Genomic DNA, 259,955 nt, shown 5'->3' on the forward strand with positions numbered 1-259,955 from the left:
GTCCCTGATGCCAAGAGACTTTAAAAGAAAACTTAACAAGTGGTCGTCATTGCTCATATCATATGTGTGATTTATTTGAGGCTTGCAATGATGTGGCAGAATTTGCAGTAATGTGTTATTCTAACACCAGATGAGTGATACTTGGCAGGACCGCCACTGTATTCATATAATACTGCTTCTATGAAACATCATCAGCAAAAAGAGTCAAGACTTTAGTTAATGTATTTATTTCACTTCATTTTAGCACAATATTTCACACTTAGTGTAATTCACCATGGGATTTATCAGTGGCAAACTAGGGACCAGATGTCGGGCAGGTTGCAAACTCTCGATTTACAATTGCCAACCACCGTTTTTGACCTGCCTCTTAATATATATGGCCATAACATTATTTGGCTACAACAAGAAACAGAACAAATGACACAAGTTCAACAAGAGAGAGAAACTGGGCGACCAAAACTGAGACTCATAGAGAATCCAATGCAGTACTTAAATCATCCTCCATCTTCATGTGGAACAGATGTACTTCCGGAGTCAGGAACTTCCGGGGAGCTGTGGCTTATCAGCTTCTCTTCTGTTAGGCTTTTACTGCAAGTAATCGTTGGAAAACACAAATAAATTGTTGAAGTGTAACTTGTTCATTGACTGAAAACCAGGATTCACACAGGCTTTCATGATACTTAATGAGTATCTACAATGCAAATTTACTGCGATGATTATTTGCATATTATTTGATCATTCTAAAGATCAATGAATTTTCCTATTTTCGTGAATAATTGAGCTGTCCCATCATAGAGTTGGTCAGCAGCACTTTTGGGGTCAATCGGACCCCCGCAGTCTGTGCATAGAGGCTGCAGAGATACCTTCTCCACCTATTTCATGGCAGACAGTTGTAGCAGGATAATTTTTTTCTCCTCACAAACTAGCCCCCAAAGCAGAGATTTATATCCAATAAAAAATAAACAAAACCAATGTCCCTGACGTGCAGGGTGTTATCCCGCAGCCAAGGAGACCACTGTTGTCTTTCCCTGCCCAGTTTTGCAATGTTCCCCATGGTAGACACAGGTGGGGCAGATCTGCTTCGAGAGGCCGACCCTAAATAGAGTGAAGCAGATTTATAAGCCACTTGCGCCAGGGTTTCAGGAGTTGATGCTTGTTATGAACTGTTTTGTTGTAACTGATTTAAACATCCGTTCATGACTCTTTGCATTTGACTGATTCTCTGTCGTTATATCCCCATGAATCTGTGTTAATATATGAAATTTTGAAATACATCTCTTTGAATATAAATAGGATTCTCGGTGTGCTTCTTGATTTTTCTTGTTTATAACATTGGTTGTTGTTGTCCTGCTGGACACATTTGAGTTTGATCCTATGACTTACTCTTTGATTTGATTAACACAATTCAGTTTAGTTACATTCTGAAGTCAATCCCTTGTAGATTCCCCTACACTATACTTTACACTGCCCATACCGACAAGGGTTTACTGAGTGTCCCATTTTCTTGAGTGCGCTAGTGCATGGCAGCCTATTGTGCGCCAGTGTAGTGGAAAGCACAGGGATGCAACATATTATTGTAAATATGATGCACCCCTGTGCTTTGAAAGTGACTCAGTGCGGCGCAGCCAAATTGCTTGCGGTGCCATGCTGAGTCACTTTCCTGTAGATGAGGCCCAGTGGGTTAGTTGATGCATCAAAGGCAGAGACCAGTAATAGATGGCTTACAGTCAGTGGAGGCTGCACCAGCAGTCAATCAGCAGTTGTTCACCTCCATTAAGAGGGGGTACTAAGAGTTCCCAAGGGCAGTAACCCACTAATTTACAACATGACTCCCCCTCTGTAAAATGCAGGTCCCCTTTGTACTCCATACTACAATAGTGGGATGAGTCTATTTATTAATTGGCACTTGTGTCCTTCGACACATGTCACTACTACTAAATTAGACTATGGGAGATGAGACTATTAACTGGCACTAGTGCGCGTAAAACATGTCACGACTAACCAGGGTTAGATGTGGGAGATGAGGCTATTTATTAACTGGCACTAGTGCACTTCCACACATGTCACTACCACTCAAGTTAGATGGTGGGAGAAGAGGCTACTGATTAATTGTCACTATTGCCCTTGACATATGTCACTACTACCAGGGTTAGATGGTGGGATATGAGGCTATTTATTAATTGGCACTAGAGAGCTTTGTTATGGGCATCACCTGGAGATGTGAAAGGGTCCAACAGTGGCCACAGCTGTGTTTGAAAGTGTATATAAACCCCACACACTGACTTCGGGAGTATGTAGAAAATATTTCAGAGCTCTCAGGAATTCAAGAAGGTTGTTTATGTAAAGTAAACGTGTACATGTTTGTTAATCCTTATCTGCTGCTACCAAACCAATCTCATTCACTTACCGAGTGGTGGTCATTGGTCAGACTTGGGCAATCCTCTACCTAATGACCTTGAATGCTGAATATTTAACGTCAATTTACACTTGCATATTATATCCCTGATCTAAATTGCACAATCCTGCACTAATTGACATATCATGCGATAGTCTAGGAGGACTTATGCAATGTAAGGTATCAGGTGTTAGAACTTAGTTTGAGTATTGGTGGACATGTGAGTGGTTCTGCCTTTCAATGCACGAGGGTCACACACTTACATCCATTCCATGCACAGTTTGTATAAATATCTTCCATTGATCCCTGTGGGTAACTGGTGGGCTACAGGGCCAATTAGTGGTCTTTGTATATGTTTTATACTGTTTTTTTTAGAAAAAGATTTTTTAGAAAAAACTTTTCAACAATTTACCGAACTATATTCTGGCAGTCAAAACCACAATTTCCAATATACTATTCGTTTTTGTGGTGAGACAAGTGATTATTTATTGAAGCGATCGTGCATGAGGTGATGGGTTTTTATTATTTCAGTCACTAGAATCAAGATTAGAACTTGGATCATTCCACGGTGAGTTTACACTCCAGTGATTGTTTATCACTGTGTCACCAATGGTGGTGATACATTTGATCTATTGTGGTACAATTGTGTAAGTTTCACTCTACTAACATTATTAGGACCCTTTAATGATGTATTGCCTTTTGAAACATCAGACTGAATAAGTCATGAATTTTATGTGATCATGTTATTTTGTAAAAATCAGAGGTTGCTTATAATTATTTGTTGGCTTATTACACACAGGATGCAGTTGTTATAACTGAAAATGTTTGTATATACTTGAGAGATTGATAAGGGGGACAATATCGTCTAAAAGTTCTGTATATATGTTTTCGGCAGCCTTGAAAAAGCCGTGTGGGCGAAGCGCGAGTCGGCTGGTGCTGTGTCAACATACATTTTATTTGAAATAAAGCACCCAAGATCTGATTGAAAAGTGTGATTGAAGTACTTCTTTGAAGCTGAATTTCGGGAAATTGGACCAAAGACTTCTTTGGGATTTGTACTATGTTATGAAAATACTTTTTCTGCCATATTTCATCCAGTGATACATGCCAAAACTGGATTATAGAAATAATGATTGGGTGTGCTCGGGTGTAGTGTATACAATTCTTGACAGAAAACTTAGTATCTCTAAGCAGGCCCAGCATCCAAAGGGTACAGGCTAACTCCAAGCACAGTATACTAGAGCAAATGCCTTGGTGCAACACAGGCCTTCTGACACTTCTTCGCAGATAAGACCAAACAACTCCTTGCAGAACCTTAGTGATGAAGAGCCAGTGGATAACTTTACCGTAGATAAACTTACCAAAGGTGTAGGTGAACTGGAATCCCGTCATATTCACTAACTCATCACTGCGGAACTGGAGCAGAAGGAAGCGCCCGGTGGAGGTCACTGGTGGGACTAGCCTGGATCCGCAGTATTTACCAATAAGCATGGAGGTGGTCTTGGCACCATCGAAAATAGACAAGGAGTCATAGGCGCATTGTGGATGAGATTCAACAGCAAAATATGTGAATGTCAATGAAACCTGCAGGGTGTAAAAGAAGTATGTGTTAGTCCTTAAATGATACCTCAGTCATGCCAGCAGGAGACAGTGTACCATGAGGAAGAAAACTATGTGACAGTTGTTACTGACCACCTCTATCATGCCAGTAGGGGCAGTGTGAGACAAGGAAGATGTATGCACTGGTTCCTCTTTACTATTACTGTCCTGCCACCAGGAGGCAGGTGACATAAGGAAGCAGAAGTATGTGTTGGCCCCTATTTGCCACTACTGCCCACCCAGTAGGGCTCAGTGTGACATGAGGAGAAGTATGTGTTTGGCCCTATTTGCCATTACTGCCCTCCCAGTAGGGCTCAGTGTGACATAAGAAGTATGCGTTGGCCCTTATTTACCATCACTGTTCTGCCAGCAGGAGGCAGTGTAACATAAGGAAGCAAAAGTATGTTCTGGCCCTTATTTAGCATCACTGTCCCATCAGCAGGGGGTATATGAGCTCTTATATATACACAGTTCAGTGCCCAGACACCTTCATCACCCAGAAGTGACATATGATCATCTGAGTGGAATGGCAAGCTAGGTACATTTTTTAAACATGGCTTTGCTTCCCTGTTGTGGAAAATCATGATGCCATACCGCCCTCTAAGGCAGAAACCTAAGAAGAACTTCATAATTCCAGGGCCTATCTTGCGTGTTTTCTTATTGCGTTCTTATTGTCAGTACATTGGGTAGCTGTGGCACTTACCTTGTATCCAGCTGGAGCCACGAGGTAGAAACCACAGTTCATCTTGGGATGGTAAACCTTGGGGAAGTAGGGAGATGAGACGGTGCCAGCAGAGCTGGTGAACGTGCCGCCACAATTTCCTGTCAAACAAAAGAAACAAACATCTTAAGTACTCTGCAGCATAGATTTCTGGACACAAGTTTACAATGTCCTCACGCACAAACCAAAGAACAGCTCAGCTTCAGCCCTTCAACAACAACTGTGTGCCAAATTGGAACCAAGAGTAAGGTGCTGCCTGGGGTCCTCTGCACGCTGTTTGTTCCTCAGCTCACGTGTCCCCAAAATAGTGGTCCTTGGCAAGTAATTGAAGATATTAGTGCACATCTGGGCACTAGCTGCAAAATATCATGGGGTCCCAGTCAGAAAGTAAACATTTTCTGTCAGGATAGGGAATAATAGAGCTCATGTCAAGGGAGCTGTTCTTCAACCAGGTGACCCCTACTATCAGAGACCCTTGTTGGTATTCTCCCATGTCACTTACTGTTTGCGTGCCCATATATTTTGTACACAGTGTGAGCTTTGCCAACCCCCGATCATCAGTGGGCAAGATTCCACAGGCCAAGAGATCAGAAACAAAGCACCACTAATCCTTGTACCACTATACCCCCTTACCCAGACTCAAGGGGACTATGTCAGTGTACTGGGACCACAACATCTCCTTGTATTCCGTGGTTAGACCTCTATTGATTCTGAGAGACAAGCACTTTCTGCAGTAAACCTTATGCCAACATGCCTTGAGATGATCCTTGGGGCACAGCTCACTGGGTCCCAACAAGAGGCCTTTGCGTACTCTATCTCCCTTCTGAGAGTGTCCTGACAGCAAGGACTGTAACATTGATGGAGGAGGTCTTTGCGATCTCCCTCTCCTGACCAAGAGTGCCCCAACACCAAGGACCATCCCATTGCCATAGGATGCCTTTGCGACCTCCCTCCCCAACTGACAGCGACCAACACTGAGGACTGTACCATTGCTGAAGGAGCCGTAGCCCTCCCACCTCCTCTGCCTGAGTGCACCCGACACCAAGGGCCATACCATTGTTGTAGGAGGCCTTTACAACCCACTCCCTTTCTGAGAGCGCGCTGACAGGAAGCACCGTACTGTTGCTGTAGATGGACTTCGCGACCTCCCTCCCCTGACTCATAGAGCCCCATCACCAAGGACCATACCATTGCTGTAGGAGCACTTTGCGATCTCCTTCCCTCCTGTTTCTCAGAACACCGCGACACCAAGGACAATGCCATTCCTGTAGGAAGCCTTTACAAACCACTCTCTCAACTGAGAGCAGCCTGACACCAAGGACTGTACCATTGCAGTAGGAAGCCTTGACGTCCCACCTCCTATGTCTGAGAGAACCCAACACCAAGGGCCATACCATTGCTGGTATGGGAGAACACCTTAAAATTAACTCACTTGACTGAGAGTGGCCTGACACCAAAAGCTGCACCATAGCTGTAGGAGACCTTGCCATCCCACCTCCTCTGTCTGAGAGAACCCAACACCAAGGCCATACCATTGCTGGTATGGGAGAAGGCCTTAAAATTCACTCCCTTGACTGAGAGTGGTCTGACACAAAGGACCTTCATATTGCTGTAAACTCATTGCTTCCTCCCTCTCATTACAGAGTCCGCCCCACCATCAAGGACTGTACCATTGCTGTAGGAGGCCTTTGAGACCTCCCTCCACTGACTGAGAGCATCTCGACAACAAGGACCATAAAATTGCCATAGGAGGCCTTGTCGACCTCCCTCCCTTTACTGAAAGGACCTGACACCAATGACCATACCATTGCTATAAGAGGCCTTTGCGACTACCCTCCACTGAAGCAGAGTGCCCCAACACTAAGGACCATACCATTGCTGTAAGAGACCTCTACATTCCTCCTCCCTGTATGAGACCAGCCTGACACCAAGGACCGTACCACTGCTGTAGAAGGCCTTGAACCCATTGGCCGTGATGGAGCTGTCCATCACAAACTCCAGCAACATCTCAGTTCCGGAAGAGGTGAATGGCTGGAGCTGTCTGGTCCCACATGCTTTGCTTAGTAAGACTGGGGCTGTCTTATTGTTGCCATCATAAATTGTGAGATAGTTAGAGATGCAGTTTGGAGATGATTGGAGATCGAAGGCATCAAACAGCAGAATAATCTGAGAAGAAAGACCAGTAAATTAGACACAGGTGACCTTCGGAGTGTCTAGAACATTTCTTTTAAAAATACCTTATTTTCAGTGTTTTAAAGTTATCTGCAGATTAGACTCAGTCGGTGATTTTGCATTCACTCTTGCACAACACCTGTACTACTTCACCTCGACTCTTAAATTCAGTGAATGCTTCTGTTTACAGCCTTCCTTCCCTCCACTTCAATTGTGTGTTCAAAGAGATATGACACCCTTATATTATCCCTGCACCTCCTGACTTCTCTCATGGTGACTTTGCTTGTAACAAAACCTCTGCTGAAGCTCAGATATGTATTGTGAAGAATTTACAACCTAGTGGGCATGCTTATTAAAATTGTGGCACTGGGCAGCGCAACAAGTCATGTTGCTGCACTGCCCTGGATCACAGGGGGAGGGCAGCAATGCACAGTATTTATCCAATATGGTGCATTCCTGTCCTCTTACCCTGTGATGGCACCATTTTGGAAGCCTAGTGACAACACAGGCAGGGGTACCTTCCTGCACAAAAACAATCCTGAGAGGCGTTTTCCTCTTTTAATGTGCGCTATGGAATACAGCCGACATAGAATGAGGAGAAACCGAGAAGGAATAAAGATATTTCTCCTCGTTATGCCTTCCCTGGGAAGGTGTTCAATTTTGGAGCATTCTCAGGTTTAAAAGTCCTTGTAAATCTGGGAATGCGTCAACATCAATGGGAGTTGCATGGGAACACCCACTGCAAGGTCCATGAAATGTCTACTCAGGGAAGAGTGAGGCATCACAGCGATTTGCGCTGCACTGTGTTACTCCAGATTCATGAAGACATGCAGAGCCACACAAAGCGGCTGAGTGTGGCATCATAAATCTGTCATAGAGGATTGCGTTGTGCATGTGCCATGTTGCGTGGTGCGAGCATGGTGCAAACCTCTCATAAATATGGATTCTTGATTGCCTATGCTAAGCTGCGGTTTTCCGCCAAGACCACGTACTTAACCCCTTCCATGCTCATGACGGCTGAGCTCGTCATGTAACGCGGCTTTTCGCAAAAAGCCGCACAGCGCTAAAATAGCGGCCGCACGCATGCGGTTAAAGGAGTTACCGGGAAGTTAAGCTTGTGTAAGCTTCGAGACACTTGGTAAAGTTGGCTCCTCATTAGTGTAGGCCCTAGACCTCTCATGCACTGCCTCTGGATTATCAATAACCTGTGTCCTACCTTTGAATGAGTGATGCCCAACAGCAGGCTAATGAAAAGAAGAAGGCTGCCGCCCTTCAGAGTAAATCTCACAAAGGAGTCTCACACAGGAAACGGAAGCTTATGATTTGTGCAAGAGTTGTATGTTAGAATATCGAGCAGAGAAATATCACGTACAAAAACATTGTAGTCAGAATATTAACTATTGCAACATCCAGGGAATGTATAGCTAAGTATAGATTTACTACACTCTGCATCACCTTACCATAAAGCCATATATCTATATCTTATCAAGATAAATGTGAAATTAAGCATAGTAAGTCTATACTTACCTATTCATATATTGACCATAACCATATTATGGTAGCTGCTATATTGGCTATGATTTGTTTAGAAGCACTATATTTAAAACTCGATATTCTTGTCCCATACACTCGGGGGATAATACCTGTCGCTGTGCACCCCAGTATTCTTTCCTGCTACACTGTTCAATAATAGATTAACCCTTACCAATCAATCAATCAATCAATCAATCAAAAAGACTTTATTTCGATCTCTGAGGATCATAGAAGTACACCATAAAACAAGACAATTACAAACACACAATACAAATAAGATATTTCATTATAAACAAACGGTCGCATCCTGAGTGTAAAAATTACATCATTATTTACAATTACGAACTACATTACGATGTACCTAGATAAAAAACGGTTAGACATTTTCTAAACTACATTATTTTAAGAGAAAAATAGGCCAAAACATTATAAATACACATTCACAGCCTAATTACAATCACAGCAATATAAGTCGAACAACATACATCCTAATTAATACTAAAAAACCTTGGCTTGATAGATATATATATATTTTTAAAGGAATTAAGAAATAGTAAAAATCCGGGTGCTAAAAAAATAGGACACCACCCGCTATAAAAAAACTCTAAACAACTTTAAGGGGCCTCATAATATAGTGCGTCATAAGAGCTACACCCTAAGGACTTTCAGAAGAGTACTTAGAGCGCCTGATCCATACAGCCATTAGGAACTTTGCTATAAAGAATACAATCATACGCGTTGTATGTGTCTTCATTATTCCATATGCCTTCTTGTTTCTCCTTACTTCCAGATTTCTACAAAGGGGGCAATCCATTTAAGTCGGGATCGGGAATATAGGGGGCAAAAGAATAGAACATGTTCAGGTGTCTCAGTGATCCCTTGGCAGCAGGAGCAACATTCTTCAGCGCTCTCACCTGCTATACACCAGTTTCTTCTGAAGTGATATAGGGGTAGGCACCCATACCTAAACTGTAGGTACAGTTTCCTTGCTAGTCGGGGTTCGATTTCATCCAGTGTGGGCTCAAATAGCACATTCTGTTAAAAAATCATAAAATCGGGCGAAAGTGATCCCTTACAATTCATTATCAGGTCAGTTTATATGAAGCCCCAATACACAGCTTTGAAACTAGATTTGTTTGTCTGGCTAAGGGTTTCCAGGTCTCTCCATTAGGCAACCAGCCCTAACTTAACTAACACATTCTTGACTGTGAGCATCCAGGGGATCTTGTCCACATAAGTTACTGCCATTAGCTCATGGAGACCCGCCCTATAAAAGGCGAGAGCTCCAGTGGTCCACAACTGGTGCCAGAACATGAGTATCCGAAGGCCAATTTTATGTGAGACCCTCTCCTGGCCAAGATCTAAATAAAGAGGACTCATTGGAGTAGATACCAGAAGGATCACTAGAGATCTAAAACATTTCTGCTCAATGATTAGGAAATTATTACAGTTAGAATGACCCCAGGGATTTAGTGTTGTAGATTTATAATGGTTGGGCCAGCTTTCTAGATGTGGTTCTCTTATGCATTTTCACAATGCTTGCCGTTTGATATGTCTGGGTTAACTGAGCTTTGCCCAATTGTGGGACCCAACTCATGTTCTGGGTGAGTTTAATAACCAGATAATCAAACTCTGTCACTAATTCTAGCAATTCACCGCCCACATACAGATGTTTCTTACATTTGGTCTTCAAGTTAGATGAAAAAAGCATGCATTTTCTTTTGGAGCTGTTTAGCTCCAGCCCCCGTCCCGAAGAGAATTCCTGAAAATCATCCTGCAGCTGCTGAAGCCCATGCGGTGTCTTCGATTTGAGCAGAGTATCATCCGCAAATAGGAGAGCAGTGGCCCATTGTCCTCCTATTTTTGGAGCATCACAACCATCCCTGCTAAAAAGTCCAATGAGGTCCGTAATGAACAGGGTGGGTGCTAATACATACCCCTGCCTAACTCCTTTATCAATGTGGATCACTTCTGTTAGGGCCCCACTTTCACCCCACCTCACCTGTGCCTGAGTGTTAGCGTGAAGTCTTATTAGAATGTTAAGAAGAGGGGCTGGCACTCCCATGTTTTCTAGGACTTCCCATAGTTTTGCTCTTGGTACCATATCAAAAGCGGCAAGAATCCACAAAGGCGGAGGAGGAGCTTCGCGCGCACCCAAGATGGTCGCGTGAGCACAGGGCTCCCGGACCCTCGCCACCTCCATCGACTATCCTGTACTTTATCCTGGTTCAGACGACGGGTGTTTATTGGCACGGTTCTACTGCTCATTTATTTGTTTCAGCGAACTTTTTTGGACTTCGGGGTCCAGAGCTACAGACTGTCGCAGTTTTCTGGCCTGCTCCATGGTGACGCCCCGCTCTATCTTGTCTCGCTTGCCGTCCAGTAAGTGAACAACAACGGACTGCCAGACTTGCGTGGGCTGGCGACCGGTTTCGGTTTCGATTCCTGTCCGGAGCTCAACCTGACTTTGTCGGCTCAGTGGACGGCCGGACGCTCCTACACCCTTGGTCTCTCCGATCTGTAGCGGCTTCCAGGTCTGAGACTGGCACCACCTTTGCCCTTTTGGTCCTACATTTGCCACCGCAGTCACCATTTTTACCCGTCAACAGGCGACCCGTACGGGTCCAGGATCCAAGATGGCCACCAAGCCTGAGGGTGGGAAGCGCGGGCCTAAACCGGGCGTTCGAGGGAGTGCCCTGCAAACGAACATCATGGACCGGTACACTCTAGCTAAGGGATCGCCGGGAGCAGCAGCTAAACCCTCGACGCCAATGCCGGAGGACTCATCGATTGAGGACGAGCCCTCGCTGCGAGATCTCATGGGCGCCATCACCGGTATGAAGGCCTCATTGGGGCAACAATATGAGGCCTTGACTCTCAAGCTGGACACGGTGTCGATTGATGTCAATTTGATCAGGGCGGACTTGGCGAAGACGAATGAAAAGGTCAAATCCCTGGATCTTAAGACCTCTAGCCTGGTCACCGACGTCTCTGACTTCCAAGCTGAAGTCGGGAATCTGTGGAAAGGCCAATGATTATTACTCTGGGCGCCTAGAGGACTATGAAAGTCGTGCCAGGCGCAATAACATCCGCCTGATTGGGGTCCCGGAATCATCGACTGCTGCCTCGACGGACCTATTGGTGGAAGACCTGGTGCTGAATCACCTGGCGCCCAAGGGTCTCAGCAAGTTTTTCGCTGTCGAACGAGCACATAGGATCCCCGGCGGCACACCTAAATCGGGTGCTAACCCTCGACCCATCATTGCGAGGATCTTTCATTTCCAGGACAGAGACGCTATCCTGCAGGCCTCGCGGCAGTCTGGTCCCATTGCCTTTGAGAACTCTACTGTCAGCTTCTATCCGGACTTTACACAACAGGTCCAGAAACAGAGGCTGGGGTTTCAAGGGGTCAAGAAGAGACTCCGGGAAAGGTCTATGAAGTATGCCATGCTCTTTCCGGCCCGTTTGCGAGTGGTACATAGAGATCGTACTTTTTTCTTCGACCATCCTGGGGTTGTGAGTGACTGGCTCGACACGCTGCCTACGGATCTTGAACCTTTTGAGGACTCTGGCAGGTCGGATCGGGCGGAGGGTGGCCCGACGGAGCAAGAGTAACTGTTGACTTTGACCCCGTTCCCTTCCCGTTGGCTTTGAACTGTGCTAAGCTGTGTTCTTAATGTTTGCAAGTAACAGTCTTTTTGGGGGTGGGTGGGGGGTGAACGGGTCCTTTCTCCTCCTGGGTTTCTTTTCGTAGATTAGTTGGGTGGTTGGGCGACAGGCACACTGCGAGTTTATGGGGCTCTTTGGTCTTCAGCAGGGGTGCGGGGTGGGGGGTATCGTTGTTTTGACTTTGTTGGGGGAACTGGGTTGTTTGTTTGAATTTTATTGTTACTTGCAAGGCGAAGGAAAGGCGCACTCCTGTTTTTTGCAGTTGCTCTGGGTGTGGGGCGGGGGAGGGGCTGAACATGGGGATGGGGGGTAGGGGTCTTCGGCTATTGTGTTGGAACGTGAACGGGTTGGGGGATGGGATTAAGAGGAGGGTGGTGTTGCAATTGCTGAAACGTTTGACTCCAGATGTTGTTTTACTGCAGGAGACTCATTTGCTCGGCAACAAGTGCCACGCTTTGAATAGGCGGGGTTATCGCCTTGTGGCGCACTCGGGTTTCACCTCGGGTTCTAGGGGGGCGGGCATTCTGGTTCGGACCTCCCTCCCCTTGGCCATTGATGATGTCATATTGGATGATAAGGGACGATACGCCGTCATTGTGGGGCGCTCCAGGCCACCACATTTGCTGATCTGAGTGGACTTATCCTGGGTCTCCCCGAGGGTCTGCTTTTGGTTGGGGGTGACTTTAATGCGGTGGTCTCGGGGATGCATGATCGTCACCCTCCCAGGGAACTGCCGAAGGCCCAGACTTGGTTGAGTGACTTCCTGGAGATGCTGGGGCTCACTGATTGCTGGCGGTTGCTTCACCCGGGACAGTTGCAATATACCTATCATTCTGGTGCTCATGGTAGTCTCTCGAGGTTAGATCACGTATTACTGCCCTCGGCCCATGCATCCCTCATACGGGAAGTTAAACATCTGGCACGGGGTATCTCGGACCATTCTCCGCTTTGGCTGGTGGTTGATGCACGGCAGAGTTCGGCGGGCCGAGTGGCTCCGATCAACCCCTGGTATTTGAAGGACCCCAGGGTCAGGGATGAGCTGGTTAAAGCACACGATTGTTACTTTGAGGAAAATGTGGGCTCTGTGTCCTCCCCTAGTTTACTTTGGGAAGCTTACAAGACGGTCATTCGTGGCCAGGCCCTCTCATTGATTGGTAGCGTGAAGTTGGCCAGCCGTGCTGAGATGGTTCGACTTGAGGGGGAGGTCACGGCCCTGGAGGAGAGCTTGGAATCTGGGGTTACCGCTGAGGGGTTACATCTACTAGAGTTGAAACAACATGAATACAGAGCTCTGGTCACTGAAGCTGCCAAGGAAATGGGGAGGGAACAGCAGGGACGCCTGTATGATGTGGGTGATAAGGCTGGGAAACTGCTTGCTTGGTTGGACAGGAGGGAGAATGCAAGTCGTGTCGTCCCTGTGATTGTTGCGGAGAATGGTGAGTGTTGTACAGACCCTGTTGATATTGTTGCATGCTTTGCCGATTATTTCCGCGAGGTTTACACCCAGCTGTCTGATCGATCGGAGCAGGACTCCCGCCTGTTATTGCGTGATATTGCACTTCCCCGATTGTCTGACATTGATAGAGATGCTCTGGATGCTCCGCCTACTGTGGACGAGATTGCCGCTGCTGTCCGTTCGGTCCGATCCGGCAAGGCCTCGGGCCCTAATGGGCTCCCCATTGAGTTATACAAACTGCGCCCGGATTCGCTAGCTCCTCATCTGCGCTCTATGTTTCTTGAGTCTTTGGAGGTGGGGTCTCTCCCGCCTGACCAGAGACTGGCCACTATTGTTGTCATCCACAAGGATGGTAAGCCTCGGGATCGCTGCGCCTCTTTTAGACCCATTTCATTGATTAATGCGGAACCTAAAATCTTGGTCAAGCTGCTGGCGACACGTTTGGCGACCGTTATTGGGGACCTGGTTCACCCTGATCAATCCGGCTTTATTCCGCATCGTAATACGGCGCTTAACCTCCGACGGTTGCATGGCGTCCTGGCACGGGCCGAGACGCTGCGTGAGCCCGCCGTCTTGGCGTCCTTAGACGCTACGATGGCGTTTGATACGATAGAATGGCCGTATTTGTGGGCGGTTCTTGCTAAGTTTGGTTTCGGTTCGGAATTCGTTCGGTGGGTCAAATTGCTTTACGCCGGTCCCATGGCTCAGGTGGTGGTCAATGGTCGGGTCTCTGCGCCCTTTGCACTGGGCAGAGGGACGCGACAGGGCTGTCCCCTGTCCCCCTTGTTGTTTGCTCTTGCCTTGGAACCGCTGGCGGCCTGGTTGCGGTGGGAACCGTCCCTGAAGGGCATTAGATGGAATTCGGAGTTTGAGGACCGTGTATCTCTCTACGCTGACGATATTCTGCTTTATCTTACATCACCCCGTAAATCCCTCATTGTGTTGTTTGATGTCTTAACATCCTTCCGCAAAAACTCGGGTCTTGTCATCAACTGGTCGAAGTCCTGTGTATACGTCCTGTCGGGTGCCGCCCCCCTTCTGCCCAGTGGTTGTCCTATCGCGATTGTGGAAGACGGATTTAAATATCTAGGCATCTTTATCACGCTGAGCCCTGCACTCCGGTTCGACCGTAATTTACTGCCCCCTCTTCAGCGTCTTCGGGCAGATGTGGTCGCCTGGGAGAAACTTCCTCTTTCTCCCCTGGGTAGAGCGGCATTGTTTAAGATGATGTCACTGCCCCGCTTCCTCTACGCATTGCAAAACACACTTGACGTTGTCCCGGCTACATATCTCCGTGAGGTTGAGAGTTTACAGAGACGACTGGTGTGGGGGGGGTAGGCCCCGGATCGCCATTGCTAAATTGTCGCTCCCGTGGTACGACGGTGGAATTGGTTTGCCTGATATCCGTCGCTATTATTGGGCGTCTCAACTGGGGGCAATAAATCATTGCATGTATGGCCCTTTGCCAAATCCGGCCTTTGAGATGGACAAGTGGTTGTTACCGGGGGGCGACTACAATAGAGTCCTCTACTCGAAACTCACCCCTCGCAACGTAACGGGCCCCACCAGGGCGGCCGTCCAGGTGTGGCGACATGCTTCCATGGCGCTTGGGTGGACTAATAAATTGACTCGCGCCACCCCCCTGTACGCGTCTGATAGACTTGGCTCACTTTGGCAGTCCCGGGGGTTTGATAGGTGGGACTTGATTGGTATCAGCAGGATTGATGATGTTTGGACCAAGGGGAGAATGAAGACGTTTGAGGAATTGAAAACCGAGTACGCTTTGGACGATCGCGAATTTTTTCATTATGCACAGGTCCGACACACGGTGCTCTCGGTCTTCCCTTCGGGTGAGGAGATTCCGGAGTCGTCCCCGCTTGAGGACAGGGTACTGGACGGACATGTTCCTGACAGTACGATTTCGCTTATCTATAAAAAATTAATCAACTCCAGGTCTGATCTCCTGTTTCGCCTTAGAGAGGCCTGGACTGGTGATGGGCTGGAGTTGGACGATGAGGACTGGCAGGCGGCGATCTCTTCCCCTAAAGAGGTAGCCATCCAGGCGCGCCTTAGATTTGTGCAACTTAAAATCCTGCATAGAGTGTATGTAACTGGTCCCCGTTTGGTACACATGGGCTTTTCTGTGGATGGTTTGTGTCGGCGTGGCTGCGGTCTTCTGGGCACCTTTTTACATATCATCTGGGAGTGCCCTGAGATAGTGCGATTCTGGACCCGTGTGCATGAGGTGATGAGTGAGGTTACCGGGGTGCAATCGATGCCGGAAGCAAGGAGATGCCTGCTGAACGTATGGGAACCGAATGATTACTCCGTGTCGCAGCTTCGGTGGGTGACCTTGGGCAACATGATTGCCAAGAGAGACATTGCGCAATTGTGGGGCGCTCAGGGCCCGCCCGGAATTCGGAAATGGAAACAAAACATGGACTGGTGCATGTTTAGAGAAAAAACTGTATATGTTTCTCGAGGTAACCCCCGAAAATGGGGGAAGATATGGACTCAGTGGAACACTTACCGTGGCGATATATGTGCCCCTCCTCTTCCTGACCCAGATGTTGCACCTACGTCCCCGTAACCCGAGGGTTCCTCCACATACTATTGTAAATTGTTTGCAATTTGTTTCTCCTGGCCCCCCCCCCCTGTGAGACTCTTTCTCGATAGAACAAACGCTCATTGGATTGTCCTTCCCGCTCCAACACCATGTACTGCAATGTTGTGTATACTGATGTCTCTTTTTCTTCACTCCTTGCAAGTTGTTTGTGTTTGTGTTATAAAATCAATAAAAAGTTTTCAAAAAAAAAAAAAAAGAATCCACAAAGGCAATGTATAATTTGCCCTTGCGAATTGTGACTTCCCTCTAGAAAAATTAACCCTTACACGTCTATGTACTTTGTGGAACTCCTCTGGGATTACTGTTTCCATGTGACATTTCTTTGAAGCCCAATTTGAACTTGATTAAAGTCTCATTTAGTTGCCCCTTGTAGACCCACTCTTTAAACTTAATTCCATCTACTCTGCAGTGGCAGCACTACTGTAGGTTTCAAGAATGTCTTCTGATTGGTTCGTCTCTGAAACCTTTGGGTTATAGTACTAACATCATTGGAAAGAACATTTCAAAGACAGATTCTTCTTCTCCCAGCTGATGGACCACTGTAACCATAGTGACCTGCCTCAGCAGCTGCCTCTGTCACCTGTTAATCATGCAGGTACTGACCCAGTGAACTACTCTAAGCCACACCCCTGGACAGCTAGGTCTCTTGCAGGAAGAAAGCGCTTCTGACTTCATACCTTATCACAATCAGAAGGCACTTGGATCAGGTAGACACAGTTGACGTGGTTAGGGTACGAGGAAGGGTTATTGGGTGACATCAGCGTGCCGGATGGGTCAGTGAAAAGAGTGCTGCACAAATCTGAAACCAAATATGAAAATTAAATGTCTTGAAACTGCACATTGACCCTGACACGTAGAACTTCAACCACTCCTACCCAGAATTTCTCAGTTATATCCACTAGTATTTAAGCAAGCATCTTATATCTCCACTAAGAAGAAGCCCCTTGATCTAAACAATGATCTCAGTGGCTGTTGCATGTCTTTGCAATGATATGAAAGCATGCAAAAGAATATAAATAGGTACCAAAAACTACCCCGGGCACGAGATTCAACAAAAACTGCCCTGGTGCAGATAAAACAGCAGTAGGGGGAGGATAAGGTTTCAGAAACATAGATAAAAAAGAAACTCTGCAAAAACAAATTATTTTGCAACACGAACAAAAACTTTTTAACACTCCACTTTCTCTGTGCTGGTCTGTAGTGAGTTATGCATTCAGATCAAAGGTACATACATGGTGTATAAGGCTAAAAATCCAATTAAACCCTAATTTGAACTCCATAAAGCGAACAAAAGGGCATAGCAGAACTCTAACATTAAAACTATCTGATACACCAACATAAGAGGAACATTTTCCCATAAATAAGGACATAGTGCTCAGATCTCATCAGGTTAAGAATGAGGAGGTTTAGTCAGAGAATAAATGATGGCATTTTATTAGAAACAAAAAAATGCGATCCCACAAGTGGATAGATGGTAGGATCCCATCAGTGAATTGATGCTTGGATCACTGCAAGAGATGAATTCCAGGATTTCATGAAAGGAAAAAGAATGTTGACTTTCCAACAAGGGTATGAATGCCGGGATAAAATCAGTAGATGAATGCCCGTATTCAAAAATGTTCAATGATGTGGTCTAATGGGTGAATGTATCCAGGATGCTATGAGTATATGAATGCTAGGATTCCATTGTATGTCAGTTCAATCAAACTAAGGCACCAGTACTGAGGTCCAATTACAAAATATGTCTTAGTATCTTATCAGGAGATTAGTAAGGTCAGTAGACCAAAGCTGACATTGTAGCCAGAAATAAATATTTGGATCCTGTTTACATTTGAATGCTCTGATCATGGAAACAGGATGCACAGAATCTATGCTGGTAGTGGAATACTGGGATCCATAAGTACATTTACGCTGGGATACCATCATGGATTGAATGCTCGCATTGCACCAGGTATGAATGCTAGGATCCAATCAGAAAATAGGTGCTGGAATCCAATCAGGGGAATAAAGCTCAGATCCAATCAGAGAATAAATGCTGGCATCCAATCAGGGGTTAAATGTTGCGATCTTATCAGGGGCTAACCAATGGGATCCCTTCAGGAAATACATGCTGGCATCAAGTCATGTGATAAATGCTGGGGTCCAATCTTGGAATACATTCTGGAATCCCATTGGGAAACAGAGCAACAATACAGTTATAGTTACCTGCCTTAGGTGAAGATGGTGCTTATACTGTTAGATTTATCAGCCACATTCCACAGATTGGACTATCACCTACTGCATGACCAGCTCAGAAGGGCACTGTGTTGGATGCAGTGCTAGAATGGTTCTGGTAATTTCCTGACAGGACAGACACAAAGTGTCAGGTCAGGACCTTCAAGCCATCAGGAAGGAAAGCTGAATGTGGAGACCCAAAGGTCCACACTTTCTCCCCCTCTCTTGTTTTTCAAGATGGTATTTTCTATCATTAGGGCCAGAGACCTGAAATATTGTTTATTTGCTGATAACATGTAGATCTATCTGCACAGTCTGGGGCATGAAGGAAGGGTACTTTGCCCTTAAAAAAAGGCCTAAATAATGTGGCCATGTGGATGAATAAAAGTGGGCCCACGTTGAGTAGAGCAAAACCTGAGAAGCTCGGCATAGGCTCATGCCACAGACTCCTGCAAAACCTCACTTAGCCCCCTGACCTTATTTGAGATCCCATGCACCTTCACTAAGACATCTAAAAGGTTAGAGGTCATGTGGTAAACAGAACTGAACTTTAAGGCTCACATCAGCTCTGTACTTCTTTGGTTTATTCAGCATAAGACAACTACAACAGGCATTGCCCTACCTACAAAACAAATATCACAAAATCATATGTTGTCCACTGACTAATTCAATCCTGGATTAAACCAATTCCTTTATGAGTGGGCTTCCAAAAATCAAATTGCTAAGATGCAACATGTACAAGACATGGTGACATGACTTGTTTTAAAACTAGGGATATATTGTCATATATCAGCAGACATATTCATTGGCACCCATCCAAAAGCTATCCAGAAGGTCATCATCTTATCAGCAGGCTAGACTTCATTGATAGCTATCCAAAAGCAATATAAAAAAGGTCAATATCGTCAATACAGCATTCCTGATTTTTAAGTACATCAAGAAAGAGCACCCGACTGTGGGGTAAAAACACTGGACTGCACCTCAGGATCATGTGGCTTATATCTTCTTCACATTGCAAGTACTGATATTCAGTGGAAGGGAGACTGCAGATTCTTGCTAGTTGGCCCAAAGAATTTGGATGTAGAGCCACTGGATACTAAGAATAGACATACTTTAATTACCTTTAGGAAAGCCTTAAAACATTTATGTGTGTTCTTTTTTGCAGCTCTTACATGCATATAGTATTTAATAAGCCTGGGCAAAGCACTACGCTATGCTCGCGTAGTTTGCGAAGTTTGGGCTACTTCGCACTACGCGAATTGCACGTAGCACAGTGCAAACACGCGTAGCGTAGTGCAGCGATCATGTTTTGCTTGCTCACGGTCCTCAACGTCAAGTTGGCGACCGCGAGCAAGCAAAATGACATCCCGACGAGACTGTTACCTCGTCCGCGATCAGCAACATCAAGTTGCCGATCGTGAGCGTGAAAAATAAACCTCCCGGCGAGCTTCTCAACGCGTGGAGGTCAGGTTTCTCATTGCGAGTGGTCGCATATGCCTGCGACCACTTGCGATGAGAAACTACCAGTCCGCGTTGAGAAAGCTGCAGCTCGAGTAAAAATGTACTCGAGTGGCAGTAAAAGACAGCTCGCACTGTGCGAGATGCCGTTTTCAATGATTGCACAGTGCGGACAAGCATCCGGTACTGTGCAATCATGGTGAACAGCACACTATGCAGTTCGCGTAGCGCTACGCGTAGCTCGCGTAGTGCAAAGTGCACTTCGCGTAGCTATGCGTAGTGCTACTTCGCAAACTACTCCCAGGGTTAGTATTTATTGCTATTTATTTATAGAGCCTGGAGCCTAAACTCATTAACTTATTTCATAGTGTGTGCTCTACAAATAATGTCCCATGCAGGATCATTTTAGTAGAAATTGAACTGAAATTATTAAAAACATAATATAATCAGCTAGAAGAAGGGCAAGAATGCAAGGACTGAGGGGCATATCAACAACAGCCGGCGATAATTATCGCTAAGCGCGCTTAGCATGAGGATAATTATTGCCGGCTAACGCTGGATTTTATCGCTGAGATAGCGCGCTATCAGCGACGTATATCTCCAAAGTGATAAAAATCCAAGCAATAGCTGCTAAATGTGCGATTATCGCTGGAAATCCAGCGATAATCGCACAGCCATACGCGATAGATTGATGATGGAGCAGGGCAGACTTAGTCATAATATCCACCTTCCATTGGACATAATGGCTAAGTCAGATTGAAAGCAGGCCTAAGGAAAGTAGCGATAAGCGCGGTAATCGTTACTTTTCTTATCACTGTGCAGGTTAGCCTGCAGATTGATAATAGGAGAAATGTCGCGTAGCAACATTTTCCTGGTCATTTCTGTATGTTACGCCTACTTTGCATCTCATTAGCAATCCAAAGCTGGGCATTGAGGAAACAGGCGAGGAAGCCTAAAAACACGCGTTAGCGTGTCTTTGCAGATAGGGCAATAAAATTATCGCTGCTTTTCACCCGAAAACGGACGTTAAAGTGGAGATAATTTTATCACGGGCCTTGTTGATATGCCCCTTAATCAGTAGATGAATCTCATCAGTGGATGTAGCCAGGATGCTATGAGTATATGAATGCTTGGATTCCATTGTGTGTCAGCCAGACTAAGGTATCAGTAATAGGATCCTATTAGGAAATATGTCCTGGTATCTTATCAGAAGATCAGCAAGGATCCTGTCAGTAGACTAATACTGAAACCATAGTCAGAAATAAATAGTAGGATCCTATTTATTTATATACAAAGGCTGAAATCCAATTATTAGCAAATGCCAGGATCGACTGAATCTACGCCGGGAGATGAGTGCTAGAATCTCATAAGGGAATAAATGTTGGGATACTCGCATGAACTGAATATTGACAACGCACCAAGGATAGATGCTGGATTCAGTCAGGTGATAAATGCTGGAACCCAATCAGGGGATAAATGCAGTAAGAGGTCATTATCTTATCAGCAACCTAGACTTCCTTGGTAGCTATCCAAAAGCCCTATCCAAAAGGTCGTTATCTTCAACAAAGCATTCCTTATTTTTAAGTGCATCAAGGAAACAGAATCAGTCTGTCTGACATGCAGGGAAAGGGAAAATGAAAATTCTCGCTAATGGGCCCAAAGATTTTTAATGTACTGCCACTTTATATTTACAATAGACATACTCTGCTTACCTTTAAGAAAGCCTTGCAATATTTTACTTGTATTCTTTTTTGCAGCACTTACTTGCATATGATATTTTATATCATTTAACAACCCTAGCAACTAAACACAATAATTAATTTTATAGGATGTGCTCTACAAATAAACCAACAAAACAAATGTCCCATGATTGATTATATTGTTGGAAATTGATCTGGAATCATTAAAAAAGAAAATAGTATTGCCTAGGAGGAAAGGATATTGTGACTGCAATGAAAGTTCAGAACCTATCTGCATGCATCTATCATGCACTCCTTACTGCACTGGTACAGGGTGTTGATTTTGGAAACATCCAGTTTGCTCAGCCCAATCCTCTGTCCGATGGGTACGTAAGGATCTGGCTTGGGGACCATGCTTGGCTTTCCAGGTTTGTTACTGAAAGTATACCTGTGGAAACAAAAACATCACAGGTAAAGGCCACCATGTATGTGCCATTACAATTCATTATTCATCCCAAAAACTATATAGCGAGTCCAGGTTCGACTACAGCGGGAGCAGGTGAGGGTAAAATATTTGGTGTTTGCTTAAAGCATTGCATGTCTAATGCTTTTACTAAACTAGACCCCGTGGATCCTGCCTAGCTCAGTCTAAAACTTCACAGTTCTCCCTTTCATGAGCCTCTAAGCCATTGGTGGCAGTACACGCTAACCTTAGCGCCCTCACTCACACTCAGCATCTCAGATCCTTAAAAGCACTGATTTAAAAATGTCCTCTTGTTGAGTCGCACAACATTTCTGCTTATGACCGAGATGTCAGCAATGAGGTATCATTATCATGCGATTCATCAACAATGGCACTTCTACTCTAAACTGAGTATGTTACCCACTCAGACAGCATGTACCTGCTTTCTGCACCCATGGACTTTCCACTCTATGGTAACATGTTCACATACAGAGCATCAATCCTAACCATTCATGTTCACCAACACAGCCATCATTCCGTATCCCGATTCACTTACAGAGCGTTGGTCCTAACCAATCATGTTCACCAACTCAGCCATCATTTAATACCCCCGCTTCACATACAGAACGTCAGTCTTGACAAATCGTGGTCACCAACAAAGCCCTCATTCCGTACCCCTTTTCACATACAGAGCGTCAATCCTGACCAATCATTTTCACCGACACAACCATGATGGCACCACTCTTCCTCATCCATGGACCTTCCACTTTGTGGGAACATGTTCATTAACACAGCCATGAGTCTACAGGCCATTCTCACATTTATTACCAATGGCCCTTCCAAATTCTTGAATTAATTTCTCTTCCCCTAACAAACACAGCCACCAATCTGGTGCTTTTCTTCACATGTAGAGATTCCAATATATACCAAGCTCTGATCCCTGTATCCAATCCACCACCAAAGGTGAAATAAAAATCACCCTCTACTTCCCATTTCCAGCAATCTTATTGCTGAATAAAGAGATCACATCAGAATGTGATCAGAGTCACTAGGTGTGATTTAGGGTATGATGGACAAAGGATTAAGGGGTGGAGGAGGACATTAGCAATGCCATCCCGACGGTACTCCTTCCGCCAAATTTAGAAATTACCTTATCTCAGCAGTCATCTCTACACAATTAAAGGAACCATCATCACTGCACTTCCTTTCAATTACTAGAGGTTTTCACCCAGGTTGTGGTAATCGTTATTATTTTCTTCCAGTCGCACACTTCTAGGTTTTTCCTGCTGGTGATGGACAGGAAAAAACTTAAGGTATTACCCCATTCCCCCTAAATAGGGCTGGAATTGTAATGTCATTCCTCAGATGGCCGCTCCTCCGTACACTATCAGAGGAAGTATCCCATCAGTAGAGCCAACAGGGGCTAAGTTGACAAAACACTTCGGGTCCACCCATCTCAAAATGAAGCGGGTCATCCTAGGGTTTGGTGAACACAGTAGTCTGTCATGTTTGCAACAGAGTACTGTCTGACAAAATCTAAATTAGGGTCACTGTCTATATATTAAAGCCTTAAATGAGAGTTTTAAACAGAAAATCTCTTCTTAGCTGAGCGTCAGAGACTTACCTCCCATAGTGCATCACCGAGGCGTAGTCGTATGGCAGGCCAAGGTTGTTGGTGTTCTCTTGGTAAAAGTTGAGGAGGTCTTCTGTTAAGACGAACAGACGGTAAAGATGAGTTAGTGACGACTACGCCTGATGGGGAACAATCCAAAAAAAGAGAAGATCACAGTTCACTAGGGGACAAGTCTGCTTCTGCCATATCTGGGGTTAAAAATAGTCTACTGGCTAGGCTGTCAAATTTGGAACAGAATTTCAAATCTCCATTTTGGCACAAGATCGAAAAGCATGTGATTTGAGGTAAATCACTTAATCGCACCAGCATGTGAAATTTAATTGTATAATTCTAAATTTAAATCCTATCTGATGAAGAGCCCCATCTTGCTCCCTAGCGAGTTTCACACTAAATAAACACCAGTACCTACATACATCTGGGAGGGATGCACTGGAGTTTTGGCCAATTTTAAATATAACTCACTGTTGAAGGGAAAATCATCATGTGTTTTCCTTATGAAAACTTTTTTGCCTCATAAAGTGATCAAACCCCCTTGATGATCTATCTTCAGGGTGAGTCCTTCATCCATCAGTTCATATTGCATTTATAGGTATAACGTGCTAACTACCTCTGACAAGGCACTGATGCCGGAGAGCACACTGCTCCGGACACTTAAGGTTTAAGATTAGTCTTGTGCTCTCAATATAACCCCCCCATGCACTTACTCCAGTTTCTTTGAGGAAGAGTACATTATTAGGAGTTAGTGGTGATTATTTGGTAAGTGGATCAAGTATTTGGGTTCTAGTAGATGATTTGTGGGATTAATACGTGAGCGGAGATTAGGTATTAGTATGCAGGATTGACGTTTGTAGCAGAGATGATTTATTTGATAATTTGGAATAAAATTAGGACATTAGCAGTAATATAATAATAAAGATTAAGGCAAACATGCCTGTGACTAAAAAATAGGCTGTGCTCAGAGAGAGGAGACATGCAGAGTATGAAAAGGCATTTAAATGAAAGGAGTGGGGAGTTTTTCATGCAGAGGATTGGGGATAATGAGGAGGTTTTTTGAGATGCGTGCAATCAGAGGATAAAAAAACAGTTGAAAGAAACACCATTATTTCTATGCGAGATAGTAGAGTGAGAGAGAGTGATGCTCAAGGTCCTATACATCTCATCAGTGCCCAGATGAAAAACAAATGCTTTGTGTCAGGTTTATGTTGCTTTTCTAATGCAAGTTATATGCAAAGTATTCAGGTGGGATTTATAATCTAGCGCAATTGGCTTGTAAATAAAAGTTGCTTAAAGTAATGCACAGTTGCTCTATGCGCTGCCTTGCTTTACTTTGTTACAGCGGACCCCACCGAACTCAAGAATTACCGTCCCATCTCGCTCCTCCCGTTCCCGGCCAAAGTCATCGAAAAGACCGTCAACAAACAGCTTCCTCGAGACGAATGGATCCCTCGACCCCTCACAGTCTGGCTTCCGAGCCAACCACAGCACCGAGACCGCCCTCATCGCTGCCACCGATGACATCCGAACCCTGATGGACAACGGAGAAACAGCGGCCCTTATCCTCCTGGACCTCTCCGCGGCATTCAACACTGTCTGCCACCGCACCCTAGTGCAGCGCCTCGGCAACATCGGAATCCAGGAGAAGGCACTGGAATGGATCACCTCCTTCCTCGACGGAAGAACACAGAGAGTCCGCCTACCACCGTACAAGTCAGAGGCCACCGAAGTCATCTGCGGCGTCCCTCAAGGATCCTCGCTGAGCCCCACCCTCTTCAACGTCTACATGAGCCCCCTCGCGGCCATCGCACGCCAACACAACCTCAACATAATCTCCTACGCCAACGACACCCAGCTGATCCTCTCCCTGACCAACGACCCCGCCGCCGCCAGAGCCAACCTGCACAAAGGGATGAGAGATGTAGCCGAGTGGATGACGACCAGCCGCCTGAAACTGAACTCAGACAAGACGGAGGTCCTCATCCTGGGCTCCTCGCCCTCCGCCTGGGACGACTCCTGGTGGCCCCCCGCCCTGGGCACCGCACCCAAACCGACGGACCACGCACGCAACCTGGGCTTCATCCTGGACTCCTCCCTCTCCATGACCAGACAAGTCAACGCCGTCTCCTCGTCATGCTTCAACATCCTGCGCATGCTACGGAAGATCTTCTGGTGGATCCCCACCGAGACCAGGAAGACTGTCACCCAGGCCCTCGTCACCAGCCGACTGGACTACGGCAACGCCCTCTACGCCGGAACAACCGCCAAGATCCAGAAGAGACTCCAGCGGATCCAGAACGCCTCAGCCAGACTCATCCTCGACATCCCACGAAACAGCCACATCTCCGGACATCTGAGAGACCTGCACTGGCTCCCCGTCAACAAAAGGATCACCTTCCGTCTCCTCACCCACGCACACAAAGCCCTACACGACCAAGGCCCGAGCTACCTCAACAACCGATTCAACTTCTACGCTCCCAAGCGCCACCTCAGATCAACCAACCACGCCCTTGCCGCCGACCCGCGCATCCGAAGAGCGACAACAGGAGGAAGGTCCTTCTCCTACTTGGCCGCCAAGACCTGGAACTCCCTCCCGACCGACCTGCGCATGACCCAAGACCACCTCTCCTTCAGGAAGAAGCTCAAGACCTGGCTGTTCGAGCAGTAACGGCACCCCCCCCCCCCTCCTAGCGCCTTGAGACCCTACGGGTGAGTAGTGCGCTATATAAATGTCTTGATTGATTGATTGATTGAGTGGTGGCTCCTCCTTTAAGGCGGAGGAGCGTCGCCCCACTACTCCGCAGTAGGAAACGTGAAATGATAACTCACGTTATATATCTTTCCTTCTGCTGCCGCAGCTTTCTGTGTGGGTTAGGTCTGCTCCGAGGACAGAGGAGCAGGGGAGGAGTGGTTTGCCCACTTCTAAATGTGCAATGACTGTTTGGTCCGCCCTCTCAGGCCACCCAAAACGGCATTGCACTTTTCTCACATTCTCCATGTAGGCTGCATTACACCCTGCATGGGGAACATGCCCCTCCTCCAGCCCCTGGCTGAGCGCCGAAACACTGCACTCAGACCAAACACAATGCTGCATTGTACTGTTGTGAATGGCTACCGGGAGCCTGCTGGACTTCACAGGCAGTCGTTTAAAAAAAAAAAAAAAAAAAGGTTTTTTCGTGCCCTCACCCCCCTGCCCTTGCCTGCGCCCTACCACCCAAGTTTAATAGCACCAAATACTGCTTAGTATCAAGGGGGAATTTGATGGGTTGTGCATGGGCATTCCTATGTAGCCACCCACAGTTTTAGATATAACTCCCCATCTACAAAAAAATTGTACACAGGAAATTTTCCATTTCTCCTTGTTTTTCCCACTTTTTATCTGTGCTGCAATGTATAGCACAAAAGCAAAGTGAGAAAAGTCTCAAAACGTATATTTTGTACTTAAAGGAACCGTTTTCAGCACAAATAGTAGGCTTCAGACAACGCAGACACTCTAGCCCTACAGTGAAGGGACTCTGTATTGGTGCATGTCTGCCTAAAGTCTGCCACCAGCACTGGGGGAGAGCAGAACAGCACCACAACTTAGAATTGCAGTCCTGTAATGCAGCACAGCAAATGAACTTGCTGCACTACATTGTGTGACGTCTGTATACATCTGGGACCCGTCACTCTGAGCAGGGCACTGTGGTTGGCAGTCACTGATCCTCAATATCAACATCAGGACATGGGTATTTTTAATACGGGTCACAATGTATCCTGTGCTAGGAGTTTTTATGTAGGCAGACAACAAATGGTTTAATTCCTCCAATTAATGCCCTCAGAGTTGGTAGTTTTTGTGAAAAGGACACTAGTCTGTGACAGTAACAATATTGCTGTAACCAAGGGTCAGATTGGTAGGAAGGGTGTCTTGGTAGGTATCTGTGATAAGCTGAACAAATCCGGGATCCAAATTATTGACAGGTGAGCCTATCAGGAATCTGAGCAGTACTCAGTTTTTTCTCCTAGTGGTAAGTGGAGCCCAAGGGGTGTCACTGACCAGGCGCGATGTTCTCTGTCATGATGGTCAAATATTTGTCGCGGTCGCTGCGGGTATGCTCGTGGTAAAAGCCCAGGGCATGGTTCAGCTCATGCTGGATGACTCCTTTCTGCAAACATTCCCCGGAGAGAGATACCTGCTGGCCTCCCCCTGTCTTCCCGGTGTACGACCAGCACCTAGGGGAGAAGATGGACCACACAGACCCATAAATCACTGCAATAGCACCTTCAGAGAAAGAATATTACAATCTTACCCCATACAAGGCATCAAACTGTGCGTCTCCTCCCTGACTGTTGATATACGCAAGAGAAGAGGGTTTCTAGGATAGTGACAATGTGCAGTCTAAGTTGTGATAAAAGGCCTTCCATGCAAAGGAAAGCTGTCTCATCCTGAACCAGTTTGATTAATTTCTGGCCTTTCCTGTCACAGTATTTGTCCCAGTGGACTCCATATGTGGGACTATTTTCTTACTGGGAGGGCGTATCTAGCAGGTGCTGATGGGTAAATCTGTTCAATCTCTCATAAATAGGATCCCTACTACAACTCAGTCTGTGTTCCAGATGTGTGTGGCATGTTACATGTGTGTTGTGCAGCTTAGAAAGCAAAACACATTGTGAGTGGTGTCCTAAAATGATGGGTCCCTTCAGGATTTCTTTATCCTTTGTAGACTTATTTCTGCCTCTGGAATCTTGGCATGGAGACCTCATGTATCTATAGGTGGTTAGACTCAACATTCCTGTCCAGCAAAAGGACCCAAGATCCTCTCCTGCCCTGTGTTGTGATGGGCATCGCCTAGAGAGACCTGTCCATTCAAACACCAGGCATATCACAGCCATGCTCATATGCTGTAGCACTTTGCTCCAATGAACCGGAGAATTATAGACACCACCATAATACAACAGTTCCTGGCTGGAGCAGAGAACAGCATAACATCCCATGAAGGAGAACACAATGCATGGGCTACAACAACGGTACTGATGTACTAGAAGCATGCTTGGATATTGTTGGAGGTTGTACTTTGGCCATCTCTATGTTTTAGGTGTCTCACAATACAATTCACAATGCACAATCAAAATTAACAAATAGCCTTTACTGGACTTTTAGTTGATCATGTGCAATAACTTATCGTATTGGGATATTCAAACCGTCAACAACCTCCTGGGGCAAGCTTCAGCTACTCACCCTTGCTGCTCTTAAGCAGTCACAAGTACAACAGGAGTAACTTAGTATTAAACACTGTTTGCCTTCCAACCTCCTGTTTTTGCTGCTCAAAGCATTCTGCGCTCTTTATCACTGCTGACCAGTGCTAACGTGTTTGTGGTCTTTACCTAAGTTGTGGTAACATTGGCCTAGCGACCGTTGGCATATTTAATTTACTTATAAATCTTCAGAAATGTGCACTAAATGTGCTCATGGCCTGTAAATGGAATTCTTCTAGTGGGCCTGCAGGAATGATTGCGCCACCCACTTAAGTAACCCTATAAAAATGTCTGAAACCTGCCATTGCAGAGCCTGTGCGTGCAGGTATAAAATACCAAGTCGATCTGGCAAGTTAAACATCTTTTTTTAATACCTATAAGTTACCACTAGGATAGGCCCTGGACAGCCCAGAGGGTATGGTGTAATTTATTTTAAAGCAGGACATGTGCTTTTAGGTTTTATATGTCCTGCTAGTGAAAAATTCTTACATTTGTTTTTCACTACTGCAAGGTCTATATCTCCCATAGGATAACATTGGGATTACTTTATTCCATTGTGTAAACATAATTTCCAAATGGGAAGATATGACTGGTTAAAGTTTGTTATCTCTGGAATCCTAATTTAAAATGCAAATTTATGGTGAAGTCGGATTTCACAATCCTGAAAATGACACTTTTAGGAAGAGGGCATATTCTCGCCTTAGCCATTTGGGGCCTATAGCCTGTCTCTGATCACATGTTTGGGGTGGGCGACAGCCGGGCTTTGTATATTCCACCCAGGCTGGAACACACAATGGGAGTTTAGGAGTGACCTGATGGGCCATCCTGACAAGCTGGAATGGAGGAGCTGGGCACAGCTTCACTTACACTAGAATAGGCTGTGTCTTGTTCGCACACTAAGGGCTGCATATGCCCCCTGTTGTGAGTCTGGAGCCAGGGCAGGAAGGAAGGGCATCTGTACACCTCAAAGGCATCTCTTTGAAGTCTCCAAGAGTGGGGGAATCATATCGCCCGACGCCCGAGCCATGTTGATGTTTATGATGGGCAAGAAGATTTAATGTCTAGTTTGTCCGAGGGACAAGTAGACATTAAATTGCGTAAATAATAAATATCGGAGCTTTGGGCACTCTGGGGCGCACAGAAACTCAGAAAACTTTTCGAGGCCTCTGATTGTCATCAGCATCGGATCGCGCTCCCCTCCCCTGCGTCGGAATCATGTTACAAGGCACAGGAACAATCTGTGCCCCTGCCTCTTTTAAACATGAATTGAGCACTGTCAGCATTTTAGCACGTGAGCTAACCCCAGAGGGTCCTGAGGTTCCAGCTGCTGCAATGGGGTGTCTTCCTGCCGTCACTTCTAATAATCTGTGCTTTGACGAGAGCACCAAGACGCAGCCCTGCAAGAGACTTGACAGTGAGTATCAGATACCGGTGGGGAGGCCCGGGATTGTAACAGTGTTAATTGTGAGACTGCATGGTACCGAGGCAGGCGGATGTCTACTGCGAACCTTCATGAGTGTGTTGCATAGGTCTGTTCTGCCAGAGGTGTATGCGCGCCACCTGTCAGTGTGGGAGACTTTGTATGTCACTTCTTTGTTTGTGAACGTGACTCATTTGGCTTGTTTTTCAGGAAACACTGGCAGGTCAACTCGGAGGTCAACTCGTTTCGTCAGGATCACAAATCGTCTGAAGAGATAATAAGGATTCGACTTTTTTTTCGAATGCAGTTAACAATTTTGACACTGGACTACATACCTTGCCAGTGAAACTGAAGTCTGTATCAATAGGAAGTTTGTGATCTTTATAGTTGTGTGGGCGACTGTGCAAGTATTTTGGGATAGTTTAAGATGAGTGGGTCTGTGTATGAGGAATTGGTGATGTCTAAAGTGTATTTTTATTATTAGACGGGGTCCTGAGTGATATTGAATTAAGACTATTGGTTATCTCAGTCTGGGGGTGGGTTTAGGGGCACTCTGCAGAAGAAAACATAGAATGTCTGTGCATTTCCGAAGGTCATGAAATGCAGGGCATCTCAATGCCTCAGAAAAGCTGCACATGAAGGAGCAGGAAAACCTCGCTTCAATGCAACACACTTTCAGCATTCACTAGTAAGAGGCTTGGGAGAGGGTGAGGGAGGAGAGGGGTTTTCATTCTTGTAATTTCGGCCTCTGCCCTTGGTAATTTGCTCCGGTGCCGTCCTCATTCTAATTTTCGGATGTATGTTCCTGTATTTTTTTTCTTGTCCCCTTAACTCTGTGTGGCCCAGTGCTCCGGGATCTGGCCCTCTCAGCACCCTCTACATTGCTAAATGGGTATAGAGGATATAGGACAAGCTCCATGTTGCGCTCAAACACGAAAGTCAGTTTTCACAGGGCCTACACTTCCCAGCCATCTCTGACTTGGTCACTAAAGCAATACAAAAAGGGATGATGGACGGAGCATTTGAAAAAATCAAAACACTCACCCCCAGTCAACTGATCTGGGTTTAATCCATCACCATTCTTTAGTTCACTCAGCCACCCCAGTTCAGACATGGCTATATGCAAATCAGTCTGACCCTGTGCCTTATGGGAACAGTCCAGCCCGAACTGCCAAGCCATGTCTTCCCTGGACCGGAAACAAGAATCCTGGGACCAGTTTCGGATTCATAATCCTCATCAGCCAGGCTATCTTGAATCCAGTGGCCAAGTGAACAAGGGACTCACGTCTGAGCATACCCTGCCACACTTAGGGCAAACAAAGCGATACAAAAGGGGATGATGGACGGAGCATTTGAACAAATCAAACACTCACCCCCAGTCAACTGATCTGGGTTTAATCCATCACCATTCTTTAGTTCACTCAGCCACCCCAGTTCAGACATGGCTATATGCAAATCAGTCTGACCCTGTGCCTTATGGGAACAGTCCAGCCCGAACTGCCAAGCCATGTCTTCCATGGACCGGAAACAAGCATCCTGGGACCAGTTTCGGATTCATAATCCTCATCAGCCAGGCTATCTTGAATCCAGTGGCCAAGTGAACAAGGGAATCACGTCTGAGCATACCCTGCAACACTTAGGGCAAACAAAGCGATACAAAAGGGGATGATGGACGGAGCATTTGAACAAATCAAACACTCACCCCCAGTCAACTGATCTGGGTTTAATCCATCACCATTCTTTAGTTCACTCAGCCACCCCAGTTCAGACATGGCTATATGCAAATCAGTCTGACCCTGTGCCTTATGGGAACAGTCCAGCCCGAACTGCCAAGCCATGTCTTCCCTGGACCGGAAACAAGCATCTTGGGACCGGTTTCGGATTCATAATCCTCATCAGCCAGGCTATCTTGAATCCAGTGGCCAAGTGAACAAGGGATTCACGTCTGAGCATACCCTGCCACACTTAGGGCAAACAAAGCGATACAAAAGGGGATGATGGACGGAGCATTTGAACAAATCAAACACTCACCCCCAGTCAACTGATCTGGGTTTAATCCATCACCATTCTTTAGTTCACTCAGCCACCCCAGTTCAGACATGGCTATATGCAAATCAGTCTGACCCTGTGCCTTATGGGAACAGTCCAGCCCGAACTGCCAAGCCATGTCTTTCCTGGAACGGAAACAAGCATCCTGGGACCGGTTTCGGATTCATAATCCTCATCAGCCAGGCTATCTTGAATCCAGTGGCCAAGTGAACAAGGGTTTCACGTCTGAGCATACCCTGCCACACTTAGGGCAAACAAAGCGATACAAAAGGGGATGATGGACCGAGCATTTGAACAAATCAAACACTCACCCCCAGTCAACTGATCTGGGTTTAATCCATCACCATTCTTTAGTTCACTCAGCCACCCCAGTTCAGACATGGCTATATGCAAATCAGTCTGACCCTGTGCCTTCTGGGAACAGTCCAGCCCGAACTGCCAAGCCATGTCTTCCCTGGACAGGAAACAAGCATCCTGGGACCGGTTTCGGATTCATAATCCTCATCAGCCAGGCTATCTTGAATCCAGTGGCCAAGTGAACAAGGGACTCACGTCTGAGCATACCCTGCCACACTTAGGGCAAACAATGCGATACAAAAGGGGATGATGGACGGAGCATTTGAACAAATCAAACACTCACCCCCAGTCAACTGATCTGGGTTTAATCCATCACCATTCTTTAGTTCACTCAGCCACCCCAGTTCAGACATGGCTATATGCAAATCAGTCTGACCCTGTGCCTTATGGGAACAGTCCAGCCCGAACTGCCAAGCCATGTCTTCCCTGGACCGGAAACAAGCATCCTGGGACCGGTTTCGGATTCATAATCCTCATCAGCCAGGCTATCTTGAATCCAGTGGCCAAGTGAACAAGGGACTCACGTCTGAGCATACCCTGCCACACTTAGGGCAAACAAAGCGATACAAAAGGGGATGATGGACGGAGCATTTGAACAAATCAAACACTCGCCCCCAGTCAACTGATCTGGGTTTAATCCATCACCATTCTTTAGTTCACTCAGCCACCCCAGTTCAGACATGGCTATATGCAAATCAGTCTGACCCTGTGCCTTATGGGAACAGTCCAGCCCGAACTGCTAAGCCATGTCTTCCCTGGACCGGAAACAAGCATCCTGGGACCGGTTTCGGATTCATAATCCTCATCAGCCAGGCTATCTTGAATCCAGTGGCCAAGTGAACAAGGGACTCACGTCTGAGCATACCCTGCCACACTTAGGGCAAACAAAGCGATACAAAAGGGGATGATGGACGGAGCATTTGAACAAATCAAACACTCACCCCCAGTCAACTGATCTGGGTTTAATCCATCACCATTCTTTAGTTCACTCGGCCACCCCAGTTCAGACATGGCTATATGCAAATCAGTCTGACACTGTGCCTTATGGGAACAGTCCAGCCCGAACTGCCAAGTCATGTCTTCCCTGGACCGGAAGGAGTAGTTTCTGTCCTGTAACTACAGTTCTGTAGTAGGGGTATCTCTGTTATAGTCATAATCTAGTGAATAGTCCCGCCCATGTGCGTGGACCCCGGAGCAATCAAAAATAATCTCTTACAGTGTCAAAAAATGCAGAAATGCATAGACACTTAAGAGAGAATTTAAAGACAGATAATGCAGCCAAAAAGGCTACACTGTCCAGTACTTCAACTAGAAATTCCACCATAAAATCCACAAAACAGCAAAAGCCTGTACAGATTTCCATTGCTTTAACAGCAAACTCCCTCAGGAATGATAGAGAGAAGAACCTGGACAGACAAGCCCCATAGGCTGCCATTATGTGGCTTAAATCGGATACTGTGCCTTTAAGGAACCTTCCAGAACCTTCTCCCAGTATCCCAGAATGCATAGCAGGTCCAACTTAGTTATAGTTCTTTTTGAAGGCGTAAAAACGCCAGACCTGTAGCATTATGTATCTGAACAAATCTCCACCGGGGAGGAGGGCGGGCGCTTATGACTATAACAGAGATACCCCTACTACAGAACTGGAGTTACAGGACAGAAACTACTCCTTCTGTAGTAGGGGATCTCTGTGTATAGTCATAATCTAGTGAATAGAATGGCAAGCCCATCCCCACATCAAGCGGCGGTGGAGAACATGAAAATTACGCCACTATTGTGCGAACAAATTCCGCAGCGAAGCCTGCCCAACCTGAGCGTCTGCCCTGGCATCAGTGTCCAGGCAGTAATGCTTAGCAAAGGTATGGACTGACTTCCAAGTGGCCGCCTTGCAGATCTCTGCAAAGGGAACATTGCGAAGCATAGCTGTCGTGGCAGCTTTGCCTCTGGTGGAATGAGCCTTAGGTTTACCCCCTAAGGTCTTATTAGCTTTGCAGTAACACAATTGTATACAGGACACAATCCACCTAGAAATGGACTGTTTAGAGGTAGCAAGACCTGTCCTGACTGAGCCATAATTAATGAACAATTGGTCAGACCTACGAATATCTTTAGTCTTATCAAGATAAAACTTTAGCACCCTCCTCACATCCAGGGAATGTAAAGACCTTTCCGCTGGAGATGACGGATTCTGAAAGAACGTAGGCAAAGTGATAGTCTGATTGATATGAAAATCAGAAACAACCTTGGGAAGAAATTTAGGGTGAGTACGCATAACAACCTTAGCAGCATGAAACACAGTATAAGGTTCTTGGCAACACAACGCCTGAATCTCACTCACCCTGCGGGCCGATGTAATGGCCACGAGGAACGCCGCCTTCCAGGACAGGTGCTGCAACGAAGCCTTATGAATGGGTTCAAAAGGCTCCTTCATCAATCTGGACAGCACCACATTCAAGTCCCACGAAGGCGAAGGAAGCCTGACAGGAGGGAACACTTTCTTCAAGCCTTCCAAAAAATCTTTGATCACAGGGATCTGGAAGAAGGAAGTCTGTGAAGGGCCTTTCCTGTAGGCAGTCAAAGCAGCCAGATGAACCTTAATGGAATGGACATTAAGGCCCGACTGCGCCAGATGTAGTAGATATGGAAGGATGACATCTTCCTTGCATGTCGTAGGGTCATAGTTCTTAGACTTGCAGCAGATGCAAAACCTCTTCCACTTGTAAGCATAAGAAGTCCTAGTGGAAGGTCGCTTAGCCTCCTTCAGTATGTCCATACAATCCTCTGGGAGACTCAGATGGCCATATTGCACTATTTCAGGAGCCATGCCGCCAAACTCAAAGACGAGAGGTTGGGGTGAACCATCCGCCCCCCGAACTTCGTGAGAAGGTCCGGCCTGCACGGCAGCTTCATGTGAGGAAGGAGAGAGCGGTGAAGCAGGTCCGTGAACCACCACTGTCTGGGCCATTCCGGGGCAATCAGGATCATCTGCGCCCTGGACTGGGACAGCTTGATGAGAACCGCCGGAATCAGGGGAATTGGTGGAAAAGCGTACAGAAAGCTGTTCGACCAGTTGATCCATAACGCGTTCCCCAGCGTCCCCGGCTGGTAGTACCTGGAGGCGAAGCCTCGGCATTTGCTGTTTTCGGCGGTGGCGAACAGATCCACGTCTGGAGTTCCCCACCTTGCGAAGACTTCTCCTAGTACTTCGTCGTTTATGACCCATTCGTGGTTTTCCTGAATGAGTCTGCTCAGTTCGTCTGCCTGAACATTCTGCACACCTGGCAGATGGGTGGCTGTTATCGACAGTCCTCGAGCCAGAAGCCAGTGCCAGATCGCCTGCGACAGAGTGCGCGATCTCGAGCCCCCCTGCTTGTTGAGGTAATACATCGTTGTCGTGTTGTCTGTCTGAACAAGCAGAGAGTTGGTCTGAAAGGACGGGTGAAAAGCCTTCAGTGCCAATTGCACAGCCCTGAGTTCCAGGAAATTGATGTGGTACGTGGACTCCATCTGGGACCACGTCCCTTGAATTTGTAGGTCTCCGGAGTGCGCTCCCCAGCCCTGGAGAGAAGCATCCGTCACGATAGTCTGTGTGGGAATGTCCTTGTGGAAGGGAACCCCTCTGAGGAGATTCTCCTTCGAGCACCACCACTTCAGAGACTGAAGAGCATGCAGAGACAGTCGTATCTTGTCGTCCCAAGATCCTCTCCTCTGGTCCCATTGATCCTCCAAGCACTCCTGCAGCGGTCTCATGTGCAGCCGCGCATGTGGCGTCAGGAAGATACACGAGGCCATCGATCCCAGCAGAGAAGACACCGTCCTCACTTTCGTGGATGGAGTAGACATGAGAGCCTGAGCCTTCCGAAGGAGTGATAAACGTCGCTCTTCCGAAGGAGACACGCTTGCTGACAGCGTATTGATGGAGGCTCCCAAGTACTGGATGCGCTGGACCGGAATCGGGACCGACTTGGACATGTTGATGTGCAACCCCAGCTTGTTCAAGAGAACGCACGTCTTCTGGAAGTGTGCTTGAGCTTCCGAGAAGGGGGAGGCCTTGATCAACCAATCGTCCAGGTACGGGTAGACAAACACCTTGTTCTTCCGCAGGTGTGCTGCTACCACTGCCATACATTTCGAGAATGTCCTGGGTGCAGACTTCAGCCCGAAGGGCAGCACCGTGTACTGATAGTGATTGGTGCCGACTTGAAAGCGCAGAAACTTCCTGTGTTTGCATGCAATGGGCACGTGGAAGTATGCGTCCTGTAGATCTATGGCACACATCCAATCTCCTCGTTGCAGCTTAGGGTAGATCTGATGCAACGACAGCATGCAAAACTTTTCTCTGCGAATCCACTTGTTTGCCTGTCGCAAATCCAGAATGGGCCTGAACTCGTTTTTGTCCTTCTTGCGGACAAGAAAGAACCGAGAGTAAAGACCTCTTCCTCTTTGAGACAGAGGTACGTCTTCTATCGCCCTTTTCCTTAGCAGAATGTCTGCCTCCGCCTGAAGCTCGCGCAGTTGATACTGCGAGCTGATGGGAGGAATCGATGGAGGAGGGCTGGTGAAACGCAGACTGTATCCATTGCAAACAATATTCAGCACCCACTTGTCCTGAGTAATTTTTCTCCACTCTGCCAGAAAAAATTGAACGCTTCCCCCCACCGGAGCGGGTAACGGACGAGGGGGAAGTAACTGCTCAGGGTCGAGACCCGGCCGGGCCCTTGGAAGCGGTAGAGGACTGCTGTCTACCTCTACCCCCCTGGCGTTTCTGGAAGGGCCTTCTGTACTGCTGCGGCTGCTGTTGCTGCTGCTGATGTTGTCCGGCAGACTGCCCCCTTCCACGACCCTGCGACCCGAACCGCCGTTGGAACTGGCGGTAGGGTTTCTTCTCCTTGGGCTTCTCCAAGCCCACCGCCGTCAGGGTCTCCGCCTCGGCCTTCATCCTGGCCATCTCGTCATCCGCGTGTTTTCCGAAGAGGGTATCTCCGGAAAACGGGAGATTCGCCACACGTTGTTGTGCTTCCGGTTTAAGCGACGTCAACCTGAGCCAAGCATGGCGTCTCTGGTTAATCCCGTGGCAGTATCCGTGCGCAGACAGCAAGGAGATATCCGCCGCGGCGCTGATGGCCTGGTTAGAGACCAGCATCCCCTCCTGGACGATCCCCATGAAGTCCTCTTTGCGGTCTCGAGGAACGAGGTCTGCAAACTGCTCCATTGAGTCCCACAGTGCACGGTCGTAACGTCCCAACAACGCCGAGTCACTGGCAGCTTTCATCGAAGAGGAGGACGTACCACACGCCTTCCGACCAGCAGAGTCGATCCAGCGGCTCTCCTTGTCTGGAGGCACCGTGGATGCTAGGGAGGTGGCATGAAGCTTCCGGGTCGCCGTCACAATTACCGAATCCGGCACCGGGTCCTTTCTCAAGAAGGCTGGGTCCGAGTCCGGAGCTCTGTACTTTTTGAGGAGCCTGGAAGGCGCAGACTTCACCACTGCCGGTGTCAGGAAGAGCTGTTCAGCCGGCTCGAGGAGCCCCGGCACCAGAGGCAGCAGGGGGCGAGACATGTGTTTTTTATGTAATGTCTCAAAGATCACCGAAGTCGAAGGTGTAGGCGCTTCAACCTTGATCCCCAACTTCGCCGCTCCACGCAGGAGAACCTCCTGGAATGTGCCTATATCGTCTATCGGGGACACTCTAGTCTCCGGCGAATCAGACAGTTTGGGAGAGTAAGAACGGGTCCCAGATGCAGAACGTGACCTGGACCTACGCCTCCTATGGCGATGCCTGGATCTCGATGAAGAACCACGTCCACTCCTAGATCTGTCCCTTCTCCCCGAGCGAGACCTCGATCTCTTGGGTCTCGGACGGTCCGTTGGCCTCCCTGGTTCAGAAGCCTTAGGCTTCCTAGGAGTCTTCTTCGGTGGCGTCGGAAACTTGGGCATCGACACCGCCCTCGGCGGAACCGGGGGCGGGGGAGTAACCGGACGCGGGGCCTGCGGAGCCGGCAGAGGAGGCACTGGCGGAGGGGTCGGAGCCTTCGGTGGCGGACCCTTCGGTAAAGGAGGCAGCGAAGGAGGTGCAGAAGGCTTCTTCGGGGTATAAACCTCGGAATACGCCGTTCCCGGCGAGCCATCATCCTATTCGGACCGTGGGGAGCCCCCCACAGTCCTAGGCCTGTCCTTACGGCCTCCAGACGCTGAAGATTGGTGCCCAGACGACGACCGTGGATCCTTAGACGTCGAGCGGCCCTTCGGCGTCGACCGTTTCTCACTCTTCGACGTCGACCGGTGTCCACGTCTCGACGTCGACCCCGACCAGATGGACGAACCACGAAACCTCGACGACGAGCGATGGTGCCTCGACGGCGACCTCGACCTCTTCGTACGTCTCAACCTCGACCTCTTGGATCGCCTCGACGTCGATCTCTTTGAACGTCTCGACGTCGATCCCTTTGAATGTTTCGACGTCGACGTCTTCGGCGCCGGAGACTTCTCCCGTCTCGACGGCGGTCTCGACGACGAGGATCCCCTCGACGACGATGTCCTTGACGGCGAACGGCGGTGTCGCCTCGACGGCGAGCGCCGACGCCGGGTCCTCCGATGTCGACCACTCGACGGCGACGACGACGAGGAGATCGACACCGGCTTCGACGGCGGCCGGAACACGTCCCTCGACGTCGACGGGCGACGTTTTCTCAACCCAGAGCCCTGGGGAGACCGGGAACTGGCCGTGGACCTCCCTCTCGACGTCGTGGTCATCGCAACTGACCCAGACGGAGATCTTGGGCGCGGGCTGGACTTCCTGCCCCTGGGGAGCCCCCCAGAGGCCTCAGCATGGGCAGAAGGAGCCCCTCCTGACCCACCTCGTGCCTTCAATCTTCTTTCTTCAAGTCCCTGAAGTCTGACTTTTCTCCTGTCCTTCAGGGTCCTTCCAGAGAAGCCTCTACAGATCACACAGTCCTCAGGGATGTGGGAAGAGGGAAGGCAGAGGATACAGACCTCATGGGGGTCTGACTTGGCCTTCTTCCTGGAGCACTCCGGGCATTTGTCAAATAATGCTGGCATTATGGACAATAAAAGAGTGCAGGAACCCAAGAAGAAAGTCACTAAAGTACTTTAAAAGCACCAACAAAACCCTTGAAAAGGGAGAGCTCAATGCTCCAGGGTCCTGCTTGCAGGAGCCGGAAAAAAGAACTGAAACCAAGTTGGACCTGCTATGCATTCTGGGATACTGGGAGAAGGTTCTGGAAGGTTCCTTAAAGGCACAGTATCCGATTTAAGCCACATAATGGCAGCCTATGGGGCTTGTCTGTCCAGGTTCTTCGCTCTATCATTCCTGAGGGAGTTTGCTGTTAAAGCAATGGAAATCTGTACAGGCTTTTGCTGTTTTGTGGATTTTATGGTGGAATTTCTAGTTGAAGTACTGGACAGTGTAGCCTTTTTGGCTGCATTATCGGTCTTTAAATTCTCTCTTAAGTGTCTATGCATTTCTGCATTTTTTGACAGTGTAAGAGATTATTTTTGATTGATCCGGGGTCCACGCACATGGGCGGGACTATTCACTAGATTATGACTATACACAGAGATCCCCTACTACAGAAACAAGCATCCTGGGACCGGTTTCGGATTCATAATCCTCATCAGCCAGGCTATCTTGAATCCAGTGGCCAAGTGAACAAGGGACTCACGTCTTAGCATACCCTGCCACACTTAGGGCAAACAAAGCGATACAAAAGGGGATGATGGACGGAGCATTTGAACAAATCAAACACTCACCCCCAGTCAACTGATCTGGGTTTAATCCATCACCATTCTTTAGTTCACTCAGCCACCCCAGTTCAGACATGGCTATATGCAAATCAGTCTGACCCTGTGCCTTATGGGAACAGTCCAGCCCGAACTGCCAAGCCATGTCTGCCTTGGACCGGAAACAAGCATCCTGGGACCGGTTTCGGATTCATAATCCTCATCAGCCAGGCTATCTTGAATCCAGTGGCCAAGTGAACAAGGGACTCACGTCTGAGCATACCCTGCCACACTTAGGGCAAACAAAGCGATACAAAAGGGGATGATGGACGGAGCATTTGAACAAATCAAACACTCACCCCCAGTCAATTCTGCATCATTCAGAAACTCTGTCCATCACCACCCCCTTTTTCCAAAATCGGTTTTATCCACACTATGTGTGGGAGGGTATACTCAGACATGAGTCCCTTGCTCATTGCACCATCAGGATTCAAGCAAGCTGGGCCGAAGAAGGCTGTGATGCCAGAAACCGGTCCCCGGAAGCTTGTCTCCTTCCCAGTATAAGAATTGGCTTGGTAGTTTGGTTTGCCCTGTTCCCATCATGCACTGGGACAGGAACAGACTAATTTGCATATAGCCAGGTTCTGAGCTGGGATGGTGCAGTGAGCTAAAAAACGGTGATGGATTAAAACCATGATCTATTGACTTGGTAAGAGTATTCTGCATCATTCAGAAACTCTGTCCATCACCACCCCCTTTTTCCAAAATTGGTCACTAAAGCAGCCAGGGTATGCATTGTGATTACACTTAAACTGCCTGTCCCTGATAACCTTGTGCATCAGACACTCGCGGTATCTGAAATGCAAGTGCAGATGCACGGCCACTCTATTTATCTAGTGCTGCAGCAGAGTACTTGCCCGTCAACCCTATTGCTTCTGCACCAATTAAAACAAATATGCAGTTGATGCGTACATGTGCAAGGATTTTTCTGCCAGTTCCTAATGACTTTGTCTTCCTCTCAACTGAAAAGAAATGCTGTGCTCTCAACCTGGGCCCTTTCGACTTTAGAATGTAGTAGCTGATTAAGAGGTGGGCTAGTGGTGGCATGGTAGGATCAATTCTATGACGTGTGCGAGAAGAACACGCCAGTAGGAGAGCACAGCCTATGAGTGCACCTGCTGCATAATTCTTGTGCTATGCACTCTTAAGTGCAGGTCAAAGAACCTGTACACCCCATCACTTATCCTTCACAGTGCAGAATAGAGCACCTGCAGGAATGGGAATACAGGGTGCAGGAGCAAGAAAAATAGCTCAGTGAGTTCACCCACCTGTTGCCACCATAATTGTAATTCACCCGCACTCTAGCATGGTGCTCCAACATTTCTAATGTCTTCTTCCTCTGCCTTTGTCAGGAAATATGGGATGTGATCTGGTTGCAGTTGCACTCCAGCTAAAGGCTCACTCACAAAGTGTGTTTGTCAGTTATTAAGACATAACTGGTTCCTAGATTACTATGGATTTATATTTTAGCAATCTATCCCCAAACCGTTTCTGGCTAAAGATGTATCCTGTGTGAAAAAAAACAGTAGCACATGTGTGTGTTATTGTATTTGTTTATTATCTGTAATAAAGGGTGGGGCAATTACTGAAAGGTCTTCTGCCTGCAACCATTAGCAGTAGCTGCTGTATACAAAACATTATGTTCCAGTTATTAATTAGGGGTGTTTACTTTATTTGCTGTCAGTGCAAGGTGTGCGTTTCCATTTTGTCTGAAGTGGTGGGTAGGTTCAGGTTGAGAGGAGCTGTAGATTTTCCTTAATTGCTAAATAATCAAATGCACTATACATGATGGGTCGTGTGTATTTGAAGACCTTTACACCTCTTATGGCTAGGGCTAGGAAGCAGGGAGAGATGGGCTTTGCCATGTTGGCATTTGTGCAGTGTGTTGGTCCGTGCCCTAAGTATGGTTGTGGTGTACCCCCTGCTCCCTTCCTCCTACAACCTTTTTTGGTCCTTCAGGGAAATACGAGATGCGAGTCAGTCTGCAGAAGGGGTTAGATGATGGTCAGAGACCACAATAACAGAGAAAATAAAAACAGAGAGTGGCACTTTTTGAATGTTTGTCAGCTGAACAGTTAATATTGGAATTAGACATCCTGGTAGTTGAAGCATAAATAATCTTAATTCGTCAAATTTGCCTTGACTATCCATCAGGCCAGGAAAGGGTTTCCAACTCTACTGTGATTGAGCCCAGGTGACCTTGCTTGCTAGGTGTGACATGGAATGCTGAGTCTGTCCAGTGACTCATTACCCCTCCATCACAATGATCCTTAGCCCTCCACTTCTAGATAGACTGTTTATTTGACTTAGCTGTCCTTCCCTTTGCTGTGAGAAGGGAATGAAGTTGTATTTGCTGCTACGTAAGTTTGTGTGTGTGTGTGTCATATGTTCTACATAACTTTTATTCTGAGTTAGACAAACTTGCACATCCACTGAAGAGTTGCCTCTCCATATCAGTGAAGCCTCCGCTGCCGCTTCCGCCATTACTACACCAGTACTGTGCAAGAGAACCTCGCACTGATACTGCCAGTTTTGTATATGATACTTGTGTGGGAGAAGAATGTGCAGATGTTGCCTTGCATACACCATAATATAACCACCTTACACCTGCCCAGGAGTGTAAAAGGAGAAATTGATTTAACTTCCCCATTAAAAGTATAGAAACTCTGACAAGAATCGTGGATACGGTCTAAGTGAACCACAGTACCTCTGCTACGTGATTTTGCTGCTCCATGAAGAGTTGATAAGCTTGGCCAAGAAGTGCAGTTATTCCCATCCACACATGTTTATCAGAACATCTTTTGCGTGTTTTTGAAGCAGGAGAGCTATGAGTTGGCCATACGAAGGAGAAACCCTTTCTGTCCTACAGGTTCATATTCCGACACCGTCATCCCCAAAGATAGCAATAAATGTAGTCAATTACCAGTCTGCCTTTAGATATCATTTCTTTACATATGAAATTCTGTCACAGACAAACCTGTTGATACGTGGTGCAGTGCACAATGACATCTTCACACATGCTGTACAACTAGCCAGTTCAACATTTGCATATAAGTGTGTATCACCATTCACTGCATATTTGAACTGGCATTTGAAATATGTATTGCACATATGTTGCACTGATTGCAGTGCAGGCTCTCTCTGTGCAGACCTAGCTTAGTGATTTATACAGTAGGTAGGGCAAGCAGATATGTACAGAGGGCAAGTAGATTTCTGTAACATTTTGTCCCTTGGCCAAGTAGATTTTTTTTTAAATTCCACACCTGAGTCTCCCTTCTTCACAGGCACTACTGTGTATAAGAACTGGACCTCAGACATCACGACCTCAGTGCACTTCTGGACCTGTGGATACTCTTCCAGGAAGCAGACTGCTGTGCTGCTGAAAGAACAGCCACTTTCCTCGACTGCTTCTCTGCTGGACTCCTGCTTTTATGTGCTGCCTCCTGCATTCTTGCTTGGGTGAGAAGGACTGTACCTGCTTCTATGAACTTAGAGTGACTCCAAGCCCTAGTTGCCTGGCCTCCTGATCAGTATTCACAGACTTCCAATAATTCTGCCTCTACACCTGGACTCTGCCATTTGTGAGTCTACCGTGCCAAGTGGACTCTTGGAGGTGCTGCCACTCCAGTCCTCGACCCTTAAGACATTGGCCTAATATGCTTACCAGCAGAACAAATGCATCTTCTCGGCTGAGTGGCATATCCTCCGACGAACCAACTCATCTCCTCGAGCATAACCAAAGCATCGCTGCTGTTGCATGGATAGGGCCCGACGCAGAAGGTCGGCAGTGCCCTTTGCATTTTCGGAACCGATGCATCACTGATGGCGCAATGTATCTCCTCCCAGGTCGTAACATTATTCATCGACAGCAGCTCGATGACGACAACACCCTCTGCATTGCAACGCTGGAACTCATCAGAACTGACACATTGCCACAGCTGAACACCACATCCTCAACGCCAAGACTATGCATTGCAAACCCCTGTCAATGGGACCCTTGACAACGATGCAAATGAACTTGCACAGCATCTTGGAGTTGACACATCGCTTCTACTGTGCAGCACTTCTCGTCACTGATCCATTTAAAGCTCTGCAACCAGGATTTAAGGTACTTTAATCAGCGGATCTGGCTTGCTGCCTGTAGCAGGCCCGCGCTTCATCACGGTTGGCCTGAACTTGTGAACTTGTCTTGGTTAAGCATGAAAAGATATCTCTTGCTGGATTTGGTAGTTTTTGGGGCTATTTTCCCTAAATCTTTGAAATTCAAAATTCTCTATTGTAGACCTTGTGTGGGATATTTTGTGTTGTCTTTTCACAGTTTTTACTGTTTGATGTGTTGTACAAATACTTTACACATCACCTTCAAGTTAAGCCTGACTGCTCTGTGCCAAGCTACCAGAAGGTGAACACAGGGTAATTTGGGGATTGCTGGTACCTTACCCTGCTTAGGATTGTGGTTACTGCTTGACCAGGACACACACCCTAGTCAACCAGAAACCCAATTTCTAACACTGAGTTATTCATTTGTGGTGCAATATATCCAGGGGTACATGACAGTACACACCATTGATGTGGCACAGTAAGTACTGACTGCCCCATAAACCTTATAATAATGTTAACAGTTTATTGAAAAAACTGCATGAAAAGTATCACATCCAGACCTCAGTGGCCACGCACAGAACATTGAAGTATTACGTCTTACTGCTAGAGAATTACAGTTTCAGTGAGTGAACTCATCTGGTGTTGATTACAGTTGAGTGTCACATGGTTCACTAACAAATACACCTCATGCTGAAACAATGAGAGGATCACATAGACAGACACATGGAGATTTCAGTGGTGGGAACCCAACACAACACTAGGGAATGAATAAAATATTCAGGATCCAGCCATCAGAACCTATAGGAAATTAACAAAGCATGCAGAATCCAGATATCAGCACCTCTAAGCTATTTTTATTCCAGTGGAGGCTCAGCATTGAGAGCTTTAAATGGAAAGTAGAAATGCATGGGACCATGGGTCTAACACACAGAGTCCTCAGACCCTTACGGTGCACTTTTGCTGATAAGTCAAAACCATTTGGTATTATTTCTCACAGAGAGGTGCAGCCCACGGAAGGTCCATCACTGAGTCCACAACACTTGGAAAGCCTTTCACTGAATGTCCACTGCCCATGAAAAGTATTTTACTTAAATTCTACTACCCATTGAGGGGCATCTTCTACTGAGACTTTCCAGAAATTGAGGGTCATATCTCAGTAGTGGATCAATAACTAAGACTCCACAGAGCATGGACTGCCCTTTGATGATTGTTCGCACCCCATGCAGAACCATCTCCCACTGAGAATCCACAGCCCATTTAAGGTCTATCAATTTAAATCCACAACCTATGTAGTGCCTTTAACTGTGACTCCACAACCTAAAGAGGGTCATCACGGACGTCCTGAACCCACAGAGGGTCATTCACATTGAGAACACAACCCATAGGGATAGCTCAGGGAGTACGCATAGAACATGGATGGTTATTCACTGAGGCATCAAAAACCATGCACGGTCTCTAATTGATTGTTCGCAGCCTACGGGAGATCTTTAACTGAGAGTTATCAGACTAAGATAGGTCATTGCTCATTTAGGGTGTTGTATCATGTCATCAAGTTTTTAATATTGACCTAGAACGATATAGAGTATAGATCATTCTACAAATCAGGCTTAACAAAGTGCGGCTAATCATCCAGTAGGGTAATCAGGCATTTGCAGGTTCCAGAGGCTTATTCGAACAGCCAGGTCTTGAGGGCCAGTTAGAATTTCGGACATGAGGTGATGGTCCAGAGGTACGTGGGGAGGCTGTGCCAGGTATTTGCTGCAATGTGGGAGAAAGAGCATCCTCTACTTCTGCTTTATTAGGTGCGGGAGCATGTGCAAGTGAAAAGGAGGTGGAGGGTAGTTTTCTTGACGGTTGGTGGACGTTCAGGCATTGGTTAATGTAAGTGGGAGCTTGATTGTGTAGAACCATGTATGAGTAGGTCAGCAGCCTGAGTTGGCAACTCTTCTGTGTGAGAAGCTAGTGGAGTTACCTGAGGTGGGGAGTGATGTGGGTTCGTCTGGGAAGGCGGGCGATGAGTTAGGCAGTGATTTCTACTTAGAGGGCATTGCTGTAGTCCAGTGGGCTGGTGATGAGGGATTGTGAAGTGGTGCGTCTTGCGTGTAGGCCTAGCCACTTGAACATCTTATGTAGCATGCGCAGCGGGAGGAAGCAGGCGGAGGAGACAGCGTTGATCTGTAATTTCATGATGAGCTTTTTGTCAATGATGATTTCAAGGATTCTGGCCTGGTTGGAGGGCGTGTCTGGCCAAAAGGAGTCCTTCCATGTGTTGCTGCTGTTGCCAAAGATCAGTACTTCTGTCTTGTCTGGATTCAGCTGCAGGCAGTTGTTCTCCATCCAGTCAGTGACGTTTTTTACGCATCAGTGGAAGTTGGTTCTGGTGGTGGAAGGGTGAGCAGATGAGTTTTGCGTCATCTGCACAGGAAATTATGTTGAGACCGTTGAATGTGACGATGTTGGCCAGAGGGGTCATATAGACGTTGAATAGTATGTTGCCGAGGTATGAGCCTGAGGGTACACTGCAGGTGATCTCCTTGGGTTCACTGGGGGGTGGATCCTCTGGGTTCTTCCAGTGAAGAAGGAGTTTATCCATCTGAGTGTGTCCATTTGGATGTGGTAGAGCCTTTCGATCAGCATGTGGATGGCTACAGTATCAACGGCTGCCGAGAGGATGAGGAGGATCAAAGCTGCTGTTTCTCCTTGGTTGAGGAGGGTTCAGATGTCGTCGGTGGCTATGATCAGTGGCCTTTCAGTGCGGACGTTGCTGCAGAACCGAGATTGGGAGGTGTTGAGTAGCTGGTTCTGCTGCAGGTGTCTCATGAGTTTATTCTTGATGTTCTTTTCCAATAACTTCGCTGGGAATGGGAGCAGGCAGATAGGCCAGTAGTTTTTGAGTTAGCCTTTTTGAGCAGTGGTCTGACTTCAGCATGTTTTCATGCATTGGGAAATGTTGCAATGGTGATAGAGGTGTTGAGCAGAGTGGTGAGTTCCAGCCGAATCCTTTGGTTTCCGAGGTTGAAGATGTGGGACAGGCATGGGTCTGTGCGAGCTCCAGAGTAGATGGATTTAATCGTAGAGGTGGTGTCCAGGATGGAGAGGATTTTCCAGGTGGTCAGTGCGTCGTTCGTGTCGGTTACAGTGGTGGCATATCTATCAAGGAAGTTCGTAGGTGGGGTTTCAGAGTTTCTGTAGATGGCTGTGATCTTCTCATGGAAGAAGTGGGCGAGGTTGTCGCACAGCTCCTGTGAGGGTGTGGTGATTGTTGAGTTTTAGAATAAGCACATACATAAAAAGAAAATAAAACAGATCACATTTTTAGGTGTCACATGTGTTTGCTTACATAGGAGGGCGGAAATGCACAGTTTAACGAGGATTGGGATGGCCTGCTACAATAAAACAACATACTAGACAACATTGGACATGTATGACCACGAAACCAGACTACACAGACTGGGAGTCAGAACAACATTTTACAGTGCTAGGACATCATAGTCATAATCAACGAGATAAGTAGTGCTCTCATTAGGTCCATACACACACCCCTCTTCCTGGTCTACCCATCTCTTGACTCAAACAGTCAGTTGTTACTCTTGATTTACATCGCTATCACGTTGCATTGCTTGATATTGTACAAACACACCCCAAAAACTTTGTGGCCGACTGCAGGGGGGGGCATCAGTTCATTATAGACCTCCGATTGAGTATTACAATACAACATATCTTTTTCCCATTCTGCAATTGTAGCGACGGAGCCCCGCATTCAGCGCATCGCCAGCCTACATTTCACCAAAAGCAGACCCATAGTAACGAATTTATGAACACTCTTTCGTAGAGGCTTTGTGTAACCCAATAGCACCATCAGGGGGTCAGGTGAAAGAGACAGCCCCTCTATATCCATACACTGCCAAGCAAGGTGAAAAATACCAGCTCCCAGCAGATCACATCTCTCACAGCAATCAGTGTCCTGCAATCCATACCTGTCCAGTCATTGCATTGTGTAATGTACCCTGTGTAAGAATTTAAAATGGGCCAACTGATGTCGGCCATTTAGGAGAAATTTTGCGAGTGGACTCACATCAGTAGTACTAGATGGCATCTGTGATTGGGACCCCAAGATCGGACTGCCATGTATGAAGTAGTCTTTGTAAGTTGTGCCGAAGCATACAGGCGAGAGACAAACTTCACTGGTGATGTGGAGCACAGTAGAGCGACAGGGCTGGGATCTCTAATGGTTCCAAGAGCTGGTCACCCAGAACCGCGCGCTGTGCATGCTGAGCTCTAAGAAAATTAAATTGCTTCAATTTCGAGGGCCCTGTAACTCCAGTGACCACTCCCCCCACGAGCGCACCTCCCCAACTGCAAACAGGTCACCCATCCTATGGACATTAAGATTGTTCAGCGATCGAATAGCACCCTTCTCGGAGCTTAGAGTAAACCACTGACACCACTCCACCCTTAGATGCGGCAAGAATAGCTGAGCTCCATCATGCATACGAAACAGTACGTGCCAGGCATGGACTAAGGAGTTGACCGAATCTAGGACACTTCCGGGGCAAGGGGCCGCCACCTTTTCAATCTGGAGGAGTGGCAGATCCATTGGCCATGTACCCAGCAATATGCAGACGCGGCTTGCGTCGCCCTATAATAGAGTTCCAAATCCGGGGGTTCAGGCCCCCGCCAGCGTAGTAAGTAAGTAAGTATGTCAAACGCTATGTGCTGAGACTTGCCCGCCCAAGCCAGCTTATACATCAGTATAAGCAGCTCTCTGAACAAATGTCGAGGCACACTCATGGGTATATTGGTGAAGAGGAAGAGAGAGTGGGGGAGCACCACCATCTTCATCAGAGACCCTCACCACCAGGGAAAACGGTAGTCTAATCTAATCCATCTGTCTATGTCATCGCCTAACCTGGCAATGGCTCTGCCATAGTTTGCCTCAATGACTTGATCCGCATCTGTGTGAACTAGAATACCCAAATAACGGACCGGTACAGATGTCCACTGCAGAGGGAAGTCGAGAGGAATCGGCGCAGTGAATGGAGTCAGCAGCACAACTATGGATTCGTCCCAATTAATCAGAAGGGCCGAAAGTCTCCAAAAGCGCAACACCTCACGTATTATTGGGGCAAGGTGAACACCTGGGTAGCGGATATACAAAAGCATATCATCTGCGTAGGCTGAGACAAATAAATGATAATTGGGGAATCAGAGGCCTTTGTGTCCGTGACATTCCTGCAGTGCCCTCAGAAGGGGTTCAGCAGCCACTGCATACAACAAGAGGGACAAGGCACAACCTTGTTGAGTGCCCTGCGATATATGAACTGGGGAGGAGACTGTGTCTCCTGTGCGGATGCGCGCCAATGGCGAGTTATATAGCACCATTACTAGTTGTAAATATACCTCTCCCACTCCCTTGTGGTGCAACACGGCAAGCATAAACTTCCATTTAATGGAATCGAAGGCCTTTTCTGCGTCTAAAAAGACTGCGCCGCCATCACCTCCAGCCGGACATGTTGAAGGGCACCAAACACTATTTTGATCGTACTCCCCGAAAGGAACCTGGCCTGCTCCGGGCCGATCAAAGAGGGCAAGAGTGGAGAGAGACGGTTAGGCAATATTTTTGCAAATAATTTTGTATCCACATATAGCAACACTAGGCATAATAAGAGGAGCATTTCTGGGGATCTTTATCGGATTTCAACAACATAATAATTAAAGCCTCACGCATAGAGAGCGGCATAACCCCAGTAGTACCCATTTCCTGAAAACAAGGAGCACAGGTGTGGAACCAATATATCACTAAAAGTTTTATAAAAGGTTACTGGCAGTCCATCCATCCCAGGAGCACTACCCTCCCGCATAGTACTCAGTGCCAATCGTATCTCCCGGGCCTCGAGGGGGCACATCAGAAATTCCCAGTGCCAGTTTGTCAACCACGGGAGCTTGATATATTCAAGATAATTCAGAGTATCATCATCGCTAGGATCAACTTTGGAGCTATATAGCTCTTGATAGTGTCTATGGAACCAATCATTGATTTCCGCCTGCTCCGTCAGGAGAGTACCCTCCTCATCCGTCAATTCTGCGATAACACCAGACTTCGTTCTGCAACTGGCCAATGCCAACAGCACAGAACCCAGTCTGTCCGCCTCCCCATATATTCTAGCCATGGCGTATTTACCCATATATTTGACCTCGCTATTGGCCTCCTTATAATACTCGCCAAGGTTGGACTTAAACAATTCTCAAGACTGCGGTTTATCATTAGCTGCCACCTCCGTCTCTGAGTGAGCTATTCGGGATTCCAACAAAGCCAGCCTATCTCTGATGGAACGTACTACTCCAGCGTGTTTACTAATAGCCACCCCTCTTATAAAAACCTTAAATGTCTCCCAGACCATGGCGTAGGAATCCACAGAGCGCATTTTGTGGGTGAAAAATACTGTGATTGCATCCATGAGATCAGACTTAAATACTGCATCTAGCAAAGAATATGGGGGAAAACGCCACAGGAAAGGGGGAGGACCCCGCGAGGCAACAGTGAGCACTAGTAATACGGGCGAGTAGTCCGAAAAGCTGCGAGCCAAGCTAGCACACAGCAATGTCTGTGTGATGAGCCAGTAATCAATGCGAGTGTGAATATCAGGAGGTGTCGAGTAATGTGTGAACCCACCCCTGCTGCCAGATCTAGCTCTCCAAACATCCACCATGTGTAATTGCAAGGCTATATCCAAAATGACCCTGGCAAAAGCAGATGGAGGCCTAGGAGGGCCCTTTGAGCGGTCCAGATCTGGATCCAAGACACAATTAAAGTTACCACCCCTAAAACATCAGTAGTGTTGCACGGTCTTTTAGGATTGCAAATATGGACTTATAAAATTGTGGGTCGTCATAATTCGGGGCCATGAGTTGATAATGAGAAAATTCTGTCCTTTACCATAACATTGGGATATGACATATCTACCAGCCTGGTCGGCCACGCAGCGCTTAAGGTGGAGGCCTGATTTAGGGTTGACCCATGTTAGTATGCCCCTAGAGTGTGAGGTAAATCCCGCAGCATGTGAAACACCCCCTGACCCAGTACCAGGGAGCAGCATGCTACCAGGGAGCAGGTGTGTTTCCTGGAGAAACGCTATGTCTTCCTCCCTACGCCTCAAGAACGCCAGGATCTTACACACCTTTCGGTGATCATTGAGGCCCCTGACATTCCATGCATGAGGCTCAACTTCTTAATAGTACCTTGTCTCGTGTCATGCTGTGACATGTATAGAAGTCGTGCAATCGGTGTAGCCACCCTGTGAAGGCCCGTGTAAGGCCCCCCACATCATAATAACAAGCAAGCATGTGATCATCAAAAATATAAAACAACAAACAAAAACCTAGTCCCACCCTTCACCTACACCTCGCCATCCCCAATACAGCTAAGGCGACCAGTATCCCATCCTGTCATCAATGAAACAAAAGTGGATTTAGCAAAACTACCCACACAAACACACCAATAAACACCCAGAAGCGCTATGAAAAACAGCGTGCAAAGCACTGTGGCGGATGTTAACCAGCAGTACTACAGTGTACCACCACTCCACCAAACTGCCTCGTAACAATAGTACCACTTCAACAACAGAAGTGGAGCAGCTAGTAGCAACATAAACAGTTCCGGAATTAAAAAGCAATTCCCCACCAGAGTGCCAAGTACCCCACCATAGTCCAGACAGCCCGTCCAGCATAAAGAGTACCCTCCTTGACTAGCACATGTGGAGGCCAAATCACTAATAGAACAGCCCGGTGCAACAGCAATCCCCCCAACAAATATATCACAATATCAATATTGCACAAGCTCAAGCAAAGATAACTAAACAGGAGGAACTCAGCTAGGAGCAACCTCTCCACCCGCCCATCAATCAGTGTCATCCAGACTGCCAGTAGCACAATCAGCGGAAGAACTGTCCTGCTGGCCCTTCCCACCTCTGTCAGCTTTTTGCCAGCTTTTAAGTGCAGTCTGAAGAGATTTCGGGTCGGGGAAAATCTTGGCTTTCCCATCCAGCATTATTCAAACACGCGCCGGGTAAAGCATAGCATATTCCCAGAGTTTACCTTTCCGGAGTGTGAATTGCCTTCTTGCCTCCTGAAACCTCATGGTAAAGTCTGAGAATAAGGAAATCGTCGACCCCTCATACTGCAAGTGTCCTTGCTCTCTCGCCCTCTGCAGCGCAGCATCCCTGTCGCAGTAGTTCAAGAGTTTGGCAATTATAGGCCGCGGGGGAGCGCCGAGGACCCAATGAGCAGTGCACCCTCTCCACGACAAACATAGGGGAGAAAATGTTAGCACCCAGCAATGTCGTGAGGAGCTTTTCGACAAAAGTCTACATGTTGCCTGTCGCAGTAGACTACGCCAGGCCCGTGAATCTCAGGTTACTGCTCCGCGACCTCGCCTCCAAGTCCTCGGCCTTGTCCTGCAAGGCCACTAGGGCTTTCTCCAAACGTTTCCTGGCACAGCAGGAGTCAGCCTGGGCCTCCTCAGTCTACGTGATGTGCTGCTCAGCCATATCCAAGCGCTCTTGATTGTTTGTCAACCCGTTCAGACATTCTATCCATTCTAGAGGCTAACGTGCAATTTTAGCATCTATCGCCATCAGGCCCTGTTGCATAGACGCTATTATCTGCTTATTGTCACCAATAGGATTTTCCGGGGGATTTTCAGACTCTGACATCGTGGATGCCGCTGTGTCCTCACACTATCTGGATTGTCATTGTTCGAAATTGAGCTTGGGTTGCGATTGGACTGGCTTGCCCATCTCTGCACACACCACCCTCCAGCAGTGGGTCGAGCTAGCGTAGAATACAGGCCACAATCCTGCCCAGCCCGTGAGCACGACACTCAGGACATCCTAAAGCAGGTCTGGATCACGCTAAGCAGAGTACCCGTAGCCACCAATACCGTCACTGGTCCACCAGCAGTATCCAGCGCAAAGCGCGTAGGGCCCACCACCCCTCAGAACCAATCAGGAGGGGTCACCACTTCAAATATGAAAGGACTGAGCAGGCCACAGAAGAGGGCCCATGCCGAGGTGGCAGTAAGACAACTGCCTAATTAAAAGACAGAGCGGGTGAGCCCAGGACTTGCAGGAACAGAGCACTCTGGGGTATGGCTCATCAGGGCTGAGCGTCAGCGCGCCAGGATGACTGGCAACCCCTCACTTCTCAGTCGCAAAGTGTGTCCCCAGCTGCCCAGGCAGCCCTCGTTGCCCAGGCACAAGGGGGGGTTGCCGGTCCCCCCACTGGCAGCAGCCCAGGCACGCTTCCCTGCCGCAGGCCTCAGGGTGTTCAAAAGCCGGTAGCCCCGTTCTCGGCAGCCGACGCTCGTCTTCAATGCAGAGGCCAGACCGCTGGAGACGCCAACCACGAAGTCCACATCACCAGGCCACACTCAGGCCAGACCAAGGGCAGCACTAGCGGCGCACTGCAGTCTGGATGCTCGATCAATACAGCTGCTAATTATGCCCGATTGTAACACCGGTCAGCGGATCACTATCACGGAGCGACCATCTTTAAGGCCTGGCAAGCTCCGCCCCCGTGTGGTGTTGTTTTTTCAGGCAGTTGGGTTAGAGAATTCTTTAACAAGGTTGAAGACCTCCTTAGTGTTGTTGGGGCTCGTTTTGATACGTGCAACCAATGGCTGTCTCAGAGACCAGCAGGCCTTTTTGCAAGATTTTCTCTGCATGTTGCTCTTGATGGGGATGATTCTGTCTGAGCAATTGGTGATCTAGGCGTTGATGCTTTTTACTTCCTGTTTGGGTTTGGTAGCAGTAGCAGGGTTGGAGGTGTTGAGGGCATTCACCCAGCTGGTCTCTGATATTTGTTCCACCTCCGGTGGGAGGCATTGGTCGTCTTGGGGTGTCGGTGTCAGCGCTGGAGATGCTGAAGGAGACAATGGAGTATTGAGTTCAAGTGGGTTATGTAACAGGACTGTATTTGACACAGTTGCTGGAGGTGAAAATTGGATCCTACTTGTGTCCTGCATTGTGTGTAAGGTTGTGGATGATCTGGGTCTATCCAAGGCTGCAGGCACAGAGGGGCGCACTGCGGCCTGCATCAAATAAATCCTGGGGTTAGTGGGGTGTCTGTTAGCAGGAAGAATGGTGAGTGAGAAAACCCGTCAAGAAAGCACCAGTGGGAAAACCTGGGCAGCTGCTGTATCACTGGATCAGTCTGGAACAAGCAGAAACTATAGGCTACAGGCAAGTGACAAGCTAGGTGTTCAGGTGCTTACTATAGAAATATTATTCTAAAATAAACATCTATATAACTTGAAGATATACATATAAATATATAGTCCCATGTGGATGCACTGTGAAACTATTTTTTGTGCTGGGTTTTGTACACGTTATAATTTGTGGAACAGGAGTGCGCAAAGTCCTGTTTAGACCCAGTTACAAACATGCAATCTACTTAATGCCAAGGACTTGACCAAGATTTTCTGGGAGTCAAAAGGTAGACCGAAGAAAAATTTCTGGCATCCTTATAACATAAAATACCAGGTGTACATGAATGTTGAAATTTGAAAACTAAAAGAATTTGAAACTGAAAATTACTCTCAGATTGTGAACTGATTCTGATGGATTTGATGGGGTATCAAAGGAGCTACCACACCAGTGAGGGCCACTTATCTAAAAATCTCAGTTGTATTAGTATCGCTCCTTCAGAAACAGCAACCCTAAGTAACTGAGGAAGAAAGGGATTCCCTGAAGCTACCTGTCCCACTGGAAATTTAGCTATAGTGAAAACATGATGCGCTGGGAAGTTGAACAACAATCGCCTTTTATCTCTAAAGCAGACTTTTTTCCAATGCTGCTAAACTACAGTGGTGAATGCAAATATTTTCACATCACTAACTTTTACCCTATGCTAAGCATCATAACTGCGCTGTCCAGAGATAAAGGGGCATACTCATGAGAGCCATAAATCAGGTTTGCTGCTGCAAAGTAGTGCATGCGTGACACAAGCCTCTAAGTTAGATTTCGGTAGCCACGCAAAGCCACATTGGGTGGCATTGAATGGCTTCATGAATCTGAAGGAAGGTAACGAAGCGCAAATTGCTGTGTTGCCAACTCAGCACAAGGAAGGTGTTCCATGGGTGTTGTGGTGGGTGTTCCCACGCAAATTCCATGGTTGTTGACACAGTCCCAAATTTAACAACCTTGGTAAAACTAATAATGGACCAGAAAGATACGTTTCCCCAGGTGAGGCATAACAAGAGAAAAATCTTTATTTCTCCTTGTCTTTGACTCTTTGTATCTGTGCTTTATTCTGCAGTACACATAGAAAGAGGAACACATTTCTATGGATTGTTTTTGTGTAGGAAGGTCCCCCTTCCTGCACAAAAACAATCCTCCTTACAACACTGGCACCCTTGTACCATGGTGCATGGGTGCCTGCATTGGTGCCAGGCTGCTGCAACTGCACCAGTGCAGGGGGAAAGGACAGGAGTGCGCCGTATTGCTTAAATACGGCACATTTTTGCCTTTTCCCAGTGATGCAGGTCAGTGCAGCCAAAGTGAATTGCTGTGTTGGACTGCATTACTATCTTCATACATATGCCCAAAGCGTTTTACCTTGTGTCCAATGTGAACTAGATATTATGCATGTTAATTTGCCTTGTCCTGTTACAATCAGGGAAGCTTACACAAATTCCATGTGATTGACTCCTGTTTGGTGTGATGCTGACTGTAGCATCAATCCTCAGGGGGCCTATTGCTCTTACCCATCCACAAGGTAGATCTGGAGGTAATGAGTCTATCTGATGGAGCCATATCTGGCGTGATACTGAATGTATGATCAGTCGTGTGGGTGCCTTGTGCTCCTAACCATCCACAGGAAGTGTCTGGAGGTAATAATCCTATCTGATGGAGTGGTATTTGTTGTTATGCTGAATGTAGGATCATCCCTTAGGGTGTCTTGTGCTCTTACCCATCTGCAGGCAGGGTCAGGAGGTAATTAGTCTATGTGATAGAGTAGTATCATATGTGGTCCTGAATGTAGAGTCAGTCCTTAGGGTGCCCTTTGCTCATACCCATCCACAGGCAGAATGTTAAGGTAATGAGTCTATCTGATGGAGCTGTACCTAGTGTGATGCTGCATGTAGGATCAGTCCGTAGTGTGTCCAGTGCTCTTATCCATTCACATGCAGGATCTGGAGGCAAAGACTTTATGTGATGGATCTGGTGTGAGGATGAATGTAGGATCAGTTCTTAGGGAGTCCTGTGCTCTTACCCATCAACAGGCAAGGTCTAGAGGCAATGGGTTTATCTGATGGAGCCCTATCTGATGTGATGCTGAATGTAGGATTTGTCCTAAGGGCCTTCTGTGCTCTTACTCATCCGCTGGCAGGGTCCGGAGGTAATGAGTCTCTGTTATGGATCTGGTGTGAGAATGAATGGAGGATCAGTTCCTAGGGTGCCTTGTGCTCTTACACATCTACAGGCAGGGTCTGGAGATAATACGTGTATTTGATGGAGCATTATCTGGTGTGATGCTGAATGTGGGGTCAGTCCTTTGAGTGCCCTTTACTCATACCCATCCAAATGCAGTGTCTGGAGGTAATGAGCCTATCTGATGGAGCTCTACCTGATGTGATTTGATTTGATTTGGTATTTTTAAAGCGCAGAATAGCCCTGGGGCGTCTTGGTGCTGAATTTAGGATCAGTCCTTTGGGTGTCCTTTGCTCCTAGCCATTCAGACTCAGGATCTGGCGGTAATGAGTCTCTCTGATGGAGCCCTATCTGATGTGATGCTTAATCTGGGATCAGTTCTCAGAGCGTCCTGTGCTCTTACCCATCCACAGGCAGGGTCTGGAGGTAATGAGTCTTTCTGATGGAGCCATATCTAGTGTAACACTGAATCTAGGATCGGTCCTTAGGGTATCCTGTGCACTTACCCATCCACAGGAAGGGTCTGGAGGTAATGAGTCTACGCGATGGAACCCTACCTGGTGTGATGCTGAATGAAGGAACTGTCCTTAGCGTGTCCTTTGTTCTTAACCATTCACAGACATGGTCTGGAAGTAATGAGTCTATCTGATGGAGCCATATCTGGAGTGACACTGAATGTAGGATCAGTCCTTAGGGCACTCTGTGCTCTAACGCATCCACAGGCAGGATCTAGAAGTAATGAGTCTATCTGATGGAATCGTATCTGGTGAGATGCTGAATGTAGAATCAGTCCTTAGGGCACTCTTTGCTCTTACGCATCCACAGGCAGGCTCTGGACGTAATGAGACTATCCGATGCAGCCCAATCTGGTGTGACGCTGAATGCAGGATCAGTCCTCAGGGTGCCCTCTGCTCTTAGTATCCACAGGCAAGATCTGAAGGTAGTGAGTCTATCTGATGGCTCTCTAACTGGTGTGATGCTAAATGTAGAATCAGCTCTCACCCTTCCACAGGCAGGATCTGGAGGTAATGAGTCTATCTGATGAGGCCTTCTCTGGTGTATTGCTAAATGTAGGATCAGTCCTTATAGTACCCTATAATGAGTCTATCTGTTGAAGCCGCGTCTGGCGAGATGCTGAATGTCAGATCTGTCCTTAGTGTGCCCTGCGCTTTTATCCATCCACAGACAGGATCTTGAGGTAATGAGAATATCTGGGAAAGCCGTACCTGGTGTGATGCTGAATGTAGGGTCAGTCCTCATGGCCCCTCGTGCTCCTACGCATCCAAGGAGGTGAATTGGTATATCAGGTTACAGAACCTTTATTAAGCAAGTTACTGTAACCAAGTGGTGTAGAGCAAGCTGGTATCCAAGGCATCACCTCTTGGGATTAGATTTTTGGTGAGAGGCTAAGGAAGCGCTTGGATGCTGACAACAGCCCTGTTTGTGGATGGGGTCTCTGTACAACTAGATACTTCATTACGGAACTTAAATAAAATCTGGCATGGCGGTTCTTACATCTCAACATTTGGTGACAAGTGATCCACGTGCTGTTGGATCAAGTGCCTTAATTAATCGGTGGAGAAGACCAACTCATGTTGATTCATTAGGAAAGAGGGTTCATCCTTTGGATCTACAGAGACCTCAACACAAAGCAGTTGCAGCGTGCTTACTTTGGTTTTGGATTGGCACAGGACCGTATTTGAAGGTATGTTGGATGGAGTTTCCTTCTTGATGTAAGTTTGCAGCAGGTGCAGGCCTGCGGCTGTTGAAGGCTCGACACCCATGTGGACCGGCATTTACTGGAGGGGGTGCATGCTTTCCTGGCACGTGTTAGTTGAGCACAATAATCGAATGCTGCTCACGCAGGATCTCGCTTCACTATAGGAATAGGAGGAGAGCATCAAGTGTAACGGTATATGTTGCAGCGTACAGAGGTGTGGTGGGCATATTGGTTTGTGCCTGACAAGCACAAAACGTAAGTGCTGCTCACGTTAGATCTTGCTTTGCTGTGGGAAAAGAATCAGACCATAGAGCGTCATGGCATCCGGGCAAGCTTTGGCCATATTGGTTTAAGCTATCAGTTGTGAAGCAGTGGTGAGAGGAGCAGATTCTGTCATCTTTGCGAATGACAGACTTACCTCACTAGAAGCACAACGCTGATACATACACCTTGGCCACACCTCACCACACACATACACCTTGGCGGTAACTCCACTGTATGTATCACAGTAAGTGCGCACCGCCCCTACCCGCATCCCTGAATCTGGTTTGACAGGAGGTACACATGTATGCTTCGATGAAACGCACTCTGTTTTTACTGTCTCTAAAGTGGGTCTTCCAATTAAGTTTGTTGACCAGTTTTATATACAGTTTTCGTGTTATTCTTTTCCACTCCATTGTGACTTTGTGAACAAATTGTTTGGAGAGAAAAGGGAAGGTCTTGAATTGTAAATACTTTTCACCACGCAGAATGTAACTGGACCACCATTTTTTCTCTCCTCTCCTGGTGATTCACCCATTTAATAGATCAAATGACAGAAGTTCTTTGAACATTATGCTAGAGTATGTCGCGCTTCTCTAAGTGCTGAAAGAAGTACCTTTTTAGTATTACACTGCCTAAGGTCTGAAGTGCAGAAAGTGTTTGAACATCTGCCTGAACTACGGGGGATACGTTTTCTGATTTAAATGAGTATGAGATTTCCATGAAGAAGCTTGTCCTCAATTACTTTCCTAAATTGAGTACCTTGCTTGAACGCTATCATTTTGGGAAAAGGATGCAGCGTCAAAGCGAGAGCGCAGAGCAGTACATAACAGAGTTACGCGGGTTAGCTTTAACTTGCGGTGTTGGGAGTTCCATTGAGGAACAATTAAGGGATCAGTTTAAGCTGTGTTGCTCTTTGGAAAAGTCTATGGAGGCAATGTGGCAGAAAAACAATCCTTCTGTAGTAGGGGATATCTGTGTATAGTCATATTCTAGAGAATAGTCCCGCCCATGTGCGTGGACCCCGGAGCAATCAAAAATAATCTCTTAAGCTGTCTTCATTGCAGTCCACCACTTCATCTAAACAGTGAAAAGGATAGCACACCATGTCCGGTTTAACACTATTTTACCAAGTTTTCCTCAAAGGGAACACTCCCCTTCACCAAAATCCTTGAAATGATAGAGAGCAAGGGTTGGACAGACAAGCCCCCATAGGCTGCCATTATGTGTCTTGAAAAGGGATACCGTGCCTTTAAGGAACTCTCCAGAGACCCTCGGTATCCCAGGATGCACAGCTAAAGTCCTTTTACTTTCAGTTCTTTTTTCCGGCTCCTGCTAGCAGGACCCTGGAGCATTGAGCTCTCCCTTTTTGGGTGTTTTTTTCAATTCTATGTCAGGAAGCGGAGGCGAGGATTTTGCTAGTCCTTTCTTCATTTTATTAGACAGCAAGTTAGAAGATAAAAGAAAAATATATATAAACCATGAACTACCCAAACCAACATGGCAGCGGTAGTCATGGTGATATATCAACCAATAAGAGTCAATAACACCGGCATAAAGGAATCCCACGTCGATAGTCCTTCCTCTTTCTTCATTGCTGCCGCGTCAAGTTAAGTCACTGTTTTACTTCTCCTCAACTTAATCTTGTGGCGTGGCAGTGTTATTAGCCTTGTTGACAGCTTTTATTGCCTTTGTTTATTTACGATCTTGTTCCGCTTTACAAGCTGAGCGTTCTTGTTATTGACGCGGTAGGCATTTGGCCCGAGCGTCTCTGTGTGGCGCGTGCGCGGTCTGTAGCGTCGCCTCAGACGCTGACCGGCTTTTTTCCTCAGCGCTTGCCGGCGCTTGTGGAAATCACGCGCTGAGGCAAAGCGCTTCGTTTTTATGTATATTTGCCTCGTTCCCCACACTGACGCTACTTATTGTGGCAGGGATATCGAAGGACTGACTGTTTAATATTTATTAAAATTCGGTAATTTTCAGGTAAGTCAATTTATTGGCAATTAATTCTCGCCATTCTCTTCTGGTGTTCTCAGTGGGTACTTGTGTGGGGAACAACCCCTTTTATATAGATTGGGGTGTATTTCATTGTATGGGTACCCAGTCATCTGCGCAAATGCAGACTCGTCCAGATCAAGATGGTATGCCTGTAGATGCTGAGCAACCTCATCAACCCCTCTTGCGCCCTCCTGTAGAGGTGGACAGACTCTTGTCTTCGGCTATCGCCCAGGCTCTGGCACCTCTACAGGATAGTGTCAATAAACTGTCTGCTCACGTTTTTAAAACTGGCTCAGGTGTTTTTGGCGACAGTGGGGCTGGGCCCAGTGGAGTGCTTTCTGTACCTTCACGCACGGCCAGGAAGCGTGACGCGGGGCACCTGGAAGGCTTCAGTAGACTTGCTGAGGCCTTTCATAAGAGTGCGCGCACGCTAAGAAGCGCACCCTTCCAGGGGGACGACTCACCCGGGAATATTGGTGGTACTTCCACCCAAGACCTTGACCCGGAAGAAGGGTTTCCCCAAGAGGGAGTAGAGGACGAGGAGGAATATAATGATGAAGATGACGATGCTTCTTCTGAGGATATGTCTGACATTAGTAGGTCTTGGCGCCCTAAATCTAATGTCTCTGAGTGTGATGAAGGTGACCCTATTGCTCCGGATATGTTTGACCCTAACTCTATTTATAGACCCCGCTCCTCAGAGTGGGTCCCTGAAAAATCTACGGCTGATTATGTGGCCGCTAAACTTAGACAACCCCTGTCACAAGATGGCAGGCTACGTTTACGCTCTGAGTGTCCTCGCCCTTCCCTTCCCAATAGGGTGGCAGCCACTCCGGAAATTGATCCAAAGTTGTGTACTTTTTTTGCTAAGTATGTTAAGGACCCTAAGAAAGGAATTGACAGGTCCTGGAAGGCCTGTCAAGACAAACTGTTAGATGTTGTCGGTCCTCTGACTAAAATCATTGAGCTAGCTCAACGCTCAAAAGAATCGGGTATGCCTCTACCAGTCGACGACGTGGCAGGTTGGGCACAGAGGGCTGTTTGCCTCTTGGGCAATGCCAACTGTGCCCTCTCTGCGGAGCGCCGCAGGTCTCTTTTGCTAAAAATAGACCCTAAACTGGGTGAATTATCCTCCTCGGAAGCAGGTTCAGTAGCGCAGGGTACCTTGTTTGGCGATCCTTTCGTAAAGGAACTTGGCAAATTTGTGGCTACTTTTTCGGCCTTAGACAGAGCCCAAGCTTCAATGAAGAAAATGTTTCCAAAGAAGGTTTTTGGCGGGGCCGGCAGAGGCAGGGGTCGCTCTTCCGGCCGCCACGTTCCAGCAAGGCCCCAATAGAGGTCAGTTCAAAAGGAACAACGGTTGGAATGACGGACGTCAAGGTTCCTTTTATCCTTCCCGTGGAGGCAGAGGCCAGGGCAGAGGACGTGGTGGCAACCAGTTCAACGCCAAAGGATTCAACGGTGAGTTTTTCCATAATTTCTCCAGTACGTCTGGGGGGAAGGATTGCTCTGTTTCTTCAGGCCTGGTTACATCTCACGTCAGACCCTTGGATTCTGGAAACGGTCCAAGGTTTTCACATAGAGTTTTACGGCTCCCCCGTTCAACTTTCACGTCCTCGACCTTTGGTTTTTTCTCTTGCAGACCAGGAACTGATAGACGTAGAAGTTCGTGCTATGCTGCAAAAAGGCGCTATCTCTCTTTCTTCTCTTCATCCAAACGGTTTTCTCAGCAACATCTTTCTGGTCGAGAAAAAAGACAAAGGGTTCAGGCCAGTCATCAATCTTCGTTCGTTCAACGAATGGCTGATCTACAGGCACTTCAAGATGGAGGGCATCCATCTTTTGAGGGATCTCCTTCTACAGAACGATTGGTTGGTACGTTTGGATCTGAAGGATGCTTATCTTTCAGTACCGATTTACCCTCCTCATCGGCGCCTCCTACAGTTCCTTTGGAGAGATCAGATATACGAGTTTCTTACTCTCCCCTTTGGTCTTTCCTCAGCACCTCTGTGCTTTACCAAACTCCTACGTCCCGTGCTGGAACATCTTCGTACCTTGGGGTTTCGTCTGATAATTTACTTGGACGACATTCTTTTGATGAATCAATCCAAGGATCTTCTCCTCCGTCATCTTCAAGTGACCATAACTACTCTTCAATCTCTGGGGTTCATTATCAATGCCCAGAAATCGGAGTTAATTCCTCAACAGGAAATGACTTTTCTGGGTTTTCTGATAAGGACTACGGATGCGACTTTACATCTCCCTTCTCAAAAGATCTCCAAGATCAAGAAGGAGATTCATAAGGTCCTCCGCCAGGACAGGATTTCTCTCCGTCTCCTAGCCAGGATAGTAGGATTACTGTCCTCGTCGATCCAGGCCATTTTTCCAGGCCCGCTTCACTACAGAGCTCTCCAAAGACTCAAAGCGTTTCATCTCCGCAAGGGCCTCACTTACTCGGAGCTCATTTCTTTGTCCACGGAGGCCAGATCAGAGCTCCTTTGGTGGTTGGATCACATGGATGCGTGGAACGGGAAGGCGATCTTCGGATCCCGCCCGGATCTTGTGATCGAGTTGGATGCCAGCCGCCAGGGATGGGGAGCACGGTGCGGCTCCCTTTCGGTGGGAGGCAGATGGATGGAAGAGGAACTTCATCTCCACATCAATTGCTTGGAGCTTCCTGCGGGTTCGTTCGCCATTCGCTCGTTCACAACGAACAAAGTCTCTTGTTGTGTCCTCCTTGGGATGGACAACACGACGGCGGTCAGGTATATCAATCGCCTGGGCGGCACCCACTCCAAAGTTCTAGCGGACCTAGCGAAGGACTTCTGGAACTATTGTCTTCTTCGCCAGATTTCGGTCATAGCAGAGTATCTTCCCGGCGAAATGAACTCTGTGGCGGATTGGCAATCCAGAAATTTTCGGGATGCGAGCGATTGGAAGCTGGATCCTGCTGTCTTTCAGATGATCTCAGAGTTTTGGGGCCTTCCTCAAGTGGACTTGTTTGCGTCCAGGTGGAACGCCCAACTTCCCCGGTTCTACAGCTGGAAACCGGATCCGGGTGCGGAAGCAGTAGATGCCTTCCTACAAGACTGGGCTCGGTTTCCAGCTTACGCTTTTCCCCCGTTCCTTTTCATTCAAAGGGTGGGAGCTCCGGTCCGCAGACAACAGGCCTCTCTAATTCTGATCACTCCTATATGGAAAGCTCAATGCTGGTTCCCATCTCTTCTGGAATTGTCTTGGGACAAACCTATTCGGCTCCCCTTATCCGAACTCATTCTGACGGATCCATTGGGTCTTCCACACCCTCTGGTTCTCTAAGGCCATCTACGTCTCATGGCCTGGAGGATTTCAGGAGACGTTGGTCTAATGACTCACTTTCGAAAGACGCTGAGCTTCTCATTCAGCGAGCCTGGGCCCCTGGTACCACCAAACGATACCGATCTGCCTGGAACAGATGGGTTCGTTGGTGTGTGGCAAAACACTTGGATCCCGTGGGCTCCCCTGTAACAGAAGTAATTAACTTCCTTACTACGCTTTTTCAGGACAAACTGGCTTATTGTACCATCAATTCTTTCAGGTCAGCAATTTCTGCGGGTCATGCCCTTGTGGATGGTTCTCCTGTGGGAGAGCACCCTTGGGTTTGCAAACTCCTCAAGGGTATTTGCCTGTCGCGTCCCCCTGAGCCGCGTTATTCTGGTCTTTGGGATGTAAATGTGGTTTTACGTTTCTTACTTTCCTGGCAAGATAACGAATATCTTTCACGCAAGGAGCTTTCGGCTAAATTGGCTATTCTCCTCTGTCTCATCTCTTGTTCGCGCTCTTGAATTTTCTGCCAGAGTTTTTACCCCTGAAGGTGTTACTTTTACTGTCTCTGGACGTACCAAGTGTAATACCAGGTCAGTATCTTATCCAGCCTTTCCAGATTCACCTAAGCTTTGTGTTGTTCGTTGCCTCAAAACTTATGAGGATATAACTTTGGAATTCCGACCCCCGGGCGAAAGACAATTACTGATTGCAATTAAGAAGCCTTTCAAAGCGGTTTCTTCTCCCACCATTGCCAGATGGGTCCGGTGGATTATGTCTGAGGCAGGTATTAATGTTTCAAACTTTGGCGCTCACTCCACCAGAGGCGCTATGGCTTCCAAGGCTGTCCAGGTGGGGGCAGATTGGAAGATATTATGAATGCAGCGGATTGGTCTTCAGATTCAACTTTTAAAAAGTTTTATTTTAAGCCAATCCATGAGGCGACATCTTTGGTGGTGAGTAAGCTTTAAACAAGCAAAATCCTCGCCTCCGCTTCCTGACATAGAATGAGAAATTTCCTAGTTCACACAAAGGAAAGTTTCAATTCTATTAAGGACGCGGAGGCGAGGATTTTCCCACCCTGGCTTATCCGGCCTTCCCTCCCAAACCTATGCATTACAAGCTTTTGTTCTTCATTCAAGGGAGGTATATCTTCTTTTTTCATATATGTTGATGTGTATATTTGAATGATATGTTTCACTGCATTTTTCCTACTTTTATTGCATTTATCTGCTCTTGTCCATTTAAATGTTTTATATGCTTCAGCATTGTTCTGGACGAGATATTACTATTTCTATCGTCCCTAGGATCCGATCAGAAAACAGACTAAAGGGTAGAGGACTTCTTTCTGCCGGCAGCAACGAAAGAGGAAGGACTATCGACGTGGGATTCCTTTATGCCGGTGTTATGGACTCTTATTGGTTGATATATCACCATGACTACCGCTGCCATGTTGGTTTGGGTAGTTCATGGTTTATATATTTTTCTTTTATCTTCTAACTTGCTGTCTAATAAAACGAAGAAAGGACTAGCAAAATCCTCGCCTCCGCGTCCTTAATAGAATTGAAACTTTCCTTTGTGTGAACTAGGAAATTTCTCATTTTTTGACACTTTAAGTGATTTGAGTGTTTCACTCGACGTCTGACTGCTTCTTCTTCCTTTTGCTGGGGTTTTTGGCCCGTTTTGGCCATTCTCCTGTCGAATATGCCTGCCTTGTTCGACAAGTGCCCTGAGTTTTCCAGGAAGAAGGCTAAATCGGACGCTGACAGAGTGTGTATCCTCTGTCTACCATCCTCTCATGTTCCTGAAGACTGTGAGATTTGCAGATCCTTCTCCAAGAGGACCCCGAGGGACAGAGAGAAAATCCGTCTCCAATGCCTGGGGGTAAGGAGACATCAGGACCATGGTGGGTCTGGGCATGGAGGGACTTCGTCCTCTGCCCGTGCTTCGGCCTCTGGGGGGCTCCTCAGTCAAGATAAGGCCAGGAAAAGGCACATATCTCCATCGACGTCGATAGCCTCGACGTCGGCGTCGAGAGGGATGACCACCATCTGTTCCCCGTCGTCCCAGGGCTCTGGGGCGAAACGGTGTCGCCGTTCGACGTCGAGGGGACTGACGTCGAGGCCTCGAGAGAGGCCCGAGAGGCATCGACGCTCGCCGTCGAGGCGACACCGCCGTTCGACGTCGAGAAGACGAGAGTCGACGTCGAGGAGAAGAGAGTTGACGTCGAGGAGACGTAAGTCGACGTCGAGGGATAGATTGACGTCGAGACGGTCGACGTCGAAGAAGAGGTCGTCGTCACAGAGGAAAAGAACGACGTCTAGGGGGCGGTCGAGAGCCAGGACTGTGTCCTCTGCCTCAGTGGTCAGCCTGTCCTCTGCATCCGCGAGACCACGGTCGTGGCTGCGCCGGCGCTTGGGTGCAAAGAGGTCAGCTTCAAGGACTTCATCGTCGAGGCCTGCGCTGAAGAAAAAGAGGAGAGTGGTTAGGTCTCCGTACTCTGCATATTCGCAGACCTACTCGCCTTCTAGGCCCAGGACGCGACACCTCCTCCATTGCCTGAGACTCCTCCTCCTCCTCCTCCTCCTCCTCCTACTCCTTCTCCTACTCCTTCTCCTCCTCCTCCTCCTACTCCTCCAGTTCCCCCTCATCAACCTCCTCCTCCTCCACCGCGGCCTGCTCCGCGGTCTGTATCTCTGCCGCGCGTCCCGTCACCACCCATGAGGCCTCCACAACCTATGGTTCTGGTTCTGCCTCCGCAGCTTCCGCCTCCTGTACGGCCAGTGGAACGCCCGAGGCCCAGGAGATCGAGGTCACGGTCCAGACAGAGACACCGGTCAAGGAGTGACCATCGGTCTTCGTCACCATCACCGGAGGAACAGGTCAAGGTCCCGGTATACGGATTCCTCCAGTGCCAGGGAATTCTCGGCCACCCTATCGGATTCCCCCCGTTCGAGGGTGTCACCCGTCGATGACATCGTGTCTTTTCAAGAGGTGTTATTGAGAGGGGCAGCGAAGCTGGAGGTTGCGGTATCGGTTCCCACACCTTCGACATCTGTAATTTTCGAGACCCTACACAAGCAGTTGTCTCGACCCTTATTGCCCTTGGTGCCAGGGCTGGAGGAACCGGCGATGGAGCTCTTCTTGACTCCAGCGTCAACGAAATCCGCACCTTCCCGGCTGCAGAAGAAGTACAGGGACCCAGACTCCGATCCGAAGTTCCTTCGATTCAGAACCAGTGCCGGATTCGGTGATCGTCACTGCGGCCGGGAAGCAGCACGCTTCTGCCCCGTCCTCTACGGTGCCTCCGGATAAGGAGAGCTGTCAGATGGACTCAGCGGGACGAAGAGTCTGCGGTACGGCTGCTACGTCCTTGAAAGCCGCTAGTGCCACGTCTCTTTTGGGTCGGTATGACCGGTCTTTGTGGGAATCCCTGCTGCTGTTTCTGGAGCACCTTCCTAGGGACAAGAGGGAAGACTTCCAGGAAATCATCAATGAGGGCATGATGGTATCCAATCAGGTTATCAGCTCGGCTGCAGATTCCTCTCTCTTGGCGGCTCATGGTTTCTGCCATGGGATTAATCTGAGACGCCATGCCTGGTTGCGCCTGACATCGCTGAAACCAGAGGCGCAGAAGAGTCGCCAACTTGCCGTTCTATGGGTTGACGCTCTTTGGTAAACATGCGGATGAGGAGATGGCCCGTATGAAGGCGGAGGCAGAAACCCTGACGGCTGTCGGGTTAGAGAAGCCGAAAGAGCAGAAGAAGACCTTCCGTCCCTTCCAGAGACGTTTTGGTGCACAGGGAAGAGGGCAAGGTCGTCAAGCTGGCCAGCAGCACCAACAGCAGCAGCAGTACCAGCGGCGGCCTTTATAGAAGCGGCAGAGGGGCAGAGGCGGCCAACAGTCCTCCTCGACGCCTAAAGGGCCGCCTGGGTCTAGGCCCTGAGGTGCTACTGCCCCCTCGTCCGTTACCCACTCCGGTGGGGGAAGCATACAACATTACTGGGCAGAGTGGAGAAAAATAACTCAGGGCAAGTGGGTGCTGAATATTGTTTGCAATGGATACAGTCTTCGTTTCGTCAGTTCGCCTTCAGCGATTCCACCGGTTTGCTCACAGTTCCAACTGCGCGAGCTCCAAGTGGAGGCTGATACCCTGTTAAGGAAAAGGGCGATAGAAGACGTCCCCCTGCCTCAAAGGGGAAAGTGTCTTTACTCAAGGTTCTTTCTGGTACGCAAGAAGGACAAGAACGAGTTCAGGCCCATTCTGGATTTGCGAAAAGCAAACAAATGGATTTGCAGGGAGAAGTTTTGCATGCTGTCTTTGCACCAGATTTATCCTCAGCTGCAAAGGGGAGACTGGCTTTGTGCAATAGATCTGCACGATGCGTACTTCCATGTACCCATTGCACGGAAACACCGGAAGTTCCTGCGCTTTCTAGTCGGCACCAATCACTATCAGTACACCGTACTACCGTTTGGACTGAAGTCTGCACCCAGGACGTTTTCAAAATGCATGGCAGTGGTGGCAGCGCACCGGAGAAAGAACAAGGTGTTGGTCTACCCGTACCTGGACGACTGGTTGATCAAAGCCTCCACCTTCCAGGAAGCGCAACTGCACTTCAACAGGACGGCCGCTCTGTTGAACCAGCTGGGGTTGCACATAAAAATGTCCAAGTCTGTTCCGACGCCTGTCCAGTGCCTACAGTTCTTGGGAGCCTCCATCGATACACTTTCAGCAAGCATGTCTCCTTCGGAGGAGAGACGCTTATCGATCCTTCGGAAGGCTCAGGCTCTCATAGCTGTTCCATCTACGACAGTGAGGACAGTGTCTTCTCTACTGGGGTCAATGGCCTCTTGCATCTTCCTCACGCCACACGCACGCCCACACTTGAGGCCGTTGCAGGAATGTCTGGAGGATCAGTGGGACCAGAAGCGGCGGAGCTGGGACGACAGGATCAAGCTGTCCCTCCATGCTCAACAGTGTCTGAGATGGTGGTGCTCCGCAGAGAATCTCCTCAAGGGGGTTCCATTCCACAAGGACATTCCCATTCAGACTGTCGTCACGGATGCTTCTCTCCACGGCTGGGGAGCGCATTCAGACCATCTACAGATTCAGGAAACGTGGTCCCCGGCGGAATCCACGTATCACATCAATTTCCTGGAACTCAGAGCTGTTCACTTGGCACTGAAGGCCTTTCATGCGTCTTTCCAGACCAACTCCTTGCTTGTGCAGACGGACAATACGACCACAATGTATTACCTCAACAAGCAGGGGGCCTTGAGATCGCGCACACTGTTACAGGAAGCGCAGGCGATCTGGCACTGGCTAGTAGCCAGAGGACGGGCGAAAACGGCACCCATCTGCCAGGTGTGCAGAATGCGCAGGTGGACGCACTCAGCAGACTGGTGCAAGAAAACCACGAGTGGGTTCCAAATGACGAAGTGCTAGGAGACATCTTCGACAGGTGGGGCACTCCGGACGTAGATCCTTTTGCCACCGCCGAAAACAGCAAATGCGGAGACTTCGCCTCCAGGTCTTATCAACCGGGGACCGTGGGGAATGCGCTATGGATCAGCTGGTCGAACAGCTTTCTGTACGCTTTTCCACCCATTCCCCTGATTCCGGCGGTGCTCATCAAGCTGTCTCAATCCAGAGCACGGATGATCCTCATTGCTTCGGAGTGGCCCAGAACAGTGCTGGTTCACGGACCTGCTTCACCGGTCTCTCCTACCCCACATACGGCTGCCGTGTCGGCCAGACCTTCTCACAAAGTTCGTGGGGCACATGGTGCACCCTAACATCTCATCGTTGAGTTTGGCGACATGGCTCCTGAGATAATGCAATATAGACACTTGAATCTCCCTGAAGATTGCATGACTATACTTAAGGAAGCTAAGAGACCCTCCACTAGGACTTCCTATGCCTACAAGTGGAAGAGGTTCTGCATCTGGTGCACTTCCAAGCATTATGATCCGCTACCTGCAAGGAAGATGTCATCCTTCCATACCTTTTGCATTTGGCTCAGTCTGGCCTTAATTTTCAGTCTATTAAGGTTCACCTTGCAGCATTGACTGCGTATAGGAAATGCCCTTCACAGACATCCTTCTTTCAGATCCCTGTGATTAAAGATTTTTTGGAAGGATTGAAGAAAGTGTTTCCTCCTGTCCGGCGTCCTTCGCCGTCATGGGAGCTGAATGTGGTGTTGTACAGGTTGATGAAGGAGTCTTTTGAACCCATCCATATGGGCTTCTCTGCAGCACTGGAAGGCGGCCTTCCTTGTCACCATTAGATCGGCCCACAGGGCCGATGTAATGGTGACAATGGTGAAATTCAGGCTTTGTGTTGCCAAGAACCTTATACTGTATGTCATGCTGCTAAGGTTGTGATGCGTACTCACCCTAAGTTCCTTCCTAAGGTGATTTCTGATTTCCATGTCAATCAGACCATAACTTTACCTACGTTTTTCCAGAATCCTTCTACTCCAGCGGAAAGGTCTCTCCATTCCCTGGATGCCAGAAGGGTGTTGAAGTTCTACTTGGATGGGACCAAGGACATTCGTAGGTCAGATCAATTGTTTGTCAATTATGGGTCGATCAGGACTGGTCTTGCCTCCTCAAAACAGTCCATCTCTAGTTGGATTGTGTCCTGTATCCAGCTATGTTACCAGAAGGCTAACAAGACCTTAGGGGGTAAGCCTAAGGCTCATTCTACCAGAGGAACGTAATGTTCCCATTGCCGAGATCTGCAGGGCTGCCACTTGGAAGTCGTCCATACCTTTGCTAAGCATTACTGTCTGGACTCTGATGCCAGAGCAGATGCTCAGGTTGGGCAGGCTTCATTGAGAAATTTGTTTGCACAATAGAGGTGTTGTTTATTTCCACCGACGGGTTAGTTGTTTTGGAGGGGCTTACCATTCTATTCACTAGATTATAACTATACACAGAGATCCCCTACTACAGAAGGAGTAGTTTCTTACCTGTAACTCCAGTTCTGTAGCAGGGGTATCTCTGTTATAGTCATAAGCGCCCGCCCTCCTCCCCGGTGGAGAAAATGGTACTGTACTGTATGCTACAGGCCTTGCTTTATACACCTTCAAAAAGAACTGAAAGTAAAAGGACTATAGCTGTGCATCCTGGGATACCGAGGGTCTCTGGAGAGTTCCTTAAAGGCACGGTATCCCTTTTCAAGACACATAATGGCAGCCTATGGGGGCTTGTCTGTCCAACCCTTCCTCTCTATCATTTCAAGGATTTTGGTGAAGGGGAGTTTTCCCTGTGAGGAAAACTTGGTAAAATAGTGTTAAACCGGTCATGGTGGGCTATCCTTTTCACTGTTTAGATGAAGGGGTGGCCTTTGTAGCCTTGTATATGTTAGGCTGCATTATTTGTCTTAATTCTCTCAAGTGTCTATGCAGGACTGCAATGAAGACAGCTTAAGAGATTATTTTTGATTGCTCCGGGGTCCACGCACATGGCGGGACTATTCTCTAGATTATGACTATAACAGAGATACCCCTAATACAGAACTGGAGGTAAGAAACTACTCCTTCTTTGTATGAGATTCTGACTATAGCCAAAATACAAGAACATTTAAAGGCATGGGTTGAAGTTATTTGTAAGGATGTAGTGAATGCAAGAATGAAGCAGCTTCAGTTAAGGTGGTGGCAGAGAAAGACAATGAAAATAAATCTGTTCAAGTTAAAAGTGACATAGGAGGCAAAACAGGTCACACATTTTTAGGCAACTGCTATTGGTATGGTGAGATAAGCCACATGGCTAAAAGTAAGATGTGCCCAGGATGGAAGACTACTTGTGTGAATTGCGGAAGGAAAGGTCATGTGACTAAATGTAAATCCACTATCAGAAAAGTGAGGTATGTGAATTGTGAAGCTGAATTTGTAGAAGAAGTGGTTGTGTCGCAAAACAAGGTTGACGGTTTGGAAGGGCCTTTTGAAGTGGTACAAGTCAATGTTGTTTGACTCAAGAGCCAAAATCACGTTGATGCCACTCACGTTTAATGAAAATAGGCTGAAAAACAGAATGAAGCTCTCAAAGCCAGACATTAAACCCGTGGGTATGCTGGGGAACCAATAAAGGTAGCTGGGTATTTTTGGGGGTCTATAGAATTCAAAGATCATATACTACCAGGGAAGATATATGTTTCTGTGAAAGGTGACTCCTAAATAAGTTGGATTAATAAATGTGATATCTGTGTGTATATGGACCCTAATGCAAATACTTCTGTTTGTGTAAAAGACATTCCAGTAGTTGGCAGTGTTTTTGGATGGATGTGATTACCTGCTGAATGAGTTTTCTAATGTTTTCAGAGAAGAGCTGGGGTGTCTGAAGAGCTATGTATATAAAATTAAGCTTTGATCCAATTTACTTCCAAAAGTGGCTAAAGTTAGGAGTATGCGTTTGGCAGTCAAGGATAGAATGAAAGAGGAGTTTGACAGATTGATTGCGGACGGGATAAATAAGGAATTAGAAGCTTCTGAATGGCTTGAACCTGTGGTTATAGCATGCAAGACCAATAGTGATGTTAGGGTATATGTTAATTTGAGCTAACTTAACAAGGCTGAGATTGTTGACCACTTTCCCCTCCCCAGCATCAGTAAAACTCTGTTTGTTGAATGGGGCTAAAGAGTTTTCTTTTTCAGACCTTTTTTCGGCATATCATCAAATTATGCTGACTGACCCTTCACAAGATTTTACCTCATTTGCCACTCCCTATGGTACTTTTACGTTTTTGCATTTGACCTGTGGACTCATCAGCGGCTTCGGTCTTTCGAGGGCAAGGTAAGGTATTGAGGGGTGTGGCAGGGATGAAGGTTTATCAAGATGATATTTTCTTATTACGATCAAACATAGTGGAGCACAGTGGAAGGTTGTGTGAGGTGCTTAGAAGATTATAGTAGGCATGGATGACATTAAAATGGAAAACGTGTAAGTTTAATGTACCTGAGATAGAGTATTTGGGGCATCTAATCATTGGATCAGGGACTCGGCCAAAGAAAGGATTGGTGGACACAATTAAATATTTGTCCTTGCCTAAGTGCAAGGAAAAACTTGTGAAGTTCTTGGTTATGGCAGAATTCTATAACAAGATTGTGCCAAAATTTGCTGAAAGAACGGTTCTTCTCAGGTCTCTGTAAAGAAGGGCAAAGAACATATGTTTGAAGTGATGATTGCGAGAGGGAGTATAAGAACATGACATCTGGTTTAGAGAAGGCCTCAGAATTAGGACGTTTTGATACCAGGTATGACATCATCACAATGACGTATGCCAGCTCCAAGAAGTTGGGAACTATTTTGATGCAGAAGTTGGAGGGTGTGTTTAGAAATGCAGGTAAGACTGGTGATAACAAAATCTGGAAACTTAATAGGGTTGCCAAATACAGCTCTGTTCAAGGAAGAGAAGTAGTTTTTTCAAGCAAGGAGTTGTCTGAGGAGCTCAAGAGTGGACCCCCAACAAGTAAGGAAGAGACCAGCTCGGTTATGTGACTGTGTTTAATTGTACTTGGTTATGTGACTATGTTTAATTTTGTTCTAGTTATGAATTTATATCCTTATTAGTGCTTTTTACTTTGATTTTTTTCTTTGGTTTAGTTTGGAGGGGGTGAATTGTAATTATTTTCTTTTTTCTTTTGGGTAAAAGAGGGAGGTGATGTGGTATCTCAGGGTACAGAAACTTTAGTATGCAGGGTTCTGTAACAAAATGATGAAACGCAAACTGGTGTCCAAGGCATCACCGCTCGAGATGGAGCCCTGTCTGGTGGGATGTTTAATGTAGGATCAGTCCTCACGGTGCCCCTTGTTCCTACCCATCCACAGGTAGGATCTGGAGGTAATGAGTCTATCTGATGAAGTTGTGTCTGGTGTAATGTTAAATGTAGGATCAGTCCTTGGGGTGCCATGTGCTCTTATCCATCCACAGGCAGGGTCAGCAGGTAATGAATCTGTCTGATGGAGCTCTATCTGATGGGATACTGAAAGTAGGATCAGTCCTTATTGTGCACGTTGCTCTTACCCATCATGACAAATGCAAAAACAACTGTTGATGGACAGAATGCAGAACAATGTGATCTGGGCCTAAATCCATTGTTTTTTTGCTCACCATGCCATTCAAGTTTGAACCCAGCTATATGCAAATCAGTCTTGACCCTGTGCCTCATGGGCACAGTCCAGCCTGAACTGCCAAGCCAGGTCCTTCCTGGACTGGAAACAAGCATCCTAGGACCGGTTTCGGAGTTTCAACCCTCTTCAGCCAGATAGCTTGATTCCAGTGGCATGGAGAGCACAGTACTCACGTCTGAGCATACCCGTCCCACTCAGGGTGACAAATGCAAAAATAACTGTTGATCGACAGAATGCAGAACAATGTCATACATGTTTGTTTTGCTGCTTACCCATCCTGAGGCAGGATTTGGAGTCTCTCTGATGGAGCCGTACCTGGTGTGATGTTGAATGTAGGATCAATCTTAAGGGTGTCTTTTGCTATTACCCATCCACTGGGAGGGTCTAGAGGTAATGAGTTTATCTGATGGAGCTGTACATGGTGTGATGATGAATCTGGGGTCAGTCTGTAGGGTGTCCTATGCTCTTACCCATTCTCAGGCACGATCTTGAGGTAATCTGATTCCACTGTGCGCGTCACAAAGCGGATGCAGGTAACTTTTGCAAACTCACTCATTGCATTTTTGATGTCATCCACATCTCTGGCACCTGACGGAAAGAAGAGGAAAGGGGCAGTATGAGATAAGGTGAATCAACATGGAAAGGTATCTATGAAAGACAATCTTGAGCGCTGGTGTCAACATGAACTCACTGTAAGTGGGACTAAGGGTGTAAGGCACAGGGACGGTCCCATCACTGGATTTAGGCCAGAAGCAGCTGTTACGGCATATCCTGGCACTGCGGCCTGGTTGGACGGCAATGTCTCCCTCGTAGACCAGCTGTGAGCTGCCTACAATAGTGAAAGAGAGTGATAGTAGTCAGTGTCTGTCATTACACTAGAAGGAACAAGAGCACACAGAAGAGAAGGAAGCTGATTTTAGGCCTAAAGTGTGATTTCAAGAAACACACAATAAAATGCTAGAATCACTTGTGGATGAGGAACATTTCAGGTAAATCATCAACCTATGACATAAGCACCTAACAAATAAATGATCCCAGAGACTAAAAAGGCTTGAGCACACATGCATCCTTAAAACCCTCAGGGGGGATTTGCTGCTCTCTATAAATCCTTGATTGATCAACAGTGAGTGATTGCAGCTTTTCATGTTTTCTGGGAATGGTTTCCTGTGTCTTACATTCCTATAGTGTTACCATCATGTCATATCAAGAGTTAATTATGGCACTACAAAAAGCATTTTACTACAAAAACATGGAGCATAATAAGTTAGAACATATTAAGACAAAAAAATCTGGTTAACTAATGCAATGGCGAAAAGCCTTCTAAGTGCCTTAAGTCGTCTTTGAGGAAAACACCAGCAGTGACATCATACGTGTTGTCAGAGGCAGCCATTCCACACTGTCACCACCCTAGATTTTGTGTAATTCTTCGTCCACACATTTGTATTAAGTCTTTAAATTTAAAATAGGATTTTACATGCCATTATCTGTCTTACATACAAGTATGAACTACTGTATAGAATTCTTTGAATGTTTACTTAGGGAACCAGATCAACGAGCAGGATCGATTGACACACTTTGTAGCACAAAATGGTTAGTTTGATTTTCATTGATATGATTGTATTACCACAATCCTTCAAAATATATACTAGTGTGGGCCAATCATAAGCTTGATTAGTAATAGTAGTCCTGTGGAGATGACATGATACAGATCTGTATGTGTAACCAGATGTTTCTATTCTATGAATATGAAATGTGTTTGGGGAGGACTTTATGTCCCGGAATGCATTTCTTTTTAAGTGTGTTACTGTATTCCCAGATATACCACATTTGTAAAATATGAGCCTATGATTATGTAATGAGACCAGGTGTAAATGGCTGCTTCAATCTACACTACAGGCTGCAGTGGCAGGCCTGAGACATGTTTAAAGGGTACTTTAGTGGGTACCATGAGGAGTGCTGCTTCCCTGTTGCGGGATATAAGAACTCACTGGGACTCTATGTGCAGGTAAGGCTGGTTTTATTGGTTTCAATAACCGCCGCCGGCGGGTCACACTACGATAGCAGGGTAAAGGTGGTTCAGAGTCTCTTTTTGTTGGAGATGTCCTCTCCTTCCAATACTCCGGCCCGGCTCTTCTCCTTTCCCGGGTGTCTCTGGGTGATGTAGTCTCCCTTGACTCCGTCCTTACCGCCGGTGTCAACCAAAATAAAAGGAAAAGGTAGACTTGCTTCAGTCAGGTGCTCTCTTTATACAGTGGGCCGGGGGAAAGGAGTGAGGTTCCACACACGAGCACTGTGTCTTAACTCAAACAGTGGTGAGAAACGTTGTGCCGATGGTGTGGGAAATAGGGAAGTGCAGGGAATTGTCGAGTGAGATTCAGGGTGGTTTAAAACCCTTTTTACCCACCCAGCCTACGAAACGGGAACGTACCTGGGTGAACCACGCTTCCCTTGAAGCGTGGCTGTGCGATGCGCCTTGTCGGTGGCCTCCTGGCTCCTCAGGTTGTTGACTCGCCTCCGCTTTCGGGTCTCCACCTCTCGACTCTCTCCTAACGCCGTCCTCTCCTCCTCCGCCTCCAGTCGGTTCTTCGAATCCTCCGTCTCCACTCCTCACGCCTTCACTTCCTCCTCCGGGTGATGAACACACTTGCGTAAGGTCGATCCCCGTATTTACTTCCGTGGCTGCATCATAGCTGGGGGAGTGTCGCGGCTCAAACTCCGCCCAATTAACGAAACAGTGTTCCTCGTCGCTTCCCAGTTCGGGTAAAGGGATGTTGGACGTTTTTCTCCAGTTCTCCGCCTGCTGCATGAATAAAGGAGACAAGTTGCCATGTCATGGGGATGCACCGGGATATAAGGGCTCGTCCTGCATCACTCTGTCACATTCCCCATAGTAGATTTTAATGTACACGCCCTGGGTACACGGAGCACCAGATACCAGGGACTTACAAGTAAATTGAATGTGACAATTAGCTGTAAGCCAAAGTTACCATGTTTTACGGAGAAAGCAGAAGCACTTTACCACTGGTCAGAAGGGAAAAAGTGCACAGAGTCCTAAAAGCCAACAAAGAGTTCAGAAAAGGATGGTAGAGAAAGGCAAAAATCTGGAGTGACCCTACAGAAAGGGCCACGTCCAGGACCTTGGTTGTCTTTGGTGATGATTGTGAAGACACCTTGGCTCAGGATCACTGTTGACTATTTTGTAATAGAGTGTAGCGCCAAGAAGCCTGAAGTTTTCTCTTACTTTGGTTCTGTTTGGTGATGATCTCGAAGACGTCTGGGACAGGGTCACAGCTGACTTTTATTTAACAGAGTCTATTGCCCAGACACCCTCAGGTTTGCTCTTTTCTTGGTTCTATCTTGATCTCAAAGGCGCTTGGGATCAATGTCACAGCTGACTGTCTTGTAACAAAGTCTAGAGCCCAGGAGCCTAAGGTTTTCTCTTACCTTTGTTCTCTTTGGAGATGATCTCGAAGATGCCTGGTGGCTCCTCTGAATCCCAGGTATCTGAAAGAGAAGGCACATTTCCAGCTTCACATCAGCTGCTCGTACACAGGAATAGGTGGATTGAGAAATCAATTACAAAAGATGAAGTATTCACTGGCACCAAATGTGCATCTGAGTCTTCTTTATACAAACTGTGTATTTCTGCCAACTCTCAAATATGTTGATAGATATTGTGTGGGAGGGGGTGAAATGCGCACAGCCTTGTACGTGCTAGGATATATGTGTCAAACAAGGAAAAATTTGCAGGCTCATCTGTCTTATGTCTTATGGAAGCTCTTAACAACTTCACGGTGGGCGTATGCGTCAGACAGCCGGGGGTTATCCCATTTGCGCACGAGTGGAAGTTGCACGCAAGGCGGGGGAATTCCAGCCGCGCCCAAAGGTTAATACCTGACTTTCTAAATCCGTTGCCAAATGCCGGTTGTAAATACACAATGGAGAGGTTCGATCAATAATCCGCTCCATTTCTGTCACCCAGCCAATGGCGCTTGGGGTTTTGCTTCTCTATGGACGTTTCTCTCATTCTCACTTTCCTTTCTTGGCGACTTCTATTTGCTTATGGAGTCAGTGGTGTAAATGCTCCCCCTTTTAGCTTCACACCTTGTGACTCATAGCAGCATTATATTCATGCACTAGACACAAAGGCACATCATACTCTCTATCCCTTTATAAATCCACAAAAAGCTAATTAAACGGATTTAGTAGATAGTACATGTTGCAGCTGCCAACCATGCCTGGAATATAGCGCTTTGTTACGTACAGGAGCAATGCTCAAGTTGAAACATATCCCGACCGTAAATATACTTACAGTTTTTCTCCAGTCCAAAGACATTCTGCAAAAGAGAAAAGTTGCAATTTAATCACCTAATATAAGTATGAGGATTTTAGAACTTTAGCTAACCCTAAAGCCATGTTTTAAAAGATGACCTAAAATATAAGTTGTGCTTTGTCATAATATCAAAACAACACATCTCGATCTGCAACGGTGTGGGCTGCAGGACATCCCCTTGCACAGTATCATCAAGGTAAGAGTATTTACGGTTCTGATGTCCCCTTGTTGACTGTTCTTGTTGATACTGTGCAGCTGATATCTTGCTGTCAATATTGCTGTGGATCAATATTTAAGCACCCATACTGTGGTAACACACCGTGGCTCCTGGCATGGTGTGGCCCCTTGTTTCACACACTCAGGTTTGCACAGATCATGTGAGAGGAGTTGGCCTAACGGCTAGGGCGCTCGACCTCGGACCTGGGGATCTGGGTTCGAGTCTCGGTAACTGCGCCCAAAACAACCTCCTGTGATTCTGGGCAAATCACTTAATCTCCCCGTGCCTAAAATGAAAGTAACTGGAAACGTAAAATGTAACGCAACTGGAAAAATATGTAAAGCGCTCCGATACCTGGTTCGGTTCGGGTCTAGTTCGCGCTATATAAAACTCTGCAACAAAAAAAAAAAAAAATGTCACGGGTGAAGTCTGTGGTTCATGCACCTATTTGGAATCTGACAACTGCTGAAGGAACGTTTTGGAAAAAGTGTCACAAGCACAAATGGCCTTCAGCAGCACAGAGGGCTCCGAAGATGTACAAAGTTCTCTATAATGTAACAGAAGACTCTATGGATTGGTCCTGGAGGTACCGCAACTAGAACCACACTAATCCTGATGTGGGTGCAAACTCCTTGTTGTGCCTAAATAATAATTCCAACTCGCGTGCTTATCCCATCCCGCAGGATTTTTGGAAAGGTAGTTTTATTGACAGTAAAAAGTGGCAGAAATCATGCAGGCATACTCCACAAAATCTATTTGAAAGTCCAAACATATTTACACCTTCTGACACATGATTTAGGCATCTCCCACAATCTGAGATCTCTACCTACGAGAAGATCATAAAAAACTGAAAGATAGATTCAGAAACTCTGAATCCACCTAAGTTATTCAAAGATCCACAGTCTTAGATACCAACAAACACTTCCAAGCATTAAAAGACTAAGGGAAATTCCTGCGAGCTTGGGTCGATGACCAAGAAGGGAGATCGCGATGAAATTATGTTCGCATAGTGGGCTTGCCAGAGAAATCAGAGGGTGAAAGCATGGAACTTTACTTGGAAGAATGGTTTGTTCACACCCAAACAATCCACCTTCTTCTTTGTGGAAAGAGCTCACAGGGTACACGGGGGCCCTCCTCGTCCAGGCACTTTACCCTGCCCGGTGGTACCCCGCCTATTTAACTACTGTGACAGTGACCACATACTCCAAGCTACAAGGGCTTGAGGTCCGTGGCTAGTAAACAGCACACCAGTACACATTTATCCGGACTATTCATTAGAAGGTGCAGTGTCATAGGTCCTCCTTCCTGGAAATAAAGAAAACCTTACAAGAGCACCACATGAAGTATGCCACACTCCATTTATAATATGAGGGCACCACTACTTTCTGCATGACACCAGAGGAGGAGGCATGAAACTGGCACGACCAAAAAGGATTTTCTGTCTCGCATAGATCAACAAAAGGATTCAATTCTCTATGGCAACAACAGAAACGCCTCAGAACTCGCAACAAGCATGGACCACAAGGCCTCTCAAAGGAACAAGCATCTAAAGAGCAGGCAAAAGCAGTGAAAGACAGAGAGACATGCTAGAACTCACTCTCCCTCGGAAGCAGAGAGCCGACCAGATGGAGTATCGCCATTGACAGAATCACAATTGGCTGAGATACTAGAAGGATGCCACAGACATCTGAAGAACTGATGTAATGAACGAACACCAGCAGGTTTGGAAGGGGGCAACCACACAGTGCACATGAACCACAAGAGGTGAGCAGGTAATGCTGTAATAACATTTAAAATAGATAGCTGGGGATATGATCCACACAGGCCACAAATGACTCTGAACATTACCCGGGGACCTCCCCAACAATACCTTAACTCACTGATAAATACGTTGTTCTGGTTTTTTATTTGGGTTTTCCTTATCACAGCATATAAGTGCAAATGGACGGTCCTCCACTGATGTACTGGCTTGGGAATGGGAGTTGGATATTGTTACTAATGATTATTTATAGTGTGTGTAAAAGAAGACAATTTGTAATCTACAATGTATGGGGTTTCTTCAATGGCATCCTAATGTGTGGGTTTGACGGGTGGGTGGAAATTGCGGGTGCAATATACACTGGGACGAATCTGTATTTGCCAATATGACCTTAATGAATCAGACACAAACCTCCAAATTAATACTGTTGACTTGAAATAGCCGAGGTTTAGCAGGCTACACTAAAAGTTATTGAGTCCATCAATATCTGTGGAGGCAAAAAATGACTATAGCATTGCTACAAGAAACATGCCTCACATCCCAGACACTAGAATCCACAACTAAACGCTGGAGAGGAACTCTAATAGAAACTACTTACTCTGGCTATGCAATGAGCATTGATATGGATAGCAACTGGCACACTGCTTGAAATTTCACACACTTGCGTTGGCCCAGACGGCCGATATGCTGCACTGGAGGGGTGACTCTATGGGCTCCTGTTAGTGATTTCACTATATGCAGCTAACTCGGGCCAATCGACCTAACTACAATCTCTGGCATCAGCATTACTACACAATACATTAGCCCTGACATATTGGGAGATTTTAAATGTGCTCCTGACTTGTCAAACAATGGCTCATCTCCTCCACTGTAGGGCGCCCACTCGATTAAACTCGCCCATCATCTACGGGCATGGGCAGATAACCTTATTGTACAAGAATCATGGCAAAGCCTTCATCCTACCCTCTGGGAATTTCATACTGCTCTGGACTGCATGACTGCCACAGCAGAATAGATCTCATATAAGGCACGCAGGAAGCTATTGCCAAGGTATCCCAAGCAGAATACCTTGGCCGCACTCTATCAGACCACAGCCCCCTACAACTACAACTGACATGGGGAAGAAGGAACCCTTGTATGCCTACATGGCACATGGCACTGTGGCGCTTCAAGACACCCCACTTTGCTCTTTCCTGTAAGAACACTTTAAACTAATTTTCACAACAACAAAGACCCTGCATCTGGGGCCAAAATAGAATGAGATACATCTATTAAGTATTACGAGTACATATGATAAATGCAGTTTTTGGCACCTGAAAGACCCTCCATAAAGAATTAACTACCTTGGAACTGGAGGTTCGAGAATGCAAGCGAGCATTGCCTGGTGACTAAGCTGTGACCACCTTAGCACAGACTAGATTGAAATACACAACAACACTACAACAACTAGATGCTCTCGACTACAGAGAATACCAAGCTCAGAAGCATATGGAGGGGGATAAAGCAGGCCGCCTATTGGCATGACTTCTCAAAACCGAATCACCTTGGACTCCAATCACAGCCATACATAATAAGGAGGAAAATTTAGTCAACACTCAAGATGTCATTATGCCTTGCTATACAAAGCCCCCCTGCGAACGACCCAAAAGAAACACAGTTATTCTTAGAGAACCGAAATTGTAGATGCCATCCGGCAGATGGCGAGCATCAAGACTACAGGAGCAGATGGTTTTCCAATAGAGTTCTACATAGCCTTCCACACACAATTACCTCCCCGATTGTTCCAAATATATACTGACTCCTATAAGACGGGCGTACTGCCCTCCTCAACCGTGAAGCCATTCTGGTGGTGCTACCTAAACCAGGTAGAGACCCACCGTTGCTTAGCTCCTACCGCCCACTGTGCCTTTTGTATTCTGATTACAAGATATAGGCAAAATTCCGGCCAATCGTCTAATAGCAGTAACCCAATTGCTGGGATATGGTTACCAGAATGGTTTCATTCCTTGCAGAAATACTTTTCTCGACCTACGCAGACTTTTCTTTCTCCTTAACTCAGCGGGCACTGCAGATGTCCCATCCTGGATAGCCTCACTAGATATTCAGAAGGCTCACCTGACACAGTTCTTAGTAACCCTGAGCGTAGTTCGCGTAGTGGCGCTACGCTTAGCTACGTGAAGTGCAATTTGCACTACGCGAGCTACACGAACTGCGTAGTGCACTGTGCAAAATGCTGTTCGCACTGATTACACAGGGCTGGTTGCTTGTCCGCACAGTGCAAACCGCATCTTGCATAGTGCAAGCGCTCGTTTTCTGCCGCTCAAGTAGTTTTCTACTCGAGTGGCAGCTTTCTCAACGCGGACTGGTAGTTTCTCATCACGAGCAGTCGTGAGCATATGCGACCACTCGCAATGAGAAACCTGACTTCCCTGACTTCTCGCCAGGAGGTTTATTTTCCATGCCTGCGATTGGCAACTTGATGTTGCTGATTGCGAACGAGGAAAAAGTCTCACCGGGATGTCATTTTGCTCGCTCGCGGTTGCTTACTTGACCTTAAGGACATCGAGCAAGTAAAAAAATCACCACTATGCTACGCGTGTTTGCAATGTGCTACGCGCAATTTGCGTAGTGCGAAGTAGCGCAAACTTCGCAGACTACGCGAGCGTAGCGTAGTACTTTGCCCGGGGTTAGTTCTTAGTACGTTTGCGGAACTGGTGGATGATTATTGGGGACCTTCTGGTTCCTTTCTCTTTCTATATTAAGCATCCCTCACATGACAACTACATAAGACCTGGACGGAAAACATGAGGAACCAGAGACATCTAAATTGCTCTAAACGTAACTCACCCATGGCCCTGGTTGCCGGTCCAGCACAATGTTATACATATTTATAATACAAGGCACTGCAATCCCGTTAACCTCGCTCCATATCTACTGGGACACAACACTTTCAATACCATTGACAGACAAACAATGGGAACAATGCATGGCAGTGCCTAAAATAATCTCAACAGATGCAAGACTAAAGTACACCCAATTTAATTACCTACATCACATGTATCTCACCCCTCACAGACTAGTACGGATGTACGTGACATCCACAGATCTGTGTCCTAGTTGTTCCAGTGAAGGAGCCACCTTCATGCACTTAGTATGGGTCTGTCCAGAATTCGTAGGATACTGGAAGTTGATAGCAGATACACTCACAGAGGCAGTGGGTAAAGTGATAGCTTTAGATGCCAGACATTTTCTCCTGGGTATCACTAAATGATCATCCAAACGTCAAACCTTAAACAAATTTCTGGACCTCTCCTTAGGATTAGCCAAAAGTAGACCAGTTATGTCCATGACCCCATCCATTCGAGTGTGGCCACGCAAAGCCCTGGTTTCTAAGCACGAGATATCACGTGACAATATACCAGGTCACACATTATTACCTGACCCTCCTAACCAGCAAACAGTAGTTGAAGCAAAATTGTTGAGGGAACCCGCAGGAGTATGCAACACTTCAGAACCAAACAATAGATAAAGAATCGTATGATATGATGAAGACCAAACTCCACATCTCATAGACGTACTATAATTCATGCACTGGTCCCTGCAACTGGAAACCCAACTCACCCACTGCTAAAGACGAAACACAGTACGCACACAAGACACAGTAACCTGACTAAACAGGCAAAAACAAAACAAAGGCAAACATTTATGATACAAATTGTGCCTCTAGTTCTTCTTCTTTTTATTTGTTAGACAACCAAAATATTTCTAAAAATGTATTGTAACACTTGAAAAGTTGAATCTCTCTCTGTAAAGATGTGGAGTGCAATGCATTCCCCAACCTAGGATTAGTTACTATATATATAACCCCTATCTTTTGCTTCATGAAACCATTGTATTGTGAATACTCAAAGTGTAAATGTATAATTTCCCCTGATCTGCGAGACTGGCTTTATCATTTAGTAAATAAATAAAAAAGATTCAAAAACAAAAACAAACACTGTTACATCAGCACTTACACAGACCCATATACAACACTGTCACTGTGGCTCTCGCCTGCACAGGTATACTTACAATGATGCACACCTGAGAGTCTACACAGACACAGAACCACATATAACAGTTACTGCAGCTCTCATCATCACAGGTGTACTTAAAGTGATGCACACCTGAGAGTCTACACCTACACAGAACCATATCTAACACTGATAATATGGCTCTCATCTACACAGGTGTATACACCTGAGAATCCACACCTAAACAGAAGCATATATTTTATCCAATTACATGTGACAGTTTACACCTGCACAGAAAAATATACAACACTGTTACTGCGGTTCTCTCCTGATCCTGCACTCAGCTGTATATACGGTTGTATAACGTTACAACGCATTCCGTTGCAAAGTATGCCTTTACCACTCATGCGTTACAACACGAATGCCATCAACATGCTTATCCTTTACCAGGAAAATGCCTTTAACACGCATACTTTTACAACGATTTTCATTGTTAAACTATGCATGTTAATGGCATTTTCATGTTAAACGATATCACCGATTCCTACAAATGAACCCTAAAAATGTACCCTTAAAATTTTCCCCGGTGCAACACCACCCCCTATTCACCCTTACCTCTCCACTCCAAGCACTTCTGATTTGCGTTTTACGTCGTTAAGAGGAAGCAGAGGTGTCTTTCCGTTTCCTTTAACGACGCCAATTGCCTCCACATATGTTTTCTTCTTTAACTGAAAACGACGGAAACAGGTACGTTTTTTTTCTTTGGGGGGGGGGATGGGGAGGGAAGACCCCTCCCCCACACCCTCTCTTTTAAACCCACAATTTTTTAACCTTTATCACACATGCCTTTACTACGTATCTTGTAGTAAAGTTATGCATGGTAAAGGCTATTCATGGTAACTGTTGTAATGCATGCGTGGTTATGGTTATGTGTGTAAACGGCTGCGTTGTAGTGGCTGTTTCCCCTACATACACCATTGTTAAAGAGGGTCTCACCTGTACAGGTAAGCTCCAGCAGGTGCTCAGCAGACATGTGATCAAAGCCCATCCTCTGCTCTCCATCCTTGGCGTCTGGAGCAGTGCTCAGGTCATGAGAGGAAAATGTTTCTTCTTTCTGGAAGATGTTTTGTTGACCAAATACAAATAAGAGTCTGCAAATCCTCCAATAAATGTTCAGTCCCAAGGATGACACCTCTTTCTTCACAGGTCACAGGGTGGTTCTGTCCTGGAGAGGATGCCCTGGGATCGCCTCCTAGGTGCCAGATCCTGCACCGTGATATATTCTTGTTTGAAAAACTTTCACTCTGTTTTCTTTCTTGTTGGAGGGTGAATTTGTGATTGGACACAGACGCACCTCCCAGGTTTGGCTCCTCAAACAACAACAAAAGTCCTCGAGGCACCGAAAGACCCGGATTGTAGAAAATCACTGGAGACACAAAAAGTGCATCTGATGAGCTGGACTTGCGTCCGAAGAGTAGATTTATTTTTTCAAGCAAAGTTAAGTAGCTTTGTACATGGATCAGAAGTAGACTGTTGTAAGTTGAAGGCAAGGAAGGAGGATGAAAGGAAGAGTGTAGGAACGAAAGGCAGAGTTGACTCCTGCACTGACAAGGCTGAATTTTAGGATGACGGCTGAGTAGGAGGATGAAAGAAAGAGTGAGAGGATGAGAGGAAGACTGAGGGATACGAAAAGCAGAGTAGTGGAATGAAATGCAGGCTGGGAGGATAAAAGGCAGAGTGGGAGGATGAAACGAAGGGTGAAAGGATGAAAGGCAGAGAGGGAGGATGAAAGGCAGAGTGAGAGGATAAAACGAAGGGTGGACGGATGAAAGGCAGAGTGGGAGGATGAAAGTCAGAGTGAGAGGATGAAACGAAGGGTGGAAGGATGAAAGGCAGAGTGGGAGGATGAAACGAAGGGTTGGAGGATTAAACGAAGGGTGGAAGGGTCGCTGAAAAACATAGGAGGAGGCTGAACGAAAGGGAGGAGTGAGGAAAAGAAGGGTGGAAGGCTATATGGACATAAAAAAGATGCAAGGCTGTGGACAGACGGAAGGAAGGGTAGAAGAAAGAGTGAAATGATGGAAGGAAGAGTGTAAGGATGGTTTCACCAGGGACATAGAACCTTCCACCCTCACAAAGGGAATACGGTGCCCCCTTCCTGAATTACATACCTCAATCTCAGCTCAACCTCTCCCTAATAAAGACATTCCCACTCAGTGCACGAGAGCCCGCCCACTGCCTGCCAGCTTTCCACCAATAAGCCCCTTCTTTAACCTCCAGTAATTTGTTTTCCTTCATAGAGCATGCTGTCTTTTGTTTTTTTACGGGTATGTGTAACGGGTGTCATTATAACTAGCGTAATTACTAGTAATCACTGCAATATTACTGGGAATTATGAAGGAAGAGCTTAAAGCAGCATTTACCGCTATCAATCAATCAATCAAAGCATTTATAAAGTGCGCTACTCACCTGTGAGGGTCTCTAGGCGCTAGGGCGTGGGGGGGCGCTGCTACTGCTCGAATTGCCAGGTCTTGAGGTGCTTCCTGAAGCCGAGATGGTCCTGGGTCAGTCGTAGGTGAGTGGGGAGGGAGTTCCAGGTCTTTGCTGCCAGGTAGGAGAATGATCTTCCTCCGGAGGTGGTTCTGCGAATTCGTGGGACGATGGCGAGGGCGAGGCTGGTGGAGCGAAGCTGGCGGGTGGGGGTGTAGAACGAGAGTCGGCTGTTGAGATAGTCGGGGCCCAAGTTGTGGAGCGCTTTGTGTGCGTGGGTGAGCAGTCTGAACGTCATCCTTTTGTTGACGGGGAGCCAGTGGAGGTTTCTTAGGTGGGTGGATATGTGGCTGTGACGAGGGATGTTGAGGGTGAGACATGCGGAGGCGTTTTGTATGCGTTGGAGTAGAGTCTGAAGTTTGGCGGTGGTTCCTGCGTACAGGGCGTTCCCGTAGTCCAGTCGGCTGGTGACGAGGGCCTGCGTGACAGTCTTTCTGGTTTCGGTGGGGATCCATCGGAAGATCTTTCGGAGCATTCGCAGGGTGTTGAAGCATGAGGATGAGACGGCGTTTACTTGTTTGGTCATCAAGAGGGAGGAGTCCAGGATGAAACCCAGGTTGCGTGCGTGGTCCGTGGGTGTTGGTACGGTTCCCAGCGCCGAGGGCCACAATGAGTCGTCCCAGGCAGATGGGGATTGTCCGAGGATGAGGACCTCTGTCTTGTCTGAGTTTAGCTTGAGACGGCTGCGCTTCATCCAGTCTGCTACCTCTTTCATTCCTTCCTGGAAGTTGGTTTTGACGGTGGCTGGATCCTTGGTGAGGGAGAGTATTAGCTGGGTGTCATCGGCATAGGAGATGATGTTGATGTTGTGTTTTCGTGCGATGGTGGCGAGGGGGCTCATGTAGATATTGAAGAGTGTTGGACTGAGTGAAGATCCTTGAGGTACGCCACAGATGATCTCAGTGGGCGCGAACCAGGAGGGAGGCGGACTCTTTGGGTTCTGTCGGAGAGGTACGAGGTGATCCATTCCAGGGCCTTTCCTTGGATTCCAGTGTTGCTGAGGCGGTGTATTAGGGTGCGGTGGCATACGGTGTCAAATGCTACTGAGAGGTCCCGTCTGTTTCTCCGTTGTCTATCAGGGTTCTGATGTCGTCGGTGGCTGCGATGAGGGCGATCTCGGTGCTGTGGTTGGCTCGGAATCCGTACTGGGAGGGGTCGAGCGAGTTGTTGTCCTAGAGGAAAGCAGTCAGATGTTTGTTGACAGTCTTCTCGATGACTTTGGCCGGGAAGGGGAGAAGAGAGAAGGGAGATGGGACGGAAGTTCTTGAGGTCCTTTGGGTCTGCTGTGGGTTCCTTCAGGAGGGCGTTGATCTCTGCGTGCTTCCAGCTCTCAGGGAAGGTTGCTGACGTGAAGGAGCTGTTTATGACGTTCCGCAGGTGGGGTGCGATGGTGGTGCCGGCTTTCTTGAAGATGTGATGGGGGCATGGGTCGGTGGGGGAGCCGGAGTGGATGGTGCTCATGACGTGGATAGTGTCTTCACTGCTGATGGGGGTCCAGGAGTTGATGTGGGGGTCGCTGGTTTGGTGTCCGGAAGTGGAGTTTGGGGTCCGAAGCTGTCGTGTAGGTCTGTGATTTTTCGATGGAAGAACGTGGCGAGGGAGTCGCAGAGGTCTTGTGAAGGGGTGATGTCGTTGTTGCTGGCATTGGGGTTGGAGAGCTCTTTTACGATGCAGAAGAGTTCCTTGCTGTTATGGGTGTTGTTGTCCAGTCGCTCTTTAAACGATGTCCTCTTGGTGATTCGGATCTGCTATTGGTATTCGCAGGTAGCGGCTTTGAGGGTTGTCAGGTTTTCAGTCGTCCGTTCTTGGCGCCAGGTCTTCTCGCGTGTTCGGCAAGATCCCTTTGTGGCTTTAAGGGCGTCTGTGAACCAAGAGGGTCTTCTGGTGGTGGTCTTGCCGTGGGGGGTTTTCAATGGAGCGAGGTTATCAGCGCAGTTGGTGATCCACTGTGCGAGGTTGAGAGCTGCGTTGTTGGTGTCTGGTATATTAGTGTCGGCAGGTGGGTTCTGGCTCAGTGACGTGGTGAGCTGGTCAGCGGTGGTTTTGCTCCAGCATCTGCGGGGGATCCGATGCGTGTTGTGGTGAGATGTAGTCTTCTTGAAAGTGAAGTGTATGCAGCTGTGGTCGGTCCAGTGTAGTCCTGTGGAGCGGTTGAAGGCGACGTGGTTACTGGCAGAGAAGATGGCGTCGAGGGTGTGGCCAGCGAGGTGTGTGGGGGTGTCCACCAGTTGCTTGAGTCCGAGGTTGGCGAGCAGGGTGGTGGTAGCGTTGTCGTTGCTGTTCTCTAGGTGGAAAGTTCAGGTCTCCTAGGAGGATGTATACTGGTGAGGCTAGCGATGGTTTCACTGAATTCTGTGCGTGGGCTCGGGGGTCTGTAGATGAGTGTTCCTCAGAGGGTGGTCTGGGGGTCGATGTGGATGTGGAAGTGTAGGTGCTCGGCAGAGGAGATGGGGTCTTCGGCGTTGGTCGGGATGCTGATGGTGTTTCTGTAGATGATGGCGATCCCTCCTCCTGTTTTGTTGATGCGTTCCTTCCGGGTGATTTTGTAGCCGTCCGGGATGGCTATGGCGATGTCGGGGGCTGAGGAGGCGTTCATCCAGGTTTCTGTGAGGAAGGCGACGTCAGGTGTTGTGTCGAGGAGGTCCAGAGTTCGATGGCGTGCTTGTGAACGGAGCGGGTGTTGAGGAGGATGCACTTGAGGTGGTTGTTGTTGCTGATTGCTTTGGCAGGCAGGGTACGGGGTCTGAGGCAGGTGAATTTGCAGGCTTGACAGGTGAATGGTCCGTAGGTGCGTCTAGGGGTGGCTTGGTAGCAGGCAGGCGGTCGTTCGGTGTTGAGTGCGTTGAGGGCGGCGCTGTCGTATGTCAGTCGGTTGGTCTAGGTCTGGCGGGGTGCAGGGGTTCTGGCACTGGGCGCAGTCCAGGTGCGGACGGGCTTGCCTTTGGCGTGCCTTCGGTGCGCCATCGGCGCAACCGCTGCGCACGTCCGCTGCTCTTCCGCGCGGTCTCCTCCATATATGGCTAAGTAGGAAGGAGGAGCAGCTGGGAGGCGGGAGCGGGGCGGCGAATGGGCGTAGGGGAAGCGAGTACAGAAGGAAAAAGGGGCGGGCCCGCAGGGGAGCAGCGGAGGGGAGTGGGGGGGTACAAAGCGGGAAAAATACAATCACGGGCAGAGCGAAATGAAAATAAGAAACAGGCAGAGCAACAGTGGGCACAAACAGATGCAGGGGCACAGAACAGCAAACACAAAATACTTATGGTGCAGGGGCAGCGTCAAACTAGCGGAAGCAGCTGTGAAGTCCTAGGAACACACGGGGAGCCGTGCGGTGGTGGAGCGGCCGGCCCTGCGAGCTATTATCTTAATGCAAAATGTACCCTTGTGTCCAAAATGACAATAGCACTACATGCTCCAGGACACACCCAGCCAGCACTTTTGCCCAGAATTATTCTTATTCAATCTGGAGAAAATGCATAGTTTCAGAAATTTTGCATCACAAGAGAGATGTGTAATTGTTGAAATTCTTCCAATTACGCTAGGGTAATTACATTTTGGCCCAGGCTTGTTCATTCATGGTTTATGATGTGTTTTCTTTTCTTTTCATAGATAATTGCGTCTTCTGTTTTCTGTTTTCTTCTGTTCTACTATGTTTTCTCCCAAAGTGTATAATAATATCTTCTGTTTTCTTTCGTAGTGCATGATGTTGTCCTAAATGGTCCATAGAGTCTTTTTGCTTCGGTTTGCAGGTTCTTTGACTACTGGCCTTTCTCTGTTTCCTTACAAGCATCGTGTGCTAGTTTATGCCTATTTTATTCCCCAATCTTTTGCTGCATATGGAGTTATACAGGCCTCTGCCAGTGCACCACCCCACTGACATACACACCCTCCAGCTGTTCCAGTACTGGACACACACACACAGTACTGCCACTGCACCTCACCACTGACATACACAACCTCCAGCTGTTCCAGTACTGGACAGACACATAGCTCTGCCAATGCACCTCAACACTGACATTCACAACCTCCAGCTGTTCCAGTACTGAACATACACAAAGCTATGCCAATGCACATCAACACTGACATACACAACCTCCAGCTGTTCCAGTACTGAACATACACATACCTCTGCCAATGCACCTCAACACTGACATATACAATCTCCAGCTGTTCCAGTACTGAACATACAGAAAGCTCTGCGAATGCACCGCAACACTGACATACACAAACTCCAGCTGTTCCAGTGCTTGACATACACATAGCTATGCCTATTCACCTCAACACTGACCCGCACAACCTCCAGCTGTTCCAGTACTGAACATACACAAAGCTCTGCGAATGCACCGCAACACTGACCTACACAAACTCCAGCTGTTCCAGTGCTTGACATACACATAGCTATGCCTATTCACCTCAACACTGACCCGCACAACCTCCAGCTGTTCCAGTACTGAACATACACAAAGCTCTCCCAATGCACCTCAACATTGACATACACAACCTCCAGCTGTTCCAGTACTGAACATACACATACCTCTGCGAATGCACCGCAACACTGACCTACACAAACTCCAGCTGTTCCAGTGCTTGACATACACATAGCTATGCCTATTCACCTAAACACTGACCCGCACAACCTCCAGCTGTTCCAGTACTGAACATACACAAAGCTCTGCGAATGCACCGCAACACTGACCTACACAAACTCCAGCTGTTCCAGTGCTTGACATACACACAGCTATGCCTATTCACCTCAACACTGACCCACACAACCTCCAGCTGTTCCAGTACTGAACATACACAAAGCTCTCCCAATGCACCTCAACATTGACCTACACAACCGCCAGCTGCTCCAGTACTGAACATACACAAAGCTCTGCCAATGCCCCTCAACACTGACATGCAAAAGCTCCAGCTGTTCCAGTACTAGACATACACATAGCTCTTCAAGTGCACTCCAGCACTAACATGCAAAACATGCACCCATGTCGGAGGATGAGGCATGGGAGGTCCTGGTACAGAACAACTGGTGGGCATAGACGTCATATTGGCCAAACTTAGGCTTTTGTGCTATTGATCATAGATTTGCTGCCCTAGCCAGATGACTGGATACCATGGGCGGATGATTCGACCGCCAAGAGAAAAGACTGGATGCCGCGGAGGGGCAGGTGTTGGTTCTGGAGGACGGGTCTGGGCAGACCCCAAATCGCTTGGAGAGAATGGAAAAACTGCTGAAATCCGTGGCCATTAAAAACAAAGACTTCGAGGCACAAGTTAGGCACAATAACCTACACATCATAGGTATTGCAGAATCCACTAACACGGTACACTTAGATCAGTTTGTTGAGAGACGTTTGTGATGGGGTGGGCACACCGCTCATTAGGCCCTGCCCCAATCGTGAATGCCCCCTGAGGCAGACTATTACAAGACTGCTTAACTAAACTGGTCCATTACAATGGCAGGGCTCCACAATTTCCCTCTTCTCTGACTTCATCATAGTGGTGCAAGAAGTACATAAAACATTTGCAGATGTCAAGTCAATACTGCGAAATGCTGGGGTAGTGTTATGGAATGATATACCCTGCATGTCTCAGGGTTGATGTGGATAGTAAAGCCACTTCTTCAATACCCCGACTGCATAACAACCCTCTGGAGACATTGCGACCATCACGGTGTTCTACCCCTGATTGATCTCCTCTGGACTTACATACAAGCGCTAGTGGGGATCTCTTCATACAGGCTGATGCTTGCAAGCTATTACCTACCTATGTCTTGTGGCACATGGCGTCATCACGTTTATGCTCCTTTGAATAAGCCGGGCAGGACCGCTTAAACTCTCGATCTCATGCCTTCCATTTCTATCAGAACTCATACCAAGACATTTCCAGAGGGAATAGATTGCGCCTGGGCATCTGTTGTGGCGTTTCCCACCCCCAGTGGTATACACACCTATGATAACAGTTTTCTTTCTATGTCTTATTGAGATTTGTTGTTTTGGGATTCGCCGGGCCCATGAATACCTGGTGTGGGTACAATGGTGGGGGTTAATTCAATTGTTGGCTTTCATATTCAGTTTTCCTTGAAATCCCAATGCTACCACAAGTCATATGCTTTGAACACTTCAACTGACTTACAGGTATTTATACATGACTTGCACACGCCCCCTTGAGCCAGGGTCGATAAAAAGTCCAGTATGTCTTGGAACATCAGAAGCCTCAATAATAAACATAAAGGCAGACAAGTCCAGCAGGTCCTGGCAAGTCATGGTGAACTGATTTTCTTTCTGCAAGAAAGGTAGCTCCCGTCTGGGGCTCACAACACTATTTTTCCTGTTACAGCATTTATTCCAGAGATTTGCATCCTAATTTATAAAAACGTTGTATTCCACCACACACAATCCATCATGGAAGAACAGGGCAGATATGCTTTGGTCACTGGTACGCCAGTAGATGACACTGGCTAATATATGTGCCCTGTTACAAGGATTTTACTAAAAATCAGAACTATGCCGGGGATCTCAGGACATCAGCATGGAGGTACACAGTCACCTTACCACATCAGTACCTACGGCCCCACATCCAGACTAACTCTTAGTGCTCTACCTCCTCTCCTAACCTTCCAGAGAGAGTGGTTACCTAGCACCCCGAACACAAACAGGCTGAACTACCTCAAAAGTCGCAGTAACAAGTCCTCACTTTTTTTTCTCACTTACAAATGTACACAATAAAGGGAAAGAGACATGTGGAAAGATTACAATATTTATTGAAACTAGCATGCTCTATCATGCAAAAACCGTGCTGTAATTTGGAGACCTTCTGAAAGTCAATAATTTGTGATTAGCACAACTAATAAACTGCACACAATAAAAGCCCTTTCATAGTGAATGACAAATCAGCTGAAGCCTGCACTTGCTATGGAAAAAATATATTACACTAAAGATCTCTTGGATTAGTACCGGACCCCATTCCCTAGAGTCATAATCAGTTGGTCTACATATCAGGCTCGTAGCTTGTTCATCTCAAGACTTCTTCTCTGCAAGCGTCGTTGGGCTCTGTTTTTAGAAATGCAAGTGTTGACTTATATGATAAGACTTGTTCTGTTAAAAAAACAGCAGATGGATTTATCTATGGTGTCAAGGTGTTAGTGTCTGACCCCAGAAAAATACACAGCAGAATGTCGTTTGGCCTTACACGATGTACAGAGTAAACCCCAGCAGAAGAACAGAATAATAATACATGTGCATCTTATTTTAAAAATTACAACGTGGCGCAAAAACAGGTTTTTTACTGCGTAACATGTGCAAAGCATAGCAGCCTTTTATGAATGTGCTTGGGCTAACATAAAGGAAAACTACAGTGGACCTTATAGGGGACTCACAACTGGTGTTAGAGTTTAAGTCCAACATCTTCCCTACTGATACACTGACTAGAGCTGGAATAGTAATTTATACTATTCCAAAGTTCAGCGCACCCTAAGGCAAGGCGTTGTAACGAGAAGCATGGTAAAGAAACTAGTAGTGACGTCACAGTCAGGGTACTGACTGCAGTGTAAAGGCATGCGTGGTAAATGCATGCAGGGTTCCATCATACAACCGGCCCAATACCAATGATTGCAAGGAAAATCATCCTTTAGTGTATTAGGTGGGAAATGGGGCACACAGGCTAACATAGGGGTTAGACTGATCAAAACAGAGCTATTGTAAGTAATGTGTAACCAACCTTTTAGCGGATATAGTGGATAGTGGCTGACAATGGCCACTTCCAAGACTCTGACGCAAACAGACAGGTTTGCTTTTGGTGCTCCAGCAGCACACCCACTGCACGGGTCCACTCTGCATCCCCCAACACCTCCGCTTAAATAAATGTGGCCAAGAAAAAGACTAGTGTTACAGCAAACAATTGTTGGACAGCATGCTGACAATGCAAACATTCTCCCCCAGTCAAAAGATCTGGGTTAAATCCATCGTTTTTTTTGCCCACTACGCCACCCCAGTTTGGACCCAGCCATATGCAAATCAAGGTATGTCACCCTTCTTCAGCCAGGCTAGCTCGAATCCAGTGGCGCAGTGAGCAAGGAAAAGGATTAGAGCATGCACAGCCCAAAATAGCACCTCTAGATGTCTCAAATAGGGAAAAAAGGCTAAGAAACGAACAAAGTGCCAACAGTCTTTATTAGCTGTTCTCAACTCCCTTTTAAGCCCCGCAAAGTTTTCAAATTCCCCTCGAGTTCCTTTTCAATGTGCAAGTTAGCAAAATGGGCTAAGAAATTAAAAACACCTAAGACGATCAGCAGGTAAACATGAAAATGTACAGGTGCAGTCCAGCCCTAATTGCCAAACCAGGCCCTCTCTTAACCCCTTCGCTCGTCATGAGGTACGCCTCTCGTACGCTCATGACGAGCTGAGCTCGTCATGACCCGCGGGTTTTTAAAAACTTCAGAGCACAGCGGGAAAATGCGCCGCATGCATGGAGTTCACTGGAACACAAGCTGAACACAACAGTTCGGGTTGGACTGTTTCCATGAGGAAGAGGGTCAAGACTGATTTGCATATGGTTGGGTCCAAACTGAGGTGGCTTGGTGAGTAAAGAACGATGGGTTGAAGTGCTACCCCGAGCTATTGCCAGTGGTTAGACCTATAGCAAGCAGCCTCCCATCACCTTTTTTGTGTTTCATCCTTTTTCACAAAACCTCAGGTTCTGGAGCCAGGCTGAGTTGACCAGCGGATGTTTTTTTCTATGATCTGTATATGCTTGGCCCCAACAAATATCTCCCTCCATAACCTAGAGAGTTTGAACACCGAAGTGTAAATCTTTAGAAGCCCTCCCACCTGACACATGAGCTTAACCAAATATACGACTACTGAAAACTGGTCAGATTTATCAATCTCTCACACAACGCAGCAAGACAACTTGATGTGCTGTGTTGCGGTGTGTGAAGGAGAGAGCATGGGAGTGTGCCAGATTTACCAATATATGGTGCATTCCTGCTCTTTGCTTGTCCTGGAGCACAATCTCCTGCATAGCGCCAATGCAGGCAACTTTGTGCCATGTATCAAGGGGCCTGCATTGTAAGCAGGGTTGTTTTTGTGTAGGATGGAACACATTCCTGCACAAAAACAATCCTGTGAGGCTGGTTGCCTCTTTTAAAGTATTATGCAAAATGTATCACACTTATAAAGAGGAAACAACGAAGACAAATAAAGATATTCCTCCCATTGCGCCTACCACTTGTAGGCGTTGCATGTTAAAACATTCAGAGATGTACTAGCCTTGGTAAATTTGGGAATGCAGCAAAATCAATAGGTCGATGCATGGGAACACCCATGCTCTACCCGTGGAATGCCGCCACAGGCCAGGTAAATGCAAGTCAGTGCTATGCACTGCTTTGCGTTACTGCAGTTTAAGCAAGTAACTCAGGGCCAGGTAAGGTGTCTTTGCGTTTCTTGGTAAATCTAACCTTAGTATTGCATTGCCCTTAAAGGTAATTGGTCATAATATCGAAATTGCAATATCGACTGACAGTAATATCGATTTTTTTTAACTATAATACCACTGTATTGATGTATTTTATATCGATGAGAAAAATATCGGTTTTTTTTGTTAAATGTCGAAGTATGAAATATCAAGTCAAAAATATCGTTTTTAGTGTAAAAAATATTTTAAAAAACAAAATAGAAAGTACAAAATATTGTTTTTTGAAAATGTTGAAATAGTATTTTTTTATATTAAAATATTGTTCGTCTTTTTGTATGGATAGTTGTAGTAAAATATATTAAAATAATTAATTGTAATCTAAATTTTAGGAGCAGGATGTGGGATGTTGGATTATTAGGGGATAAGGGTGGGAAGTGTTTTAGCGAGAGGTAGTGGCGTGCCGACAAGCTCAATCACCAGTAGTTTTTGCTAATTGTGCTAATTTGCACAGACCTGAATTGTTCATTTTTAAATCGCTTTTAGGATTGTGTTAAATTTTAACGTGCCTAGAATTATTATGTGTCCGTTTTGCTCACTGACATTTAAAATAATTTTTTGATGCGTGAGTAGATTGTGGTGTATCCACCCCCTGATTACCGTCACGGATCTCTGGTCCATCACTGCTAGAAAGTGCCGATTGCACGGAGGGTTGTGACTCCGCCCTTGATCCTCCACACTTCCGGGGCCCGCAATTTTATTTAATGTGCTTGTGTGCCCCGACGTGCAGCGAGAGGTAGTGGTGTGCCGACAGGCTCTGTGACCAGTCGTTTTTGATAATTTTTCTAATTTGTACAGACCTAGATTGTTCATTTTTAAATGGCTTTTAGGATTGCTCAATTTTACCTGGCCTCCTTGAGCACAGAGGCCCCTATCAAAACGGTCTGGTCAGACCATTGATTAATCCCATTTTGTTTTAGATTCAGTAGACATAGTCAGAGCAAGGGTAACCAAGCCTATATTAAACAAAGCTGGAAAAACCTAACAGCGGCGGTGTTGGACCCTATTTTACATGCCAGCCAACCAGCACTTTCTTCCGAGCCTAACATTGATTCCAGAGCTTTAAATCTGTGGATTGCAACAGCTGTCGAGGCTGCAGCTCCTGCCAAAAGCTGCCATACAATCAAGGCTCTACCCATCTGCCCCGTGGTTCACGGAGGCACTTAGGTCAGCCAAGAGCAGCTGTAACTGACTGGAACGGCAGTGGAGGTCAGGCTACAGTGAGCCTGCCAAGAACATCTATCGAATTGCTCTGAAAGAACTCCACAGCATGATTAGGGTAGCCAGAAGACAGTACTTGGCTGATTGCATTTATAAGGCTGACACCTCAACCAAGGAGGTATTCAAAGTTGTCAATTCCTTTCTTAAACCCAGGGCTGTGGAGTCCACTGTGCAACCTTCTGTTTCCTTGTGTGAAAGTATCTACGTCTTCTTCGACAATAAAATCCAGGAAGCTCATAAATCTTTTTTAGGTTCGGCGGTGATGGAGAAATGTCACAGGAAGGTAGCTAGAGTTAGAGAGCCGTCCTTTATGGCATTTTCCTGTATCTCCCAACAAGACCCTCAGGCAGAAATTGCGAGGTGCAAGTAGGGGGCACCGGATGATCCTTGTCGACCCAAACTCTGGCATGTGGTGGCTCATTCCCTTTCGTACACTCTGACACACATCTGGAACTCCTCCATGACGACTGGCACTTTTCCAGATACCTGGAAACTTGCTACTCTCTTCCCAGTAAGGAAAAATTCCTGGGGATCTGACCAATTATAGGCCCATCTCTTTGCTACTTTCACCAGCAAAGATGCTGTAAAAAGCACTGGTGCAGAGGCAACTGTCCAGATTTATTGAGAGGGAGGGCATCATGCATGACACCCAATCGGCTTTTAGGTCGGGTTTTAGTACGGAGACAGTCCTCCAGGAGGTGGGGGAGCAAGTTAGAGAGGCAGCAGATTCAGGGGCGTCCGCGATGTTGGTGCTCCTGGATCTGTCAGCTGCTTTTGATACAGTTGACCACATCTTGCTAGCTGAGAGACTGCAGGAGATTGGCATTGGAGGCACGACTTTGGCGTGGTTGAAATCCTACCTGGCTTAGTACACACATAAGGTTGCGCTCCAGCCATTTCTATCTAAGCCAAAACAGCTCTGGTGTGGAGTCCCTCAGATGTCAGCACTACGCCCTCTCCTGTTTAATCTTTATCTGGCTCCTCTGTTCACCTTGATAGCCAACTGGGGGATACAAGCTATCTCCTATGCGGATGATACACAGTTGGTTTTCACTTTAAAGAGCAGGCCGAGGACGCCTTTGAAAACGTCAAGGGGTGCCTGAAATATATTGCTTTGTGGATGAACAACAACCAGCTCAAGCTCAACGCAGGAAATAAAGAGGTGCTGTTCTTCGGAAAAGGCCACCTCCAGCCCCGACCTCTGGTGGCCTATTGAAATGGGCCCCTCACCTTTACCGGCTGATTGTATAAAAAATGTGAGTGTGAAGTGGGAGACTGACTTTTTTTTGCAGCTCAGATACATCAGGTGACCATGACCTGCTTCTTTCAACTGAGAAATTTGAAGACATTTCTACATCTTCTGCCAGAGGAGTGCCAGAAAAGCATAGTACATGCCTTAGTGACATACAGGCTGTACTATGCAAATGGCCTCTACCTGGGTCACCCTGATTACTTGATTAAGCGCCTGCAGACGTTGCAAAATGCGGCTGCGAGACTAACCGTGAGCATGTCTCTCTTCATCTAAAAGTGCTTCATTGTCTTCCAGTTTCAAAAAGAAATAAATTTAAGGCCTTGACGTTGGCATACCGTGCCTTTCATGGCAACTGCCGTAGATACTTAAAAAACAGATTACGTAGTTATCCACAGTCCAGACCCTTGAGGTCCAATTTGCAAAATTTACTGTGCATCCTCCATTTCAAAAAGGTGCGAATGAGGGGCAGATCTTTTAAGCTCAGCGCAGCAAAACTGTGGAACTCTCTGCCGAGTAATTTCCGAACCATAGGAACAGAGTCCTTCAGCAAAATGATAAAAACCAGACTGAGGGCCCGTGGGCCTGACCTGAATTGTCTAACGCTGGACTACCGTTCGCTCAGCGACGGGACACCTCTGTTTGAGGTAGCTGTTGCACTTTATAAGTGTCAGTATTATTATTATTATTATTTTAAAATATTAGTTTAACAAAATGTACAATTGAAATGTGAAATGTCATTTTAGGAGCAAAATGTTGGGTTATTAGGGGATAAGTGTTTTAAAAATATTAGTTGAAAATTAAAATCGGAAATTTGAAATGTTGTTTTAGGTGCGGGATGTTTTTTTTAGGGGATAAGGGTTGGAATTGTTTTAAAAATAATTAGTCTAAAATTTACATTTAAATTGTTGTTTTAGGAGCGGGATGTTGGGTTGTTAGGAGATACAGGTGGGAGCGTTTTAAAAATATTAGTTTAAAATTTAAAAAGAAATTTACATTTGAAATGTTGTTTTAGGAGTGGGATGTTGTGTTAGTAGGGGATAAGGTTGGGGAGTGTTTTAAAAACAATTGTAAATTTGAAATATTTTTTTTATTTAGAACTGAAATTATAGATTTTGTTTTGGGATTTAAATGTTGAGTTATTACGGGATAAGTGTGGGGAGTATTTTTAAAATAGAAAGAAATTTTCTAAAAATTTGGAAATTCAAATTTAAATTTTTAAATGTAGTAGGTGTGGATTGTTTTATTACGGGATAAGGATGTGGTACTAGTTTTTTACATTTTATCAAAATATATAGATCTATATTTAAAAATTGTTTTTTGGAGTTGGATGTAGTGTTTTGGGATGATGTGGATGGGGTGTTTAAAAAAATATAAAAATAAATATAGAAATTCAAAAGAAAAAATGATGTACATTTTAATTTGTAAAATAAAAAATGTGTATTTTTTGTTAGTATTTCTACATTTAATTTTTAAAAACATTTAATTAAATTACATTTTTTGAAATTTTTATTAAAAAATGTATTAATATATATTTAATTATATTTATATTAAATTTAGGAGTCTTTCTAAAAATGTTATACCTATTTATTAAAACATGTATAAAGTACTGTAGGAATACTTTATATTTAGTTTATTGTTGAAATTTTAATATTATCTAAAAGTATTAATTTTAAAATAATTTACATAATATAAAGTTTAAAGTTAAACATGTTCCTTGAATTATTAATAATTGTAGTGAGAATATTGAATTTAATATCTTTGGTGTTCTTTGCCTTCCCTCATGTAATAGAAAGTACAGTGTGAATAGTTAATTATATCGGTTTATTGGCCATGACCTTCCCTGATTTAATAATAACAGGAGTAGGAATACTCAATTACATATCTTTAGTGTCCAGCAACTTCTCTGACTTAATACTGACTGGAGTGGGAATAGTAAATTATATATCTTTAGGGTCCAGCACCTTCCCTGACTTAATACTGACTGAAGTGGGAATAGTAAATTATATATCTTTAGTGTCCAGCACCTTCCCTGACTTTATACTGACTAGAGTTGGAATAGTAAATTATTATTATTTTTTTATTTTAGTGATTTTATATACATACAGCAAAACAATTGTTATGTGGGTTTTCAGGCCCTTGAGGATACAGTGCTGTTTATAGGTTAATGGTAGGATTAAGGATAGAGGAGTGGAGGAAAAGAAAAGTAGGAATAAGTGTAGGAGAAGGCTAGGACAGGCGTAAATTAAACAATACCGTTTGGACTGTCTGTGGCAAGTTCTGTCTCACCAACCGGTCTGTTTGACTTACTTCCAGTTACATTGTGGAGTTCATTATGGTGGTTCATACGGGATCAAGTGTTTGTCCAGGGTTTCCCACAGGCCCCTATATCTTTAGTGTCCAGCACCTTCACTGACTTAATACTGACTGGAGTGGGAATAGTAAATTATATATTTTTGGTGTCCAGCACCTTCCATGACTTACTGGCTGGAGTGGGAATAGTAAATTATATATCTTTAGTGTCCAGCACCTTCCCTGACTTAATACTGACTGGAGTGGGAATAGTAAATAATATATCTTTAGTGTCCATCACCTTCCCTGACTTAATACGGACTGGAGTGGGAATAGTAATTTATATATATATATATATATATATATATATATATATATATATATATATATATATATATATATATATATATATATATATATATATATATATATATATATATATATATATATATATATATATATATATATATATATATATATATATATATATATATATATATATATATATATATATATATATATTTTTTTTTTATATATATTTCGAAAAAACTTTTCGTTTGATGCTTTGATAAAGGAAACAAAATGGACTCCACTTAAATATGTGCTTCAGTTATTTTTATTTGGTGCTAGTTGCCGCCACGACGAGTTTCGGGCTACATGGAGCCCTTGATCACATAACGTGCTCAACATTTTTTCTGTTTTTAAAGTGACACCGTTCAAAGTGAGTAATAAAGTTCAGAAACAGACTTACATGTAGTTTTTGGAATTCCACATTTCAATTATCATGGTGTTTTAGTACATATTTATAGATGTTCCATTGCTATAGCTTATGCAATATTATTATTCATAAATATGCATAAAATTCCATTTTAATAAACATAATAAAAACAGATATTAAAAAAGAATACAGATCTTGGCACCGTAATTTGATCGAAATACTTCATTTGCTAACTGCTTAAATGCACCTTTTACCATATAATTGTCAATACTTGTGAATCTTTATATGATATTCAAATAACTCAAACAATACCTGTATAAATACATATTGTTAAAAACACACCAGATAAGAATTTCATCATATCGAAATGTTCTTGTTTTTTATAGTTCTTACTCAAAATTCGATCTGAAAATAAAGTATGTTTGCCTATGTGTTCCCTTTATTTGCCCATTCTGAACTATTTTAGGGTCCAAACTATGTTTCCTGTATTGGGGTCCCAAGGTACAGTACATGATATGTGCAAAATGAGCTTATAAAAAGTGCATAAAGTGCAAATCAGTAAATAAATTTCATTTATGAATTAACCATAAAGTGTCACGTGCTTAGTGCAATATTTATTTTAACATACCATGAGCCTATGGAACTACTGCTAAAAACAGATTTATTTACAGGGGGTAAAAGAGACAGACCAAAAATTATTTCATGTATTTACAAATTTCTATTTTTCATAATTAAAATGTTATTACAGCCATGTATATAGATCCTCAGTTGTTTTTAAGCCATGTGGACTCTTGGGGGTCCATTAGGATGACGGGCGGCGGGGATTGGGACCGCCCACCATAAGGGCGGGGGTCCCGTGGGGGGCATTAGGATGTGCCTGCCACATTGGCAGGCACATCCTGCATTTCTAGCATTGTGGCGGGCGGTGCTTTCAGCCCCGCCCGCCACAATGATAGAAATGCATTTCAGCATTTGCATAAACAAAGCAGCCCCCACCCCTCCTTCACTCTGGGGGCCCGCAGGGAGAGTGAAGACCGCATGCCTTTCCGTGGCGGCATTGCCGCCACGGAAAGGCATGACTGACAGCCCATACTAATATGGCTGGCGGTGTCTATGAGACACCGCCACCATATTAAACATTCTCCGCAGCGGACGGTCTTTCCGTCCGCCGCGGTCCCCGCCGCCATACTAATATGGCGGGGGAAATTCGGGAATGGATGTCGGGCGGATTGCCTCCGCCAGGCCGGCGGTGGCTACCGCCAGCCTGGCGGGAGGCAATCCGCCCGACATCGTAAAGGGCCCCTTGCTGTCTAGCTCCAAGATATATTTTGTCTCCAGTCTCCCGAGTACTGCGTCTCCATTTCCTCCTCATCTCAACGGAGGAACATTATCAATTACGAAAATACTTAAACTGATTCAAATTTTTATTGTGTATTTCGTTGAAGTGTTGGGATTCTGGATAGGAGCTATCATTGTTGGTAAATGTTGCAGGACCCTCTTATGAACTTGGAGACGGGTGCTACCAACATATCTTAGTCCGCACGTACATTTCGAGTACATAAACTGCGAATTCAGATTTGCAAGTTAGCAGTTTGTTGATATTCCAGGGCTTGTCATTAAACGGTGTATGGAATGAGGTCTTATTTTCTCCATATTTACATGCTTTGCAGGTTGTACACAGCACAAAGCCTTTACGTTTTGTAAGCCAGTTGGTGTTAACAGAAACTTCAGGGCTACTACTAACTAAATAATAATAATAATAATAATAATAATAATAATACCTTTTATATAGCGCCTGGTTACACTAGGAACAGTGTGTCCCCGCGCTTCCTAGTCACTAGTACTGCATGCTTTTCGGTAAGTGATGACAGGAGAAGCTGGCATTTTGTCCCCTATTGTTGGGTCACTCCTTACCAAGTGCCAGTTCTTTTTGATTATTTTCACTAAGCTATTCCTTTGTTTGTTGTATGTCAGGATAAGCCTAGGACTAATAAGCAAGTTATCTTTTTTTGCAGACTGTTTTATTTTACTACGTGAAGGTTTAAATAGTAAATCCCTTCTAGACATGGTGCGTGCAATGGCTTGATCTATGATCTTATGCCCATAGCCTCTTGCAACAAATTTCAATTTACATTCCTGTTGCACGATTTCTAAATCTTTATCCTTACTATACAACCTACGAATGCGCAACATTTCAAAATACGGTATACTTTGTATTGTATGTTGTGGATGGAAGCTACTTGAATGTAAGATTGTGTTCCCTGCCGTATGTTTACGGTGTATTCGTGTATGCAACCTCTTCTCATGCACATATACTTCTACATCAAGAAAACATATACGTTTTGCCCTTATGTCAAATGTGAGTTGCAAACTCAAATCATTATTGTTGAGTTCACAGATAAAATTCTCAGCATTTGTGTCTCCCAGCCATATTAAAACAGGTCATCAATAAAACGAACCCACATAATCACATTTTCTGTCCAATATTTACTTTGTTGTATTTTAACAACCTTCTCCTCCCACCACCCCATATGGAAGCAGGCGTAGCTGGGCGAAAAACTCGCGCCCATCGCTACGCCTCTCTCCTGGTGGTATATCTGCTGTTCAAACATGTAGAAGTTGTTATTTAGACAGAAGTTTATAAGATCAATCAATAACTTATTATGTGTGTGAAATTCAATGGGCCTTATGCCCAAGAAATAATCAATTGCTTTGAGCCCATCCCTATGATGAATTGAGGTGTATAAGTTAGACACATCCATTGTTATCAAGACATAGTCATCTTCCCATTGGAAGTCATGCAACGGACTTAAAAAGTCTGTGGTGTCCTGTACATATGACGGTAAAGGCTTCACGTGTTCTTGTAAAAACGAGTCTATATATATTGATACATTTTCCAATAAACTTTCCTGGCAGAAATTATTGGTCTGCCCGGAGGTTTTGTGATTTGTCCTTAAGAATTTTTGGGATCAAAATATTACTGGCATTCGGGGGTATTCACTTTTTAAGAAATTTAAATTCTTCCTGATTAATTAATCCTTTATTTTTCCATGCCAGTAATTTACCAAATAATTAATCTTTTTGCGCATTCATAACAAATTTGGAGCTCAATCTATAGCAATTGCGGTCCCCCAGTTGCTTTAGGGCCTCCTCCATATATTGCTGCCTGGGCCAAATTACTTAATTTCCCCCCTTATTGGAGTTACGAATGATGATAGTCATTTTCCTTTAGTTTTTTCATTAGTTGATGATATTTCTGCAGTTGAGCATTGTATTTCTTATTTTGTTTTTGAATGCAACTTCCGAACTTCAGTTGTGATTATTTCATTAAAAGTATCAATAGAGTCCCTTGTCATTACAGGCACAAATTTCGATTTTGGTTTAAAATTCGTGATTGGTGCAGTGTTAATGTTAATCTCCATATTGTCCATCATTTTCTGAGTAGTTTCTTCACCAGTTAAAATCTCCCTTTCCATCATATCTAAGTCACATTAGATTGACATCCGCAGCAATCAACTCTGCATTGCTTCTATTTGATATCTCCATTGGGGTTGCTCTTGTTGTTTTATCCTTGCTCAGTTGATGACATTTCTGAAGGTTTATTATTCGGATAAACTGATATATATCCACCTGTGTTTGTGGGTATTTAAAATTACTTTCCATACAATATGATAACCCCATTTTAGAAGCTGTTCCTCTGCTTGATCCAAATCTATGTTAGCCAAGTTAATGATGGTATTTTCATTTGAACTGGTGGTGTTTATTTTTGGCGCCATCCTCTTGTTCGCTTTTTTGTTGTTTTGCGCACTTACTCCTTCGTTTCTTCTTTGCCTGCGCCTTGCATTTCTCCTCTGTTTGGAAAGTTGTTTGGTTTCCTCGGGCGAAGTGTTTGGCGTCTTTGATCTCGTAAAAAATGTAATTCTTCTGCTAGTGTATGACCCATTTTGTTGCTCCTTGTTTGTCTTGATGTACTAGGGTGTATTTCTGTTTCCGATTTCGTATCTACGGCGGAGCTGATGTCTGATATTGACGACATTGATTGCATTCCACTCACGGATCCCCCTGATGGCCTTCTCTCTTTTTGGTAAGTTGTATTAATTTTCGCTGCTTTTACCGCATCATATTTGCGCGAAAACATGAAGATCTGGCCCTGTTCATAATCTATTTTATCGCGCTGGAATTTGAAGGTTTTCCTTTTCTTGATTACCTCTTCCTCCTTCCTCAGCCGCGATACCATTTCCTCTCTCCTTTTGTGTTGTACAATCCCGTTTTCAAGTGTATTTATTTGTAAATTAATGTCACCAATCTGAGTCTGCATATTTTATAAGGATCTCCATTAGTTTTTTTGACGAGTCTAAGTTGCATTCTCCCCATTCCTTTAGCATGTTGGGGTTGGGAGTGTCATAGCTGGGGGCCAGCATGATTCGTAGCCCCCTAGGGACTCTGCCCATTTGGACAATGATTGATGTTCACACCATTTTACTTGGTCTGAATTTGACAGTTTTTCTAGTTTTCTATACAGTTCTTTGAGGCTGGTATCATTTGTTTCGTCGCTTTCTCTGTTTGCTTGTCTCACAACGAGGACACTAGTAGCTTCAGCGCACATTTCCTCCGCTGCCTTCTCCCGCCCTCGGAGCAGGTCGGCGGCCATTATAATGCACTGTATTTCGGCGTGCGGTCACTACTATTCTCCGCAGTTTCTCCGCACTTGCACACCTCCCACCAGGCTCTTATGGGTGTATCTTACCTCCTCGGCGTACGTTGCGATTTCTACGTCCTCCGACACTGATCCCGCTGCTTCGACCGCACTCGGTAAGTGACCTCCCGCTGCCTGGGGGCTTACGGCGTTCTCGTTGCAGAGACTTCCTTTCCTTTCCGGTTATCACCAGATCTGGCTTTTTGCCGTGTTGCCCAAGTTAGGAGGGGGTCCGTTTCCCCAAGAAAGCCGTCCTGGATAATGTTTCAAAAAAACTTTTCCTTTGAGGCTTCGATAAAGAAAACAGAACGGGCTCCACTTAAATATGTGCTTCAGTTCTTTTTTATTTGGTGCTAGTTGCCGCCACAACGCGTTTCGGGCTACATTCAGCCCTTGATCACATGATGTGCTCAACATTTTTTCTGTTTTTAAAGTGACACCGTGCAAAGTGAGTAATAAAGTTCGGAAACAGACTTACATGTAGTTTTCGGAATTCCACATTGCAATTATGATGGTGTTTTAGTACATATTTATAGATGTTCCATTGCAATATGTTATGCAATATTAATATTCATAAAATTCCATTTTTATAAACATAATAAAAACAGAATACACATTTTTGCACTGTAATTTGAATGAAATACTTCATTTGCTAATTGTTTAAATGCACCTTTGACCATATAATTGTCAATACTTGTGAATCTTTATATGATATTCAAAGATATATATATATTTATATGATATTTTAGTTACAATATATATTTTAGGAACATATATAATGACAATATTTTAATAGAGAAAGAAAGAATAATACTTTTTAATGGTAAAAATAATTTTATTATTTATTAATAACATGTTTAGGTTAAAAGAAAACTTTTTATTAAGACAATATAATACAAGTGGTGAAACAGAAACAAAATACATATTTTTAATAGATGAAAGTGAAATATTTTGCATATATCTGTTTATTCTAAGATAATACTTTATTCATACAGGCCTTTACCTTTTTTCATTTTAAAACATAGGTATATAATTTTTGTTGCATGAAACATTTTTAAACATTTTTGTAACAAACAATTTTACAATATGTTTTTACAGTTTTGATTTTGCATTTATAACATTTACAAAATATTTATCAATGTTTTTGTATGTATAATATATCATATTGTACATATTTCCACGTGAAAAAAACGTAGAAACTTGTTCTTTTTTTAACTTATATATTTTTATAATTAAAATGATGAATTTTTGGGATACATTTATAATATTATTTAGTACATTCTAGCATTTTAAACAAATGCTTTTCAAAAGGTTACATTTTTCGTTAACATTTTTAGGCATTTTTGGATATGTATTGCAAATGATACAAATTAATAAGTAATTATAAATAATTATTTTAAAAATTATTATTATAATTTTACAATATAAAAAGCCAGGGCGCATGCGCTGCTCTGGGGTTGTTCTGGGGTTGTGGAGTATGGGAGAGAAGCCACGCCGACTCCTCGTCCATATTTTTCATTGGCTTGTGTCTTTGTCCTTTCTAAATGCTGGCTTCCGATTGGTTTATATGCTTGATAGTCCCTCCTTATGATGGCCATGTTGTCATTTGTATCCTTCCATGGCTACTGGCCCATTTACTTTGAGTGTTTCATGGTATGTGTTATTTAGATTGTGAGCACTATTTTCTCCCGTTGTTCAGGCCTTCTCGCCCCTCCCCATCACTCCAGTTGTTCGTGCCTTCTGGCCCCCGGCACTCGTTTGCAATATGTCTCGCGTAAATACGACTCCTATTGCATTGCAAATGCTTGTTTTTCATCCAGCTGTGTCATGCATGTCGGGATGTGTACATGTGGGTTACATTAAAAAACTATGCATGTTTAAATCTTTAATTAAGCTAAAACGCCCTAAATCTCAATGTGGGGTTAATTTTCCCGATTTTCAGCTTTACCAATGCCTTCCTTCTTAAGCAACTCTCTACGTCATTATAGGATTCTACTCCTAATCCCTCTCCTTTCTGGAAGGACTTAAACATTCCTTTCTATCCCCTTTTTCCCTTGATGAATCCCTCACTTTTACTCATAAATCTCATATTCTATCTTCACTTATACATTTGGAGGGTCATACCCTGGATAGCATATTCACCAATCATCTCTATGTGGCTATTGATTGCATCCATCCCCTTAGTTGGGCGGATCACTGGGCGATCATATTTAAAGTCCTACTCTTGTGACCCTTATAGGGTGCGGGTCCTGCGGCCTCCAAATACATAACATCCATCAGACACCTGAGCAGGATTACTTTAGGAGGTCTTGAAGAGGCGCACAACTCCTCTACAGCCAGATCTGACTTGTGTTTCTCATACAGCAGAAGGCTTTCAAGACGAATGAATGCAACTCTTGATATTGTGGCTCCCTATAAAGTTGAAATCTTACCTAGATGCACACACACAGTGCCCTGGTTCTTAAAAGAACTCGAGGGCTTAAGACAGGATTGCCACAGGCAAGAGTGGCAATGGCAGGCTAACTGAGGCCCTGTAGAAATGAGAAGCACAAGCCCCAATCATTGTCGCTACATCCCGGCCATCATGTTGGCTAAAACATCTTCCTTTACTGAGAAAATTAGGTTTTGCTAACAATTCATCTAAGCAACTCTTTAAAGTAGTGAGGGAACTTTCTAACCCTCCTATTCAGTGCTATTTTAACTCATCTCAAGAGGTCTGTGATACAGCAGCACACTATTTTCAGGACGAGGTTCTCAATATTCACTCCGATTTTAACACGCATTTGGCAATTCACCCCCTTTCCCGAAAACCCTGTTACTTGTCCTCATTCTAAACAGCTTTCTAAATATCTGCATTTCCCACTGACCCCTGCTCACCAAAAACGTTACAACTTATCTTGGACCTTATTGACGATTTTTTCGGAATGTGTTTTATCTTGTGCCTCAAAGGGCTGTGCCGATGCTTCAGACCGAATCCTGGATCGGCTGACCCGGAACTGCAGTATTGCACACAGTAGGTGGGCGGGCCTCGCCAGAGGAATCTCTGGGGCAGTCTCTCACCACTGCAGATTAGATGCTGTATGGCTGTACGGAACCTACATTATGGCCCCTGAAGCTGCCAAATTTACAAAGGAGAAGAGAGACTCACTATCCATCACAGAGAAGCCTGCTGCACAGGCAATGAGGACAAAATAGAAGTCTCCACGGGATCATACAGGTACTGCTGCAGGTAAGTGGTTAGACTCTAGCTGTGTTAAAAATCAGCCTGAAAGTTTGGGAATAAGGGGAAAGGGGGAAATTGCCTGTTCATTCATTAATTACAGCCAAAAAACCTGGGGCACTGTCGATTCCTGAGGCAGGGGTTCGGTTCCCTGCTCCAGTAAAGTAAACCAACATCCCCCACAGTCAGCAATTACTGAGTTTTTCGCAATAAAAAACACAGCGATGGGCACAGCCGTCCAACAGGAGATTTCTAATGGGCTTGATATTGGTGAGCAGGTACGTGTGCCTACAAGGGATTTAGTTTAAAAGCGATTTTATTTAGAGATAATGCATTAAGGTAAGCTGTATGTGAGTAAGTTACTATAAGCTTCTTCAAACAACGATTTGATCAAAATATCAATAAATTATCCTTCAAAGAAAAAATATTTGTTTCAAGAGACGAAAATTAAATAGAACACAAGTGTATATTTTCAAAAGAATTGCTTATATATTGATTCAAAATAGTTACATTTTGTAGGGTACATTTTAAACAAACAACAATGTAGCTGGAAGCCAAAATTAACATATGATCAGGTGTTCTTCTCATTTACAATTGTGAACACCTTTATAAACTGAGTTTTTTAAAGCAAGTCGAAGAATTTATATAAAACAAAATATTGCCTATAGCACATTCAACTGACGAAAAGGTGTTATAGTCGAGGTTTCGGTCTATTTTTGTTACTTTTCACAAGTCCATTTTACGGACGTTGAGAGTATTGTTAAAAAAGAACCCTTATCTCTACCTGAAAAAGCGAAAACCAGCAATTATTACTTAGCAGTAATATAAAGGTCCTCCCCACATACAGGTCCTCCCCACATACAGGTCATTTTTGTGTTACTGCGTCCCGATTATAAAATGCAAGAATGTCCATCGGAAGACAGTCTGTGAATAAATAACCATTATAATAAATAATATCTTTGATACAATAACAACAAGGCTGTGACCAGTCACAGTTATGCCTGAGTCTGAAACACATTTCTCTCAATCAAAAGTGAATGTTGACAGAATTTTAATAGTTGTCAATATCTACTATATCATGGCTATTTAATATTTGGATATTAGTCCAGAATAGCGTGGCAAATTCTATGTATTCAATTATTCCTTCCTTTTTTTATTCAGAATTTCATGATCCATCTCATAATTTGATGTCGCCTCATAAATAACTTCTAAAATATCACAAGGAAACATCATCGATTGTAAAGTGAGTATAGATAAAATACACTGCTCTACTTAAGTTCACAAAGTTTCATATTGGTGAGAGCTTTGACCTTTCAGACAATGGTTTCCTTCAGCTGGTCCTGTGATTCTTTTTCATGACCTACAAGCTAAAAACCGCTCTAATACGTTCAGAATTCTATTCTATTTGCAGCTGTGGGAATTGGCCGCTGCCTAGACGAGCTTCTTCCCTCCCACAGATATTTCCACTATCCTACACCATCCGAGATTGTGTGCTGCAGGGAGATGGTGGGGGCTTGACTCCCGACCCCCCGTGCAGCCTTTTGGATCCCATGACATAGGGTCTGCCTCCTGGGAATCGTCTAGACTGTAAGGTGCTCCGGTGGGGAAATGGCGGACCCGAGGTGCGGCCGGTGAGAAGAGGCGGCCCAGGAGTGTGATGGGGATCTTGCCCCAAGGGTCTGCTGCCTGTGGTGGGGTGCGGCGATTGACGGAGGCGGCACGAGACCTGGGCTGATAAGTCCGCGACGCCTTCCTCAGCACGGCAGAAGAGAGGGTGCTGCTCTGGCAGACGCCCTGGTAATTGAGGGCCCCGGCTTTGTGGCCTGAATGGTGAGAAGGGCTGGGCGGCGGCCAGCGGACCGGTGGGGGGAGCCCTGCGGTGCCCTAAGGAGTGGAAAGAGGATTGTGAGTGGTAACGGTGGGGGGCCTCGGCGGACACATTGACCCGATTGTTGCTGTGGGCAGGCGGAGGGGACCTGGGAGAGCAGGGAGCGGTGGCGCTACCGAGGCCACAAGATGAGCTGATCTGTGACTGCTGTTACCTTTGGATTGCGGGCCTCCATAACGAATAGTTTCTTACCTGTCGGTGTAGTTTTGCAGCTAGAAGATTTCTCTGGATTCACTATGCTGTGCATATTCCGCAATCTGGTGGTTGGGTCTGGAATCGTAGTCTTTTTTCTCTTTTTTTTTTTGTTGCCCAGGTGGGCGTCGACGTCCCACCATTTGGTGTACCTTCGGTGACGTCGGCATGCTTCCTGCGGAAGCTCTCACCCTTGGGCGCCATCTTCGGATTCTTTTTTCTCTTTTGTGTCCTTGTAGTGAATCCATGGCTATGTTTGTTAATCCTTTTTCCTTTTTTTTATTTATTTTTATTTTTTTATTAGTTCAGTTCAAAGCCAAATACAAAATACGATAGAGCACAAAGGGACATCAGAACATTAAGACTTATTGTACAAATATAAAAAAGAAGAAAAAGTAATACAATAAAAAATACAATACCATCATAAACAATCGGAGAGATAGTCACTCTAGCGGGCCCAAATGATCAATCAGTGCCTGCCAAATTTTTGTCCCCCTTTGCATTTTCCTAAGGGATTTGATACGATATAGGTTATATTCTAAATAAAAAAAGATTATAGAACTTTGCCCGCCACATCTCATATACCGGTGCTTCCGGTTTCAGCCACATTGGAGAAATGCATAGGCGAGCTACGGCCATAGCCATAAATAAGAGATGTCTATTTTTATAATATCCTAAAAAAAAATCAGTGTCATTAGATAAACCAAACATAATCAGCTCTCTGGAGATTACCACATCGCAGTTTAGAATATGTGACATACATTTTTCAATAGATGTAAAAAAAGGTTTTAACACTGAGCAATCAGAAAAAATATGCACAATATCTGCCATGTCCGATTGACACCTAAAGCATTTCCCATTATAGGCATTGCCCCGTTTCAGCATTTTAGAAGGTGTATGATAAAGATTAAATAAAGATTTGTAATGCTGCGATCGTAAATTGGCAGACAAAATGATTTTAGCAGCCGTATTAATAGAATCTTGAAAGGGTACTACAGGAATACCCAATCTAATACACCATTTAGACTCCTGTAACCCCATATCGTCCTGCTGTGTATTCTACAAATAATTATATAGAGTCCCTATCCGTGTTGGCTTTTTTTGAATTTCCATAAAATCATTAGGGCATAGAGGTAAGATACTTTGGTGTTTAAAGATGAAATCACGTAGTTGTAAATACTTTAAAAAGTCGTGCGGAGAAACAGTATATTTGTCTTTCAAGTCATGAAATGGAGCCATTGTACCATCTTTAAACATAGAACCAAGAGACACAATGCCTTTCTCCCCCCATGTACGCATCGTACGATCCCAAAATATTGGAGGAAACAGTTCTGTAGAGTCACATGGAGTATAGAAATGAATACGTCCCAGAAAGATAATTTTCCGAATTGAGCGCCACCCTTTAAAGGCCGCTAGTACTAATTTGAATCTGGTTCTTTTATAATAGCTAGGTTCTAGAAAACGAAGCAGCATTTGTCGTGATTGAGGACCGAGTAGAAGAGAAAAAATATCAGGGCTCTCAAATACGGGTGGAGTCCCCCCAATCACAGAGCATTTAATATTTTGCAGAAGACAAGCCAGATAATATAATACAAAATTTGGAACGACCCACCCACCGCGCAAAAGTGCAAGTGTCATAAATTTAGAAGCCCTACGCGGAGATTTCCAACCCCATAAAAACCTATCAACTATAGATTGCAGTTTCCTCAGTTGTATAGCAGATAACTCTAATGGTACCGATCAGAAATAGTACAGCACTTTAGGCAAAATAGACATTTTTAAGACATTGCGTCTCCCAACCAGCGACAGATGTAAACATTCAAGTTTCTCTAGCTGGTTTTTAACAGATTGCAGTATATCTGTCCAATTCACCATAACCAGCTCTTGAAGCGACAGCCTGATTTTAATGCCAAGGTATTTAGCCTCGGGAGTAACACGACAGTCATTTTGGCAAAGTCCTGTAGAGCAAATGACCCGGGTTTTCAATATGTTAAGTTTGTACCCCGACATATTACCAAAATCTTGTGTTAGATTTTTAATCTCGAGTAATGCCGATTCTGGGTCAGATGATAAACAGCATCATCATCAGCCTATGCTAGCACACGTATACTGCCCCCGGGCAACACCATAGATTGTATATGCTGAGATGTCGCCAACATCTGTAGAAGTGGTTCGATATACATAGCGAACAATAACGGCGAGCATGGGCAGCCCTGCCGTGTACCCCGAGTAATATTAACAAATGCTGATTCCTGGCCTGACAAACAGATATTGGCCCTGGGGCGTCTGTACATAACTTGTATAGCGTGTATAAATCGGGGTCCGAACCCCATTTTAACCATAATTGCCCATAAAAATGCCCATGCGACGCGATCAAACACTTTTTTGGCGTCTAAAAACACCAATCCAACGTTCCCATGAGTTGCCGCAGCATAATCCAAAACTGCGATAAAGCGGTGTATATGGTTGATCGTACCACGACCAGGGAGAAAGCCATGTTGTTGATCAGAGACTAGTGCAGGTACGACCTGAATCAGCCGGTTCGCAAGAATTTTAGAATATAATTTTGCACCTACATTGATGAGTGAAATAGGTCGATAAGACCCAGGAAGATGCAGGGGCTTGTCTTTCTTTTTAAATACAATTATGCTTGCATCATCCCACGATGGAGGGGGGTGTCCGGCTTGAGCGGCAATAAATGTCGCCAGCATGTCAGCTTTAATAATAGGAAATAACAAATGATATATCTCTAAAGGAGGTTTATCGGGGCCAGAAGCTTTCCCAAGAGCCAAGGTCTTAAGTACAGTCTCAAGCTCTTGCATTGTAATAGGCGCATCTAGCTCTTCTTTATATATGGAGTCCAGCTGAGGTAGGTCAAATTTATCAACAAACTGATCAATCGAATCGAGAGAGAGGTCTTCTTGGGTATAAAGTTCCGTATAATAATCATGAAATACCTGGAGAATACCCTCAGATGACTCAACTAGAACACTTTGGCTATTTTCTATAGACGCTATACGCTGCGAAGTCTGACGCCCCCGCATTCTTTGGGCTAGACATCTTCCCACAGTCTCCCCATACTCATATCTCTCCGAGCAGTGAATTTCATATTGGCATGCTATATCATGGCTCCACACCCCATTAATCTTTGCCTTGCATCTTGCAACTTTATCTTGTGATGCACTACTATCCCGATGCATGCTAATATCCAGTATCAATTCCCGCTCTGCATTTGTTAAATTAAGTAGAAGTTGCTCAGTTATGTTTTTTTGTTTGCGTTGTAGAGTCCAGCCATAACTACATGTTTCCCCACGTAACCCTGCCTTGAAGCAGTCCCATACCATTGCATAAGAGGCAGAGCCCCTATTAAAATTCAAAAACTGCTGGGCCCAATCTAAAACTTGACGCACATAAGTTTCTTATTAAATGAGAATGTCCGTTGCATACGCTGGATTTTAAGCAAAGGCATGTCTATAACAACCGGGGCATGATCAGATGTAATACGTGGCATTACAGACATCCGAGCACCAGTCGCGAGATAACTAGGTATAAAAATGTAGTCTAATCGCACAAATTTTTTATGGGAGGAAGAAAAAAAAAGTAAAGCCCGGATCCCTTAGATTTGCCAAGGGCCACCCGTCTAACAGCCCATGTTGAAGCAATAATTGCCGTAGCTCTCTAAATACCTTCGGCTTCCTACCCACATAGCCACTAAATTTAGAGTCCCAAGTGGTCACCTCACCATGAATATTAAAGTCACCAAGTAAAAATAACGGTGTACCCCAAAGAGCCAGCTCAACATTCAAAAACTCAAGAACGGCGGTATCGTCAATATTTGACCCATATACCGTGCATATCGTAGCAACAACATTCCCTATAATGCACTCAACAATTACCCATCGTCCTAAGCTATCAAATTTAGTCTTTCCTGTTGTAGCAATCGACTGCCGCCCCAATATAGCCACCCCCCGATTCATAGTGGATTATTGTGAGGCAGCCAATACTACATACCCAAAATCCATCAAGACCTTCCTGTTCGCCCATGGAATATGAGTCTCCTGGAGACAAATAATATCCGGCTGAATCAATCGAATTTCATGCAGCACTCGCCTGCATTTAAAAGTATTGTTTAGGCCACAGACATTAAATGAACACATACGAAAATTATGGCTAGCCATCACATCTTAATTGACTCATTAGATGATGACACCAATAGTAGATAAAAAACAATACATTTACTCTTGAAGCCTTATAGCTTTGAACTGACTTTTCCCCCTTTAACCCCCGCCCAACCCCCCGTGACACCCCAAACCCTCCACCGACCCCACCCCATGTGACCCTCCCCCAAAACTAAGGCAAAAGGGCCTATCGCCCTGTAGATGTGTGCGAGAACAACTCACAATGTTTGGACAAATCCGTTAAAAATAGAAAAAAAAGCATGAGGGGGAAAACCACTATAGAAAATCGATCAAGCAATACTTATAACAACCCCTCACACTAATGAATTCAGATATTCCTTAGCTGGGGCCTCAGATGTAAAGTACCGATTCTGCCCTTTTTACACAGTTTTTAAAGTAGACGGCTGGAGAAGAGAGACTTGTGCACCCTTCAATTGAAATGGAGCAATCAGCTGGCGTAACTGCCAGCGGTTCTCTACAGTGGCGTGGCAATAATCAGGGCGCACAAAAAATTCAACACCCTTCCCAGAGCGCTTTTTATCCGGTCTTGCAAGGTCGTATAGTGTTTGTCTTGCCAAAAAACTGTTTAATGATATCAAAATGGCACGTGGATATTGAAGGCCTTGCGTGGCCCGTGGTGGTCACTGTCGAAATGGAAAACGATGTGCCCGTTGGATCTCCTGGGACCAATGCCACTCCTTAACCTCAGGGAGGGCCTCCTCAAAAAGTTCAACCACAAACTGCCGAATGTCCTGTCCCTCACGTCCTTCGGTCACTCCCAAAATACGCAGATTGTTACGGCGTAGTCTATTCTCCAAATCGACCAGTTTTATATGGACATCATCCTTCTGAGCCTTAATACCGTCAATGTCGGTTTTGTTTTGTTATGTGCCACTTGATCTTCTAGTGAGGAGATACGCCCCTCTGCCTCTACCATTCTATCTGTAAAGTCGTTACATGATTTCGCCAGCCGTCGCACTGTATTCTGGAGTTTTTTGCAGGCAGTGTGGGTTTTCAGACGTTCAGCCTTAGCCTCCAGGCGTTGATCTGTGATGGCCTTTAAAATGACATCTAATGCAGCTTGGCTTGTTGTCCCTGGGCTGTAGCTGGGCTTAGTCAGCAGAGCCTACTTGGCCCGCCTGGCCTGATTGACCCAGCATTAAATCTTGATCTGCCTCGGACATAGCCCCACCAGAGATTTCATCACCCCAATTACTATCCACTTGTTGGTTTACCACAGTAATAAATGTAGTCTCCTTGGTGGTAATTTCCAGCGATGAGGTCTCCGCCTCGTCCTCCAGGTCGCCCTCCAAATCAGAGCCCCCGGACTGTTCTGACAGTGAATAAAATTTGCTATCCTTACTGCTAATAGGATCCCCTTCTAGCCCTTCTGCCCCAATTAGAATCAAAGGAATGTCCAGAGCTTGTGTGTATTCAACACTAATAGCGGCATCAGCAATAGGACTTTGTGCCATAGCAGTTAAAGGGTGTGATAGAGGTACGGAAAGCACGGGAGAAACTACGGAGACACAACTTAACTGCTCAAGCGCTTCCACCAAAGTCTCTAATAGGCAAGATGGCGCCTGCTGGTCAGGCGTACGTGTGTGAAGCTCCGTTTGGCGATCCGGCGATTTCTCCTACCTAGGGCCACAGCGAGTTGTTTCCAGACATACGGCACCGTCGATACCCCGCAGCTGTAACCACAGCACCGGCAAACCCTCCAGCGGTCAGTGGGGGCTGTAGCGGCTCGGAGTTTGGAGCTGCCGCGACTATCTGTTGGCTGCTGGCTGGAGGAGAGGAGGCGGCGAGACGCACGGCGGTGGCTCCTTGCATCGGTATTCGATTACTCGCGGGAAGAGACGAAGAAGACGCGGAGACGTGCAGAGACGCCTAGTGAAGCCTGTGGAGGTCTTGCGGGGGGTGTATCCGGCAGTAAGCCCTGTAGTCCTGGAGCTGTGTGGCTGGCGGCTCAAAAGGTCGAGTATCCCGTCCCGCAGACGGCGCGCGGTGAGGTGGGTGAAAGGTAGAGGAGTGGCGGCTCTGCTCTTCAATGCTTTAAAGATACTATAAACTCGCTACAAAGTTGCAAGGCGGCACAGTATTGACAATACGGCGCTCTAATTTGGCGAGTGTGATCTACTGGAACTGACTTTACCGTATTTCACCTTGTGGATATTATAGACTTAGACCTTTTTTTTCTTTGTGGGTATTATAGCTTGTGTACTATTTTTTTGTAACGCATCGCTCAGTAAAAACCCAGTCAGCTCATTATGGGTCCAAAAACAGCTCGCGGCGGTAAAACCAGAGCCAGTGGGGAGAGCCAGATTGGAACCCGGGCTGCTCTCGCCGCAAAGACAAAACAAGATGCCAGTGGCAATGTTGATTTTGATTCCAGCCAAACTGGTACCCCGAAAATTCCGCAAATGTTCCATTCCATGGCAAAGACCCCAGTCTCAAAAACTTTGGCCACTGGAGGCACGGATAGCAAAAATCCTGATGTTCTGGAGGTGGACACCGACCACGATAAGACTTTGGTGTTAATCCTTTTTCCAACGTAATTCTTTTCACGTATCTTGTAAGCTTCAACTTGCTTTCTATTCCATGTGTTTCCACCCTCTTCTCCAGCCTCATCTTTCTGGCGGAGGCGGGTGGGTTCGCTAGTGAATCCAGAAAGATCTTCAAGCTGCAAAACTACACCGACAGGTAAGAAACTATTCGTTTTGCAGCGTGAATCTTTCTGGATTCACTATGCTGTGCATAGATTTTGTAGCGGTTTTGTTACTTTTGTGGCGGTTGGGTGGAAGATAAGCGTTGGTTGTTGAATATATGTTGAAGCACTCTTTGTCCTACTTGTGCTTCCTTGTTCATCTGTACATCCACGCAATAGTGCTTAGTGAACATGTGCACTGAAGCCCACGTTGCTGCCAGGCATATGTCCTAAATTGGTGTGTTGGCGAGAAAGGCAATTGTTGCTCCTTTCTTCCTGGTCGAGTGGGCCTGTGACCCTCCTGTTAGCTCCTGACCCGCTTGCTTGTGGCAGAATTGTATCGTTTGTGCAATCCATTGAGCTATGGTGTTCTTAGTCACTGGTCTACCCAGGTAACTGTTTTACGAAGGACACGAAGAACGGTTTTGTTTTCCTGTGTTCCTTCGTCCTTTCAATGTAGTGCATTACTGCCCTTCTTGCGTGTAGAGTGTGGAGCGCCCTCTCAGCGCTTTTCGTGGGGTTCTGGAAGAAGCTAGGAATTTGAATACTCTGATTCATGTGGAACCTTGACACCACCTTTGGCATGAAGTGCGGGTCTGTTCTCATCACGACCCTGTCACTGTGTATCTGGATGTAGGGTTCTTGCAGTGTTAGTGCCTGTAGTTCGCTCACCCTGCGTAGCGAGGTGATCGCTACCAGAAAGGCCGCTTTCATTGTCAGCATTTGCAGTGATGCCTTGTGGATGGGTTCGAAAGGTGCTTTCATGAGCTCTGTCAGTACGAAATTCAGCTTCCATGCCGGCGGCGGCATCTTTTTTGGTGGCGCTATTCTTTTTGCCCCTTCCAGGAATGTTTTTACTACCCTTGATTTGAAGAAGCTTCTCCCAGTCTCTCCCCTTGTGTATGCCACATTTGCTGCCAGGTGTACCCTTAGCGAGGATGAGCTTAGTTTGGCTTTCAGTAGGTGCGTGAGGTATCTTAGCACCGTTGATTCCTTGGTCAGCTTACTCTGCAGCTTTTTCTTGCTGCACCATTGAGTGAATCTTTTCCATTTTTCCCCATAGCATTTGCGTGTGCTGGTCCTCCTTGCCTCTCGCAACACCTTCAGGGTGCTCTCTGGGAGCTTTAGGTGTGCGAACTCTAACTCCTCAGGAGCCAAGACGCTGGGCTGAGGCCCTCCGGCTCTGGGTGTAGAATTTCTCCGTTCTGCTTGGAGAGTAGGTCCTTTCTTTTTGAGAACTTGTGGGGTGGACCCTGCGTCATCTCCATAATCTGTGAATACCAGATCTGCCTGGCCCATTGAGGTGTCACCAGGATCAGTGTCATGTTGCTTATCCTGCACTTTTTGAGCACCATGGGGATCAATGGTATCGGGGGAAAAGCGTAGGCAAATGTTTTTGACCAGCTTATCCATAGGGCATTCCCTTGGGATTGTTCCTCTGGTTGTCTGGATGCAAAGTACTGGCATTTTGCATTCTGGCGTGTTGCAAACAGGTCTATTGTTGGGGTGTCCCATCTCCTGAATAGTTTCTCTGTTGCCTGATTGTTGAGTTCCCACTCGTGGGATGCTGAAGTCTGCCTGCTGAGCCAATCCGCCTCCACATTGTCCTTCCCTGGTAGGTGTATGGCCAGCAGATCTATTTCAAGTGGTATTGCCCATCTCCATATTTCTTGCGCTAGGCTGGACAGAGGGTACGACTGAGTCCCTCCCTGCTTGTTGATGTAGAACATCGTTGTTGTGTTGTCCGTCTGTATCAACACCTTCCGTTTGCACAGCTGTTTCTGGAAGGCCTTCAGGACGAGTAACACTGACTTCAGTTCCAGGTAATTGATGTGTCTGACCGCATCCGCTGGTGCCCACAGACCCCTCACTCTGAGCCTGTTCATGTGTTCGCCCCATCCCTTCTGGGATGCGTCTGTGGTGATGGTCACTGTTGGGTTTGGTGGAGTTAGAGGCTTCCCTACTGTAATGTTCTTCTTGGTCCCCCACCTCATCTCTTCCTGCACTTCGTGCGTTACAACCACTAGATCCTCCCAACTCCCTGTAGCTTGTGACCAAATTTGTTGCAGCCATTCTTGGAGTGGCCTCATGTGTAGGTGTACATTGGGGACCAGGTGTATGCATGACGCCATCATCCCCATGATCTTGCTCGCTGTCCTCACTGTCAGAGCTTGCCCCTTCTGGTAGTGGCGAATCTCCCTTAGTAGGCTGAGTGTCCTCCTTTCGCTGGGTAACAGCCTGCATTGGATTGTGTTGATCTGAGCCCCCAGGAAGATCTTCACCTGCTCCGGCTCCATTGAGGATTTTCTCCAGTGTATGGAGAATCCCAGGTCCATCAGCGTGCTCGTGACTCGCTGTGCATGCTCCTCGCATGTTTTGCGAGAGTTCGCCTTTATCAGCCAATCGTCGAGGTAGGGGTACATGTAAATCCCCTCTCTTCGCAGATGTGCGGCCACTGCTGCGAGGCATTTTGTGAACACCCTTGGAGTGGACTTTAGACCGAAAGCCAGGGCTGTGAATTGGTAGTGGTCCTGGTTTACTGTGAATCTTAGCATCTGCTTGTGCTGCCTGTTCACTGGTATGTGCTGGTATGTATCTTTGATGTCCACGGTGGACATGAAATCCCCATCTCTTATTTGTGGGATGACCTCCTGTAGGGACGTCATCTTGAATTTTTGAGTCTTTATACGTTTGTTTAGGAAGCGTAGGTCGAGGATGGGTCTTAGGCTTTCGTCCACTTTTGGTACCAGGAAGTAGTTTGAGTACACTCTCCTGTTCCTTTCTCTGAATGGGACCGGTTCGATGGCTTCCTTCCGGAGGAGTTCCTGAGCTTCTTCTCGAAGCAGCGTTAGCTCCCTTCCCGAGTGCTCTTTTTTCTTTGGCCTCTTTTCTAACTCTATGCAGTATCCGAACTGTATGATGTTGAGTATCCACTTGTCTGTGGTTATTTTTCTCCATTACTGGAGGAAAAATCTTAGTTTGCCGCCCAATGGTGTTACATGTTCCTTTGTGTCTTGTCCGTGTAACCCTCTCCCCTTTGCTTTTCTGTGGGTTTGAGTGGGGGAGCACATCCTTCCGTGCGAAGTCACTTAGAGGGGGGGGTTGCTCACCGCCTCTTCTTCTCTGGCCTCGGCCGTTTCCCCTCCCGTGAAAGGACTGGCCCCTGTTCTGGTAGTGCCAGGTCTGCTTCTGCTGGCCCTGCGAGCCCTGATTGTCACCCTGGTGACCCTGGTGGAACTTGTAACAACCAAAAGGGAGAGTAAGGGAATTTTTCACCAGAAGTGAATGGGGATTACTCCTGTTCCCCTATGTAGGTATGTAGCAAACAAAAGAGGAGTATCACCATAAAGATTTAAGAAAATCTTAATGGGATGTATGTTGGAATAAAGGAAAGATTCTTCCTTTTATAAAAACCCCTCACTCACCAACCTAGTGGTGACATGCTTCATCATCGGGGTCCACCCTGATGACCGAATGTCACCAGGGTGTGCTACAACACCTGAATTACAGTGGAGCTGGTTTGTGTTTGAGTGCAAAAAAATTGAATGTTAAAAATTGTCCTGGTATAAACTCAAGAAATATATTTTATTAGTGAGCAACTGGACAAGACCAGACCACTTGCAGAGATACTCTTGGTCATAATTACCCTCAAAGTATCTCCACATTGTTTTTAATATTGTCCAGTTGCTCACTAATAAAATATATTTCTTGAGTTTATACCAGGACAATTTTTAACATTCAATTCAACTAGGTTGGTGAGTGAGGGGTTTTTATAAAAGGGAGAATCTTTCCTTTATTCCAACATACAGACCCTGGTGGAACGCCTGATGCGATGTTCCTGGCGGGTTACCACCTCTTCCGTTTCATTATCCTTTTTTAGTTGGGTGAGCTTCTCATCAACCGGGGCACCGAACAGCGATTCTCCGTTGAATGGAGTGTTCAGGATGTTGTTCTGAACCTCTGTCTTGAAGCCTGAGATCTTGAGCCAGGCTTGCCTTATCTCTGTGATTCCTATAGCCATCAGTCTGCTGGAGGTTTCTGCTCTGTCCAAGGTTGTCTTCAGGCAAGAGCTTTCGATGTTTTTTCCCTCTTCAACGAGGTGTGTGGCTCTCTGATGGAATTGCTCTGGGAGGTGTTTGAGCAATTGCCCCACCTCGTCCCAATGTTGATATTGGTGCCTGTTCAGGAGGGCGTTGGAGTTTGCCATCTGCCAGTGCATTGCAGCGTTTCTTTCGATTTTTCTGCCTGTCCGGTCTATCCTCCTGCTCTCCTTGTCAGGTGGTGGCCCAGATGTTGTCGGAACATTGGCCCTTCTCCTTGCCGTTGCAGCAATAATTGAGTCTGCTGTGACGGACCCCTTGATGTAGGGAGGGTCCTGGAAGGAGAACTTGTACTTCTTCTCCGTCCTTGGCGTGCAGATCTGCAAGTCGCTGGTTCCTTGAACGCTTCCTTCCCTTGGTCCATGACACTCTTCAGCATGGGCAGGAACTGGCTCCTTGTCTGCGTGGGGAGCAAGGTTTCCAGCAAGAAATCTGCTTTAGGCTTCTCTTCCTCCAATTTTACACCATAAGCTGCTGCTGCTGCCTTCTTCCCGTGGTCGACCGGCAGTCAGAGGTTGCAGACCGGGTGCTGGTCCTTCTGCGCGTACTTGTGATGGCAGTTACGGCAGAATTTAAAGGGTGTATTGTCCAGTACTGCGCTCAGGGGGCCCCCTGTGCGCGCATTCCCTGTCAGACGTCGAAGATCTCGAGTTACTTCTCCTCCTTCGTCGTCCCGGCTTTTATGGTCTTCTTCTCCTAGTCTTTTCAAGTCCTTTTCTGTAGAAGTTCGGCGTTATCTTCTTTTTTTCTCCTTCAAATTTTCTGGAGCTTCACGCGACGATCCAGACCCAACGGCGGAAAAAATAATCTGAAGATGGCGCCCAAGGGTGGGAGCTTCCGCAGGAAGCATGCCGACGTCACCGAAGGTACACCAAATGGTGGGACGTCGACGCCCACCTGGGCTACAAAAAAAAAAAAAAAAAAAGACTACGATTCCAGACCCAACCACCAGATTGCGGAATATGCACAGCATAGTGAATCCAGAAAGATTCAAGCTGCAAAACGTGTGCCCGGGGGCGGTGACACTTGGGCTCCCTGCGGGCGCTTGATAAGAGACTTGCAGTCGGGAGCTGCCTGGCTGCAGATGGTGGGCTAAGGGAGCGCTGGCTGTTGCCCACTGCACAGAAGAGGTGCAGCCTGTCCAAGAGATTGTGTGCAGAGCCCCGGCGAAGGAGGAGTGCGGAGAGCGGCGTGACGGCGGTTGCATCGGGAGGCAGGCTGGGAGACGGTGATCGGCCTGGCTGGGTCCCCTCTGGATAACTGGTAGTGTGTGGGCCACTGCAGATAGAAACCTGGTGGGACGGATGTGCGGGCACTGTCCTGCTTGGGTGCCTTGTTGGTGAATGCAGCGGAGACCAGGTGAGGGGACTTCTGATAAGAGCGCCGCACTGAGATTCTACCATGGCCCTTGAGGACCCGTCCCAGTGCCTGAACTGCCACGGTGAGTGTCGGCCCTCCCTGTTGCGCCCTGAGGAGTGGAAGCATTGGTACCGACGAGCATTGCGAAGATTGTTGCCTGTGATTTGTGACGAGGAGTGGGGATCCTTACCTGGTCGTGGGGACGGCTAGCCCCTGATTCCTGGGTTAGCCATAGATAGTGAAGGCCTTCTTGGCGTGTCGGACCCCGAGAGGAGACACTTCCCAGTGCTGAGGTTCTGGCTTGGTTGTTTCCTACGCCTGGCTGCGGTTGTGTCCGCTGGCTTCCCTCTACATCTGTTTGAAGATCTTGGGCTCTGCAATCATGGCTACAGGAGGGAAGGGTCCTAAGGCTAACGCCCAGAAACAACTGGCGAAGTTAGCATGGACAAAAATGTGAGAAAAAGGCGATTCACCGCGATCGGAAAGAGAGGGGTCGGTGGTGGCCCCTGCACCGGGACCAGAGCCGACTCTTCATGATGTCATGGCGGCAGTAGGTGGGGTGAGTACCTCAGTGGACTCAGTTACTGTTGAGGACTCGCTGCTTAGAGCGGACTTGAAGGTTAAGGAACTTAGGATAGTGACAAGCGCCCTGCAGACGGACACATCAGAACTCCAGAGACAGATGCATGACTTGCAGCAAAAGCAGGCAAGAATGTCGCAACATTTGAATGACTATGAAGGTCGAGCCTGCCGGAATAACATCCGAATTTTAGGGGTTCCGGAACGGATGGAAGGGCCGGCTGCGGATTTGTATGTGGAAGAGCTCATTACGAAACACCTAAAGCCCAAGAAGTTGTCCAGCTACTTCGCTATAGAAAGAGCCCATAGGGTACCGGGTGGTAGACCTAAGCCGGGTGCACCTCCAAGACCCCCGATTGCCCAGGTGTTCAACTACCGTGATAGGGACATAATACTGCAGACTTCACGGTCCAGCCCGCCTTTGAAGATAGATAACCATGAGGTGGCGTTCTATCCGGATTTCACGGCCAAGGTTCAGGCGCCGCGCAGAAGCCTTCAAGTGGTGAAGAAGGAGCTGAGAGATCGGGAGGTGAAATATGCGATGTTCTTCCTGGCACGGCTGCGAGTGGAGTTGGATGGCAAGTCTTGGTTCTTTGACTCACCAGAGGCAGTCTGGGACTGGTAGGAGGACTGGATCACAGTGGGGGGCTGCAGCAGAGACCGCCCTAGCAGATCTGGCCCACAAAGAGAAGTTCGGCTGGAGGCGGCGAGTACTGATCCTACTGCGGAGACTAGTCGGCTGGTGGAGCAGGACTGATAACTCTGGCGTTGGGCTGAGGAGTTTGGATCTAGCAGGTTACGCAAGTAGAGGGACATGATGGGGGGTGGGCAAACTCACTGTTGCAAGACTGTTTATGTACTCGGGAATCTGTGGGCCCGATTCACAGAACTAGCTTAAGACAAAATCCTAAACTGAGTACTTTTGGTATGCACAAAATGGATTTACGACTACTAACTTTAGGTCCGCACTCGGGCCGGAAATTCTGGCCCGGAGGCGGAGCTTCCCACTTTGGGCGGAGCTTGCTGCCCGGAGGCAGAGCTTCCAGCCCAGAGGAGGAGATTTCAGCCATGGTTAAATACCAACCTCCGAGCCGGAAGCCCCGCCTCCGAGCCAGAAGCCCCGCCTCTGAGCCAGAATCCCCGCCTCTAAGCCACAAGCTCTGCCCCCAACCTGGAAGCTCCACCTCTGGCCTGGCATTTCCGGCCCGAGTGCGGACGTAAAGTTAGTAGTCGTAAATCCATTCTGTGAATACCAAAAGTAGTAGGTGCATTCTGTGAATACCAAAAGTAGTAAGTTTAGTATTTTGTCTTAAATTAATTCTGTGAATCAGGTCCCATGACATGGTGCTATTTGCTTGCTATTTTGATGTGATATGTTGCTTTGTTACTGTAAGTAGAGGATAGCTATGAACTACGATAACTGTGACGTGTATCTGCGCGAGGGGGGGTTGGTTCCCTCTACATTTCTTGCATTTAAGGGGGGTGAAAGGTACTCTGCCGTGTTTGGGGGTGGGTAGTTCTAAATCCACAGGCAGGGAGGTGAACTTGGGGGTAAGGGGGGTGTTTTGCAGCTATTTGCTGTTTTCAAAGTGGTGGTGAACTCATCTGCTGCAGATTGGATAGCTTTCTTAGCATGTGTTTCGGACACGAGTTCCGCAATGACTGTACTGTGTTGCAATGTTCTGTTTTCGTTGTTCTCATTCAAAGCGACAGACTTAGATGTGATGGTGCTGACTTTATTTTCAAGTTGCGTACAGAAGTGATTGCTGTATTATTGACCTCTTGGGCTAGGAGTATTGCCGTGCTGGGGGATGGGGGCTGAGCGGAATTCAGTGCTCTCTCTTTTCCTGGAATGTCAATGGCTTAGGTGATAAAATAAAGAGAGGAGCCGTCCAGCAGAACCAGAAGAGACAGTCCCCAGGTCTTGTCCTCCTGCAGGAGACCCACTTGGTTGGAAATAAAAGTAAGGCTCTTAATAGTTGGGGGTACAGGCTCCTAGTACATGCTGACTATATCACCGGGTCTAGGAGCACATGTATCCTGGTTAGGAAAAACACACCATTGATCGTACCCAACACATGGGCGGATCCGGGAGGCGGTTTGCGATGGCTGAGACCCAGTGGAAGGGGAGGGCCCTAAATGTAGTTTCTGTTTATTTGCTACCAGCGTTGGGTAGAGATGCCTTCATAGAACTAGGCCGAGTATTGACCAACCTTCCTGACGGTACTTTGCTAATGGGCGGGGACTAGAACATGACAATGGACGACACGGTTGATAGGTACCCGCAGAGGCAGGGGGCAAGGCCGAAAGAGCTTAAGGCGGAATTTACCACAGCATTGGGCCTCTCAGATGTGGAAAGGGAACTGCAAACTGTAGGCTCTGACTTTATGTATTTTTCTAGTGTGCATGGCAGTCTCTCCCGAATAGACTACTTTTTAATGTACACAGCCTCAGTGGGTAACTTTAGACATCCCCGGACGTATCCCCGAGGTATTTCAGATCACTCCCCAGTGGGGGTGGATTTCACTCATGGGGAAAGGCAGCAGCGCTGCGCCATTGTCATTAACCCGTGGCTGTTGAAAATTCCGGATATCAGGGAGGAGCTCTGGGTGCAAACTGGTTACTTCCTGGAAGAAAACTTAGGGTCGGTGGAATTGGCACAAACGCTATGGGAGGCGTACAAAGTGGTACTAAAGAGATATGCCTTGTCGTTGAAAGTGAAATATATTGCAAAAAGGCGTGAGATCCTGGTACTGCTAGAGGAAGCCCTTTGCGAGCTTGAGGCAGCTCACGTTTTACATCCTTCAGATTTGATTTGCTTTGATTTGATTTAAAATGTATAGAGCGTACGAATGCCCTAAGGAGTCTTGGCGCTAAATCGGTTATATAGAGTCTAGGGCTGTCCAGGATGGGAGGCGAAACTATGCTGAGAAGAGCCAGGTTTTTAAGGCTTTCCGAAACAGTAGCAGTGATGGGCTGTTTTTTATTGGTATTGGTATCTGGTTCCAAGTCTTAACTGTATGCAGCAGAAAGCTACCTCCCCCACCCCAATCTTAGTTGTTTGAAGCTGGGAGCTTTGATTAGCTCTGCGGTGCTTGATGTGAGTATCCTTGGCGGATCATACTGTTTCAGGTTGGTTTTCAAAAATTGTGAGCCTATCCTTATATGCCAGGCAAGTGATTTGAACCTTACTCTTTTCTCCATCGTGAGCCAGTGGAGGCTTCTTAGTCTGTGGGCTACAGCTCGAACCTAGGGATGTCTAGCACTAGCCCAGCTGCAGCGTTTTGGAGATGCTGGAGTTTTAACAGTAGTTGTTTTGAAGCCCTGCATACAGAGCATTCCCGTAATCCATTCTGGATAGGGCCAGCATGGTTACTAGGGTTTTGCAGGTTTCTACGGGAATAAAAGGCAGGAGCTTTTTTATCAACATCAGGGTGTGCCACACAGAGGAGGAGAGTTTGTTAATCTGGGCTTGAAATGTTAATTTGGAATCGAATACAAAATCCAAATTCCTGACTTTGTCCACTGTTGACGGACATCTGCCTAGGCTGGCAAGCCACCAGTTATGTGACCAAATGCTAGGCTACGCCCCTAGCAGCATGTCCTACGTTTTGTCACAGTTCAATTTTAGGCATGTTAGTTGCATCCAGCGGCTGACTTGTTCCATGCAATTCCTAAACCTGTCTGCTGTTTAGTCTGTGTTGTTAGAGATCGACACCACTATTTGGGTGTCATCTGCGTATGAAACGGGGAGAAATCCACAGTTTCTAAGGATAGTTGCTAATGGGGCAATATATATATATATTAAAGAGGGTGGGGCTTAAGGATGAGCCCTGTGGCACCCCCCGGGGGATTTAAAGGATTTTGATGTGTAGTCCCCTAACTTGACAGTGAAGGTTCTCTCCCGCAGGAATGAAGTAAGCAGTGTGAGTGCTGATTCATGCACTCCCATTTCTCCTAGACGGGCAAGGAGTATATCATGATTGACGGTGTTGAAGGCTGCCGATAGGTCTAAAAGAATCAAGGCAGCCTTCCCACCTGCATCCAGTACACTCCTGTGCTCCTCCGCCACCCTGATCAGTGGGGTTTCGGTCCCGTGTTCCTCCCTGAACCCATACTGTGATTTATCAAAGGCGTGGGAGGACCTAATAAACCCAGCCAGCTGTGTATTCAAAAGCTATTACAGTATTTTTCAGAGAAGGCACTGCATTGTTTGACATTAAAGCAGGAGGAGTACAACCTCAAGGCACGGGAACACAAGTTGGCTAAACAGGCAGCTACCCAACATAGGCTCTATGAGCTTGGCGACAGGGCAGGAAAGACGTTAACGTGGCTGGAGAGAAAGGATCAGGGTGCGCAGTGGGTGCCCCGATTAATGCTGCCCAGTGGTGAGGTTCTACATCGCCCCGGTGATATAGCGGAGGCGTTTGCAGATTACTTTGAGATGGTGTACTCTCCCTCCACGACATATACAGCAGAAGACTCACGTCAACTGCTGGTGGATAGTTACGTACCGACTATTTCGGATAAAGATAGGGATCTATTAGATGCGGATCTATCAAATGAGGAGATCCAAAAGGCTATTGGCCAAATTAAATCGGGGAAGGAGATGGGGCCCAACGGCACCCCGGTGGAGTTCCTCAAGGCCGTGGCCTCCCTAGTGGTCCCGCACCTGCGGGCAATGTATCAGGAAAGCATGGAGAAGGAAGTTCTGCCGCCTGACTAGCGTCTAGCCAGTATAGTTGTTATCCATAAGGCCGGAAAGCCGGTAGATGACTGTCGCTCATATAGGCCGATCTCACTGATCAGCGTTGAGGCAAAGGTCTAGGCAAAAGTCCTCGCCACGTGGCTTGGAATGGTGATCTCTCTGGTGCACCCAGACCAGTCCGGCTTCATGCCTGGGAGAAACCCTGCTCTTAACATTCGCTGGCTCCATAATGTGATGGTGCGTCGGGAGTATCTAGAGGAGGATGCAGTCATATTGTCACTTGATGCATCAATGGCCTTCGATTCGATCAAATGGCCGTATCTTTTTGAGGTTCTGGTGAAAGCTGGGTTGGGCCCTAAGTTTATACGGTGGGTAAGGCTGCTGTAAACTGACATCCAGGGGCAGGTTAGAGTCAACCACTATACGTCCCGAAAGTTCATCCTAAGGAGAGGCACCAGGCAGGGGTGCCCTCTGTCACCGTTGTTGTTTTCCCTCATGCTGGAGCCCTTGGTGGCCTGGATACATCGTGACGTGATGGTACCGGGTTTTAGATGGTCACCAGAGTGTGAAGATAGAATATCTCTCTATGTCGATGACATATTGCTATATCTTGCTTCTCCGTACAAATCAATTAATATTGTTCTTAACATCTTAACGAACTTCGGGAAGTATTCGGGGTACGCAATTAACTGGAGTAAGTCCGTGTTGTATGTGCTACAGACCCCCCGTCTAACTGAGGACTGTGCGCTGGTGGTATCAGCGGATGGACTTAAGTACCTTGGAGTCTTCATCACACCGGATCCGGCTCTCTTTTATAGCTGCAATTTGGCACCCCCGTTGGCCAGGCTGCGCTTGGATGTTAAGCATTGGAGGTCGCTGCCTCTGTCGCTGGTGGGCCGCGCTGCTCTTTTTAAAATGCTGGCCATCTCACGTTTTTTGTACATTCTCCAGAACTGCCCATACAGGATTCCAGATTCATATTTTGTAGCAGTGGAGGGGGAGATACGCACGTTGCTATGGGATTGTAAAGCCCCAAGGATTGCGCTTCAGAAATTGATGAAAGGATGGTATGATGGGGGCATTGCGCTGCCAGATGTAAGGTTGTATTACTGTACCTCGCAATTGGTGGCTGTGAATAGATGGCGATACACCCCGCCGGATTACCCTGCATGTGCCCTGGAAAGGTATCAGTTGTTCGGGCTATCTAGGGGCTCTGTATTCCCGCACTAAGAAGCAACAATATATTGGCCCCACTCTGCATACGGTACAGATCTGGCAGTTGGTTAACTCACGGTAGGGCTGGGCAGGGGTGCTCACCAAGGCTATCACCCGGGGTTTAATAGGTGGGATGTCATTGGTATCTCCACAGTTAAAGACCTGGTAAAAAGAGGAGTGATTCTTAGATTTGAGGAGTTACAAAAGGCCTACCAATTGGCCCCGGGAGAGGTTTTTAGGTATCTACAAATCAGGCATGCTTTGCAGGCAGCCTTCCCCAGTTGCGAGGACATACCGGAATCGTCACCCCTTGAGGATCGCCTGTTGGATGGGCTGTTGCAGTCCAAGGCGATCTCCTTGACCTATAAAAAAACTTAGTAATAATGTGCCTGATTCCTTTGGAAAGCTTAAGGAGCGATGGGAGGGAGACCATGGGCCAATTGATGAGTAAGATTGGCGACAGGTGCTTATGTCGCCTAGAGAAGCTGCTATCATGCTCCGATTTAGGCTAATCCAGCTTCGTATCCTACACTGCTCCAATTTGATGGGAATAACACTAGCAAAAATTGGGTCTCAACAAGATGACCTGTGCTTGAAGGGTTGCCGACAGCCGGCTACCTTTTATCATATGGTGTGGGACTGCGGAAATTATGGGACAGGGCCACAACTCATGTGCAATCTGCATTGGGGAAGAAACTCAGCCTGACGCCCCGCTTGGGCCTGCTTATTGTATGAGAAGATATAGACCTGACTGAAACGGAGCAGCAGTTGGCGACGCTGCGCTTCACGCTAGTTAAGAGGGAGATAGCGAGAGGGTGGGGCGAGGTGACGCCGCCGGCAGTGGCAATATGGCTGAAAGAATTTGACAGATGTATGGTAGCTGAGAAAGAAGTGTTTATAGCTAGGGGTGCCTGAAGAAGTGGGATAGGAAATGGTCAAAGTGGAATTCCTATAGGGGTAGAGATGTGTATCACCTGTGGTGGAACTGGAAATGCGGAGAAGTAGAGACAGGGAAACAACTGTTTAATGCATATGTTTTTCCGGCCTTTGTCCCAAGTGCGGTGCTAAATGTAACTTGCAAGTATTGTATGTAATTACTGCCTATGTGTCGGTCATGCAATTTATCAATAAAATATATATTTTTTAAAGAATTCTATTCTCCAATCAAGTCACTTTTCATATCACAAGGGAGTGTATACATCTTTTTCTCTTTAACTATCTGATTAAATGACAAATATTACACGCTAATTGCTGGTTTTCCCTTTTTTGTGTATAGATAAGGGCCCTTTTTTAACAATACTCTCAACGTCCTTAAGATGGTCTAGTGGACAGTGACAAAGATCAATTTTTTTAATATAAACACATGTGCTCTATCTGTCCATAGAAAAGGAAGGTGCACTCCAAAAAAAGTCAGTTGAGCGGAAGTTTTTTTGGAAAGTTCTTCTTTTTATTCGTGTTCATTCTTTTCGTAAAAACGGCACAGCCAACGCGTTTCATTCGCCTAGTGCCACGGGAACTTCATCAGGGCTGTAATAATCATGATATACACAAACATAAATATACTTATAACAACATGTATTCACAATACAAGATAAAAGCAAGTGACACATTACAACTAGACCTTACACAACATACATATAGACCCAAAGCAAAAAATAGGCATATACACAAAACATACATATGAATTACATTTCAATTATTAAATCGAAGAAACAAGAGATATTTTCCCCGTGACATGAAAGTTATTACAAATCTCGCTAAGAGAGCATGTTGTTTCCTCCGTGCTGCGGTGCACAGAGTCGGCATATTTGTTGAAACATGCACTGTTTCAAAAACAGTATTTAACTGTGCCAGTAGGTAGATCGCACAAAAAGGAATTAAAGAAGATACAGGCAGAAAAAAGGAGAAGAAAGAAAATATAGGGACACAGTCCTGATATATAAATAGAGGAGAAATTGATTCATAAGCAAAAGCATCACAGTAAAAGGTGAGAAACACGTTAAGGGTCAGGAAGTGGATACCTCAGCCATATACAGTAACATCTCAACTTACACAGAAAGCACCTAGGTATTAATAATCTGTGACAGAAATATGTAAGTCCTCACTAGATTGCGTCGCCAAGGTTTGGTCATCCCAGGCATTCACGTTCGCATATTAGGAAAACATTCAAGAATTAGTGCAACCAAAGTTCTTTAAGATAAGGGTTTGACAATATTGTCACTTGTAAGTACATACAAAAATTATATTAAAAGTTAAGAAATAAGAGGATACTGAGTTAACATGGAAACAAATTGATTGTATATCAATCAATAGGGTGGCACAATCCCAATGTGTTATAACAGTCTCCAATCCATTATTAACAGAATCTATATACCTCACAACTAGTCACGAGAATCAGCACAAATGAAGTTTCTGCAAACAGTACCCTTAGTCGAAGGTCAAGAGATAAAATGCTCCTGTTAAAGGGGTCCTCCTATGTTAGAAACAACGGAAGAGCCAATACTTAGTCTGAGTTCACATTCAAACTGTCAAAAAATTTTAAAAGAAAGAAACACTGTGTTAACATTCCATCATACAGAAACAATCTCAGCTTCAAATTCACAAGCCGGTCAAACAACAGGCACCTCAATCTGCTACGGTCTCACCTCTTATTTAGCACCATATTCAAATAAGGGTAACAGAGTTCATGGGTAAAATACCCCGAATGCTAGTAAACAGTATCTATAAATCCAAGAGATGTATATTAGTAATCAGCAATGTGGCCTAGAACTCAAATACGAGCCCACCCATACTTTCCAGTCTGCTGCCTAGAACGAAATAACAATATCCAATCCCCATGTAGCTCAAAGTTTGTGATAACAGTAAAAACCAAGATGATGGATAATAGCCCACCCTCCACACACCCATTATAGCAGGACCATGGCCTTACGTATCACCACATCCCACCCCAATATTGTGCATAATCCAGTAGGTCGAGGGGCACCCAGTCATGCAGGAGATGAAGTTTGAAGTTTATTTTATTATGCTTGATTAATTAAAACCATTGCATACAAAAGATAAAAAGTTCTTGTGTTAAAATTGTTCTGTAATGAATGATTTTACATTATATTAAAATAACACAAATTATTATCACAAATTATTAAAACATTCTGTACTTTAGCCTTGCTCATGCAGGAGATGTAGAATGGCGAGATACCACATTAGACAGATTATTTACCCCAATTACCTCTATATCGGAAAATGGTTGCCCAAATGGCTCAATCTACAGCATGGAGACAACTCACCATGCTTATCAGACTAAAAGTAAAGTTACACGCTTCCTTTATTCGCCTTTTTAAAAAAATCTACGTAGGGAAACGTAATACACATATATAATACCTGCTGTCAAAACCTGTGTTTATGCTAAAAGCCACTGATTTGTGTTAAAACTCTATGGTCTAGTGGTACTCTCAATCCGTTCAAAGCGAGACATATGTGGACTAAGCAGAAACTTGGAAGGACTACTATCAACTATTTAAATCATAGCTCTTCTACTTCATATGTCTGCAAAATAATTAAAGGGGGGACCGTCTTCCATAAGACTCTACTTTTGCATTAAGCTCATAAATATAGTGCACCACTGTTTTTTACAGGCACCTTCTTTACAAGTTACCGATGCTCTAGTACAGATACATTCATTTAAAAAATAGCTGAATATGTTATAATTCATATTAAGATCAATTTATAAGCGTAAAGCTTCAAGCACATATAATAAAAATTGTCCAGAGTAACTATCACTGTTAAACGAAATGTGATTAGTTGCTCTGTCTTCTTTCTAATATTTGTAAACACACAGCTCCTGTGCTGCATAGCTAACCACTTATATGGTCCCAAAGGCAAGACTTATTCGCTATGCCTATGCTTGGTTTTTTTTACTAGTGAAAATGTTCTCATCTATAGTATCACGACAGGCTTCAGATGCTTCTGTCTATCTTGATAATTCCAAAGGATGTTTTTCCTAAAGATGACAAGAAAGGTTGTGGAGGAGATATAATCAAATCAAGGTCGGCGTGTCACTGTTCCTGAGAAAAGGGTGTAGGTCTTAACCAGATCAGAAGATGGACAATCAACATGACATCCCCAAAAATAACATACTTTTATGTATTACCCAAAATACATAAAAGGATTCACCTGCAAGACCTATGGTCTCCGGCATCGGATCCCATTTAGAACCAGTTAGCCAATTCTGTGATTTCTTTCCTTGACCTTTGGTCCAAAACATACCCTTATTCCTAAAAGACACATGAGATGTTATGTTATGTTATGTTAAAATATTTTATACCGCGCACGTTCACCGAAACGGTTTCTTGGCGCTCAACTTGATCACCAAGTGGCCAACCCAGAGAAGATCAACATCTGATGACCCTCGATGTTGAAGCTCTATACACAAATATTCCCCAGGATGCAACAACTGAGGTTATAGATACCTGCCTCAGAGCAGCAACACTGATTACCACAGCACTGGTAGACTTTATCATGGAATGCACCATTATGGCCTTGAAAAACAACTTCTTTAAGCACAAATTTCAGGTATACCACCAAATACAAGGCACTTTGATGGGCAGTGCCTTAGCCTCAAGCCTGGCCTGTTAATACATGATCTATTTTGAATTTCATCATATATTCACACCATCCAACCCCTACCAGATGAATATCATCACCTGGAAATTATACATTGACAATATTCTCATGTTCTGTAAAGGTGATGGGGCCAGATGTCACAAATTTAGCAAATGAGTTAATACCCTAGACCCCTTCCCGAAGTTCACCAGGTCCCACCTCGATAGAGATACCTTGTGATCTCCATCAACCATGGAGCACGTTGCACAACAACTTACCAGAAGAATACTGACTGCAATAGTCTGCCTACTTTTAATGGCCACCATCCAAGAGCTCTAGGTGATAATCCACCCTTCAGTCAATTCTTATGTATACAGAGGAATTGCAGCACTCTGGTAGATTATGACATGCAAGCCAAAACCCTGAGGAACAACCTGGCAAGGAATTATCCACTAAGAGTGATCAGACGAGCAGAGAAAAGGGCCCCCAATAATAACCATGAGGCCCTTTTAGAAAATACAACACAATCAACTGAAGATGTTATCAAATGCGTGATCACCTTTACTCCACAGTCTAACAAAATCAAGAACATCATTATGAAACAGATGTAACGATTTGAATACAGGCTGAATGATATCGGTATGACCATGGTTTGCAACCAAGAGTACCCAGAACCTGAAAGACCAACTTGTAAATGCGAGACCATGATCCATCCAGAAAAGATCCAGGACAACCCTGTTTATGGGCACACCCCCAGTGACTGACCACTACCCATGCAGCTCTTGTACAGCATGTCCTTTCACCCCACACTCAAAAGAACTCAGTCAACAGATTTACATTAACACAAAGACAACACACCAATTGTAACTCCAAGAACTGGGTGTATCTCATCACTTGCCCATGCAAGCTTTACTATGTAGAGATGATGACTGAAGCTATTAGGATCAGATAGGGGCACATAGAAGTATCATCCAATGTGGATGCAGTGCAACTAAGATGAGCAACCATTTCTATAAACTCATCAGAAGATCTAAGATCGACAATCCTGAAAGCCAACCTAGTGTGCAATGCAGCATTGCTCTTTAAAAGGGAACAACTCAGATTGTTTTGTCTTCGCACCCATAAGTAGGGCCTGAATGATGACATACCCTGGGTCGAACAGTGACAGAATGTTTTGATAAAAAAACACAATGTAGGTACTCTTAATATGGGCACAACCCAAGGGAACTATATACCACTACTACTCAATATCCCCAACGTGACAATATATATTTTCTATATATTTTCTACTACCCTCTTTTTGAGAACAAGCATTTACAGTGCAATGGTCTTGTCTTTGTTAAAGTTAGAGCTATTGGCTGACTACTAGTAGAGAGTAGTAGAGAGTAATAGCTTAATCTCTCACAAATGCGAGAATTATTGCATTTGCACCCACATACAGACACACAGCTACGCACACACACAGAGTCCACACACACACAGAGCCACACACACACACACACACACACACACAGAGCCACACACACACATACAGAGCCACACACACATACACAGGGCCCCCCCACCCACACACACAAAGAGCCCCCCACCCACACACACAAAGAGCCCCCCACACACACACAAAGAGCCCCCCCACACACACAGAGCCCCCCACACACACAGAGCCCCCCACACACACAGAGCCCCCCCACACACACACACACAGAGCCCCCCCCCACACACAGAGCCTCCCCACACACACAGAGCCTCCCCACACACACAGAGCCCCCCCACAAAGAGCCCCCCCCACACAGAGAGCCCCCACCCACCGAAATACACAAAAAGCAGAAAAATACTGTGTAAAAATTGGGGGGGAAATAGTCATATTAGCTAGCAGCAGAGGAGTGAAATAACAGACTAAATGGCAGAAAACATAATAAACAAAATGAAAAATAATAAACAAATGTAAATTTGGCAAGAAAAACGGTAGTAAAATAACATACAAGTTGAGTGATGAAGTGACAAAACGCACAACAAAAGAGTAAGCATTACAAGTGTTACAGAAAACAGACTAAATGAAAAGAAAAATCAGCAGGATAAAAGGGAAACAAGCATTTGCAATGCAATAGGTCTCGCATTAGGAACGTTTGAGCTATTGGTCTTGTAAATGACAATTTTTTTTATTTATGTGTTGGTTTTGAAAATAGCTAAATTAATAGCTTTGTCATTTACAATGCCAATTGTTATAACTTTCGCAAATGTGACACCTATAGCATTTGTAATGCAACATGTTTTGTATTTACGTGACTTAGATGTATTGATATTACAAATAACAATGGCTTTTAATTTTTTTTAAATAATTAATACTTAAATAAAAGTGATTGTAATTTATAATGGCAATAGCTTAAACTTTTGTAAATAACTTTTGAGAAGATTATATTCAGTGGATTTTATTGTGACGAAAATCCAAGAACAGAAGTGAAATATTAATATCTTTTTGTGACATTCGTAATAAAGTTTGAAATATTGAGAGAACATATTTGAACCAGTTGTTGAATGGTTGCACAGACTGATGCTGTGATGGCGCGGAGTGATGTTGTGGTGGCGACGAGTGATGCTGTGGCGTTAAGTGATGCTGTGGTAGCGCATAGTGATGTTGTGGTGCCCCTGAGTGATGTTGTGGGGCCCCTGGGTGATGCTGTGGTGCCCCTGGGTGATGCTGTGGAGGCCCCTGGGTGATGCTGTGGAGGCCCCTGGGTGATGCTGTGGAGGCCCCTGGGTGATGCTGTGGAGGCCCCTGGGTGATGCTGTGGAGGCCCCTGGGTGATGCTGTGGAGGCCCCTGGGTGATGCAGTGGAGGCCCCGAGTGATGCAGTGGAGGCCCCGAGTGATGCAGTGGAGGCCCCGAGTGATGCAGTGGAGGCCCCGAGTGATGCAGTGGAGGCCCCGAGTGATGCAGTGGAGGCCCCGAGTGATGCAGTGGAGGCCCCGAGTGATGCAGTGGAGGCCCCGAGTGATGCTGTGGAGGCCCCGGGTGATGCTGTGGAGGCCCCGGGTGATGCTGTGGAGGCCCCGGGTGATGCTGTGGAGGCCCCGGGTGATGCTGTGGAGGCCCCGGGTGATGCTGTGGAGGCCCCGGGTGATGCTGTGGAGGCCCCGGGTGATGCTGTGGAGGCCCCGGGTGATGCTGTGGAGGCCCCGGGTGAGCTGTGGAGGCCCCGGGTGATGCTGTGGAGGCCCCGGGTGATGCTGTGGAGGCCCCGGGTGATGCTGTGGAGGCCCCGGGTGATGCTGTGGAGGCCCCGGGTGATGCTGTGGAGGCCCCGGGTGATGCTGTGGAGGCCCCGGGTGATGCTGTGGAGGCCCCGGGTGATGCTGTGGAGGCCCCGGGTGATGCTGTGGAGGCCCCGGGTGATGCTGTGGAGGCCCGGGTGATGCTGTGGAGGCCCGAGTGATGCTGTGGAGGCCCCGAGTGATGCTGTGGAGGCCCCGAGTGATGCTGTGGAGGCCCCGAGTGATGCTGTGGAGGCCCCGAGTGATGCTGTGGGGGCCCCGAGTGATTCTGTGGGGGCCCCGAGTGATGCTGTGGGGGCCCGAGTGATGCTGTGGGGGCCCCGAGTGATGCTGTGGGGGCCCCGAGTGATGCTGTGGTGGCCCCGAGTGATCCTGTGGTGGCCCCGAGTGATGCTGTGGTGGCGCATAATGATGCTGTGGTGGCGCATAATGATGCTGTGGTGGCGCTGAGCGATGCTGTGGTTGTGCTGAGCGTTGCTGTGGTGGTGCTGAGTGAAGCTGTGGTGGGTGCTGAGCTATTCTGCGGTGGTGCTGAGCGATGCTGCGGTGGTGCTGAGCGATGCTGCGGTGGTGCTGAGTGATGCTGCGGTGGTGCTGAGTGATGCTGTGGTGGTGCTGAGCGATGCTGTGGTGGTGCTGAGCGATGCTTCGGTGGCGCTGAGCGATGCTGTGGTGGTGCTGAGCGATGCTTCGGTGGCGCTGAGCGATGCTTCGGTGGCGCTGAGCGATGCTGGGGTGGCGCTGACTGATGCTGGGGTGGCGCTGACTGATGCTGGGGTGGCGCTGAGTGATGCTGGGGTAGCGCTGAGTGATGCTGGGGTAGCGCTGAGTGATGCTGGGGTAGCGCTGAGTGATGCTGGGGTAGCGCTGAGTGATGCTGGGGTAGCGCTGAGTGATGCTGGGGTAGCGCTGAGTGATGCTGGGGTAGCGCTGAGTGATGCTGGGGTAGCGCTGAGTGATGCTGGGGTAGCGCTGAGTGATGCTGGGGTAGCGCTGAGTGATGCTGGGGTAGCGCTGAGCAGGGACGGACTGGGAACTGAAAGGAGCCCTGGCAAATTTCACCAGACCAGCCCCCGCCCGGCGCATAGCGAGTGAGTGTAGCGAGCGAGCCCGACCACTACTAGGGGGATTTGGGGGGTTCTACCCCCAAGAAAATTTGGGAAAAAGACTGACCAAAATGGTGAATTTTACAGCACATTTTTCATTACATATTCGATTGTATCAACTTTCAAAGCAAAGTAAATGGATGTATGACATTACAATTCATACTTTTACAACGCATACCATTACAACGAAATTTTTACAACGCAAAAACTATTACAACGCATGTATTTACAACGCATGTATTTACAACGCAGGTACCTTTACAACGCATACCATTACAACGTAAGTATTGGTAAGTATATATTAATTTTTTTAATTTAAAATAATTACAAATAATCTATTTTAATTTAATGTAATGTTATTTAATTTAATTTAATTGATTTAATTTAATTTTATTTTTGCCCTGTACCCCAAAAACCAAAAACTGACCCTGAACCCTAAAAATACCCCTGTACCCCAAAAACCCAAAACTGACCCTTAACCTTAAAAATACCAAAAACCCAAAACTGACCCTGAACCCTAAAAATACCCCTTTACCCAAAAACTGAAAACTGACCCTGAACCCTAAAAATACCCCTTTTCCCAAAAACTGAAAACTGACCCTTAACCCTAAAAATACCAAAAAACCAAAACTGACCCTGAACCCTAAAAATACCCCTTTACCCAAAAACTGAAAACTGACCTTGAACCCTAAAAATACCCTTTTACCCAAAAACTGAAAACTGACCCTGAACCCTAAAAATACCCCTTTACCCAAAAACCCAAAACTGACCCTGAACCCTAAAAATACCCCTTAACCCAAAAACCCAAAACTGACCCTGAACCCTAAAAATACCCTGTACCCCAAAAACCCAAAACTGACCCTGAACCCTAAAAATACCCCTTTTCCCAAAAACTGAAAACTGACCCTTAACCCTAAAAATACCAAAAACCCAAAACTGACCCTGAACCCCAAAAACCCAAAACTGACCCTGAACCCTAAAAATACCCTTTTACCCCAAAACTGAAAACTGACCCTGAACCCTAAAAATACCGCTTTTCCCAAAAACTGAAAACTGACCCTTAACCCTAAAAATACCAAAAACCCAAAACTGACCCTGAACCCTAAAAATACCCCTTTACCCAAAAACTGAAAACTGACCTTGAACCCTAAAAATACCCTTTTACCCAAAAACTGAAAACTGACCCTGAACCCTAAAAATACCCCTTTACCCAAAAACTTAAAACTGACCCTGAACCCTAAAAATACCCCTTTACCCAAAAACTAAAAACTGACTCTGAACCCTAAAAATACCCCTTTACCCAAAAACTGACCCTGAACCCTAAAAATACCCCTTAAAAAAACCCAAACATATAAAATTTAAAATATAATTATATACTTACCAATACTTACGTTGTAATGGTATGCGTTGTAAAGGTACCTGCGTTGTAAAAAATGCGTTGTAAATACATGCGTTATAATGGTTTTTGCGTTGTAAAAATTTCGTTGTAATGGTAGTTCGTTGTAAAAGTTGCGTTGTAAAGGTTGTTTCCCACAGTAAATAGTAGATGATGACCTTAAAGAGCACCAGGGTACCCACCCAGTCATATGTACCCAGAGACATTCTTTCAGAGTGCACCAAAAATAGACACAAGTAGTGAATCAGAGAGAACAAAGTAAAAGTAAGAGCAGACCCCACATGGTGTGTAGCGAGCAAGGGCAGTGAGCAACCACTACTAGGGGGAGTTTGGGGGGTTGTCCCCCAAGAAAATTTTTGAGACAGAAAGACAAAGCATTTTTCACCACATTTTTCATTGCATATTAGATTGTATTAACTTTTAAAGCATAATAAATGATTACATTATGAAGTACCAGGATACCCAGTCATAAATCACAGACATTCCTACAGAGCCTCCAGGTGACTGAGGCCAGAAACAATGGAAATAGCACACATTAGCACCCGGGCTGCCAGAAGGCATGGACATTCCTCACATGGCACCCTAGCCATAAAGCATGACAAATTCACACAAAGGCACCCAGTCCAGTGGCACTATAACACTTTTCAGAGTGTGGGTGCTGCCATCAATGTTGCCTGTACATCACTGAAGTCATGGGATTGTGAAAAATGTAAGAATTACACAAAGAAAAAGGGTAGCAATTCAGCCTTGCCTATTCCGGGACATATAAAACCTAAAAGTATATGCCAAACCATTTACATACACTGCACGCAGCACTCTGCCTTATGGTAAGGGCTTGCGCTAGTGGTGACATCCTGGTGACATATGTAGTAAAAGGGAATATTTTTAGGCGCCAGGTTAAAACGGCAGTTTTACAACTGCACAGGCAGACTGCAATGACAGGCCCTGGCCTTGACACATGTTTAAATAGGCTATTTACGTAAGTGGCACAATAAGTGTTGCAGGCCCACTAGCAGCATTTAATGTACAATCCCTGGGTACATGTAGAACCACATTTCTAGAGACTTACAAGTAAATATAATTTGCCAATTCGGTGTAAGCCAATTTTATATCATGTTTAAAGGAAAGAGCGCAAGCACTTTAGCACTGGTTAGCAGTGGTAAAGTTCACTGAGCGCTAAGAGCCAACAAAAATTGCCTTTTTTGATGTAATAAAGCATATCAAACCTGAATTTAATTTCACACACACCAGGCTGCATGGGACTTTAGACATCGACCCATCCATGGTAATTGGTAAATCAGTTGTGAAGTGACTTCACGACTGATTTACCAATTACCATGGATTGATGTGTTTTGTGTTGTGTACACCCTGTAAGAGTCGCGCCAATTTGATGTCCTATTTAGCAGGGGCTTTGACTGTTGACAATCTGCACCACTTGCCTACTCTGAAAATTAGCCGCTATGTCACAGTATAAATTGGAGGCAGGGCCCCCTCACAGAGGAGCTGCTGCGACAGCCCGGGCTTTCCCACAGTCCGTGCGCTCCACCAGTGACGCCCCACAAAGCCTTCAGCACCGTGACCAATTGTTCAGCTCCGGGCGGCCGCACTGTGGCTGACAGACACCTACCAGCCAGCAGCTAATTCCACGTCAGGGGTCACACCCACGGCGAGTGAGAGGGCTCACAAGAACACATGGGGAGGCCATTATCTGCCCACCAATGTGCCCTAGAGAGGAGGGGATGGACTGAGAGATAGATGGAAGGGTGGGAGCAAAGATGCAAGGGATGTATTGAGGTATGGATGGGTAGGTGGCTAGATGGATTAGGTAGGTAGTCATGTAGGTAGACAGACAGACAGATGAAGAGACTCCAGGACCATCAATAAAAAGTAACTTTAAATGTGGGTAGACACTAATGTTTACATTTAAATGTGGATAGATAGATAGACAGACAGACGGACAGATAAAAAGACAGTCTTACTTGACTCCGTAGAATCCATAGCATGGAAATAACCTTATATGCTAGAGAGACAACACAGATCACACGAACAGACCAGCCTCTAACATAGAGAGGGAGGCACACAGGACATCTTTATGGAGGTAACTGGGAAAAGATGTGCTCCTAAACAGTCAGACCCCTGTGTTTAGAAACAGACAAACTGATGTTTACCCTGAGCACATCTTCAAAGCCGGGAGTGTGACTCAAGCAAGACACATCATCACATTTAATTAAGGTCATCAAACATATTAACACTACAACTAAAGTAGTCCTCCTTGTGGCCTGCTTTGCTTGAACACGTGTGCCTTGAGCGCCCGCACCACCCCCAGGGTTTTAAAGCGCTATGTTTTGGTAACGCGATAAGAAATTGTGTTATTGGCATTTCACTAGGTTTTATCCCTTTTTGTTCTCACTTCTCAGGCCCCATTCAAAGTGCAGATAATGGAGTCTGCTTCCTTTGCCCTCACAAAACAACTTCAGCTGTTTCTGCCGTGCGTGCTGCTCGCCTGGTGATCTGACCCAGGTTCTGAGTACTGTACAGACACGGATGGCGCAGACAACCTTGCCTTTGGCGCCCCTTCAGTACTTCAAAATTTGAAACAGGAAGCGATTGGTGCAGGATAAGAGGCTATCTTCCAACTGACTAACAATTGCCACTCACTTCAAATTCCCTCACCATTCTAAATTCCAAAAATCAACCCATATTCATTCTCACTTTTTACCTTTTCCAGATAATGTGGTGGTGCTGAGTGATAATGTGGTGGTGGCGCTGAGTGATACTGGGGTAGCGCTGAGAGATGCTGGGGTGGCGCTGAGTGATGCCGGGGTGGCGCCGAGAGATGCTGGGGTGGTGCTGAGTAGTGCTGTGGTGGTGCTGAGTGATGCTGTGGTGGTGCTGAGTGATGCTGTGGTGGTGCTGAGTGATGCTGTGGTTGCGCTGAGTGATGCTGTGGTTGCGCTGAGTGATGCTGGGGTGGCGCTGAGTGGTGCTGTGGTGGTGCTGAGTGATGCTGTGGTGGTGCTGAGTGATGCTGTGGTGGTGATGAGTGATGCTGGGGTTGCGCTGAGTCATGCTGGCTCTGAGTGATGCTGGGGTGGCGCTGAGTGATGCTGGGGTGGTGCTGAATCATGCTGGGGTGGCGCTGAATGATGCTGTGGTGGTGCTGAGTGGTGCTGTGGTGGTGCTGAGTGATAATGTGGTGGTGCTGTGGTGGTGCTGAGTGGTGCTGTGGTGGCGCTGAGTGATGCTGGGGTGGTGCTGAGTGATGCAGGGGTGGCGCTGAGTGATGCTGGGTTGGCTCTGAGTGATGCTGTGGTGGCGCTGAGTGATGCTGTGGTGGCGCTGAGTGATGCTGGGATGGTGCTGAGTGATGCTGTGGTGGTGCTGAGATGCTGTGGTGGTGCTGATTGGTGCTGAGTGGTGCTGTAGTAGTCCTGAGTGGTGCTGTGGTAACGCTGAGTGATGCTGGGATGCCACTGAATGATGCTGGGGTGGCGCTGAGTGGTGCTGTGGTAGTGGTGTGTGGTGACGTGGTGGTACTGAGTGATGCTGTGGTGGTGCTGAGTGATAATGTGGTGGTGCTTAGTGATGCTGGGGTAGCGCTGAGTGATGCTGGGGTGGCGCTGAGTGATGCTGGGGTGGCGCTGAGTGATGCTGGGGTGGCGCTGAGTGATGCTGGGGTGGCGCTGAGTGATGCTGGGGTGGCGCTGAGTGATGCTGGGGTGGCGCTGAGTGATGCTGGGGTGGCGCTGAGTGATGCTGGGGTGGCGCTGAGTGATGCTGGGGTGGCGCTGAGTGATGCTGGGGTGGCGCTGAGTGATGCTGGGGTGGCGCTGAGTGATGCTGGGGTGGCGCTGAGTGATGCTGGGGTGGCGCTGAGTGATGCTGGGGTGGCGCTGAGTGATGCTGGGGTGGCGCTGAGTGATGCTGTGGTGGTGCTGAGTGATGCTGTGGTGGTGCAGAGTGGTGCTGTGGTGGTGCTGAGTGGTGCTGTGGTGGTGCTGAGTGGTGCTGTGGTGGTGCTGAGTGGTGCTGTGGTAGTGCTGAGTGGTGCTGTGGTGGTGCTGAGTGATGCTGTGGTGGTGCTGAGTGGTGCTGTGGTGGTGCTGAGTGATAATGTGGTGGTGCTGAGTGGTGCTGAGTGGTGCTGTGGTGGTGCTGGGTGGTGCTGGGGTGCACTGAGTGATGCTGGGGTGGCGCTGAGTGATGCTGGAGTGGCGCGAAGTGATGCTGGGGTGGCGCTGAGTGATGCTGGGGTGGCGTTGAGTGATGCTGGGGTGGCGCTGAGTGATGCTGGGATGGTGCTGAGTGATGCTGTGGTGGTGCTGAGTGATGCTGTGGTGGTGCTGAGATGCTGTGGTGGTGCTGATTGGTGCTGAGTGGAGCTGTGGTAGTGCTGAGTGGTGCTGTGGTGGCGCTGAGTGATGCTGGGGTGCCACTGAATGATGCAGGGGTGGCGCTGAGTGGTGCTGTGGTGGTGGTGAGTGGTGACGTGGTGGTACTGAGTGATGCTGTGGTGGTGATGAGTGATGCTGGGGTGGCGCCGAGTGATGCTGGGGTGGCGCCGAGTGATGCTGGGGTGGCGCCGAGTGATGCTGGGGTGGCGCCGAGTGATGCTGGGGTGGCGCCGAGTGATGCTGGGGTGGCGCCGAGTGATGCTGGGGTGGCGCCGAGTGATGCTGGGGTGGCGCCGAGTGATGCTGGGGTGGTGCTGAATGATGCTGGGGTGGTGCTGAGTGATGCTGTGGTGGTGCTGAGTGGTGCTGTGGTGGTGCTGAGTGGTGCTGTGGTGGTGCTGAGTGGTGCTGTGGTGGTGCTGAGTGATGCTGTGGTGGTGCTGAGTGGTGCTGTGGTGGTGCTGTGGTGGTGCTGAGTGGTGCTGTGGTGGTGCTGTGGTGGTGCTGTGGTGGTGCTGTGGTGGTGCTGTGGTGGTGCTGAGTGATGCTGTGGGGGTGCTGAGTGATAATGTGGTGGTGCTGAGTGGTGCTGAGTGGTGCTGTGGTGGCGCTGAGTGATGCTGGGGTGCGCTGAGTGATGCTGGGGTGGCGCTGAGTGATGCTGGGGTGGCGCTGAGTGATGCTGGGGTGGCGCTGAGTGATGCTGGGGTGGCGCTGAGTGATGCTGGGGTGGCGCAGAGTGATGCTGGGGTGGCGCAGAGTGATGCTGGGGTGGCGCTGAGTGATGCTGGGGTGGCGCAGAGTGATGCTGGGGTGGCGCAGAGTGATGCTGGGGTGGCGCAGAGTGATGCTGGGGTGGCGCAGAGTGATGCTGGGGTGGCGCAGAGTGATGCTGGGGTGGCGCAGAGTGATGCTGGGGTGGCGCAGAGTGATGCTGGGGTGGCGCAGAGTGCTGCTGGGGTGGCGCAGAGTGCTGCTGGGGTGGCCCCGAATGATGCTTGGGTGGCGCTGAATGATGCTGGGGTGGCGCTGAATGATGCTGGGGTGGCGCTGAATGATGCTGGGGCGGTGCTGTGGTGGTGCTGAGTGATGCTGGGGTGGCGCTGAGTGATGCTGGGGTGGCGCTGAGTGATGCTGGGGTGGCGCTGAGTGATGCTGGGGTGGCGCTGAGTGATGCTGGGGTGGCGCTGAGTGATGCTGGGGTGGCGCTGAGTGATGCTGGGGTGGCGCTGAGTGATGCTGGGGTGGCGCTGAGTGATGCTGGGGTGGCGCTGAGTGATGCTGGGGTGGCGCTGCGTGATGCTGGGGTGGCGCTGCGTGATGCTGGGGTGGCGCTGAGTGATGCTGGGGTGTCGCTGAGTGATGCTGGGGTGGTGCTGAGTGGTGCTGTGGTGGTGCTGAGTGATGCTGTTGTGGTACTGAGTGATGCTGTGGTGGTGCTGAGTGATGCTGTGGTGGTGCTGAGTGATGCTGTGGTGGTGCTGAGTGGTGCTGTGGTGGTGCTGAGTGGTGCTGTGGTGGTGCTGAGTGGTGCTGTGGTGGTGCTGAGTGGTGCTGTGGTGGTGCTGAGTGATAATGTGGTGGTGCTGAGTGGTGCTGTGGTGGCGCAGAGTATTGCTGGGGTGCGCTGAGTGATGCTGGGGTGGCGCTGAGTGATGATGTGGTGGCGCCGAGTGATGCTGGGGTGGCGCCGAGTGATGCTGGGGTGGCGCCGAGTGATGCTGGGGTGGCGCCGAGTGATGCTGGGGTGGCGCCGAGTGATGCTGGGGTGGCGCCGAGTGATGCTGGGGTGGTGCTGAGTGGTGCTATTGTGGTGCTGAGTGATGCTGTGGTGGTGCTGAGTGATGCTGTGGTGGTACTGAGTGATGCTGTGGTGGTACTGAGTGATGCTGGGGTGGCGCCGAGTGGCGCTTTTGTGGTGCTGAGTGATGCTGTGGTGGTGCTGAGTGATGCTGTGGTGGTACTGAGTGATGCTGTGGTGGTGATGAGTGATAATGTGGTGGTGCTGAGTGATAATGTGGTGGTGCTGAGTGATGCTGGGGTGGCGCTGAGTGATGCTGGGGTGGCGCTGAGTGATGCTGGGGTGGCGCTGAGTGATGCTGGGGTGGCGCTGAGTGATGCTGGGGTGGCGCTGAGTGATGCTGGGGTGGCGCTGAGTGATGCTGGGGTGGCGCTGAGTGATGTTGGGGTGGCGCTGAGTGATGTTGGGGTGGCGCTGAGTGATGCTGGGGTGGCGCTGAGTGATGCTGGGGTGACGCTGAGTGATGCTGGGGTGGTGCTGAATGATGCTGGGGTGGTGCTGAATGATGCTGGGGTGGGACTGAGTGATGCTGGGGTGGTGCTGAGTGATGCTGTGGTGGTGCTGAGTGATGCTGAGTGGTGCTGTGGTGGTGTTGAGTGATAATGTGGTGGTGCCGAGTGATGCTGGGGTGGCGCCGAGTGATGCTGGGGTGGTGCCGAGTGATGCTGGGGTGGTGCCGAGTGATGATGTGGTGGTGCTGAGTGGTGCTGTGGTGGTGCTGAGTGGTGCTGTGGTGGTGCTGAGTGGTGCTGTGTGGTGCTGTGGTGGTGCTGAGTGGTGCTGTGGTGGTGCTGAGTGAGGCTGTTGTGGTGCTGAGTGATAATGTGGTGGTGCTGAGCGATGCTGGGGTAGCGCTGAGTGATGATGTGGTGATGCTGAGTGGTGCTCAGATAAACGCCTACATAATTTTAGCTTGCAGCATGTAGGCGGATTGACCAAAGTCTACATTTTAGAAAGTGTGCCTTCATGCGAAGCCAGTGTAGGCTAATTGTGACCGGATACTAAAGAAGAAAAATAATAATAAGCAAACACTGGCTTTGTTTTCAAGCAACCCCGTTCATAGCCAGTAACTGAAGGAGGCTGGAAGAAAAAACATTTTTTTGAGAACAACAGTGGTCCCATGCACAAGAAATATTCACAAAGCAATCAATATAGACATAATGGATACTATATTCGTTATGACATGTCCAGCCGGACAGAGGTCGCAATCTTTTACTTGGTTGCAAAATTTAAGAAACAAAATTCCTTCAACAGTTCTTCGTAGTGGGGCACAAGCCTGTACCCTAACACATACAAATTGGCATGGTGAAGAGAATCATGAACAGAGCAGGGCTTTTAGGCAAAAAGCTACAGATTCCTGTGGTTGATATTCATAACAGAAATTCCAGTGGCACCATTACAGCTATATAACACATAGTATACGATTTTTTGTATATGGTGCACAGAGAAGTCGACGGCGTTTCGATCCCACTATATAATCATGGGGATCATCATCAGGACACTAATAATGCCTAAAGAATAAAAGCCTCTATAGCCGAGTGAGCCCACCGAATGAGTCAGGGCAGGGAGGGAGGAATTGGTTAAGTAACCAGGCGGTCCAACAATCTGGCGCCTTGGGTAAACGCGTCAGCGATATGCTCGATTGCGTTCCATGGGGGAAGGGTCCGGGTCAGTCGGAGCGTCAGTCTTCCTGGCAAAGCGATTAACTAATTCCTCCCTCCTGCCCCGACTCATTCGGTAGGGCTCACTCGGCTATAGAGGCTTTTATTCTTTAGGCATTATTAGTGTCCTGATGATGATCCCCATGATTATATAGTGGGATCGAAACGCCGTCGACTTCTCTGTGCACCATATACAAAAAATCGTATACTATGTGTTATATAGCTGTAATGGTGCCACTGGAATTACTGTTATAAATATCAACCACAGGAATCTGTAGCTTTTTGCCTAAAAGCCCTGCTCTGTTTATGATTCTCTTCACCATGCCAATTTGTATGTGTTAGGGTACAGGCTTGTGCCCCACTACGAAGAACTGTTGAAGGAATTTTGTTTCTTAAAATTTTCAACCAAGTAAAAGATTGCGACCTCTGTCCGGATGGACATGTCATAACGAATATAGTATCCATTGTGTCTATATTGATTGCTTTGTGAATATTTCTTGTGCATGGGACCACTGTTGTTCTCAAAAATATGTTCCCCGAGGTCCTGTGCTGACTCGTTTGGGCGCCCTTGTTGACCTTTAAACCGAAGAAAAAACAAGCAACCCCGTTCAAAGCCAGTAACTGAAGGAGGCTGGAAGAAAAAAAAAAACTTTACAGGCATGACTCTTCCTATGGACTATGGCAACACACTCTACGCCGGAATTACAACAAAATTGCAGAAAAAACTCCAGCGCATCCAAAACGCATCAGCGAGACTCATATTAGACATCCCGCGCCAAGAGCACATCACCGGTCACTTAAAAAACCTCCACTGGCTTCCCGTCAACAAAAGAATTACTTTCCGCCTTCTTACCCACGCACACAAGTCCCTTTATAATCTAGGACCCGAATGCCTCAACACCCGACTGTCCTTCTACTATCCCACCCGCCAACTAAGATCATCCAACCAAGCCCTCGCCGCAGTCCCGCGCATCCGAAAAACCACCATGGGTGGCAGATCCTTCTCCTTCCTAGCTGCCAAGACCTGGAACTCACTCCCCACCCACCTCCGCCTTACTCAGAATCACATCTCCTTCAGAAAAGAACTGAAAACATGGCTATTCGATAAAAAGTAAACCCCTCCCTCCAGCGCCTTGAGACCCTCTGGGTGAGTAGTGCGCTTTATAAATACCTGAACTTTATAAACTTTATAAATACTTCCTGCTCCGGCGGAGAGAAAAAAAATGAAAAGCGCCCGGGAAATGCTCTCGGCATTGCGGGGGCGGGGGACGTATTCCTTTGAAGTGTGAAGCAGGGGGCAGGAGAGCGGATCCCTTTGAAGTGAAGCTCTCGGCACGCTGGAGAAGCGCGAGCCTGGTAGGGGGGCGGGATGCGAGCGAGTGGGAGGGAACGGGCCAAGCGCGCGCTGGAGAAGCGTCACGGATGAACAATTAACATGCATTGTAGGAAATCCGGCTGGTTCAAGAGACTTTGGTTCAGTAGTAATAGGTTCGAGTTATAAATAACTTGACCTAAAAAAACGGTAGAAACTGCAACTAAGGGGCCAACGCAGAAAGAAACACAGCAGGATAAACAATCTGGACTCATAGGTTAACAAGCATTTTCATACACAACAAACAAGCACTTCATGATGAGCAACCGTAGACTGCAGTGCTAGTACAACAATTACGTTTACATGTGCTGGCCTGGGGGCTAAGATAGCTGCGCTGCCGGAAACTTTATTGCAGTGCAGCAAGACTCAGGCCCGGCCGCTGCGGCATGCCACAATAAAATGTATTCAAGATTGCAGGAGCCAATTGTTGCCAAGTGATCCTGCTCCTACTATAAGTTTATGAAATACACTTTAGAATTAATTTTATAATCTTTTATGAAGGCTATTTTGTAAAATGTGAGCGTTTTATCTTTGGGCTGGTTTTTGGGTGGATACTGCTCTGAGTTGGGTTAAATTTGGGCTTCTGCTTGGGCCGCTTTGGGCATTGACTGGTCTCTAACTCTGGGAGGATACGATCTTTGCGTACTGGCGGATATCTTGGGAAGGAGCCGAGGCCAAAGCAAGTGACCTCTAAGAGCGATAGAGTGTATTGAAAAACCTTGTAAACAATGGTAAAGCCCCACTTGTAGGAGTAAAAATGTGTTTGCTGGGTTGTATTACATTTTAAACTAAATATGTTTTTTTATAAATTACTGACACATACTAAAATGTCTCTGAGGTATCTATTTTTATTTGTAAAGTTCTGTATAGCGCTAGCTAGACCTGTAGGTATCAGAGCAATTCACATACATATTGTGCAAATCCGAAGGGCCTTACATTACCTAGAAGGCTGACAGTAAGTAAGCAAACCACGGATAAAGAATACAGTATGAACAATAAGTAACTGTGCAGCGGAGGGGAAGAAAAAAAGAAAAGTTCTCTGCAACGGAAGATTTCTATTTAGTGTTCTGTTCGGTGTTCTATTCTCCTCTTCCGCTGCCAGCCCAAGCTCTTTTTCAAGGTGGGGGTGGCGATGGCGTGAACCTGACGTCACCCAGAAGATCCTGTTTGTGATAGAGCCGTCTGGAGAGCTCAGTGTGCAGCCTGCTGATCCCGAGACAATAGAGGGAGCTACGGGAGGGGTGAGGGGCGCGGGATTAACGTAGGGTGACCAGAATTTTAAAGCCAAAAACCGGGACATTTCCCAAAAATAGAAGGACTGCAGTTTTACTATAAGCAATGCCCTCGGCAGAGAATTACTCAACAGGTAGTAAGAACATACATAAGATATACATTTTTTAACCCAGCAGCTTTGCCTGTTAATTACATTGTTTTCTTGAAACAAGTGCTAACTTTCCCTGCTTTGTAAAACATAAAAAACATCTCCCACCGTTTTTAGTCGATCCTCTCTAAAAACCAGTACATGAGCTAAATTTCTTAAAATTTGCTGGTACAGCTTTTTAAAAACGGGGACCGTCCGCCTGGTCACCCTAGAATTAACGTTGGAAAGATAAAGGGTGCTAGTTCCTTCGTTGCAGGGTCTCTGGCGCTGCTTCTTGTGCCGAGTAGGAGGCTCGACCATAGGTCGGTGTTACATATCTAGAAACCCCAGAATACATGGTGCTCATCGGAAAAATGTAGACGAATCACTACTATTACTCGCCTTCTCGTTTGGAATTCTCCAGAAGAGCGGCACCTGGGGGTTCTTGCAGCAGGAACCCCCCCTCCCCAGCACCGGGTTTGATGGATACTCCAAAGCCGGGTGGCGTCGGAGCTCTGCAGCAGCCCCGATCCGGGACACTCGAGTGAAGATCAGCAGCTCCCAAGAAGGAACAACCCTGGGGGCAACCCCAGGGCAGTACGGGTGGGGAGCGATCAGAGCCCCTCCACTCACTTCCAAGTGAATCTGCCCCCAGCTTCTGACATGCTCATGGGGTGAGTGAACAGGGGTGGGCAGCCCCCGACATCGGCCGGTTGCCCCTTCCATGCCCCGACCGCAGTTTATTTTTTATTTATTTATTTAATGCATTTTTATAAAGCGCGGACTTTACCCGGCCTCCGCCTAGGTAATGTCCTCCCCATCTACGGTTGGTTCTTATGTAAAGCGCTCTGACACCTTCGGGTAAAGTTCGCGCTATATAAAATCGCATTAAATAAAATAAAATAAAAAATAAATAAATACCCGAGTCCCCTCCCCTCGGCCACGCAGTACCTGCTGATCCCGCCGCCGCGCGCCGCTGGAGAGGCCGCTTCCTCCCTGCGCCACGGCAGAGCCCGTCTGTTTACAGCGGAAGTGACGTACAGCCGGGCAGGGCCAGCAGAGAGCGATGGACCGTCAACAAGATACATGTGTATGTGTCACCGGGAGCTCGAATACACAGGTCTGTCACCTCGCGCTGAGCGCGTCGCTTACACAAAGCTCCAGATTGTTCATCTAAACCAGCCTGACAATACAGCGTACACATTCCGTGTGTCCAGTGCTTACTTTGTAAAATATTACGGGCAGGTGCTAAACTTTTTTTATTTATTTATTTTTTATTTATCATTTTCAAAATCAATATAGAACAAAAATTACAAAGAAAATGAGTGCATCGAGGGAGGCACAATAAAATATAAACAATGTAGCAGAAAATTGAAAAACGTACACAGTCCATATCCACAAAAATCAATATACCAGGAAAGAATACATATCCAATGACATCATAGGGAATTGACAACCCGGGGAGGGGACTAATTGAGTTATGTGCCGGAGTATTATCACAAAGCATAGCGATGATCAGGCCAACAAATCCCCTCAGCCACCCCAGTTGGATCAATGTTATTTTCTGCTGAGGCCTGCTGGGCGGCGGTAATCCTGTCAATGTAGGCGCGGTAGGGCCCCCAAATATCCACAGGGCGGGAATGGGCAGGAATCAATGTCGAATATTCCACGCTGTTAATGTTACTAAACGCCAAAAGGTGCTAAACTTTTCGTAGGAGGCCACACCCACACCCACTTCTTACACTGGCTCCACCCACTTACTATATTGGCTCCACATCCGTCCTCAACTGGTACCTTTGAAGACATGCGAGGCAGACAGGCAGGCATGCATCCAAACAGAAGGAGGCGGTTGAAGGGACAGTAGATATATTATTTAGCCATTCACAAGAAATATAAATTCAATAGCCCTGGCCCTGTCAAGTAAGTGCCGATGCTTAGCACCGGAAACCACCTGCACAAATAAGGCACTGTTCAAAAATGCCGAAAGGCCTGAAGTCTTTCTTTTTTCTCTAAGTATACAGCTTGCACACTCCGTAAAGCACTGACCTGTGATCTCTTAATTCACAATACAGTCATGTTATTCACACCCTCCTCTTTTCCTGCTAGGAGCTCTGAAACAGGTGCAAGTACTATATAAAAATATCCAAAGGCAATTAAATTAATAATAATGACCGCTAGCAGGCCCTGCAACCTCCTTTACCCAATAAAGCAACGACTGCCTGGTGTTCATCGTCGTTGGTGTTGCTCAGTCATTGTTATCGCGATTATTTGGAATGGTTGAACAATGAGAGAAAGCATTTTGCTTTCAGGTCTGGTTGACTTGATGCTTAAAGTAGACATTTGTAGGACAAAGAACTGCCCTTTGTCCTTGCGCGGGTCCTACCAGGCAGGCACTGTTGAAACCAGTGGTCTGGCGTTCTCCTTGATTTGGGGTGATGTAAAACGGGTTCTGTTTTATAATGCAACACCTCCCCCAAAACCCAAAAGGGTTTCACTGTGTACTTGGAATTGTAAACACACATGTTTAAACTCCAGCTAAAAACTGCATGGAAAAATTGGTGTCAAAACACCTAGGAACCATCCATTAACATTTTCCCCTCAATTCTTTGTCCCAACTCTATTCTGAACTCTCATACCTCCACCTGTCTTCACCATTTCCATACCCCTCCTCGCTGCCATCCCTCATCTCCTTCCTCTATGAGCCAACCCTCCCTCTGTAGCTCCCCTTTCCTCCAGTGACAACTTCCATTTCCGCACCCGATGTGAAACCCCTGTGCCCTATATGAAGGGATCCGGAGCCCGGCATGCTCAGACTCGCTCAGCAGCACACGCACACACCGCACCCTGGCCCATATGCCCAGTCTCGCCTCGACTCCGGCTATGGCGAGCCCTGATGCCAGATGAGCGCACTGTGCACGACCCCCGCGCCGGGCCGTCCTTTAGTACCTGTTGAGATGGCCTCTTTATTACCAGCAGTATTTATGAATCCGTGAATCTGCGAGGCGCACGGGGGCGGGGGGGAAACTAACCTGGAACTCATCACAATCCCCTGCTTTTGTAAATACCAAATTCCATCATGCAGAAAAAGATTGTGGGGGAGTATGATGTTAGCCATTTCCAACATATCTGAGAATTTCCAAATAACTATCACTCTGTTAGTACAAAAATTGTAATAGAGCTTCCATACCAGACTCAAGTGCTATACATGTATTCAGCCTGGTGAGATTCCATACCAAAGTCTGCAAATACATATTTACATATTGTGCCAAGTCCTCTATGGCTGATCCGTTACCCTAAATAATGGGCCTACCAGGTGGGGAAGAACCCATCAAGTGCATGTTGGGAAATATATAAATACATAGGAAACATAACGGGGACAATGAGTATTCATAATCTGATGTTAAACCACATTCCTTCCACTAAGTGAGTTTAGCATTAATGGATGTGGTAATAGATGGAATAGTGTTACCATTCAGTTTTTTTTTCTTAACAGCATCCCTCCTGTAACTGCCTTGGGATTTCACCCATAAAGTCTGACTCGTTCATAATGACAATAATTCCATCTTTGTCCGTCTCACCTATGGCATTGTTATCATTCTCCTGCAACACCCATCTCTTGTATAGATATTCTATTTATGGTGACATTTACTCCCCTTAGGGTGAGAATTTAGGGGTTTGGGGAAAGTCACGGGATTTTACTGTGCTGAATTCAACAGTTACATGGGAGTGGGGTTAGGGCCTCACTCCTCAGCTCTCCTCGTTGTGGTAAATAAATAAATAATACCCTATTTTTGAATGCATAAATGAATAACAGATAGCTCAATAAATAAGAGTCAAGATTCGAGGTAGTAGGAGTTTTTACAGGTTTAATATAGCATAAGGACAGGAACAGGACGACCTGCACGGGAATAGGATGGCAGCTGCCGGGGACAGGATCGGGACAAGGGAACGGATAACTTTTTAATAACAGTACATGAGCATATATACATAGCATTACATTGCAATAGGCGTAGCAGTGGGTGGAGCAAGAGGCGTGACGCGTAGCAGTCGCGAAAGATAAGGGTGAAAGTAGGTGTAACAGGGCGTATACACAGACATGTGATGCAAACGTAACAGAATATGTCATGAATGGGGCGGAAACCATGGAGGGGGCTACCTAAGGAGCCGGGACCTCTAACCTGATGGTGCGCGCAAACTGGCAATGACGTGTTACTAGGAGAAGCTGGGGGCTATGAACTCTGTGCTAGGAGCAGAGACTGAAGTCTGGAGAGTCAGGGCGACATGTACCTAAGCAGTATCTAGTATCTGATGTTTAGAGAACATGTTGATATAAACTAGAAGTCAGGAGGGGAAAAGCTAACAGACTCTAAGACTGGGGCATGCATTATTCTACATGTAGTGCGTGATGAAGAATATTAAATGACCATTAATACAGTATTTCTCTAACATGGGGCCGTAAAGGCTAGACAATGACGGAAACTATTGATGCAGTTCAGTAGCTTAGGAATGCAGAGGAGGAAGACTGAACTGATAACTGGAATCATAACATACTCTTGGCCGACTCAGAGGCAGAGCCAGGCTGAACCGGGCACTGTGAGGCAGGAAGTAAGTGAAGGGTCGAGGATACAGGTGGGGGCTGTATCGCTCCTCAGCGAGGACTCAGAAGACAGGAGCTGAATCTGGTATCCAGGCCCTTTTGAGGCCTAGAAACGGGGACTTTTCAATGGAATAACGTGCACACTGAGAAACGTGGCAACGTAGCTTGACATAGGCCTGATATTCGTGGTATTCACGAGAACTGGAAACTGGCATACTAGAGATGGACACAACTATAATTGCGTCTTTAATCGAACATGGGGAATAACATATGCATATTAATCATGCACATATAACATATGATGGATGACACGTAGGGACACAGAACATAGCAAAATTTACTTTTCCACATTCCCTCCTTGTCACTACGTTTCCATCAGGAAACATCAATATTCATGATACCATCTATCATTTCATACAGTATCATTTGCTCGTCTCGAATTTTCTTGGAACGGGTTTTAGAACGGGGCTTGGGACTAGAAATACAAGAGGTAGCACAAATGCCGCAAATCGCAGGGCCACATTGTATACAGAGGCAGCAGCTGAATATGATCGCTACTGTAATACCTAGAAAGGACAAGACTTTCCATCCCCAGGCGGAAATTATATTCCAGAACCAACCGGACCATGTCCAGGTGCCTGGATTTTGGTGTAACAGATGGGCAATTTTATGAAGTCTGGTTATAGCTGAATAAACAGACGGCGCGTTATTTGGAATGAAAATGCAGCAACTAGATCCGATGACTTTACAGGCCCCGCCCCTATCGGCCAATATGACGTCAAGGACGAGACGATTCTGGAGCACGACAATTCTCATAAAGGATTGTTCTTCGGTTAAATTACTTAGAGCAGAAGTAGTCTCAATTACTACTGCTTCAAGGGTTCTGGTTAACCTACGTATCAGTTTACTATTCACAACTGTACCTAAATAAGGGAAGACACCTTTATTGATATCTATATATTGTTCTAGAACAGTTTCAGTATAATCGACAATCGGGAGGTTTCTCTTGTGTCTAGTATGTACTAGGTGGGAATTCCTATGGTAGTCGGGTGGGGCTAGAAAAACAGGTGGCAGTAGGAAGGCAATGTAACAGGTTCCCTCCCAATCGAGGGGCAGACGAACATATGCGGTCTGACCACAAATAAAATATGAATGACGTGAAGCTTTGAAAATAGATTTCCCACTGTCACTATACTTGACAATAGTAGTACAATCACTATGTCCTACGTGTGTAGAACCATTATTTCGGACACATAATTCGCCTTTGACTGGTAGTACTGAAATTGCAGGTAAGTCTGGAGTAGTATCAGACTGAACATTCAGGACCATGAAATTCGAAGAATAATTACCTAAATTATACACTTCATTTTCTAGATCTAACCCGGTTCTGTGGGGGAGACCTTGCTTGTCTGGAAAACATGTACTGTTAAGAAAAAAACACATCTGTTGAGGATGACGTTAACGTGGACCATGCTCCACACGAACCATTATGTGAAAACGGATAAGGAAAGAGTGGCAGAACTCCCTTCGGTGTCTGGAAAGGGGGGAGTCGACCGCACACCCAACAATTAGTGGCATTGCTGGTCTGGTGTGAATAATGCAACATGCGGATGAAAGAATTATTTCGCATAGCGAGGCGGTAAGAGAGTTCATGAGGAGGCAGATCACTAAACGTATGCTCTACTATAGCATTGGTAGACTTATTTACATGAGAAACTAGAAAATACAGAAAAAATGCATAACTGGTGCAGGAAATCATAATGCTGAGAAATAATATGAAACATAGAAAAACGATACATCGGATTGAGTTTTGACTAACTCTCTCACTATGGGGGTCTATTTTATACATGTCAGAAACAGTCTAACCGTTTCACCTAGGGGAGGACTTAGACAATCAAACTGGCTGACTTATTTTACTAGACCGGAGTTTCAACTTATACTCCTGTTGCGGAGTTTTCTCTAACAGGGGAGGGTTTGTAGCAATGTCTTTTGCGGGACAGTCCTTAAGAATAGTACTTTGGCAGTCCTTCGAATCCTGGGAAATGTTCTTTGAGACGGGTTTCAGTCCATAAAATTTCTTTACGTGCGAAAGGTGCACCCAGCCTTTGCGTCCCTCCAACTTCACGGCTGTGCGGGTGGCAAGGAGGACCTGTCGGGGCTCCTTCCAGCGAGGCTCCAGCGGACTTGAGCGGTCAAAATTGCGAACCAAGACCATGGATCCTGGAACGATTTCATGCGGTGCCACCTCGGTATTGTCTGGAAATGCGGCGGCAACCTGTGAACGACAAGAGTTGAGGGCAGACATCAAGGAAGCTAGGTAATCTGTCAGCATATTACTTGAAACATCGGTAATACTTCGGGGTCTGGGTGTACCCCACATGTTAGGGGGGCGGCCGAAAACGACCTCATACGGGGACAGACCTGATCTGGAATGTGCGACCATGCGCATATAGAACAAAGCGACTGGCAGAGCTACTAGCCAGTCCACACCTTTCTCTTTACATACTTTGGCGATGCGGATTTTCAGAGTCTGGTTATGTCTCTCTACGAGACCTGCTGCTTCAGGATGGCGTACACAATGGAACTTCCACTGGTATCCTAACAAAAGGGAAACGTGCTTCATTAACTCTGAGGAGAATGGCTGGCCGTTATCAGAATATACGACCCTAGGGAGTCCATAACGGGGGAAGAACTCACGAACCAACTGCTTGGCAGTGGTCGCGGCTGTGTAATCTGGGACTGGATATGCTTCTGTCCACCTGGACAAAGCGCATACAACTACAAGGACATACTTGAAACCTCGACATCGCTCCATCTGAATATAATCCATCTGGAGGACTTCAAAAGGGTGGTCAGGAGGTTGGAATCCACCTTGTTCCACCGGGACACTTTTACCTGGATTAAACTGACAACATATCATACAGGTACGGACTTTTTGCTTGGCTGCAGCTCGTAAATGCTTGTTGAACCAAATGTTCTGGATACTGTCTAACATAGCTTTTTCTCCTAAATGTGCTGGACTATGTGCAGTATTGATAATGACTTGAACCATAGAGTCGGGGAGAAACCATGTGGTTTTACCCTTCGTCACCCATCCTTGATCTGTCTGGACCCCTCCTTGTTCGGACCATTTCTTGATTTCTTCGGGAGTAGCATGTAACTGGATATCTATGACATCTTGAGTAGGGTCCTTAACTATCATACATGTAGTCGGATCTGGAGTGTGTGTCATGTTAACTGGAATGTCTGGAGTCTGTGCTGTAAGCTTGGCTGTGCGATCTGCTAGATCGTTACCCTGGGAAATAATGTCAGTAACTTTCGTGTGTGCCTTGCATTTCATGATAGCAATGGATGTCGGTAAATGTATGGCATCTAACAGAGCTTGAATAAGGAGACCATGCTGAATCTTGGTTCCATGAGAAGTCATGAAACCTCTCTCCTGCCAGAGCACTCCAAAGTCGTGTACGACTCCAAATGCGTAGCGTGAATCTGTGTAAACATTAACTTTCCGGTTCTTAGCGTGTATGCAGGCTTGTGTCAGAGCAACTAGCTCTGCTGCTTGAGCGGACAGGGTGTCAATACGGTGTGTCCTAATAACTTCGGTGTCGGTAGTCACTGCATACGCGGCGACTAGTTCTCCTGTACTTGTTCTCATACATGAACCATCCACATAAAGTGTCAGGTCGGGATCTGGTAATGGAATATCTGTCAGGTCTTGTCTTGGCTTTGTCGTAATATTAACTACTTCCACACAGTCGTGTGTGTCCGGACTTAAAGTAACTGATGGTAACAGTGTAGCAGGGTTCAGGATGTTGCAGCGTCTGATTTCTATGTGTGGCTGGAACAGTGTCAATTCATAACCTGTTAAACGTGCGATTGTCAAGTGCTGAGTCTGTGTTCGATTTAAAAGAACTTCCACGGAGTGTGGAACTTGTGCTGTCAGGGAGTGTCCTAATACTATGGAATCACTTTGTCTGATAGCTAGTGCTGTGGCTGCAACTGACTTGAGGCACGCAGGCAGAGCCTGGGCTACAGGATCTAATGTGCTCGAAAAATAAGCACAAGGCTTGTATTGTCCTGCTTGATCTTGTGTGAGAACAGATAATGCTGTACCTTCACGTTCAGTGACGAAAAGTGTAAAAGGCTTACTGTAGTTCGGTGTAGCTAGAACTGGAGCTTGACATAGGGCTTTCTTTAACTCATTAAAACTGAGTGTATGTTCAGATGTCCAAGGGAGAACAGTCGATACGGCTGCCTCCTGTGTCGTTAACTGTATTAGTGGCTTGGCTAGAAATGCATACTGGGGAATCCATTGCCGGCAGTAAGAAGTGAGGCCGATAAAAGCACGTACCTCCTTCTGGGTCTTGGGCTGAGGAAGACTCGCTATTAACTGGATACGGTCAGGTGTCAACTGCCTACCCCTCTTGGACAGTAAGTGTCCTAAGTAGACCACTTGCTGGACACAGAATTGAAGCTTCGAAGGGGACACCTTGTGCCCCATCTCGGCTAGGAAATACAGAACTGTGAGGGATGCTCGCTCGCAAGCACGTTCAGAACGGGCTGTGACCAGTAGATCATCGACATACTGGAGCAGGGCAGTGTCAGTTGGCATGTGAATGTTGTCTAGTTGTCTCTTAAGTGCTTGACTGTAAATACTAGGACTTTCTGTGAAACCTTGAGGAGCTCGTGTGAACATATAGCTCCTTCCATTTAAACAAAATCCTAAAAGGAACTGGCTGTCTGCATGAATGGGAACACTGAAAAATGCATTCTTGAGGTCTATGACTGTAAAAAATGAGGCTTCTGAATCAATGGCTGTCAATAGGGAAGATATATCTGGGACAACTGGTTACTGGGGAATAATACATTTATTAAGTTCTCGTAGGTCAATCACTAATCGATATACTGGGGGTGCATTTGGATCAGTACGTTTCATGACTGGAATGATCGGAGAATTGCATACATTGGAGTCAGTTTCTACAACCACTCCTTGAGCGATGAGCTCGTCAATAATTTTGGATAAGGCTGCTACAGCCTCAGGTGGTAATCTATACTGTCTGATTCGTGGTAACACTACACCTGGCTTGAGAGTCACACGATGGGGTGTGATTTGCATATAACCAACATCAGTTGGACCTTGCGCCCATAGATGCTGCGGAACATTGGACAATCTGGGATCAAAATCTCGTAATACATAGTGACCCTTAAAGTCACGCAGGAACAATCGTATTCCCTCTGGGGAACAGCATATAACTGCACCTAACTCTTTCAGTGTTTTAATACCTAATAGATTCTCTGGACATGACTTAGTAAGTAACAGATCAGTAGTACGGGACAATGGACCTACTTCTAGAGTAACTGGCTTTGATATTTCATTTACAATGGGTTTTCCTGAAAATCCAAGGGAAACATTTCTTGAGCCTGAGAGCGTAGCCCCTGGAACTTCGGCGTGGCTAATTGTGGTCCTACTTGCCCCTGTATCAATCAAAAACTTTCTGTCTTTCCCTAATACTTGACTGTGAACATAGGGACCTTCTTGATCTACAGGTATCTCGATGAGAGGCAAGCCTACCTCCCTCTCTAGGCTGTTTCATGAATATGGCTGATACTCTGGATACTCAGACTGTGCATACTGGTACATCTGCTGTGTAACATGTTGTGTTGCAGCGATGGGCTGCGGTGCTGTAACTGTCTGTGGTGCATTCTGTGGCTGAGGAATCTGTAAAACTTGTTCTTGTCTAGGCGGACGTGGTCTTTCTTTAGTCTTACCAGTAGCTATGTTGTGTTTCAGAACTGCACACTCGTTTATAAAATGACCTGGCTGTTTACAATAATTGCAGTTCCCTTTAACGGGAGCTGCAGGATGACTGGCTTGATTCGGACCCCTCTTCTGACTGTCTTGAGGAACAGATTGTGCAACTAGTACTTTCATTTTCGTGTCTTTCATACGTTTTCTCTCGTGTTCTTGCTCTTCTCTGATTCTATTCTGGTGATATTGGAGCATCTGTAACATCTGGGACGGGGTATTAGCTTGCCAGGTACTTTCGACTTTCAAAACTCGATTTTTAATTGGTGGACTTGAATTCTCGACTAATTTAGTAACAAAAAGGTGAGGGTATGACTCACTACTTGTCTTGAGGCCACTGTTGATGCTAAAACATTTCTCAAATCTAGAATAAAAATCACTAATGTCTTCGTCTTGTTTCTGTTTACAGGCTGAGATTGCATCCCAGTCTTCCTTTTTCGTTGTTAACAATCTGGGTAAAACTTGAATCAATAATTCAGGTAATTCTTTACATTTCGCTCCAAGACCGGTACCTGGTACTCGTGCCTTATCTTCAGCTTCTAGAACTGCCCAATCGATCTTTTTCTCTCCCACCTCCCATTCTTTTTCCTTGAGCTTTTCATACACCCCTGCGGGCAGCAAAACCTTTAACATTTTAATTATGTCTGGATACGTGTATTCTCCCATACGGAGCATGTCTTTTAATTCTCGATGGAACCCTGCTGGATCTTTATCATGACAGGGGATTAATTTTTTCATCTCTAAGAGTTCCATCTTTGTGATCGGGGTGTAAACAAACACTCGTTCTAGTTCGCCACCCGTTCCTCTAACTGGGTGGACTTCTCGTAACGGATTCTGTCTCTCCATGTAAAATGGTTTACTTTCTTGGAGTGAGACATGAACAAAATGCGGGTTCAAAAACGTTCTATATTTGTGGCGCTGTTCTAGAATGACACTAATTAAATCGGTACCTAAACCTTTCCATCTATACTGGAGTAACTCGTTCAGGATATCATGTAACGGGCCTGGATCAGAGTGCTGACCCTCATACAATGTAATGAGGTGCTGAATCATATACATACCCGCCAGTCGTTGCTCGGCTGGGGGCATTTTCAGAAACATTTGTGCCACTATTTCGTCTGGAAAAGTGGTAGAATCAGTAATCCATCGGACTGCTGATCGGGCTAGTTCTTGTTCATGCATAGTACTTAACTCACTGTAACCGATTCGTGATTTCAGAATGTGATCGGTGGCTTGAAACACTTGTTCTAGAGAACCTTGTTCTGGTGCTGGATGATGGAAAGTAGACTTGTGTTCTAGGCGTAAATGGCGATCTGGAAATCTAGATTTTCCTACATACGCTATTCTGGCGGAATTCTCGTCGTCTACCTCTTCAGTATCAGAGTTACTTTCTTTCTCGCTTACTTGTGCTGCTTTACGCTGTTCGTGTAACTTTATTATTTCTTTACGGATTTTCTTGTACATACTCTCCATAGCACCGACGGTCTTGTGCTTACCCTCGGCTATATTATCACTCCACCTTGTCAGGATTTTCATTTCGGCCGGATCTTTAGACGGGTAATCTTGTTCTCTTATTAGACAATTAATCATAAACTTTAGTATCATGAGCTGGATCTCGGCTTTCCTTTGAGACATGGCTTCGCTAATGCTTTCTGGATCATCCCCTGTACGGATGAAACGATATATTCTGTCTAGATCTTCTTTCATATTCGGTAGGGTGACTAGATACTCGGCCACCTTTCTTACGCGGAATGAATATAAAACCATATTATCCTCGCCTGGAACTGGATCATAGCCGCATTCATTAAGGGCTTTTCTTATTTCTGCTACAGTCTGATGTCTGGGCGTACGCTGTGACGCTTGTGCATGTAATTCGGCTGACGTTAAACGCTTATATGGCGGCGGGGTCTGAGGAGGACCTCCTCCTGCGGCCCCTAAACTAGAATCGTCGACTGATCCTCTTCGTACTAGTGTGGCAGGAAATTGAAATGCGGGCTGAACTGGTATGGCGGGCTGGACCGGGGGGACCGTAACAGGTACTGCAAGGGGTACCCCGGTGTCTGGAGGAACGGGAAGTGCCTGATTTACAGGGACTGGCGGAGCGCGAACAGGATTTGCATATTCTGGGACTGTGTCGTCCAAATAGGACGAAATGAAAATATCAGCTGCGGTCGGTTTGTGACGTAGCTTGGTCGGAACTAATGGTGGCGGGAAATTACTGGATGACTCCGGGGTCGCTTTTGGCAGGCCCTCGGCAAGAAGAGGATACATACCCTTAATAAGAGCATGCCTCTGTCTGTCTGACTGTTCAGTTTTAACTCGTTCACCAATCTCGATTAATTCCCTTTCTTGGGCTCGTTCCAAGGATTCTCTACTTAATTCTGACTTTCTGATTTCTTTTTCGGTTCTTTTATGAGATTCTTTGCGCCATAACTCGATGGCATCTTTCTGTGACTGTCTGGCTTTCTTTTTCCATAATGCTTCTTCTACTCTCATGATGCACTCGGCATCCCATGTGCCTGACACAGGCCATCTATACTTTTCCTCTAACTGTTTGGTATACTCGACCCATAAATCTAGATACAATATGGCGCTTATGCCATGCTTCTGATACATAAAATGACCTGGACTGTCCCTAGGCGGGACTGGAACTGCTGCTTCCAGCAGACCCTTTCTAGTTCTCAACTGACGCAGTTTTGAAAAGAGCGGCATGACTGAACTATAATCTGGACACAATACGATACACAATAAACACGATAACTACTTCACACTCATTCCACAACATCAAGATACATGAAGAACATTCAGAATACGGAAAACAGAATACATGAATTTTCTCGAGAACAGAACAGAAACTAGATGCACTGCTGAAACAGTACGAAACTTACCGGTCTCATAAAGAGACACGTCAGGACCCGCATCCACCGAAGTGGACACTTCGTTTGTGGGTCTGTGTACCACCAACCCACGGACCAGAGTCAATTAAATTGACCCTGTCTAGATACTACCCCAGTAACGGTACTCACCGGGCAGCAAGAACGGAAGGCCTCGGACTGGACTGGACTGCTACGACGACGGACGACGAACTTCGGACTTCAGTTACGGGTGGACCTCCGGATACCTCGGACCTTGGACTCTCGGCTTGGGCTCTGGTCGGGACTCGCCGCGTTCCTCCACCGTCTCGTCTGGATGCTGGACCGCCTCCTCCGTCTCCTCCGTGGGCCTGAGGGATACTTGAAGCAGAAATATCTGCCGGTGCGCAGAAGAGTTCCGTCACGACTGCAGAGGGTCAGGGGGTCGGCGTGGCTTCACCGACGCGTGGGGAAAGGGCAAGTCCCTGTTCGGGCGCCATTATGTGGTAAATAAATAAATAATACCCTATTTTTGAATGCATAAATGAATAACAGATAGCTCAATAAATAAGAGTCAAGATTCGAGGTAGTAGGAGTTTTTGCAGGTTTAATATAGCATAAGGACAGGAACAGGACGACCTGCACGGGAATAGGATGGCAGCTGCCGGGGACAGGATCGGGACAAGGGAACGGATAACTTTTTAATAACAGTACATGAGCATATATACATAGCATTACATTGCAATAGGCGTAGCAGTGGGTGGAGCAAGAGGCGTGACGCGTAGCAGTCGCGAAAGATAAGGGTGAAAGTAGGTGTAACAGGGCGTATACACAGACATGTGATGCAAACGTAACAGAATATGTCATGAATGGGGCGGAAACCATGGAGGGGGCTACCTAAGGAGCCGGGACCTCTAACCTGATGGTGCGCGCAAACTGGCAATGACGTGTTACTAGGAGAAGCTGGGGGCTATGAACTCTGTGCTAGGAGCAGAGACTGAAGTCTGGAGAGTCAGGGCGACATGTACCTAAGCAGTATCTAGTATCTGATGTTTAGAGAACATGTTGATATAAACTAGAAGTCAGGAGGGGAAAAGCTAACAGACTCTAAGACTGGGGCATGCATTATTCTACATGTAGTGCGTGATGAAGAATATTAAATGACCATTAATACAGTATTTCTCTAACATGGGGCCGTAAAGGCTAGACAATGACGGAAACTATTGATGCAGTTCAGTAGCTTAGGAATGCAGAGGAGGAAGACTGAACTGATAACTGGAATCATAACATACTCTTGGCAGACTCAGAGGCAGAGCCAGGCTGAACCGGGCACTGTGAGGCAGGAAGTAAGTGAAGGGTCGAGGATACAGGTGGGGGCTGTATCGCTCCTCAGCGAGGACTCAGAAGACAGGAGCTGAATCTGGTGTCCAGGCCCTTTTGAGGCCTAGAAACGGGGACTTTTCAATGGAATAACGTGCACACTGAGAAACGTGGCAACGTAGCTTTACATAGGCCTGATATTCGTGGTATTCACGAGAACTGGAAACTGGCATACTAGAGATGGACACAACTATAATTGCGTCTTTAATCGAACATGGGGAATAACATATGCATATTAATCATGCACATATAACATATGATGGATGACACGTAGGGACACAGAACATAGCAAAATTTACTTTTCCACATCGTCACCTCGGCCCTGCGCAGAAGGGAGATAGCCAGGGCTTCCTGGCGCCTGGCAGCAGTGACTGCTATCTAACAGCAGATCTTGTCTTTAAGGCACCAGCCAAAGTAAGTGACAACATTCACATCATCTCCTTTTTAGGTGTTTTCACCCCTAATGAGTCGCTTACGCGTCAATACCTCCCCGGGAGCCCCTCATCCCAGGTCTGTTGTGCAAGCAGGATGTCCGTCAGTCTGAGCGAAACAGCAGTGCCCATCCCCCCCACCCACACACACGGCCCCACCGACAGGAGGTGCGCAAGGGCAGCTTGAGGCCAAGAAACCAAAGGGAACGGAAACAAAAAACACAAGCACTGGCAAAAACCAATAGGTTTCGCCTAACTTAAAAGTGCTTAAATTCTAATCTTACCGTAACTCTTGGTGGGCCTGGGGAAACAGTCGACATACACTGCTAGCTGTACTGCAAACTGCCTTGTGCCTTTGCTTAGTAGGTACGTACGGTACTACAATTGATTAGGCGGCGGCCTGCAGTGATTATGCTGGGGCATGGCAACTGGTGGAGGCAAAGTGAAAGAAATCTTTGCGCGCTCCAGCGCGCACAGCCCCTACCCCATCAGAACCTCCAGCCCGGCCTCACTCCCTGCCCAAAGCGCCCAAATACCTAGTGTGTCCCAATTCCGAACTTCCGCGGCAGTCTGCCTGCTGGCTGCTGCATGCTTAGTCAAGTGATTAAGAACTGTGAGTGAGTCGCAACAACACAAAACGCAGCCGTCACTCACACTCGGCGGGATATTTGTAAAACACACTGCGTGGCTGCACCGAGTACAAAAAGGTAAATTTTAAAAAATATCAATGTGGGCGTGCACAGCAGATGCGTAGACCCTGATAATTAAGTGCCGGTGCTAAGCACTGGAAAGCACCGGCACAAATTAAGCACTGCGTGTGTCATGTAGGCAATGAAAACAGCTCCTGACCCACTGGTTATGTTCGGTGCAGTGGGTCCTACTATCTCACATGTTGCACTAGTGGTAAATGCGCATATGGCCACATCAAAGCGACGAGCATACAACAGATGAACATAACAAGCCCCGTCCTTTTCATTTTGGGGGGCGTATTTTGGACGGATGATGTCACGGATAGCAAGGACAGCCAAAAACACGCCCCTCAATCCGAAACGACGGGGCTTAAAGTGACGGACACAGCTCTTCTCCAATGGCTGGCCGCCGTTTAGGAGAACAATACTCGACCCTCCTCTGCTCCAAACACACAGTAGGCATTTCTCTCCTCTCTTCCAAGTCTTGCTACTCTCCCTCTTTTAGCCCTCAACAGTGCGCTCCTCTGCCCCGACCGATAAGGCATAGCTTTCAGTCCACTAGGTAAGGCTATGCGTTTGGGCCAGGGGAAGCACACAGACAAGCACAATTGGATGTCTTATTTGTCATGTTTTGTATGCGTCATGTTACGAATGTACAGAGCACATGAGGTATTGGGCAAATATCACAAAGGGCACCTATGTTATTACGAATTGATAAAAGATGCATGACACACTTTGTTGTGTGTGGCATTTTTACCAAAATTCTGGTTCATGATTGAAATGCACCTCGTTTGTTGGATGTATCTATGTCAAGGACTGATCCCAACCCCTGGCACACATATTTGTCAACTCCTGGGGCCTTTTCTGGTAATTAAGGAATGTCATTCCAGAAAGGAAATAAGTAATTTTATTTAGTAGCTATCGTGTTTCTCATACTCTTTTTGTAGGATGGACAATAGTTTGTACTACAAAACAAGTAGGTACCTACCGCATACGGGTGACCTAATATGCTCAAAATGTGCAGTAGTTTATTCACCCTTTATTGAACCTGAAGAAGCGCAGCAGATCTCTTATAAACCAAAGAGGTGCAAAACATGTTGACCTGTACTTTATCTCACTAGCTATTTGGGCACATTACTGACCCTCATAAGTAGCACAAACCATTATGGGTTTTTAACCTGACAGGGGAGTCAACATAAAGGTAAATCTGACATCCCCTTGTCAGTTTTATCTCACTATCAACACACCTCACTTATCACCCTACTTCGGACACCCTTGCACTCATCAGACGACCACCAACCAAAAAATCTTGGTGAAAGTGACCCTTCGGAGGACCCGTAGTGCAATGCAGCACGATAAGTAGCACCTGCATGATGACAAAGTATGACATCCCTAAGGATGTGTGAGGGCAACAAGAAACAGTCTTGTTGACTGTCCCCCTTCTGATTTGTCTAAGACCTAGACCCTTTTCTTAGGACCAGTGACTCCTGACCTTAATATGAGTATAGTTTTGAACATGGACACTAGACCTTCATCCGCTCCCAGTATCCCCTTCATTTTTTGATACTTGAGGAGAACATACACTTTCTAATCCAATGTTGTAAGGATGCACTTCTAAAGACAATCACTGGAAGATGGTTAATGATCAACAAGAGAAAAAGGTAGAGTAAACTGTCACTAAGAAAAATGTGGAATAGCACTGAAATAAGAAACAACTGAGTTAAATATGGTGTCAGAGTACAAAACACCCAATGTCCAAAAGAGTCACCTGGTTCCAAAATGGCTGACACCTGCTACTAATGTGGTGGTCAACTAAGGCTGCAGGTAAAGTCACAACATTTCAACCTGTCAATGATGGCGCTGTAGATGAAGTACACAGGAGCACACAGGCCCAGCAGAATGCAGTGGCAGGCTAGCGGTTGCAACAGAACACCGCAGATCTTGACTCCCACTCTTCGCCAGTGAAATGAAAATTCAACCACAAGTTAAGGTGAGTTTTCCTTTTGTTCATTCAGTAGGAGAAGAGATGCAGTGACCACCAGCACCTCAGCACAACCACCCCAAAGGCCACCACATCCTCAAATACCTATCCCATTCCACAGTCCATTGGAAACCCAGAGTTCAGGCACAACAGCAGTCCTCAAAGGTGTGCTCCAATCAGAGGGCACAGCACACACAAAGGTCAGCTTAAGGATTGGTTTGCCGTGCTGATCCTCCTGATTTTATTTATTTTGTATTTATTTATTTGTAAAGCGCTACACTCATCCCGAGGGATATCGAGGCGCTAAAGCAAATGTCCTGGTATTTCTGCAAGACTATATCTTAATATTTAGGGAATAGATGTGTTTTTAATTTTTTTGTAGAACAGGATGTAATTAGAGGTAAGTCGTAGGTCCTGGGGCAGCTCATTCCACTTCTTAGCTGCTAAATAGGAGAGTGATCGTCCTCCTGTCCTCACTTTCTTAATTCGCCTTGTTCTGGCTAAGGCTAATTGAAGTGACCGCAAACTCCTTGTGGGAAAATAGAACTCAATTTTCTCCTGAAGTATTCTAGGGCCTGTTCTGTGCAAAGCCTTATGAGTGTAACTAAGTAGTTTAAATGCTGCTCTTTGGCGCACAGGCAACCAATGCAGTTTCTTCAAGCACATTGAGGCAGAATCAAGCTTACCCTTATTGCAGACAAGTTTAGCAGCAGCGTTCTGCAGCACCTGTAATCATGTAAATAGGTGCTCATTCATGCCTACAAATAGCGCATTCTCATAGTCCAACAGACTAACCAGCAGGGCTTGCGTGACAAATCTTCTGCAGTCCAATGGTATCCAGGATAAAAAGTCTGGCCAGAAGTTTCAGGATAGCAACACCTTTCCCACAAAGGGACCGCACATGTTCCTTCATAGTCGGGGCGTCATCAATAATGATGCCCAGATTTTTAGCATGTTGTTTTGGAATTGGCGCGTTACCAAGAGTGTGTGGCCACCAGGTAGCGTCCCACACTAGTTTGGCGCCACCAAACAATAAGATTTCGGATTTTCCTGCATTCAACTTTAAGCAGTGTATGTGCATCCATTGGGCCATTTCTGTAAGTCAATTGTGCAGTTTTGATTTAGCAATCTCTGGTTTTTCATCCAGGGCCACCATCAGTTGCTTGTCATCCGCATAGGAGCAAATACCAATGCCCCACTTCCTACCAATTTTAGCCAGTGATGAAATATAGACATTAAATAGGGTGGGGCTTAGTGAGGCTCCCTGTGGGACATCATATCTGATGGGGCTAGGTTTGGATTGAAATTGACCGAGATGTACTGATTGTGTCCTTTTTCATAGAGAATTTCCATCAGACTGTCATGAGAGACCATGTCGAACGCTGCCGACAGGTCCAACAATATCAGAGCAACTGCCCCTCCTAGGTCAGTGCATAGTCTAATATTGTCCGACACTGCCAGAATCGTTGCTTCTGTACTGTTGTTTGCTCTAAATCCTGTCTGAGATGGATCAAGTAGATCATTTGTTTCCAAAAACTCTGACAATTGCCTATTTACCAACTTCTCCAAGACCTTGGAAAGGTAGGGGAGTTGGGATATGGGACGATAGTTTTCGGGATTGAGGACATCCGTTCCCGCTTTTTTAAAATGGGGAATTACTGAGGCATGTTTCCATATATCGGGAAAAATTGCAGTTTTTAAGGAATTATTAAAAAGCTGAGTGATCAATGGACAGAGAGTAGGGGCAATCTGCGCAAAAATGAAATGAGGGCAAGGGTCTAACGGGGATCCAGATTTCACTTCGCTCATTACCTTCAAAACCTCGTTATCTGTGAAGGGTGTAAAATTGCCCATAACTGATATGGCTTCCGGGTGAGGAGTTAAAAAAGCCCTATTTATTGTATTAGCTTGTATAGAGGAGTTAAAGGTGGTATAGATCTTCCTTATTTTAGCTGTAGAGAATTAGCTTATTCTGTCGCAAGCCTCTACTGAAGGAACTATACTTTGGGACATGCTAATCGGTTTACTAAGTTCTTTGACAATTCTGAAAAGTTCTTTAGCAGAATTGCAATTCTCATTAATACGCAGGGTGTAGTATGATTTTTTTGCGTTTTTTATGGCATGATTATAAGATCTGAGCTCAGACTTGTATCGCAATTTAATTGATTCAGTTTTTGACAGCCTCCATTGATGATCACATTTCTGACATTTCCTCTTGAGGCTCTTGAGTTGTGGGGTATACCATTTTTCCGTGTGAGGTCGTTGCCGAGACTTACGTTTCTGACACCCTTGTGCTAAGTTGCGCTTTAGAAGACTCCTTTCATTCATTCATTCATTAGGGGCCAGTTTATCCAAAGTTCGGTAAATCTCTGTCTCAAGATTAACTGCTTCTGTACATATTGCAGGGTCATCTGAGATCTGTATGTTAGAGCCTGAGAAATGTGTTGCAAATGCAGATTCAGTGACTAGCCTCCAGGATCCATTTGATGTTTGGTAGATTTTCCTGGACTTAATTGGTTTAACTGGTAAGCCCAGCGTAAAAACTATAAGCGAATAGTCTGTCCAGTGTAATGGCTTGATCTCTTGAATATACGTGTCATGGATGTATGACGTTACAACGCGATATATTACAACGCACTCCGTTACAACACATTTTTTACAACGCAGGATCCATTACATCGCATGCCTTTACAACGCATGACATTACATAGCAGATGCTATTACAACGCATGCCATTACAATGTAAGTATAGGTAAGTATATATATATTTTTTTAAATGTAAGTAATTTAAATTTAATTAATTAAATAAATTAAATTGTTTTTAAATAATTATTTAGTACATATATTACTTTAAGTTTATTTTTAAAAGAACTTTTAATAATAAAGAAGTATTTTTAATAAATAATAAAATTATTAAAATTAATTGTTTTAATTAAAATAAAAGATTGTACTAAAACTAAACCCTAAAAAAAACCTGTACCCCAAAACCCAAACCCAGCCCTGAACCCTAAAAATACCCCTGTACCCCAAAACCCAAACCCAGCCCTGAAACCTAAAAATACCCCTGTACCCCAAAACCCAAACCCAGCCCTGAACCCTAAAAATACCCCTGTACCCCAAAACCCAAACCCAGCCCTGAAACCTAAAAATACCCCTGTACCCCAAAACCCAAACCCAACCCTGAAACCTAAAAATACCCCTGTACCCCAAAACCCAAACCCAACCCTGAAACCTAAAAATACCCCTGTTCCTCAAAACCCAAACCCAGCCCTGAAACCTAAAAATACCCCTGTACCCCAAAACTCAAACCCAGCCCTGAAACCTAAAAATACCCCTGTACCCCAAAACCCAAACCCAGCCCTGAAACCTAAAAATACCACTGTACCCCAAAACTCAAACCCAACCCTGAAACCTAAAAATACCCCTGTACCCCCAAACCCAACCCTGAAACCTAAAAATACCCCTGTACCCCCAAACCCAACCCTGAAACCTAAAAATACCCCTGTACCCCAAAACCCAAACCCAACCCTGAAACCTAAAAATACCCCTGTACCCCAAAACCCAAACCCAACCCTGAAACCTAAAAATACCCCTGTACCACAAAACCCAAACCCAACCCTGAAACCTAAAAATACCCCTGTACCCCAAAACCCAAACCCAACCCTGAAACCTAAAAATACCCCTGTACCCCAAAACCCAAACCCAATATATTTATTTATTTTTAATATAAAATAAAATAATTAAATAATGTTAAATAAAATATAAAATAAAATTATATACCTACCTATACTTACGTTGTAATGGCATGCGTTGTAATAGCATCTGCTATGTAATGTCATGCGTTGTAAAGGCATGCGATGTAATGGATCCAGCGTTGTAAAAGTTGCGTTGTAATAGAAGTGCGTTGTAAAAGTTGCGATGTAACGGCTGTTTCCCACATGGCTTCAATGTTGGAAAAAAGTAGGTCAAGCGTATGACCGGCTATGTGGGTGGGCCCTTCTATCAACTGTTTAAGATTAAGTATCTGCATGTCGCTCTCCAATTGAGAGATGGCTGGGTTGTCTTTCTCCTCATAGTGTACATTAAAATCCCCAATTACCAATTAGTTTTTCTATTTTAGGAAAATTGGAAGAAGTTGTGTAAATAGCCTAGTGCTAAGGTCAACCTGGTGACCTGGGGGATTATAAATTACTACTCCTGCTAAGATAATAAGACCTTCATGAAGTAATTGGAAGGGTAGTATTTCACGTTCATTGTGTGATATTACTTGTACTGGTAAACAAGTCAGATAATCTTTGAATATGATAGCAACTCCCTCTCCCCTACGTCCAATCCTGTCTTGTTTAATAATTTTGTAATTAGCGGGTAGTGCATTGGCCACATCTGGAGAGTTAATATCATTCAACCATGTTTCAGTTATAAAGACAAGATCGGGATTCCTTTCATTCAGAAGGTCCCAGATATCAATGGCATGCTTAGGGAAGGAACTTGCATTAAGATAAATACATGAGAGTTTCAGGTAATCCTGGATTGCCTGGCTACCTATCTGATATTGTCCCATGCTAGATCATTTACAAACACGACAGGAAATTGGGCCATGTGTGAATCCGGGGCGGGCCAAAGCACACTGTGTATAGTTGTTACGGAAATTGGGCACATAATCTAGTAGCGCATTTCGTGAATACCTCATGGTGTCATATTGAGCTGGTATGACACAGACAGGGACTCTGGCCCCTGGCTCCGGCCGGCCGCGGACGGGTGCAGACGGGCTTGCCTTCGGAGCGCCAATGGCGCGCCTGCTGGCACATTGAATAAAGTAGAGAGAAGCGCGGGCTCCTAGGTCCGCCCTCCCGCCCACCGGAGGTGCACAGCGATTGGTCTGCCTTCTTCCTGATCGCCCTCCACTCAATCGGCACACAGCCATGGTGGTCCAGAGCTAGGAAGTCGGCAGCCAGCAATAAACGCGGTAGGAAGGAGCAGCCTAATTCGTCACCTTCCAATTTAACATAAAAACATAGATCCTGAAATTTAAAATCAGTGGTGCAAATATAGCAGCAATGTGCAAATGAGCAGTTCTAAAATATTATGAATGGCGAATTATCACAGCGTCACAGCGTTCAGCAGCAGCAGCCTTACCAGTGGTGTGCTGGATGGATGTGTAGAACAAAGAGGCGGGGCACAGTCCCTGATGCCAGGAGACTTTAAATGACTAATTAATAAGTGGTCGCCATTGCTCATTTCATATGTGTGATTTATTTGAGGCTTGCAGTGATGTGGCAACATTTGCAGTAATGTGTTATTCTAACACCAGATGCATGCTACTTGGCAGGACCGCCACTGTACTCATATAATACTGGTCCTATGATTCATCATCTGCAAAAAGAGTCAAGACTTTAGTTTATGTATTTATTTCACTTTATATCAGCACAATATTTCACACTTAGTGTTATTCACCATGGTATTTATCGGTGGTGAACTAGGGGTCAGATATCAGGCAGGTTGCAAACTCTCGATTTACAATTGACAGCCACTGTTGGTGACCTGACTCTTAATATATATGGCCATTACATTCTCTGGCTACAACAAGAAACAGAACAAATGACACAAGTTCAACAAGAGAGAGAAACTGGGCGACCAAAACTGAGAGTCAGAAAGAAGCCAGAGTAGTACTTAAATCATCCACCCATTCTTCATGTGGAACAGATGTATTTCTCGAATCATCAACCTCTGGGGAGCTGTGGCTTATCATATTTTCTTCTGTTAGGCTTTTTCTGCAAGTAATCGTTAGAAAACACAAATAAATTGTTGACGTGTGACTTGTTCATTGACTGAACAGCAGAATTCACTCAGGAGTTCATGATTCTTAATGAGTATGTCAATTGAAAAAAACATTTAGGAGTCAAGGAATAAAAACCTGGACCTAAATGATCAGCATGATATATACACATCAGTGTTAATGGCAACAGAATATTCTAAAGTCAGCCATGATTATTAACACATTTATTTATTAAATATTAAAAATAGTTTTTATTTTGTTTTAATGTCAAAAAATTATATTTCTCAAATTTAACAATTCTAATAATTCATATATTGTCTTTTAAACTCATTAAGACAAAGCACACAATTTATAGTGTCCTAACAATATTCATATCATGGCTATGTAATCTTGAAATTCCTACGCGCGTTTCGGCTATCAGCCTTCATCAGAAAGCCACGTGACCTTATAGCTGATGTAGTGCGTTGTCACAGTATAATAGATCAAGGAAGCAGCAACTTATTTTCTACTACATCCGTTAGGCAACTCAACACTGGCCTATATTGGAACTCTGTTTTGAGCTGGCCACTTTCAAGCAGCAACTACGATTGCGTACGGTGGGGCCCTATTCTTTTGAGTAAAGAAACTAATAATGGGAGCCTGTGTGCACTAGACAGTGCGTTTCTCACTGATGGATTGTAACATCAACAGGCAGTGTCTGCCGGTTGTACGACGTTACAACGCATGGTTTTACCACGCATGCATTTACATCGCAGTTTTTACAACTCATGCTGTTACAACGCATAGCGTTAAGGGGTGCTGGATAGTGAATAGTTTAATTTACTATTCCAACTCCAGTCCCCGTGGAAAGTAGGAAAGGTGTTGGATAGTAAATTAAATCTATTCCCTATATTAGAGCGCCCCCCAGCGCTATGCGTTGTAATGACATGCGTTGTAACAGTTGCGTCGTAAAGGCACTGCGTGGTAAAAGTTGCGTTGTAAAGGATGTTTACCGTGTCTGCCTGTTTATAGGGGCCAAAGCCTCGCTCTAATTGTGGGGTTCTGTTTGTCCGAATTTAAATCTGGGCCAAATCAACGTACGCTGCCGAGTCTGACTCGTGCGGTTACTTAATGAGTATCTACAATGCAAATTTACTCTGATGATTATTTGCATATTATTTGATCATTCTAAATATCAATGAATTTTACTATTTTCGTGAATAATTGAGCAGTCCCATCATAGGGTTGGTCAGCAGCACTTTTGGGGTCCATCGGACCCCCGCAGTCAGTGCTCGGAAGCTGCACAGATACTGTCTCCACCCATGCCATGTCAGACCACCCATCCCAATTAGATGTAACTATCAGCAGAATTCTTGTTAGCTTCTCGCAAACAAGCCCCCAAAGCAGAGATTTATTTCCAATACAAATAAACCAAACCAATGTCCCTGACATGCAGGGTGTTCCCCCCCATCCATGGAGACCACTGTTGTCTTTCCCTGCCCGGTTTTGCCATGTTCCCCAAGGTAGACACAGACACGACAGATCTGCTTTGGGAGGCCGACCCTAAATAGAGTGAATTAGATTTATAAGCCACTTGCGCCACCAGTGCGTAAAATTTTGTGACGGACCCGCGGCGCATTTTGCTGACCCATATTTACAAGGACACATAAAGCCACCATGTGTGGCTTTTCGTGTCCTTGTAACTACTCCCCCTATTCACCGCCGCACTTTGTGTGAAAGGGGAGTGCCATGGGTGTTGCTGTGGGTGTTCCCATGGCTCCTACCACATTCCCAGATTTACACCCTTTCGTAAACTTAGCATAGGGATGCGCAACCAGGAGAAATATTTTATTTTCTTCTCGTTTTTTCCTCTTTCTATGTGTGCTGCTTCCAGCAGCACACCTGAAAAGAGGAAAACACCTCTTGTGATTGTTTTTGTATAGTAAGATGTTCATTTCCACACAAAATTTCTCCCCTAACACGCAGTCAGCAAAGGTGCCTGCGGTAGTGCATGGCAGCCTATTATGCGCCAGTGTAGTGGAAAGCACAGGGATGTAACATAATATTGTAAATATGACGCATCCCCGTGCTTTGAAAGTGACTCAGTGTGGCGCAGCGAAATTGCTTGCAGGGACATGCTGAGTTGCTTTCCTTTGGATAAGGTTCAGTGGGTTTATTGATGCATCAAAGGCAGAGACCAGTGACAGGTGGCTTCCTGTCAGTGGAGACTGCACCATCAGTCAATCAGCAGCTGTTCACCTCCATTAAGAGGGGGAACTAAGAGTTCCCTAGAGCAGTACCCCACTAATTTACAACATGACTCCCCCTCCGTTAAATGCAGGTCCCCTTTGAATTCCATATTACAATGGTGGGATGAGTCTATTTATTAATTGGCACTTGTGTCCTTCGACACGTCACTACTACCAAATTGGACTGTGGGAGACGAGGCTTGTTATTAATTGCCACTAGTGCATTTAAAATGAAATGAAATGAAAATGATTCTTTTATAGCGCATGGCTACCCAGAGGCATCCCAGCGCTTGAAGCTGCGGCGGCAGAAGGTCCGAGAATGAAAGAAGGGATCTAATTGTTAGTTAGTTTTCGGTGAAAAGCCATGTTTTTATTTTCTTGCGGAATGAAAGATGATTGGATTCCTGGCGAAGGGGGAGGGGCAGAGAGTTCCATAACTTTGAGGAATTATAAGAAAAGAGGCGGCCACCAGAGCGAGCCATATTGATTCTGTTGACTTTTGCCAGATTGAGATTATTGGAGCGCAGGTTTCTGGACATTTTATATGGTTTAATCAGGTTAGTAAGGATCGGGGGGCCTTTGCCTTGGAGATTTTTATGGGCAATACAGAGGGCCTTAAAGTGTACCCGTTCTTTTATCGGTAGCCAATGAAGTGATCTTAGCGCTGGCTTGGCTGAGGAGCGATGGTTGGTGCTCGTCAGCAGTCTAGCTGCTGAACTCTGGACTGCTTGAAGTTTACAGAGCACAGAGGCCGGAGCTCCTGGATAGAGCGCCTTACCGTAGTCAAGCCTAGATAAAATCAAGGCTTGGACTAGGATGTTTTTGGCTCTATCAGGCAGTTGAGGCAGGATTTTGCGTATGGATTTTAACAAGCCGAAAGAGGTGGCCGCAGTTTTCCTGACTTGTACTTTAAATGAAAGATCATCGTCTAACCAGAATCCTAAACTCTTGATCACGCTTCTTGGGGTAGGACCAGCGCCCATAGCGTGGGGGAATTCAATGATGCCTTCTTGCCCAGTAACATCAGTTCAGTCTTCTCGTTGTTAAGTTTGAGCTGAGACTGGCCCATCCACTTTGCTACCTCCTCAAGACAGTCATTCAAACTCGTGTGGGACAGGTCTGCCTGGTTCAGAGAGACCACGAGCTGAGTGTCATCAGCATAGCTGATTAATTCAATTCCGTAGGGGGCCGCTATCTCAGCTAGGGTGGACATGTACACATTAAAAAGTGTGGGGCTAAGGGAGGAGCCCTGAGGAACCCCACACTGCAAGGGTATCGGCGATGAATGGCAATCCCCTTCAAATACCTTAAAATACCTTTCTTGAAGGAACGATTGAAGCCATGAAAGGGCTTTTCCCGAGACTCCGATTTTGTTTAAACGGGCTAAAAGGATACGGTGATTTACCGTATCGAAGGCGGCACTGAGGTCTAGGAGGATGATGGCCACATTGCCACCTGTGTCCAGGATCCTCCTAGACTCTTCAACCACCTTAAGAAGTGCCGTCTCCGTCCCTTGGCCTGGGTGGAAGCCTGTTTGAGAAGGATGGAGTAGATTAGAGGATTCCAAAAATGAGGACAGTTGGCGGTTGACAAATCTTTCTGCCAGTTTACTGATACCTGGGAGAAGGGAGATGGGACGGTAATTGGATAGGTCTCCGGGGTCCAGGGTAGTTTTTTTTAACAATGGTTTGACCATGGCCATTTTCCAGTCCCGTGGGACTATGCCTGCTTCGATCGAGGAGGTGATCAGATTGATGCCTGGAGTGGCGATAATGGGCAGGACTGATTTCAGAATGTGAATTGGAACAGGATCAAGCGGCGAGCTACTTTTTATTGTATTGAGGAGGGGGGGTAGCAATTCCTCAGTGAGCGGGGTGAAGGAGGAGAGTTCAGGAGTAGAGCCTTGGGAGGGAGGTTTAGTTGACGATGGTGAATCGGGGATGGAAATGGGTGGGAGACCCAGGAGAATTTTTTGGATTTTAGTGTGGAAGAAAAGTGCAAGTTCTTCACACCGGGACCCTGATGCATTTGGGGCAAGAGGGGGGTCAGGGGGTTTCAACAGAGTTTTGACAATTCTAAAAATCTCTTTCGATGAATTGAGAGATGCAATGATTTTCTCTGCGTAAAAAGCTGTTTTAGCTGCCTTTAACGCAGATTAATAGGCTTTGATAGAAGCCCTGTATTTAGTTTTTATCTCTGGGTCAAAGTCTTTTCTCCATTGTCTCTCCTCTTTTTTACAGTTCTGTTTGAGTTTTCGGAGCTCTGGGCTAAACCTGGGATGATTGATTGAACCTCTTTTTTGAGATACGGATTTCCTAGGGAGAATAGTGTCCAGTGAGTGCTCTATCCACTGGTTAAACTCTGGGTTCGCTGTAGTGATATCAGGGTTAGTGGGAGGTAAGGTAGTCCTTAGTACTTCGGACCATTCATTTATCTTAAGTTTGGACCAATGTCTAGTCTGCGCACTGCGGAAAGGTTGGTCGGACCATGGAGGAGGGACACTCCAAGTGAAAGGTATGGTAAAATGGTCTGACCAAGGAACAGGGCTCGGATCCGTGGTGATTAGATCTAAAATATTTGAAAAAATTGGGTCAAGCAGGTGTCCTTTTATATGGGTGGCTTTTTGAATTTTTTGAACCATTTCGCATGTCTCAAGATCTTGAGCCAGATCCATAGCTATCGAGTCTTGTGGATCGTCGAAATGGAGGTTCAGATCTCCCAATATGATGAAGTTGGAAGCAGAACTGGCGAGATTTACAACCGTTTCTAGGAGTGTCCTATGGAATTGTCCTAAGGATCCTGATGGACGATATACTAAAAGCCCCGTAAAGGAAGCTGAGGGTGACAGGGTGATCGAGAAGTGGACGTTTTCGCAGTCAAGTAATGCGCTACCTAGCAAGCGACAAACTAGATGTTCCTTATAGAGGATGGTGATCCCTCCTCCTACATTCCCTGTACGGTCAATGTGCTGGATTAAGTAGCCCGGAGGCAGAGCCTGGGCAATGTCTGGGCCTGAGCTGGGTCCTAACCATGTTTCTGTAAGAAACAATATATCCAATGCCGAGTCATGTAGTAGAATTGAGATCTCTAAAGCATGTTTAGGCAGGGAGCGGCAGTTCAATAGTGCCATATTGAGCTTATGCTCCAGTTTCTGTCTAATCTCCGCCGGTTTAATAAGTTGGTAAGGACAGTGTCGGCATTGATATTGATTTTGTGTAGGGTTTAACACGTGTTTACACAAGGTGTTAGGAGGAAAAGTGGAGTCTCTTAGTTGCAGGAGGGAGGAGCGCGGATATGTGACTGGAACAGACATGGAAATGGCGAGGGAACTGGTCCCTGGGCCCGTCCTGGCGCAGACGGGCAGGACTCTGGCATGACTCCGGCGTGAGTCCGGCACGTCCGCTGCGCGGAGGGAGACCGTCCCTTTTATAAGCAGCTAGAGCGCCTCAGAGCGCTTAGTCACACCCAAGATGGCCGCTGTAGAGGCTTCGGCTCCTCAGGACCACACTCTCAGCGTCAATGCTCAGATGAGAGTGGGCCCAGGCAGCGGTGAGATGAGGCTAAAGTATCTGGCAGGTAAAACGCTTTTTTAATCAAGCGGATTGACAAACACAGAATAAAATAAGATAAAATGCTTATTACATCAATCGCAGTTCATAGTGGCAAAGCTTAGGACACTCGAAGTTTTTAAAACAGATAAGGGAAGGACCTCCCAGCTTCCGCCTCAAGAGGGTGAAAAAAAATGCACAGCTTACTCAGGCGCCGAGAGCGAAGATGCCCCTTTTATAAGCAGCTAAAGCGCCTCAGAGCGCTTAGTCACACCCAAGATGGCCGCTGTAGAGGCTTCGGCTCCTCGGGACCACACTCTCAGCGTCAATGCTCAGCTGAGAGTGGGCCCAGGCAGCGGTGAGATGAGGCTAAAGTATCTGGCAGTTAAAACGATTTTTAATCAAGCGGAGTGACAAACACGGAATAAAATAAGATAAAACGCTTATTACATCAAGCGCAGTTCATAGTGGCAAAGCTTAGGACACTCGAAGTTTTTAAAACAGATAAGGGAAGGACCTCCCAGCTTCCACCTCAAGAGGGTGAAAAAAAATGCACAGCTTACTCAGGCGCCGAGAGCGAAGATGCCCCTTTTATAAGCAGCTAAAGCGCCTCAGAGCGCTTAGTAACACCCAAGATGGCCGCTGTAGAGGCTTCGGCTCCTCAGGACCACACTCTCAGCGTCAATGCTCAGCTGAGAGTGGGCCCAGGCAGCGGTGAGATGAGGCTAAAGTATATGGCAGGTAAAACGCTTTTTAATCAAGCGGAGTGACAAACAGGATAAAATAAGATAAAACGCTTATTACATCAAGCGCAGTTCACAGTGGCAAAGCTTAGGACACTCGAAGATTTTAAAACAAATAAGGGAAGGACCTCCCGGCTTCCGCCTCAAGAGGGTGAAAAAAATACACAGCTTACTCAGGCGCCGAGAGCGAAGATGGCCCTTTTATAAGCAGCTAGAGCGCCTCAGAGCGCTTAGTCACACCCAAGATGGCCGCTGTAGAGCCTTCGACTCCTCGGGACCACACTCTCAGCGTCAATGCTCAGCTGAGAGTGGGCCCAGGCAGCGGTGAGATGAGGCTAAAGTATCTGGCAGGTAAAACGCTTTTTAATCAAGCGGAGTGACAAACACAGAATAAAATAAGATAAAACGCTTATTACATCAAGCGCAGTTCACAGTGGCAAAGCTTAGGACACTCGAAGTTTTTAAAACAGATATGGGAAGGACCTCCCGGCTTCCGCCTCAAGAGGGTGGAAAAAAATGCACAGCATGTCACTACTACTAGAGTTAAATGGTGGGAGAAGAGGCTACTGATTAATTGTCACTAGTGCCCTTGACATATGTCACTACTACCAGGGTTAGATGGTGGGAGATGAGGCTAAATATTAATGGGCACTAGAGACATTTGTTATGGGCATCATCTGGAGATGTGAAAGGGTCCAACAGTGGCCACAGCTGTGTTTGAAAGTGTCTATGAACCCCACACACTGACTTCAGGAGGGAGTAAGTGGAAACAATTGCAGAGCTCTCAGGAATTGAAGAAGGTTGTTTTTTATAAAGTAAACGTGTATGTGTTTGTTGATCCTTTTCTGCTGCTACCACTCCAATCTCATTCACTTACCGAGTGGTGCTTATTGGTCCGACCGTGGCAATCCTCCACATGCTGACCTTGAATGCTGAATATTTAACGTCAATTTATACTTGCATATCATAGTTTATCTGCCCCATCTCCCATATGTATTGAGTCTTGTTCCCTAAATTGCGCTATCCTGCTCTAATTGACATCACATGCGATAGTCTAGAAAGACTTATGCAATGTAAGGTACCAGGTGTTAGAACTTTGCTTGAGTATTGGTGGACATGTGAGTGGTTTAGCCTTCTAATGCATTAGGGTCACACACTTACATCCATTCCATGTACAGTTTGTATAAATATCTTCCCTTGATCCCCGTGGTTAACTAGTGGACTACAGGGACATTTAGTGGTCTTTGTATACGTTTTATTCTTGACAGAGAACTTGGTGTATCTAAGCAGGCTCAGCATCCAGAGGGTACAGGCTAACCCCAAGCACAGAAAAAAGGCCTGGGTGCAACACAGGCCTTCTGACACTTCTTCTCAGATAAGAACAAACACCTCCTTAATGAACCTTAGTGATGAAGAGCCAGTGGATCACTTTACCGTAGATAAACTTACCAAAGGTGTAGGTGGCCTGGAATCCCTTCATATTCACTGACTCATCACTGTGGAACTGGAGCAGAAGGAAGCTCCCGGTGGAGGTCACTGGTGGGTTTAGGCTGGATCCGCAGTATTTGCCAATAAGCGGGGAGGTGGTCTTGGCACCATCAAAAATGGACAAGAAGTCATAGGCGCATACTGGATGAGATTCAATGGAAAAAGATGTGAATGTCAATGAGACCTGCAGGGTGTAAAAGAAGTATGTGTTAGCCCTTAAATGATACCTCTGTCATGCCAGCAGGAGACAGTGTACCATGAGGAAGAAAACTATGTGACAGTCGTTACTGGCCATCTCTATCATGCCAGTAGGGGGCAGTGTGAGACAATGGAAGATGTATGCAGTAGCTCCTATTTACTATTACTGTCCTGCCACCAGGAGGCAGTGTGACATAAGGAAGCAGAAGTATGTGTTGGCCCCTATTTACCATCACTGTCCCACCAGCAGGGGGTTCTAGAGCTCTTATATGTACACAGTTCAGTGCCCAGACAACTTAATCACCCAGAAGTGACATATGATAACCTGAGTGGAATGGCAAGCTAGGAATTTGTTTTAAACATGGCTTTGATTCCCTGTTCTGGAAAATCACAATGCCATACCGCCGTCTAAGGCAGACCCCTAAGAGAAACTTCATAATTCCAGGGCCTATCTTGCGTGTTTTCTTATTGCGTTCTTATTGTCAGTACATTGTATAGCTGTGGCACTTACCTTGTATCCAGTTGGAGCCACGAGGTAGAAACCACAGTCCATCTTGGGATGGTAAACATTAGGGTAGTAGGGGGATGAGACGGTGCCACCAGAGCTGGTGAACGTGCCACCACAATTTACTGTCAAATAAAGGAAAAAAATCATCTTAAGTACTCTGCAGCATAGAGTTCTGGATACAAGTTTGCAATGTCCCCACACCCAAACCAAAGAACAGCTCAGCTTCAGCCCTTGAACAACAACTGTGTGCCAAATTGGAGCCAAGAGTAAGGTTCCGCCTGAGACCCCCTGCACGCTGTTTGTACCTCAGCTCACGTGTCCCCAAAATAGTGGTCCATGGCAAGTAATTGAAGATATTAGTGCACATCTGGGAACCAGCTGCGTAAAGTCTTGGGGTCCCAGTCAGAAAGTAAACATTTTCTGTCAGGATAGGGAATAATAGAGCTCATGTCAAGGGAGCTGTTCTTCAACTAGGTGACCCCTTCTATCAGAGACCCTTGTTGGTATTCTCCCATGTCACTTACTGTTTGCGTGCCCATATATTTTGTGCACAGTGTGAGCTTTGCCAACTCCCGATCATCAGTGGGCAAGATTCCACAGGCCAAGAGATCAGAAACAAAGCACCACTAATCCTTCTACCACTCCACCTCCTTACCCAGACTCAACGGGATTATGTCAGTGTACTGGGCCCACAAAATCTCCTTGTATTCCGTGGTTAGACCTCCATTGATTCTGAGAGACAAGCACTTTCTGCAGTAAACCTTATGCCAACATGCCTTGAGATGATCCTACGGGCACAGCTCACTGGGTCCCAACAAGAGGCCTTTGCGTACTCTCTCTCCCTTCTGAGAGTGTCCTGACAGCAAGGACTGTAACATTGATGGAGGAGGTCTTTGCGATCTCCCTCTCCTGACCAAGAGTACCCCAACACTAAGGACCATCCCATTGCCATTGGATGCCTTTGCGACCTCCCTCCCCGACTGACAGCTACCAACACTGAGGACTGTACCATTGCTGTAGGAGCCGTACCCCTCCCACCTCCTCTGTCTGAGTGCGCCCGACACCAAGGGCCAAACCATTGCTGTAGGAGGCCTTTACAACCCACTCCCTTTCTGAGAGCGCGCTGACAGGAAGCACCGTACTATTGCTGTAGATGGACTTTGCTACCTCCCTCCCCTAACTTATAGAGCCCCAGCACCAAGAACCATAACATTGCTGTAGGAGCACTTTGCGATCTCCTTCCCTCCTGTATCTCAGAACGCCGCGACATCAAGGACCATGCCATTCCTGTAGGAAGCCCTTACAAACCACTCTCTTAACTGAGAGCAGCCGGACACCAAGGACCATACCATTGCTGTATGAAGCCTTGGCGTCCCACCTCCTTTGTCTCAGAGCGGCTTGATACCCAGGACCATCCTGGGGCTGTAGGAGGACTTTGCGACTTCCCTCCCCTTTCTGAGAGCATCCTGATACCAAGGACCATACCATTGCTGTAAGAGGCCATTACAACCCACTCCCTTAACTGAGAGTGGCCTGACACCAAAAGCTGCACCATAGCTGTAGGAGACCTTGCCACCCCACCTCCTCTGTCTGAGAGAACCCAACACCAAGGGCCATACCATTGCTGGTATGGGAGAAGGCCTTAAAATTCACTCCCTTGACTGAGAGTTGTCTGACACAAAGGACCTTCATATTGCTGTAGAACTCATTGCTTCCTCCCTCTCATTACAGAGACCGCCTCACCATCAAGGACTGTACCATTGCCGTAGGAGGCCTTGTCGACCTCCCTCCCTTTACTGAAAGCACCCGACACCAAGGACCATACCATTGCTATAAGAGGCCTTTGCGACTACCCTCCACTGAAGCAGAATGTCTCGACACTAAGGACCATACCATTGCTGTAAGAGACCTCTACATTCCTCTTCCCTGTATGAGAGCAGCCTGACACCAAGGACCGTACCACTGCTGTAGAAGGCCTTGAACCCATTGGCTGTGATAGATCTGTCCATCACAAACTCCAGCAACATCTCATTTCCGGAAGAGGTGAATGGCTGGAGCTGTCTGGTCCCACATGCTTTGCTTAGTAAGACTGGGGCTGTCTTATTGTTGCCATCATAAATTGTGAGGTAGTCAGAGGTGCAGTTTGGAGATGATTGGAGATCGAAGGCATCAAATAGTAGAAGAATCTGAGAAGAAAGACCAGTAAATTAGACAAGCGCCCTCCGGAATGTCTAGAACTTTCTATTTATCATTTCTTTTAAAACAACATTATTTTCAGTTTTTTAAAGTTATCAGCAGATTAGACTCAGTCGGTGATTTTGCATTCACTCTTGGACAATACCTGCACCACTTCGCCACGACTCTTAAATTCAGTGACAGCTTCTGTTTACAGCCTCTCTCAGCACCTTCCACTACTTCAGTTGTGTGTTCAGAGACATGACACCCTTATGTTGTCCCTGCACCCCCTGGCTTCTCTCATGGTGAATCTACTTGTAACAAAACCTCTGCTGAAGCTCAGGTACATCTTGTGATGAATTTACAACCTAGGGGCATGTTTATAAAAATTGTGCGCTGGGCAGCGCACCAAGTCATGTTGCTGCACTGCCCTGCATCACAGGGAGAGGGCAGCAATAGACCGTATTTATCCAATATGGTGCATTCCTGTCCTCTTCCCCTGTGATGACACCATTTTGGAAGCCTAGTGACAACACAGGCAGGGGTGCCTTCCTGCACAAAAACAATCCTGAGAGGTTTTTTCCTCTTTTAATGTGTGCTATGGAATACAGCTGACATAGAATGAGGAAAAACTGAGGAGGAATAAAGATATTTCTCCTCGTTATGCCCTCCCTGGGAAGGCGTTCAATTTTGGTGTATTCTGAGGTCTAAAAGTCCTTGTAAGTCTGGGAATGCGTCAACATCAATGGGAGTTGCATGGGAACACCCACCGCAAGGTCCATGGAATGTCTACTCAGTGAAGAGTGAGGCATCACAGCGATTTGCGCTGCACTGTGTTACTCCAGATTCACGAAGACACTCCGAGCCACACAAAGTGGCTGAGCGTGGCTTCATAAATCTGTCATAGAGGATTGCTTTGTGCATGTGCCATGTTGCGTGGTGCAAGCACGGTGCAAACCTCTCATAATAATGGATTCTTGATTGCCTATGCTAAGCTGCGGTTTTCCGCCAAGACCACGTACTTAAAGGAGTTACCGGAAAGTTAAGCTTGTGTAATCCTCATTAGTGTAGGCCCTAGACCTTTTATGCACTGCAGGCCCTAGACCTCTCATACACTGCAGGCCCTAGACCTCTCATACACTGCCTCTGGATTATCAATAACCTGTGTCCTACCTTTGAATTGAGTGATGCCCAACAGCAGACTAATGAAATGAAGAAGGCTGCCGCCCTTCAGAATAAATCTCACAAAGAAGTCCCACACTGGGAACGGAAGCTCATGATTTGTGCAAGGGTTCAACATTAAAATATCAAGCAGAGAAATATCATATATATATTACCTACTGGCGGTCGCCAGTAGGTAGTTATAGTTAGGACCTAGTTTCCATAGGAAATCCGCAACATCTATTGGGAATAACTTTGGCGCCGGTTGAGGAATTTCGTGTAATTTTCCAAAATTTAGGCCAATTCCGCTCCGCTCCTTCCCTGCAAGTTTCGGGGGGATTCGTCATGCGGGGGGGGGGGGCGAGAAAAAAGGGGGGTCCTAAAACGTGTTTCCCCCATGTTATTTTTCATAGGACGTTCAGACACGGCTACAGCCCAAACCGCTGAATGGAATTACACCAAACTTTGCAAAATTGTAGGGACTGGTACGCAGAAGTGCCTTTGCTATATTTGGTGAAAATTGCTCCAGTGGTTTTTAGGAAAATTAACTTCAAAAAAATTTATATATCTATATGCACGCTACGAGCGCTCACCGGTACGCGTACCTGGGAGCTCACCCGGCAGGACACGGAAGTGTGCGAGCGGAACGCTGATTGGCTCTCGGGTGTCTGTCAACATTCCAAACAGTCCGGAGAGTCCGCCATCTTGTGTCTCGTTAGAATCGAGACACAAGAGGTGAAAAAGAAAAGGGGGAAATGATTAAAAGAGGGCAGGGTAGACACCCCTTGACCCCCTAGGTTTTCTAAGCGGGGCCTAGAAGGACCCTGAAGGGCAAAAAACTATTTTTTGTTGTTGAAATTTTCGCGGGGTAAGCGCTGGGTGCGCTCCCATGTACGCTTCCATGTACGCTTCCATGTACGCGTACCCTGAGCGCAGAACAGGGAAAAACAGTGAAAGAAAATAGTGTAAAATAAGAATTTAGAGTGCTTAGAGGTAGGGTAGCTCTGAAAAGAGCTGTTGTGTTATGTGGGTGTTTTTTGTACCTACAAGTAGGTACCGATGCAGAGTCTAAAATTCAAGAGGAAGACTCTTTTCCCCTTATCTGTAAAATGTACACCATCTCTCCTATAGATGCCTTGCATGTTGTAACGCAAGTTATTGTGGTATATGGAACCCATACCATAGTCTCTGAGGAAAGCAGAAACAGATGTATTCACATGTTTCCTTGCTTTCTCAATCTGTGGACAAAATTGGTTGTACCTGTTCCATTTTTGCCTTTGGCATATATTAGAATATACCGAGGCAGTTTTTGGAAAAAGTGACATCAATTGCCCAAAGGTGTCCTTTAAAAGCATTTCCAGACCTACCCCAGTCAAAGTGCCCAGGTCATTGCCACCACAGTGCACAATTATGAGGTCAGGGTGTGGTAGATGCATAAAGGATTTTACCAATGGTATCACTGCCCTTCTCTCAGTCTCCTTCACCCCCGTTCCCTTACTCCACTTCCCTCACTACCCTCATTCCCCATTCCTTTACTCCCCTTTCCCTCTCTCCCCTACACCACTTTCTAGCTCTCAGTCACTCTACTTCACTCCCCTTCCCTTTCTTTCCTTCCTTTGCTCCCTCAATAATTCCCCTTCCCTCACTCACCTTACTCCACTGCACTCACTCCTTCTCTCACTCCCACTGTCCTCTCACATCCTCACTCTCTCACTCTCGCTCTCTTAGCCTCACTCTCTCCGTCCTCTCACTCTCTCACTCCTCTTCCGTCACGCTCACTCCCTATAACTCACCCACACTCCCTTACTTATCTTTCTTTGCTCCCTCACTCAGTCCCTTTCTGTCAATCTTTCCTTCACTCCCTCTATCCCCTCACTCCCTCACTCCCCTTGTCTTACCCTCACTCACATTTATCCACCCTCTTTCACCCCTCTTTACTCACGCTCTCTGCCATTCTCTCACCCTCCTTCACCCCGTTCCCTTACTCCGGTTCATTCACTACCCCTCAATCCCCATCCTTCTCTCCCCTTCCCTTTACTTTCATCCCCCACTCACCTTCTCTCAGTACCTATGCTTTAGTCCTCTTCCCCTCTATTCCCTTCCTTAACTCACTCACTTGTTCCCCTTCCCTTACTCACCTTACTCCACTGCACTCACTCCTTCTCTCACTCCCTCTGTCCTGTCATATCCTCATTCTCCTTCCCTCACTCCCTCTCTCTTAGCTTCACTACCTCCGTCCCCTCACTCTCTCAGTCCCCTTCCCTCATGCTCACTACCTTTAACTCACCTACACTCCCTCACTTACCTTTCTATGCTCCCTCACTCAGTCCCCTTCACACACTCCTTCTCTCACTTCCTCTGTCTCCTCACTACCTCATTCCCCTTGTCTCATGCTCACTTGCCTTTATCCACCCTCTATCACCACTCTTTCCTCAACCTCACTGCTCTTCTCTTACCCTTCCTCATCCCCGTTCCTTTACTCCGCTTTCCTCACTTATCCTCATTCCCCATGTTCACTCTCCTTCCCCTCACTCACCTCCCACACTCACCTTCTTTCAGTCCCCCTGCTTCACTTCCCTTACCCTATTTTCCCCTCCTTTACTCCCTCACTCATTTTCCTTTCCTCTATCACTGTCCTCCACTTCACTCACTCCTTGAGAAATTGTAAGGAATATAGCTCTTTTTGGAGAATTGGAGGTAGTTCGAAAAAGAACTTTTTTTTCTTCTTTTTTAGTTTTTAGTTTTTTTTTCATTTTTCCGAATGTTTTAAATATTTTGGGGTATTTTTTTCAGAACAAAAACAAAACTAGGGAATGCAAAACTGCTCAACAGGAGCAAAAAAAAAAAGGGGAAAATTAGGGCCGAGGGGCGCAGCGGTGTTCTTCCCTTTTTCTAACAATTAGTTGTATGCTCTGCTCCCCATAACAAAGCAGTTCGTCACACTGCTTACAACGAATTGTAATGTTTGCAAAAACAGTTTGAATATTTGGTATCATGACTGCTGGTCTTCCTCTCACCGATGATGTTGAAGCTCCGGTGGAAGTATTGGTGTGTCAATGGTTTCAGGAATGGTAATTTGTATTTAACACTGGGTGTATCAAAGGTTAGATTAGAGTGTAAGAAGGTGCATTATATTATCACATGGATGATGTCATCAGTGATGTCATCAGTGATGTCATTTGAGATGTCATCAGTGATGTCACTGACCATGTCATGAATGATGTAATATGTGACATCATCAGCAGTGGATTACGGGCGCGCGAGTTATAGTGAGTCCAACTAACTATAACGTGAGAATTTCAATGGTTTTGTATGAGTAAAATGTTCAGCTAACTATAACTGGTGTGAAACCTATGGTTTTTTCAGTGAATTTCAAAGGTTTTTTAAATGCTAATTCCTAACTATAACGAGTGTTAAACCTATGTTTTTTCAGTGAATATATATATATATTTTTTTTTTAAGGAATTAAGAAATGGTAAAAATCTGTGTGCTAAAGAAATAGGCAACACCCGCTATAAAAAAAACTCTAAGTAACTTTAGGGGCCTCATAATATAGTGCGTCATAAGAGCTACACCCTAAGGACTTTCAGAAGAGTACTTGGAGCGCCTGATCCATACAGCCATTAGGAACTTTGCTATACAGAATACAATCATACGTGTTGTATGTGTCTTCATTATTCTATATGCCTCCTTGTGTCACCTTACTCCCAGATTTCTACAAAGGGGGCAATCCATTTAAGTCAGGATCGGGAGTATAGGGGCCAAAAGAATAGTACATGTTCAGGTGTTTCAGTGATACCTTGGCAGCAGGAGCAATATTCTACAGCGCTCTCCCCAGCTTTACACCAGTTTCTTCTGAAGTGATTTAGGGATAGGCACCCATACCTAATCTGTAGGTACAGTTTCCTTGCTAGTGGGGGTTCGATTTCATCCAGTGTGGGCTCAAACAGCACATTCTGTTAAAAAAATCATAAAATCGGGCGAAAGTGATCCCTTACAATTCATTATCAGGTCAGTTTTGATGAAGCCCCAATACACAGCTTTGAGACTAGATTTGTTTGTCTGGCTAAGGGTTTCCGGGTCTCTCCAGTAGGCAACCAGTCCTAACTTAACTAACACATTCTTGACTGTGAGCATCCAGGGGATCTTGTCCACATAAGTTACTGCCATTAGCTCATAGAGACCCGCCCTATAAAAGGCGAGATCTCCAGTGGTCCACAACCGGTGCCAGAACATGAGTATCCGCAGGCCAATTTTATGTGAGACCCTCATCTGGCCAAGATCTAAATAAAGAGAACTCATGGGTGTAGATACCGGAAGGATCACTAGAGATCTAAAACATTTCTGTTCAATGATTAGGAAATTATTACAGTAAGAACAACCCCAGAGCTCTGCTCTATATAAGGTCGAGCCTGGGGTTTTAGTGTTCTAGATTTATAATGCTTGGGCCAGCTTTCTAGATGTGGTTCTCTTATGCATTTTCACAATGCTTGCCGAATAATATGTCTGGGTTAACTGAGCTTTGACCAATTGTGGGACCCAAATCCTGATCTGGGTGAGATAAATACCCAGATAATCAAACTCAGTCACTAATTCTAGCAATTTACCGCCACATACAGATGTTTCTTACATTTCGTCTTCAAGTTAGATGAAAAAAGCATGCATTTTGTTTTGGAGCTGTTTTAGCTCCAGGCCCCGTTCCGAAGAGAATTCTGTAAAATCCTCCAGCAGCTGCTGGAGCCTCTGCGGTGTCTAGGTATGAGCAGAGTATCATCCGCAAATAGGAGAGCAGTGGCACATTGCCCTCCTATTTTTGGAGCATCACAACCATCCCTGCTAAAAAGTCCAATGACGTCGGTAATGAACAAGGGGGGGTGCTAATACGCACCCCTGCCTAACTCCTTTATCAATGTGGATCACTTCTGTTAGGGCCCCATTTCACCCCACCTTACTTGTGCCGGAGTATTAGCGTGAAGTCTTACTAGAATGTTAAGAAGAGGGGCTGGCACTCCAATGTTTTCTAGGACTTCCCACAGTTTTGCTCTTGGTACCATATCAAAAGCAGCAAGAATCCACAAATGTCCATATACTTGAGGGACCTCCTCTGTGTTTCCCCCTCACCTTGGTTTACTGCTCCCATGTGATATTTCTTTGAAGCCCAATTTGAACTTGATTAAAGTCTAATTTAGTTGCCCCTTGTAAACCCACTCTTTAAACGTAATTCCATCTACTCTGCAGTGGCAGTACTACTGTAGGTTTCAAGAATGTCTTCTGATTGGTTCTCTGAAGCACTGTGGTTATAGTACTAACATCATTGGAGAGAACATTCCAAGGACAGATTCCTCTCATCCCAGCTGATGGACTACTGTAACCATAGTGACCTGCCTCAGCAGCTGCCTCTGCCACCTGTTAATCATGCAGGTACTGACCCAGTGAACTACTCTAACCGCCCCCCCCCCCCCCCCACAGCTAGGTCTCTTGCAGGAAGAAGGCTGTTCTGACTTCATTACCTTATCAGTATCAGAAGGCACTCGGATCAGGTAGACACAGTTGACGTTGTTAGGGTGTGAGGAAGGGTTAATGGGTGACATCAGGGTGCCGGTTGGGCCAGTGAGCAGAGTGTTGCACAGATCTGAAACCAAATATGAAAATTAAAGTCTTGAAACTGCATATTGACCCTGACACATAGAACTTCAACCACTCCTACCCAGAATTTCTCAGTTATTTTCACTAGTATTTAAGCAAGCATCTTATAGCTCCACTAAGAAGAAGCCTCTTGATCTAAATAATGATCTCCGTGGCTGTTGCATGGGGTTTCGGAAACATAGATAAAAAAGCAACTCTGCAACAACAAATTATTTTGCACCAAGAACAAAATCTTTTTATCACTCCACTTTTTCTGTGCTGGTCTGTAGTGAGTTATGCATTCAGATCAAAGGAACATACATGGTGTATATGGGTAAAAAGCCAATTAAACCCTAATTTGATCTCCATAAAGGGACCAAACAGGGGCATAGCAGAACTCTCACATTAAAACCATCTGAAACACCAACATAAGAGGAACTAGTTTCCATAAATAAGGACATAGTGCTCAGATCTCATCAGGTTAAGAATGGGGAGATTTAGTCAGAAGATAAATGATGGCATTTCGTCAGAAATAAAAAAATGCGATCCCACTAGTGGATAGATAGTAGGATCCCATCAGTGAATTGATGCTGAGATCACAGCATTAGATGAATTCCAGGATTTTCTGAAAGGGAAATGAATGTTGACTTTCCAACAGGGTATGAATGCCAGGATAAAATTAGTAGATAAATGCTCGGATTCAAAAAAGGTAAATGATGGGGTCTTATGGGTGGATGTAGCCAGGATGCTATGAGTATATGAATGCTGGGATTCCATTGTGTGTCAGTTGTTCAATCACATTAAGGCATCAGTACTAAGATCCTATTACGAAATATGTCCTTGTATCTTATCAGGAGATTAGTAAGGATCCCGTCAGTAGACCAAAGCTCCAGTAAACGCACAGTGCATTATGCCACTTTGGCAGTACGTTATCCTCTCAAAACCAACATTTTGAACCCTACTAAATCTGTGGCATAACGCGCTGTGCGTTTACTGGGGACGGGATGACGTCCCATTTCTTTTGACATTAGTACCTAAGTGCGATTGGGCACGGCACTAAAGCAAACTGCACGCAATCAATGACAAATATTGGATAAACTTGTTAAAAATAGATAAAAGAGGTGTACATCCTGTTACCACAATCATCAGTAGACCAAAGCTGACATTGTAGCCAGAAATAAATATTTGGATCCTGTTTACATTTGAATGCTCTGATCATGGATACAGGATGCATCGAATCTATGCTGGTAGTGGAATACTGGGATCCATAAGTAAATTTACGCTGGGACATGATCAAGGATTGAATGCTCACATTGCACCAGGTATGAATGCTAGGATCCAATCAGAAAATACCTGCTGGAATCCAATCAAGGGAATAATGCTTGGATCCAATCAGAGAATAAATGCTGGAATCCAATCAGGGGATACATGTTACGATCTTATCAGGGGATAACCTATGGGATCCCTTCAGTAAATACATGCTATCATCAAGTCATGTAATAAATGCTGGGGTCCAATCTGGGAATACATTCTGGAATCCCATTGGTACCCATCCAAAAGCTATCCAGAAGGTCATTATCTTATCAGCAGTCTAGACTTCTTTGGAAGCTATCCAAAAGCAATATCCAAAAGGTCATTATTGTCAATACAACATTCCTGTTTTTTAAGTGCATTAAGGAAACAGCACCCGACTGTGGAGTAAAACCACTGGACATCTTACCGCCTGCACCTTAGGATCACGTGGCTTATATCTTCTTCACATTGCAAGTACTGATATTCAGTGGAAGGGAGACTGCAGATTCTTGCTAGTTGGCCCACAGATTTTGGATGTAGGGCCACTGGATACTAAGAATAGACATACTCTACTTACCTTTAGGAAAGCCTTAAAACATTTATGTGTGTTCTTTTTTGCAGCACTTACATGCATATAGTATTTAATGCTATTTATTTAGGGAGCCTGGTGCCTAAACTCATTAACCTATTTCATAGTGTGGGCTCTACAAATAATGTCCTATACAGGATCATTTTAGTTGAAATTGAACTGAAATCATTAAAAACATAATATAACCATATAGAAGAAGGGCAAGAATGCAAAGGCAGAGGGGCATATCAGCAACAGCCGGCGATAATTATCTCTAAGCGTGCTTAGCGCGAGGATAATTATCGCCGGCTATCGCTGGATTTTATCGCTGAGATTGTGCGCTATCAGCGTCGCATATCTCCAAAGAAATAAAAATTCAAGCGATAGCTGCTAAATGTGCGATTATCGCTGGAAATCCAGCAATCATCGCACAGATATAGGCGATAGCTTGATGATAGGGCAGGGCAGACTTAGCCATAATATCCACCTTCCATTGGACATAATGGCTAAGTCAGATTGAAAGCAGGCGTACGGAAAGTAACGATAAGTGCGGTTAGCGCTACTTTTCTTATCGCTGTGCTGGTTAGCGTGCAGATTGATAATAGGAGAAATGTCGCTTAGCGACATTTTCCTGGTAATTTCTGTGTGTTACACCCACTTTGCATCTCGTTAGCGATGCAAAGCTGGGCGTTGAGGAAACGGGCAAAGAAGCATGAAAACACATGATAGCATGTCTATGCTGATAGGGTTATGAAATTATTGCCACTTTTCACCCAAAAACGGACACTAAAGTGGCAATAATTTTATTGCGGGCCTTGTTGATATGCCCCTTAATCAGTAGATGTATCTCATCAGTGGATGTAGCCAGGATGCTATGAGTATATGAATGCTTGGATTCCATTGTGTGTCATTCAAACTAAGGCATCAGTAATATGATCCTATTTGGATATATGTCCTGGTATCTTATCAGTAGATCAGCAAGGATCCTGTCAATAGACTAATACTGAAACCATAGTCAGAAATAAATAGTAGGATCCTATTTACATACAAAGGCTGAGATCCAATTAAATTGCAAATTCCAGGATCGACTATCGACTGAATCTATGCCGGGAGATGAATGCTAGAATCTCATAAGGGAATAAATGTTGGGATACTCTCATGAACTGAATATTGACAACGCACCAAGGATAAATGGTGGAATCAGTCAGGTGATAAATGCTGGAATCCAATCAGGGGATAAATGCAGTTAGAGGTCATTATCTTATCAGTAGACTAGACTTCCTTGGTAGCTATCCAAAAGCCCTATCCAAAAGGTCATTATCTTCAACAAGGCATTCCTTATTTTTAAGTGCATCAGTCAGTCTGACATGCAGGGAAAGGGAAAATGCAAATCCTCGCTAATGGGCCCAAAGATTTTTTATGTACTGCCACTTTAACAATAGACATACTCTGCTTACCTTTAAGAAAGCCTAAAATATTTTACTGGTATTCTTTTTTGCAGCACTTACTTGCATATGATATTTTATATCATTTAACAACCCTAGCAACTAAACACAATAATTCATTTCATAGGATGTGCTCTACAAATAAACAGACAAAACAAATGTCCCATGATTGATTATATTGTTGGAAATTGATCTGGAATCATTAAGAAAGAAAATGTTGTTGCCTAGGAGGAAAGGATATTGTGACTGCTTTGAAATTTCAGAATCTATATGCCGGCATGCACTCCTTACTGCACTGGTACAGGGTGTTGATTTTGGAAACATCTAGTGTGCTAAGCCCAATTCTCTGTCCGATGGGTACGTTAGGATCTGGCTTGGGGACCATGCTTGGCTGTCCACGTTTGTTACTGTAAGCATACCTGTGGAAATGAAAACATCACAGGTAAAGGCCACCATGTATGTGCCATTATAATTTATTATTCACCCAAAAAACTATACAGCAAGTCCCGGTTCGACTACAACGGTAACAAGTGAGGGTGAAATATTTGGTGTTTGCTTAAAGCATTGCATGTCTAATGCTTTTACTGAACTAGACCCCCGTAGATTCTGCCTAGCTCAGTCTAAAACTTCACAATTCTCCATTTCATGAGCCTCTAAACCATTGGTGGCAGTACACGCTCACCTTAGCACCCTCAATCACACTCAGCATCTTAGATCCTTAAAAGCACTGATTTAAAAATTTCCTCTTGTTGAGTCTCACAACATTTCTGCTTACGACACAGACCTCAGCACTGAAGTATCATCATCATGCAATTCATCAACAATGGACTTCTACTCTAAACTGAGTATGTTACTCACTCAAACAGCATGTACCTGCTTTCTGCACCCATTGACTTTCCCCTCTATGGTAACATGTTCACATACAGAGCGTCAATCCTAACCATTCATGTTCACCAACACAAGCATCATTTCGTACCCCGCTTCACACACAGAGCATCAATCCTAATCAATCATATTCACCAACACAGCCATCATCCCGTATCCCGATTGATATACAGAGAGTTGGTCCTAACCAATCAGGTTCACCAACACAGCCATCAATCAATACCTCCGCTTCACATACAGAGCGACAGTCTTGACAAATCAATTTCACCGACACAGCCATGATGGCACTACTCTTCCTCATCCATGGACCTACCACTCTGTGGGAAAATGTTCATTAACACAGCCATGAGTCTACAGGCCTTTCTCTCATTTATCACCTATGGTTCTTCCAAATTATGGCATTCATTTCTCTTTCCCCTAATAAACAGCCACCAATCTGGTGCTATTCTTCACATGTAGAGATTCCAATATGTACCAAGCTCTGATCCCTGTATCCACTCCACCACCAAAGGTGAAATAAACATCACCCTCTACTTCCCATTTCCAGCAATCTTATTGCTGATTAAAGAGATTACATCAGAATGTGATCAGAGTCACTAGGTGTGATTTAGGGTTTGATGGACAAAGGATTAAGGGGGTGGAGGAGAACATTAAGAATGCCATCCCGACGGTACTCCATCTGCCAAATTTAGAATTGACCTCAGCTCAGCAGTCATCTCTAAACAATTAAAGGAACCATCATCACTGCAGTTCCTTTCACTTAGTAGAGGTTTTCACCCAGGTTGCGGTAATCGTTATTATTTTCTTCCAGTCGCACACTTCTAGGTTTTTCCTGGTGGTGATGGACAGGAAAAAAATTAATTTATTACCCCATTCCCCCTAAATAGGGCGGGAATTGTAATGTCATTCCTCAGATGGCCGCTCCTCCATACACTATCAGAGGAAGTATTCCATCAGTAGAGCCAACAGGGGCTAAGTTGAAAGAACACTTAGGGTCTACCCATCTCAAAATGAAGCGGGTCATCCTAGGGTTTGGTGAACACAGTAATATGTCATGTTTGCAACAGAGTACTGTCTGACAAAATCTAAATTAGTGTCACTGTCTATATATTAAAGCCTTAAATGAGAGTTTTAAACAGAAAATCTCTTCTTAGCTGAGTATCAGACACTTACCTCCCATAATGCATCACCGAGGCGTAGTCGTATGGCAGGCCAAGGTTGTTGGTGTTCTCTTGGTAAAAGTTGAGGAGGTCTTCTGTTAAGACGAACAGACAGTAAAGATGAGTTAGTGACGACTATGCCTGATAGGGAACATTCCAAAAAAGAGAAGATCACAGTTTACTAGGGGGCAAGTCTGCTTCTGCCATATTTGGGGTTAAAAATAGTCTACCGGCTAGGTTGTCAAATTTGGAACAGAATTTCAAATCTCAATTTTGGCACAAGATCGAAAAGCATGTGATTGGAGGTAAATCACTTTATCGCACCAGCATGTGAAATTAAATTGTGTAATTCTAAATTTAAATCCTAACTGATGAAGAGCCCCAACTTGCTCCCTAGCGAGGTTCACGCTAAATAAACACCAATGTTTACATACATCCGGGAGCAATGCACTGGAGTTTCGGCCAATTTTGAATATAACTCACTGTTGTCTTTTTGAAGGGAAAATTATCATGTTTTTTCCTTATGAAAACTTTTTTGCCTCATAAAGTGATCCAAACCTCTTGATGATCTTCAGGGTGAGTCCTTCACCCATCAGATTGTATTGCAGTTCTAGGTCTATAGCGCTTACTACTCCTGACAAAGCGCATGTGATGCCGGAGAGCACACTGCTCCGGACACTCAAGGTTTAAGATTAGTCTTGTGCTCTCAATAAAACCCTTCCATGCACTTACTCCAGGGTCTTAGAGGAAGGGTAAATTATCAGGAGTTAGTGGTGATTATTTGGGAAGTGGATTAAGTATATGGGTTCTAATAGATGATTTGTGGGATTAATACATGAAAGAGAAGATTAGGTATTAGTTTGCAGGATTGACGTTCGTAGCAGTGGTGATTTATTTGATAATTTGGAATAAAATTAGGACATTAGCAGTAATATAATAATAAAGATTAAGGCAAACATGCCTGTGACTTAAAATAGACTGTGCTCAGAGAGAGGAGACATGCAGAGTATGAAAAATAAGGAGACAGGCATTCAAATGAAAGCGAGAGGGGAGGTTTTCATGAAGGGGTTTGGGGCTAATGAGGAGGTTTTTTGAGGTGCAGTGCAATCAGAGGATGAAAAAACCTGTAGAAAGCAACACCATTATTTCTATGTGAGATAGTGGAGTGAGAGAGAGTGATGCTCAAGGTGCTATACATTTTATCAGTGCCCAGATGTAAAACACATGCTTTGTGTCAGGTTTATGTTGCTTTTCTAATGCAAGCTTAATGCAAAGTATTAAGGTGGGATTTATAATCCAACGCAATTGGCTTGTAAATCAAAGTTGCTCAAAGCAATGCATAGTTGCTCTATGCGCTGCCTTGCATTACTTTGTATCAGTGGTGGCTCCACCGTTAAGGCGGAGGAGCGTAGCCTCACTGCTCCGCAGTAGGAAACATAAAATAATAATAACTCATGTTATATATCTTTTTAAGTTTCCTTCTGCTGCATCAACTTCCTGGGTGGGTCAGGTCTGCTCCGAGGACAGAGGAGCAAGGGCGGAGTGGTTTGCCCACTCCTAAACGCGCAAAGACTGCATTACACCCTGCATGGGGAACATGCCCCCTCCAGCCTCCGGCTGAGCACCGATAAACTGCACTCAGATCAATAACAGTGCTGCATTGCAGTGTTGTGATTGGCTATGGGGAGGCTTGGAGCTGGGTTCTTCTTGCTGCATGACAGAGGAGGGGGGTGCCCTCCCCCCTGTCTTTGCCTGCCCCCCACCACTCGAGTCCAATAGCAGCAACTACTGCTTTGTATCAAATGGGAATTCGATGGGTTGTGCATGGGCATTCCTATGAAACCACCCACAGGTGTAGATGTAAATCCCTAACTACAAAAACTTGTAAACTGGGATTTGAGCCAAAATCCTGCGCTTCCTCAAGAGAAGTGTATGAAGTGAATTTTTTTATTTCTCCTTGTTTTTCCTACTTTGCATCTGTGCTGCATTGTAAAGCAGAAAACAATGTGAGAAAAGTCTCAGCGCGTACAGTTTGCATATGAAGGAACCATTTTCAGCACAAATAGTATTCTTCAGACAACGCAGACACTCTAGCCCTACGGCATAAGGCTCTCTGTATTGATGCATGCCTGCCTAAAGTCTGCCACCAGCACTGGGGGAGAGCAGAACTTCACCACAACTTAGTATTGCATTCCTACAATGCAGCACAGCAAATTAACTTGCTGCACTACATTGTGTGACGTCTGTGTAAATCTGGACCCATCAGTCTGAAGCAGGGCACTGTAGTTGGCAGTCACTGATCCACAATATCAACATCAGGACATGGGCATTTTAAATACGGGTCACAATGTATCCTGTGCTAGGAGTTTTTATGTAGGCAAACAACAAATGGTTTCAAATGAAGAATTGCTCCAGTTAATGCCCTCAGCAGTGGTTAACTTTTGTGAAAAGGACACCAGCCTGTGACAGTAACAAATATTGATTGCTGTAACCATGGGTCAGATTGGTGGAAAGGGTGTTTTGGTGGGTATTTGTGATAAAACCTAAGCTGAATAAATCCGGGATCCAAATCATTGCCAAGGTGAGCCCATCAGGAATCTGAGCTGCTGTATCCCTTTGCTAGAATTGTCCCTGAAGAGGAACGTCCTCTGGAACGGGGGGCAAGATGGCCGCTAAGCTGCTGTAGAGAGCAGTCGCACTGACTCCTTCTCCTGGACCCATGGAAATAATGCTGGAAGTCCGTGTAAAATATGCTGATCTTTCAAAGAATATTTGGCACTAAAGGAGGTTCAGGGGTGTTGCAGAAGGCGCTTACAACTTTGCGACTTTATTACGGAAAACATTTTAAAGTGATCATTCAAGGCATCACTACAATTCTAATGATGTCGCAACGCACAGGAGCAATAACGAAAACCACAGTAGTGAGCAAACGAGCTACTGCAACTACCGCAGCGAGCAACGCTGCCCAAAAGACTCAGCCTAAAAAAGGAGAGAAGCCAGATAAATCTACGAAAGAAAAAGAGAAAGAGAAGGCAGAACCCAAGGCAATGGCACAGGCGGGAGCCTCGGGGAGCAAAGGACAGATGCAACAACAGAGGCGCCTTCAATCGGACAGCGGAGCGCCGAAGCACACGATCACTGTACCTGCCTCTGGTAAAGATCTACGGCAATCCACCGTCACGGAGGCCTTTGCAGGGAGAATCCAGCCGGCGATCTTGGTCTCAGAAAGCACTCCGGAGGCAAACACGGAAGCTGTTCTCGCCGACCGCGAGGACGCAAGCACGGCGGTTGCTAAGCAACTGGGGCCTCAGGCGTGTACGCCTCACGCGGGAGCGGCACAGAGATAGGAGATTGCCGAGAAGACTGGTGAGAATCTAGACGCGGACGCAGATACCGCGACCCTGAGCAGAACTGGTAAGCTAAGTAATGGGCAGATGAAGGAGTTAGAAGAGCCGGTAAACATTAACAATGCCCAAATGCTTGAAGCTTTGATGGAGGTAAACCTAGTGCCCATGCCTGATGAAAGGAATATCATAGTGCAATCTAACTGGGGGAGCATGAAAAGCCTAGAGAGCCGCACAGCAAAGGGGGCTAAAGGAAGGAGTGTACGTTCCCCCGAGGTGGAAAAATTCTACTCTGTGACTGAGGGCTCAGTTTCCTCTCTATTGGGTTCAGAGGAGGAGGGGGGCACTACCACAGATCTCTCATCAGGGACGGAGTCAGAAGGGTCCCACTCTAGTGAACATAGAAGTAAGGAAACGCAGAGGAAAAAAAGAAGAACTATGATAAGGCGAGACAGAGATATAGACAGAGCAGCATCAAGCACAAATAGGAGACTGCTCTGGGACTATGGTAGTACCTCTAAAATGTATCAGGAACATGATTTAGGTGATGCACCTGAGAATTACCCTTTAAATGCTTCTCAAGATACAACTGATATTCCACCTCAAGCGACTCTGGAAGGAATGTTCACCATGTTGAAACAAATGCATTTGGAGGCTCGCATAGAGAGCAGGAGAGCTAGACAAGACACTAAAAAAATACAAGCAAGCATTAGGAAAATGAACAGAAAATATGAAGAGGTGGAAGGTAGGGTGGAACAGGTCGAAGAGAGAACTGGGAGACTGGAGGACGAGGTTACAGACTGGCAGACCTCTAGAATGGAGCAAGGAAAGGTGATCGAGGACTTACAGTGGAAGCTGGAGGATTTCGAAAATCGCCAGCGGCGGAACAACCTACGATTTTTGGGCCTAGAGGAAGGAGTGGAAGGGAAGGACCCAAGGGGCTTTATGATTAAATTGCTGAAAGGTGCATACCCAGAGGCGCAGTGGCAGTGGGAGCATGAAATTCAGAGAGCGCACAGATTCCCACTGACGCAGATGAAAATAAGAGGCGCTAATCAGAATGTCTTACCTAGGGCGATGTTAGTTTTCTTTGGAAATTTCTTGGCTAGGCAGGAAGTTATGGAGACTGCTAGACCAGATAAAAAAAGGTCAGTTGAAGGGATTACATTCTTTACTAGGCCAGATTTCTGCCACACGACTGTGGAAAGGAGATGGAAACTCAGGCAGCTAATTACTCCATTCCAACGCCAGGGCTCTGAAGCTTATTTGATGTATCCATCAAAGCTGAAAGTTATTACAGGGGGACGCATCAGAATGTTTTTCTCGGAGATAAAGGCAGGTGAATATCTCGCAGAAATTACAGAGATGCAAAAAGGCAAAAAGAGTAAGGATTCTGTACCAGCATAAGTTCTATATTGAAATGCTAAGGAAGTATTGAGTATGGTAATACACGGGTAGGATGGGTGGGCGGGAGAAGGAGGCGACACTACAGCAGTGAGCAGCCACACATAGGTCAAGATTGACCTATCTGCCTGTAACGGGGGGGTTAGCAAGGGGGGGGGACAAGGGGGGGTTGGGGGAGGGGGGGGGCGGGAAGGAGACGGGGACGGTGAAGAATTAAGTGAATGCACAGCACAAGTTATGAAGGTGTCTAGGAATAATCAGGTGACAGTAAATATTTTGAGGAAAATGATTGCGGGCTCGTTTTCAAAGGGCAGATGGCGATAAGACTTGCTACCATAAATATTTGTGGTCTGAATGACGGTGGGAAAAGGCAGAAAGTTGCGGCTATGTGTAGACTATTAAAACTGGATATTATATGTCTTCAGGAGACACATGTGAGAGGGAAAGATAAATACCTTATGGATCAGTTAGGGTATGAAGTCTTAGCACATACGCAGCAAGATGTAAAAACAAAAGGAGTGGCCATATTTGCAAAAAAAGGATTTATGACAGTAAAGAGAAAGAGGGAGGACGATGAAGGGAGATGGGTGGTGGTGGAAGGGGAAATTGCTGGAGGTCGATACACAATTGTTTCTGTATACGGCTCTAATGAAGATGAACCTGATCTATTTGAGTTTCTAGATGTCGAGTTGGCACTATGGTCAGAACCAGTAATTCTTTGTGGGGACCTTAATATCAATGGGTTATCAGGGTTGGGTATGTCGGGAGGGGGGATGAAGGGAGACCGCAAGAGGAAAACACGAAGGGCTATTTCTAATTTAATGGCTAACAACGCGCTGGTAGATGCTTGGTCAGCACATAATCCCATGGGAACATGCAGTACCTTTTACTCTGCTCCCCACAAAGCTATAGCCAGACTGGATTACTTCTTAGTCTCTAGCCCTTTAGTACCAGACTTGAAAATAGAAAAGTTACCGCGGGTGTTTTCAGACCACAATCCACTGGTATTGACTATTCCTCAGAACTGTAATTCTATTTACAAAGAATATAATTGGACATTTGAAAGAGGGCTACTTAAAGAAGATGACTATGTCAATAGAATGAAGGTGTGGATTAGACAATTCTGGGAGGTAAATAGAGGGACGGCATCTACAGGAGTGGTCTGGGATACATTCAAAGCAGGGATAAGGGGGGAAACATTGGCTTATACTTTACATAGTAGCAAGAAAGAAAAACTGGAATTAACCAATAGGCTAAAGGATCTAATGAAGCTAGAACAACAGCTTATACAGTCGGTCATAAACCAAGATCCCCTCGAGGAGATCCTATTAGAGATAGAGTTGAAAAGGGCAGAGACCAGTGAAAGATTGGCAAATAAAGCGGCGAGCAATTATTTAACAAAAAAGGAAAAATGCTATGAATTTAATGAGCGGGTAGGTCATATGCTAGCAGTCCGCATTAGACAAGATTTGGCAGCAGGAGAAATTAAAGAAATTAAGAATAAAGGGGGGAATGTTGTGACGAAGGTAAAAGACGTGAGGGAGGTGTTTAGGGAGTACTACTCAGAGCTATATGATCAAGACTTGAGAGTTGGGGAAAATGAGATAGAGGACTACTTAGCAGACATCCCTCATAAGGAATTGAATGAGGAGGATAAAGAGGCACTGGAACTACCATTAACATTGGGAGAAGTACGTAATGCAGTAATGAAACTCCCCTCGGGGAAGGCCGCGGGGCCTGACCAAATCCCGGCGGAATTTTATAGGACTTTTTGGGACACTTTGGGGATTGATATGCTGGAAATCCTAAGTTATGCACAGAGGGGGGAAAATATACCACAATCATGGGCCGGAGCAAATATTATTGTGATCTTGAAGAAGAATAAATCGCATTTGGATCCCGGCTCATACAGGCCTATTACGCTCATGAATGCGGATGCAAAAATCTACTCCAAAGCTCTCTCACAAAGACTAAGTAGGGTAATTGAGGGGCTGGTATATACAACACAGCATGGATTTATACCTGGTAAGGGGACCACTCAGCATACAAGGAGGATGGTTACCATATTGGACGCCGCAGGTGCTGCAGGAGACCCTGCCTCGGCCATCTTCTTGGATGCAGAGAAGGCTTTTGACAGGGTCTCCTGGGGCTACCTGTGGAAGATCTTGGAGTGGTTTGGGATAGGTACAGGCTATATAAAGGCTATAAAGGCATTATATCTAAAACCCATAGCTAAGGTGAAGATAAACAGAGGGTATACTGAGGGAATACGTATAAAACGCGGTACAAGACAGGGCTGCCCGGCTTCACCACTGCTATTTGCCTTATATCTTGACCCTCTTTTGCGAAGATTAGAAGGGAATCCAAATATCCTCCCGATTAGATTACATGCACATGAGTATAAGACACTCGCATACGCGGATGACGTGACGGTGGTCACCCCAGATCCAGGGTCGGCCATTTCAGAAATTGAACATGAGGCTGTACTCTTCGGTGCAATTGCAGGCTACTCACTGAATAAAGGAAAAACACAAATAATACAAAACAATTGGGTGAACTTTCAGGACATAAGAGTAGCACCTGAAGTTACATACTTAGGGGTGAAGATCACAGCTGATCTAGATAGGCTAGTTGAAATTAATATGAGCCCCCTACTGGCAAAAATAAAAACTAATACAGAAAGAATGAATAATTTACACCTGACCTTGATGGGTCGAATTAATGTAATTAAAATGGTAACATTCCCAAAAGTTTTGTATTTATTTAGATCTATCCCTTTATTCTTTGACAACATATGGTTTAACAAATTGGAAGCGATCTTGAACAAGTTTATTTGGGTCAAAGGGAAGACAAGGAGAGCCTACAGACACCTAACAGTAGATAGAGAAAAAGGGGGCTGGGTGGCACCGGATTTTAGGCTCTATTATTGGGCTGCTGTATTGCAATATAGTAGGGGGTTAATAGGTGGGGGAGGTACAGAACATATAATGGAAACCGAGATAGGATTACCTAATGTCTATACTACATTATTGGGTGAGGAGGCTGAGAATGGGTTTTTAAACACAACTGAATTCACCTATTTGAAACATACAAGATTTAAGACCTTGAAGGCAGCATATAGGGTATGGAAAGGAGTGGCAAAAAAATTTGGTTTGGGGAGATTTAACAATTATACGAGGCTGTACACAAATTGCTCACTACCAAGGGAGATCTTTAAGGATGTCACTATGAGAGACTGGTATAATAAGGGTATAGTGAAAATAGGGAATTTGCTGGATAGTCAGGGTAACATGTTACAGTTTGAGTCGCTAAAAATGAAATTCGGGCTAGAGCGCAATAGTTTCTATAAATATCTTCAAACCAGGAGTTTCCTAGCACAAAAACAAGGCGGCCCGGCAGGGATGGGGCAATGTAAAATTATGGAATATATAGAAATCACCGATAAATGCACGATAAGACAACTATACGCGGAACTGAAAGACAATAAAGCAGATGAGAGGGCGAAATACTCACAAAAATGGCTAGAAAAACTGGGGTCAGGGTTAGAAACCTTTCAGTTATCCTTGGATTTGGGCAGAACAGTGCTATGCTCTGCAACCCTCCAATCACAGCATTTTAAGACAGTGTTCTCACTTTACCATACCCCGGCCAGAATCGCCCAGTGGGGCGGTTCGTCGGGAATAACATGCCCCCGCTGCAACTCAAACGTGGCATATATTGTACATATGTTTTCGCAGTGCCCACAATTGTTTACTCTGAAAATTGCCATTGAAGAGTTTTTTGACAAATCACTTACGATCAAGATTAAACTTATAGATGAATTAATTATTTTGGGGGTGGCAGACACGGCAGAAGCTATGCCAGTAGAGTTTATTTTTGTTTCAATCGCAGTGTACCGCATTTGCATAGCAAGAAATTGGCTGAACAAGGCTCCTCCCCTATTTCAAGAATGGATCGCAAGCCTTCTCTCTATATACAATCTAGAAAAAGCAATATATGAGAGAAAAGGTAGGAGGGCTAAGGTACTAGGTAACAGAATATGGCAACCTATTATGAGGTGGAAAAACAGCAGGATAAACCCGGAATAGCGTAAGAAAGATCATTAGAAAACCACTGCTGCTGCATGTTTCTTTCTTTTTAGTTGTTTTTGGTTGTTGTGTTAAAATGGGTAGCATGTACTACACGTATGTCTGTTTGATGAATTCTTTACGCCATACTGTACTGTAATGTATATAATCACCTGTGAAACTGGAATGTGCTGTAAACATATGCTGGAATATGTGGAAAAATCTCCTGGAAAAACTTAATAAACATATTAAAAAAAAAATTAAAAAAAAGGAATCTGAGCTGTACTGTTTTTTCTCTCAGTAGTAAGTGGAGCCCAAGGGGTGTCACTGACCAGGCGCGATGTTCTCTTTCATGATGGTCAAATAGTTGTCGCGGTCGCTGCGGGTATGCTCGTGGTAGAAGCCCAGGGCATGGTTCAGCTCATGTTGGATGACTCCTTTCTGCAAACATTCCCCAGAGAGAGATAGCAGCTGACCTCCCCCTGTCTTCCCGGTGTACGACCAGCACCTAGGGGAGAAGATTTACCAGGTAGACCCATAAATCACTGCAATAGCACCTTCAGAGAAAGAATATAACAATCTTACCCCATACAAGGCATCGCCATGTGCTTCTCCTCTCCGACTGTTGTTATATGCAAGGGAGGAGGCATATAGGACAGTGACAATGTGCAATCTAGGTTGTGATAAAAGGCCTTACATGAAAAGCAAAGCTGTGTCATCCTGCACCAATTTGCCTATTTTCTGGCCTTTCCTGTCACAGTGTTTGTCCCGGTAGACTCCATATCTGGGACTATTTTCTGCCTGGGAGGCCATATCTACCAGCTGTTGATGGGTAAATCTGTTCAGTCCCCCAAAAATAGGATCCATACTCCAACGCAGTCAGTATTCCAGTTGTGTGTGGCACGTTACATGTGTGTTGTGCAGCTAAGAAAGCATAAACATTGAGAGTGGTGTCCTAAAATGATGGGTCCCTTCAGGATGTCCTTATCCTTTGTAGACTTTTTTCTGCCTCTGGAATCTTGGCATGGAGACCTCATGGATCTATAGGTGGTTAGACTCAACATTCCTGTCCAGCAAAAGGACCCAAGACCCGCTCCTGCCCTGTGTTGTGATGGGCATTGCCTAGAGAGACTTGTCCAGTCAAACACCAGGCATGTCACAGCCATGCTCATATCCTGAAGCACTTTGCTCCAATGAACCGGAGAATTATAGACACCGCCAGAATAAAAGAGTGCCTGGCTGGAGCAGAGAACAGCACAACATCCCCTGAAGGAAAACACTATGCATGGGCTACAACAGTACTGAAGTACTAGAAGAATGCTTGAATATTGCTTGAGGTTATATTTAGGCCATCTCCTGTGTTTTAGGTGTTCTCTATGTTAACTCACTTGCTTTCCTTTGCATTTGTCACCCCGAGTGGGATGGGTATGCTCAGACGTGAGTCCCATGCTCTCCACACCACTGGAGTCAAGCTATCCTGGCTGAAGATGGCTGATAGCCAGAAACCGGCCCTAGGATGCTTGATTCCGGTCCAGGAAAGACATGTCTTGGCAGTTCGGGCTGGACTGTTCCCATGAGGCACAGGGTCAAGGCTGATTTGCATATGGCCATGTCTGAACAGGGGTGTTGTGGAGTGCAAAAAAACGATGGATTTAGGCCCAGATCCCTGTACTGGGGTGAATGTATGACATTGTTCTGCATTCTGTCCATCAACTGTTGTTTTTGCATTTGTCACCCCGAGTGGGATGGGAATGCTCAGACGTGAGTCCCATGCTCTCCACACCACTGGAGTCAAGCTATCCTGGCTGAAGATGGCTGATAGCCAGAAACCGGTCCTAGGATGCTTGATTCCGGTCCAGGAAAGACATGGCTTGGCAGTTCGGGCTGGACTGTTCCCATGAGGCACAGGGTCAAGGCTGATTTGCCTATGGCCATGTGTGAACTGGGGTGGTGTGGAGTGCAAAAAAAAGAAGGATTTAGGCCCAGATCTCTGTACGGTGGTGAATGTATGACATTGTTCTGCATTCTGTCCATCAACTGTTGTTTTTGCATTTCCTTTGTGTAATACAATGCACAATGCACAATCAAAATTAACAAATCGCCTTTACTGGACTTTTAGTTAATCATGTGCAATAACTTTTATCGTACTGGGAGATACAAACCCTCAACAACCTCCTGGAGCAAGCCTCAGCTACTCACCCTTGCTGCTCTTAAGCAGTCACAAGTACAACAGGAGTAACTTAGTGTTAGAAATGGGATCTCTGGTTGGCTAAGGCTTGCCCCAAAGCCAGGCAGAGATCACCACTCTAGTCAGGGCTTGGGAGGTACACCCCAAAGATAACCCCTGCTCACCCCCTTGGTAGCTTGGCACGAGCAGTCAGGCTTATCCCGGAGGCAATGTGTAAAGCGTTTGCGCAACACACACACAGCAGCAACACACTAGGCACACCACAAAAGGAACTCCACACAAGGTTATATATAAAAATAGCCTTTGCATTAACATAAACACATTAGATTATAATCACACAATCTACACTGTGCCAGCTGGCACTGGGCAGTATCTACAGGGGATTATATACACCTGAAAGGGCCACATAGACCAGTGTCAGAATCAACTCTTAGTAGAAATAGTAGATGTAGCACATAGAATAACTGAAGCAGACATTAATAATTGTAGAGCACAACCAGTAACCACTGGTAAAAGGTAGGAACACACTACGCAATACTAATCACCTTAGGCATAGGTCACGCAGCGAAACATAAACTTACTAGCATAAACCATACTAGGCAAAACAACCTCCTAATCATATAACACTGGTAGAGGTATTAGGCAGGAGGCATAAATACATTACGCATGAATCACATTAGGCATTAGGTATCACAGAATAAATACTTTAGGTATGGACCATCATAAACACAGTGCACCCCAGGCGGGGCACAACACAGGAAAATTGTCCCCAGGCCAACTGGCCTCTCACAGCGCTCCGACGCCCTATTTCCAACCACAGTCGGCGCGCTGCCTAGGCAGCTAAAGCAAAGGTGCGCAAGAGTTTGAGCCTATAAAAAAATGGCACAAAGTCCCTGGTGGGGTGGGCACCCGCTAGGGGTATCAAAATAAACGGCAGGCAATGCGGGATGGACTCCCGTGCCGTAAATATGCTCAGACAGTCACCTCAAACATGGGGTAGGCACCCGCTTGATAAGGGCACATTTGTAGGGGGATTCCCACGCCAGGGATTCCCTCTTGAAAATGATCGCAGCTCCCTGCTGCAGCTCGCAAATAAGAGCGTTGCTCTTCTAAAGAAAAGGCAACACAGTAAGCGCGCCTTAGGGATGGGTTCAGGTTCGGGTGTTTGTTCCTTGGATTTGCCGTGGCTTTGCTCACTGAGATTGTTTCCAGAAGGAGCTGATTGTAGTACACATTTACCCCGTGCGAACTGGCATTCGCAATTTGGGACATTTGAGTGGACGCCCTCATTTTTGAGGACATGTACACTATACGAGGAAGTTGCCTCATTCACCTAGGATCCCCATATCTGTGGGCTTGACTTTCAAGTACCCGTGTCCTGATGAAGCCTAAAGAAATATTTGGCGGAAACGCGACCGCGACTGCGTCAACACCATTCTAAGGAGTCCCCATATATTGATTTCTTGTGTTTCATTTCTGGAGCCTTCTTTCCTATATATATTGTTGTGTTGTGGAAAAGTAAATTTTGCCATGTTCTGTGTCCCTACGCGTCCTCCATCATATGTTATGTGTGCATGATTAATATGCATATGTATTCCCCATGTTTGATTAATGACGCAATTACAGTTGTGTCCATCTCTAGTATGTCTATTTCCAGTTCTCGTGAATACTACGAATATCAGGCCTATGTAAAGCTACGTTGCCACGTTTCTCAGTGTGCACGTTATTCCATTGTAAAGTCCCCGTTTCTAGGCCTCAAAAGGGCCTGGACACCAGATTCAGCTTCTGTCTCCTGAGCCTCGCTGAGGAGCGATACAGCCCCCACCTGTATCCCTGACCCTTCACTTACTTCCTGCCTCACAGTGCCCGGTTCAGCCTGGCTCTGCCTCTGAGTCTGCCAAGAGTATGTTATGATTCGAGTTATCAGTCCAGCCCTCCTTCTCTGCATTCCTAAAGCTACTGAACCGCATCAATAGTTTCCGTCATTGTCTAGCCTTTACGTCTCCATGTAAGAGAAATACTGTATTTAATGGTCATTTAATATTCTTCATCACGCACTACATGTAGAATAATGTATGCTCCAGTCTTAGAATCAAGTTAGCCTTTCCCCTCCTGACTTCTAGTTTATATCAACATGTTCTCTAAACATCAGATACTAGATACTGTTTAGGTACATGTCGCCCTGACTCTCCAGACTTCAGTCTCTGCTCCTAGCACAGAGTTCGTAGCCCCCAGCTTCTCCTAGTAACACGTCATTGCCAGTTTGCGCGCACCATCAGGTCAGAGGTCCCAGCTCCTTAGGTAGCCCCCTCCATGTTTCCGCCCCATTCATGACATATTCTGTTACGTTTGCATCACATGTCTATGTATACGCCCTGTTACACCTACTTTCACCCTTATCTTTCGCGACTGCTACGCGTCACACCCTTTGCTCCACCCACTGCTCCGCCTATCGTATGTACTGTAATGCAACTGTTTTAATATATATGATCGTGTATTGTTATTAAATGTTAGCGCGCTCATCCCAGATCCAGCCCCGGCAGCTGCCGGGCCACGCTAGTCCAATCCGGCCCCCCTGCCGGGCTCTGCCATCCTATTCCTATGCAGGTTGTCCTGTTCCTGTCCTTTATGCTGTAATAAAACCTGCAAAACTCCTACTACCTCGAATCTTGACTCTTATTTATTGAGCTATCTGTTATTCATTTATCCATTCAAAAATAGAGGTATTATTTATTTATTTACCACATAATGGCGCCCGAACAGGGACTTGCCCTTTCCCCACGCGCCGGTGAAGCCACGCCGGCCCCCTGACCCTCTGCAGCCGTGACGGAACCATATCGTGCACGTGCAGATATTTCTGCTTCAAGTATCCCTCAGGCCCACGGAGGAGACGGAGGTGGCGGTCCAGCATCCAGACGAGGCGGTGGAGGAACGCGGCGAGTCCCGACCAGAGCCCAAGCCGAGAGTCCAAGGTCCGAGGTATCCGGAGGCCCACCCGTAACAGAAGTCCGAAGTTCGTCCGTCCGGCGTCGAAGCAGTCCAGTCCAGTCCGAGGCCTTCCGTTCTTGCTGCCCGGTGAGTACCGTTGCTGGGGTAGTATCTAGACAGGGTCAATCTAAATTGTCTCTGGTCCGATGGGTCTGGGTACGCAGATCTGAAACGAAGTGTTCACCTAGGTGGATACGGGTCTTGATGCGTCCCTTTATGGGACCGGTATGTTCCGTGCTGTTTCAGCAGCGCATCCAGTAATTCTAGTCTGTTCCGTTCTCGAGAAATTCATGTGTTTCTGTTCTCAGTGTTCCAGGTAGTATTCTGTCCGCACTGTTGCTTCATAATGTTATTCAATGTATTTTCAATGTCGTGGTATGCCTGAATTGTTTTCTCCATTGTTATTGTTCCTCGTGTGTTGTATTGTGTTCAGATTCAAGTTTGCAATGTCCCTCTTTTCGAGATTACGTCAGTTAAAAACTAGAAAGGGTCTGCTAGAAGAAGCAGTTCCTGTCCCGCCTAGGGACAGTCCAGGTCATTTTATGTATCAGAAGCATGGCATAAGCTCCATATTGTATCTAGATTTATGGGTAGAGTATACCAAACAGTTAGAGGAAAAGTATAGATGGCCCGTATCAGGTACATGGGATGCCGAGTGCATCATGAGAGTAGAAGAAGCATTATGGAAAAAGAAAGCCAGACAGTCACAGAAAGATGCCATCGAGTTATGGCGCAAAGAATCTCATAAAAGAACCGAAAAAGAAATCAGAAAGTCAGAACTAAGTAGAGAATCCTTGGAACGAGCCCAAGAAAGGGAATTAATCGAGATAGGTGAACGAGTTAAAGCCGAACAGTCAGACAGACAGAGGAAAGCCCTCATTAAGGGTATGTACCCTCTTCTTGCCGAGGGCTTGCCAAAAGCGACCCCGGAGGCATCCAGTAATTTTCCGCCACCACTAGTTCCGACTAAGCTACGTCACAAACCGACCGCAGCTGATATATTCATTTCGTCCTATTTGGACGACACAGTCCCGGAATATGCAAATCCCGCTCCGCCAGTCCCTGTAAATCAGGCACTTCCCGCTCCTCCAGACACCGGAGTACCTGTTACGGTACCCCGGTCCAGCCCGCCATACAAGTCCAGCCTGCATTTCCATTTCCCACTCTGCCAGGACGAAGAGCATCAGTAGACGACTCTAGTTTAGGGGCCGCAGGAGGAGGTCCTCTAGGAACCCCGCCGCCACACAAACGTTTAACGTTAGCCGAATTACATGCACAAGCGTCACAGCGTACGCCCAGATATCAGTCTGTTGCAGAAATAAGAAAAGCCCTTAACGAATGTGGCTATGATCCAGTCCCAGGCGAGGATAATATGGTTCTATATTCATTACGTGTGAGAAAGGTGACCGAGTACCTAGTCACCCTACCAGATATGAAAGAAGATCTAGACAGAATATATCGTTTCATCCGTACAGGGGATGATCCAGAAAGTATTAGTGACGTCATGTCTCAAAGAAAAGTTGAAGTCCAGCTCATGCTATTAAAGTTTCTGATTAATTGTTTAATACGAGAACAAGATTATCCGACCAAAGATCAAGCCGAAATGAAAGTCCTGACAAAGTGGAGTGATAATATAGCCGAGGGTAAGCACAAGACTATCGGTAGTATAGAGAGTATGTACAAGAAAATTCGTAAGGAAATAATAAGGTTACACGAACAACGTAAAGCAGCACAAGTAAGCGAGAAAGAAAATGACTCTTCTACAGAAGAGGTAGAGGACGAGAATCCCACTAGAATAGCGTATGTAGGAAAATCTAGATTTCCAGATCGCAATTTACGTCTAGAACACAAGCCAGTTTTTCACCATCCAGCACCAGAACAAGGTTCTCTAGAACAAGTATTTCAAGCTACCGATCACATTCTGAAATCACGAATCGGTTACAGTGAATTAAGTACCATGCATGAACAAGAACTAGTCCGATCAGCAGTCCGATGGATTACTGATTCTACCACTTTTCCAGACGAAATAGTGGCACAAATGTTCCTGAAATTGCCCCCAGCCGAGCAACGACTGGCGGGTATGTATATGATCCAGCACCTCATTACTTTGTATGAGGGTCAACATTCTGATCCAGGTCCGTTACATGATGTCCTGAACGAGTTGCTCCAGTATAAATGGAAAGGTTTAGGTACCGATTTAATCAGTGTCATTCTAGAACAGCGCCACAAATATAGTATGTTTTTGAACCCGCATTTTGTTCATGTCTCACCCCCAGAAAGTAAACCCTTTTACATAGACAGACAAAATCCGTTACGAGAAGTGCATCCAGTTAAGACAGAGGGTGGTGAGATGCAACGAGTGTTTGTTTACACCCCGATTACAAAGATGGAACTCTTAGAGATGAAAAAGTTAATTCCCTGTCATGATAAAGATCCAGCAGGGTTCCACCGAGAATTAAAAGACATGCTCCGTATGGGAGAATACACGTATCCAGATATTATTAAAATGTTAAAGGTCCTGTTGCCCGCAGGGGTATATGAGAAACTCAAGGAAAAAGAATGGGAGGTGGGAGAGAAAAAGATCGATTGGGCAGTCCTAGAAGCTGAAGATAAGATACGAGTACCAGGTACCGGTCTTGGAGATAAATGTAAAGAATTACCTGAACTGTTAATACAAGTTTTGCCCAGACTATTAGCAACTAAAAAGGAAGACTGGGATGCAATCTCAGCCTGTAAACAGAAACAAGACGAAGACACTAGTGATTTTTACTCTAGATTTGAGAAATGTTTTTCCATAAACAGTGGCCTCAAGACAAGTAGCGAGTCATACCCTCATCTTTTTGTTACTAAACTAGTCGAGAATTCAAGTCCACAAGTTAAGAATCGAGTTTTGAAAGTCGAAAGTACCTGGCAAGCTAATACCCCGTCCCAGATGTTACAGATGCTTCAATATCACCAGAATAGAATCAGAGAGGAGCAAGATCACGAGAGAAAACGTATGAAAGACACGAAAATGAAAGTACTAGTTGCACAATCTGTTCCTCAAGACAGTCAGAAGAGGGGTCTGAATCAAGCCAGTCATCCTGCAGCTCCCGTTAAAGGAAACTGCAATTATTGTAAACAGCCAGGTCATTTTATAAACGAGTGTGCAGTTCTGAAACACAACATAGCTACCGGTAAGACTAAAGAAAGACCACGTCCGCCTAGACAAGAGCAAGTTTCACAGACTTCTCAGCCACAGAATGCACCACAGACAGTTACAGTACCGCAACCTATTGCTGCAACACAGCATGTTACACAGCAGATGTATCAGTATGCGCAGTCAGAGTATCAGCCATATTCATGAAACAGCCTAGAGAGGGAGGTAGGCTTGCCTCTCATCGAGATACCTGTAGATCAAGAAGGTCCCTATGTTCATAGTCAAGTATTAGGGAAAGACAGAAAGTTTCTGATTGATACAGGGGCAAGTAGGACCACTATAAGTCACGCCGAAGTTCCAGGGGCTCCGCTCTCAGGCTCAAGAAATGTTTCCCTTGGATTTTCAGGAAAACCTATTGTAAATGAAATATCAAAGCCAGTTACTCTAGAAGTAGGTCCATTGTCCCGCACTACTGATCTGTTACTTACTAAGTCATGTCCAGAAAATCTATTAGGCATTAAAACACTGAAAGAGTTAGGTGCAGTTATATGCTGTTCCCCAGAGGGAATACGATTGTTCCTACGTGACTTCAAGGGTCACTATGTATTACGAGATTTTGATCCCAGATTGTTTAATGTCCCGCAGCATCTATGGGCGCAAGGTCCAACTGATGTTGGTTACATGCAAATCACACCCCATCGTGTGACTCTCAAGCCAGGTGTAGTCCTGCCACGAATAAGACAGTACAGATTGCCACCTGAGGCTGTAGCAGCCTTATCCAAAATTATTGACGAGCTCATGGCTCAAGGAGTAGTTGTAGAAACTGAATCCAACATATGTAATTCTCCGATCATTCCAGTCATGAAACGTACTGATCCAAATGCACCCCCAGTATATCGATTAGTGATTGATCTTCGAGAACTTAATAAATGTATTATTCCCCAGTACCCAGTTGTCCCAGATATCTCTTCCCTATTGACGGCCATTGATTCTGAAGCCTCATTTTTTACGGTCATAGACCTCAAGAACGCATTTTTTAGTGTCCCCATTCATCCAGACAGCCAGTTTCTTTTCGGATTTTGTTTAAATGGAAGGAGCTATATGTTTACACGAGCTCCTCAAGGTTTCACAGAAAGTCCTAGTATTTATAGTCAAGCACTCAAGAGACAACTAGACAACATTCACATGCCAACTGACACTGCCCTGCTCCAGTATGTCGATGATCTACTGATCACAGCCCGTTCTGAACGTGCTTGCGAACGAGCATCCCTTACAGTATTGTATTTCCTAGCCGAGATGGGGCACAAGGTGTCCCCTTCTAAGCTTCAATTCTGTGTCCAGCAAGTGATCTACTTAGGACACTTACTGTCCAAGAGGGGTAGGCAGTTGACACCAGACCGTATCCAGTTAATAGTGAGTCTTCCTCAGCCAAAGACCCAGAAGGAGGTACGTGCTTTTATCGGCCTTACTTCTTATTGCAGACAATGGATTCCTCAGTATGCATTTCTAGCTAAACCACTGATACAGTTAACGACACAGGAGGCAGCCGTATCGACTGTCCTCCCTTGGACATCTGAACATACACTTAGTTTTAATGAATTAAAGAAAGCCCTATGCCAAGCTCCAGTTCTAGCTACACCGAACTACAGTAAGCCTTTTACACTTTTCGTCACTGAACGCGAAGGTACAGCATTATCTGTTCTCACACAAGATCAAGCAGGACAATACAAGCCCTGTGCTTATTTTTCAAGCACATTAGATCCTGTAGCCCAGGCTCTGCCTGCGTGCCTCAAGTCAGTTGCAGCCACAGCACTAGCTATCAGACAAAGTGATTCCATAGTCTTAGGACACTCCCTGACCGTACAAGTTCCACACTCCGTGGAAGTTCTTTTAAACCGAACACAAACTCAGCACTTGACAATTGCACGTTTAACAGGTTATGAATTGACACTGTTTCAGCCACACATAGAAATCAGACGCTGCAACGTTCTAAATCCTGCCACACTGTTACCGTCAGTTAATCCAAATCCTGCCACACACGATTGTGTGGAAGTAGTTAACATCATGACCAAGCCAAGACAAGATCTGACAGATATTCCATTACCAGATCCCGACCTGACACTTTATGTGGATGGTTCATGTATGAGAACTAGTACAGGAGAACTAGTCGCCGCGTATGCAGTGACTACTGACACTGAAGTTATTGAAACACACCGTATTGACACCCTGTCTGCTCAAGCAGCAGAGCTAGTTGCTCTGACACAAGCCTGCATACACGCCAAGAACCGGAAAGTTAATGTTTACACAGATTCACGTTACGCATTTGGAGTTGTACACGACTTCGGAGTGCTCTGGCAGGAGAGAGGTTTCATGACTTCTCATGGAACCAAGATTCAGCATGGTCTTCTTATTCAAGCTCTGTTAGATGCAATACATTTACCGACATCCATTGCTATCATGAAGTGCAAAGCACATACGAAAGTTACTGACACTATTTCCCAGGGTAATGATCTAGCAGATCGCACAGCCAAGCTTACAGCACAGACACCAGACATTCCAGTTAATAAGACACCGACATACACTCCAGATCTGACTACATGTATGACAGTTAAGGACCCTACTCAAGATGTCATAGATATCCAGTTACATGCTACTCCCGATGAAATCAAGAAATGGTCCGAACAAGGAGGGGTCCAGACAGATCAAGGATGGTTAACGAAGGGTAGAGCCACATGGTTTCTCCCCGACTCCATGGTTCAAGTCATTATCAATACCGCACATAGTCCAGCACATTTAGGAGAAAAAGCAATGTTAGACAGTATCCAGAATATTTGGTTCAACAAGCATTTACGAGCTGCAGCCAAGCAGAAAGTCCGTACCTGTATGATATGTTGTCAGTTTAATCCAGGTAAAAGTGTCCCGGTGGAACAAGGTGGATTCCAGCCTCCTGACCACCCTTTTGAAGTCCTCCAGATGGATTACATTCAGATGGAGCGATGTCGAGGTTTCAAGTATGTCCTTGTAGTTGTATGCGCTTTGTCCAGGTGGACAGAAGCATATCCAGTCCCAGATTACACAGCCGCGACCACTGCCAAGCAGTTGGTTCGTGAGTTCTTCCCCCGTTATGGACTCCCTAGAGTCGTGTATTCTGATAACGGCCAGCCATTCTCATCCGAGTTGATGAAGCATGTGTCCCTTTTGTTAGGGTACCAGTGGAAGTTCCATTGTGTACGCCATCCTGAAGCAGCCGGTCTCGTAGAGAGACATAACCAGACTTTGAAAATCCGCATTGCAAAAGTTTGTCAAGAGAAAGGTGTGGACTGGCTAATAGCTCTGCCAGTTGCCCTGTTCTATATGCGCATGGTCGCACATTCCAGATCAGGTCTGTCTCCGTATGAGGTCGTTTTCGGCCGCCCCCCTAACATGTGGGGTACTCCTAGACCTCGAAGTATTACAGATGTTTCAAGTAATATGCTGACAGATTACCTAGCTTCCTTGATGTCTGCCCTCAACTCTTGTCGTTCACAGGTTGCCGCCGCATTTCCAGACAATACCGAGGTGGCACCGCATGAAATCGTTCCCGGATCCATGGTCCTAGTGCGAAATTTCGATCGCTCAAGTCCGCTGGAGCCTCGCTGGAAGGAGCCCCGACAGGTCCTCCTGGCCACCCGTACAGCCGTGAAGTTGGAGGGACGCAAAGGCTGGGTGCATCTTTCGCATATCAAAAAGTTTTATGGATTGAAACCAGTTTCAAAGAACATTTCCGAGGATTTAAAGGACTGCCAAAGTACTATTCTTAAGGACTGTCCCGCAAAAGACACTGTTACTGCACCCTCCCTGTTAGAGACAACTCCGCAACAGGAGTATAAACTTAAGTTAAGGTCTAGTAAAATAAGTCAGCCAGTTTGATTGTCTAAGTCCTCCCCTAGGTGAAACGGTTAGACCGGTTTCTGACATGTATAAAATAGACCCCCATAGTGAGAGAATTAGTCAAAACTCAATCCGATGTATCGTTTTTCTATGTTTCATATTATTTCTCAGCATTATGATTTCCTGCACCAGTTATGCATTTTATCTGTATTTTCCAGTTTCTCATGTAAATAAGTCTTCTAATGTTACAGTAGAGCACACGTTTAGTGATCTGCCTCCTCATGAACTCTCTTACCGCCTCGCTATGCGTAACAATTCTTTTATCCGCATGTTACATTACTCACACCAGACCAGCAATGCCACTAATTGTTGGGTGTGTGGTCGACTCCCCCCTTTCCAGACACCGAAGGGAGTTCTGCCACTCTTTCCCTATCCATTTTCACATAATGGTTCGTGTGGAGCATGGTCCACGTTAACGTCATCCTCAACAGATATGTCTTTTCTTAACAGTACATGTTTCCCAGACAAGCAAGGTCTTCCCCACAGAACAGGGTTAGATCTAGAAAACGAAGTTTATAATTTAGGTAATTATTCTTCGAATTTTATGGTCCTGAATGTTCAGTCTGATACTACTCCAGACTTACCTGCTATTTCAGTACTACCAGTCAAAGGCGAATTATGTGTCCGAAATAATGGTTCCGTACATGTAGGACATAGTGATTGTACTACTATCGTCAAGTATAGTGACAGTGGGAAATCTATTTTCAAAGCTTCACGTCATTCTTATTTTATTTGTGGTCAAACCGCATATGTTCGTCTGCCCCTCGATTGGGAGGGAACCTGTTACATTGCCTTCCTACTGCCACCAGTTTTCCTAGCCCCACCTGATTATCATAGAAACACACATCTAGTACACATTAGACATAAAAGGGAGATTGAGTCCCCAATTGTCGATTATACTGAAACTGCTCTAGAACAGTATACAGATTTCAATAGAGGTTTCTTCTTCTTTATAGGCCCTATCCAGAATAGTAAACTAATCCGTAGGTTAACCAGAACCCTTGAAGCTGTAGTAAATGAGACTGCCTCTGCTCTAGGTAACTTGACCGAAGAGCAATCTGCTATGAGATTTGTCGTTTTACAAAATCGTCTCGTCCTTGACGTCATATTGGCCGATAGGGGCGGGGCATGTAGAGTCATCGGATCTAGTTGCTGCATTTTCATTCCAAATAACGCACCGTCTGTTTATTCAGCTATAACCAGACTCCATAAAATTGCCCATCTGTTACACCAAGATCCAGGCACCTGGACATGGTCCGGTTGGTTCTGGAATATAGTTTCCGCCTGGGGATGGAAAGTATTGTCCTTTCTAGGTATCGCAGTAGCGATCATATTCAGCTGCTGCCTCTGTATACAATGTGGCCCTGCGATTTGCGGCATTTGTGCTACCTCTTGTATTCCTAGTCCCAAGCCCCGTTCTAAATCCCGTTCTAAGAAAATTCGAGACGAGCAAATGATACTGTATGAAATGATAGATGGTATCATGAATATTGATGTTTCCTGATGGAAACGTAGTGACAAGGAGGGAATGTGGAAAAGTAAATTTTGCCATGTTCTGTGTCCCTACGCGTCCTCCATCATATGTTATGTGTGCATGATTAATATGCATATGTATTCCCCATGTTTGATTAATGACGCAATTACAGTTGTGTCCATCTCTAGTATGTCTATTTCCAGTTCTCGTGAATACTACGAATATCAGGCCTATGTAAAGCTACGTTGCCACGTTTCTCAGTGTGCACGTTATTCCATTGTAAAGTCCCCGTTTCTAGGCCTCAAAAGGGCCTGGACACCAGATTCAGCTTCTGTCTCCTGAGCCTCGCTGAGGAGCGATACAGCCCCCACCTGTATCCCTGACCCTTCACTTACTTCCTGCCTCACAGTGCCCGGTTCAGCCTGGCTCTGCCTCTGAGTCTGCCAAGAGTATGTTATGATTCGAGTTATCAGTCCAGCCCTCCTTCTCTGCATTCCTAAAGCTACTGAACCGCATCAATAGTTTCCGTCATTGTCTAGCCTTTACGTCTCCATGTAAGAGAAATACTGTATTTAATGGTCATTTAATATTCTTCATCACGCACTACATGTAGAATAATGTATGCTCCAGTCTTAGAATCAAGTTAGCCTTTCCCCTCCTGACTTCTAGTTTATATCAACATGTTCTCTAAACATCAGATACTAGATACTGTTTAGGTACATGTCGCCCTGACTCTCCAGACTTCAGTCTCTGCTCCTAGCACAGAGTTCGTAGCCCCCAGCTTCTCCTAGTAACACGTCATTGCCAGTTTGCGCGCACCATCAGGTCAGAGGTCCCAGCTCCTTAGGTAGCCCCCTCCATGTTTCCGCCCCATTCATGACATATTCTGTTACGTTTGCATCACATGTCTATGTATACGCCCTGTTACACCTACTTTCACCCTTATCTTTCGCGACTGCTACGCGTCACACCCTTTGCTCCACCCACTGCTCCGCCTATCGTATGTACTGTAATGCAACTGTTTTAATATATATGATCGTGTATTGTTATTAAATGTTAGCGCGCTCATCCCAGATCCAGCCCCGGCAGCTGCCGGGCCACGCTAGTCCAATCCGGCCCCCCTGCCGGGCTCTGCCATCCTATTCCTATGCAGGTTGTCCTGTTCCTGTCCTTTATGCTGTAATAAAACCTGCAAAACTCCTACTACCTCGAATCTTGACTCTTATTTATTGAGCTATCTGTTATTCATTTATCCATTCAAAAATAGAGGTATTATTTATTTATTTACCACAGTGTAAAAAGAATTTTTAACTTAGGCGCTGAGAGGATTTCCTTTATAGCTTTATATCACTCTAAGGTTGTAGTGAATATTGTTTATCCTAATTATTTTGCTTTTTCCTTTTGTAGGGTACACAGTGTTTGTTTATATGTAATGTATATAATGTATTTGTATGATGTGTATATATATTGTAAATATGTATAATTTATATATTATTTCTGCTGTTGTGTGCCACCTTGTCCTGTGATGCGTATATTTGCGTTTGTAAATTTGTGAAATTATATGCTTTGCAAATAATTGTACATTACAAGGTAATTAAATATATCTTGTGTATAAAGTTTTTTGTTGAATTGATCCCTCTATAACCCCCTTTTTCTACTTCATCATCCTTGTGATGTCCCTAGCCCAGGTTTGGAAGGGTTATTTGGACAGAACCCCTGCATGATTTTTCTAGCCTCAGGGAAATAGAACGCTTCTTTAGGAATGGAAATAAAGCATTTCCCAGGCGCTTAAATGCAAAGTCGAGAGCGAGTCCGTCAGAATGAAGGGGGGGGGGGCAAAGGCTGGGCCCAGGGGCCAGCTCACAGGGCCCTCCAGCAGGGAGGCAGTCCCCAGTGGCGGTTTCTTCTGGCACCCAGCAGCAGCAGAAGGCCCCCCTCTAATCAGGAACAGGAGAACATGCTACATGGGGTCACAGCCCCTTCTTATACCCAGATTTCCTTTGTTCACCCAGCACAGGGCTGGGGAAACCAGATGCAACTGGTGTGGGGGAGCTTTGCTCAGCTCCTGTCCCCTTTGTCATATAGGGGATAGGTGTTCAGACGCACCACATGGGGTGAAGCCAGCATTGTGGGGGGGAAGGCACAGCACTATTCAGGTCACAGGTGCAACTCCTACCTCCCACCTACATTCAGATCTCCCTATTCACCACCGGGCAGACCCATCCTGGCTCCTGGAGCCAAGCACACCATCCAACCCCTGTCAATCACAAGCCAGGCATGCACTCCACATCAGGCAGGCAGACACACAGCACACAGAAGGGCCAACTTCTAGAAGTGGCACTTCTCCACCAGTCACAATAAATCTGCGCACAACATTACGCAGCATTTATTCTCACGAGTTCGCACATACCAAACTCGCCACTGTACTCCTCTCACACCAGGAATTACCTTGGACACACATATCCCCCATGCATTCCTATGGGAGGGCAGGCTAATCTCACCACAAGCACTCAGAGTGCGCACACACTTTACACTGCGAAACAGTGCTAAAGTGCGCAGAAGCCAAAAACAACTAACATAAGGTCACATTAAAAAGAAAAAAGTTTAGAGGTGAACCTGCCAAAAGGACCAAGTCCAACACTGAGTAATAGACACTGTTTGCCTCCCAACCTCCTGTTTTTACTAACTTAGTTTTTGCTGCCCAAAGCATTCTGCACTCTTTACCACTGCTAACCATTGCTAATGTGCGTGTGGTCTTTACCTAAGTTGTGGTAACATTGGCATATCGACCGTTGGCATATTTAATTTACTTCTATATATCCAGTAATGTGCACTAAACGTGCTCATGGCCTGTAAATGGAATGCTTTTAGTGGGCCTGCAGGAATGATTGTGCCACCCACTTCAGTAGCCCTATAAACATGTCTGAAGCATGCCATTGCAGAGCCTATGTGTGCAGGTATAAAATGCCAAGTCGATCTAGCAATTTAAACCTCTTGCCAGGCCCACATCTTTTTTTTAATACCGATAGGTCACCACTAGGATAGCCTTGGACAGGTCAGAGGGCAGGGTGCAATGTATTTTAAAGCAGGACATGTGCTTTTAGGTGTTACATGTCTAGGTAGTGAAAAATTCTTTCATTTGTTTTCCACTACTGCAATTCCTATATCTCCCATTGGATAACATTGGGATTACCTTATTCCATTCTATAAACATAACTTCCAAATGGGAAGATATGACAGGATCAACTTTGGTGTATCTGGAATCCTAATTTAAAATGCTAATTTTTGGTGAAGTTGGATTTTACAATCCTGAAAATGACCCTTATTAGGAAGAGGGAATATTCTCACCTTAGCCATTTGGGGCCTGTAGCCTGTCTCTGATCACATGTTTATGGTGGGCGACAGCTGGGCTTTGTATATTCCATCCAGGCTGGAACACACAATGGGAGTTTAGGTGTGACCCGATGGCCCATCCTGACAAGTTGGGATGGAGGAGCTGGGCACAGCCTCACTTACACTAGAATAGGCTGTGTCTTGTATGCACACTAAGGGCTGCATACACCCCCTGTTGTGAGTCTGAAGCCAGGGCAGGAAGGAAGGGCACCTGTATATCTCAAACGCATCTCTTTGAAGTCTCCCCTCTTCAAAGGCACTAGTTCTATACCTATGGATACTCTTCCAGGAAGAACTGCCACTTTGCTCAACTGCTACTTTGCTGGACACCTGCTTTTCTGTGCTGACATGCTGCCTCATGCCTTCTTGCTTGGGTGAGAAGGACTGGACCTGCTTCTATGAACTTAGAGTGACTCCAAAACCTAGTTGCCTGGCCTCCTGATCAGTATCCACAGACTTCCAATACCCCTGCATCTGCACCTGGTCTCTGCCATCTGTGAGTCTACCCTGCCAAGTGAACTCTTGGAGGTGGTGCCACTCTAGTCCTGGACCCTTAGACATTAGCCTAATGTGATTACTAGCAGAACCTATGCATCTTCTCTGCGGAGCGGCATATCCTCTGACGAACCGACTCATCTCCTTGGCTGAACAGCACATCCTCGAGCATAACCAAAGCATCGCTGCTGTTGCATGGATTGAGCCCAACGCAGAAGGTCGGCAGTGCCCTTTGCATTTTTGGAACCGATGCATCGCTGGTGGCGCAATGCATCTCCGCCCAGGTACTCACATCCTTCATCGACAGCAGATCGATAGCAACAACAGCCTCTGCCCATACAGTGTCGGAACTCATCAGAACTGACACATTGCTCCAGCTGAAAACCACATCCTCAACACCCAGACTACGCATTGCAAGCCCCTATCAATGGGACCCTTGACAACGATGCAAGGACCTTGAACAACATCTTGGAGTTGACACATCGCTTTGACTGTGCAGCTCTTCTTGTCTCAGATCCAAGTAAAGCTCTGCAACTAGGATTTCAGGTACTTTAATCAGCGTATCTGACTTGGTGCCTGTAGCCAGCCCGCGCTCCATCACGGTTGGCATGAACTTGTGACTTTGTCTTGGTTAAGCATGACAAGATATCTTTTGCTGGATTTTGTGCTTTTTGAGGCTATTTTTTCCTATATCTTTCAAACTCAATATTCTCTATTGTTCTAAACCTTTTGTGGGATCTTTTAATGTTGTCTTTTCACTGTTTGATGTGTTGCACAAATACTTTACACCTCACCTTCAAGTTAATCCTGACTGCTCTGTGCCAAGCTACCAGAAGTTATGTTATGTTATGTTATGTTATGTTATGCACTTTTGTATTGCGCACAGCTGCCCCAGCTAAGGGGCGTCCTGGCGCATGGCAGGCAATGTGCAACAGTTTAGCAGAAACACAACACAGATAAAAGAGTTTATTTAAAAAGGAAAGTTTTCAGTGCTTTGGGGAAGGCCAAGAGGTCGTCCAGTAGCCGCAAGTCCACTGGGAGGGAATTCCAAAGTTCAGCCGCCCTAACCCGAAAAGAGCGACCACCAACCCGACACAGCCTGTATCGGGGGACCACAGCGAGCGCTTGGCTTCCCGATCTCAAAGCACGGGAAGGAACATACCACGACAGGAGATCAGCGAGAATTGGCGGACCTACTCCCCTCAAGATCTTGAACGCCCAGCACAACACCTTAAACTGGATGCGTGATTTGATGGGGAGCCAATGCAAAGATCTCAAGACTCCCGAGACAGAACTCCTTCGATGTAAGCCAACAATGGCTCTCGCCGCGGCATTCTGCACGCGTTGGAGGCGGGTAGTCTCAGCCACATTGGTCCCTACCAAAAGCGAGCTGGCATAGTCCAGGCGAGATAATACCGTGGCCTGGACTATCAGCTGCCTGGTACCAGGGTCAAAGAACTTAAGAATGGGCCTCAGCGACCGCAAGATACCAAAACAGCAGGCCGCGATTTTCTTCGAATGGCCCTCATAACTAAGAGCAGGATCCATCCAAACTCCCAGATTCCTAAGTTCAGTGACCGGGATAGGGGCCGGCCCCAGTTCAACGGGCCACCACTTGTCCCCCCACAGTTCTGCCCTCCTGCCGACGATCATGATCTCGGTTTTCTTCGCGTTGAGCTGGAGACAGTTGTTCTTCATCCAGCTTGCCACCGCCCTAAGTCCACTCTGAAACCTGGGGGCATCCCGGTCCGCATCCCCGCTGATAGTAACCGCTAGCTGAGTATTGTCAGCATACGAGACCATAGTCATGTCCCATTGCTTGACGATCTCAGCCAGCGGTCTCACGTACAGATTGAACAACGTGGGACTCAGCGAGGAGCCTTGCGGGACCCCCTGTCTCAGAGGAAGGAATTGGGACTGGAACGGTGGCAGAGCAACGCTAAAGAAACGATCGTTCAGGAAGGAGCGAAACCACTGGAGGGCAGAGCCACCCAGCCCAATCTCCTCCAGGCGATGCAGCAGGATAGGATGGGACACGGTGTCGAACGCGGCGCTAAGATCTAATAAAACGAGCGCCGCTGTCTGCTCCGCATCCATCACTGTGCGCAGGTGTTCAGCCATGGAGAGAAGGGCGGACTCCGTGCTGTGACCAGCACGGAAGCCATTTTGGGTGGGATCCAAGATGTTAACCTGGATAAGGTGGGCCGAGAGAACTTTGTTGACATGGGCCTCCATTACTTTGGTAGGCCAGGGAAGCAAAGAGATAGGCCGATAGTTTTCAGGCTTGTCTGGGTCCAATGAGGGTTTCTTTAGAATGGGAGAAACCACCGCCCGCTTCCAACTAAGGGGGACCGTGCCCGACTCCAACGAGATGTTAATGAAGGAGTGTACCACGGTCCTGCCCAAGAACGACTCATCTCTAAAGAGAGCCGAACTAAGAGGGTCAGCGGGGGACCCAGATTTCACCTGCTTTGCCAAGATGTCAAACCCTTCAGATGTCAACAGGGGCAGCGCGTGCAGGGCCGTGTCTCCACAGATGGAAATCGGAGACTCAACTGGGGGTCCTGTAGATGGAAAGGTCTTATAGATGTTTTGGACCTTTTCCTGAAAGAACACCGCAAGGGCCTCACAATGTGCAGTGGAGCCAATCGTCGGGGCACCAGGTGAACACAGGTGAACACAGTGTAATTTGGGGATTGCTGGTGCCTTACCCTGCCTAGGATTGTGGTTACTGCTTGACCAGGACAGACACCCTAGTCAACCAGAAACCCAATTTCTAACTCTGAGTTATTCAGTTGTGGTGCAATAAAACCAGTGGTACATGATAGTACACACCATTGATGTAGCACAGTAAGCACTGACTGCCCCATAAACCTTATGAAAATGTTAACAGTTTATTGAAAACAGCTGTATGAAAAGTATCACATCCAGACCTCAGTGGCATTACACAGAAATGTGAAGTATTACTTCTTACTGCTAGGGAATTACAGTTTCAGTGAGTGAACACATCTGGTGCTGATTATATTTGAGTGCTTCATGGTTCACTAACAGAAATACACCTCATGCTGAAACAGTGAGAGGGTCACATAGACAGACACATGGAGATCTCAGTGGTGGGAGCCCATCACAACACTAGGGAATGAATAAAGTATGTAGGATCCAGCCATCAGGACCTATAGGGAATTAACAAAGCATACAGAATCCAGAAATTAAAAACCTCTAAGCTATTTATATTCCAGTGGAGGCTCAGCATTGAGAGCTTTAAATGGTAAGTAAAAATGCATGGCACCATGGGTCTAAGACACAGAGTCCTCAGACCCTTATGGTGCACTTTCACTGAGAAGTCAAAACCATTTGGTATAATTTCTCACAGAGAGGTGCAAGCCCACGGAAGGGCCATCACTGAGTCCACAACACTTGGAAAGCCTTTCACTGAAAGGCCACTGCCCATGAAAAGTTTTTTACTTAAATTCTGCTGCCCATTGAGGGGCATCTTCTACAGAGACTTTCCAGACATTGAGGGTCATATCTCAGTAGTGGATCAATAACTAAGAGTCCACAGAGCATGGACTGATCGCACCCCATGCAGGACCATCTCCCACTGAGAATCCACAGGCCATTTAAGGTCTATCATTTTAAATTCTCAACCTATGTAGCGTCTTTAACTGTGACTCTACAACCCAAAGAGGGTCATCACGGACAGTCCTGAACGGTAAACAATGTTTACCCCAAAACTATCTCCCCGCATGAAATCACAACGCGACCGCGTTGTGATCCCCTGCAGAAAGAAAGACTGCATGGTAAAGAGACATATTCGTCCTGAACCCATAGAGGGTCATTCACATTGAGAACACAACCCATCAGGATACCTCAGTGAGAATGCACAGAACATGGATGGTCTTTCACTGAGGCACCAAAAACCATGCAGGGTCTCTAATTGATTGTCAGCAACCCACTTCGGATCTTTAACTGAGAGTTATCAGACTAAGATAGGTCATTGCTCATTTAGGGTGTTGTATCATGTTATCAAGTTTTTTATATTGACCTAGAACGATATAAATTACAGATCATTCAACAAATCAGGCTTTACAAAGTGCGGTAACAAGGGATTTGCAGGTCCCGGAGGCTTATTCGAACAGCCAGGTCTTGAGGGCCATTTGGAATTCCGGACATGAGGTGATGGTCCAGAGGGGTGTTGGGAGGCTGTGCCAGGTAATTGCTGCGATGTGGTTGATAGAACGCCCTCCACTTCTGCTTTGGTAGATGCAGGAGTATGTGCAAGTAACAGGAGGTGGAGGGTAGTCTTCTTGACGGTGGTGGGGACGTTCAGGCAATGGTAATGTAAGTGGGACCTTAGTTGTGTAGAGTCATGTGTGAGTGGGTCAGCAGCTTGAATTGGCAACTCTTCTGTACGAGGAGCTAGTGAAGTTGCCTGAGGTGGGGAGTGATAAGGGTTCGTCTGGGAAGGCTTACGATGAGTTAGGCATTGCCGTAGTCCATTCAGCTGGTGATGAGTGCTTGTGTAATGGTGCATCTTGCGTGTAGGCCTAGCCACTTGAAGATCTTATGTAGCCTGCGCAGCGGGAAGAAGCAGGCGGTCGAGACGGCGTTGATCTGTGATTTCATTGTGAGCTTTTTGTCAATGATGATTCCAGGGATTCTGACATGGTTGGAGGGAGTGTGTGCAGATCCTAGGTCTGATGGCCACCAGGAGTCCTTCCATGTGTTGCTGCTGTTGCCAAAGATCAGTACTTCTGTCTTGTTTGGGTTCAGCTACATGCAGTTGTTCTTCATCCAGTCAGCGACGTTTTTTTATGCATCAGTGGAAGTTGGTTCTAGTGTTGGGTGAGCGAGAAGATGAGTTTTGCATCATCTGCATAGGAAATTATGTTAAGACTGTGGAATGTGATGATGTTGGCCAGAGGGGTCTTATAGATGTTGAAGAGTATGGTGCCGAGGGATGAGCCTTAGGGTACACTGTAGGTGATCTCCGTGGGTTCAAAGGTGAAAGATTGGGGTTGGACCTTCTGGGTTCTTCCAGTGATGAAGGAGTTTATCCATCTGAGCGTGTCCCCTTGGATGTGGTGAAGCCTTTCGATCAGCGTGTGGTTGGATACAGTATCAAATGCTGCCAAGAGGATGAGGAGGATCAAAGCTGCTGTTTCTCCTTGGTTGAGGAGGGTTCAGATGTCATCAGTGGCTACAATCAGCGGCCTTTCTGTGTGGAGGTTGCTGCGGACCCCGGATTGGGAGGTGTTGAGTTGCCGGTTCTGCTCCAGGTGTCTCATAAGTTGTTTCTTGATGATCTTTTCCGACAAATTTGCTGGGAATGGGAGCAGGCAGATATACCAGTCGTTATTGAGTTAGCTGGGGTTGGCAGAGGCTTTTTTGAGCAGTGATCTGACTTCAGCATGTTTTCATGCATTGGGAAATGTTGCAGTGGTGATAGAGGTGTTGAGTAGGGTGGTGAGTTCCTGCCCAATCCTTTGGTGTCAGAGGTTAAAGATGTGGGACAGGCATGGGTCTGTTCGAGCTCCAGAGTAGATGGATTTCATCATGGAGGTGGTGTCCTGGGTGGAGAGCATTTTCCAGGTGGTCAGTGTGTCATTCGTGTCGGTTACAGTGGTGGCATATCTGTCAAGGAAGTTCGTAGGTGGGGTTATAGATTTTCTGTATATGGCTGTGATCTTGTCATGGAAGAGGTGGGTGAGGTTTTCTCCCAGCTCCTGTGAAGGTGTTGTGTTTTTTTATTTTTAAAATGTTTTTATTGAGTTTTAAAAGAATAATCACATACATAAAAAGAAAATTTAACAGATCCATTTTCAGGTGTCACATGTGTTTGCTTACATAGGAGGAAGGAAATGCACAGTTTAACGCGGATTGGGCTGGCCTGCTACAATAAATCAACATACTAGACAACATTGGACATGTATGACCACGAAACCTGACTACACAGACTGGGAGTCAGAACAACATTTCACAGTGCTAGGACATCATAGTCATTATCAATGAGATAAGTAGTGCTCTCATTAGGTCCATCCGCACACCCCTCTTCCTGGTCTACCCTTCTCTTGAGCCCAACAGTCAGTTGTTACTCTTGATTTACATCACTATCATGTTGCATTGCTTAATATTGTACAAACAACCCCCAAAAACTTTTTGGCCAACTGCATTGTGGCATCAGTTCTTCATAGACCTCTGATTGAGTATTACAAAACAACATATCTTTTTCCCATTCTGCAATCGTTGGGACGGGGCCCGCATCCAGCGCATCGGCAGCCTATGATTCGCAAAAAGCAGACCCATAGTAACCAATTTACGAACAATCTTTTGTATAGGCTTTGTGTAACCCAAAAGCGCCATCAGGGGGTCAGGTGAAAGAGACAGCTCCAATATATCCATTAACGAGTGAAAGATGCCGCTCCAAGAAGCCTCCACAGGGGGACACTGCCAGGCAAGGTGAAAAAACCCAGCTCCCAGCATATCACATCTCTCACAGCAATCATTGTCCCGCAATCTGTACCTGTCCAGTCGTTGCGGTGGGTAATGTACCCTGTGTAAAAATTTAAAATGGGCCAACCGATGTCGGCCATTTAGTGAAACTTTGCGAGTAGACTCACAGCTTTAGTACTAGATGGCATCTGTGATTGGGACCAAAAGATCCGGCTGCCATGTATGAAGTAGTCTTTGTAAGTTGTGCCAAAGCATACAGGCGAGAGACCAACTTAACTGGTGATGTGGAGCGCAGTAGCTCTCTAATGGTTCCAAGGGCTGGTCACCCAGGACAGAGCACAGAGCATGCCGTGCAAAAAAATAAATAATTTTGTTAATACCGAGGGCCCCATAACTCCAGTGACCACCCCCTCTCATGAGCACACCTCCCCATCGGCGAAAAGGTAACCCATCTTATGGACATTGAGACTGTTCAGCGAGCAAAAAGCACCCCGCTCAGAGCTGAGAGTAAACCACTGACACCACTCCACCCTTAGATGAAGCGAGTACAGCTGAGCTCCATCATGCATGCAAAGCAGTACGGGCCAGGCATGGACTACGGAGTTGACCGAATCTAGGACTCTGCAGCTCCGGAGGGGAGGTTTAGTTAACATTCGTGGCAAGGGGTCTGGGGCAGCAGACACTTTTTCAATCTGGAGGTGTGGCAGATCCATCGGGCCAGGTACCCAGCAATATGCATGCGTGGCTTGATCCACTCTATAATACAGCTCCAAATCTGATGCGCTCGGGCCCCCCGCATTGTCGGGAAAAGTAAGTATGTCAAACGCTATGCGCAGAGACTTGCCTGCCCAAGCCAGCTTATTCATCAGTATGCACAGCTCTCTGAACAAATGTCGAGGCACAACCATGGGTAAATTGGCGAAGAGGAAGAGAAAGCGGGGGAGCACCACCATCTTCATCAGAGAGACCCTCCCCACCAGGGAAAGGGGAGTCTAATCCATCTGTCCATGTCATTGCCTAATCTGGCAATGGCTCTGCCATAGTTTGCCTTAATGACTTGAGCCGCATCTGTGTGAACTAGAATACCCAAATAACAGACGGGTTCAGATGTCCACATTAGAGGGAAGTCAAGAGGAATCGGCGCAGTGGATGGACTCAGCGGGAAAACTATGGATTTGTCCCAATTAATCAGAAGACCCGAAAGTCGCCAAAGTGCAGCACCTCGTGTAATATCGGAGGCCTCTGTGTCCGTGATATTACTGCAGTGCCATCAGAAGAAGTTCGGAAGCCACTGCATACAAGGGGAACAAGGGACAAGCTTGTCGAGTGCCCCGCGATAAAAGAACTGGGGAGGAGACCGTGTCTCCCGTGCAGATGCGTGCCAATGGCGAGTTAAATAGCACCATTACTAGTTGTAAAAATACCTCTCCCACTCCCATACGGTGCAACACAGTGTGAGAAGTTGGCCTGATATATGATGCTCACTAGTTCTAGTGATCACCTTGTATCAGTGCAAACAACCCTTATGGTGATTGGTTGTAGGTCAACCTTATAGACCAGCTATCCTAATGGTAGCATGGACAAAGCAGTCTTAGGCTAAACTCTTTTGGCATGTGAAGCCAGCTGTTTTACCACAATATAACCCCTTGAATACCAGATGAAAGGACACCACACAGGTTGTTATGAAAATAAACAGTATATTTATTAATAACAACACCTCTGAACTCTTTATGAGGTCAGAGGGCTAAGCACATGACAATCTCTTACGAAAAATACGACAAGTTGCACAAAATTACAAAGGTGCCCTAGGGGCATGACAAACCATATACTCAGTAAGTGGAATGTGAAAGTCGATAGGAGGAATGGAGCTGTCCAGAGGCTGTAGGATCGATGGGACCACCCTACACTAACTCTAGGTAAGTAATAGGAGGCCCACGGAATGCGTGTGCAGAGTGTGAACTCACACGCGAGATGCGTAACAACATCTAAGGACAGTACAGTTCAAGTTAAAAGGTAAGTACGGACGATCCTGACTCGTTAGGACAAAAACGACTGTGGAACTGGACACTAGGACAGTTAGACTACCGAAATGCTCTCGTTACCTCACCCACAGGCTGCGGGTGCATAGGTGCCAAAGTGTGTCGGGTTCTTGCGTTGAAGTCAATGGAGCCTGAAAGAAAAGATGCTGCAGGCGACCAGGAGGAAGATGTCCGGTGCGATCCAAGGGTGGATCGGTGAAGAAGAGGACCTGAAAGCAGAGGGGACATTGTTCAAAGTCACTAGCCAGTGACCGGTGTGCAACCAGGAAGGAACCAGGTGCTGTCGTCGCGATCAGGTGAAGAGTGGACGCTTGACTCTGCAGCCATGTGGACCAGGAGGTGTCTTCGACGACCAGGATGGAGGCACGAGCTGTCCCACGCAGGCTCTCGCTGTCGGCGGTGTCGGATCTGGAATCGGAGTCAACAGGCCTTGGCAAAGGCAACCCACGCGGTGAAGGGAAAAGACGTCTGGTGCGGACTAGGAGAGTCCGGGGTGCCCCTCTTTTGGAAGGGAGCAAGGGCCAGTCTGGAGCAACCAGACCAGCAGCAAAGATTCAAAGGTTCGTCGTCTAGGAGGCCACTAGCCAGCCGGCAAGTGACCAGACAATGCGTCGAGCAGCAAACAAGCAGAAGGGCCCCACGCAGATCTTGTGGAAGCTGGAGGGCTGTTCTTCGGTGCAGGGGCTGCTCGGGGCTGGGGCTTCTCAATCCCCAAAGCACTTGGTCGAGTTTACCTCGGGAGTCGTGCTGGAAGCGAAGTGTAGGTTCATTCAAGATGGCCGGTCCCACGTGTCTCGTCGCACCCACGGATCTCAGCTTTGCTGTAGAGGTGAGTTGAGGTCGGAGAGGTCTGGGAATCCGGGTCTCGTCGAGCTCTGAAGTCTGGATCGTCGAGGGAAGGCGACAAAGTGAAGCCGCTGGATGCTTGATGGTGCCTGCAGTTGCAGGGTGGACACTCCTTGTCCACAAGGGAGAATCTTCAGTCTTCTGTGGAGCAGAATGTCGAAGTCCAGAATTTCTTCTTGTAGAATTGTTCAGGATAATCTAATCTGGAATGGGATCAGCTCCTACCTTTATTCTCCAAAAGGGGGCTGCACTACTGACTAGGTCCCTCCCCTGGGTGGGACCAGGAAGGGGGGTGGCTACACCCCCTATCCTTTGTCCGGTTTCCTGCCAGAGCTGGGGCTGGAGTTCCCCAGCAACTGGTTTGAACCGGTGTATGCACAGGGCACCTTGTGTGCCCCAGGCATGTCTCATTCCTTTCAGGCCTGTCCTACCCAATACACAAAATCCTGTCTGGGGTGGAGCTAGGACCTCCCAAGGCAGGAAACCCTTTGTCCAAGCCTCCCTCGCTGGAAGGACTCCCAGCAGCAGGAGGTCAGACTTGTTTCTGTGGTGGCAGCATCCATTTTGTGATGCCAAGGCTCCAGTTAACTTTAAATGGGGTTTACAGCTACATACATTTCGTGTCAGAATTGGCGGGGGGGTTGTATTCCAATTTGTATGACACCTTACTCGACATGTTTTGACAATGTTATACTAGAGTTAGCATTTAACCGCAAGGTTGATAATGCACTTAAGAGTATATGGTATAGCGTTATCATGGAAACAGCTAAAGGACTGGGTTCCGAAAGCTGTAGACAGGCTCAGCTCATGCCAGAGCACAATCTCACATAATTCCAAGCACTCTGCCTTCAGGATTGATAAGGCCTGCCATTGGAGTGACTGATAGGAGGATATGTGTCCATTTTTAGGGTTAGATATAGGTATACTATATCTATAGCAAAGGGTGATTACACCACCTTGCCCCAGCTGTCGTGCAGCCAGTTGTGTCAGTTTTAGATGGCCATCCAGGGGTGGCATAATACATGCTTCAGCCCCTGGTAGGCCCTGGGTACACCTATACCCTGAATACCTAAGGTACACTGTACAGGGACTGATAAGGTGGCCCAGTACCAATTAGTAAAGGCACCTAAAGTACATGGTTGTCAATTTAGAGAGAGAACAGCTAGGCTGTGGGTCTGATTAGCAGGCCCACAGCCAGGGAAAGTCGTAAACCAGTGAAGCAAAAAGCAAAAATCTGGGGTGACCATAGGATTGCAGACCCCACTCTCCTACATAACCCCCCCCCCCAAACCTAGGGACATTAAACTAACCTTGACCAAGTGAGTCTTCCTGTTCTAAGTGGAAATACCTGGAGAGACCATCTGCATTGCCATGGTCAGTCCCTGGTCTGTGCTCCACTGTAAAGTCCATCCCCTGTAGGGAAATCGACCACCTAAGAAGTTTGGGGTTTTCACCCTTCATCTGATTTAGCCATAAAGCTTTTTACTTCCTGTTTGAGTTTGGTAGCAGGGTTGGAGGTGTTGAGGGTATTCTCCCAGCTGGTCTCTGATATTTGTTCCACCTCCGGTGGGAGGCATTCGTCTTCTTGGGTTGGTGGTGGGGGCGCTGGAGATGCTTAAGGGGACAATAGAGTAATGAGTCCATGTGGGTTCTGTGACATGACTGTATTTGACGCAGTTGTTGGAGGTGAAAATTAGGTCCAGCGTGTGTCCTGCATTGTATGTAGGGTTGTAGAGGATCTGGGTCTATCCAAGGCTGCAGGCACAGAGGGGCGCACTGCAGCCTGCATCAAATACGTCCTTGGGTTAGTGGGGTATCTGTTGGCAGGAAGAATGGTGAGTGGGAAAACCCGTCAAAAAAGCACCAGTGGGAAAACCAGGACAGCTGCTGTGTCACTGGATCAGTCTGGAACAAGCAGAAACTGGAGGCTACAGGCAAGTGGCAAGCTAGGTATTCAGGTGTCTACTATGGAAATATTATTCTAAACTAAACATCTATACAACTTGCAGATACACATATCAATATATAGTCCCATGTGGTTGCACTGTAAATCTATTTATTTTGATTGGTTTTGTACAAGTTGTAATTTGTGGATCAGGAGTGCCGAAAGACCTGTTTGGACCGAGTTACAAATATCCAATCTACTTAATGCCAAGGACTGAACCAAGATCTTCTGCGAGTCAAAATGAATACCGAAGGGAAATTTCTGGCATTCTTTTAACCGCATGCGTGCGGGCGGAATTCCGCTCGCACGCTGAGATTTTGTAAAGCGCATGTTACGTGACGAGCTGGGCTCGTCATGAGCGTGCGAGGAGGCTACCTCATGACGAGCCCAGCTCGTCATGAGCGTGGAAGGGGTTAACATTAAATACCAGGTGTATATGAATGTTGAAATTTGAAAACTAAAAGATAATTTGGAACTGAAAATTACTCCCAGATTGTGAACTGATTCTGCTGGGTTTGATGGGGTATTAAAGCAGCTAGCTCACCAGTGAGAGGGTCACATATCTAAAGATCTCAGTTGTATTAGTATCACTCCTTCAGGAACAGCAACCCTAAGTAACTGAGGAAGAAAGGGATTCCCTGAAGCTACCTGTCCTACTGGAAGTTTAGATATAGTAAAAACTTGATGGGGTGTGAAGATGGACAACAAACGTCTTTTATCTCTAAAGCAGACTTTTTTCCAATGTCGCTAAACTATGGTGGTGAATGCAAATATTTTCACATCACTAACTGTTACCCTATTCTAAGCATCATAACCACGCTGTCTAGAGATAAAGGGGCATATTCATGAGTGGCTTGAATCACGTTTGCTACCGCAAAGTAGTACATGCGTGACGCAAGCCTCTAAGTCAGATGTATGTAGCCACGCAAAGCCACATTGGGTGGCTTTGAATGGCTTCATAAATCTGAAGGAAGGTAACGAAGCGCAAATCGCTGCGTTGCTTACTCTGCCCTGGGTGGGTATTCCATGGGTGTTGTGATGGGTGTTCCCACGCAAACTCCATGGTTTTTGACACGGTCCTAAATTTAACAACCTTGTTAAAACTAAGAATAGACGAGAAAGATATGTTTCCCCAAGTGAGGCATAACAAGGAGAAAAATCTTTATTTCTCCTTGTATTCCACTCTTCCTATCTGTGCTGCATTCTGCAGTACACAGAGAAAGAGGAACACAACTCTCTGGATTGTTTTTATGCAGGAAGGTCCCCTTTCCTTCACAAAAAACAATCCTCCTTACAACACAGGTACCCTTGTACCATGGTGCATGGGTGCCTGTATTGGCACCAGGTTGCTGCACCTGTACAAGTGCAGGGGGAAAGGACATGAGTGCGCCGTATTGCTTAAATATGGCACATTCCTGCCTTTTCCTAGTGACGCAGGTCAGTGCAGCCAAAGTGAATTGCTGTGCTGGACTGCATTACTATTTTCATAGATATGCCCAAAGCTTTTTACCTTGGGTCCTATGTGAACTAGATATCATGCATGTTAATTTGCCTTGTCCTGTTACAATGAGGGAAGATTACACAAAGTCTATGTGATTGACTCCTGTCTGGTGTGATGCTGACTCTAGCATCAATCCTCGGGGTGCCTATTGCTCTTACCTATCCACAGGGTAGATCTGGAGGTAACGAGCCTATCTGATGGAGCCATATCTGGCTTGATACTGAATGTATGATCAGTCGTGAGGGTGCCCTGTGCTCCTACCCAAACACAGGGAGTGTCTGCAGGTAATAATCCTATCTGATGGAGTGGTATTTGTTTTTATGCTGAATGTAGGATCAGTCCTTAGGGTATCCTGTGGTCTTACCCACCCACTGCCAGGATCTAGAGGTAATGAGTCTATCTGATGAAGCACTACCTTGTGTGATTTTGAATTAAGGATCAATCCTTAGGGTGTCTTTTGCACTTACCCATCCACAGGCAGATGGATGTAATGAGTCTATCTGATGGAATCGTATCTGGTGTGATGCTGGATGTAGGATCAGTTCTCAGGGAACTCTGCGCTCTTACACATCCACAGGCAGGGTCTGGAGGTAATGGGTCTATCCGATGCAGCCCAATCTGGTGTGATGCTGAATGTAGGATCAGTCCTTAGTGTGCCCTCTGCTCTTAGTATCCACAGGCAGGATCTGAAGGTAGTGAGTCTATGTGATGGAGCTCTAACTGGTGTGATGCTAAATGTAGAATCAGCTCTTACCCTTCCACAGGCAGGATCTGGACATAACGAGTCTATCTGTTGAAGCCGCGTCTGGTGAGATGCTGAATGTCGGATCCGTCATTAGTGTGCCCTGTGCTCTTACCCATCCACATAGAGTATCTGGAGTTAATGAGCCTATCTGGTAAAGCTGTACCTGGTGTAATGGTGAATGTAGGGTCAGCCCTCATGGCCCCTTATTCTCCTACGCATCCAAGGACGTGATTTGGTATCTCAGGTTACAGAACCTTTATTAAGCGAGTTACTGTAACCAAGTGATGAAGTGCATCACCTCTTGGGGTTAGAGTTTTGGTGAGAGGCTAAGGAAGTGGTTGGATGCTGACAAGAGCCCTCACTGTGGATGGGGTCTCTGTACAACTAGATACTTCAATAAAGGACTTAAATGAAACGTGGCATGGCGGTCCTTACAACTTAACATTTAGTGACGAGCGACCCACGTGCTGTTGGATCATGTGCCTTAGTTAATCAGTGGAGAAGACCAACTCATGTTGATTCATTAGGAAAGAGGGTCCATCCATTGGATCTACAGAGCCCTCAACACAAAGCAGTTGCAGCTGTTTAATTTGGTTTCTGATTGGTACAGGACCGTATTTGAAGGTATGTTGGATGGATTTACCTTCTTGATGTAAGTTTGCAGCAGTTGCAGGCCTGCGGGGGTTCAAGGCTCGAGCGCCCTTGTGGACCGGCATTTACTGGAGGGGGAGCATGCTTTCCTGGCATGTGTTTGTTGAGCACAATAATCAAGTGCTGCTCGTGCAGGCTCTCGCTTCGCTATGGGAACAGGAGGAGAGCATCAAGCGTCACGGCATATATTGCAGTGTACATATGTGCGGTGGGCATATTGGTGTGTGCCTGTCAAGCACAAAACTTAAGTGCTGCTCACGTTAGATCTTTCTTCGCAGTGGGAAAAGAAGCAGACCTTAGAGTGTCATGGCATCCGGGCAAGCTTTGGCCATATTGGTTTGAGGTATCGGTTGTGAGGCAGTGGTGAGAGGAGCAGATTCTGTCATCTTTGCGAATGACAGACTCATCTCACTAGAAGCACAACGCTGATACGTACACCTTGGCCACACCTCGCCACACACATACACCTTGGCAGGAACTCCACTGTATGTATCACAGTGAATTGTGCCCCGCCTCTACCCGCATCCTTGTGATGTGGACACCTTGGCTCCTGCTCCCTCTGATAACATCCCTGAATCTGGTTTGACAGGAGCTACACGTGTATGCTTCGACAAAATGCACTCTGTTTTTACTGTGTCTCTAAAGAGGGTATTCCAGTTAAGTTTGTTGACCAATTTTATATACAGTTTTTTTGTTATTCTTTTCCACTCCATTGTAACTTTGTGAACAAATTGTTTGGAGGGAAAAGGTAAGGTCTTGAATTGTAAATACTTTTCACCATGCAGAATGTAACTGGACCACCATTTTTATCTCCTCTCCTGGTGATCCATCCATTCAGTGGATCAAATAAAAGAAGTTCTTGGCACATTATGCTAGAGTATGTCGTGCTTCTCTTAGTGCTGAAAGGAAGACCTTTTTAGTATTACACTGCCTAAGGTCTGAAGTGCAGGGAGTGTTTGAACATCTGCCTGAACTATCGGGGGATAAGGTTTCTGATTTAAATGAGTATGAGATTTCCATGAAGAAGCTTGTCCTGCATTACATTCCTATATTGAGTACCTTGCTTGAACACTATCATTTTGGGAAGAGGATGCAGCGTCAAAGCAAGAGCGCAGAGCAGTACATAACAGAGTTACGCGGGTTAGCTTCAACTTGCGGTTTTTGGAGTTCCTTTGAGGAACAATTAAGGGATCAGTTTATGCTGTGTTGCTCTTTTGAAAAGGCTAAGGAGGCAATGTGGCAGAAATACAATCCTTCTTTGTATGATGTTTTGACTTTAGCCAAAACACAAGAACATTCAAAGGCATGGGTCGAAGCTATTCGCAAGGATGTAGTGAATGCAAGCAAGAATGAAGAGGCTCCAGTTAAAGGGGTGGCTGAGAAAGACAATGAAAATAAATCTGTTCAAGGTAAAAGTGACACAGGAGGCAAGATAAGTCACACATTTTTAGGCAAATGCTATTGGTGTGGTGAGATAGGCCACTTGGCTAATAGTAAGATATGCCCGGGATGGAAGGCTACTTGTAAGAATTGCAACATGAAAGGTCATGTGACTAAATGTTGTAAATCCACTATCAACAAAGTGAGGGAGGTGAATTGTGAAGTTCAATTTGTAGAAGAGGTGGTTGAGTTGCAAGACAAAGTTGATGGTTTGGAAGGGCCTTTTGAAGTGGTACAAGTCAATGGAGAAGCGGTCAAAATGTTGTTTGACTCAGGAGCCAAAATCACGTTGATGCCACTCACGTTTAATGAGAATAGGCTGAAAAACAAAATAAGGCCCACAAAGACAGACATTAGACCCGTGGGTGTGCTGGGGAACCAATAAAGTTGACTGGGTATTTTTGGGGGTCTATAGAATTCAAAGATCATATAATACCGGGGAAGATATATATGTCTGTGAAAGGTGACTCCTTAATAAGTTGGATTAATCAGTGTGATCTCCATGTGTATATGGAGCCCAATGCAAATCCTTCTGTTTGTGTAAAAGACATTCCAGTAGTTCGCAGTGTTTTGGAGGGATGTGATAACTTGCTGAATGAGTCTTCTAATGTTTTCAGAGAAGAGCTGGGATGTCTGAGGAGCTATGTATCTGAGATTAATCTTTAATCCAATGCACTTCCAAAAGTGGCTACAGTTGGGAGTATACTTGTGGCAGTCAAGGATAGAATGAAATAGGAGTTGGACATCTTGACTGCTGGCTGGGTAATTAAGAAATTAGAAGCTTCTGAATGGCTTGCACCTGTGGGTATAGCATGCAAGACCAATAGTGATGCTAGGTTATATGCTAATTTGAGCTAACTTAACAAGGCTATGATTGTTGACTACTTTCCCCTCCCCAGCATCAATGAAACTCTGTTTGTTGAATGGAGCTAAACATTTTTCTTCTTCAGACCTTGGTTCGGCATATCATCACATTATGCTGACTGACCCTTCACAAGATTTTACCTTGTTTGCCACTCCCTATGGTACTTTTATGTTTTTGATGTTGACCTGTGTACTTATATTGGCAGCTTCTGTCTTTTGAGGGCAATGAAAAGGTATTGTGGGGTGTGGCAGGGATGAAGGTTTATCAATTATATTTTGTTATTACGATCAAACATAGTGGAGTACAATGGAATGTTGTGTGAGGTGCTTAGAATATTATAGTAGGCAGGGTTGACATTGAAATGGAAAACGTCTAAGTTTAATGTCCCTGAGATAGAGTATTTAGGGCATCTAATCATTGGATCAGGGACTCGGCCAAAGAAAGGATTGCTGGACACAATAAAAAATTTGTCCTTGCCTAAGTGCAAGGAAGAACTTGTGGAGTTCTTGATTATGGCAGAATTCTACAACAAGTTTGTGCCAAAATTCGCTGAAAGAACAGTTCTTCTCAGGTCTCTGTAAAGAAGGGCAAATACTATATATTTGAAGTGATGGTTGTGAGAGGGATTATAAGGACATGAAATCTGGTTTAGAGAAGGCCTCAGAATTAGGAAGTTTTGATACCAGGGATGACATAATCATAATGACGTATGCCAGCTCCAAGGGTTTGGGAGCTGTTTTGATAGTCAGAGGGTGTGTTTAGAAATGCAGGTAAGACTGATAACAAAATCTGGATTCTTAATAGGGTTGCCAAATGCAGCTTTGTTCTAGGAAGAGAAGTAACTTCTTCAAGCAAGGAGTTGTCTGAGGATCTCAAGAGCCGACATCCAACAAGTAAGGAAGAGACCAGCTCAGTTATTTAACTGTGTTTAATTGTACTTGGTTATGTGACTATGTTTAATTGTGTTCTAGTTATGAATTATTATCCTTATTAGTGTTTTTCAATTAGAATTTTCTGTGGTTTAGTTTGGGGGGTGGTGAATTTTAATTATTTTCTTTTTTCATTTGGGTAAATGAGGGAGGTGATGTGGTATCTCAGGGTACAGAAACGTTAGTATGCAGGGTTCTGTTACCAAATAGTGAAGCGCAAGCTGGTGTCCAAGGCATCACCGCTCGAGATTAGATTGTTGGTGAGAGGCTAAGGAAGCGCTTGGATGCTGACAACAGCCCTGTCTGCAGATGGGGTCTCTGTACAACTAGATACTTCAATAAAGGACTTAAAGAAAACATGGCATGGCGGTCTCTACAACTTTACAGGTGTCCTGTGCTTTTACCATCCACAGGCAGGGTCTGGAGGTAATGAGTCTATCTGATGGATCCCTATCCATGTGATGCTGAATGTAGGATCAGTCCTTAGGGTTCTATGTGCTCATGCGCATCCAAAGGCATGATGTGAAGGCAATGAGTCTGTCTGTGGGAGCCCTATCTGGTGTAATGCTGAATGTAGGATCAGTCCACAGGGTGCCCCTTGTTCTTACCAATCCAAAGGCAAGATTTGGAGGTAATGAGTCTATCTGATGAAGTTGTGTCTGGTGTAACGCTGAATGTAGGACCAGTCCTTAGGGTGCCATGTGCTCTTATCCATCCACAGGCAGGGTCTGGAGGTAATGAGTCTATCTGATGGAGCTCTGTCTGATGTGCTGCTGCATGTAGGACCAGTCCATAGTGTGCACTTTGCTCTTACCCATCCTGAGGCAGGATCTCAAGGTATTGAGTCTCTCTGACGGAGCCGTACCTGGTGTGATGCTGAATGTAGGATCAGTCCTAAGGGTGTCATTTGCTCTTACCCATCCACAGGAAGGGTCTAGAGCTAATAAGTGTATCTGATGGAGACGTACATGGTGTGATGCTGAATCTGGGGTCAGTCTTTAGGGTTTCCCATGCTCTTACCCATCCTCAGGCATGATCTGGAGGTAATCTGATTCCAATGCATGGGTCACAAAGCGGATGCAGGTAACTTTTGCAAACTCACTCATTGCATCTTTGATGGCAGCTACATCTCTGGCACCTGACGGGAAAAAGAGGAAATGGGCAGGATGGCATAAGTTGAATAAACCTGGAAAGGTATCTATGAAAGACAATCTTGAGCACTGGTGTAAAGGTGAACTCACTGTAAGTGGGACTGAGGGTGTAAGGAACAGAGACGGTCCCATCACTGGATTTAGGCCAGAAGCAGCTGTTGTTTCGGCATATCCTGGCATTGCGACCTGGTTGGGCGGCAATGTCTTCCTCATGGACCAGCTGTGTGATGCCTACAATAGTGAGTGAGAGTGATAGTAGTCAGTGTCTGTCATTACACCAGAAGGAACAAGAGTACACAGAAGAGAAGGAAGCTGATTTTAGGCCTAAAGTGTGATTTCAAGAAACATAATAAAATGCAAGAATCACTTGTGGAGGAGGAATATTTCGGGTATAACATTAAACTATTATATAAGCACTAACAAATAAATGACCCCAGAGACTTAAAAGGCCTGAGCACACAGGCATCCTTAAAACCCTCAGGGGGAATTTGCTGCTCTCTATAAATCCTTGATTGATCCTCAGTGAGTGACTGAAGCTTTTAATGTTTACTGGGAATGGTTTCCGGTGTCTTACATTCCCATAGTGTTGTCATCATGTCACATCAGGAGTTAATTATGGCACTACAAACAACATTTTACTGACTTGCTACAATAACATGGAGCATAATAAATTTGAACATATTAAGACAGAAACATTTGGTTAACAACTGCAATGGCCTTCTAAGTGCCTTAAATGGACTTTCAGCAAACACCAGCAGTGACATCACACGTGTTGTCAGAGGCAGCCATTCCACACTGTCACCACCCTAGATTGTTTGGTAATTCTTCGTCCACACATTGGTATTACGTCTTTAAATTTTAAATAGGATTTTACACGTCATTATCTGTCTTACATACAAGTATGAACCACTGTATAGAATTCTTTGAATGTTTACTTATTGAACCAGATCAATGAGCAGGATCGATTCACACAACTTGTAGCACAAAAAGGTTAGTTTGATTTTCATTGATATGATTGTATATTACCACAATCCTTCAAAATATATACTAGTGTGGGCCAATCATATGCTTGATTAGTAATAGTAGTTTTGTGGAGATGACATGATACAGATCTGTATGTGTAACCAGATGTTTCTATGCTATGAATCTGAAATGTGTTTTGGGAGGACTTTATTTCCCGAAATGCATTTCTTTTTATGTGTGTTACTCCTCGCTGTATGTTTTTAAAAGGGTGGCATCTGTTCCCAGATATACCACATTTGTAAAATTTGAGCCTATGATTATATATTGAGACCAGGTGTAAATGGCTGCTTCAATCTGCACTGCAGGCCTAGACATGTTTGAAAGGGTTCTGTAGTTGGTACCATGAGTAGTGCTGTTGCCCCGTACTAGAGTTTAACATACACGCTCTGGGTACACCTAGCATCAGATACTAGGGACTTACAAGTAAATTAAATGTGACACTTAGCTGTAGGCCAATGTTAGCATGTTTTACGGAGAAAGTAGAAGCACTTTACCACTGGTCAGCAGGGAAAAAGTGCACAGAGTCCTAAAAGCCAACAAAAATGAGTTCAGATAAAGGACGGTGGAGAAACACAAAAATCTGGAGTGACTCTGCAGAAAGGGCCACGTCTAAGACCTTGGTTGTCTTTGGTGATGATTGTGAGGGCACCTTGGCTTAGGCTCACTGTTGACTATCTTGTAACAGAGGCCAGAAGTTTTCTCTTACTTTGGTTCTGTTTGTTGACAATCTCGAAGACGTCTGGGACAGGGTCACAGCTGACTATTGTTTAACGGAGTCTAGCGCCCAGACTCCCTGAGGTTTGCTCTTTTCTTGGTTCTATTTAGATCTCAAAGGCGCTTGGGATCAGTGTCACAGCAGACTGTCTTGTAACAAAGTCTAGCGCCCAGAAGCCCAAGATTTTCTCTTACCTATGTTCTCTTTGGTGATGATCTCGAAGATTCCTGGTGGCTCCTCTGAATCCCCGGTGTCTGAAAGAGAAGACACATTCCCAGCTTCACATCAGCTGCTCGTGCACAGGAATAGGTGGATTGAGAAATCAATTATAAAAGATGAAGTATTCACTGGCACCAAGTGTCCATCTGAGTTTTCTTTGCACAAACTGTGTATTTCTGCCAACTCTCGAATATGTTAATAGATATTGTGTGGGAGGGGGTGAAATGCGCAGAGCCTTGTACGTGCTAGGATATATGTGTCAAACAAGGAAAAGTGGGCAGGCCCATCCGTCTTATGGAAGCTCTTAACGATGTCACGGTGGGCGTGTGCATCGGACGGCTAGAGGCCGTCCGGTTTGTGCAAGCGTGGAACTTGCACGCACGGCGGGGGAATTCCAGCCGCGCCCAAAGGTTAATGCGTGACTTTCTATATATATATATATGTATATATATATATATATATCATACTAAATCCGTTCCAAAATACCGGTTGTAAATACACAATGGAGCGGTTCGATCAATAAACCGCTCCATTTCTGTCACCCAGCCGATGGTGATTAGGGTTTTGCTTCTCTATGGATATCTCTCTCATTCTCACTTTCCTTTCTTGGTGACTTCTTTTTGCTTATGGAGTCAGTGGTGTCAATGCCCCCCCTTTCAGCTTCACACTTTGTGACTCATAGCAGCATTATGTTCATGCACAAGGTGCACGTGCACATCCTACTCTCTATCCCTTTGTAAATCCACAAAAAGCAAATTAAACGGATTTAGTAGATAGTACATGTTGCAGCCCCCAGCCATGCCCGGAATATAGCGCTTCGTTACGTACAGGATCTATGCTCAAGTTCAAACATATCCCGACTGTAAATATACTTACTGTTTTTCTCCAGTCCAAAGACATTCTGCAAAAGAGAAAAGTTGCATTTTAATCACCTAATGTAAGTATGAGGATTTTAGAAATTTAGCTAAACCTAAAGCCATGTTTTAAAAGATGACCTAAAATCTAGGTTGGGCTTTATGTCATAAACTCAAAACAACAAATCTTGATCTGCAATGGCAAGGACTGCAGGACATCCCCTTGCACAGTATCATCAAGGTAGGAGTATATTGGGGAGTGGAGATTTACTGTTCCCATGCCTCCTTGTGGACTTTCCTTGTTGATACTGGTTAGCTGATATTTTGCTGTCAATATGGGGTTTCTTCAAAGGCATCCGAATGTGTTGGGTTTGACGGGTGGGCGGAAATTGCGGGAGCAATATACACTAGGACAAATCTGTATTTGCCAATATGAACTTAATGAATAAGACACAAACCTCCAATTTAATACTGTTGTCTTGGAATAGCCAAGGTTTAACAGGCTACACTAAACGTTATTGAGGCTATCGATATCTGTGGAGATGAAAAATTTCTATAGCATTGCTACAAGAAACACACCTCACATCTCAGACACTGGAATCCACGCCTAAACACTGGTGAGGAACTCTATTATAAACTACTTACTCTGGCTATGCATTGAGCATTGATATGGGTAGCAACTGGCGCACTGCTAGAAATTTCACACACTTGCGTTGGCCCTGACGGCCTATATGCTACGCTAGAGGGGTGACTCTATGGGCTCCCGTTGAAAGTGATTTCACTATATAAACCTAACTCGGGCCAATTGACCTACCTACAATCTCTGACACCAGCCTTACTACATAATCCATTAGCCCTGACTTATTGGGAGACTTTAAATGTGCTCCTGACTTGTCAAACAATGGCTCATTTCCACTACTGTAGGGCGCCCACTTGATTAAACTTGCCCAACATCTACGGGCATGGGCAGATAACCTTATTGTACAAGAATCATGGCAAATCCTTCATCCTACCCTCTGGGAATTCCATACTGCTCTGGACTGCATGACTGCCACACCAGAATAGATCTCATATGCTGCACGCAGGAAGTTATTGCCAAAGTATCCCGAGCAGAATACCTTGGCCACACTCTATCAGACCACAACTCCCTACAACTACAACTGACATGGGGAAGAAGTAGACCTTGTATGCCTAAATGACGCATGGCACTGGAGGCGCTTCGAGACACCCCACATTGCTCTTCCATGTAAAGACACTTGAAACTTATTTCCACAACAACAAAGACATTGCATGTGGGGCCAAAATAGAATGGGATGTATTTAATGTAGTATTAAGAGGACATATGATAAATGCAGTTTCTGGAACCTGAAACACCCTCCATAAAGATTTAACTACCTTGGAACTGGAGATTCGAGAATGCAAGCAAGTATTACCTAGTGACTGAGCATCTGCGACCACCTTAGAACAGACTAGATTGAAACACAACAACACTACAACAACAACTAGGAGCTCTAGACTACAGAGAATACCAAGCTAGGAAGCATATGGAGGGGGATAAAGCAGGCCACCTATTGGCATGACTACTCAAAACCGAATCACCTTGGACTCCAATCACAGCCATACATAATAAGGAGGGAAATTTAGTCAACACTCAAGATGTCATTATGTCTTGCTATACAAAGCCCCCCCTGCGAACGACCCAACAGAAACACAGTTATTCCTTATAGAACCGAAATTGTAGATGCCACTCGGCAGATGGCGAACAGCAAGAGCCCAGGAGCAGATAGTTTTCCGATAGAGTTCTACATAGCCTTCCACACACAATTACCTCCATGATTGCTCAAATTATATACTGACTCCTATGAGACGGGTGTACTACCATCCTCACCACGTGAAGTCATTCTAGTGGTGCTACCTAAGCCAGGTAGAGACCCACTGTTGCTTAGCTCCTACCGCCCACTGTGCCTTTTGTATTCTGATTATAAGATATTGGGCAAAATTCCAGCCAATCGTCTAATAGCAGCAAGCCAATTGCTGGTATATGGTTACCAGAATGGTTTCATTCCTTGCAGAAATACTTTTCTCAACCTACGCAGACTTTTCTTGCTCCTTAACTCAGCGTGCACTGCAGATGTCCCATCCTGGATAGCCTCACTAGACATTGAGAAGGCATTTGATAGCTTAGGCTGGCATTACTAACATGTAGTGCTCACTGGATATGGAATAGGATCGCACTTCCTGAACAGGATCACATTGCTTTATAACTCGCCTACAGCATGAGTCAAAAACAGGCACAGTAATCTCAGAGCCATTTGATATAGGGCACAGCACCCGGCAAGGCTAACATCAATCCTCTTTGCGTTGGCATTGGAGCGGCTGGCATGCACAATATGTACACTGTTGTAAATAAGATCACTCCTTCGTCAATGGTTTAGGTTCTTTAGTTATACTCTTTATTGGAAGCGCCAGAGATAACGTTGGTGTTCCCACTACAGCCAGCAAACAACTGACAGTGGGTGAACGCAGCTCTGTGATAGAACCTAACAACACTAGAACTATAATGGAACAATATATTTAAAGCACCAGAACATTATATTGAACATATTGTACAATACTAAGACTACAACACATCCTCTTCCTTTTATCTCTATTGACTAACCATATATATAATGTGAACATAAGTTGAATATTTTAAAATAACTGAACGCAATACAAGAAAATACAAACATTTCATATGTACACTTCCTGTAAAGAAAAGGTAATTCATACATCTCCGCATACATAGTCTTGTAAATATCTAGGAGGACATCAATGTCTTTGAGACAGAATTCTATTAGCAGTGTTATCACCACTACTCATTGGTACCACAATGGATGATCTTCTACCAGCTTCATCCACACCGGTGGTCTTCTACTTAGGTCATCATCACTCATGAGAAAATAAGGATTAAGATTTTCATTTCCAGTACTCATTTCATGCCCTTTGCCCTTTTTGTAAAGAGCCACTCTTCTCAAATTCCAATATTCCCCATTGTACAAAGTCACATGGTTATCATGAACTGTTTTAACTTTGTACGGACCAAGAAATTTGGTAAACCCAGCAGGTTTTATGATCCTATTATAAATTGCAACTTCATTGTTTCTCGCATTATCACCCTTTAGATTTGCCAAACCAATACAATCTTTCATCCATGCAGGAATAAGTTTCGTGCTTGCAGGACGCCCCCTCATGACAACAAAAGGAACTTTCCCAGAAACTGTATTTTCAGTTGTACGGTAGGCCCATACCAAATCATTGACCATGCTTTTGACATCACCTCTGCTTGCCACTTCCATTTGAATTTCTCCCTTCACCATGTGGTTAACCCTTTCCACAACACCTTTTCCCTGCGGGTTATATAAAGATGTTCTAGTATGAATAATTGAGACAGAATAGCCTGAAGAAGGAAGTTCTTCCCAAAGTGCATTGGGCATAACTACTTATAAGTGTTCTGTAGCAATAATAGTATTGTTTCAATATTTTTGATGTTTTGATGTATGTTCAATTTTTTCTCTGGAAACTAAAAACACCACGTTGTTGAATTTAAACAAAGTGTTGTACTGAATCTACAGTTTTCTTTTCATACAAAAATACAGTCTTCCAGTTATTTATCTATTCTGATAAAAATGGAGTTGACAATCATATGTTGAATCCGTTTTTTTTATAAAGTTGTTGTTCAAAGTAAGAGATTTATTCTGAAATACACATTGATACTTTAATTTCAGCAGTGTGCCGGGCATACTGGTGGTATTCCACCGGCTATTCTGTCTCAAGCGTTCGTGGTTGGCAACCTTCAACCAGGCAGCACGCATCCTAGAGTACATGCAAGTTTTCTATTGATAACATTGGGTTACATAGGGAGTGCTCTGACTTAGCATTCTTTTTTGTCTAGTATGAATAATACCACATGATTTTAAAAACTTTGTCATCTCAGTAGAAATCAGATTAGTACCATTGTCAGTGACCAACTTGACAGGATAACCCTCTTCCCCGAAAATTTCAGACAAAACATTAATCGTGTTCTTCGTAGTGATCTCCTTTACAAACTTCACAATTAAACATTTTGACATAACATCTACAATCATCACTTCACATTTCAAATCCATGCTCAGACTCGCAAATTAACCTATAAAATTCAAACAAACTGTGTGCCAAAGTAAACCCGGATCCTCAATTTTTCCTAATTCCAACTGGTTCCCACCTTCAATCTCTCTTCACTCTCCATACATTCAACACACCTTTCAACCCAATCCGATATTTGTTGATCCATAGCAGGCCACCAAAAGTGTTCTCTTAAGTTTTTTCTTCATGAGAGATTGGCCCATATGGCCTTCATGAGCCAGTTTGAACAACACTAATCTTAAATCTTGTGGTGGAACAAATGTATCCTCTTTCATTATAACGTTCCCGTCTTTATCAAATATAGATAAATCTTCTAAAACATTTACAAAAGGTCTTACAGCAATAGGAAGGGTACTTTCACGTCTGCCCATTTGGACAATTACATTTTTAACCATACATAAAGTTTCATCCTTAGACATACTTTCATTCCACAAACTTTTATCAATAGCTCCAGATCACAATTCTACCAGATCATCAATTGCAGCCACCGAACCTTCACATTGGAACGACTCAACCTTTAACTTATCGGCTTCAAACCAAGGTAAGGGTAGCATAGACAATCCACCTACTTGACCATTTTTCCATCCTGCAATATACTCCATTTTATATAAAAATTATTTTTGCAAACGGGCAGCCAACCTGGTCAATCTTGCTGATCCTTTACCTGCACCACCAGGAGATAAAATCTTGATAAGAGGCTTATGGTCTGTTTGTAATGTAAATTGAAAGGCCCATAAGTACATTAGAAAATACTCAATTCCCCATGCTGCTGCTAAGGCCTCCCTCTCTATTACAGAATAATTCCTTTCAGAATTTGTGAGAGACCTTGAACCAAAGGCAACTGTTCTTACTCCAGAGGTATGCACCTGTGCCAAGACAGCTCCTATCCCCACCGCACTTGCATCCACTGTAAGAATTGATCTCAACTTGGTATCAAATGGAGTTTTGACTTACAAATTTCACTTTTGATTTTCTCAAAGGCATTTTGTTGCTCATCAGACCATACAAATGTGTACCCCTTCCTGAGAAGTATTTTTATTTTTTCTGTTTTCTCTGCAAAATTATGTACAAATTTAGCATAATATTCTATAAGACCTAAGAACGATCTGAGTTGGTCTTTATCCAACGGTGTAGGAGCTTTCCTTATTGCTTCTAGAAGGTCACATTTAGGTTTAATCCCACCAGCAGACAGAGTGTACCTAAATATTCTACTACTTCCACAGCAAATTTACATTTTTCTTTTTTGAGGGTCAAACCTGCATTTTCCAATTTGCTTAACACCTCTTTCAAAACCATATTGTGATGTTCCTTAGTGTCACCAAATAACAATACATCGTCTTGAAAATACACACCATTCTTTGTCCCCTTCAAAACTGAACCCATCATTTGTTGAAATACTCCTGCAGCAGACGCCAAACCAAATGGCATCCTAGTGAATTGAAATATCCCTTCGGTTGTGATAAATGGTGTTAATGGTTTGTACTCATTATGTAATTTAATCTGATGATATACAATGTGCAAGTCCAATTTTGAAAAAAATTTCTCCCCTTTCACAGACAAAATTAATTAATTTATGTTTGGTAATGGGAAAGTATTAAAAACAATATTTTGATTAAGGGTGCGCAAGTCCACACAGAACCTATAACTTCCATCAGGTTTAACCGTGATAACCACTGGTTAAATGCAACAGAAGTTTCAATTTGTTCAATGATACCCTGTTCAACCATCTCACACAACATACATTTTACTTCCTGCCTAGGAATGATAGGGACCTTACGGACTTTATGTTGCATAGGAACTGCATCAGACTTTAGCATTATTTTGTGTACATACCCTTTGAGTTCACCAATTTCTTCCGAGAATAAACTACTCATTCCTTCAACAATCGCTTCTGTTGTAACTTCATCAACAACCTTTACTTGATGGGTTGCCCTAGGATTTATGATTATATGTAAATCATATTGATGTGCCCACCCTAATATCGGTGGTCCACTACGAGCCACATAAACTTTTCCTTGCACACATCTATCGTGAAAAACAATATCCATTAACATGTATCCTAAGGTAACAACCAGGATTAATTTCTTTGGGTAACAAATTTACATTAGGCCAATTTTGTTCAAACATCCTTTGTGGAATGATTGTCCAAAATTAACCTGAATCCACCATTAATTCAGTTTCCTTTCCTAGTGTCAAAAATATAGCTTTAGGTCTCGTTCTTCTTCCTGGTGCAGTAGTTATATTTTCTTCATCTACGCATAACATTTTGTTTGCATCTTCCACATCACATATTGACGTGACATTCCCTTTGTCACTTTGAACTACAGCTACTTTAGGTCTATTGTATGTTTTGCACATCTTGTAGAAATGTCCTTTACGTCCACATTTCTTACACTCCATATCTATAGCATAACATTTCTCGTATTCAGCAGTGTGATATGTGCTGCCACATCTAGTGCACATTTTCTCATGCGTCTTGTTCTGTTCTGAGTTTACCACAGAATTGTTGTACCTCTTAAAATATACTCAATTTTTTCCACTCATCTCACCATTCCTGTTCGAATTTACGGCCGCAACATCATCTTGTGCTACACACGTTACACCTGTTGTACCCTCCTTCTACTCCATTTCCTTCATGCATGCATCTGACTCTTCAACTCCTTAGCTATATGAATAGCACTCCTAACGTAGGGGTTTTCGCAGCCCATAATCTTTCCTGCATTTTCTTATTACGACATTGTACAATAAGTTGATTCCTGATCATTTCATCTCTCATCCCAACAAATTGGCATTTAAGTGATAATACACATAACCTTGTTACAAACTGGTCTATAGGTTTGTCACTTCTCTGAGGTTGTGTGTAAAATGTATGTCTAAAAACAAATTTGTGGCAGTACGCACCACATTCTGTTGAAGTTCGAAAAGGTGAAAACTATGTAAGATGTGCTCCTAAGGTAACGTGTACTGGTCAGGTACGTTCCGTATAATGTGAAGGCTGCACCTCACTCCCGTGAGTGTGTCTCCCTGGGCACAATCTGGGTCATTAGACCAAAGTACCAATTTTACAGTTTATGTCCAAGTTTGCTACTTAAATTTAAGGCATATGGGTGTTCAATGAATAGACTTCATAAACGTTTAGTTGATTTTATTGTGAACAAGTTTACTTCACTTATCCAGAATCATTCATTTCTTCATCTTTTGATTGTGTCCCATTTAATTATTCCAATGCATTTCGGGTTTTGAACCCTTCATCAGGGAAAATGGGACAATTTAGAAAAGTAGAAAACACGATGCACACCGTGCGCTGCGTTTGATCTTCGATTCTGTGTGTAGCTATTGCTCCGTGATGGTTATCCGAATCTTGTGTGGATATTGAACATATTGTACAATTCTAGGAATACAACATACACATGCCGCGGACTGGGGTATTAGGGCATACAACCAATGGCATGTGATCTACCTATATTTGGATGATGCACTAATATATTTGTGTAGTGATCCAGCAGTGACCAACGAGTTCATGCAGCTGCTGGAAAGGTTTGGGCAGGTATCAGGTCTGAGGGTTAACTGGGACGAATCACTACTATTTCCTATGACATCTAAATCTGGAGCAACAAAGGCAGCTACCTCAGACTCCAATCCCCAGGTCCTGCAACACTTTTAAATACCTAGGAGTTCAAATATATCATGAGCCATCGGATCTGCTGTAAGGCAACATAGGCAGAGTACTTACTAACACTCGGTCCTCCCAGACGTTCTGAACAGAACTTTTGCTCTCTCCCTTGGGGCGCATAGCAATATCCCCAATTCTACCTCTGCCCAGATTGTTATATTTATTTGCATCTCTCCCCTTCATTCTGCCACTAAATTGTTTTCGAGATATTACCTAAATGTTGACATTACTGGAATGGGGAAAAAATAGGGCCTGAGTTTCCCTTACAATATGTTGCGGCTTGTTGGTGGGCTGCAATCAGACAGAACTAGGACACTCGGCAACAGGATTACACTAACACACAGTATTAGACTGGTTGATGGGCCCAGAGACCCCCATCCCAAAAAAAGGAACTGGAAATTCTTTCATGAACACAGCTTGCTATTGTTGGGCTCACTACGTGCAGAAGAGACGGAATTTTCCTCCAGATGCCCCAGACCTTTGGGTACTACCTGGACAAATGAGAATGGCGTGCCGATCAGAGAGGGTGGACTGGGAAGGAGCAGGTATAACCACATTGGTCTACCTGCTCACTGACACAGTTCTTAGTTCATTTGCGGAACTGGTAGATGATTATGGGGTACCTCCTGGTTCCTTTCTATTATAAGCATCCCTCATACGACAACTAAATAAGACATAAGGAACCAGAGACATCTAAATTGCTACAACCATTACCCACCCATGGCCCTGATCGCCGGTCCAACAGAATGTTATACATTTTTATAAAACAAGGCACTGCAATCCCGTTAACCTCACTCCATATCTACTAGGACACAGCACTTTCAACACTATTGACAGACAAACAATGGTAACAATGCCTGGCAGCACCTAAAATAATCTCAACAAATGCAAGACTAAAGTGCACTCAATTTAATTACCTACATCACACATATTTCACCCCCACAGACTAGCACGGATGTACCTGACATCCACAGATCTGTGTCCCGGTTCCCCCAGTGAAGGAGCCACCTTCATGCACTTGGTAGGGGACTATCCAGGATTGGTAGGATAATGGAAGTTGGTAGTGGATACACTCACAGAGGCAGGGGTAAAGTCATAGCTTTAGATGCCAGACATTTTCTCCTAGGTATCACTAGATGATCATCCAAACGCCAAACCGTAAACAAATTCCTGGACCTCTCTTTAGGATTAGCCAAAAGTAGACCAGCTATGTCCATGGCCCTATCCATTCGAGTGTGGCCACATAAAACCCTAGTTTCTGAACTCGAGATATCACGTGACAATATACCAGGTCATAGGTACAAAAACAAGGAGAACCGGGCTATTACTACTTAGAACTAAGTAGAAGGTCCAGCTACAGCTAGTGCCCACAGAGTCAAATTAATTCAAAAATCACTGTATCCCTATATTACCCTTCTTCCTTGAAATCCCTGTGTTAAGCTGTAATTACCTGTAAAGGAAAAAGGAGAAGCAAATCATAACAGGAATTTCAAAAACGCATCAATTGACTACATATCAGGTGTGGGTTGCATGCCAGTGTCGTGTTTCACTAGCGTGTATCGACACACTAGTAGTTGTGTACATGCACTCTCCTATGTGGAACATTAAGTGGAAGTGCTCCTATAGGGATACAGTGATTCCCCTTCCCCCCCCTTTTTTATCCATTTGTTTTTTGTTTTAATTCACACTAGTGTATATTCATAATACATTAGGGACAACTTGTAGACAGTGAACTCCGTAGATACCTGCTAAATAGTTCCATTGGTCCTGAAGAATCGCCTGTTAATAAACAATAGCGAGTAACATGTTGACCGGACAATAGCACACTCTGGAAGGTCTCTGGAAGCATAAATACTCCAGTTCCACCCTCTAGAATCTCTTTTTAATTAAAGCAGTGGACCGCCAGAATAAATTATTCCTTGGTACCTCTAGCTTTATTTTAATCACCTAGACACGTCTACATCCTTACCAGGCCCCACACCCGCACTTCATCTATATGGCAGTTGGAAAAAGATTTCCGCTAAAGAGCCCCTCTTTGAGGTGTTGCCCGTTGGGTATTGCACCACCGACCCAACGAGGAGCAGGCCCAAATGATGAAGCATGACACCTGCAAAGGTGTGTGAGGGCACCAAATCCAACAAAATGGATGCCCAGGGGTAATTCCTCTTTACCCCAATAAACATCCTCCGCATCTCTTGACGCATATATTTCCTCCTTTCAGGAACGGCTCAGCACTTTTCGAATTAATATACCAGGTCACACATTATTACCTGACCCTCCTGGCTGGCAAGCTTAGCTAACAGTAGTTGAAGCAAAATTGTCGAGGGTACCGGCAGGAGTATGCAACACTTCCGAACCAAACAACAGATAAAGAATCCTATGATATGATGAAGACCAAACTCCACATCTCATAGACGTACTATAATTCATACACTGCTCCCTGCAACTGGAACCCCAACTATCCCACTGCTAAAGATGAAACACAGTACTCGCACAATAAACAGGAACCTGACTAAACAGGCAAAAAAAAACACAAAGGGATACATTAATTATACAAATTGTGCCTCTAGTTCTTCTTCTTTTTATTTGTTAGGCAACCAAAATATTTCAAAGAATGTATTGTAACACTTGAAAAGTTGAATCTCTGTCTGTAAAGATGTGTAGTGCAATTCATTCCCCAACCTAGGATTGGTTACTATATTTATACCCCTGTATCTTTTGCTTCATGAAACCATTGTATTGTGAACACTCATGATCTAAATGTATAAATTCCCCTGATCTGAGAGACAGACTATATCATTTAGAAAATAAATAAAAAATATTCAACCAAAAAAAAATACTGTTACATCAGCACTTGCACAGAGCCATATATAACACTGGTACTGTGGCTTTCACCTGCACAGGTGTACTTACAGTGATGCACACCTGACAGTCTGCATCTACACAGAACCATATCTCACACTGTTACTACAGCTCTTATCTGCACAGTTGTACACACCTGAGTCTACACCTGCACAGAACCACATATAACACTGTTACTACGGCTTTCACCATCCCAGGTGTACTTACAGTGATGCACACCTGAGAATCTTCAACTGCACATAACCATAGATAGCATTGTTACACCAGCCATATAATACTAATAATGCAGCTTTCATGTACACAAGTGCATATCTAATACTGATAATGCGGCTCTCATCTAGACAGGTGTACACACCTGAGAGTCCACACCTAAACAGAAGCATATATTTAACCCAATTACTGCAGCTCTCAGCTGCACAGGTATATGTACAGTGATACACACCTGAGAGTTTACACCTGCATAGGACCATATATAACACTGTTACTACGGCTCTCACCATCACAGGTGTACTTACAGTGATGCACACCTGAGAATCTACAACTGCACATAACCATAGATAGCGCTGTTACACCAGCCATATAATACTAATAATGCAGCTTTCATGTACACAAGTGCACTTAAAGTGATGCACACCTGAGGGTCTACACCTACACCGAACCATATCTAACACTGCTAATGCGGCTCTCATCTACACAGGTGTACACACCTGAGAGTCCACACCTAAACAGAAGCATATATTTAACCCAATTACTGCAGCTATCACCTGCACAGGTATGCGTACAGTGATACACACCTGAGAGTTTACACCTGCACAGGACCATATATAACACTGTTACAGCAGCTCTCACCTGTACCTGCTCTCAGCTCTATATACCATCGTTAAAGAGAGTCTCACCTGTACAGGTAAGCACCAGCAGGTGCTCAGCAGACACACTGCGACCAGAGCCCACCCTCTGCTGTCCATCCTCGGGTTCTGGGGCAGTGCTCGGGTCACCAGAGGTCAATGCTTCTTCCTTCTGGGAGATGTTTTGTTGACCCCAGACCCAGTCCTTTATACACCCATAAGAGGCTGTGCATCCTCCAATCAGCTCTCAGTCCTAAGGATGACACCTCTTTCTGCACAGGTCACAGGGTGTGTCTGTCCTGGAGAAGATGCCCTGGGATCGCCACTAATGTGCCAAAGCTAAGATAATAAGCCGCTTTTAAGTGTGGCAAACTTGGTTTGTGACAGATCCTGCACCGTGATATATTCTTGTTTAAAAATCTTTTACTCTGTTTTCTTTCTTGTAAGAGTGTGAATTTGTGATTGGACACAGACGCACCTTCAAGGGTTTGGCTCCTCAAACAACAACAAAAGTCCTCGAGGCACCGAAAGACCCGGATGGAGAAGAGTAGATTTAATTTGTCAAGCAAAGTTAAGAAGCTTTGTACAGAAGTAAACCGTTGTAAATTGAAGGGAGGGCAGGAGGATGAAGGGCAGAGTAGGAGGATGAAAGGAAGAGTGTAGAAACGAAAGGCAGAGTTAACTCCTGCACTGTCAAGGCTGAATTTTAGTACGAAAGCTGAGTAGTAGGATGAAAGGCAGAGTGAGAGGATGAAAGGCAGAGTGGCAGGATCAAAGAAAGGTGGAAAGGTCGCTGAAAATCATAGGAGGAGGCTGAAAGAAAGGAAGGGTGGAGTGAGGCAAAGAAGGGCGGAAGGCTATATATGGACATAAAAAGGTACACAGCTGTGGACAGACGGAAGGGTAGAAGAAAGAGGGACATTATGTAAGCAAGGGTGTAAGGATGGTCTCACCAGGGACATACAGCCTTCCACCCTCAGGAAGGGAACACGGTGCCCCCTTCCTGAATTACATACCTCAATCTCAGCTCAACCTCTCCCTAATAAAGACATTCCCACCCAGTGCAGGAGAGCCCGCCCACTGCCTGCCAGCTTTCCACCAATAAGCTCCGTTGTTACCCTCCAGTCATTTGCTTTCCTTCATAGAGCATGCTGTCTTTCGTTTTTTTTAGGGGTAGGTGTAACGGGTGTCATTATAACTAGCGTTATTACTAGTAATCATTGCAATAGTACTGGAAATTATTCATCATTACATGAAGAGCTTAAAGCAGCATTTACCACTGTTATCTTAATGCAAAATGCACCCCTGGGTCCAAAATGACAATAGCACGACATGCTACAGGACACCCCCAGCAGTAGCCAGCAGCCCTTCACTCTCTCTTAGATCCTTCTTCCTCTGCTCCTGCAGTAGCACTTTTGCCCAACATTATTCTTACTCAATCTGGAGAAATTGCATAATTTCAGCAATTTTGCATCACAATAGAGATGTTTAATTATTTAAATTGCTCCAATTACGCTAGGCTAATTATAATGTTGCCCAGCCCTAGTTTTTTCATGGTGTATGATGTGTTTTCTTTTCTTTTCATAGATAATTGTAGCTTCTGTTTTCTGTTCAATTCTGGTCTACTATGTTTTCTCCCATAATGTAAAATATCTTCTGTTTTCTTTCATAATGCATGATTTCGTGTTGTCTTAAATGGTGCATAGTCTTTTTGCAGGTAATTTGACTCCTGGCCTTTCTCTGTTTCCTTAGAAGCATCCTGTGCTAATTTGTGGCTATTTTATTCCCAATCTTTTGCTGCATAGTGACTTATACAGGCCTCTGCCAGTGCACCACACCACTGACCACTGACAAGCACAACCTCCAGCTGTTCCAGTACTGGACATTGCAAAACACACAAGATTATGGACGGAATGTTGCACAATGGCAAAACATTCCCCCCCAGTCACAGATCTGGGTTTATTCCATCGTTATTTATTTTGCTCACCAAGCCACCCCAGTTCAGACATGGCCATATGCAAATCAGTCTTGACTC

General features: G+C 45.7%; 2 protein-coding genes across 3 annotated transcripts; both read right to left on the reverse strand.

Moving 5' to 3' along the window:
* Positions 1-211: 211 nt before the first annotated feature.
* On the reverse strand, positions 212-153,081 carry LOC144826062 (embryonic protein UVS.2-like). Of its 2 annotated transcripts, XM_078684369.1 has the most exons (14): positions 152,996-153,081; positions 85,742-86,171; positions 78,736-78,760; positions 77,868-77,927; positions 75,115-75,252; positions 74,894-75,011; positions 27,649-27,824; positions 23,610-23,691; positions 21,843-21,970; positions 16,849-16,970; positions 6,656-6,881; positions 4,698-4,816; positions 3,757-3,979; positions 212-588 (listed from the first exon to the last, which is right to left on the reverse strand). In XM_078684369.1, the coding sequence occupies exons 2-14, from the start codon at positions 85,805-85,807 to the stop codon at positions 578-580; spliced, it is 1,494 nt and encodes a 497-aa protein (XP_078540495.1). In that variant the 5' UTR covers positions 85,808-86,171; positions 152,996-153,081; the 3' UTR covers positions 212-577. The 2 variants fall into 2 exon arrangements, with proteins under 2 accessions (XP_078540495.1, XP_078540496.1); XM_078684370.1 differs by lacking the exon at positions 85,742-86,171 and having other exon boundaries at positions 152,996-153,061.
* A 25,655-nt stretch (positions 153,082-178,736) lies between these two features.
* LOC144826167 (embryonic protein UVS.2-like) lies at positions 178,737-258,095 on the reverse strand. The gene is made up of 13 exons (XM_078684561.1): positions 257,972-258,095; positions 246,402-246,426; positions 245,501-245,560; positions 243,659-243,799; positions 243,438-243,555; positions 207,729-207,904; positions 198,595-198,676; positions 196,828-196,955; positions 193,116-193,237; positions 186,230-186,455; positions 184,273-184,391; positions 183,525-183,747; positions 178,737-178,984 (listed from the first exon to the last, which is right to left on the reverse strand). Exons 1-13 carry the CDS (start codon positions 258,038-258,040, stop codon positions 178,737-178,739), a joined length of 1,737 nt encoding a protein of 578 aa, XP_078540687.1. The 5' UTR covers positions 258,041-258,095.
* Between the last annotated feature and the right edge of the window lie 1,860 nt (positions 258,096-259,955).

Source organism: Lissotriton helveticus, chromosome 3_2, assembly GCF_964261635.1.
Source record: "Lissotriton helveticus chromosome 3_2, aLisHel1.1, whole genome shotgun sequence".
In the NCBI taxonomy this organism is placed as follows: domain Eukaryota; kingdom Metazoa; phylum Chordata; class Amphibia; order Caudata; family Salamandridae; genus Lissotriton; species Lissotriton helveticus.

Excerpts from the sequence above, each read along its gene's own strand:
- LOC144826167 (XM_078684561.1), bottom strand. The coding sequence starts at position 258,040 with ATGGACAGCAGAGGGTGGGCTCTGGTCGCAGTGTGTCTGCTGAGCACC. Across the intron at positions 243,800-245,500 it reads CATCACCAAAGAGAACATAG|GCATCACACAGCTGGTCCAT; the intron begins GTAAGAGAAAAT and ends TCACTATTGTAG. Across the intron at positions 184,392-186,229 it reads CAAGGCCTTCTACAGCAGTG|TAAATTGTGGTGGCACGTTC; the intron begins GTACGGTCCTTG and ends TTTATTTGACAG.
- LOC144826062 (XM_078684369.1), bottom strand. The coding sequence starts at position 85,807 with ATGGAGAGCAGAGGATGGGCTTTGATCACATGTCTGCTGAGCACCTGC. Across the intron at positions 77,928-78,735 it reads CTTTGGACTGGAGAAAAACT|ATACCTGGGATTCAGAGGAG; the intron begins GTAAGTATATTT and ends CTTCTCTTTCAG. Across the intron at positions 6,882-16,848 it reads TGCCTTCTGATTGTGATAAG|ATTATTCTGCTGTTTGATGC; the intron begins GTATGAAGTCAG and ends CTTTCTTCTCAG.